The sequence below is a fragment of the Lepus europaeus genome, chromosome 3, assembly GCF_033115175.1.
Source record: "Lepus europaeus isolate LE1 chromosome 3, mLepTim1.pri, whole genome shotgun sequence".
Lineage (NCBI taxonomy): Eukaryota > Metazoa > Chordata > Mammalia > Lagomorpha > Leporidae > Lepus > Lepus europaeus.
In genome coordinates this window covers 106602730-106846522 of record NC_084829.1, presented here as the reverse complement: position 1 = coordinate 106846522, position 243793 = coordinate 106602730, and the positions used below count along the sequence as shown (strand labels likewise).

General features: G+C 48.5%; 1 protein-coding gene across 4 annotated transcripts; it reads right to left on the bottom strand.

Moving 5' to 3' along the window:
• Window positions 1-563: 563 nt before the first annotated feature.
• On the bottom strand, window positions 564-121214 carry ARMC2 (armadillo repeat containing 2). Of its 4 annotated transcripts, XM_062186584.1 has the most exons (18): window positions 121088-121214; window positions 109592-109852; window positions 105050-105122; window positions 94779-94950; window positions 88079-88286; window positions 72642-72718; window positions 67397-67492; window positions 63502-63677; window positions 58662-58764; window positions 57225-57448; window positions 45195-45340; window positions 38854-38953; window positions 17288-17597; window positions 10263-10385; window positions 9821-9934; window positions 7138-7270; window positions 6330-6490; window positions 564-1340 (listed from the first exon to the last, which is right to left on the bottom strand). In XM_062186584.1, the coding sequence occupies exons 2-18, from the start codon at window positions 109807-109809 to the stop codon at window positions 1183-1185; spliced, it is 2592 nt and encodes an 863-aa protein (XP_062042568.1). In that variant the 5' UTR covers window positions 109810-109852; window positions 121088-121214; the 3' UTR covers window positions 564-1182. The 4 variants fall into 4 exon arrangements, with proteins under 4 accessions (XP_062042568.1, XP_062042571.1, XP_062042570.1 ...); XM_062186587.1 differs by lacking the exons at window positions 105050-105122; window positions 109592-109852; XM_062186586.1 differs by lacking the exons at window positions 88079-88286; window positions 105050-105122; window positions 121088-121214 and having other exon boundaries at window positions 109592-109808.
• Between the last annotated feature and the right edge of the window lie 122579 nt (window positions 121215-243793).

Here is a 243793-nt window from a genome sequence, read left to right as displayed (position 1 = left end):
CTAGAGGATTTTGCTGAGCCCCAACCAGGGATGAGGCCCAGACAAAGATCACCCCCTGGAAAGTCCATTTGGTCTGGGGATACAGGTTTCTTCTAACAGGCTTCAAGAGCCCCATGCAGCCCGGAGTGCCTGCCCTCATGGCACGGGCCTCAGTATTGAAATGAGCCGTTAATAACAGCTTCTCTCCAAACACAGGAGGAAATTTGCTTTTATTTCCAAATCTTCTTGATTTGGCTGGCGTAGGATAGCAGTGATAATTGCAATTTGTTCCTTTAATCACGGATTGAACAGCCAAATGTCTCCAACGACAAATGACATCTTACGTCAGGACGAGTCCCCACTCATGTCACACAGGGTGCTGGGCAATTTTCCCATTGGATGGTTTGCTCTAAACTTTGCCATGACCAATAGGTAGCATTCCCATTTTACCAGAGAGCAAGCCACTTGCCCCAGGCCCACATGGCCAGCCGGGGAGAGACCCAGGATTCCATCAGAAGCCTGCAGTCTTTCTAAGACATTCTATCATCTCTTTAGACACAGAGAATTAGAAGAATGGTCTGGTCCATTTTATTTTAAAGGAAAACAAAGAGGTAAAATCCTCCCCCTTTTTATCTGTTTTACTCATTGCATGAAAAGTAGAAGGTCCAAAGCATCCTTCTATCTTTCCCTGCTTACTCCTTCTCTGAACCTGAAGGCCAGCATTACCTAACCAGAAAACGTAGTTTCAGAAGCAGTAAGAAGCCGTCCAGATGCTCACGGGGTGCTGTGTTCATTCATGTTGATCACCAATCTTTCTCTACACAAAAGCTAACAGTCTTCACTGGCAGCCCATGTAACCACCGCACCAACAGGCACTCAGATCCCGAAGTTGTTACATAAGGATTTTTAAGACTAGAAATAAATTATTTCACAGGGAATCGAGGAAAAAGTCTCTGACTTAAACATGCATATATTATCATCTCATACTTCTCATAGCAGAAAACATAACATGTGTGTTCATTTCTCCATAATACCCAACAAGAGACAAGAGCTGTGTTATTTCACAACACTTAGCCTACTAACGTCAGCGCTTGAAAAACTCTCCATGTTTGTGAATGTGGACGACAATGTTCACGTCTGTGACTGCTTCGTGGGAACGAGGGGGAGACCTGCTTTGCTGCTCCCATGGCGAGTCTGGGTGGATTAGCAGGAAGGCATGGGCAGGGGCTCCAGGAAGGTGTGGTGCCTCTGAATGCGGTTCAGAAGCTGCTGTGCCACAGGTTTGAACTCTGTTTCCCAGTGGAGTTTGTGATAGTTTTTTAGGTCTTGGTCAAAACTGCCATCCAGCGCTAATTCTTCATCTGTATCAGAAAAATTTAAATTGCAGCAATTATTTGGAAATGCAAGAGACTTTAAGTTTTGATGACAGGAGGGAAACTCATCCTGGGCCACTCTAAGCACCAACAAGACCCAAGACCAGACCTGTGGGTTAAAAGGTGCTTTCTGTTGTGTTGTGTTTGTCAGGAGAACTGCTTTACTTTCCTTTGGGCTTTACAGTTATTTTTAAATGAATATATTTTCACCTCTTGATTCAAAAGGGTAATAACTTTTTTAAAAATTCTAGATTGACTTGAGCTCTTATTTCAGCGAATCCTTCAGGTTTTTATATGTGAGTTTACAACCAATAGTCAGATTACAATTCCTCATTAGAAGCAAAGCATTAGTAGGCTACTTTCTTACATGAACATTAGAAATGCTTATTACCAGGGCCTGCACTTTGGCAGAGCAGGTTAAGCCGCCATCTGCAGCGTCAGCATCCCATATGGGTGCCAGTTTGAGTCCCGGCTGCTCCACTCCCCATCCAGCTCCCTGCTAATGCGCCTGGGAAAGTGGTGGAGGATGGCCCAATGCCTTGGGCCCCTGTACCATGTGAAAGACCCATAAGAAGCTCCTGGCTTTGGTCTGGCCCAGGCCGGGCCCCTTCAGATGGAATGAATCAGCAGCGGATGGGTGATCTCTGTCTCTGTCTCTTCTCTCTAACTCTGCCTTTCAAATACATAAATACATCTTTAAAAAATAAATAAAAAGGTATTACTTCCATGGCTGGCAGATATAAAAGGAGACAGGAAATCTTCAGGGAAAGCAGCTCAGCTGAATTTGACACTTTCAAACTCATAAAAAAAAAAAAATCACAATTCTGCTGGCTTCACAGCATCAGGATAGATTTCTTTGAAAAGACAACTGCCCCATCCCACTTCCTCCAACACTGGGGGACCAGGAGAAGCCCAAGGAGTGGGAGAATCCCCGAAGACTTCCTGGCTCCTTGTCAACCATGGAAGCAATAAGCATTTCTAATGTTTGTGTGAAAAAGTAGCTCACTCCTACACTGACTCTTAGGAGAAATCATAATCTTTCAGGTTTTTATATGTGAGTTTGCATCCAAAGCATTCAATGAAATGCTCAATTCAATCCAGAATTTTTTTTTTTTTTTTAACAGGCAGAGTGGATAGCGAGGGAGAGAGAGAGAAAGAGAAAGGTCTTCCTTTTTGCCGTTGGTTCACCCTCCAATGGCCACTGCAGCCAACGCATCGTGCTGATCCGAAGCCAGGAGCTTCTCCTGGTCTCCCATGTGGGTGCAGGGCCCAGGGACTTGGGCCATCCTCCACTGCCTTCCCGGGCCATGGCAGAGAGCTGGCCTGGAAGAGGGGCAACCGGGATAGAATCCGGCACCCCAACCGGGACTAGAACCCGGTGTGCCAGCGCCGCAAGGCGGAGGATTAGCCTGTTAAGCCACGGCGCCGGCCCAGAATTTTTTTTAAAAACAAAGTTATTGCCCTTTTGAATTAAGAGGATAAGAAAGATCCCATGGATAAAGCAGAAAAGCAAATTCTAAAAGTAAAATGCAAAACTGTCACTGATTCTGATCCAAGGGCACCTGGAATTCCATGAACACCTTAAGAATGGCCAACCCACGTAGCAAGAGAAATGGCCAGGAGGGTTCTGGGCCTAGGGCCGCCACAGTTTCACCTGTGGATATCGGGCCGCACGCCCCGTGGGACAGCCTTCGGGAAGGTGCACTGGCCTCCCGGCCAGCAGGCTGGCCCTGCCAGTCCTAGGTGTGTGGCCTATGGCAGGCTTCTCAAAACCTGCTAGGTCCTAAAGGGACCACCAATGTTGTACCCTACCTAATGTGCACACATTTTTGTCCAGGGCCAAGTGAAACCCTGCTATGAAACGCCTCATTACTCTGTTGATAGCAGACGCCCTCGCCAGGGAGCAGAGGACTCTCCTCTCCGTGGGTACTTGGGCGGCGTGGCTCTCCATGTCAGCACCCAGAATAAGATAAGGGAGTCTGAATCCAGTCAGTCCCCTCCCTTCCTCACAACCGAGGGGACAGCCATGCAGCTCTGAGATAAGTAAGTCCCAGGCAGCCACAAACTGCTGCAGCCAGGCCTCCGCAAGCCTCCGCCTCACTCCCCACCCCGAGAGGACCCGCGCCTGGGCGGGAGCAGAACGCAGACAGCAGGTTGGACGCCTCCATAGCCCTTCCTGTGTGGCTACTTCGGACCAGAAGGGCCCCCTGGACTGCGAGGCTTCAGATTTCCAGATTGTCTTTCCGTTCACTCTTTTCTGGACTTTCTGAGCCTGGAGCTTGTTGAAATCTGAGTTCTCTTGTTTCTTGCCCTCCTTTCCCAAGCTGCTGAGGGCTATGCGGTGCGGCCCAGGCAGTCACAACCCCTTTCTCTGTCCATGGCCTTGACTGATTTGATGAGTTTAGCAAAATCTGTTGGATTTTTTTTTTTTTTTTAAATCTAACATTCGACTACGTTATTTTCCTTGGGGCCCAGTCTAGAATAAGCTAATGTACCCTGGGGCTATAGTAATTCTAAATTGGGCTGGACGAAAGTGGCCAAGTGACTCCAGGCAAGAGAAATGTAGTTTAAAGTTTCAAAGGACATACAGAAAATACATTTTTTTTAAAAGTTCCATATCACACTGCACATTAAATTTTACAAGTTGAACCGCAAAGAGTGGCAGGGGTTGATTCCTTGACAATTTAGGTCTATGGTTTTCAAACTTCGAGACAGTAAGAAGAAATACATTTTGTATCATGACTTGGAATATACGTATTTAGATATTCATACACCAACAACTAATCCTTCACAATAGAATACTTACCCTTCCCACACATAACACACTCCACTCTGATATTTTCCTCCCCTGCTACTTTCTTTTTAAAGATGCTGATCACAACCAACTACAAGGATCTCCTAACCCAGAGGCCGCAAAACTCTGGGTTCGATGACCAAAGGTGCTTAAGCTTTCTTTGTCCACAGCAGACCTCCCAGTATGAAAATCTGGGGCAAGGTTAGACATGAGTAAAAGACTCAAAACAACACATGCGTCGCTGAGCGTTGCAACACGGTCAGCCTCCCAGTTCCAGGGTCCTGGGCCATTAATAAAGCTTCCTCACTCGCCGCCCAGCACCACGCAGCTGTGTGAGGAGCTCCCAGTGCCCTGCTTGCTCTAAGGCGCACAGCTCACGTGTTCCGGAAGTGCCCAAAGGTGCCCTGGCTTAGGTGCGATGAGGGATGGGATCCTCCAGTTGGAACACGGGGCCTGATGCAGGTACCCTGGCCATGCCCCACGCACCTTACTACCACACACGGGTCCCTGGTGCTCTTTACATTCAAAACAAGAACAACTTGCACATACCCATCCCCAGTCACCAACACCCACAAGGGGTTCATAGCAGGTGCCAGGGCCCACCATTCGGAATGTGCAGACCAGCGCTGACTGTGGCACGGCTGCATGTTTGAGACGACGTCCTGTTAAAGCCACTTCCCAGAAAGGCCGGCAGCATCCCCACCGGGTGCAGGGCCATTTTTTCTGCTTTTTGACCCCCGCCCCATCAGCAAGACAGAGTGGTCATCTGAGTCAGGCTGAATCAATCGCTGCCCTCGAGCCCACACTTGACTGCGAGCCCCTGTGATGTCATGGCTCAGTCTGTAAAGGAGCTGCCCCACCCACAGTCCCCTTTGCTTGCTGCTGCCCAGCCATCACAGAGCCCCGACCCCATCAGAAGGACAAGAGTGTGCGCGCAGACCCCCGAGCCCACGGGGCCCACGCCTCAGGGTGATGAGAAGCTCTTGACCATGGGATGTGGTCTGTGATGCCAGGTCCTGTGCACTGGGCCTCTGATAGCCCCGTGCTGGTTCCTGTTGGAAGTGTTCTGTGTGATGCAACAACAGAGAAACGCAGGCCTATGTGTGCGTATGGGGGGAGGGGGGGTGTGGTTTCTGATTTGGGGCTTTTCTACAGAGTGACCCTGGGCAAGTTACTCAACCCTCCTAGAACCACAGCCCCCTGTCACCTAGCCAATGACCCTGCAGAGAGGACTAGGCTCTGGGCTCCCATCTGCTCACTTCCCAGGCCAGCAACCCTGCAGGTGAGCACTCATTACCTCCGTGTAGGAGATGACAGCATACAGATGTGTGGAGGTCAAGTCCAAGGGCTAAAAACCTGCCAAGGACACCGTGAGGGCTGAGCAGCAGCCTGCTGGGTCTCCCCACTCTGCTCCCAGGATGCCTGTCTGAGGCTCACGGCTCCCTGGGGCAGGACAGGGACCAAGGTGCCCCCCGTCTTTGCGATCCTCTGGTGCTGGAGTCTCCTGAGCTTTTCTGAGCCAAGCCCCCCCCCCCCGCCCCCGCCTCACTGACCCACTGCCGGGGTGGCAGTGACGGCACGTTCCGCCACGGTGGGAAAAGGGTTCTGGAAAATAGCTCCTAGATGGACCCAAATCACTGATTCCATACTTAAGCCAGAGTGAAAAAAATTGTCCTAAAAATATTCTTCTCATGGAAGAGACACTCCTCTTTCCTTTGTACTGGTAACCTCCTCCCCTTCCAGGATAAGGACCCCGGCCAGGCCAGCTCTGCAGACCCTCCCCCACCGCTAAGGAAAATCTATACATTCCTTTGAAAGTGCAACTTCATTCCAAGTAGCTCTTGGCTGTATTTTCTCAATTACAACATGTCTATATATACTTTTAAGTAACAGAAATATTTATGCTGAGAACTTGCATTTACACAGTCTATAGAAAACGTAAAAAAAAAAAAAAACACAAAACATAAAAACACTACTGTACCCAGTGAGTTAAAAAGTCCTTCTGTTCCCATAAGATCCAGCCTCTTCCAGAAAGTTCCAAACTGCAATCCTCTTTCGCATACTCTTGCTGCTCACAGAAACCCAGCCACCCTCACGCATCCCAATCTTGGTTCACTCAGGTCACAGAAAACAGCTTTCTTACTCTTACTCCGAGAAAATTCACAGGCTAATAGAAGTCTTACCTAAAAACGAGGACAACAGGTCTAAGAGTGTCTTGGTGTCTTCATCTCCAAAACACAACGAAGCATTTGTGATATTTTCACTGAAGTTCCATAAAGTTTTGCAAACCAAGCAGGCCAGCTGCCAATCAGTAGGACCAAACTCTCTTAAACAATCCACTAACCTGAGTTAAAAAAAAAAAAAAAAAAAGTCAAATTGAAAAGTCTTCAGGTTATAGGGCTGGTGTCATGGAGTAAAGTGAGTTGAGACGCTGCCTGCCGCATCCCATGTGGACACCGGTTCACGTCCTGGCTGCTCCACTTCCGATCCAGCTCTCTGCTATGGCCTGGGAAAGCAGCAGAAGATGGCCCAAGTGGTTGGGCCCCTGCACCCATGTGGGAGACCTGGAGGAAGCTTCTGGCTCCGGGCTTAGGCCTGGCCCAGCTCTGATCTTTGCAGCCATTTGAGGAGTGAACCAACAGATGAACTCTCTGTGTCTCTCCCTCCCTATTTATAACTCTTACTTTGAAATAAGTAAATCTTAAAAAAAAAAAGTTATAAGGTTAGAATGTGCCTTAATGTTTCTATTTCTAGCAGGATGCTCATTGGCGTTCTGTGGTATCTCAGATATAGGTGACTCAGGGATCACTTAAAATAACTTTGTATATACAAATTTAAGGGGCCAAAACCAACTTCCGAATTCTTCGATGTGTCAAATGGAACGAGCCTGGGGCTTCCAGATATTACAGGACCTCTGCCCCAGAGGAAAGACCAGAGGGGCCCGAGCCCCCTGGAAAGCGGTGTGCTGGGTCCCCATGCCCTGATACTTACTTTTTAATGCCGCCTCCCTCCTTCAGGAGGCCACGCTTGTCTTTATCCACGGTGAGATTGAGGAGAACGCCGCAGGCCGAAAAGCAGACATCCTGATGCTTCACGTCCAGCAGAGCAATCATGAACTTGTGTACTGCGAGGAGAGAGCACGCGTGCGCTGACGGCGGCTCAGGCCTGCCAGGTGCATCTTGTCCTACAAATGGCCTAGAGGAAGCCGGGAGTGGCTAGCGAACCTGGGGCCCCTGCTGGAGGACTTGACCCCTTCTGCCTCAGGCTTTATCCATGCCAGCAGTGGGTTCCCTGGCACCCACCACCCTGGGAGTCTGGCCCCGTGCCTGCCCCTGACCCAGGCGGCTGCTCTCTCTCCAGGGCAGTGATGGAGACCCTGCAGTCGGGGCGTGGCCTGGCGGGGCGCGGCGGGGCGGGTGGGGGAGGAGGAACACAGCTGCCACTCATTCGGCTCTAGCGTCTGGTCCTCCGTGACCTTCGAAACCTCCAGCAAGAGCCCTTCCAACACGCAGCCTGGGGAGGGGGAGGAGGCTCCAAGACCAGGAGGACGACAGGGCCTCCCGGATGGGGCCTCCTCGCTCCCTGGGGATGGTACTGGAGATGCGTTGGCTCGTTTCCTACCGCGAGGGCGGAGGCTGAGGAGGCGCTTGGAGGGGAGAGGGTAAAGCGTGCGCTCCGCCCCTTCCTGCTCTGAGCACTTGTTCCAGCCCGGGCCAGGCAGTGAGCGTGGCAAAGGCTCCAACCCCCTGAGGCCCAGTGGCCACCCGCAGCCCAGATCAGAGCGCTGCTGCCAGGCCCGTATCTGACCCAGCTCCCTGCTAATGCGCCTGGGAAGGCAGGGGAGGATGGCCCAAGCGGTTAGGTCTCTGCTACCCACGGGGAAGCCCGAGGAAGCTTCTGACTTCAGCTTGGCCTGACCCCACTGTTGTATCCATTTGAATAGGCTGGCAGAGGAGAATCTCTGTCCCTCTGTCTCCTTCTCCCTTTCAAATCCATACATACATAAGTTGTGGGGGGACAAAAAGAATCTCAAGGCCGCACCCCAAGGTGTTGAGTCATCTCTGGGCAGCAGGGGGGTGGGCGGCATTTGCTATCTATACTCTCCAAATAACATGGATAATCAGGTTTTTTTTTTTTTTTCTTGATAATTAGGTTTTAAAAATTGTTATTTCAGGGGCCAGTGTTGTGGCACACTGGGTTAAGCCACCGCCTGCAACACTGACATCCCACATGGGTGCCAGTTTGAGTCTTGGCTGCTCCACTTCTGATCCAGCTCCCTGCCAATGCACCTGGGGAAGCAGCAGAAGATGGCCCAAGTGCTTGGGCCCCTGCACCCATCGGGGAGACCCAGATAGAGTTCCAGGCTCCTGGTTTCAGCCTAGCCATTTGGGGAGAGAACCAGTAGATGGGAAAGCCCTCTCTCATTCTCTTGCTCTCTCTCTAACTCTGCCTTTCAAATAAATAAATCTTTTTAAAAAAGTTATTGTTTCCACATGTAATATTTGAGACAAAGTGTAGAGTTAGTAAAAACACCTGGGTACCTGCTCATTGAAGTTTAAGAAATAAAACATGGGGCCGGAGCTGTGGTATAAGAGGTTAAGCCTCTGCCTGCGGTACCGGCATCCCATATGGGCCCCAGCTGCTCCATTTCCAATCCAGCTCCCTACTGATGGCCTGGGAAAGCAGTGAAAGATGACTCAAGTCCTTAGGCCGCTGCACCTGCATGGGAGACCCAGAAGAAACTCCTGGTTCCTGGCTTTGGATCGGCCCAGCTCTGGCTGTTGTGATCATTTGGGGAGTGAACCAGTGGATGCAAGACCTCTCTCCCTCTCTCTGTCTTTGTTTGTAACTCTACTTCTCAGATAAATAAATAAAATTTTTTTTAAAAACTCACATATTTTAAAAAGCCATTATGGATGAAATAATACGTGGTACATGACAAATACATACAATTCTTATTTTTCAATTAAAAACAAATAAAATATTACAGATCCAAATTTATGCCTTCGACTCCAAACGTCAACTCTTGTCTTAAATGTGAGGCTTCTGTCTTCCAAGTAGCGTTTATGCTTTATACTATTACTGCATGAATACACACACGAGCACATCAATGCCCAAGGTGGTTTTCCATGCCACGTGAACGGCATGACTGTGATCCTGCTGCCGTCAGCTTCTTTGCTTCCACGTTATGTGTCTGAGGTGGATGCCTGTTGACACAGGAATGCCTGCCTCACTTATCTGAATGGCTGCACGGATATCACAACGCCTTCACCCTCTCGCCTGTTGGACACTGCGGTTGGCTCCACATTTTGCCACCACAAGCAAATGTAAAGGACATTCTGGTGCTTGAAGGAGAACGTCTCCTGCGCCCATTCCCAATGGCAGAGATGCTGAGTGGGGATGTCTTCTAGGAAACACACACACGCGTCTGGGTCGTCACCATCATTGTCACCACCATCATCCTAGAATCCGGAAGGCCATTCGCAAGGAAGAGGGGGACACCGCCTGGGACTCCATCGTGGACACTGTCCCGGGCTGGGATCGGAGTTAAAAGTCCTGCACATCTCAAAGCAGAGACAAGCATCACGTTGCAATGACCCAAGCTCCAAAGCCACTTAGCAGCTGGTTAGCAGTAGGAAGTGTGTGTTTACGAACTCAAGTGGCCTTAACTCACCATTGTGCTGCACGATGAAATCACAGATTTCATGGTCCTGGGAGAGATTCCCAAAAACACGCACAGCCTCCAGGATCCCATCCATGTTCTTACTCACAAGAAGCTTTAAGAGCACTGGATTTGGTGGGCAGAGAAATCAAATCAGTGACTTTTTGTTCTAATTAAGAGGCTAATGGAAACCAATATCATACTAAACACTGATAAAATGCTAATAAAATTAAAATGATAATAAAGTACAAACTGTAAGAGACTTCTGTAAGAACTAAAAAATGAATTCCTCCCCCCCCCACCCATATTTTCATTTCTCCATATCCATACCAGGCTCTAAGATAATGGTATCAGAAGTCAGAAAAAATATGAATGCCTCCAGTTCTGTGCTTCTATAATAAAGACACAACTTTAAACAGACGCTCACTTATCCAAACCCAAGGGTGAGCCTTACATTCAGCAATATGGAGTTTTTTGTCCTGGATTACGGAATTCTTCACTTGGTAGAAAGACAAGTTGTTGATCGTTGCCGTGGTATTGATCACCAGCTCCTCACAATCCTCAAGTGACTTGTATTCTGAAACAAAGGGAGGATAAGGGAGGGCAAAACCCGGGATACCACCACAGGACGCCTCTGTCCCAGTGGATCTGTGCCAGGCCGCTGGAGGCACCATTCTTCTGCAGCCACGGGCACCAAACGCAAGGGCTCACTCTAGGCCAGGATGCTCTGAGCTTAATCCCTGCAGCCAGGAGGGCTGGGAAAGCCAGGCTGGGCCAGGCTCTGTGACCAAAGTAAAGCTAGGGAGCTGACGCCTCGGTACACTGAGCCATCTCTGATCCCATCAACTCACCCTGCCTCGGGCCCTGGGCTGCACTGGGGCATCTGCACTCCCCACCTCCCAAGGAAGGATCCCTGGGTCATGGTCCATTCATACCATCTACTCCACCTTTCTGATGCCCAGAATCTGATCCTTTCTCACCTCCTCTATGACCTGCCTGGCCCATCTCTCTACTCCTAATGGGCTCTCTTCTTCCATTTTCACCTCTGTAAGCTTATTCTTTACATGGTGATGCTTTAAGAGCAAGTCAGATAAAATCACTCATCTCTCACAGCCTACCAATGGCCCTACCTCGCTTGGCCCACAGGCCCTGGCTGGACTGCCCCAGCCCCTGCCTCCCTGGCCTCCCTGGCTACTCCAGCCTCCAGGCCCCTGTGCCAACCGCATCAGTCTCCTTGCTTTTTGGAGTGCACTGGCAGGACCCTGCCCGAGAACCTCTGCAGTGCTACCCCAGGTGCTCTTCTTCCAGGCATCCACCCGGCTCACTCCTCACATGCTTCAAGCACTGCCTATAAAGCACGTATTTTCCTCAGCCACCTTATGTAAAACTACACCTGTTACTCTTTCCCCTCACTGGCTGGCACTTAGTGCGGACTCAGCGAATGGTTGCTGAGGGCGGGGACGGACAAAGGAATGGGCGAACGTTTTCACTTGGCACAAAAGGCGCTTAGCGATCATGTGCCTGCCTCCCACCTAATCAGGCTTGCTTCTCAATGGCTCTGGCCACAGCCCAGAGAGGGGCAGGTGCAGGGATGCCAGCTGGAGCCTACTGCAGTGTGCCACGTGTCGACGCGGCACAGGTGTGGCAGACGACACAGATGGAGCCGAGGGACAGGCTGCAGTCGGGGTGTGCAGGAGACGACTCACCCTGATGACCCTGGTTTGGGGCTGACGTAATTACCTGGAGGGCAACCGCATTCTCTGAATTAAGGGCTCTGGAAGAGGGCCGAGCTGGGGGGAGTCGCAGGTCAGCTTAGAGACCTGGAGGTGCCTCTGAGGCAGCCCTGGGAGAGGAGGGGCAGGCAGTGGGTGCAAGGGCCTGGCCATCAGAGGAAGAGTCCGAGCCTGGGAACTAAACCCATCACAGCAACTCAAATGAGCTCTGCCTTTCACCTCCCCACTGCATGGGTCTGCCCGAGGCTTGGGGCCCTCACTCCTCCTGCACCTGCCCATCACCTGCCCCCGGGAAGCTGCACCCAAGCCTGGGAGGGAGGCCACCTAGGTGTGCACATCTGCAGCTGTGCCTCACCCACTGCATCTCGTTGGACAGGGAGTGCCTCTCACTTCCAGTATGAAAGCAAAGCTCTTCAGGGAACAAGAGAGGACTTGGGGCTGAGAGAGAGGACTGCGCTGGCCCATTGGCCACCTCTTCCTCTTCACTGAAGAGAACAGTCTCCTTACGAGGCTAGTGGGCTCTGTCATTTGTCACGCTGCAGGAGATGTGTCCTGGTTCTTCAGCCTGCTTATGCGGAGGGCATGAAGAACTGAGCTCATCTTGGATTTCAGAATGCATTCCCCAGCAAGGACGCATCCTGGTGGTCCGAGGCATCTAGGGGAGACCTACGAAAGGATCTCTGTTGGTTCTGAGGGACAAAATGTTTAAAAAGGGATGCAGGACATCTCCCCCCCAGTCCCCCGCAAAAAGTGTCCCTGCTTGCTTTGGCCAGAAGCCTGCTGCTTCCACGCATCACCAGCTGTGTGACCCGACTCCAGCTGCGGCACCTCCCTGGGCCCCGCCTCCCCTGGCTGTCGCGTGGGCAGGAGAACTGCTGGGGAGCTGAAAGGTGTTCTTTGTAAGGGGCTATGAAGGGGCTGTGGCACACAGTGGATGCTCAGTAAATGTCTGTCGGGCTCCCCGGAATGGCAGCTCTGGGCCAGTGGCTCGTGTGCACCTTGCAAGTCTGGTCCACAGCTCCCCCGCCCCGACCCCGCCTCCATGCCCAGCTCGATGACGCTCAACCTTGGGCATGTCTGGGGACCTGTTTCTCCTTTTGCCTTGGTAGGGGGATTCATTAGTTCACCCAGATGATGTGGGAGCCTCTGAGGTGTCCCCAGAAGCAGGAGCGCAGGTTTGGATGGTAGGCATGGCATCTGACATCTGGGGTAAGCACTCCTGGCTACTAGGCAGCTAGCACACACAGCAGCGGCAAGCACTTTGCCTGCATCTGACCTCCACAACTTTATAATGAATACTGCTTTAAGTGCACCTGCAAGCATTTAAACCCCTAGTAATCAGTTCTCCGAAGTGCACCTGTCTCAGTCATCGCGAAGTACCACATCAAAATGACACCAACCAGGTGGCCTGAACCAACCGCAACTTCTTCTCTCACACTCTGGAGGCTGATGTCCAAGATCAGGGTGCCAGCATGGCAGGTTCTGGTGAGGGCTCGCCTTTTAACTCACAGAAAGTCACTTCTTCCCGAGTCCTCACAGGGCACAGAGACGGAGAACTCTGCTGTATGTCATAAGTACATGAATCCCATGCCTGGGAGCCTACCCCATGGCCTCATCTACACCTATCTTCCAAGGGCCAAATCCTTTTTAAAAAAGATTTATTTATTTGAGAGGCAGAGTTAAAGACAGAGAGATGGAGAGACAGAGAGAACTTTCATCTGTTGGTTCACTCCCTAAATGGCCACAACAGCCAGAGCTAGGCTGATCAGAAACCAAGAGCCAGGAGTTTCTTCCAGGTCTCCCATGTGGATGCAGGGGCCCAAAGACTTAGGTCATCTTCTACTGCTTCCCCAGGCCATTAGCAGGGAGCTGGATTGGAAGTGGAGCAGCTGGGACTCAAACCGGCACCCATATGGGACGCCACAGCACTGCTCCTCCAAATACCTTTCTCTCTAATCACATTGTGAGTTAGAATGTCAGCAAATAAGTTGATAGATAGAAATATAATTTCTTTTTTCAAAGATTATTTATTTATTTGAAAGAGTTGAGTCACACTGAGAGAGCAGGAGGGAGAGAGAGAGAGAGAATGATCTTCTATGTGCTGGTTCACTCCCCAAATGCCCACGACAGCTGGGACTGGGACTGGGGCTGGGCCAGGCCGAAGCCAGGAGCCAGAAACTCCATCCTGGTCTCTCAAATGGGTGACAGGGGCCCAAGTACTTGGACCATCCTCTGCTGCTTTCCTAGGTGCACTAGCAAGGAGCTGGATCAGAAGAGGAGCAACAGGGACTCAAGCCGGCACTCCTATGGGATATTGGCATTCTAAGTGGTGTCTTAACCTGCTGTGCCATGTTGCTGGCCCCTAGAGATATAATTGCCAAGCTCATAAAATGTGTAAGACCAGGAATTCCTGCATTTTTTTTTTTTTTTTTGACAGGCAGAGGGACAGTGAGAGAGAGAGACAGAGAGAAAGGTCTTCCTTTTGCCGTTGGTTCACCCTCCAATGGCCGCCGCGGTAGCGCGCTGCGGCCGGCGCACCGCGCTGTTCCGATGGCAGGAGCCAGGTGCTTATCCTGGTCTCCCATGGGGTGCAGGACCCAAGGACTTGGGCCATCCTCCACTGCACTCCCTAGCCACAGCAGAGAGCTGGCCTGGAAGAGGGGCAACCGGGACAGGATCGGTGCCCCAACCGGGACTAGAACCCGGTGTGCCGGCGCCGCAAGGCGGAGGATTAGCCTGTTGAGCCACGGCGCCGGCCGAATTCCTGCATTTTGACATGAATATCACCATCTGTGGGGAGATAAGGCATGCATCAACACTACTTAACTTGGCTGCTCAGGATCACGTGCCCTGATCCAGTGTTGAGCTCTGGTGTTCAAGCCCGCCTGGTAGCTGTAGCCACGTAAGGCACTGAGCCTGCAGGAGATGAGAACTCGCCCAGTGGGTTTCAGCTTCCGACCACTCCTCAGGAGCCAGAGAGGCTGCCAGTAGCCCCCTGAAGCGCTAGGGCCCGACATGTAATGGACAACAGACTCACCAGGGGCAGGTCGTTAAGACTCTAACTGCAGAGGCGTCTCACTGTGTGCCGTGGATGGACCGAAGCAGCCCTGGGCCCTCTCTGCAGGCAGGTGGAGAAGCGCTGCCCGGAAGTTGCGTCAGCAGATAGGGAAGCGTTACAGCCAAAAGCTGACACTGGAGGGGGTTCCCGAGATGGCATTTCTGCAAGAGCCAGATGCACCTTCTCACGGAAGCTTTCACGTGCAGCCAGCTGCTCAGGAGAGGGTTCAAGGCCACACACGTAGATTTTCAAGCTATTAAGTGGTAAGTCATGGGGGCAGATCTCCACGTGAGAATCTTTTGTTGGGACAGGTGACATGTTGGACAGAGGACACAGGCTTGGGACTGGGTGACTCTAACATTTACCAACTCTGTTACCTGTAAGGTCACTATACGCCATCTATAAAATGATGAAAGGGCAAAACCCTACCCTCACACTGTTCGGAGAGACCAGATACCAAAGTGCTTTCCAAACCCTAATGCCCTGTGGGGAGTAGGGCGTTGTCACCCACGCATCACACAGCCACAGCTGGGCTCTGCACCTCCAAGCTCTCGCCTCATGCCCTGGTACACATTCCTTCTGGCACCTTTTTGTGATCTGTATGGATCCTGTCTGTGCACCTGACTTTGCTGCGCTATAGACACTGAGTTCCTCGAAGCAGACAGCAGCCCACGTTTCTACTACCTTGTAGTGGGCTGACCAATTCCTACCTGAAAGCCCCAACCCAAACCCCGACTGTGGCTTTATTTGGAAATAGGTCCCGTGAGGAGGTGACAAAGCTTAAATGAGGTCATAAGGATGGGGACCCGATCCCACCAAGCTGGTGTCCTTACAAGAAAAGGAAGGGGCCGGCGCTGTGGTGTTGTGGGTTAAAGCTGCGGCCTGCAGCGCCGGCATCCCTTATGGGCGCCGGTTCTAGTCCTGGCTGTTCCACTTCCGATCCAACTCTTTGCTTTAGCTTGGGAAGGCAGTAGAAGATGGCCCAAGTCCTTGGGCCCCTGCACCTGCGTGGGAGACCTGGAGGAAGCTTCTTGCTCCTGGCTTTGGATCAGCTTAGCTCTGGTCGTTGTGGTCATTTGGGGAGTGAACCAGTGGATGGAAGACCTCTCTCTCTCTCTAGCTCTACCTCTCTCTGTAACTCTTTCAAATAAATAAATAAATCTTTAAAAAAAAAAAAAAAAAGGAAGAATGGCTGGCCTTGTGGTGCAGTGGGTAAAACCACTACCTGCGATGCCAGCCGGTTCACGTCCTGGCTGTTCCAGTTCTGTTCCAGCTCCCTGCTAATTCGCCTGGGAAAAGCAGAGGAGGATGGCCCAAGCGCTTTGGTCCCTGCCACCCACATGGAAGACCCAGATGAAGCTCCCGGCTCCTGGCTTCTGCCTTGCCCGGCCCTGGCCACTGTGGTCATCTAGGGAGTGAGCCAACAGAATGGAAGATCTTTCTCTCTCATTCTATCTGTAACTCTGACTTTCAAATAAATAAATAAGTAAATATTAAAAAAAAAAAAAAAAAAAAGGAAAGAAGACAAGGAGGAGCCACTAAGGCGTACTCTCCTCACCAGGTGACCGGGTGAGGGCTCAGTGAGAAGGCAGCCGTCTGTAGGCCAGGAAGAGAGGAGCCCTCAGCAGTGCCCCTGCTGGCACCCTGACCTGGGACTTGCAGTCTGCAGAACCTTGGGAGAACACGTTTCTGCTGCCTGAACACCCGGGTTGTGATATTTTGCGAGGGGAGCCTGAGCAGACTCAAACAGACCTACAGCACACCCACAGGGCCGACCCCGCAGTGAGGACCCAACACAGGGCTCCTCAGTTGACTAGCAGCCAGGGAAAGCTCACGGATGATGAGAAAACATCATTCTTGTTTGGCAATACACTTGAACAACGGAATCTTAACCGTGTCCGGTTAGTTCTTTGCCAGCTGACGGCCCGGATGGCGGTGAGTCTGCCCACATGCCTGCGTGAAGGGAGAATGGGGTACGATGGGCCGAATGGGTATCTCCTCACGCCCCTGTGCTGGGGCCTCACCACAGTATGGCTGTGTATGGACCTGGGGCTTCTCGGAGCTGTGTGAGGTTCAGTGGGGCCCCCAGGTAGGGGGGTCCCAGTCGGACCGGACGAGGGAGAGAGAGAGACACCTAGCGGCCACCGTGCGCTCTCATCTCGGAAAGGCCAGGCGAGCACACAGCCAGTCCGTAGCCATCCCCATGCCAGGAGGAGCCTTCGTCAGGGAACGGACTGCCTGGCACCTGCACCTCCCCAGCTTCCACAGCTCACAGGTGTGAGAACTCTATCTGTCGTGTCAGCCGCCTAACCTATCGCGTTTTGCTGGCGCTGCCAATAACAGGGGGGAAGAGGGGACCTGGGTGACTGGGGAAAAAATCACGGATATTCTAGGAAGCTGAAGATGAACGCTGAGAATAGCTTTAGCCACGGGGATTGTCCCAGGGAAGATATGGCATTTTAAACTCTCTGTGATTAGCCTGACCGATTTTTGCCCACTAGGTGGATAGAACTGTTCTAAGATGTGATATAATTTACTAACCGCAAAATTCACCGGGTTTTAGTAATGCAAGACCTTACTGTGTTTTCCTTAAAAAAAAAAAAAAAAAAATCTGGATGACGTTCAAGGCCATCTGAACAGAAGCACAGCTTCCGCGCTGGGGCCCGGAGCCGCGGCGGGGGCTCTCACCCAGCGTGCTCAGGAGCAGGCTCACGAGACGCGGGTCGGCGGCCAGCGCGGGGCCCACGCGCGGGTGGATGGCCAGGTTGGCCAGCACGCGGGTCAGCTTGACGAGCACGGCCTCGGCCTCGGACGGCGGCCTGGGCAGGGCGGCGCCGTGCGCCCGCGCCGGGGAGGCCCGCACGTCGAGGCGCTGGAAGGCGCGGAAGAGCGCCAGCAGGCTTCGCACGCTCCCGCGCTCCCGGCACAGCTGCTCGCGGGCCTGGTTGCTCTTGGCTGTCAGGTTGCCCAGGATGAAGACGACGCGGACGACGACATCCTGCCGAGGACAAAGACAGGGTTAGGGCCCCGGCGCGGGAAGGTGCTGGGAGAAAGGTGGTCGCGTCTGAGTCATTCGCCCCAGAACAGGCAGCATTTGAAAGGGGACACAGGGGACGAGGCCACGGGCAAGGCCATGGGCAATGCCACCCCTGCCATTTTCTTCAGAGAACAATTAGCGGAGTGGGGTGGTGTTTCTGAGACTGTCTCCTGTCCACCTGTAGGGACACTCACAGCTTGCTTTCTCTTTAAAGATTTAAAGAGACAGAGAGAGGTCCTCCATCTGCTGGTTCCCTCCCCAAGTGGCTGCAACTGCCAGGGCTGGGCCAGGAGAAAGCCAGGAGCTTCTTCCAGGTCTCCCACGTGGGTAGTAGGGTCCTAAGCACTTGGGCCATCTTCCACTGCTTTCCCGGGTGCCTTACCAGGGAGCCGGAGAGGAAGTGGAGCAGCCGGGACTCGGGCTGGTGCTCACATTGGATGCCCACCTCTCAGAGATTTCTTGAGCATCCAAAATCTTTTCCTAAAAATTCACCTCCAATGAAAGCAGTGCTTCTACCATGAGTCCTGTCTGAGTAGCTGAACGTTTTGCGTAGTTGATATTTTGGACCACGCAAGTCTTAGCTGCGGGGGCCTGTCCTGGGCACCGTGGTTGTCACTGTGAGCCGTGCACAGCACCCCTCGCTTCTCCCCATTGGCTGCCTGCTGTACCTGTCCCAGGTGTGACAACCAACAATGTCTACCTTGTGCTGGGGACAACGTGTCTCCAGTGGAGAGCCCCGACGCAGGGGCTTCAAAATGTTCATGGAAAATGCACATTATGCAAACACCAGGCATCTGTTTCAAATTTTGCAGCAAAAACAAACTCATCTTCTAATTTCACTTTCCCAGGAACATTTTGAAAATCCTCCTGCGTTACACACACAGAACACTTTAAACAGTCCCTGCCACTTCTGCAGGGTGGTGGCCTTGAGGGACACTTTTAAAACTATTTGTTAAGTTGTACATATGTGCTTTATATACTTTTCTCTATGCAAGATATATTTCCCAATTAAATAAGCTTTTTTAACTGGTAACATTTTAAAATAAAACAAGATACAAATATAATTAGGTTCCTAATTTGACAATAATATATAAACATGTGAGTTAAGATCAGCTTCATGCTTCCCTTATGGGTGCTGAGGTCATAGGAAGAGGAGCCTTTTTTATATTATTTATAAGATTTATTTATATGAAAATCAGAGCTTGAGAGAGAGAGAGAGAGAGAGAGAGAGAGAGAGAGAGAGAGAGAATTTCCATCTGCTGGTTCACTACCCAAATGGCTGCAATGGACAGGGCTGGGCCAGGCCAAAGCCAGGAACCAGGAACTTCATCCAGGTCTCCCATGTGAGTACAGGGGCCCAAACACTTGGATCACGTTCCACTGCTTTCTCAGGTGCATTAGGGGGAGTTGGATTGGCAGTGGAGCAGCTGAGACATGAACTAGTGCCCATACGCGATGCCAGCGTCACAGGCAGCAGGTTTACCCAGTATGCCACAACACTAAAGAATTGCAACTGGCCCGGGGGCTCATATTAACTGGCAAGAAACAAGGGGTTGGGGAATGGTGTTTGCGAAGCCATTAACAGGTGCTTGGGACACCTGTGCTTCATACGGAGTGCCTGGGTTCAAGTCCAGGCTCTGCTCCCGATTCCAGCTTCCTGCTCATGCACACCCTGGGAGGCAGGGGCCATGGCTCAAGTACATGGGTCCCTGCTACCCATGTGGGTGACCTGGACTGAGTTCCTGGACCCTTGCTTTGGCCTGGTATAACCCTTGGTGTTGCAGGGGTTTGGGGAGTAGATGGGAGATCTCCCTCTCTCAGGAGGGAAAAGGAGTTGGGGGGAAGGAGGGGAGTAGAGAGGAAGAAGGAAAGAAAAGAAGAAAGAGAAAAACTGGGGCTTGGAGAAGCTGCGGAAAGCTGATGAGGGTGTGGCCAGGGTGTAAACCCAGGATTAAGCCCACTCCAGAGTCCTTTCTAGTCTCCCACAGCAGGGCGTCACTTACCTTATCTTCTTGCCTCCTTGCAGAACAGTTAAGAAATTACCTCCTTTTAAAAGGCAAATATGCAGAAGGGATTACCATAAACCTGACGAGTTCATCAGATTAGTAAGGGTATGGAAAGATCAGCAGCCTGAAAAATGAAAGGAGGGAAAGGGCGGGGCACACTTTCTTCAAGGAATACGGATCCAGGGGTTTCCCAGGGGCTGGGACAGGGTAGAGGCTGTGGCAGGGAGACAGTGAGGACCAAGGACAAAGGACAACTCTTGGACTTGCCCAGGGCGGCTCTGCCAGTGCCAACCTGTTCCTGCCTATCTGTGTGCCTGACACTCACTGGCAGAGAAGAAGCAAGGCTGCAGCCTGCAGCGCTGGGAACCAGTGGTCAACACTGAGAAAGGACGGAGCCTAACACTGCCGCAAGCTCCGGGGGCGGACCATCAGGATTTGTTTTTGGAAACATTTCCGCTCACCACTGGGATTTCACCTAATCCCAGCAGTTGTCCGGTTAGGAGAACCTGCCCCTGGCTGCACCCTGGGGACTAGAATATTCATCTGGAGACCATTTTTGAATGCTTGGTGGGTTGCAGAGAGCGACACACATAAATAGCACAAGATACGGCACTCTGAAGAGTTCATAATCCAACTGAAGACTGGATAAAGAAGTTATGGGATATGTATTCTGCAATACTACACAGCAGTAAAAAAAAAAAAAAGAAACCCAGTCATTTGCAACAAAATGGATGCATCCAGAAAACATCATACTTAGTGAAATAAGCCAGTCCCAAAGGGACAATACCATATGTTCTCCCTGATCTGTGATAACTAACAGAGCACCTAAAAAGGCAATCTGTAGAAGTGACATTGACACTTTGAGAAGCAATGACTTGAACAGCGCTTGTTAGTAAAATGGTATGGTCTTATCTGTGGCACCATCTTGGGCTCTGGCCCTGTCGCCATTTTGTACAATAAGCATTCTAAACCCAGCCTGGCTTCCTAGAAGTCAGGTGACGAAATAGCCCAATCACAAGCGTCAGCTCCACCCCCACCCTATCGGGACTTGCCACTGCAAAGTTATATAAGCCCTGTTCTCTCAGTACAGGCTGCTGGCTCTCTGTGCTTGGGGAGGCGGCCTGTGGGGTTTCCCCCACCTGACAACAAACCTTTTCCCTTACTCCGGTGTTTGGTGTGTTTTGTGGCAGCCTTACAGCCCTTGTCTTGACTATTGAGGAAGAGCTTTTTTTTTTTTTTAATGGAGAATGGGACTAGGAATAGGAGAGGGAGGAGGAGGTGGAGTGGGAGTGGGGGTGGGAGGGCAGCTATGGTGAGAAGAATTGCTATATTCCTAAAGTCGTTCTTATGAAATTTGTACTCATTAAATAAACGGTTTCTTTGGGAAAAATAAAAAGTTCATAATCCATGTGAGAAGGCAGGGCCAGCAAATGTGGAGGACACAGCGGGTTCAGGTTGCTCAGCCAGAAGGGAGACACGCAAGACACACGAGTCCCAGCTCGAGAGCCAGGCGGCCTGGGTTTGCATGGGTGACGTGACTTAGCCTCTCTGTGCCTCTGTAACCTTGTCTGCAGAATGAGGAAAACACTGTTTGTGAGAGCAGAGGAGATCAAATGGCTACAGCATGGCCTCGCCAGTGCATCACCAGTAGGGTGCGGATGGCACTGCAGTCGGCAGGACAGACCCAGCAGAAAAGAGGGTGCTCAGGGAACAGTGGAGGGGGGCAGCAGAGTGATCTGGAATGTGTCTGGGCTCAACCTGGACAAGGCTATGAACTTCTGGTAGCCATGGAGGGGAGGTTAGGAGAGACAAGCACACAGGGCCGGCACTGTGGCACAGTGAGCTGCCACCTGTGACACCACATCCCATAACTGCTCCAAATCCTTGCCGCTCTTCTTCTGAGCCAGCTCCCTGCTGACGTGCCTGGGGAGGCAGCAGAAGGTGGCCCAAGTGCTTGGGCTCCTGCCACCCATGTGGGAGACTCGATTGAAGCTCCTGATTCCTGGCTTTGGCCATTACAGCCATCTGGGGAGTGAGCCAATGGATGGAAGATTCTCTCTCTCCTCTCTCCCTGTCTCTATCACTCTTTTCAAATAAATAAATAAATAAACTAAGATCTTTAAATAAATAAAATAAGCACACAATTTGATTGTGACACTTGAATCCCACTTCACACTGAGCCGGTGGTTCCTGCAGCTAATCCCCACAGCGAGGCTTCTCCCAGACTCTAAAAGGAGGGGACCTACAAAGCGGCTTCTCCCATGGCCCGGGCAGACCCAACAGAAAAGCAGGATTCCAACCAGGACAGAGGGGATCCCCAAGAACAGAGTTCCTTGAAGGAAAATCCCATTTTGCATTTTCTAAGGCGAGGACTATGAGTTCCATTTTCATGTGGACTTTGATGTTTGCTGATGAAAGACACTCCGTACAAGTTCTACTTCTGGGGCGCCGGATTCTGTCCCGGTTGCCCCTCTTCCAGGCCAGCTCTCTGCTATGGCCCGGGAAGGCAGTGGAGGATGGCCCAAGTCCTTGGGCCCTGCACCCGCATGGGAGACCAGGAGAAGCACCTGGCTCCTGGCTTCGGATCAGCACAATGCACCGGCTGCAGCGGCCATTGGAGGGTGAACCAACGGCAAAAAGGAAGACCTTTCTCTCTGTCTCTCTCTCTCTCACTATCCACTCTGCCTGTCAAAAAAAAAAAAAAAAAAAAAAAAAAAAAAAAAAAAGTTCTGCTTCTGAGAGCAGCAACAGAAACAATAACAACAACAGGAGCGATAAGCAGCAGCTCAGACACGGAACTTGGGAGCGCCAGGCACTGGGCTGAGCCTTTATGTAGCAAATTAGCCGGTTCACTAAGGCGACCACTTTCACTCCTGTGATGTGGACAGAGCTATTCAGTCACCCTTGCAAGCTGGGTGGCAGCAGCTATGTGAACCACCTGCAGCTCTGCTGTGTTCCCTGGACTGTGCTCGTCCCCCCAAGAACACATTAAGCAAGACGGGAAAGACGTCAGGAGTGACTTTAGATGACTTCTGCAGAGTGTCATAAGTCGTCTCACTCCATGGCTTAGGTCCTCACCGGCACTGATCCATCTACCTGTCCGTCTGAGGGGGCGCAGCTGGCTTTGATGTCCCTCCCCCCCTTCCTGTGCCCTGTCACTTCACCTGAGCCTACCTGTGCTTCTTTCCCTCTTCCTCTCACCCGGCAGGCTCCTCCTCTAGCCCTCAACCATCATCGCCACTCATCGCTGCTGATGTGCTAGGAGCATGCACACCTGCCCCCTGGCTCCAGGTAAAGGCAGGTTTCCTTGGCAGTCACCATTCTTCCAAATTCAAATGACCTCTCCCCACCCCCACCCCCATCCCTATGTGGTGTAATCTGGGAAACCTAAATGCTGCTTTTCTTTTTTCTAAACATTCCCTAGGGCCCCTCCCATTTGTAAACTTCTCAAACACCTCTGTGGGTCCCACAGCGCACAGATGAGGATGCCTGAAGTGGGGAGGGAAGAACGCCAAGGCCGAGGGGCAGGAAGAGTTAACACCGAATCCCTCTTTCCCAGCCTTCCGATGGGAAAAGGAGGGGGTGGCTCCTGGCAGCAACAGTGCCAACTGCAGGATGGCACGCGGGATCAGCAAATGGGACGGCAGATTGCGCCGTGCGCAGCACCAGCCTCTCAGCCACTGCTGTGCTCACTGCTTCTGTCCCAGGGCTGGGGGCGGGGCGGAGCGGTGGCGGAGGCATCCTTTCTTTTCACCTTTCTCCAATCCGGTTCCCCCTGGACCCACGGAGCACTGCACAGGCCAAAATAGAAGCAGCCTCCCGGGAGCCTGGCAGGGGTCCTGCTTCCTTCTTCCCACGCCGGGGCTGCTCTTGACTCTTCTGGAATCCTGGGGGAGGAGGCCAAGCCAGAGGGCTTTGCATGGCCCTTCTACCTCCCTGTGGGTGACCCCTGCACCTCAATCTTGCCCTCCAAGTCCCCCATCCTTCCCCCCAGAACTGAGGTGTGCCTTGGGCAGTGTCATGGGGAGATTGCCCATTATCCCATGGCCCAATCCATCTCAAGTCTGCAAAACATCACTTCACTAAATATCCTATAAATATCCTTGCCAATTCCACCAAGACCAAAGTCATCCATCTGCGGAGTCCACCAGTTCCGCGGCAGAGAGCCATTTATCGCCAACACACAGTTCTCCATCAAGGCACCGCGTCTCTCTGTTATTCCTAGACAATATCTGAGCAGCGTCTATACATCCACTCTCCTCTTTTATAGCATTTTTGTTTCCTGTAGCACAAAGTTGCATATTCATAGTGCAGCTATGTGGTTTTGCTGCAACAGAAGGAAAATGAATCGGGATAATTCACCTTTTTTTTTTTTCTAGACAAGGCAGTCTCGTATAACCCGTTCATACTGACTTTCTAATTTTGCTCGAGATGGAATCAGCCTAGCAACAGCTACAGCCAACCAGAGTGCAGACCAACAGGCACACCTGTAGGAGGCCTGACTTCAGCTGAGTGTTCCAGGTACAGTCCGTGGGATCCGGTCCTCGTCTAGTGTGTGCTGGGCCCTGATGAGTAAGCCTGTGAGTCAGTGTGGACAGGCTGTACAGGCCTGGGAAGAAAAGACTCTTAACTGGAACAAAACAAGAAGCAGGAGCCTGCTGGACAGAATGGGCCGTGTCAAGCTCCAGGGGCAGAGAGACTGACCGTCAGGCCAGCCAAAGACATTTCTCCCCTGATCAGAGATGTGGAAACTGACGCTGCAGGAGACTCACTGACCACACAGCCCAATGCTGGGGAAGAGGCAGGACTTGGACAATCTACATACAGGCGGCTTCCAACGCTCTCTTCCCGAGGATCCTCCTCCTCCTAGCCCCCGGCCCTAGAGCCATCTTTGGTTCCCCTCTGTCTCACTCACCTCACCAAGTCCCCTCAGCTGTGCCATCTGAGAGCCTGCCCCAGCCCCCTGCTCCCCGAGCCCAGCCTTGGGAACTCACAGACTGTGCTCAGAGGCCCTCTGCAGGCTTGTCTTGTGCCCAGCCACAGAGGAGCACAGCTCTCACATCAGCCCTTCGCTCAAAACCATCCATGGCTTAAGACATAAATGGCAGGGGCCGGCGCCGTGGCTCACTTGGTAAATCCTCTGCCTGTGGCACCAGCATCCCATATGGGTGCCAGGTTCTAGTCCCGGTTGCTCCTCTTCTGGTCCAGCTCTCTGCTATGGCCTGGGGGAGGAAGGGGCAGTGGAGGATGGCCCGGGTGCTTGGGCCCCTGCACCCGCAAGGGAGATTGGGAGGAGGCACCTGGCTCCTGGCTTCGGATCGGTGCAGCGCCAGCTGTGGTGGCCATTTGGGGAGTGAACCAATGGAAGGAGGACCTTTCTGTCTCTCTCTCTCTCATTGTCTATAACTCTACCCGTCAAACAAATAAAGGGAAAAAAAAAAAAGACATAAATGGCAAAGCCAGCCCCTAATACACCGAGGGACTACTCGTGCAGTCCCCGCCACAGCCATTCCTCCCCAGTCCCATGCCCTCCCACCGTCCCTTAAGATGACCTATGGGCAGAATGCTGGCTGGGGAGAAGGAATGGCATCAGGCTGTCAGACAAGGAATAAATCAAGTTCGATAGGCTCCATTTCCTCAGGAGGGGACTACTATTTCTAAGTCAAGGAAAGCATTTTAGATTTTCAAGAATGGCATGAAAGTGAATGGGAGACAGTATAAAGGGGCTTAAAACCTGAGTCCTATCTTAACCTTCAAGTGAATTAAAATGCCTGGCATAAATGTGATTAGAAACTCCTCCTGGGGCCGGTGCTGTGGCACAGCAGGTTAACGCCCTTGCCCATCCCATTTGGGTGCCGGTTCAAGTCCCAGCTGCTCCATTTCTGATCCATCTCTCTGCTATGGCCTGGGAACACAATAAAAGATGGACCAGCTCCTTGGACCCCTGCACTCACGTGGGAAGACCTGGAGGAGGTTCCTGGCTCCTGGCTTTGGATCTGCACAGATTGAGCCGTGGTAGCCAAATGGGGAGTGAACCAGAGGACGGAAGACCTCTCTCTCTCTCTCTCTCTGCCTGTGCTCTCTGTGTAACTCTGACTTTCAAATAAATAAGTACATCTTTAAACACACACACACACACTCACACAGAAACTCCTCCCGCCAAAGGGCTGCATCAGGACTTGCAGTCTGCATCGTTTATTCAACTTCCCACACTTGACCAAAACCCAAACGTGTCCTGAGCTTACAGGCGGCCTGAAGAACAGGTATGTCTTACCAGGTTTGCGGACAGGCTGTGCTCTCCTGTAAAAATGCTGATTAACCCAGGGCACCAAAAGTGGGTCCACAGTATGCATAAGTGGTTAGCTCCATGAAATGGGAAAGGCTACACTGTCAGAGATACAACACCAGGAATCCAGGTAGAAAACCAAGCTAAAACCACTAGGGAGTATACTTGGTTCCTCCATCCCTCTATCCGCCCTGCCAGCAACCATGCACCAAGCACCCGCTCTGTGCCTCTGAGCGCAGCCGTCACTCAACAGGATGAGGACTGTGCTTAGTTCTCCTTAGAGCCAGCGGACATAAATCAGGCATTTGGTTCTGTGCTCAGTGGGGGAAGAGCCAGTTCCACAAGGGCAGAAAGACAGAAGCTGGAAAGAATGAGCAAGCTCAGGGCTTATTGTGTTGCCTGGCTGGTCAGGGGTGCAGATCAAGGCCAAAGCTGGAAAAAAAAAAGTGAGCTCAGCCAAATGCTCTCAGCACCCACTGGGAATGCGCCTGCAGAGGGGCTGGGAAGACAGCCACAGGGCCCGCTCCTGCCAGCGAGGCGGCCCTGTGAAGGCGCCAGGGGAAGGGGTGGAGGCGCATTCCTAAACCAATCCTCCTGGGTCCTTAAGAGGATGGGGCCGGTTGGGGGGTGGGGGGGTGTCATGTTCTCTCTGGACGGCCGGACTGCTGTGGCTGTGTTAGCGATGGAGATCTGGGAAAATTGGGCAAGTTCCCGCATTCTGCCCACACCGGCCAGACTTGTCAGGTCTCCTTTCGGACACCGCCATGCCTAAGCATTCCAGACCAGCGTTCGCTGTAGGGACGCGGCCAGACACAACCGCCAGCCCTGGAGGGAGTCTGCATGGAACGAGACAGAGGTGTGACTTTGAAAGCAGCAGAGGCAAGGACGGGGCTGGCCGTTCCCACACAGTGTTTGCAAAAGCCCCGGGGATGGCTTTGCATCTAGGAGTTCTGCTTTAAAACACACACACACACACACACGAAACTAACCAGATCTAAAAGCAGGGATAAGCAGACAGTGGACCCATGGGATGGAAATGCAGATAAAGGTCGTTCTTCTTGGACGGTGACCTTTGCAAACTATTGCCTGTCTTGTAAAAGACTTTTTTGAGGCATTTCACCAGATCTCTTGCCCAGTAGATATTTACAGACGAAATGGGGGCGGGGGGAGGGGGAGGGAAATCCCTTCATGTTCTTCCAAAAAACAAACCCCAGCGTATTTTGCTGGGGTGCTAAATGTAGCAACACTGACGTCAGAGGCACCTCCTAAGGCAGGCTCTGTTTTTCAAAGGCTGATAGCAGCCTGACTTGTTTTTCTGTTATTAAGTCCATCTGTGCATAGTTTACACCATAAAGCGCATAGCTCTTAAACGAGATTTGTCATGTAACTGGATTCTGGTCAGCGTTTTTAATGATAGGGACTTGATCCAACTCTGAAGTTGACCTTTCAAGCTGTGTCAAGGGGATTGCAATGCTGTTTCTGTCTCCATTCTCATATGTATGGGCCCTGGAGTTATCTGTTGTATCAAGGACCTTGGACAAATTATTAACCTTTTAGGTAGGAGCCCATGATGTTTCTCTTGTACTTCTTTCGGAGATCTTTAATGAGAGCTGGGAAGAGTGGGTGGAGGAGCCAGGCCCCCAGCTGCCCCCCGCAGCCATCCCAGACAGACTGAGGCTCTATGAATGCATTGAGGACTGCATTCAGAGGGAGGTGGCTTAAGCCAGATCATGTTTTATTTTAAATGAACTAATCACTCTCACATGTATTGCTGCAAACTTGCAAAGCTCAGTATATGGGGACATAAGGAACTCTCTCAAAACAGGACATCTGTAGGAATATTTGCAGATTTTCCCCCTTCATTTTTGAGATCTAGGGAGACAGAGTAAGAGAGCTTGCACCTGCTGGTTCATTCCCCAAATGTCTACAGAGGTCAGGACTTGGCTGATCAGAAGCTGGGAGCCAGGAACTCAATCCAGGTCCCCCATGCAGGTGGCAGGGAGTCACCTGCTGCAGGTGACTTGCTTGGACGTAAGCCTGGCTGAGGAAATCTGCAGCTTCCCATTGTCTCCAGCTAAGAAGTTGTCGCTCAGCTGCTGGCGCAAACGGCGGACGGTGACCATCGCTGCCTGGGAAAGCCTCCATCCATACCTGTGCTTTTGCGGGGGAACCCTCTGTTGTCAATACTGGAGAAAAGCGTTTTTAAGGGGTCTCCTTAACAATTTATATCGTGGGCTCCCAGACCTGCAGCTCCTTTGAATCAGCTGCCGAGCTTTTTCTAAACAGGTCCTTGGGTCCCCTCCCAGATGTGAATCAGAACCTCCCAGAGTGGGGCCTGAGACCCTAATGCTCCCCAGGTGACTCTGATGATAAGGCCATGTCTGAGAGCCACTGGTTTAAATCTGGAAAAAATTTAGAAAGCTCACTACTTTAACACCCTTGATCTGTATTATAATATTGCTTTTTATACTTTATTTTATTTGAAAGGTTTGTTTTATTTATTTGAAAGGCAGAGTTACAGACACAGAGAGACAGAGACAGAGATCTTCCATCTGCTGGATCACTCCCCAAACAACCAAATCTAGGAGCCAGGAACTTCATCCATGTCTCCCACATGGGTGTAGGGGCCCAAGCACTTGGACCATCTGCTGCTGCTTTTCCCAGGCACATTAGCAGGGAGCTGGATCAGAAGAGGAGCAGCTGGGACTCAAACCGGTGTCCATATGGGATGCTGGCATCACAGTTGGTGGCTTTACCCTCTGTACCACAATGCTGGAACCAATAACACTGCATTTTAAAAAATAATGTAAGTCAGGGCCGGCATTTTGGCAAAGCAGGTTGAGTAGCTGCCTGCAACAAGGGCATCCCATATAAGCAATCTGAGTTCCAGCTGCTCCATTTGTGATCCAGCCCCCTGCTAACGCGCCTGGGAAAGCCGCAGAGGATGGGCCAAGTGCTTAGGCCCCTGCCCCCACGTGGAAGACTTGGATGGAGTTCCAGTCTCCTGGCTTCGGCCTGGCCCAGTCCTGGTTGTTAAGGCCATCTGGGAGTGAATCAGCAGATGGAAGATCTCTCTCTCTCTCTCTCTCTCTCTCTCTCTTCTAACTGCTTTTCAAATAAATTAAAAAAAAAAACAAACTTAAAAAATATAAATCATGTTCTGTGTAAGTGCTTCTTACAACACATATGTGTAGAAAATAAAAGTGACAAAGTGACAGCCTCCTCCCTACCCCTTATTATCAGTGGGATGATAATGAAACAGACTAAGTCTGGTCCAAAAGCCTATTCTCATATGCCAAAATCAGGCTTCACCTCGCAGAAGAACTTGTCGAAATAATGGGACACTTTTCTACTTTGGGTGTCTTCTCGTATAATTCTGAATCTCCCCCATTTAATGGAAAATAATAGTAGATGGGAGAGACAACATTCTAGCCCTCTCAATAGCAATCAGCCCGGGATCTGGGACGGGAGGCAGGAGGGCACAAAGACTCTGGTGACAGACTTCAGGAAGTACTGGGGACACGTTCACCACCCCCTTACAGCCTGAGCTCTCTCCCTGCTCTTCTGAAGTATTTTGGTTTTGAGGCAATGACACATTACATATTTTTCTTACTAGAAAAAAACAAAAGTGATGGCTCAAAGCCTGTAACATTTCAACTTTTCAGATAAGCAAAAGACAGTACAGAGTCCAAAATAAAGTTTTTAAAAAGTGAAAAATATGGCTCTAAAATATAAAGTTAGCACCTTTAAAAATCATTTATCTCGGGGCCGGTGTTGTGGTGTAGTGGGTAAAGCCACTGCCTGCAGTGCCAGCATCCCATATAGGTGCCGGTTCAAGTCCCGGCTGCTCTGCTTCCAATCCAGCTCTCTGCTATGGCCTGGGAAAGCAGTAGAAGATGGCCCAAGTCCTTGGGCCCCTGCACCCTTATGGAGACCTGGAAGAAGCTCCTGGCTCCTGGCTTTGGATCAGCCCAGCTCTGGCCATTGTGACCAACTGGGGAGTGGATCAGCAGATAGATGCCCTCCCTCTCTCTATCTTTCTCTTTCTCTCTCTCCGTCTGCCTTTCAAATAAATAAATAAATCTTTAAAAAATTTATGTTATCAATGAGGGAAGCAATACAATGGTAGAGTTGGTTCCAGTAGCAACTGAAGAACTGGGAGTTCACATGCCTTTAAAAGAACGTTAGCGTACAATTTCTAGGTTAGACATACGCCTGGCTAATAGCCTATAAGGTCACAAAGCCACAACTTTTGAGGTGCGCCTGTGTACCAGACAGAAATCTACAAATTAAATGTGTGACTTCATAGTGTCTGGGTTTATATCAAATGGTAAATAGCAAATTCAAATACTGATACCGGAGAACTGCACCTCAGGCAGAGCATTAAGCAATGCCCCGGGGTGACCTTGTCAGGGCTTGTCTCCTGCCACCACACCTGACCTCTAAGCTTGGAGTAGTTTCCCTTAAGAGGAGCGAGGACGCTGGCTGGTTCCTTAGCACTAGCTGTACTAGCTGTGTTTGCAGTCTTTAAAACGATGCTCCGATGGAGGAGGAACGGATGGACGTGTCTTTGGAGACTTCACCAGGAAGAGGACAAGACAGCTACATCTTGAAACATGAGTTGGCTTTTGAAGATGAGAAGCGGTGACACAAATTTCATCCCAGTCCTTTCTTCTCGGGCCTGTCCCCCTAAAAGCCTGTTGTTTTAGACATTGTAGGTGTTGCTTTCAATCAGCTGGATGACCCAGTTCCCTTGCTAAACGCAAGCCAATTGTTCCATAAGGACAGGCGAATCGCAAAGGCACAGGTAAGTAACCAACAGAAGGGGAAGAGAGAGAAAATTGACAGAAGGGAGACAGGTAAAGAAATTCATCCCCAGAGCCAGGCTCCCAGCATGAGACAAACAGTCTCTGGAGCAACAATTGACCCAAAGGGGTCAGGTTCACTGTCATATCTTCCGGATAGCGAAGTGTTGGACTATGACTTCCACCACAATGATTAAAGTGAGTTTGAAGGGATAAAATAAGCTTTTCTTTGAAGATTCTCAATGAACACGCTACTGTACATGGTTAGCAAGATGCTCTTCATTCTCCTTTGGAGATTAAAATAATTTCAATAGGAATACAAAATCATGTTCAAATCAATAGAAAAGAGTGTGGTGTTTGAACCTCAGTTTTGCTTTACAGATAACTATTGGTCTAAAGTGAAAAGGAGGGATGGCTGTTTGGCATAGTTTGTGACTCCTGCATCCTGTACGGCAGTGCCTGGGTTCAAGTCCTGCCTCCACCCTCCATTCCCAGCTCCCTGACAATGCACATCCTGGGAGGCAGCAGGTGAGGGCTCAAGTGGTGGGGTCTCTGTCACCCATGTAGGAGACCTGCATGCAATTCCTGGCTCCCAGCTTTGAGCTGGCCCAGCCCCAGCTGTTGTGGGCATTTGGAGAGTAAACCAGTGGATAGGAGATCTCTCTGTATGTCTCTCTCTCTTAATCTTTCAAACTAAATAACAAATAAAAGTAAGGTGACAACTAGTTCAATAAGAAGTATGGTAAAAAATTTCATGTAAATTGTGATGTAGGACATTTGCTCCCTCGAGCCAGAAGAAGCATATTCTTACCCATACACTAATTCAAGCCTCTCGTATTAGTATGATGCCAGGAATTTGGTCTGTTTATTGAAACGACCACCATCCAAGCTACAGTCACAGAAACAAAACAGTATCTATGCATAATGCAATAAAGCACTAGGATTGTTTGACAGTACCCAGCTAATGGATTTTTTTTCCTTTTAGAAAATTATAGGCTACGACATAACTTCAAATCAAGTTGTTAAGTCAAAGTGTTTCTCCCACCTTCATTTGGAAATTTGAAAATCCTAGTGCAAGGCAGAGACGGCTGCTCCCAGTAAGGGCTTTTGAAGTGACTCAGGCGTCACTCAAGGTCAGAACAGCAGTGCAAAGAGAATAATGCTGACAAAGGGAAAGCATGATGGAATTATAAAACATGCGCACTCTTCAAGAAGTTTATGAAAAGTGTATCCTATCAAAAGCTACGTGGATTTCAAGTTTTTTTGCACCAAAATAAATTTATCTTATAATTCCATTTTCCACAAACTTTTTCTTCAAGTACTGTCATAAAATACATCAATCTTGTTTTTTAAAAAAGATTTATTTGCTTATTCATTTGAAAGGCAGAGCATGGCGGCGGGGGGTGGGGGGGGTGGGGGGCGGGAAGAGAAAGAGACAAAGGGAGGAGGAGAAAGAGACTGTGAAAGCAAGAGAGAGAGATTCCATTTGCTGAGTCACTTCCCAAATGGCCACAACAGCCTGGTCCGGGCCAGGCCAAAGCCAAGAGCCAGGAATTCCATCTGGGTCTCCCACATGGGTGGCTGGGGCCCAAGCACTTGGGCCATCTTCTGCTGCCTTCCAAGGCCATTAGCAGGGAGCTGGATTGGAAGCAGAGAAGCTGGGACACGAACCAGCACTGTGATGCAAGATGCCGGCACTGCAAGTGGTAACTTAACTCCCCGTGTCATAACACTACCCCAATTCATAAATCAATCTCTCTTGCTTGTCTCCTTCCTTCCTTCCTTCCTTCCTTCCTTCCTTCCTTCCTTCCTTCCTTCCTTCCTTCCTTCCTTCCGTCTACCCTCCTTTCCCCTCCCCTCCCTTCCCTCTCCTCTCCTTTTCTTTGTAAAGATTTATTTACTTATTTGAAGGGCACAGTTACAGAGAGGCAGAGGAAGAGAAAGAGAGAGAGACAGAGAGAGAGAGAGAGACAGAGAGAGAGAGAGAGACAGAGAGAGAGATGTCTTCCAATCACTGGTTCACTCCCCAATTGGCCACAACGGCTGGAGCTGCGCCTATCTGAAGCCAGGAGCCAGGAGTTTCTTCCAGGTCTCTCACACAGGTACAAGAGCCCAAGGACTTGGGCCATCTTCTACTGCTTTCCCAGGCCATAGTAGAGAGCTGGGTCAGAAGTAGAGCAGCTGGGACTCAAACCAGTGCCCATATGGGATGCCAGCACTGCAGGCGGCGGCTTTACCTGCCATGCCACAGTGCCAACCCCCCCCCCTCTTTTTTTCTTTAAGATTTACATATTTATTTGAAAGTCAGAGTTAGAGAGAGAGAAAGAGAGAGAGAGAGAGAGCTCTTCCATCTGCTGGTTTACTCCCAAAGTGGCTGCAACAACCAGGGCTAAGTCAGGCTGAAGGAAGGAGCAGGAGCTTCATCTGGGTCTCCCACATGGGTGCAGGGGCCCAAGCACTTGGGTCGTCTTCTGCAGCTTTCCCAGGTCATTAGCAGGGAGCTGGATCAGAAACAGAGCACTGGGGACTTGAACCTGCATCCATAAGGGATGCTGGTTCATAGGTGGTGGGCTTAACCCACACTGTGCTACACTGCTGGTCCCCAAAAATCTCATTTAAGTATAACATCTGGGGTGGCGCTATGGCGCAGTGAGTTAACACCCAGGCCTGAAACGCTGCATCCCATATGGGCGCCAGTTCAAGACCCGGCTGCTCTACTTCCAATCCAGCTCTCTGCTATGGCCTGAGAAGGCAGTAGAAGATGGCCCAAGTCCTCGGGCCCCTGCACCCACATGGGAGACCTAGAGGAAGCTCCTAGCTCCTGGCTGCTGGCTTCAGATCGGTGCAGTTCCAGCAGCCAGCGTGTGGCTAGTTGGGGAGTGAACCATTGGATAAAGACACCAGACACCTCTCTCTCTCTCTCTCTCTCTCTCTCTTTGCCTCTCTTCTCTCTGTGTAACTCTTTCAAACAAATACATAAATCTTAAAAAAAAAAAAAGTATAGCATCTAAAAGGCTTCTTGGAAGACATTATGGAGAAACCTCAAAAATCTGAATATAGACCTACCATATGACCCAGCCATCCCACTCCTGGGAATCTACCCAAGGGAATGCAATCAGCATATGAAAGTTATCTATACCCCCATGATTACTGCAGCTCAATTCACAATAGTTAAGATATGAATCGACCCAAATGCCTGTCAACTGAAGACTGGATGGAGAAATGATGAGATATACACAATACACAGAAGTAAAAACAAACAAACAAAAAAACAGAAAAACAACAACAACAACAACAAAAAAAAAAAACCAAAAACCAAAATCTGGTCATTTGCAACAAAATTAATGAAACTGGAAAACATCATGCTTAGTGAAATACGCCAGTCCCGAAGGGACAAATACCATATGTTCTCCCTGCCCTGTGATAACTAATAGAGCACCTAAAAGGCAATCTGTAGAAATGAAATTAACACTTTGAGAAGCAATGACTTTGAACAGCCTTTGTCTCGATTATTGAGGAACAGGTTTTTTTTTTTTAATACTATTTGTTGAACTCTTTACTTAACAGAGTTAATCATATGTGTATAAAGTTAATTGAAAATACATCTTAGTAAAAAGTAAGCATGGGAATAGGAGAGGGAGGAGGAAGAGGGGTGGGAGAGTGGGTGGAAGGGCAGGTATAGTGAGAAGAATCACCATGTTCCTAAAGTTGTAATAATGAAATAAATGAAGCTTGTATTCCTTAAATAAAAGGTTTCTGCAGAAAAAAAATAAAGAAAAGGCTTCTTTTAGGGCTGTGATAAACTATCGTTGCTATCATGTAAAGTTTTTCCCTTAAAAAACAATCAAGGGGCTGGTGCTGGGGCGTAGTGGGTAAATCCACCACCTGTAGCGCCGGCATCCCATATGGGCTCTGGTTCTAGTCCTGGCTGCTCCACTTCCCATCCAGCTCTCTGCTATGGCCTGGAAAGCAGTAGAGGATATCCCAAGTCCTTTAGCCCCTGCACCCACATAGGGGACCCGGAGGAAGCTCCCGGCTCCTGGCTTTGGATAGGCCCAGCTCCGGTCATTGCGGCCAATTGGGGAGTGAACCAGTGGATGCAAGACCTCTCTCTCTGCCTCTGTTTCTCTCTCTGCAATTCTTTCAAATAGAAAAAAAAAAAAAATTGGGAGGGGCGAGAACTTGCTCTGCTTCTGATCCAGTTCCCTGCTAATGGCCTGGGAAAAGCAGCAGAAGATGGCCCAAGTCCTTGGGCCTCTACCACCCATGTAGGAGAACCAGATGAAGCTCCTGGCACCTGGCTTCTGCCTGGCTTAGCCCCGGATATTGCATCCAGTTGGGGAATGAACAAGTGGATGGAAGATCTCTGTCTCAATATATGTCTCTCCCTCTCTCTCTGTAACGTGGACTTTCAAATAAATAAATATTAAAAAAAACCAATCAGGAATAGAAATGTCTAAGTTTTCATCAGGTTAATTAATTTGTTTAAACATTACAGTCTGAGAACATATTGCACCAATATCTAAATTAATACTTAATAAATGTTTAACAGACACTTAAATGAACAGCATATTGTAAATAATTTATTAGATTCATAAAATTCATTCTTAATGTGGAAAGTTCTTGTGCCTTAACATCTTCCAGAGTATGCAATTCACAGAAAATACAAAATATAAATATATAGGAGTAGGCATTTGTGATCTAAATACCCAGAATCAAATATTCAAGTGCATATCTGTAAATCAGCTTTATTAAAAAGAAATAGATAAAACCTTACTAACTCTTCAAGCAAGATTTTAGCATCTTGAAAATGTAATAATGATTCGAGCACAGACATTTCCCTGTCATTTCTATAATTAAAAATAGACTACTAACCTTTTAATAAATAGCTAAGATAGTGCAAAATCTGCCAAGTTCAGTCATTCTCAGCAGAAGTAACTGGCTGGGTAAAAACAAATTCAGTGCTACGTTTGATGGCAAATAAGGATTATGTTTTCAGGTGGTCTTTGTGTGGCCAACATAAACAAACACTAACCTTTAGCTTAAATTATTCTTGCTATATACATAAATTATTTGGTTTCAAACTGGTGAAACGTACTATGTGATTTTGAAAATTTACCGCATTTGAAATGAATAAATACTGTATTCATATACAAAATGTTTCACTGACGAGTTGACGACATGTTAATTTCTTATAAGGTTGAACACAAGTAGTGTTAAATGGATATTTAAAATTTGTAATAAAATCAGTATTTGTACTGTTATGATCTCATTAAGAAGCCATCTGTGAGTTCTACCTTTTTTAAAACTATATACATTTTATATACACAGACAATGCCATAGCTGAGAAAGAACTTCTAAGACCAATCCCATTCACAAAAATATTTAAATAGATTGGAATAAATTTAACCAAGGATGTCAAAGATCTCTACAATGAAAATTACAAAACATTAAAGAAAGAAATAGAAGAAGACATAAAAAAGTGGAAAAATCTTCCATGTTCATGGATCGGCATAATCAATGTAATCAAAATGTCCATAATACTGAAAGCAATTATAGATTCATTGCAATACCAATAAAAATTACCAACAACATTCTTCTAAGATCTAGAAAAAAATGATGCTAAAATTCATATGGAAATACAAGAGACTGCAAATAACTAAAGCAATCAAACAAAAATAAGGCTGGAGGCATTACAATACCATCTCTCAAGATACACTACAGGGCAGTTATAATCAAAACAGCCTGGTACTGGCACACAAACAGATGTATAAACCAATGGAACAGAAGAGAAACTCTGGAAATCCATGCATCTAAAACCAACTTATTTTGGACAAAGGAGCTAAAATCAATCCTTAGAAAAAAGACAGCCTCTTCAACAAATGGTGCTGGGAAAACTGGATCTCCACATGCAGAAGTATGAAACAAGACCCCTACCTTGGGGGCCGGTGCTGTGGCACAGCAGGTAAAGCTGCTGCCTACAGTGCTGGCATACCATATGGATGCTGGTTTGAGACCCAGCACCAGTGTGGGAGACCTGAAAGAAGCTCCTGGCTCCTGGATTCAGATCAGCCCAGCTCTAGCCGTTGCAGCCATTTGGGGAGTAAGCCAGCGGATGGAAGATACCTCTCTGCCTCTGCCTCTCTGTAACTCTGTCTTTCAAATAAATAAATAAATCTTAAAAATATAAAAGGACCTCTACCCTACACTTTACACAAAAATCTACTCAAAATGGATCAGAGACCTAAATCCATGAGCTGATATCATCACATTACCAGAGAACATTGGAGAAACCCTAAAAGACATTGGTATAGGGAAAGACTTCTTGGGAAAGATCCCAGAAGCACAGGCGATCAAAGCCAAAATTAACAAGTGGGATTATATCAAACTGAGGCGCTTCTGTACTCAGCAAAGTGAAGAGGCAAGGGACAGAACGGGAAAAAATATTTGCAAACCATGCAACTGATAAAGGATTAATTTCCACAATCTACTAAGAGCTCGAGAAACTCAATAACAACAAAACAAACAACCCAGTTAAGAAATGGGCAAAGGACCTGAACAGACATATTTTAAGACAGGAAATTAAAATGGCCAATGACACATGAAAAAATGCTCAGGATCACTAGCCATCAGAGAAATGCAAATCAAAACCACAGTGAGGTTTCACTTCACTCCTGTTAGAATGGCTTTCACACAGAAATCAACAAACAAATGCTGGCGAGGATGTGGGGAAAAGGGTGCCCTAACCCGCTGTTGGTGGAATGTAAACTGGTGCAGCCACTGTGGAAGACAGTATGACGATACCTCAGAAAGCTGAATATAGACCTACCATATGATCCAGCCACCCCACTCCTGGGAATTTATCCAAAGGAAATGAAATCAACATATGAAAGAATGATCTATACCCCCATAATTATTTCAGCTCTATTTACAATAGCTAATATATGGAATCAACCCATAGGTTCATCAACTGAAGACTGTTTAAAGAAATTATGGTATATATACACTATGGAATACATAAAAAAATGAAATCCTATCATCTGCAACAAAATGGATACAACTGGGAACCACTATATTTAGTGAAATAAGCCAGTCCCAAAAAAGACAAATACCATATGGTCTCTCTGATCTGTGGTAACAAATAGAGTACCTAAAATGTAATCTATAGGAGTGAAACTGACACCTTGAGATGTGATGATTTTAAACAGACCTTGTCTTGACTGTTGACGAACAATGCTTTCCTTGTTTGTTTTTGTTCTTTTTTTTTTTCTTTTTTCCTCATACTATTCAGTGAACTCTCTAGTTAGTGTAAGGTTAATCTTATGAGCATAAAATTAACTGAAAATAAGTCTTCGTGAAAAATAAGAATGGGAAAGGAAGCGGGAGGAGGAAGAAGGGTGGGAGTATAGGTGGGAGGGAGGAGGGGGAAGAATCACCATATTCCCAAATTTGTATATATTAAATGCATGAAGTTTGTATTCCTTAAATAAAAATTTTAAAAAGTTGACTATAAAAAATAAAATAAAATACATGTAAAGACAAAAAAAAACTATATACATTTTCCCCCAACTCATTAAAGCTAAAATATTTCATTTGAATACTTCATCTAGAAATTTCATCTTCTAAGGACAGCAAGACCAAAGAATTACAGATTTCCAGGGCTATGAGGATTTTTAAACACATCCAGGGTACAGTTAGAACAAGCTGAAGTTTATGCCAGAAATCCCTGTGGTTTATGTTAAAAGTCACATGTCCAGGCCCCAACCTGCTTAGTTGACTCAGGAGGCCTGCAGTGTGCCCCCAACCCACGCCAAGGTGACCCTCATGCAAGTGAGACGTCTGCCGGGCACTGGAAGGAACAAGACCGCTGAAGTCCACCTTCCTCCTCCCTAACCCAAAGTCCTCCTGGGACATCAGCAGCCCAGTGAGGCCGTTTCTGCCTCAAACTACTCCCTCCTCAACCCTTCTAGGTAACTCACTGCCTCCTGGAAGCCCAGGAGACAGCTTACAGGAACTTCACCCAGAAACCCAGGCACTCAAAACACAGTCACTCACCACGGCCTTACATGAACATACCAGCGCAAAACCACGCTGAAGCAGGACATGCACGAAGAACTGACCTGCTGCTTCTGGTATTTGTCTATCAGATTCAAAAACAAAGCATAACATCTGGAACAGCTGGCCAAGGCTGCACAGCAGTCACGGTAGGAGGTGAGCTTGCTGCAGAATGGCAAATGAGGAAAGAGAAATCAGCATTGTTCTATGGAATGTAGGCATACACAGTGTCATTTTTAAATGCAGACCTTCAGAGAGTTGTCCAGTTCATGACAAGAAGCCTTGAGATAACTCCACAGACCGCCCAGACAACCTGCATGGAGGCCTGATCTCTGCTCTGGACACAGGGGACCAGAACCCTGGAGCCTGTGATACCCGTACGTGGTGTGACCTTACCCCACACTTGTGATTCAGAAAGCGCAAGCTAAGAAATCTTCAGAGTCCTGTTGGGTGCCAGCGACTCGTCTGGGACCCCATTAGCAGCCAGTGTAAACCCGCTGTAATATACAGGGCTGGTGGTGCAACACTAAACTCAGGCAAAACAGACCTGAAGGCAAAAAGCCCCGCAAATAGCCTCCACATTTCTAAAGCAAGCAAGCCAACAAATAAAACCCACAAGGTGATACTGACAAACCCACGCCAAACTGGGAGATGTTCATAAATTTCCTATTAATTTATAGGTTAGTAGGTTAAGTATCAATATTTTTAAGTAAGTCTAGGTAAATTTTCAGATCATTGGTTTCTCATAGACCGTATTTTCTGGTCAGACTGTGTTTTAATTGGAAACCAACTTCAAAAAATACATTTTCAGGGGCAGGTTTTGTAGCACCACAGGTTAAGCTACCTCTTGGAATTTTGGCATTCCATACTGGAGTGCCTGAGATCAAGTCCTGCCTCCGCTTCCAATCCAGCTTCCTGTTAGTGCACATCTAGAGAAGCAGAAGGTGACAGCTCAAGTGTTTGGATCTCTGCCACCCATGTGGGAGACTCAAACTCAGTGGAGTTCTAGGCTCCTGGCTTAGGTCTGGCCCATCCCTGGCTGTTGCAGGCATTTGGGGAAGTGAATCAGTGTCCTCAATAGCACATGAAGATGACAATGGCAGTACTTATTTTTAAAAATCTGTTGTATACTGTCTTTTGCAACAAAAATGGTTGCAACTAGAAACAACTTACTGAAATAAGCCAGTTCCAAAAAGACAGATCCGTATGTTTTCCCTGACCTGAGGTAACTAATAGAGCATCTAAAATGTAACGAATTGGAATGAAATGGATATTTGGAGATTTGGTGATTACTTATAGCCCTTGTCTCTTCTGTTGAGGAACAGTTTGGGTTTTTTTTTTTTCCTTCACTTTTACTTTTACTTAGTGTAGGGTTAACTTTGCGATCATTAAGTAAACTGAAAGCAGGTCTTTGTAGAAAATAAGAGTGGGAATGGGAGAGGGAGGAGGAAGAAGGGTTGGAACATCTGTGGGAAGGAGGGTAGGTTGGGAAGTATCATTATATTCCTAAATCTGTATATATGAAATATATGAAGCTTGCATAACTTAAATAAAAGTTTTTTTTAAAAAAAGCTGTTGTAAAGATTAAATGAATTAGTTTATTGTCTGGCTTGTCATCAGCACTATAAAATATTTGTTAATTATGTAACGTAAATAAAAGGGAACACAATTAAAGATAACAGATTCAAGTATAATAATAATACTGTTTGAAAATTTAACAAATAAAAATGTAACTTGCAGAGAGTGATCTAAGTTGAAATAAGAAATATGAGTCAATGACAGAGAGCTGTCTGTGTTTATATCATTGCTATGTTTTCAAAATGATAAAACCTTGCTTGAAGACTTAGTGCGGCTTTATCTTTATTTTTAAAAAGTTGATTTATGGATAGATACTTGAATATTTGACTCTGGGTGGATGTAAATACATAAATATTAAAGAAATTAAATAAGTAGCCAATAAGCTTCACACATAAATACACCAGGATACGAACAGCTTTTGAGCAAGTTCTACAAACTTTTCAAGAAACAGGTAAGTTTAATTTTCACAAATTCCTTTAGAAAAGAGAAAAAAAACTCGATTACTTCCCAACTCACTTTAAATTGCTGGTTTGAACTTGCCACAGAAACAGACAAAGACAATATAAGAAAAGACAAGCACAGGTCAGTCTAACTCATGACCATAGAAGAAAAATCCTAGACAAAATACTAGTTAACCAAAGTCAGCAAAATAGAGGAATCTTTTAAAATTTCTTGGAGGGAAGCAGTGCACACAGCAGACTCATAGGATGACAATAACTTTAAGTAACACTCTGACCTCAGAATCAGCCCTTAAGGCCACCTGCTTCTGGCTGAAAAGCCTGTGAGAGCATTTCAGGCATGGAAAGCCAAGACACTGTGGCAAAAATTGTTCTACATGAAGGATCTCTGTGAGTGAGATCCCAGCAAAAGAAGTGGCCATCAAAGAAGGAAGGAGAGAACTTCCACTTTGCTTATGGCCTTGTCTAAATACTGACGGAGTTTGTGGATTCAAAAGGCTTCCATAGCCTAAGCAGCTCATGTCAAGAGCCTTGGATGATCACTGACCTCCTCATATTTAGGAGTGTTATTTGTTAAATTAACAATAGGAGTCACTGTGCACTTACTCCCCATGCAGGACCTCTGTCCTCAATGAGTTATGTTATGAGAGTTAACTGTAAAACTAGTTCTGAAACAGTTTTTGTATATGTGTGTGCGTGTGTGTGCAAATTGTTGAAATTTTTACTTGTATAGAGTTAGTCTTCTGTGTAAAAAGTTAATTAAAAATGAATCTTAATTGAGAATGGGTCTGGCAAGGGGAAAGGGAGGAGGAGGAGGGGTGGGAGTGTGGGTGGGGAGCGGGTATGGTGGGAAGAATTGCTATATTCCTAAAGTTGTACTTATGAACTTTGTATTTCTTTAAAAAGTTCATGGAAAATGCACATTTTTTAGAAGATTTATTTATTTATTTACTTATTTATTTGAAAGAGTTACACAGAGAGAGAAGGAGAGGCGAACAGAGAGAGATGATCTTCCATCTGCTGGTTCACTCCCCAACGGCCGCAGCGGCTAGAACTTCACCCATCCAATGCCAGGAACCAGGAGCTTCTTCCCGGTCTCCTACATGGGTGCAGGGGTTATTAGGGGCTATCTCCTACTGCTTTCCCAGGCCATAGCAGAGAGCTGGATTGGAAGAGGAACAGCTGGGACTCAAACTGGCGCCCACATGGGATGCCAGCACCACAGGCGGTGGCTTTATCTGCTATGCCACAGCGCCAGTCCCAAAATGCACATTATTAAAACAAGCTACGCTTGGATCTCAAAATATTTTTGCATCCAACTAATCTTTAATTCTATTTCCACAAAGTTTTTGACATATTCTTTTATAATGGTTTAATATGAGAAAAATCTATGACTATCATTTACTACATTAGTAGATTAAAGAAAGAAAAATCCATATAATCAATAGAGGTTCAGGACAGGCACCTGAGAAAACTTGACATCTGCTAATAGGAAAAAAATCCTTCCTCACCACTTAGTGCAGGGATGGGGAACATTCAGCCCTGGCCTATATAAGGCCCACAAAATCATCTGGACTGCCCCTGCCAAGGCACCTGCAGGCAGGACTCGAAATTCAATAAATCTCTAGCAGGCTTATTTTTAAGTTGACAATTCTGTATGGCCTGAAAATGATGTTACAATTATCCAGATGTTTCTGGGCAGCAAATCGGTTCCCCACCTCTGAAAGAAAGCCTTCAACAAACATTATTTGCAACTGGTGAGACCATAACAATAATTCCTTCAAAGTCAGGAGAATGGCAGCAGACCCAACACTCTCCCAGCTTTGTAAGGTAACAAAGATGGGGAAATGGCAGGGGAGGTGGGGTGCAGGAAGTGCTGGAAGGGGGGTGCAGTAATTATTTCTATTTGCAGACAACTTGCATCGAAAATCCAAGAGAATATATAAGCAAACTTGGATCCAGCGTTGTAGTGCAATCAGTTAAGCCAACTGCCTGCAACATATTAGAGAACTGGTTCAAGTCCCAGCTGCTCTGTTTTAATCCTGCTCCTGCTAATACACCTGGGAAAGCAACAAAAGATGGCTCAAATACTTAAGCCTGTGTCACCCTTGTGAGAGACTCAGAGCGGGTTCTGGACTCCTGGCTTGGGCCCAGGCCATTGTGTCCATTTGGGGAGTGAATCAGCAGACAGAGATCTCTTTCCATCTGTCTCTCTCCTTCTCTCTTTGTCATTCTACCTTTCAAATAAATAAAATCTTTAAAAAGGCAAACTCTTCAACAGAACATCAGGATTCCTCAGTATCTGATTAACAAGCAAACATAGATAATCTTCATACACATCAGCAACAACCTATGAGAAAATAATTTTCTAAAGATTCTATCCATAATCACAGCAAGTGCCATGAAGGACCAGTCCAGCAAAAGATGTGCAAGACCTTTACAGAGAAAATTATAAGGTTTTTATTGAAGGACATAAAAGATGTCATAAATGTTTATGGATGAAAGACTCACTATTGTAAAGATGCCAATTCACACCAACCCCAATTCCTCTGTCTGCTCTACAGAGTTCCATTAAAAGCCCTCACGTCCTTATCCTGGGTCTTAAGCTGATTCCTCACTTCCTAAGGAAGAGAGTAGAACATGATGAATCTGTATTGTGAGGGAGACAGAAAAAAGGAAGGGATTTGTCATGGAGCAGGACTTAGATCCATCATGGGGAAAGCAGTGTGGTCCAGGTGTAGAGGTGACCGGGATGGAAGGCCCACAGCCAGACTTACAGGTGTTGGGGAAACTTAGGTGTGGCTGACAAGGTCAGCAAGAAAAGGACGGCGTATTCAATAACAGGTGCCCCGACGACCGAGTGTCCCCAAGGGAAAAAGTATATGGGACTCTGACATGCCACTCAACTCTTCATGGTTTTACAGTGCTTCAGGACAAGAGTGGTTAAGTACCCAGAGCAAAGCTTGGGAACATGGGATGTGGGAAGAGCAAATCTGGACTCATACCCTCACAGGGGCTCAGCTACCAATTCTGTCTTCATGAAGTTTTGTATTTCTTTAAACAACTACAACTTTGTAGTTCAAGAAAGGTCCAGGGGGCTGGTGTTGTGGCACAGTGGGCTAAACCACTGCTAGCTATGCTGGCATCCATATGAGAGCACCTGGCTTCTCTGCTTCCGATTCAGCTCCCTGCTAATGCACTTGGGAAAGCAGCAGATAATGGCCCCAGTTCTTTGGGTCCCTGCCACCAGGTGGGAGACCCTGATGGAGTTTCTGACTCCTGGCTTTGGACTGGCCCAGCCCTGCCTATTGCAGTCATCTGGAGAGTGAACCAGAGGATAGAAGATCTCACTCTCTATCTCTCCCTCTTTCTGTCTTGCTGTTCCTTTCAAATTAATTAATTAATTAAAGGGGGGGGGCGGCACTGTGGTGTAGCAGGCGAGGCTGCTGTCTGCAATGTTGGCATCCCATAAGGGCACTGATTCAAGACCCAGCTGTTTTACTTCTGATCCAGCTCTCTGCTGTGGCCTGGAAAGGAAGTGGAGGATGGCCCAAGTGCTTGGGCCCCTGTACACATGTGGGAGACCCAGAAGAACTCCAGGCTCCTGGCTTTGGATTGGCTCAGCTCCAGCTGTTGCAGCCATGTGGGGAGTGAACCATGGATGGAAGACCTCTCTTTGTCTCTGCCTCTGTCTCTCTGTAACTCTTCCTTTCAAACAAATAAATAAATCTTAAAAAAAAAAAAAAAGGGCCCCAGTTCTCTTGAGAAGGGTAACTATGAAAAATTTAAAGACAGTTCTGAAATTTAATTTAATTTAATTCTGAAATTTAATCCCATTGCTTTGAGGGAACCTGGATTCTAATAACCAACACTTCTGGACTAACAAAAGTCTAAACATTACTGATACGTGGCTGAAATAAAACCACCTTCTGTCACAAATGAAGTCACAGCAGGCTTCCCAATCAGGGATCCCCTGTTGAGCTACAACTCAATGATATTTCCCAGTGTACTGGAAAGCTGTCGTGTTTGTTGCGCCGTTCCGCTTCTCCAATTAGTGGAGGGGAAGCTGCACATAAACAAACAGAAGCACGAGGCGAGCTTACAACTCGCGGGAGTGCTAAAGTGGCCTAGTAGTCGGTGAGTTCAGAGTCTCACCACAGTCACATAGGAAAGAGCCTAAGCCAAAATAATTTCTTTTAAACTTATGCCAGTCGATTTATCGTTCCTGCTAGGTGAAGAAAAAGAAAAACAAAACAAAACATTTTAAATGAAGGATTCCTTGCTAGTCACACACACAGATATTCACAACAACTCCAAATCCAAGCCCAAGCATTTTTGTACGGCTGCGTCTCCTCCCTTGGCCTACCTACCTGAATATTCTGGTGACATTGGTGCAGACGTCCTTGTCACCCATGCACAGTTCCATCACTGTGCAGAGCTGGGGCAGGGCACTGATGCCCAGGAGCTTGGTTCTTGCCAGCGGTGAATCCACCAGGTTCCTCAGTGTCGCTGTCACCTAGGGTCAAAGTGTGGGTGGTTTTTTAAACGTGAAGACAGAGCCAACACGGTACAGTACCCCACAGTGCATCCCACAGCTTTTGTTACATCAGCAGCCAGACCACGTCTTTTTCTGTTGTTGTACTTAAAGGAATTTTAGGAATCTGTCAAGTTTGGAGAGCAACTTTTTTTTTTTTTAATTTATTTTTGACAGGTAGAGATAGACAGTGAGAGAGAGAGAGAGAGAGAGAGAGAGAGAGAGAGAGAGAAAGGTCTTCCATTTTCCGTTGGTTCACCCCCCAAGTGGCTGCTATGGCTGGTGCATTGCAGCTGGCGCACTGCGCCAATCTGAAGCCAGGAGCCAGGAGCTTCCTCCTGGTCTCCCATGTGGGTGCAGGGCCCAAGGACTTGGGCCATCCTCCACTGCACTCCCGGGCCACAGCAGAGAGCTGGACTGGAAGAGGAACAACCGGGACTAGTACCTGGCGCCCCAACTGGGACTAGAACCCAGGGTGCCAGCGCCACAGGAGGAGGATTAGTCTAGTGAGCCTTGGTGCAGGCCCAGACCACGTCTTGTCGTGCATCTCTTGGCAGAGGCCATGTGCCTAGGCACAGGCAGCATGAAATAAAGACAAAGCCAGCCTGACTTGGCTCAAAGGTAGAGATTGCAGAATTAGCGTGCACAATCAATTCGTTTATCACAAACCTAGGGGGAAACCAATTGATGTCTGTATTTTTTAATGGTGGCTAAGACCTTCAGTTGACCCTGAATGAGCCATACAGGTTAGAATTTTCCCATTCTATCTTCTTCTAAGGAGCATCAAGTAATGATGTGGCCAAGAAATGCTTAAGGCTGTTAGTCTCAGAGCCAGCATTCTGGCCATGGCTGGTAAAGCCATCACTTGTGATGCAAGCATCCCATATGGGCCCCTGTTTGTGTCTCGATCCAGCTCCCTACTAATAGTCTGGGAAAAGCAGTGGTGGGTGGCCCAAGTGCTTGGGCCCCTGCCACCCATGTGGGAGACCCAGAAGAAGCTCCTAGATCCTGGCCACTGGCTTTGGCCTGGCCCAGTCCTGGCTGTTGTGGGCACTTGGGGAGTGAGCCAGCAGATACAAGATCTCCCTCTCTCTCTGTAACTGACTTTCAAATAAATCAATAAATCTTAAAAACAAACAAACAAATAAAAACATTTAGTCTCATTCTCTTCCAAGAGGAAAGTACTCAGATCTTGCAAATTTGTCTTACTGTGAAAACAAATTTCAGGAAACTTCCCTACTTTAACCTTTGTCTAAGAGTCAAAAAGAGTGCAATTTAGTAAGCTCGTAACACGGATGTGGCTGGTATTGGATAATTCTGAGACGCTGAGCGCGCTTCCCTCATGGGATGGCACCGGCAGCTCAGCCCCTCCGCTCACTAGCTGGGGGAGGTGGGCAGCCTCCTTGGGCACAGCCTCACCACCACTAGAGTGGAGGCGGTGCTAGCAGTCCCGTGGTTGTGAGGACTCACCGCCCTGAATGTGTGAATGGCACTGAGACAGGGGGTTCACAGCTCCCAGCGAGTCTCTGCCTTCTTGCAGAACCTCTAGGGAGTGACAGTCCTGAGGACCAGGAAGCAAGACCCAACTCCCTTCCCACTTACGCAGCGGGGCGGGGGCGGGGAGGGGGAGGATCCCTCATCTTCTCACCTGTGAAAAAAGGGCATTGCCCTCCTGGCCCACAGTCAGGGCAGCTGTGTGCATCAAAGGGAAAATATGCAGCCAGGCTTCTGTATCCCGGAGACATTGTGTAAACCTACAGCATCATTATAGCCATAGTCAATAAACATTTTAGAACAATGACTAAGATGACACGTTATCTTGGATTAGCCTTCCCTTGTAAAAACAATGAACAAGATGGTGCAAGTGAAAACACAGAGAAGACTTTGACGTGTTTCCAAATAGATGTGTGCCCGTCATCTGTAGTCATTTCGGCGAGAAGCAATTCTGCAAATTCTTCCCCGCAGACGCCAGCATGCCAGACACTGAGGGGGACGCGAACTCCTTCCACCGCTGCATCCACAAGGTCGACTTCGAAGCTCAGGAAGTGAAGACTCACCAGCTGTTCTAGCAATTCCAGGCCACTGCCACGGGGAGGTGGGAAACCCTGGCTCTGCCTGCTATCCCCCTTCCCGGAAAGGCCAGGCATTACTCAGGCCAACGCAAGACTCGCCAACTTCTCTCCATGGATGCCAAACCACACAGAAGCCCGAGGGCCTCCTGGGCCTGAGCCTAGGCAGACAGAACCGGGTAACCATGGAGCACTCATCACCAGCACTGCGCACACCAAAGCTTCCCTTCCATGGTGCCCGGGGCTTCAAGGCTTGGGCACCTTCCTGCTCCCCTGATCAACCTCCAGCCAGGGACAGTGGCCGCAGAAGGAGTCACAGTTTGACTAGAGGCTTCTCTAATTCCAACCTCACTTTTGGCACCCCCACAACCCCTTTGTTAACCTCATTAGAGAAAGTTAGGATGGAGCCAGCACTGTGGCACAATGGGTAAAGCCGCCGCCTGCAATGCCGGCATCCCATATGGGTGCCAGTTCAAGTCCTGGCTGCTCCTCTTCTGATCAAGCTCTCTGCTGTGGCCTGGGAAAGCAGTAGAAGATGGCCCAAGTACTTTGGGCCCCTGCACCCACATGGGAGACCCAGAAGAAGCACTTGGCTCCTGGCTCTTGGCTTCAGATTAGCACAGCTCCGGCCGTTGTGGCCAACTGGGGAGTGAACCAGCAGACGGAAGACCTCTCTCTCTCTCTCTCTCTCTCTGCCTCTGTCTCTCTGTAACCTGTCTTTCAAATAAACAAATAAATCTTTACCCCCCACAAAAAAAAAAAAAAAAGAAGAAGAAGAGAAAAGAAAAAAAGAAAAAGGACAGTGCAAGGTTCTTCTGTGCCAAGTACTTGACTTTTATTGAATGGGCCAAATCAGGAGTGGGGGCAGACACTCCCACATGATCTGCTGTCTGATTTAAGTCCCCATTTACTGCCTGTGTCCCCTTGTATGAGGTGTGCACAATGGAGTAAGATGGGACACCTTGAAAATCCTTAAATTTGTCGGCGCCGCCGTAGCTCAATAGACTAATGCTCTGCCTGCGGCACCGGCACACTGGGTTCTAATCCCGGTCGGGGCGCTGGATCTGTCCTGGTTGCTCCTTTTCCAGGCCAGCTCTCTGCTGTGGCCTGAGAGTGCAGTGGAGGATGGCCCAAGTGCTTGGGCCCTGCACCCGCATGGGAGACCAGGAGAAGCACCTGGTTCCTGGCTTCGGATCAGTGCGGTGCGCCGGCCGTAGTGCAGCGGCCACTGGGGGGTGAACCAATAGAAAAGGAAGACCTTTCTCTCTGTCTCTCTCTCACTGTCCACTCTGCCTGTCAAAAATAAAAAAAAATAAAAAAATTAAAAAAAAATCCTTAAATTTGTTGGCACTGGTAGAAGTCGCTTGTGTGACACATACCACATACTAATACACAAAATATGTGACACTGCCACCAACCCTAAGTCCCAGACTCTTGCCTCTCTATTTCCTGTCACCTGAAGTCCTATTGGCTCTCTGTCCACTGCTCCTAGGCTGAGATTCAGTTCCCTGCTTTCCATCTACAAGTGATCTGGTCCTGCCAACTGCTCAGAGGCCATCTCCGCCTGTCCCCACAAACTCTTACCACCCATCTGCACCTTGGGGCCAGGTGCTTCAGGGAGGGTGTGTGCTTTCCCTGTCTTCCACCGTGTGATCGAGGTCCCAGGCTAAGCACCAGACTCAGAGGGCACTCAGTTGGCATTTGCTGATGAAAGGAATGATGGGATGAAGAGCCACGAAGGACAGACGGTGTGAACACAAAGGGCAGGATGCTGTCTCCGTGGTACATAGGTTTTGAGATGGCTGTAAGGGATCGGGGAGGGAGGCTGGAAATAATGGATAACAGGAGGGTTCTGGTTCCACCTCATTTACAACAGCAACAGCAGCTCATGACTGCTGCTCCTTCCCTTGCACCTAAATCCACCCTTCGCTTTCTAGGATGGCATGGTCGCAGGTTCTGCCTGTTCCCTCTACCACTGGGGCTGGCTCAGGTGTAGCCCTGGAGTGGGGGTCCCTGCGGTCTCTCCCCTGCCAGGTTGCTCCCTGTTACCACGGGAAGCATTTCCACACCCAGCCTTCCTGTCCAAAGCCCTCCTTGGACCTCCCAGGGCCTAGTGGGCAGCTCTTCCCTCCCCTTCAGTCCTCTCCACCCCTCAGGGCTCCCATCCTGGGCCTCCTCTCCCTGCTACAGGCCAGCATTCAGAGTTCACACCCCAGGACGTCACAAGTACATGCCTCTGAACAGACCACAGTCTCCTGGCTGCTCAGAACATCCCCTTCACCCCACTCCAACACCTTTCTTCCCTGTGAAAACTCTTCAGTGGTGAGTCCCCTGCCTCCGCCTCTGTGCTGACAAACCAGCCTGTTCACACCCTGCAAGGCACCGCCTACCAGACTAGAAGCACCAGTCTCACACGCTGCTCCCCTGCTGGGAGCCACAAACCATTTCTTATTGCTCTTTGTGCTCTGGGGACAGAGACAGTGGCCCTAAGAAGCTCATCAGTGTTCAGTTGCTGGCAGGTTTTCTGGGCACAGGAAGTACGGCAGGGCGAGGGACACGGGGAGGGGAAAGAAGAGCAGATGGGGCAGGGAGAAGGGAAAGGCAAGTCTTCCCTTTAAGAAGCCCCTGGTGTCCCTCAAATTCCCCTAAGTTGGGTGGTAAAAATACCATCCTAAGTGTTGAAGTGGTCATATGGATAGGATTAAGTGTCTGGTAATAACGACAGATAGAATTGAAAAGGAGTGAATGCTCCAACATAGGAAGCAGTCCATGCAGCAGACTCATAGAATGACAACTGCTTTAAGTAGCACTCTTACCTCCAAATCAGCCTTTAAGGCATTCTGCTCTGGCTGTAAAGCCCATGAGAGCATTTCAGGCATAGAAAGCCAAGATACTGTGGCAAAAAATGTTCTACAGGAAGGACATCAGTGGGTGAGACCCCAGTGGAAAGAAATGGTCATTAAAGAAGGATGTACTTTTCTCTGAAGGGAGGAGAGAATTTCCACTTTGCTTATGGCCTTGTCTAAATACTGATGGAGTTTGTGGATTCAAAAATAGCCTAGGCAGCTCATGTCAAGAGCCTCAGGTGATCACTGATCTCATACATAAGAGTGTTAATTGTTAAATTAGCAACAGGAGTCACTGTACACTAATTTCCCATGCAGGACCTCTGTCCTCAAAGAGTTGTATTATAATTATGTCTAAGTGCTTGCAAAAGATATATCATTCTTGGGTGCTTCTTTAAAGTTAATTAAGTTAAAAAATAAAGTTAATTAAGTTTCTAAAAAAAAAAAAAGAAGTGAAATTAATTTCAAGACGCAATGACTTTGAACAGCCCTTGTCTTGACTGTTGAGGAACAGGGTTTTGTTTTGTTTTTGTTTTTTGTGCACATTGTTGAACTCTTAGTATAGAGTTGGTCTTCTGTGTATAAAGTTAATTAAAAATGGATCTTAGTGGAGAATGGGACTGGGAATGGGAGAGGGAGGAGGAGGAGGAGTGGGATTGTGGGTCCCACAGAGAGCAGATATGGTGGGAAGAATCACTATATTCCTAAGTTGTACTTACGAAATGCAAAAACTTTGTATTCCTTAAATAAAAGGTTTCTTTGGGGAAAAAGAAAAAAGTACCTAGAAAATAAAACAAAACAAAAACCAAAAAAGAAGCCCCTGGCAAGAAAGTGTAGGGGATAAGCAGAGACCTGGGTACAGCAGAGCTGAAAAGCCTGGGGCTGAAGACCAGGAAGAGATGGGCAGGCAGAGACAGCTACAGAAGGTGCCACTCATCTGTGAGCCACCACACCAACCTCCCTGTGGATCGGGGTGTTACGGCTTTTCCTAGGGACGCGTTGTCAGGCGGTAGGAGAAGACTCCAGCTACATGGCGTGCTCACAGTGAAGGCAAGACTAGTGTCAACCCACTTCACTCGGAACCTCGCTCCAGCTTCTGAGCTCACTGTATATACACGAAAATTCAACCCCAAACACGAGCTCTTGGTTGAACAGAGTGAGCGGGACGGTTGCAGAAATCATGAATAAATCCCATGTTCTCTTTTCCAGCCTATGTCTGAAGCAGGAGTTAGAAAACCCAAGTTCAAGCTTGGAAAAAAATCTATCCACGTCTCTCTTAACCTCCTATTGTGATTTATGTTTTTCTGAACTCCTAAAATATATATTTTCCTTTTTTATTGTATATAATAATCTTTGAAGCCATCTCAAATCATATACATGTGTATATATAAAGTATGAGTTAAGTAAACACAGATACTTGTTTGGCTCCTAAAAGCCTTAATGGAGCAATTCCCAACCTCTGAAGTGTCATTTTACCAAGAAATGGCAAACTAGAGAGCATACATCCCAGTTCTTACTTCTCCCATTGCCTAATCTGCAACCCTGTGGGACTGAGAGGCAGAATCAGAAGGCTCCACTGGTGGGAAGAAAAATGAAGTGGTGATGGAACTGACGATCCACAGAGAAGATAAATCAACACGTCCGTGTCCTTGGTTATTAGCAGGTACTCGAGCATGTCTGGGGAAAGGCCATCTAAATTTTTGGTTGATATCAAGGGAGAATATTCCACCGTGGTCTAGCTCAGGAATCTGCTGGCAGGTGCCTAGCCGCCCCCAATAGCCGCCCAGAGCCCCCTGCTTCCCAGACAGCTTCTTCTCTCTGAACTCCTTGGCCCAAGAGGAATCACCCTCCATCAGGGAAAATGCCCCCGGGTAAGACGGCACAGTTGCCTGTTGGGCTTTGAAGGTCTCATTGGGCAGTCAACATTGGGAGACTCATTTTAAAGGGAAAAATTATACTCAGAAGAGATTGGATCACTTATAAAGGCTCAAACAGTATTATTTTTAAAAGATTTATTTGTTTATTTGAGAGGCAGAGTTACAAATAAAGAGAGAGATAGAGAGGTCTTCCATCTACTAGCTCACTCCCCAAATGGCTATAAGAGCCAGAGCTGGGCCAATCTGAAGCCAGGAGCCAGGAGCTTCTTCTGGGTCTCCCATGTGGGTGCAGAGGCCCAGATGCTTGGTCATCTTCCACTGCTTTTCCAGATCATTAGCAGGGAGCTAGATCAGACGTGGAGCATCGGGACTTGAACCGGCACCCATAAGGATGCTGGTGTTGCAGGTCAAGGCTTAACCTACTATGCCACAGCGCCGGCCCTTAAACAGTATTATAATACAGGGAAACTTGAACTCAAAAGATTCAGCACATTTTTTTTCGAGTTGATGATAGATACCTAACTGTACATTTCAAATTCTGTTTGCAACTACAGGTTACCCAAAATGCTTGGGACCAAAAGTGTTTTGGATTTTACTTTTTTTAAAATTCATATTTTTTATTTTGGATTTTAGAATATCTACTTATATACAATAAGACATCTTGGGGGATAGAACCCAAGTCTAAAATAGAGTTCATTTATGTTTCATATAGACCTTACACACATAGCCTAGAAGTAATTTTATAAAGTATTTTAAACAATTTTGCACATGGAACAAAATTGCATGGTATGGAATTTTCCACTTGTGATGTCCTGTCAGTGCTCAGAAAGTTTCACATTTGGGATTTTCAGAGTAGGGACGCTCAACCTGTATTATTGAACTAACTAAAAAACTTTAGTAAATCCAAGAAATTTTTGACTTAACATATAGGGCCTTCTGGATTCCAAACAGTGGAGTTGAGGACACGACACAGGCTGTGAGCCCATTTCCTGGCCATCTCTCCTGCGGTAGGGTGTGGGGCCAGCTGGGAGGGCTGCTGGGGAGATCCGAGCCTCCGCACCCCGCTCCTCTCTACAGTCAACGACTCTCTCTTCCCACCAGTGGCCTCAGCCCCTAGGGGATGCACCAGACTCTATGCTAGTAGCCAGCCAGCCAGCCAGCTAGCAGCACTGCTCCCGATCAGAGGGGCTCAGGGCCCCCAGCCCACCGTAGAACTTATCCAGTGTTGGTGCGTCCCAAATGAAACCAGCTTGGGGGGCAGCACAGGAACCTCACACCAATCATGACATCATTCTTCAGAGAAACATTTTCCCAACTTCAAGAAAGAAACAGCTTTCAAAGACATCTTTGAAACATAATGCAATTGAAAACTATACCATGGAGGTCGATGTTGTGGCATAGTGGGTAAAGCCACCGCCTGTGATGCCTGCATTCCATATGGGTGCCAGTTTGAGTCCTAGTTGCTCCACTTCCCATCCAGCTCCCTGCTAGTGGCATGGGAAAAACAGAAGAAGATGGCCCAAATGTTTGGGCCCCTGCCACCCACAAGGGAGACCCAGACAAAGCTCCAGGCTCCTGGCTTGAGCCTGGTCCTGCACTGGCCGTTGCGGCCATCTGGGGAGTGAACCAACAGATGGAAGATCTTGCTCTCTCTGTAACTCAGACTTTCAAAATAAACAAATCTTTAAAACAACAACAGCAACAAAAACCTGCACCATTAGCGGTTTGCCTCCTCAACCAAAACTATGTCAAGATCCAGTTTTATTTACACTGATTGCTTTTGTGCACAGAATGTGAACAGCAACTTCACGCCTCCTAAAACTATCTCGTGAACGTTCTCTCATTTGCTCCCTAACGTGCCCCATGAGGCAGGCAAGGGAGGCATCGATGCTCATTTCTCAGGTGAGGGAAGCAAAGCCGAGGAAGGCGGCCGGCTGCGGGACGGGCTGGCGTCCTGCGCCCTGACCTCTTGTCCGTTCTCTATGCCGCTCTCTGGCATGGGTCTCTAAACACACTCAGTTTACTTCTCAGTCATGCAGAATATCCACAACCCAAATCCCTTGAGCTTTATCTTAACTGCAAAATGGCTCACTTCCTGCTGCTGGTGTGCAAGGACACACACAGCCGCCGGAGTGAGGACCAGAGACGCAGTGTTTTCCAACCCCGGCTAACCCATCTCCCTCTATTAATAGAAGCACAGCCCGGTTCTGGATTCGTGCCTATGTGAGACCACACGTGTGCCAAGACCAGGACCTACGTGGTAACCCAAGAAGTTTCATATTGTCTCAGACATGATGAGGATGGCTCTGCTTGGGACAAAAGAAACCAACGACAACAGGTTGCTGTGACGTGAGATCATCAGTACCCCAAGTTTCCAAGCATTTCACTGGTGTTTGTTAAGACACATGCGTGTGTCACTCCTTGGTCCCCAGGGACACTTGGTGCCTGGGTAGGGGCCTGTCTGGTGCAGTGCTATCTTGGGCCTCCTACTTTGGCTGGAAGTGGCTCTGTCCTCCTCCAAGGCTCAGACTCCTCTCTGCCTCTGTTTGTCACTGTGTCTCTGTTCACTGCCTCTCTGTCAGTGACCTTGGTCAAGTGCACAGGTCGCTGATTGTTCTAGGTGTGGCCCTTAGACTCACCTAGATCATTTTGGAAAAGTGAGAGTTTGAATGTCATCGAGAGGACAGAAAACGCCAGTGCGGCAAAAGTAAGGAAAAGCAATCTGAGAAAAGAGGAGGCGTGGAGGACTACCAAGTAATGACACCGATGTTCACAGCACACGTTAAAGTTCCTCGTGATGTTCCTCTAGTGCCTCGGCAAATTAGGGAATGAAGCTGGGTCTCAAGACAAATCGCGGTCCTTGGAAAGGCAACGCCTGGAGGATGCATCCTTCCCGGCTGGACCCGCTCACCCCAGCTTCCTGAGTGGTGAGCCTGGGACAGGAACTGGGCGTGCGCGGTTCCTCTCTGAGACAGGAGCTGCCATCAGAGCGCGTGGTGTCCCTCTCTGGTTTGTGGGGACACGCGGCCTGAGACAGCGGAGTGGGCATCCACGTGAGTGCCGATTGAGTCCTGGCTGCTCCATTTCCGATCCAGCTCCCTGCTAATGAGCTGGGAAAGCAGTGGAAGATGGCTCCTGGCTTTGGTCTGGCCTAGTCTTGGCTGTTGCAGCCACGTGGGGAGTGAGCCAGCAGATGGAAGATCTCATTCTTTTTTCTGTCTCTCCCTCTATATATAACTCTGACTTTCAAATAAATAGAATAATTCTTTTAAAAAAGGTCCTACATTGAAAAGCAGGAACTATATAAAATTATACACATTTGGCCGGCGCCGTGGCTTAACAGGCTAATCCTCCACCTGCGGCGCTGGCACACCGGTTTCTAGTCCTGGTTGGGGCGCTGGATTCTATCCCGGTTGCCTCTCTTCCAGGACAGCTCTCTGCTGTGGTCCGGGAGGGCAGTGGAGGATAGCCCAAGTCCTTGGACCCTGCACCCGCATGGGAGACCAGGAGGAAGCACCTGGCTCCTGGCTTCGGATCAGAGAGATGCGCCGGCCACAGTGGCCATTGGAGGGTGAACCAACGGCAAAAAGGAAGACCTTTCTCTCTGTCTCTCTCTCTCTCACTGTCCACTCTGCCTGTCAAAAAAAAAAAAAAAATTATACACATTTACATAAATGGTTGACAAACTACTCTGTTCAGGTGTTATCTCAGGATGAAAATATTTCAGGTGACTTTTACCCCCTGCCCTATACTTTCCTACATTTTAACTGGAAATATAACTAGTAAAAAAACAGAAATAACTATTTTTAATGAGGGAACGATTTGATTGATTCAATGATGGAGGGAACACAAAAATAATGTTCTTTAAATCTTCTTCACCAAAGTACAACACACCAGTAGAACTTTGCATCATTCACAACTAAAAGAGGTTTTCACAATTTTCTACAAAATGGGGACAGACCACAAAGTCCAGCATTAATAACCATCATCAATATTTGAGCACCTTGAAAGCAGAGCCGAAATCTAATTTTTGACACACTCTTCCCAGTGGCTCAGAGCACCCGGGCTGTGCAACCAGCCCTCATTAACTGACAGGCACATCTCACATCTCATGAATTGCTACATCAAAAATGCTATTAAAGAGTAAAATCTCATCTGAAAAAGAATAGGAGCACCAGAGCAGTGCCAATAAAAATCATTTAACCATGAAAGGTAATTCAACTCTACCATGCAGCAAAGCTTTTCCTCCTGCTCTGAAGGAATTCAGCGTGCCCCTTCTGTCTCCTGCCTTCCTGAGAGCACAGGCTTGGATGCTGTCCACGCACTCAGCGACTGTCCACTTGCTGACCTTCAGTTTCTTTTGGTTTAAATGCACAAACCACACAATGTAAGGCTTGCCTATTTTTTTTTTAAGATTTTATTTATTTATCTAAGAGGCAGAGTTACAGAGAGAGGAAGAGACAGAGCGAGAGAGAGAGATCTTCCATCTACTGGTTCACTCCCTAAATGGCTGCAATAGCAGGAGCTGGGCTGATCTGAAGCCAGGAGCCAGGAGCTTCTTCCAGGTCTCCCACGTGGGTGCAGGGTGCCCAAACACTTGAGCCATCCTCCTCTGCTTTCCCAGGCCATAGTAGAGAGCTAGATTGGAAGAGGAGCAGCTGGGACTCAAACCGGCATCCACATGGGATGCTGGCACTGCAGGTGGAGGCTTAGCCCACTATGCCACAGCGCCAAGCCCAGCCCTTCAGTTCTGTCTTGGGCTCCAGAGTCAGGACACCAACTGCCAATCACCCTGCCTTCAAAACTGGAAACTACCTGTTAAAGTCTCGCGATGGCCTGCAACTGTTTTCCTTCTTCCAGGCCTGCTTTCTCTTCCAGGCAGCGACAACACACGGTGAGGGAAGCTATGGACTGGCCTTGCCTGGGCAAACCCGTGGGGCAGACATGGCGCGGTGGCTGTGGCCTCAGCCCTGGGGCCACGCGTCATCTCTGCCTGGCTACAACTTCTGTCATTCTTTTAAATGGTACCATGCAAACTCACTTTACAGCCAAGCTTTTCAAGTCAGACACTTACCTGCACCAGCAAGTGGCCCGAATCAGGCGGACATGCACCTCGCGCCGCGGTGTTCTCGTTGATCTCCTTTATCAGACTCATCAGTATTTCCACGACGCCTCTGCTGATCATTTCACTGAGGAAACTTGGATTTCCGGAGAGAAATTTTATAGCTCCCGTGCAGTATAAGAAAGCTTCAGTGTTGGTCTGCAGGTCCTCACTCCTCAGCACCTCCAGGAGAGACTCTGCCAAGGAGATGAACGATTGTAAATGTGCGGCAGCCGGGGAAACACTGAGGTACTGGTACGTGAACATCACAGCTTGTAAACTACGTTTGCCAAAGCCTCCGTTCCAGCGGCGATGAAGGATCATTCACATAGCACAAAGAGAGAAGCTGATTTTAGCCAAGACACATCCGTGTAATAGCGATGACAGGAAAAGATGGGATTAGGAGCATGTAAATAAGAAAGTGCTCTTCTAGTTCAATGCCATTTCTTGCCTTTAAGTCATCATTTTGATAATATGTTTAAAAATATATTTGATGGCTTTGGAATAAAATTTGCTGGAGTAAATTAGAAAAGGGAAGATAATTTTACATGATCACATATTAACTTAAATGTATTGGGGTTTACCAATGATGAGAGCTGTAAACATTCATTTCATCGTGTTTCAGTTTAAATTAATCAGTTGACTGTAAAATGCTCATGTAAATAAAATAATTTTTCAGTGAAAAAAAAGAAAAAGAAAAAAGAATAGCAATAGGGTGGCAGTTCCATCCTCCTGAGCTCACAGATTACTGTAAGCAAATTAGGTATCCCACCCTTTCGAGGGTTCTTTGTTTATCACGAGCAAGCCAGACAGGATAAAGGGTGGCAAATCAGGTCTTGGGATGGATTTTATCCCCGCCTTGTAACTGAACGTCAATCAAAATTGTGCTTAAAAACTGCCACGGACTACTTGGGGTTTTTTCTTCTCTTGGAAGTCCCTCTCCATGCCGCTCTGGCTGGAGGTCTTTAATAAATCTTGCTTTTAAATAAAAAAATAAAATAAAATAGGAAGCCGGAATTGGAAGTAGGGTTGGGACTCAGACCAGGCACTCCAATATGCAGGAGATGTGGGCATCCCAAATGGTGTCTTAACTGCTGCACCCAGCACCCAGCCTAAGTGTGGTTTTTTTTTTTTTTTTGAAAAGTACATCCAAGTCCAGGAAATGAATTTTTAAATAGCACTTAATAAAGTCACATACTGTTACGATAGGCCATTGTTACTTTTAAAGCTGACTATCACACCAGGCCCCAAAGGATGCATTAAACAGAACGTGGAAAACACAGAGAAGGACAAAGCAAAGATAAGCATCACATAACTTCTGCATTTTGTTAGGAAAAAAAAGACTCCATTCCCACCGTCATTCATTGTGACGTTTCTCTCCAAACGTGGGAGGCACTCAATGATACTCACCCAGAATGTTGTCACTCTGAATCAGAGAATCGTTCTTCTCATTCCTGCTAATTTTAAATATAAGTTTGCAGGCATTAAGGAGATTCTTTCTACTCACTTTAAGCTGCGGAGAGACAAAACACATTCTCGTTGCAGAGGGAAATAAAGTCAGTCATTGTTTTGGTTTAGCACAAACATCTATTTTAGAAAGCAGAGGATGAGTATTTTTAAGCACAAAGAAAAGGTCTAAAGAAATCAACTTTGGAAAAGGGCACAAATTTTTCAACTATGGAATTCAATTAACTCAGTTACACTAAATGCAATGTAAACAATTTTTAGAGTAAGGATAGTTTGGGGACAATCACTTATTTCTGACTTTACAGTGTCTTGTATAAACCTGTGAAGTTATCAGTAACTTTTGCAAGAGTGTATGAGGAAGAAGGGGTGGGGCGGGCCGAGGTGAACAAACTGCATGAAATGGAGGGACTGCTTTAAAACACAGGAGTAAAGGAAGACAGGGAACCAAAAATTTCAGATTCAACCAGTTCAGATGAGAACACACTGTGGAGAGGAACGGAAGGAAAGAAAAAGGTTGGATCTTCTTTATCATTGTACAAAAGAAAATAAAGTAATTCTGCTTGATTAGATAACACACATATATGTTTGCTTTTAAGGCTATTTCTGGAACACTCTGAGATAATCACAAGTAATGTTCAAAGTTGAAAATTACCTTCTAAACCACACAAAACTAAGTAGCTTACTAAGTAATTTAAGCACGGGGCAGTGAAGAAACAGACTCTTTTATTTATTTATTTATTTATTTATTACCATGAAAAAGTAGTGAGGGATGACTGCCTCGGATGGTGTAAGCTAGCTATGAATTTATCTAAAAAAATAAAGATAATTATTTAAAACTCCTAAGCAGCCAATATTAGAAAACAGTTTAACTATACAATATGATACTGCTCATACTAAGTAGTTACAAAAAAAGCGTAAATGTGAATACTATGTTTAAAAAGGGAAAACATTTTTTTGTTATTATTATTATTTGACAAATAGACAGTGAGAGGGAGAGACAGAGAGAAAGGTCTTCCTTCTGTTGGTTCACTCCCCAAATGGCCGCAATGGCTGGATCTACGCTGATCCGAAGCCAGGAGCCAGGTGCTTCCTCCTGGTCTCCCATGTAGGTGCAGGGGCCCAAGCACTTGGGCCATCCTGCACTGCCTTCCCAGGCCACAGCAGAGAGCTGGACTGGAAGAGGAGCAACCGGGACTAGAACCCGGCGCCCACATGGCATGCCGGCACCGCAGATGGAGAATTAACCTAGTGAGCCACAGCACCGGCCCCAAAAAAGGGAAAACATTTATAAGCTGCCATTAAATGGGACTGCCATGTGCTCTCACTGCAACAGCATAAAACTGTTCTGGGGAATGAGGCCAACTGAACAATTCCTGTGGGAAAAGAACGGCAAATGGGCCATTTTTTGTATGTGATTTAAAAACCATCTTTAAAACTATCTTTAATACTGTTTATTAATTAAAAGGTTTCAGATTGCTTTTAAAAACGATACTAGGGTTGGTTGGGTATCTGTTAAAGGTTCAGTCTGAGCACCTGCTGTGTGGCAGGCACCTGGCCGGTGGCTGGCAAAGGTCCCAAGATGGAAGTCCCAGGCTGGTGGGCAGAGGAAGGGGAGCACAGCTCTGGAGCCCTGGGCCCTCTGCCTAAGCAATCCCAGAACAAGCCTGGGGGTCAGATGTTGCCATTGCCATTTTGCGACAGAGGCCTCTGCTCCTGGGATGGGCTGGGGAGCCATCCTGACGTCAGCTGGGCATGCATTAGGAATGCGGAATCCCAGGCCACCCCTCAGCCCTGCTGAACCAGAAACTGCATCTTCACGAGACTCCCAGCTGCAGAAGCCTCAGAAACTGTAGCACCTGGTAGCACAGAGAACCACTCTGTTCTCAGGTGCAAAATGGGAAGGTGAACTTTAAAAAAAAAAAAGTAATGCTGACTTAAGAAAACAGAAGACATGCACGTCAGTGGAAATACAGGATGTGTTGTCCTTACAACGCAGGGAGGTGTGGGAACCAGTTCCTTGTCTTCCCCTGGGCTGCGAGTCCTCCCGGGCTAATTCATGACTTACTATGTCTATGCACGTGGGCTGTGCAGCGTGCAGTTTACACTTAATGCAACTTGTTGAATGAATGAATGAGACGACTCACTGCCCACCTCCTCCTGCTGACCCCTCTCTCCACCCAAGTCTTACACTTTTAGTGGACAACGGCAAAGGAAAAAAACAAGTCTAGAGGCAGCATTCTCATCAAGATTTTAAGGAAAAGACAAAGACAGCAAAGGATCAGGATGGCATCCATGGTTTTCAGGCTGGCTAGATGCCCAGTTTCCATTCAAAGCAACTCCCTCCGAGCCCTGCACTGATCACTGTAAATGGACTCACTTCAGACTACCTTGCAAACAGGGGCTCGCTCCCCGTCCCCCGTCCCCTCCCTTCTTTCCTCGGGGCTCAGGACCCCTCTGTCACTTCCTGCGTTAATGCAACAGGGCTGGACTCCGTGGAGGGGGGCGTGTGGGGAGCAGGAGCTACTTTATTTGCCTGCAACCCCGGGTCCCAGGAGGAATCCCTGACACAAAGTATGTTCTCAAGGAGGTGTGGTTTTCTTCTTCACGTGAAAAACAGCTGTTTATTCTACTTACAGCAAATTTGGCAAATTAAAGCAAAGCATGAGGCGTTAACTATCGCCCTATGCTCACATAGTCATGGTGGGCACACTGGCGCTGCTTTTCTGTTTTCTTTTTGCTCTGTAGACAGGGGGCTAGATTTGGTTTTCCCTGCTGAACCTTGTTGCATTCATACTGCATGTGTGTGTGTGTGTGTGTATGTATGTATGTATGTGTGTTTAAACCCTTCAAAAAGCAACTGTTAACATAGACTGTATATTTTCACCAGATTTCTTAATACAAAGGTTAAAATTACAACAGCTGCCTGGCAAGCTCCCAATTTACTCAAAGAAATGAGAACAGCTAACAGGACAGGTGTTTCTCCCCAACAGGTAACTCTAAATGCCTGCATCACAACAGTGAATTAGCAGAGGAAAGACAACTTGCTAAACACTGCTCAGTCCCGGGCACCTGCACTTCGGGCTGGTTCTTCTTGAAGGGTTCTCTTGGTTTGTAAACCAAGGCCTCACCTAAACAAGGGTCTTGCCTGGGAAGGTCTAGCTGTCTTGGAAGCTTCTTGAGCCGCTTTTGACCTTGGGGCTGCTTAGCACACCCTGCTCTACCCTGCTCGCTGGAGTTTCCCCTGGAGTTTCCCCTGGTGAGCCTTGCCCTGGGATCCAGCAAGGCAGTCAATGTCACGGACAAGCCTGTATCTAATCACACACTTGGTTCAGAATGTGTTCACTGCCTGGCACGTCACTTAGCCTTTTGCCCTAAAATAGTTACATTGTGCCACGTATAGAATTAATTTGAATGACACCATTTATAACCAAGATAGCATTTTCTCTGCCAAGCGTTGATGAATTCAGGGCCGGCAGGCTGACTGGCTGGCTGGCCCACACTCTTCCTTTTGTGGGCTTGGCATGGAACAAACTACCTGGGATCCAGATGACAAAGCAAAGGCAATCCCTGGGCAGCCGGCAGCCTGGGTCCTGCCCAGGGCAGCTGCACCAGCAGAGCCCGGGAGTGAGACAGAATGAAATTCCAAAAGGCAGACTGCGTTCAGAGTGGATGTTTAGGACAACGGCTGAATAAGAACGCGGCCTGGCCCCCAGATGCCACGGAGTATGGGCTCAGAGGCTGTGAGGGGCTTCATCTTCAGCGGACCCCCCTCCTAAACTATCACTAGGGATCCCAGGGTGTCAACACAAAGCTTTCACTCTTCGGAAACCAGGTAAACATTGGCCAGCGGCTCTCTTAGAACCTCTGTAATCAGTGTGGCTTATCTTTTGCTCCCAACTGTTGGTGGCTGTGACAACAAGGTGCTCCCCTGAGACAATGGTGCTGTTCTGTTGGAAACAGGGTGTCTGCAGACTCACCTGGTGGAGGGCCTGAGTCTTCCTTGACCTCACACACCTATTGTTTGTTCTTGTTCCCTTCTTTTACACTGGTTCATAAAGCACCTGGCCATTGTGTCTTTGGCCCAAATTACATTAGGTTATTTATTAAATCATGTGACAGCATCGAGTCCCCAGCAGATATTATAGGGCAGAAGCCAGAGCCTGTGCCATGTGACACCGATCTCCAGTTAGCTACTTGAGCAACTGCTCAGTACAGCCCAGATGTCAGGTTTATCTGAATACTTCCTAAGTACTCAACCTTACTCCTTAGATGACACTTTCCAGTCACATTCTGGGATGCCAGTTTGTTACCTTAATTTTTTTTTGCAAGATTCTTTTTTTTTTTTACAGGCAGAGTGGATAGTGAGAGAGAGAGACAGAGAGAAAGGTCTTCCTTTTTGCCGTTGATTCACCCTCCAATGGCCGCTGCAGCCAGCGCATCGTGCTGATCCGAAGCCAGGAGCCAGGTGCTTCTCCTGGTCTCCCATGCGGGTGCAGGGCCCAAGCACTTGGGCCATCCTCCACTGCCTTCCCGGGCCATAGCAGAGAGCTGGCCTGGAAGAGGGGCAACCGGGATAGAATCCGGCGCCCCAACCGGGACTAGAACCTGGTGTGCCGGCGCCGCAAGGCAGAGGATTAGCCTGTTGAGCCACGGCGCTGGCCTTTTGCAAGATTCTAAACAATGCTCTGCACCTCTAATCTCCCTTGCACTATTTACAAATAAAGCAATTAAACCAAGCTTGAATGTGCCACAGTCTACGAGACCAGAGGAAAGCAACACTTACTGCTAGAATAATTTTGGCAAGTTTAAGGCTGAGCAAGTCCGAATTGAAGTCAACTAGTTTATATAGGGTCTTCAGGAGAATGCTTCTTCTCTTAAATTTATTTCCAAGCAGGTTTCCTTCCTCTAATGCATGATGCAGTTGTGTGCAAGCAGCACAGATGGTTTCAATGTTTTCTTCTGTCAGAGCAAAGAGAGTAAGGCAACACTTACTAATCAAGGTCAAGTTTGCAGGTGCCCCAGACACAGACACTACCATGCAGTAAAAACCCCACGATCACCCCAGACATCTTCAGGTTCCTGAACTGTGTTCTCCTCTCCCCTCACCACCTCCATCTATCTCTGGCTTCCCCCTCCCCCCCCATTTCTTTGATCCATCTCCTACCAGGATGACTTAGGGTGCAGTCAATTGGCTTATCTAGAATAGTCGGCCTTTCTAAGGGACCGTTAAAGATTGAAACGACACCAACTTCACTTCAGTTGATCTCTTTTAGTCCGATTGTCCTCTACCTCGCCCTGTGCTCTACTGGGTCTCCTGGAAGCAAACAACCTGCTGGCTCCACCCTCCACTCTTTCTGGCACAGTTCCAAGGTCGGGAAGGTTCTCCTTCCCTTGTTCCTGCCAGTGCTGGGCCTTCGGGCTGCACTACTGCACGTGCAGCAAATGTTGCCTCGCATTTGTGTTTCATGCAGGCATGTGTGTTGTGTTCTATGCCCAGTACCCTCAGATCGATGCCATGCGGAGTTGAGTAGGAACAGTGTCTTCCACTTCTCTGTGTCAACAGCGCGTGTACAGTGTGAATACTGCACAGCCTGTCACACAGGTCCACGGCATCAACTTAATATAGCTGTTGATGAGAACAATGATCAATAGTCTTCGGCAACAACAGAAAACAGGGCTCCAGTATGAAAACTCACAATGTCCCCAAATGCACCGCTGTTTGGAGGTGATTATTAGAAATGAGGAGAATAAAAAGGTTTGAGTTAGGAAACGGGGGGAGAGGGGCATGGAACACCTTATTTTGTAATTGTGACTCTGAGACAGGAATTATTGAAAGAGACAGCCCTGCTAATAGGCATACAAGGGAGAACAGCAGCAGCGGCCAATGGACGTGACAGGGGACTGAGAGAAGCCAGGTGTGCTGAAACACATCCTCTCCGAAAGATCCCATCACAAAATGTAGACGTCGGGAAGCAATCTTAACTAAATACCATAACGTGCTCTTGGAAGGCCGCGTCGAGGAAGCGTGTGCCTGCAGAAGGAAACGACTCAGGCCATTTTTAGCTCTTTTCAACAATAACATCTAAGAAAAACTATTTAACCTCAATAGCTAAGGAACCTTCAATGCCTTTCAGTCATGCACTTAAATAAAGGAATTGGTGGGAAATGACTTAGACTAACTGTAAATAAAGGGACTGACTTGAACGCTATTGTATGGAGCACTTGATCTTTTTTTTCTTCTTCTTCTGTGACTGGTGGGCTTTTTCCTCAGCCCTAAATCCAGGCCCCGGGTTGCTCAGGGGCAGGGGTGGTCATCCAGGTATGTTTCCGGCACTTTTCCTTCACAAACTCTTCAGCCTGCTCATAAAGGAACTGGACAGGAAGTCTCAAGGGTGAACTTTTAAACCATCACTCATGTTAGCCCCTTGTACCGATTAGTTTGTCATGAATTCCACATAGCCCCGTGTACCGATTAGTTTGTCATGAATTCTACATAGCCCCCAGAGACCACTTGAGTCCAAGAGCAAGGAGGATGCTGCGGGGGCTGACACTGCTGGGTGAGCAGCATCACCTCAGAGCAACTTAACGGAGGATAAACCTGGCAGGTGGCACCTTAGGGGATGAGCGAGGTTCGTGTCACCAGTCACAGAACCAATCAGCCTGCTGGGTGCCTCCTGACACAAAACGCTGCAAAGAGCACAGCACCAGTGGTCAGTGCGTCTGTCCCCGTGCCTAACCTGGACCCCACTGCAAGGAACCCCCCGACACACCCAACCTGTGGGCAGTCTGTCAGTGGTCAGTGCCTAACCTGGACCCACTGGGAGGAACCCCCGACACACCCAACCTGTGGGGCAGTCTGTCAGCCTGAGAGCGTGACCAGCAGCGGATGTAAATGGGAGATTCCGGATTTTCTTTTTTTATAGGGAAAATTACAGGGACAATTGACAAGACTTGAGTAGGATTTGTATGGTACTGTGTGATAATTTCCAGATACATGAGAAGAACATCCTTGTTTCTAAAAATATGCAACAAAGTATTTAGAGATATTGGACAGCATACACTGGCAACTTGCTCTCAAAAAAGAAAGAAGTATGTGTGTGTGTGTGTGTGTGTGTGCAGGGCAGGAGTAGAGAGAAGGACAGAGATGTGGAGGGAGATAATGACAAGGCAAATATAATAAAATAGTAATATTAAGGGAACTTGGACAAAGAACATATGGGATTTTCAACTTCTCTGTAAGTCTGAAGTAATGTCAAAATAAAAGGTTTTTAAAAAGAATTTCAAAGGCTCAAGGAACCCTATCACTATTTGTTGTGCTTGAAATACTTGAGGGAGAGAGGTACCATGTTTCAGTGTTGAATAATCCTTCTGAGAAAGGAGATTCATCCTATTTCAAACCCCACATCCCTCTTTTGGGGTCCTCGATTCTCTCTGCTGGGCTCCAGGGTGAGCCAAGGCCCCAGCTCACGCTTAAAATCCTTCAGGCTGAAGATGTTCTCCCAATGAGAACTTTGTCATCCTGACTCTCAATGTCCATGGACGTTTTCCTAACAACTTTCCTTCTGAAGCTTAGCCAGACCCCACATCTGCCTCAGTGGCTTCTGCACACCTCTCCTGGAAGCAAGGGCCCGTGTTACCCTGCACATTACTATAAGGATGGAAGTTAGCAATCACAGAGGAGCAATTGCATACTCCTGGGATTCTGAGCTGCAGAGGGCTTAGGAGACGATGTGGTCATTGCACCCCTGTCTGACCTGCACAGTTTGGTGACTCCCCAGGGCCACATTCCCAGAGGACAGCAGCACCAGGACCAGAAACGCTGCTCAGGGCTCCCACATGAACCACAAGCACAGCCAAGCAGCAATGCGGAGACAAGGAAGGGTGATGTCATTTGAACCCTTTAGGCAGTGGGTCTTCTGCACCACTTCCTGTTGGGTGGCTGGGAGGGCCTCATTCCCCTACTTCACAGAGAGTGCTCCTCTGGCTACCATGCCAGTCTGCTCATCCGCGGGGCAGTCACTGAACAATTCCTACTGAGGGTCTGCAGTGTGCTGAGTGCCTGGCACTGACCTTGGCCCTGAGGCTACGGCTGCAGCCCCAGAAGAGGCTGGTTCGACTTCAGCAAAAGAATGCCAGTGGAGCTGCCGAGTGGGGAGAGAGCAGCAGGCCATCCCGAGCAGGCTTTCCCCAGTCCTGCCAGAACTGGACAATGGTCGGTCCTTGCTGCCAGCGCCAGGGCTGGGCATGTCCCAGGCCACTTCCTGTGCTGGGGGTGGCATCCCCAACAGCTGGACCCAACCTTAGGAGAGCAGGATTTGAACTGTGCAGGATGCTGGTCCAGGAGACTCGGCTTCAAGGCCTGTGGCTTCCACCGTGTCGAGCAAGAACGGCCGTCCTGGAGAGGCTAAACCAACATCTCCACAAGCAGAGGAGGTGGCAATTAGCTTGTGTCACGAGGGGAATTTTAGAAGTGGGCTCTCCTGCAGCATTTAAAGTAGGATTTTGCTCACTAAAAAGTCGGTTTACACATAATGTTGAATGCAAACAGATGACGTCAGTTGTTTTTGATCATGGTCAGAGAAATGATAGGCAAAGTGTACTAAAAATATCAGGGCAAGGAGGGGGACATATAAATAACTACGGGTATTTTTGATTTAAAACAAGAACTGTTTCTTTACCCTTTTCTAATTCATGCAAAATCGGTAGGATCCTTATATTCCAAAAGACTTCGTCTTCTTTTTCGGCGTCCTTCTCTCGCAAGTCGGCTTTTGAGACTGCAAAAGAAAGAAAGGAGGAGGAAGGGCCGTGAGAAGGAGCTGTAACAGCACGGTCGACTTGATAACCACGCGGTGCCACCGTCCCTCGCCGCTGTACCCGACAAACTCCAACTGCGGCTGCAGGTCTGCCCATCAAACCACCCCTGGAGGAACTCAGAGATCATGCAAGAAGTCCAAACCTGAAAGTGAGCTTGGGGTGCTACTCAAAGCGCTGAGATCTGCAAATGTTGATGATCACCAGGAAGGCACACAGTTTGGAGTTTATTACTATTACTATTATTATTATTATTATTATTATTATTATTTACCTAAACTTATCCCTCTAGAAAACAGAACAGATAACTACAAATAGGTAAAGAAGGATTTAGAAATGCCTCTGGAAAAATTCTCTAAACAGAAGACCTGGAAGGACTTTTTTCTTTTAGGAAATAAAATGTCCACATGTGATTACTGGGCTGGGGTCATTCACGCCAAGTGGCACTGATCCAGCTCCCTGGGAAAGCAGCAGCAGATGGCCTGCTCTTGGCCCTTTCCTCCTGTACTCTCTTGGTTCTTCTCTCTTGGCTCCTCTCTTCTTATCATCTCTCTTCTCTCTCCTCTCTGTCTCTCTCTCTCTTACAGTCTCCTCTCTCTTTCCCTTTGCCACCCCTTCACTCCGGTCTGTTGGGTGTTCCCCAATAAACTCTTTCCCTTAAAAAAAAAAAAAAAAGGAAGATGGCCCAAGTGCTTTGGCTCCTGCCACCCACGTGGGAGCCAGGGATGGAATTCCAGGCTCCTGGTCAAGCCATTGCTGTTGCAGCTATTTGAGGAGTGAACCAGTGGATGGAAGATATCTCTCTCTCTCTCTCCCTCCATTTCCCTCTCTCTCTCCATCTCTCTGTCACTCTGCCTTTCAAATAAATTAATAAAAATCTTTATAAAAGAAAAAAAACCCACAGAGCTCTGCCCAGGAGGAAAGGCCGCAGAGAGCAGCAGCTGCCCTGGCTGTGTGCTTTGAGTTAAATCTTCCTAACAGCACCATGGGGAGGCCCAAGATTGTCGCTGTTTTGTAGCAGAAAGTGCCTTGCAGAGGTCTTGAGTTATCTGCCCAAGGTCACATAGCTCCACTGCCCTTGAACTTGACCTCTATATTGTTACACCCTGCAACAAACTGGCACACTGGCAGGTGACGCGGGTGGGAGATGTAAATCCTGTTAGAACCTGCAGGTCAGGACCACATGTTGCACAGGTAGTGTTTCAAGATCTAAAACAGGGACCGTGCTGATCTGAGACGTGGGCCGTGCAGCCAGATGGGCCGGCTGTGTGGAAGCCGGCAGAGCAGCACCAGAGAGGGTCCCAGCCCGCAAGCCTCTCCCCTGCCCCCACCCAGTCTGTATTGAGTCAGGGAGTCTATGCCCTCTCAGAGTGGACCTGGCACCAACTAAGTGTCTACACAGTGGGTGTCTGGACCCTAAAACTGTCACGCCAAGACTTAGGAATCACAGGGGCAAGCTGAACATGAGAGAGAGAGAGACAGACAGAGAGAGAGAGAGAGAGAGAGAGAGATGGGTATAGGACCTGCACAGTGTCAGGTTGTTTTAACTGAAAAAGGGGAAAGGTTGACTACAGAGGTGCAGGTTTGGAGTCACTGTGTGGGTGTAGACCTCAGCTGGGCCACCTGCTAGCTGGCTGGCTTTGGGCAAGGTGCTTCGCCTCGCCTTTGTGAAATGAGGCAACAATAGTCATCTCTGAGTGCCGGGATTATGGGTTATTAATTTCTTTTATGTGCTCTTCCAAGCTGTCTAAAGCAGGTGAATTACTTTTGAAGAGAAAAGAATATACAACAAATATTCAATGTATGTATCTTAGTAAGTATCAATATTAGCACTTAATTTTTTACTGTTCATTTGTATGTTTCCATATACTTGAAAGGGAAAGCAGTAGTAGTGGGGGGGAGGGAGATCTTTCAACCTGGTGGCCAGGCTGAAGCCAGGAGTCTTGAACCCTATCCAGGTCTCTCATGGTTTTCAGGGGCCCAAGTGCTTGGGCCATCATCTGCTGCCTCCCAGGATGCATTAACAGGAAGCTGGATTAGAAGTGGAACAGCCATAGGGCCGGTGCTGTGGTGCAGCAGGTTAAAGCCCCAGCCTGCTGCTCTGGCATCCCATATGTGCACCAGTTCAAGACCTGGCTGCTCCACTTCCAATCCAACTCCTTGCTAATGTGTCTGGGCAAGCAGCAGAAGATGGCCCAAGTCCTTGGGCCCCTGCACCCATGTGGGAGATCCAGAAGAAGCTCCTGGCTCCTGGCCATCAGAGCCCAGCTCTGGCCATCACATCCATTTGGGGAGAGAGCCAGAAAATGTAAGACCTCAGTTTCTCTCTGTCTCTACCTCTGTCTGTAACTCTTTCAAATTAATAAAAAAAATCAATCTTAAAAAAAAAAAAAAAAGAAGTGGAGCAGCCAGGATTTGAACCGATGCAGGCACCCCAAGCAGGGGCCTAACCCACTCGACCACAGCAACCCCACTCCTACCCCATCTAGTATTTTCTTAATACAGTTAAAGTTAAATTCTCAGCAATAACAAGTTTAATAAAGTCCCTTCTGAATTATCTGTTTAAAAAGCAGAGAAATCCATGGGTATTCCAGAACAGCATATGTTCCTGGATTCACTTGAATCCAGAGACGGCTGAAATGATCCTCAAGCCGTCAAACGAGCAGTCCTCCAAACACAGTGCCGATGACTCCCATGAGAGGCAGGGAAGCTGGATGGGCACCTAGCCCCTAGCGCGCACGTGTGCCACAAAGGGCCTCTTTACCAAACCTTTCTCATGCTGAGAGGGGCCGGTGCTGAGAGGGGAGGGGACAGCACTGCCGCAGGAGCAGCAAACAGAAAGGGGCTGGCCACAAAGCTGTAATTAAACAGCGAAGGCCAAGGCGCTATGTCTTAATAGTGAGGTTTCACAGGATCTGTCTGGCCCATACGCAAGATTTCATCATAAAATACAAAGTTGAATTGTCTTGAGAACAAAAGCCAGTCCACGGTGGGGCCAGGCCCACAGCTGCTTATCTGAAAGCCCTTGGGGCCGGATCAGAAACATTTTGACTTGAGAAGGGCACTGTGGTATGTGACCCACCACTTTGGCAGGGTCTTCTGGAGCAGCCTCCTGCAGCAAACTGACTATTTATACTGATGGAACAAAGACTTCATGAGGGATCTTCCGAAAGTTGATGGAAAATGTGTATTAGGAAAAAAATATGCATGGATTTCAACATTTTTTGGTACCCAAATGAACCTATCTTTTCATTCCAGTTTTCTAAGAACTTGGGGAAGTTCCCTTGGACCTGGCTTCCCATCGGCCTGTGTCAGGTACTGCCACCAGATGAGCTTCAAGAGGGTTTCAACTTTCCAGCTTTGGGGGTTTTTAGAACTGCAGACAAAGGCGTGTGGATTCACCATCTCAACCCTCTCAACCCTCTGGATCCTAACTTTGACGAGTCTGCTCTAACTTCAGTAAATTACAGACACAGAGTCTCCAAGTGAGCTCAGTATTCCAGCAGTAGAAAACAGAGGCGCTGATATTCCCAGGTAATTAACCCAGTCAAAGTCCAAAGTACATGAAGAGAACCAGCATTCATCAAGTGAAAGACCAGCAGATGATAAGTCAGACAGATAATTTAATGAACGCATATTTATGATGCTCCTCGGTTTACCAGAAATACAGACTTTGAGACTGAAAAGTCAGCATTTTTTACCTTCCATGCAATATGCTTCTTAATATAATATTTCTATTAAAAAATCGGAAAAGTGAAATCGATAGCGTTGCTCATCCCAAGGAAGCTGAATTACAGGGGTGGGCCAGAACTCACAGAAGTTTCTTGCGCCCTCCAGGGTCCTGCTCAAATCTCTGAGACTTGTTTCTTCTGGATGGAAAATTAGCCAGACCCTGTGGTCGGAGAGTTCCTGTCCTCTCCCGGGAAAGGCTGTGGTAGCCGTGTCTCCCACTCCCACAGACCTTCCACCCCCCAATTTATCTGCTGTCCCCAAGTTAATGAAGAAACAGAGGCCTGGAATTGTGAGTGCCGCCAACATCAAGTTTGTCTCGGTGCTGGGGAAACATCTACTATCTCAGAAAGCACTTTCATCTAGGTCCACAGTTTGCTAAATATAAAAATTATGATTCAACAGGAAATTGGGGAAGTCGAGCGACCATCTCAGCATGTTTCTGTAGATTTTGCTGTCTCAGTGGTTACAGCTGTTAACCACAGCTCTCAGCTCTGGACACACAAACCTGACACCATGTTAGGACTGGCTTTACATGCTTTTTAGCACGTAAGTGTAAAATCCTTAGCAACAACTGCGGGCTCAGAGATGAGTCAGAAATATTTAAGATGGTCTTGCATACAACAGAAATCCCCACAGGCCACAGAAATCCTTTTTTTGATAAGAAATTGTTTTTTAAGGTAGTAATTTTTAACCTAGTATTAGTCCTGGGTCATCAAAGTTTACAGCAAGCACCTGTGTACTCATAACTGGTTGGGTCAAATATGAACAGCTGCCATATTTCTATCCTTTCCCTTATTTTAAAAAAGTAAAATGTTACCAGCCTTCTGACCCATGAGGTTACTGTTACCATACTTGCCTTTATGTGTCTACTGCCCAGAGAAGTATATACACAATGTAGGCTGCTGTTTGTATAACTTATTTTTTTCTTCTAGTGTTAGGTCCCTGCTCCTTTCCCTCAATATCGTCAGTGTACACTGGCTCAGGTTTCTAACTGCTTTATTCCATCGCATGAATACGTTCTGCATTATTTCCAGCCTGGGGGTGATGTCTTCCCAAATGAGAACCCCAATGGACTGCCTTACCATAGTAAGTATAGTTTCATTTAAGTGAGCACTGAATTGTGACCTCAAGTTGTGAACCCGAGACTGATGTAGATGTCTAATGTGGCAGCTTTGCTTTTACAACATCCCTATAGAATCCTCACGGCCTGTCATCCACAGGTGTTGGAGGCATCGCAGCTGGCTGATGGTAGGGATGGCAAGACTGCTGTTAGTCACACTGGGAGCCCAGCGCAGACACTCTCTGCGCAGGTGTGTTTCCTACAGAAGGGGGCGAGGCGTGGAGGAGTGACGAGGACCCCTGAGAATGCTAGCACCTCACCTGCTTTGGTTTCTGGCCTGCCCAGGTCCCAGCTGCCGAGGCACGATGAAGTCGTCACACACCTCTTCCCCTGGGCCCTAGGAGGAGGAATGCACAAAACACTCAGCGCAAAAGCAGAAGCGTCGTCATGGCTGGAAGTGACGGGCGTGTGCTCACTATAGCTCCTGAAGGAACCACAGAGCACACTTTAGAAGATGGGATCTGCACACTATATCCTGATTCCATCAACCTGTGATTTCTTTTTTAAAGATTTATTTATTTACTTGAAAGAGAGAGAGAGAGAGAGAGAGAAATCTTCAATCTACCAATCTACTGGTTTACTCCCTAAATGGCCACAAAGTCCAAAGCTGTGCCAATCCAAAGCCAGGAGCCTGGAGCTTCTTCGGGTCTCCCACATGGGTGCAGGGACCCCAAGGACTTGGGCCATCTTTCACTGCTTTGCCAGGACACAGCAGAGAGCTGGATAGGAAGTGGAGCAGCTGGGACTTGAACCAGCACCCACATGGGATGCCAGCACTGCAGGTGGCAGCTTTACCTGCTCCGCCACAGCACCAGCACGAATCTGTGATTTCTAAGATTAATCGCTGAAAAAGCAAGTCGTATTGGCTTAACAATACAAAATATAATTAGTAGAAAACGAAAAAATACATCCAATGTTTACTTTGCAAATAATTTTTAAAAATCAATTAAGGGTCTATACCACAAGGGGGCACTGTTTCAATGAGAAAGGACTCCAGCAAAGTTGACTCAAGAAGTCTGGCCTGCCGAAGCTGGGAGAGACCTGTCTGCCTCCCTCTCAATGGAGAACAAGTCGCAGACCCAGGTCACACAGCAGGGCCGGACCTGGAGCCCAGGTCTCATTAATCTCCAGCTGACTGCTCTTTCCACTGACTACTACACCACTGTATGTCAATTCTATTTTCAAATAGATTTATATTCTCTGAAAATATTTTCTTAGAAATATTTCAAATGCTAAAAATTAAAGGTGTATTCAAGTGACCCCCAGATGACAAGTATGCTCTCTCCCAAATAAACCACTGGCCAGTCAAGAGCAGGGTTATGTTCTCAGGCCTGTTTAAAGTCACACTGAGTATAGGGACTATTTGTCTCTGAAGGACACAACCTTCCCTTAGCTAGAGCTGACAGTTAAAAAAGTGCTTTCTTATTTTTAAGTATCCAAGCAACATTCCAAGGTAAAAATACAGAGCAGGACAGACATTTGGCATGGTGGTTAAGATGCCTGCATCCAGTTATCAGATGCCTGGGTTTGATCCCAGCTTCCTGTTAATGCACACGCCGGGAGACAGTAGGTGACGGCTGCCACCCACACGGGACACTCATATTGAGTTACTGGCTCCTGGTTTCAGCTTGGCCTAGCTCAGCAGCTGCAGGCATCTGAGGAGTGAACCAGTGGATGAGAGATATTTGTCCATCTTTTGCTCTGCCTTTCAAATAAACTTTTCAAAAGTAAATAAAAGTTTAAAACCACAGAGCATGAGAGTGCAGGTTGTACAACAAAATTTCTTTTTTTATATTTATTTATTTGAAAGAGTTACAAAGAGAGAGAAGGAAAAGCAGAGAGAGAGAGAGGTCTTCCATCCACTGGTTCATTCCTCAGATGGCTGCAATGGACAGAGCTTGGGGCGATCCGAAGCCAGGAGCCAGGAGCTTCTTCTGGGTCTCCCATGTGGGTGCAGGGACCCAAGGACTTGGGCTATCTTCTACTGCTTTTCCAGGCCATAGCAGAGCTGGATGGAAGGTGGAGCAGCTGGGACTCAAACCGGCACCCATGTAGGAAGCTGGCACTGCGGGCAGTGGCTTTACCCGCTATGCCACAGCGCTGGCAACAACAAAATTTCTGATGGCCATCAAATATATTTGCTTTAGACATCACAAAGGATGCACACACACGAGGTCCTGGTCACCTGTGACCGCGAATGTCCAGTGCTTCAATTCCCTGAGTAGTGAGATTCCCCAGTGAAATGGTCAGCACTCCACCAGGGCCCTGAGGATTAGCTTTTCCAAATATTACTTTTTCTATAAACAGGTTTTTGAAAAAATGTTGTTTATCTATTCATTCAAGAGGCAAACAGAGCTCTCATCTGCTGGTTCATTCTCCAAATGCCTTCAGCGGCAGACACAGGGCTGTGCTGAAGCCTGGGGCTTGAACACCACCCAGGAACCCAATTACTTGAGTCATCACCAGTGCCTCCCAGGGTCTGCATTCACCGGAAGGTGGAGTCAATAGTCAGAGCTATCAATCAAACTTAGGAACCCCAATGTGGCATGCAGCTGTCCCAACCAGCCTCTTACCTGCTTGGCTGAATGCCACCAGAAACTTGGCCCTTATAAAAAAACCTTGACTTTTAACACTTCCTGTTACAATAAAATAACAAAGCAACTCCTCCTCCCCCTAAAAAGTCCAATTCATTAATAATCTGAAATAACTGCTTTACTCTTACACACCACAAAAACTCGGATCTCGTAGCAAACTTCCCTGACCAATCAAAGAATAAGGGGAGGGAGTCTTCTCAACGAAGACCAACATGAAGGAGATGAACCTCATCAAAAGGTAAAATACCATTCGACAGGGTGCCAGGCCAAGGGCGTTTTCATACCAGTCACTGCTAGAAGTGAGAACAAACTTCTCCACAGAGGTATGGCCTTCCTTTCAAGACACACACTTTGTCCTCAATGACTGCTGAAGCCAAAGCAGGCAGTTTCCAACTTAGTGCCTTCCAAAGTCTGCGAGCCACTCTCCCCGAGGTCATGGCTAAAGAAGAGGTTGCCTCCATAAACACATCCGTGTATGCCCCCTTTTATAAAAGAAAAAAACGGGGAGGGGGGAAGGGTTCTGATTGTTTGTAAAAGCTTGGCAGTGCTGGGTGCACCTGCCAGTGCTCACGAAGGGCCCGGGGCTGGGATGAGCCACTGCTGTGGCTCTCAGCAGGGTGCAGAGGTTGTAGGCTCTGGACGCCAGCTGCCTAGCTTCAAATCCTGGGTCCAGCGCTTAGCGTGGGCAAGTTAATTGGCTTTAGTTTCCACATCTTAAAACCATGGCGGCAATGTCTCCTCTTAGTGCAGTGACTGGCACATTGGAAGAACCTGGTAAGCTGTCAATATTATCCTTCTCTATCCTCTGAGTCAACATGCACCTGTCTGAGCTGTCCAGCGATGGATTTTGTTGAGTCACAGAGCCCAGAAGGTGTTACCTTGGTGAGGTTTAAAATCATCTTTGAGGAACTTAGAGCCTAATATTAACCTAGAAAAGTCCAACAGGATCTCCAACCGGGTGCTAGATGTGCAATTCCGCGGGATACAAGAACTGCTGCTGAGAAGGAAGTGATTAATGAGTGGGAGAAGTGGACCACACGTGGGCCTTCGAAGGAAGCTGAACTTGTGAATGACAACAGCACTCTCGGAAGGTGAGCGGCCTGGGTGGAGGCGCAGAGGGGCCTGGGGAGCCTGTGCTACGTCTGGGGCAGGGATGCTGGCCTGGGGCCCGCGAGAAAGGCACAGAAGGTTTCCACCAGGAAGTACTGAGAGTGACTGCCTGAAACTGCGGGTTGAGCAAACAGACCTGATACAGGTTCTCACACAAGGATGGGGCTTGGGCAACCACAGGAAACCTGGAGACAGGTAAGGAGGCTAGATCTTTCGAGGTATGTGACAGCGGGGCTGCAGCAGAAGGCACACGTTTCAGAAAACCTTTGCAGTGAGGCGCTGCTAGGACTTGGCGGCAGATTTCAGGGAGGGGAAAGAACAGAAGGTGCGCCTGGAAGAACAGGACGGCAGAACTGCGCAGGTTAGGGAGTAAGCTCAAGCGTCGGCTTCCTCATCCCTATGATTTGAGGGCGTGGTAAACAACTACGCCCAGCACGGGGTTCCAGTGAGGAGCACGCGCTATTATGTGACGGGCTTGGCAGGTGTGCAGGCGCACATGCAGTACACGCAGTACACGTCAGCTGCTGCTGCTGCTGTCGTCACTGACAAACTCCTGCAGTTCCTTCCGCTGCTCCTAGCAGGTCACGGTTTCACAGCTCTGCCGGCCGGCCTATTCAGCGTCAGTTCTCCTGGACCCCTTACAAAGGCTGGGACCCGGCACTGAGCTAAGGCATGGCCTCTGAGGAGCACAGAGGAGATATCCTAAGTGGTGCAGCCTTAGGCCATGGAAGCCGTTCTGATGGTCGCGTCGCCGTGGCCCGTTCTCATGGGTGTCTGTGTGCACAGCTAGAGCAGATTGTGCCCGTCCACACTGGCCCTCTACTCACTCTTATTAAATGCCACAGGGTTGTATTTGGCAAAGGGCTCCTGCCTATCAGACGTTTTTAGATCCTGATTTAGTCATCCGGTATAACTGTTCTTCCCAGCTTCCTGTTCCATGCTATTAAAGACCATGATTAAATTTTTTACCATGATTATTGATGCATCAAAATAAAACATTTCCAGAACTTATTCCTTAAAGCTCTTCTATAAAATTCTTCTTAGAAACACAACAAGCGTTTTATTAGTTAGGACACCTCAATCCACAAATAACAAAAGCCTAACTCTGACTTTAGGCCTAAGTGGAATTTATTGGCTTGTACAACCCAGAGTGGATGGGGAGGGTGGGTTTTAGGTATGTCCTTCCAAACAGGATGGCGAAGGTTCTTTGGCCAGGGGTCCGCAAACTTTTTCTTAAAGGGCCAGATCACACACATATTCTATACTTAGTGGGTCAGGTGGCAAAGTCAAGGTTATTAACCATTCAAAATGTAAGGATTAGGGTGGACATTTGGTACAGCAGTCGGGCTGCCGCTTGGGACACCCCCATCCCATGCTGGCATTCCTAGGTTTGAGTCCCAGCTCTGCTATCCATTCTGGCTTCCTAGGGGGCAGGGGGTAATGGCAACAGTAACTAGGGCCCTGCCACTGACATGGGCGACCTGGATGGAATTCCTAATTCTTGGCTTTGGTCTGGTCCAGCCATGGCTGTTGCTGGCATTTGGGGAAGGAACCAGAAGATGGGAGCTCTCTCTCTGTGTCTCTATCTGTCTCTCTGCCTTTCAAATGAATTAATAAAAATTAAAATTAGTAATGATTTTAAAATATTTAAAACCATCTTAGCTTGAGGGTTGAAAACACTTACATACACATATACACACACAAAACAGGCATATGGCTAAACTTGGCTTCTAGGCTTTAACTTTTTAAATTTAGTTTTATGAATTTTATTTATTTGAGAGGGAGAGACAATGCTGTCATTTGTGGTTCACTCCTTCAATGCCCAGAGCTGGACCAGGTCTCCTTCATGGTGGCAGGGACCCAACTACTTAAGCCATCACCTACTGCCCCCTAGGGTGCATGTTCAGCAGGAAGCTGGAATTGGGGGTGCAGCCCGGATTTGAAACCAGGCATTTCAAATGGGCTGTGGGTGTCCCGACTGGCATCTTAACAGCTAGGCCACCCCAGCTCCTGGGTTTTATGTAGTTTGTTTGCTCTTACTTTAAAGGAATTACAAAAAAAAAAAATCAAGAAAGATTTAGAATGAAGAAACAAAGCAACAAATTTATTTCCACTTTGGGAAAAAATTACACATAAGGAAACAGAGAAGGAAATGTTAAAGGATGCTTATAAGAAAAGAAATCTTTAGCAAATCCTGAACTTTTCCTTGCCCTAAAGAAAAAGACACTTTATTTTTAGATTTGGGTTCAAGTTGCAGACTCAAGTCAGGTGGTAAATGTCTTAGGCTTTGTAGTCACGTGGTCTCTGCCACAAGACTAAGCTCAACTGCTGCAGGAGTGTCCACTCAGCCACGGACAATGAGTGAGTGTGGCTGTGTTCCAGTAAAGCTTATTTCACAAAAGCAAGTGATGGCCTGGATTCGGCCGGTGGACCTTAGCTTGCTGCTGATCCTTGCATTAACATCTCTCAGAGACTTGGAGTGCAACTTGAGCATGCCAGCGCCGGGATAGGTGGAGTGCTGGGGAGGCAGTGGCTCCCTTGTGTCATCCTGGCCCACAGCACCAGATAGAACGTTTCCAGACAGATGATCACTTTTTTAAAAGACTCATTTATTTACTTGAAAGGCAGAGTCATAGACAGACCGGGGGGGGGGGGGGGGGACTAGGAGATCGTCTATGGGCTGGTTCACTCTCCAAATGGCCACAAATAGCCTGGAGCCTGGGCTGGTCCAGGAAGAACTTAGGAGTCCAGAACTCCATCCAGGTTTCCCATGTGGGTGCAGGGGCCCAAGTACTTGGGCCATCTTCCAATGCTTTCTCAGGCGCATTAGCAGGGAGCTGGATGGGAAGCGGAGAAGCCGGGATTGCAACTAGTGCTCTAATCTGGGAGGCAATGGCTACACCTGCTGTGTCATAATACTGGCCCTACCACTGTTTCTCAAATACTCATCTTAAAAACAGAATGCTAGTCTAGGGTCTGAGTTGTGGGGCAGAGGATTAAGCCGCTGCCTTTGATGCTGGTGTCTCCTATCAGAGCACCAGTTCAAGTTCCAACAGCTCCACTTCCAATCCAGCTCCCTGAGAATGCACCCGGAAAGGCAGAGGAAGGTGGCCCAAGTGCGTGGGCCCCTGCATGCGCGTGGGAGGCCTGGATGGAGTTTGGGTTCCCAATTTCAGTCTGGCTCAGTCCTGGCGGCTGTGGCCATTTGGGGAGTAAACTAGTTGGATGGAAGATCTCTCTCTCTTCGTGTTTCTCCCATCTGTCACTCTGCCTTTCAAATAAAAATACACGTTGAAAAAACAGAATTTTACTTGAAGAGTTACACATAGACACAATGAAATTAAAGGACATACTTTTAGAGTGATATCTACAAGGAAAAATTTTCAGAAAGTTCTCCAAGATCCTTGTTGTGTTGGGTTATAGCCTAGGATTTAAACACACACACATACACACACACTTTAATCTTTTTCAAGTATCACTAACTGGTTATTACTTAAGTTGTCTCTCTAAGCTTGATTTCCAGACTGCTCTGTAGCTAACCAGGTTAGCTTAAATGAGCTAACCGTGAATTCCCTCGGCGCAGAGTGAAAGCCCAGCTTCAGGCCTCCCTTAGCATTCATGCAAAGCTCCACAGTGGCAGGCACCCCACACACGATATGCCAGTGCCGCCCAGGGCCCAGGGCGTCGCTCCTGCGGCTCCCCGCTCTCCCTAGCTCACACCCACAGCCGCAGCACCCGGCTCCAAGGCACAACCACTCCCCCACCCCACAAATACCCCCCCTCCCCCGCTGCTTGCCAGGGGTTTCCTCCGCCCCAGGTGCTCCCCGCCATCCCCTCCAGGGGTCCTTCACATTGCTGGGGGCAGGCTTGCCAGCCTGCGTGGCATTTGCGGCAGGGCAGCGTCACACGCAGGCACACTGATCGGCCCTAGGCTGGTGGCCTCAGGGTAGCCCTGGCACCATGACTACCTCAAATCCCCCCTCCCCTAGCGGGGTGGGGGTTGGGGGAGAACAACGCTCTGTCCCTAAGGAAACTCAACCTTGGAGCACCACCACAAACCCCACCCACTCCCGGAAATCCCTGATCATCAAGCCAGAGTTGGGCGTCAAGCCAGAGTTGGGCGCTCTCTCTGATTGCTAAACTCTTTTCCTCTGTTTCCTCTCCAGCCTCCAGCACTGGGGTGGACCACCGAGCAGTGCTTCCAAAGCTTTCACCAGGACACGTACACAAACGCAGATTCTAAATTCAGCAGGTCTGGGCCCCAGGAGGCGGCATTATTTTCTTTTCTTTTGATTTTTTTTAAACTTTACTTGAAAGGCAGAAAGAGAAAGGGAAGGAGGGAGGAGAGAGAGAGAGAGAGAAAGAGAAGGGAGAATATGAGTCCCTTATTTGCAGTTTCATTCTGCAAATGGCTGAATGGCCGGGGCTGCTCCAGGCCAAGGCCAGGAGCCCAGGACCCTGTCCAGGTCTCCTACAGGAGTGGCAGGGGCCCAAGGACCTGGGCCGTCTACCGTTCCATTTCCGAGTGCATTAGCAGGAAACTGGATAGGAAGTGGAGCAGATACGGGTTGTCCAGGATGCCCTTGTCCCAAGGTCAGAAGATGCCAGACGCTGAAGATGCCAACGCTGCTGGGCTGGGGACCACCTGAGCAGCATGCCCTGACACATTCGTAAGCATCTCATAGGTAGGAGTCTTTTTAATCTCTCCACCCCTCCAACACGGAGCTAGCTTTGCCTACCCAGGGATGCTAATCCAATGGACGCTGTCCCATAAAGTAAAAGTGGCCTCTACAAAATCATTCTCGCCAAAGCTTGTTTTGTCTAAATGGGAAGTTTCTCAATCACATCATCCTTAAAAAGAATAACGACTTCACTGCTTTTTGAAAAAATGCCATATTTATTATTATTTCCAAGGCTAGGCAATATAAGAAAGTACAAAGAAGAGGCTAAGAAAATCATCCAGCATCCCACCACCCAGAAATCAACATCATTAACATGCAGTAAACATCATTTCAGACATGTTTTTGGATATATTCAGATAAAAAGACAGGAGAATTAAAAAACAACAACAACAACACAGAAGGCTGGGAGGGAGGGCAGGCAAGTGGATCCATGTACGTGGTACTCTATCACCCTCGTTACTAATCATGAAGCATCATTCGGTGGATATATTTGCTTGAGTTTAAGAGAGAAACAGAAACTGAGGTGAGACTGAAGGAACTGCAGAACTTCAGGTGAGCGGGTCTTCCCGAGAGAGAGAGAGAGAGGATGCTAAAAGATTTCTCTAAAGTTGAGGAAAAAAAAAATGAGAAACATTAGGAGGCTGAAACTATTCTTTTTTAAACTGCGTATTTCAATTTTAGGCTGTAGCTGCTGATACAAATCTATTTTCCATTATGAAAGCGAAGAAACCGGTCCTCACACTTCCTCCCCAGCACCAGTTTGGGTTATTTATACTGCTGCTACGCTGTCAAGGTTTCTGTTCCACAACCACCAGGGCAGAGCTGTCTGCTTTTAATTCAGCCAGAAGCGAAGGCCATACTCACCGGGCGTGCTTTCACCGAGCGAGCGCTTCACTTTTGACTCGTCTAAGGTTTCCTAGAAAGTGTGTGAGAAGACCACCCACGTTTGAAAGTGTCTGTTGGAAAGTGCTTATTCTACTGAAGGACACTGGTGACGAGATTCTTGGGTCATCTCTTCTTATGCTTAGGATTTCACAGAGGTGGCTCCGCTGTGTTGTCAGCGAGCGATGCCGGAGTGATGCCAGGGGCCAGCCTGCCCTTGCCTCCTTTGATGTGACTTGCTGGTTCGGCCTGAATGGTCACAGGATACTTCACTCCATGTACCCATCCGGTCAATAATTATCAACTACGGACTAGGGGGCGCTCCAGTGCTGAGCATTGTGGGAAATGTCTTAGTGTGGATTATTCCAAATGAAATATAGGCAGAGACACAATATGTCCACGTCAGTCTTTATTCCAGCAAGTTGTCTTCTACCACGTCTAGAGACTTTGCTCATTCTTTTTGTTCTGATCTCTTCCATTCGCCATGGATTGCTGTGACTGCTGAGTGAGTTAATACATGCAGATCAGGTAGAAGAGAGCCTGGCACTCAGTCAGAAGTGAGACAGCGCCAGGAGAGGCAGGGGAGGAGGAGGGGACTGGCTCCCTCAGGAACGCGAGTTTTCAGTTTCCGTGTCTATCCCAGTCTTCCTAGTCATTCTCACAGTACTTTTGCTCTTCCTTATTTGGCTTCCTCTAGGCTGTTCATCATGTCGCACTGCATTTTCAGCTGTTGGTGTTTTTTAAAAAAATGTCTAATACAGCTTTTCTCTTTGAGTGTATACATTTTTCTTTGATTTCTGTTTTTAGTACTGTAAGCTTATTTTTTCATCTCCTTGGGCTTATAATCTCTAATATGAATTCTCGCAACCCAAAGAACAGCTCTTTTTAGTTTTTTTTTTTCCCCCCCAGGGAATGATCACGTATTCTGTAATTTCTCTGAGACGATGGGAAATTGTTTTACATGTTTGCATGTTTTTGGAGGGTCACATGTTCCGTCATATGTTCTTTACATATCCAGGCTTGAGACCCATGTTAGTTCTCGTCCTAGTGGGACTCATCTTTAAAGGGAGCCATTCATTGGTTGAAGCTGGATGGGATCCACAGAGGGAGAGAGCTGGGGTACTCTGTGTTCTGGAACATCCAGCCACCAAATCCACTATTTTTGTGGACCTGGGAGTGGCAGTTCCCGTGGTTTGTGTGGAGTGGGTTGTGCTGACTCACAGGAAAGTTGCTGTAAGTGGCAGGGTCCTTAAAGTCCCATCAATCAAATGATCTCTCTGAAAGCGCGCGCACACGCCTGAGCGCGCGCATGCACACACACACACACATACACTAGCTGGCTCACAAGCAGTGAGGCAGGGGCTACCTTCAGCCCCAAGCATCCCTCTGCCTCTTGACTTTGTGATTCAGACCCTGAATTGAGAGCCGGTGGGCATCCCGACTTCTCCCAAGGCCTCCCACAGCCTCAGACCTCATCTCTGCAAGCAGACTGTTAGGTACACCTTTCTGAGCTAGGATTCACTTACAGTGAAATCTGTTTCTTCCCCCAAAGTCTCAAGAGCTATGTGTCCGCTCTCAAAGTACCCCCGCTATCATCTAGAGTGCAAGGAGTTGGTAGGATAATGAGATTATATTGATTACAATGTTCTAAGTAACAAAAACCTAACAAATGTCACCAAAAGTCCCTGTCCAAAAAAAAAAAGAAGAAGAAGAAGGAGAAAGGCAAAGTGGGCATTGTGTACAGTGGGTCGAGCCACCATCTAGAACATCCAGATCCCAAATCAGAGTGTCTGGTTCGAGTCCCAGCTACCCTATGCTTCTGATCTGTATTCCTGGGAGGCAGCAGGTGACGTCCAAGTACTTGGGCTCCTGTCATCAACACGAGAGACCCCAGTGAAGTTCCTGGCTTCAGCCTAGCCCAGCCCTGGCTGTTGTGGGCATGTGGGGAGTGAACCAGCAGATAGAAGACCTCTTTTTCTCCCTCTCCTTCTCTCTGTCACTCTTTCAAATAAATGAATCAGAGAGAAAGAGAGAGAGGAGAGGGAGGGGTGAGAGAGAGAGGAAGGGAGGGAGGGGGGGAGGGGGGGAGAGAGAGAGAAAGAAAGAAAGAAAGAGAAAGGAAGGAAGGAAGGAAGGAAGGAAGGAAGGAAGGAAGGAAGGAAAAAGAAAAGAAAAGAAAAGAAAAGAAAAGAAAAAGAAAGGAAGGAAGGAAGGAAGGAAGGAAGGAAGGAAGGAAGGAAGAAAGAAAGAAAGAAAGAAAGAAAGAAAGAAAGAAAGAAAGAAAGAGAAAAAATAATAAGAATGGTAAGAAAGAAAACAGAGCAAAGAAGGAGGGGGAAATAAAGGCAGGCAGGAAGAAGAAGTAGAGAAAGGAAGCCCGGCTCACAAAACAGAACGGTCTACAGTGTTGATGTGATGGCTCCAGACACAGGTAGATCTAGGGGTTTATTTCTTATCCTTGAAGCCGATCAGCATCTCCATTCCTTGGCTCTGTTTATATACACTTCCCTCTCAGCATCTCCCTGCACAAGGCAGTGAAAGGGCTGGTGTTACTCCAAGATCACGTCATTCCTATTGCTTGTGACCTTGGAAGAAGACAATGTTCCTCTGAAGATCCTGGCAAAAGTCTCAGGGAGGAACTCAATTGGCCTAACTTGGATCATGTGCCCATCCCAGAACCAACTGCTGAAGCTGGGGGTTGGAGGTCTCTGATTGGCCAGCCCTGGGTCACATGACCAGCCCCAGGTTATGTGACCCACTTCAAACACAGACTGAGCAGTTTATTATACAGTGCAAGGAGGCTAATTCCCCAATGGAAATCTGCCAGGCAGACAAAATATCAAGCCCCAAACTGCCTTATGTTTAGGTGGAGTATAGTTACAGTGGGCGTCGTGGTGCAGTAGGGTAGGCTGTCTCTGGGGATGCCAACATCCTACATCACACATTGACTTCAGTCTTGGCTCCTCCACTCTGATCTAGCTTCCTGCTATTGCACGCAGGGGTGGGGTGGGCAGAAGATGGTGGCTCAAGTGCTTGGGTCCTGCTACCCATGTGGGAGGTCCAGATGGAGTTTTGGGCTCCTGGCTGTTGGCAGGCATCCAGGGAGTGAACCAGCAGATGGAAGATCCTTCTCTTTCTCTCTCTTAAATACATGAAAATAAACATTATTTTTGCAAAATAAAAGTTTGTTGTTTTTTTTTTAAGATTTTATTTATTTATTTGAAAGAATTACAGAGAGGCAGACAGAGAGAGAGGTCTTCCATCTGCTGGTTTACTCTCCAAATGGCAGCAACGGCTGGAGATGAGCCGATCTGAAGCCAGGAGCCAGGAGTTTCTTCTGGGTTTCCTATGCGTATGCAGGGGCCTAAGCACTTGGGCCATCTTTCACTGCTTTCTCAGGCCATCAGCCGAGAGCTGGATCAGAAGTGGAGCAGCTGGGACACAAATTGGCATCCATATGGCAGAGGCTTAGCCTACTCCGCCACAGCACCGGCCCCTATCCTTGGTTTCTAGTCTTTGCTGCTTTCTTTGAGTTTCTACAGAATGGCTTTGCTTTGCCATCTTAAGCCAGAAGCTCCCTTTAAAAGCTCTTCATGGCAGCACCACTGAAGGCATTTGCACGTTTACAAATGCGACTTGCACGTGTTAGTGGTTGTTCCACAACCTACAGTGGGGGCTGCAGGGAGGTGAGAGTGAAGGGGCACAGTCACTTCCACTTTGCAGATTAGAAGCCTGAGTCGCTGAAAGTGCTAAGGAGACCTGTCCAAAGGCACACAGCTCAATCAAGTGGCTGGGACAGAACCAACCTAAACCCAGAGACGCTGGCTCCCGGCAGAGCTCACGACTCTCCACAGCAATGGATCCACCCCAGGCTCCATTTCCAGACCATGACAGGGTGAGCGACATCTATGTCGAAAGCTTCCAGGGGTTTTGAAGAAGCGCCATAGAGGGGTCGACCAGCTGGGTCCACCAGCTGGCTGGAGACGGACCCTGGCCCCTTTGGTTACCAGCGGCTTTGGTCCAATGTATTTGGAAACACAAAGCAAGAGACGGTGGAGCAGTGCCGTGGAGCAGGCCTGCCAAGTCCAAATGAGTCACCAAACGGACCCACAGAGACGCGGGTAATGGGCACACGGTGCGAGGGGGTGGCTCTGTGAGTGTTTGGCACTGTGTCCTCTGCAGGAGGGTGAAGTGGCCCCCAACAGCTTGCTGCAATGAAACCTTGCTTGGCAATCCCATCACCAGGAGCACAAGGTCAAAACGCTGGTCCCTCCCGTCTCTGAGCTACCCCTCGTGTACATTCAGGGTGTGTGCATCAGGGCAGCCTCACAGAAAGAAACCGCTGCTTTCCCTCCCCAGCCAGAGACGCACTCAGCACAGAGGCGTTGCTCCTGTGCGACACCAGCCCGTGGGAGCCCGTGCTGGGAGCCGTCCCCCCTTGCTCCGTCCCCTCTCTGCCATCTGCCCAGGCTCCTTCTTGGCCTCCCCTCACCTTGGTCCCCTTCTCCCTCTTCCCATCCCGCTTTAAGGTCTGAAGACGAACAAATGTTAATTGAGGGTAAGGGCTCTGGCATCAGAACTGGGAATCCACCACTGACGAGCGGAGCTCATTTCTTGGAATTCTTCGCTGAAATGTTTACAAGAAACAATTATCAAGTGTCCCAGACTGATTCATAAATGTAATTGATGAGAGGATTGCTAAGAGTTTCCACTTTCTGGTTTGTTTTAATCCTACTGTATAAACTTTAATTTTGGCACCACTTCCACAACATTCCACCCAGCGATTAAAGGAGGTAAGGATTCAGGAAGCAAAAATGCTGCTGGAAGTCGCACTGGCCAGGGTGGACTGTGAAGGCAGCTCAGACACAACCACTGGACGAGGCAGAGCCACCTTAAGGAAACAATCAGTGACCGTCACGTCCCACAGGCAGGGAGGAGGGCTTCCAGTCCCTAATTGATCTGTCCCCGGGGGGTGGGGGGGCTGCGTCATTGAAAGGCCCTGGCTGTGTCTGAATGAAGAGAACATAACGAACCCTGGCTTGTCAGCCTATTCCGCAGCATCTGAAGCTCTGCATAAAATAAATAAATAAATAAACCAATGCAGCCGCTCTGGTCGGGCTTTTCTGGTCAGATTTCATTACTGTAAGGATGGGTGCAGCAAGATAAATGTTTCCTTCTTCCTTCAGTTCTAAAGAAACACAAGTTTTCCCCGCTGCCTTTCATGTCAGGGCACTGAGGGCCGCGGCCTATTCTTATTCATCCACTGGAAAGGATCCGGTCTGGTGAGCAGTGGCCAGTTTGAAGCTCTGTGCTCAACTCCCCAAGTCCCAGTTTGAAGCTGTTCTCTTCCACTTAAGGAGACATTTCATTTTGCCTTTAATTTTAAAAAATGTTCTGAACGCAATGTGACATTACAAGGACCACCAAGTTGCCTAATATAAATTCCGCATGTGTGACACTGGAGGCTGTGTTAGCGGACAGGGTCAGTTCAGCTAAACAAACTGCCGAGCAGCCACTTCAGGGAAAAATTTTATGCACGCTACATGTGTACAAGGCAACGTCAGACCCGGAATCTAAAGCGATAGCAATGAGAACTTGATCTTAAAACGGCCCATGGAATTGAGCCCTGTTAAGCAAATTCAAACCGGGCAATTGTCCGTGATGACCCAATGGAAAGTTCTAGAAAAAAAATCTTTAACTGAATGACCCTGTCCAGTCTCAGACTTTCTTCCTACAGCCTATTTCCAGTCCTAACTGGAAAACAGAGCCTAGTTTCCCTACTCCAGCCCCTACCTTTCCCTGGCTCCAATCATTCGAGACTTTGGTGAAACACCAGGGTAAGAAGGTACATGGGCCACACAGTGAATGTCTGACCAGGAACCCTTAATATGGTAGGAAAACTGCTTCTGAAGGAAGCCCCATCTGAGAACATGACATGAGCAGTTACTACAGAGATATCTTAGAGAACTGGAATCCGGAAAGACTCCTACTTTAACCACTACTTTACACAATCAGCATTGAATCTCAATTTCTACCAGAGGAGAAAATCAGTGCTCACTCTTGTGGGATTAACAATAGTCGACCAAACCAAACCCGAGACTGCAGGGCAGGCAGGAGTCCCAGGTCACACAAGACAGAAGCATCGGTCGTCACTCAGGGCTGGCCGACACAGCCCTGCAAGACCTTTTGCTGACAGTTCTACTGAGCTGCATTTTGGCATTTATGAATAAAGGGCTTCCTGAGGATTAAGTAGGAGATGCTGTAAGATCACCTCCATGCAGCCACGGGCAGGATTTCTCTTACTCATTTGTCCACTTTTGCTTATGTAAAAGGGAGGGGGGAAGGGAAGATAAACCAATCATTTATGTGAGATACAGAACAAATGATACAAGCATCTGGACTAAAAAGCTAAGTGAACAGGATACTGACCCTCCGCTTTGGAGATGGGATGGCAAGGATGCTGCCTCTTTGAACATTTCTTGCTCCTGGGTTTCCCTGAAGCCTCCATCGTAAGTCAGCTGCAGTGGGTGACTCCTGGCATGGCTGAGGGTTTTTGGTTTTGTTAGGCAAATGCCATTTACGTTCACCAGAGAGTCCCCCATCAAAACTGCTCCTTTGGACTCCACCAGCTTCTTGGCTGTAATGACCAAGAAGAAAGTATTTTATCAAAGCATTATCATTTTAGGAATCACTACCTTTCAAGGTTCTCTGTTTTGAATTTAATGGATTTCTATAACAGTTATATAGTGCCTATAATAAGTCTGGAATCTTACAATCAAAATCTCTCTGAACATACAAGACCTCATCACTGTTTCAGGCTTGGCACCATCAATTCTGCATGTAAAAATGAATAGGATCTTACTATTAGCTTAGGGTCTACCTGGAATAAAAGATAAAGAACTTGAGCTTTATTTTATAAACTACCTATTCTACAGAAGTACTTCTGTATCCCGTAATAATAACTCTCCCTCCTGAACTTTTCATTCAAGAAATACTTACTGAGTGGGCCCTCTCTGATGTCAGGCTCTGAGTCAGGCACTTGGGAGCACCAGTGGCAAAACAGGGATCCCCGACTTCCTAGAGCTTCCACGCCATGGAGGGGATGTCTACATCCACAGGGCATGTTGGACAACAGGCAATAGACCATGATAAATAAGGCAGATGATGTAATAGGTCTATGCAGAAAAGCAAAAGGAGAGGTAAGTAGAGCCAAATGGCAGTGGGGACAGGGAGCAACCTAAGATAGGCTGGGCCTGGTAGGACCTAGAGGGCAAACCTTATGGAGGCGGGACACATGCTCAGACAGACACCAGCCAGTGTGAAGGGCCTAAGGCAGGAGAGGGCTTGGGGTGCTCACGGATTAGCAAGAGTGAAGTGTGTGCAGGGAAGAAGAGAAGACAAAGGGAAGAAGAGACAGAGGAGTAATGGCCAAGTGGTGGAGGCCCAGTAGGCCACTCCCAGGTGATGGAAAGCAGAAGGCACTACAACATCTATAAGGCTTTCTAAAGACGAAGAAGATAGAGATAAGAGAAAACATGCTGCCTACAAACTAAAACATGCATTGCACTTCTAAATGCAGACTCTTAGGGTAACAACAACACTCACTCCAGTGGCAAACTGATGCTAGAAGTCACTTAGCGGCTATTCTGTTACTGGGTTCCAGTCTGTGATAAAAGATCTTATCAAAGTCCATGGCTACAAGAGAATAGATCCCCTGTGGTGCAGTGAGGGGTCAGGGAGAAAGGAATTTCATATAGAAAAGTACTGCTCTGTAAGCTTTTCCAGAATGACTCAAGGTTTCCTTTTCTGAGCTTATTTAGAAACCAACAAACCAAATCCAAAACCACTTGTTCTACCCCTCTGTCCAAGCTCCCTTTTTCCAAAACACTGAATTTTATAGCTGAAAGGAACCTGTAGACTGGCTGGTCTCACCCTCATTGCTTAGGCAAGGAAAGGTCGCAGTAAGCGCTGAGGCCTCTGATCCCACAGACTTGGGTTCAAGTGCAGACTCCTGGGGCCCTAGCTCCGTGGGCTGGGAACAGACAGCGCAACTTTTTTCTCACCTTCTTCAGTGGCCCCCACTTGTTGGGGATGTGGTGAGAATGAAGAGATGTGGTCTCGCAGTGACTCATATGGTGCTAGCCCTTCCAAAACCTAGAAGTCGCTGTCATTATTGTTACGGAAACCCAAGGGCCTCGCTTCTGGTCCAGGGCTCTCTCCCTTTGCTGACTTCACTCTTGAGTTACAAAGCACACATGCTGTTTCAGACTGCCAAGGGAGAGTGCTTAGCCTGCTGTTGTGTTGCAGCATTTGTTTCATTCATTCATTCACTCTGTAAGCACTGAGTAGGCACCCTCTATGCACCAGGTGCTGTTCCCCATGTAGCTGACCTTGAACCAGAAGTTCCAGCCATCACAAAGCTGCTAGAAACACAACTGCACCCTCCTATCTTCACAAACTACTGGACAGGGCTGGTTGGTTTCAACCACAAGGAAGAGCTGTCCTGGTGCTCTCTCTTACTCCCAGTAGATGGCCGTCCCTGGGTGGTGAAGCTTTGGGTCTCCCTGGCAGACACTGGCGGCACATTGCACTTGTCGTGTAGTGGAGTGTGGGTAAACCTCCACAGGACAGAGCTAGCAGCAGCATTTACCCTACAGGAACGGCTCCATTTTGCAGACATTCCTTTGGCACCTGCTGTATACCATACCCTGTTTTAGGCTCTCAGATTACAGATACAGAAAATGACTGACCCACTGCAGTTCTTGGTCTAGTTGGGGAGACACAGAGGCAGAGGTGAAGACTTAAATGAAGTACTGTGTGGCCCCAGCCAGGTAGGGAGGTGGCATAGATGGTAGAGAAGTCTGCGTGGTTAGGAGATGGGTGGGGACAGACTCACAGAGGAAGTGGCAGCATTTGGAAGGGTTCCCAGGAGGCAAAAGGTTCAAATAAAAAGGAATACAAGTGTGGAATCGAGGCCAGCCTCGCACATGTGCCTCCTTTTAGAAGGGCCCCCACACAGGTTTAATGCTGCACACTTGCCATGTTGAGATTCGCGATGATTTCTGCACAAGGAGCCCCACATCTTCATCTTGTACTGGGCCCAGCCAGTTACACAGCTGGGGCGTGAGACGGCAGGATGTGTGTGGGGAAGAGCAGGAGTTCTGGGTCCCTTCTCTGAGCGTCAGGAGGAGGGCCTGAGACGTTTGGCTGGGGCCACATCTCAACAGAGCTGTGCACGAGGAGGAGCTGGACCTTCATCCCCGAGGCCAGGGGTCAGCACAGCACACCGCACCCCTGCCGAAACTGGCCCGCCTCCTGCTATTGTCTAGCCTGTGAAATGCGAATGGTTTTTATCTTTTCATTTTTATTTATTTATTTAATTTACATGAAAGGCAGTGAGAGAGAGAGAGAGAAAGTGAGAGGGAGCTCCTGTATGTGCTGGCTCAACCCCTAAAAGCCCACAACAGCCAGGGCCTGGCCAGTCTGGAGTCAGGAGCCAGGAAGTCCACTCTCATCTCCCATGGGGTGGCAGGGACCCAAGCACTTGAGCCATTACCTGCTGCCTCCTAGGATGTACATTAGCAGGAAGTTAGTTTGGAAGTGGAGGCAGGCCTCAAACCCAGGCACGCCAATGTGGGATGTGGGCATCCTAAGTGGAGTCCCAATCACTATGCCAAACATCATCCTGGCTTTTATAATTTTATACAGTTGGGAAGAATTTAAAAAAAAAAAAGAAGAAGAACAGTATTTTGTGACGAGTGAAGATTGTATATGACATGCCAGTTCCAGTGGCTCTCAGTTGATGGCGGCTTTCACACTGCAATGGCCGAGCTGAACAGGTTGAACGGGGACTCCATGGACCACAAGGTCTGAAGTATTGACTAGCTGGCTCTTTACAGAGAAACGTATGCTGGCCTCTGTAGCAGGCCAGTGTTCCTCAAACTCTGCTCCCTCCGAACTGAAGCCACAGTCAGGCCAGTGTGTGACACTTGAGAGTTAAACAGGCTTCGTTCCTGGAGGGCTGCCCCAACCCCTTTAACTGTGCACAGCGTGAAGAGGCCGAGGAGGAGGGAGCGTTTCCCTACCTTCATGGGGGCACTGACCCCCTCTTCCAAGGAAAAGCAGTGAACATTTTGCCAAGAGTGCTCCCTGGAGCCCCCCTGGAGCTCAGTTTGACAACTACTCCACATGGCACAGGTTGGGTGGGGGTGCTGCAGGGTTTCAACAAGAGGTCACGTGCTCTGATTCATGTGCTTCCTGACCGCTTGTGCTTTATCAAACACCCAGAAAATGCTCGCTTTCCATGGCCCCCTGGGAGAAAGGGGCAGCGGGCTGGGAGCTCAGCTTCCCCAGGCTCTGCTGAGCTGCAGCCCACCTGTGGCACCCCAGAGCGCCAAGGGCAGGCTTGGGAGGGGCAAGGCAAGGAGGAAGTAAGAGGAAAGGCAGCAGTGGGAAAGGGGACAGCAGACTCGGGATAGGCTCAGGAAGCCTGTGGAGGGCTTTGGGGTTGGAGAGCATGAGGGCGATTGGAGGTCCCTGTCTGGCTCCAGTTAAAGGGGAGGGGCCTCCAGCAGCAGCAGCAGTGCCCCTCCAGCCTCAGACCCCATCTGAACACAAAGCAACTACAGGGACATGACCCCCGTGGACATGACCCTTGGGACTCCTCCCCTTCCAATTTCTTAAAACCAGAGATTCCAAACCTGTCACTATACCCCTAACCCTGGCTACAAATGACATAACACCCACCCACCGAGGGAAGGGACACACCCTCTGTCTCCAGCACCGGGGGGCCTTGGCGGTGGCAGTTACCCGACAGAAGCCACCCTTTGGGAACAATAGAGAGACTCCACTGCTGTGGAATCCAGGGAGCTTCTTCACAAGGGAATTCCAAGGTGGGAGAGCACAGGTGTTTCTTTAACTTGGGCAAGGTGTGCTTTTGAAGTGACAGTGGCTCTTACTGTCATTGTGTCTGGAGGAGGAGTGTGCAGACATCGGGTGGAGAGAAGACGTGCTGGGCTGTGACAGGAGCACAGCGCTGACCACACAGGCGGCGGGCAGGCGTCATATCCCCATGAGCCCCAGCGAGATGGATCATCGTTCTACGCACAAGGAGCACCAGCTAAATGCATCCAACATGTGCCCAGCCTTCAAACTCAGAAGCAAGAACGTGGCGTAAACACTGGGCAGCAGCCCTGATACCAGCTTGGCAAAGGCACCCTGGCTCCGGGGCCCGTCCCCTCCCGTGGTGGCAAGCCTGTACTCCTGTGATTACTGGCTCGTACTGATCTCACTGGTCTGATACGGAACCTTGCAGGCAGAATTTCTGGAAAGTTCCTCAGGGACTCCTACGTGCAGCTGCAGTGGAGGACGGCCAGGAAAGAAAACATAGAGATTGTGTTGTGTCCCCCTGACTTAAACCCGGCCCTGGCCTTTTGCTGCAAGCAGAGGACAGCCCCGTCCACTCCCGGCGTTCCGGGGCCCTGCACAACCCCCGGTGCAGCCCCTGTCAGCGTCCGTGCAGCAGGCAGGCTGAGCGTGCCCTGTGTGCAGCCCTGACACCTGCTCTCCCTGCAGTGTGGACACTAGGTCCACAGACTCATATGTGGTCACCTCCTCACTGCTCACATTTCAGCCCAGCATCACCTCCTCAAAGACACCTCCCCGTCCCACCTGTGCTAAAGCCAAATGACTGCTCTCACAGTCACTCTCTCCCTCCGTCTTCAGAACCTGAACGGTCTTGGGCATCTGTCCTGTTGTCTCTCTCGCTGCCCTGTGTTGCAGGCTCACAGAGGAGAGGGCTCTGTAGGGCTGGGATGGTGTCTGGCACTTAGTAGGGGCTCACTAAATACCAGACTGACTGACTGTGTTAGGAGAGAAACAAGCCGGGGAGGTGGGGTAAGGCGAGCCGCCTGATGATATGCTTGGCTGCAAGGTCACGGAGGGAGGCACACGCCCTGCACTTGTTCCTTGCCTTCTCCCTCTCCTTTATCAAGCACCGGACAGGCGAATGGTGAAGTGGGCTGGGGAGACAAGGTGAGCTGCAAGTCAGATCCCAGGCTATGGAGGGGTGGGGGTGGGGCTGGGGGGGACCACCCAGAGCCAATCGCTCCCACTGAGGCTACATGGAATGGGGACCCAGTGTTGCCAGATCTTCTGATTTCCCATAAGAAGTCATAAATATGGATTCTTCCTCAGATTCTTCTCTTTTGCAACTGTTGGTGGTTAATGAAAAGAAAATGCTAGGCCTGTCGATCAAGTGTGACATCCAGGAATCTGTCTTCTGACTCCGCCTTCCCATGCCTTCCCTTGGTCACCTACCCTTGTCAGGCGAGGGGCAGCCCACTCTGTCAGCTCCTTGGGACGGAGCTTCCCAACTTTTGTGACCACACACACTAACAAATCAAGTTATAAAAAGACCCTGAACACCCGCTGAAGACTGATGTAACTCAGCAGTACTCAATAATATAGTCTCATATCTTCCACTATTTCTATTCTACCTCATTTTTTTTTTTTTAAACTGCTGATGTGGTCCACTAAGCTGTCAGGTCTTTATCAGGTCTTCTGGGCAGTCTGAAAAACCCTTAGGATGCCTTGGATGGAGGCATTCCAACTTCCGGTGGCACCCTTGGGGATGTTCCCAGGTTAGACACCTGCCAGCACCTCTGGCAAAGTCCCATCCAGCTTTGCTTACATATTCACATGAGATCAGAAAAGTAATTTCAAAGACCTAAGCTTAGTGAGCATTATAAGACTCTCATCATTCTCATTCACTTATAATGGAATTAACTTTTTGAACTCCAATTTAAAAATAATTTATTTCTGATCCATGAGAACCATCCATTAGGAGACTGTCCTAGTATTGCTTTTCCTAGTATTTTCCTAGTATTCTTTTCCTGCCAGGTGATGCTTTTAAGAAACTGGGATGTTTAGGTGTTCTTTATAAACACCCAGAGAAATGCATGAACAATGATCCTTAACCACCTTTTGCTCAATATTCACTAAGTCTCACTTCACATCAAAATCATCCAGAGTTAGGGAGAAAATCGTGTGACAGCGGTTTTTGTGCACCAGTTCCAGGTGCCCCCCACCCCCATCCTGCCAGGGTTCAAAGGACATTAGATGGCCTTACCGTTGGCGGGAGGAAGCAATCTGTCTGGCAGCAGAGGCCCCTGAGACGCCGCCCGGAACAGGCGCGCCCGGGCGCTGCTTATCCGTCTGATCTTCGCGGGGTCCACCGGGGGTCTGGGAAAGGACAGGCAGGGATCCTGCTCCGTGCTGGGAGATGCTGGAGCTTTCGGCTTCTGGGAAGAGAGTTTAAGAAAGGATTGGCAAGAATGTCTGTGTTTCACATAAGACTCACTCTAGGGGGCCAGAGCTGTGGCATAGCAGGTAAAACCGTTGCCTGCAGTGCCAGCATCCCAAATGGGCCCCAGTTCGAGTCCCGACTGCTCCACTTCCCATCCAGCTCTCTGCTATGGACTGGGAAAACGGCAGAAGATGGCGCCATATGGGCTCCGGGTTCTAGTCCCAGCTGCTCCTCTTCTAGTCCAGCTCTCTGCTGTGGCCCCAGGAGGGCAGTGGAGTGCTTGGGTCCCTGCACCCACATGGGAGACAAGGAGGAGGCACCTGGTTCCTGGCCTCAGATTAGCACAGTGCACCAGTCGTAGCAGCCATTTAGGGGGTGAACCAACAGAAGGAAGACCTTTCTCTCTGTCTCTCTGTCTAAATCTATCTATCAAATAAATTAAAAAAAAAACAGGCAAACAAATATTATGAGAAAGAGATGGTAAAATTAAGTACAGTACTGTCAACGTACGTTACAAACGTCTGTGTTCAATTCAGCTCAGAAAACATTTTCCCTGCATGTACCAAGAACTATGTGGAATCTAAGTAGTGTTACCTTCACGTCCTCAGGATTCCATGAGAAGTATTTTTTTAGTATTTTTTTAGATGTCAACATTTTAAAATAACCAGATTATGAAGTCACGAAACAAGAATATAAAAATCTTTTATTTCTTATATTTCAAAAATTCTATGTTAGCACCTTTTAAAAAAGAAACATTACTGGCAAAATTTGGTTCCTTAAAGATTTTAAAACCCAGCAGCTTCCCTCTGGTCTAAGCTCCAGATGGCAGTGGCCTTGACCCTGTGCCAGCACCTCCCAGGGGACTGAGCTCTCCACCTGATGGTCATACCCTTCCTGCCTCCACTTCAGCACAATTGTAGGCCTGTGAAGGGGCAGCCTCATGGCAGCGAATGCGCTTAGTTCTCCAACCACAACCGCAATCACAAGGAAGTCAAGTCATTTCTATAACACATGAAATGAATGACTCACTGTCCAGTAAGTTAATCAACAATTAAAAAAATCCAATGTGAAATCTAAGTGAGATAATTTGGAGCAATGGGTGAGGTCGGATAGCACATACGACACATTAGCCCCAACGTCTGTTCTCGCATATACTCACAGAACACAGACACACCTACATGATACTTCTCCTGCCGAGAAGTTGCTTATTTCAATAGCCATGATTTTCCTCCAAACGTTTTTTGTGTCCTCCTGTTCATTTGCATCCAGGATGGATTTGTCCAAAGAAGTTAGTTTTTTAGACTTTAGTCTTTATGACTTTAGAGTTACATTTTTCTAAATACACTTTTAAAAAGGGGAGGGAGGGGTGAATAAAATAATCCAGAAGAAAACGTGAGTCACTTTGGGAGCAGACAGATCTGGACTGTAATCCACTGACACGCCTGTGAACTTGGGCAGACCGTTATTTCTCTGCACTTGCCCAGTGACGGCATGGAGACAGCAGTCCCGTTCCTACAGGGAGGCTGACATAAACACAGTCTGGCTGTGAGGGCTCAGAAGGTGCTGGCTCCGTTTCCTACGCAAGCTGCTCCCTGCTAATCTATCAAAGGCCAAGGGCTTAGCCTCTGATGCAAACTTGCTGGCACAGAGACAATGGGTTCTGATGCAGAGAGCACTCATTTGTCTTATAAATTGTGCTATACCTGTTGATTCAGTGGTCATTCTACTTTTTAGTCTCTCTGGTTGGTTGCAAAGTTATGACTTATGCTAATAGGAACAGAGAAGCTCAGAGTATAATCTAGGAAAGTAAGTACTTTAATTCTGAAAGAGATGAACTACCTGAGGACAATGCCGATATTGAAGGTAGATGGGAAATTTTCTTAGCTCAAAACGTCTGTTCTCTGCAGGTGCCCTGAAACTGATGCAGAGATGGGGAAGTGTGCCCAACAATAGCAGAGACACAGCTAACGCCCCTTCCACAGATGCCTGAGCTCTCAGAATGTCTCCAGGACTGACCAAAAAAAAACTGTGTGAAACAGGGAAAGAGGGTGTGCAAAGCTGATTCCCCCCTCCCCCCACCAAACAGATAAGTATTTTTACTCTCTCTGGAGGGCAAGATGCAGCCTCATAACTGCTCCTTGAGAAAATGAATTATTGCATGGCCAGTGTTGTGGCAGAGCAGGTTAAGTTGCCGCCTACAATGCTGGCATCCCATATGAGTGCTGGACTGAGTCCCGGCTGCTCCACCTCCAATCCAGCTCCCTGCTAGTGTGCCTGGGAAGGAAGCTGAAGATGGCCCAAGTCCTTGGGTAAATTAAAAAAAATTAATTCTTCAAAAGAAAATCTCTGGGGCTAGTGTTGTGGTGCAGTGAATTAGGCTACTATGTGTGACATTGGCATCCCATATGGACACCAATTCGAGTTCTTACTGCTCCACTTCTGATCCAGCTCCCTGCTAATGGTCTGGGAAAGCACAGGAAGATGGCCCAAGTGCTTGGGTCCCTGCCACCCTTGTGGGAGACCCGGATGGAATTCTGGGCTCCTGGCTTCAGCCTAGCCCAGCTCTGGCTATTATAGCCATTTGGGGAGTGAACCAGAGGACGGAAGATCTCTTTTTCTCTCTGTCTCTCCCTCTCTCTCTGTTACTATGCCTTTCAAATAAAATAAAAATAAATTCTTTTAAAAACAATGAAAGATGGCTGGCGCCACAGCTCACTTAGCTAATCCTCCACCTGCGGTGCCAGCACCCTGGATTCTGTCCCGGTTGCTCCTCTTCCAGTCCAGCTCCCTGCTGTGGCCCAGAACAGCAGTCAAGGATGGCCCAAGTGCTTGGGTCCTATACCCACATGGGAGACCAGGAAGAAGCACCTGGCTCCTGGCTTCAGATCGGCACAGCGCGCCGGCCGTAGCAGCCATTTGTGGGGTGAACTAACGGAAAAAGGAAGACCTTTCTCTCTGTCTCTCTCACTCACTGTCTAACTCTGCCTGTCAAAAAAAAAAAAAAGAAAAAAGAAAAAGAAAAGAAAAGAAAGAAAATAATTGGAGTGGGTGATGTGGTGCAATAGGCTAAACCACCACTTGGGATGCCCGAATCCTGTATCAGAGTGCCAGCTCAAATCCCACCTCTGTTTCTGATTCAGCTCCCTGCTAATGCAGGTGGGAGACAGCGGATAAGAGCTTGAGTACTTGGTTTTTGCCACCCAGATGGAAGACCTAGATGGAGTTCCTGGCTCTTGGCTCCAGCCGGGCCCAGCCCCGGCTGTTGTTGGGTGCTTGGGAAATGAACAGCAAATGAAGAGCTCTGTCTCCTTCCCTTCCTCCCTCTATCGCTCTACTCTTCAAATAAATAAAAATAAGCTTTTAGAAAAACACCAGACAAGTTAGCGACTTTCTTCAAGCTAAGTTCTATAAAACGTTCTTCTATTTTGTTGAGCAAAATGGCTCTTATGAAGACAACCAGCAAAATTTTCTTTCCTGGGCTGGCGCTGTGGTACAGCAGGACAAGCCATTGCCTATGAGGCTGGCATTCCATATGGGTGCCAATCCCCTGCTAATGTACCTGGGAAGGCCATGGAAGATGGCCCAAGTGCTTCGATGCCACACTCAGGTGGGGGACCCAGAAGAAGCTCCTGGCTCCTGGCTTTGGATCAGTTAGCTCCAGCCGTTGCAGCCATTTGGGGAGTGAACCAGTAGATGGAAGACCTTCCCATCTCCCTCCCCTGACCCCCATAACTCTGCCTTTCAAATAAATAAATCTTAAAAAATATGTATTTCCTATAAAATCCAAAACATTTTAGAAACCAGAGAATGCTGCAAACATTCTAAATGTTTGAAGCACTGTCTAAATCAGTCTTCATTTGAGCACCTTATCCCCCTCATGCTATTTCATGACACTAATCAGTAACTGGAGTCACAGGGACGTGGGGAAGATTGGAGTTCCGGTTTGTTCTACTTGGTGAAGCAGCTCCCTTTCGGGAGCACCCAGTCGAGAAAGACACAATGCATAGGACATTTATGGGAAGTGCTGGCCAGGACTCCTCCTGGCACTGCGGCCCTGGCTCTGCTGGTTCCCCAGACAGAAGGTAAGTTTCTCTGTATCCCACATGGAGAAGGGTCAAGACGGGTCAAGGATGTCCCACCCCAGAAAGTTGCTCATGATTTCTTTGCAAAGCAAACACACACACACACACTCACACACAGCCGCACACACTCTCACACACACACTCACACAGCCACATACTCACACACTCACACAGCCACACACACACACACACACTCACACACATATATACACATAGAGCCACACTTACACAGCCACACACACACACACAGCTACCACACTCACACTCTCACACACACAGCCACACACTCACACACACAGCCACACTCACATACACTCACACACTCACACAGCCACACACACAGCTCTGGGAAGTCAGAAAGCAGATAACAGCAATGCTCCCAGGCAGATCTCTTTGCCATGTGGCAGTCCCCTGTGCATTTCTGCTGCTACAGCTTTCTCCACAGGGCTCTGGGATCCTCCGTCACCCTCAGCCACGGGACCTTCTGCTGTGGTGTTACTGTTCACTTCAGAAGGAGTGCAGGGAGAAAATGCGGCTTCGACATCCTCACTCTGCTTTTTCTTACCCTGGATACCTCTCATTCCCCAAGGCATGTGTGAGGTCCTAAGTCCCTTTCTTTCTAAAATGTATTGAATTTTCTTACTCTTGTCAAATACTCAGAGCCAGGCAAGTGCAAAATATTAAAAACAGCTCAAAATAATCTTCCCTGTTAGAAGTCAACATGGTGTTGCCCTAGGGTGGTTTCGGACCCCAGCAACGATCCATTTTTTCTTTGTGAATGTTGGTTATTGAGTACAATTTGTTTGTGTAACTGTGCCTTGTTGTGCTCTTAAGATTTGTGCCTCTTCTGTATGTCAATAAGAAGCTGACTGAAAATATTTAAGGCTTAAGTAACTGAACTCTGGGGTATACGTTTGGCTTAGTTGTTGCAATGCCTGCATCTTAATTCAAATGCCTGGATTTGGCTCCAGGCTCTGGTTCCCATTTCCAGATCCCTGCTGGCCTGAATCCTGGGAGGCAGTAGATGGTGGTTTGGGTAGCTGGGTCCCTGCCATCCACATGGGAGACCCAGAGTGAGTTTCCAGCTCCTAGTTTCAGCCAGGCTTGGCCCTGGCCACTGGGGGAATTTGGGGAGTGAACCAGCAGATAGGAGCTCCCTCTGCCTTTGTGTATCTCCCTGTAAAAAACAAAGAACTCCTAAATAAAGGAGTCATTTTACATAATATGAGGTTTTCCTACATTCCTCTCATGTTGAACATGGAACCTAGTGATGCTATAGAAATTTAATATCAATGACCAGAAGCAGAGGCAAATGGCAGCCTCTGCTTAGCCTAATGTCTAACTGTGGAGTCTAAGAACCGAGACAGCCTGAACAGGACCAGGCTAACCCCAGAGATGGACATCTCCAAGAAACAGTAGGTCAAATTGAATGATTTCTGCCAAAATGATAGCAATGTTAAAAGTAATTTATAGGAGTCGGCCGGCGCCGTGGCTTAACAGGCTAATCCTCCGCCTTGCGGCGCCGGCACACCGGGTTCTAGTCCCGGTTGGGGCGCCGGATTCTATCCCGGTTGCCCCTTTTCCAGGCCAGCTCTCTGCTATGGCCCAGGAGTGCAGTGGAGGATGGCCCAAGTCCTTGGGCCCTGCACCCCATGGGAGACCAGGAGAAGCACCTGGCTCCTGGCTTTGGATCAGCGAGATGCACTGGCCGCAGCAGCCATTGGAGGGTGAACCAACGGCAAAAAGGAAGACCTTTCTCTCTGCCTCTCTCTCTCACTATCCACTCTGCCTGTCAAAAAAAAAAATTTTAAAAAAAAAGAAAAAAATAATAAAAAGTAATTTATAGGAGTCATCTCTTAGTGCCATGGAATAAGGGGCGACTATACAATAAGGGAGAACCACAGACTGTCACACTGTGCCCTCCTGCTGTGTGGCTGGCTCAAAACCCAGATGGTTTCCAAGGCTGTAGATGGAGGAAGCCATGGTCAACAACAGGAGGCAAATTATTCATTGCATACTGTTTCAGGCTTACTGCTTTGGGATCTTATTTTTGCTATCTGTAACATAAGAATAATGTTCCTCAGAGAGACATCCTGATAAATACTTCAGAAATGCAATGCATTTTGAGACAATCGGGATCCTTTGGACACGGACTATGCATTAAACAGCCGTCCCAAGGAACGCTAATTTTCTGCAGCTGTGATCATAGCAGGGTGGTTATGTGTGGAGACTGTCCCTATTCATATGAAATGCACATTTAAGTTTTTATGGATGAATTTCAAAATATCTGCAATTTATTTTCAAAAACAAACGTAGGGGCAGGTGTCGAGCCCAGCAGTTCAAACACTGTGTTAAGATGCCTGTGTTCTGCAGCACCTGGGGCTGAGTTCCAGCTCCAGCTCCTGATTCCAGCTGCTAATGCAGACCCTGGGAGGCAGCAGTGATGGCCCAAGGAGCTGGGTCCCTGCCCGCCACGTAGGGAACTTGGATTGAGTTCTTGGCTCCTACCTTAGGATCTCCCCAGCCACTGTGGGCATTTGAGGAGTGAACCAGCAGGATGGGAGCTAGTGCGCACTCTCTCTCTGCCTCTCAAATAAATAAATAAAAAGTAAATAAACAAACATGCATGCATACACACAGGCACAATACAGTAAAAACTGAGGAGTAGCTTGACCAGCACCTCAACTCCATGGAAGCCAAAGAAGTCACCAAGTACTTCCGGTGAGAGAGTATAAAGGGAGAGGAGACAAATGAGAAAGGTGAGCAGAAGGTCTGGGTAACCTCTGCCCCCCCAGCTCATGCAGCTGGATTACTGAACCCAGAAGATGGAGGTTTCTTCCCTAAAGAGGATAAAACAGTAGTCCTCTAAGCAGGATCACTAAGTAGAGGGTAAGCTTACACTAAGTGCCCTTTTTAAAAAGTTTTACTGATTTATTTTACTTAAAAGGCAGAGAGAGACAGAGACAGACAGATAGACAGAGACAGAACTTCCATCCATTGGTTTCCCTGGCAAATGCCCATAACAGCCAGGTCGAAGCCAGGAGCCAGGAACTCAGTCTGGGTCTTCCACATGGGTGACAGGGACCCAAGTACTTGAGATACCACCTGCCACCTCCAAGAGTGCATATTAGCAAGAAACTGGAATCGGAAGTTAGTGGGAACCTAGGCCTTCCAATATAGGATGCAGGCAACCCAAGCTGCATCTTAACCACTGTGTCACATACCTGCCCCACATTCAGTACCTTGATTGTTGAGGGTCAGGGTACTTGCACACACAGATATTCATACTGAATATTAGGCATTCCTGCCTTCTTCCCCCACCGGAAAGCTGGTCAACCAGCCTTTCTCCTCCAGGAAAGAGTTTGGAAGATCCTTCTTCTATGGGGACTCTGCCTAGTCCTAAAGATGCTGCCACCGGCGGTGTCACTAACACACAGTCCAGCCAGATCCTCCAACCACAGGTGTGCGAAGGCATAACCTACACACTTACCAACCCCACCCACATGTCCCCGCTCTTAGGAGCAGCCAGACAAGCAGTGTGAGGCATCAGAAGCAAGCCTCCAGTATGAAAAACTGACCAAAGCCAACATAAACATGCAAGAGGCTACAAAGGAGGAGAAAACTGCGTTAAAAAAAAAAAAAAAGCAAAATGATTACTAATATTCTCAGGTCAGAGGCTGCAAACATGAAACAAAAATCATCAATTTTAGAGGAAAAAGCAGCTTTTAGAAATTAAAAATACAATAGTAGAAATGAAAGAACTCGATAAAGGAATTAGAATGTAAAGTCTCTTCCAAAAGAGACCCAAGAGAGAAAATAAGAAAAGTGAAGCGTGGTTCAGAAGATCCTACATCTGCAGGGTGCATTCTAGAAAGAGTAAACATACCGAAAAAATGAAGAAGACATCATCAAAATAATCCAAGGATGACTTCCAGAGCTGGAGGGCATGAGACTCCACACTGATAGGGCACGTCTAGGGCAGGCGCTGGGGCGCAGCGGATTAAGCCGCCATTTGCAATGCTGGCACCCCATACTGGAGGACCTGTTTGAGTCTTGGCTGCTCCGCTTCCAGTCCAGCTCCCTGTTAATGCGCCTGGGAAGGCAGTGGCAGATGTCCCAAGTGTTTAGGCCCCTGTCACTGGCATGAGACCCAGATAGAGTTCAGACTCCTGACGTCAGCCTGTACCAGCCTTGTCCAGCCATTGCAGCCATTTGGGAAGTGAACCAACAGATGGAAGATATCTCTCTCTCTCTTTCTCTCTCTCTCCCTCTCTCTCTAATTCTGCCTTTCACTAAATGAATAAATAATAATAAATAATAATAAATAAATAAATAAAATAAATAAATAATAATAAATAAATAAAATAAATAAATAATAAAAAAGAAAGGGCCTTCAAGCGACCAGCATGATAGATGAAAATATAATCACAGAAAGGCTCATTATGAAATTCCAGAGCACTGGAGACAAAGAAACACATTCTACAAACCTCCAGAGAGTAACACACAAGAACCAAGGTCTTAAACAATTCATCCTTGTGCACCCTTTCTTAAGAAACAGTATGTGGGAATACCCCATGAACACCAGAATAAATCAATAAAGAAAAGAACCTGAGGCCGGCGCCGCGGCTCAATAGGCTAATCCTCCGCCTTGCGGCGCCGGCACACCGGGTTCTAGTCCTGGTCAGGGTGACGGATTCTGTCCTGGTTGCCCCTCTTCCAGGCCAGCTCTCTGCTGTGGCCAGGGAGTGCAGTGGAGGATGGCCCAAGTGCTTGGGCCCTGCACCCCATGGGAGACCAGGAGAAGCACCTGGCTCCTGCCTTCGGATTAGTGCGGTGCGCCGGCTGCAGCGCACCAGCCGCGGCGGACATTGGAGGGTGAACCAATGGCAAAAGGAAGACCTTTCTCTCTGCCTCTCTCTCTCTCTGTCCACTCTGCCTGTCAAAAAAAAAAAAAAAAAACAAAAAACAAACAAACAAAAAAAAAAACTAAGATACAGGAAATAGGAAAAAACAAAAACAGCACAAGAAGGAGGAGCTGCCTGCTCAAGATGATGGTGAGGGATGCCCAGGAGCTGTGCACCAGTGCCCAGGCCAGCAGATGGACAGGATGTGTGCGGAGTCCCTGGAGGTGAACTCACTGAACACTGCCTGTGTCTGAACACACAAGGGAGATTTAGAAGCCTGGCAAAGAGCTTGTGGCTGAAGTAGCAATAACACAAAGCCCCCCATCTCCAGAAAAAAAAGCAAGGCAATTATTAATGCCAGGGAAAACAAAAGGTGGTACAGGGATGAAGAAATAATCATCATTAATCAACACTAATAAGGCTCCGCTATGAACAGGACTGACATAATCACACTGAAAGCAGATCTGACAAAAATTACGCTGTATCTGTTTTGGGAGCAGTAGTGGGGACAGAAAGGGCGAATGTATTGTGGTGGAGGTGATGGGACAGATAAGAGAAATCTTCATCTTCTATAGCAGGAAATCATTAGAGAATTTCTCAGTCTCCTGTCGGACAGTAGCAACCCTGTGTGGCATTTGCAAATGTGTGGATGTGACGACCAAAACAGTAAACAGAAAGTCACAGGGGAAGGAACAATGGAAAATAAGGAGACAGGAGACCACTGGGCTTTGTTGTTGTTTTTTAACAAATCTTTGAATAAATATACATAATATTATATGTAATGTTATACTTATGCTTAATCATAATATATATAATTATATATATTATTTTATAATAAATTATGTATAAATGTGTATATATAACTGATAAAATAATCATATATAACTACTTAGAAAGCAAAGATATCATTAAATATTCTGTTTACCAAGTTACTTTCTATGTTTAAAATTTATTATCGAACTATAGGTAAATTATAGAAGTGTTCCATTAGCTATTAACCAGTACATTTAGGTCCATATGATAATTTTCTTAGTACATGTAAGTGCTGATTCCAAGTATTTTTGCTCAATTTAGTTTTACAGCACTGGTGGTAATATAAAGTACTCACCAGCTCTAGCGGGCTGAGACGTGTGCCAGAGATAGGCCTGGAATCAGATGACTCAAAGCTGGACGCATGGAGGCTAGCATGAGAGATGGTGCAGAGTATTAGTTTGGGGAGAACTGTTTCTTTTATTTCCACTATAAGTTAGTTAACTCCAGCTAGAAAGCAAGTAAGAGTATCTGATGCATATGGCTTGAGGAAAAAGTACATTAAAAATGTTATAGTACTTAAAACACTCTATTAATAAGTCTTTTTACCACTTTTAGGAAGATTAGCGTATTGAATAATGAATAGAAGAAATATATAAAGAGATTATTTTAAAACTTTGTTCATATCACTTTATAAAGCTGATATAACACCCACTATCAGCCATTTTGCTCCAAAGTAATTTTCTGAACCCAAGGTCTGTAATTATCTTTAGGAAACTGGAAGATCAGTCAAAAACCTTGAACATCAGTCCAAAAAAGTGGAAAAAAAAAAACTACTGTGAAAATCAACTAATGTGATCTATCAAACTAACAGGCAATAGAAGAAAAATCATGATCATTTTAACAGATGGCAGAAAAAGCTTTTGACAAAATCCTATGCTCATTCATGATAAAAACCCTAAGCAAAGCAGAAACAGAAGAAAACTTCTTCAGTTTGCTAAGGAATAACTACAAAGTCCTGATCTGACGTCAGACTCCAGAGTGATACCCTGAAGCCTTCCTGCAATCCTCTCACCACTGCTTTTCACCATCACACTGCAGAGCCTCGCTAAGGCAGTGAGACAAGAAAAGGAAACGAAACACACACACGGGGAAGGAAGAAATAAAACTCTTGTTCACAGATGACATGATCATCTATGCAGAAAACACTAAAAAAACTGACCAAAAAAAGTCTTGGGATTAATAAATGAATTTAGCAGAGTTGCAGAATACAAGGTTAATGCAAAAAATTGCTTTCCTATATACCAGCGATGAACAAATGGAAACTGACGTGAAAATATATAACATTTATATTAGTGCCCCCAAAATGAAATACTCAGGTTTAATGCTAGCAAAATATATGTAAGATCTGTTTGAGGAAAACAACAAAAAGACTCAATGAAAGTAACTGTGGGCAGGAGGACTAAACATTGTCAAGATGTCAGTTCTTCTTAACCCGATCTACTGATTTCGTGTAATCCCAGTCAAAACCCCAGTGAGCAAGTATGTAGCTTTTTTTTTTTTTTTTTTTTTGACAGGTAGAGTGGACAGTGAGAGAGAGACAGAGAGAAAGGTCTTCCTTTTGCCGTTGGTTCACCCTCCAATGGCCGCCGCGGTAGCGCGCTGCGGCCGGCGCACCGCGCTGATCCGATGGCAGGAGCCAGGTGCTTCTCCTGGTCTCCCATGGGGTGCAGGGCCCAAGGACTTGGGCCATCCTCCACTGCACTCCCTGGCCACAGCAGAGAGCTGGCCTGGAAGAGGGGCAACCGGGACAGGATCGGTGCCCCGACCGGGACTAGAACCTGGTGTGCCGGCGCCGCAAGGCGGAGGATTAGCCTAGTGAGCCGCGGCGCCGGCCAGTATGTAGCTTTCAACAAACTGGATCTGAAGTTAGTAAAGTGGGGCAAACGATCCAGCAGAGTCAACACAACATTCAAGGAGAGGAACAAAGATGGAGGACTGGCACTTGAAGACATCGTATAAAGCTACAGTAAACAAGATGGTGCAGTACTGATGTAAGAACACCCAGATCAATGGAACGGAACAGAGTCCAGAAATTTACTCTATAGGCACATACACTATATGATCCTCCCTAACTGAATGATGGAGTTACGTCCCAACAGATCCGTCATCAGTTGAAGACACGGTGCATTCAATACGGCTAACCTACTGAACAGCCTAGCTCAGCAGCAGAGCACAGCAGAGCACCACTTGGTTGGCACCCTCGAGACCGTGTGGCTGCCTGGGAGCTGTGGGTCCCTGCGGTACCCAGCAGCACGGAAGAGCAGCCTGCCACACACTGCCGGCCCAAAAAAGGTCAGAACTCCAAATTCTCAGTCCACCTCCTACAGAACGCACCACAGAAAGCTGACAAATCTTCAGCTGGACCATCGTGAGGATAGACAACCCACACAAAGAAGAAAAGAGCCTTCCCAACTAATGAGGCTGAGAAAACTGGACATGTATGTGAAAAAAAAAAACAAAAAAAACAAAAAAAACGGACACAGACTTTATAACCTTCACAAAATTACCTCAAAATGCATCACAGGCCAAAACGTAAAGTGTGAAACTATGAAATTCCTAGAATACAACACAGGAGAAAGTCCAGATGACTTTGGGTGTGGTGATGACTCTTTATGTACAGCACCAAAGGCCTCAGCTACATGAGAATGATGTGGTAATCTAGACATACTTCATTAAAACTACAATTAAAAATGTTCTGCTCTGCAAAAGGCGTTACCAAGAGAAGAAGAAGAAAAGCTACCAACTGGAAGAAAATATTTGCAAAAAATATGTAAGATAAAGGATTCTTATACAAAATACGTAAAGAGTTCTTAAAGTTTGATAAGAAAGCAATTAATTAAAAAAGGATTGGGGGGCCGGCACCTTGGCTCACTAGGTTAATCCTCCACTTGCGGCACCGGCATCCCATATGGGTGCCGGGTTCTAGTCCTGGTTGCTCCTCTTCCAGTCCAGCTCTCTGCTGTGGCCTGGGAAGGCAGTGGAGGATGGCCCAAGTGCTTGGGCCCTGCACCCGCATGGGAGACCAGGAGGAAGCACCTGGCTCCCAGCTTTGGATCTGCATAGTTCCGGCCATAGTGGCCATTTGGGGAGTGAACCAACAGAAGGAAGATCTTTCTCTCTGTCTTTCTAACTCTATCTCTCAAAAAAAAAAAAAAAAAAAAAGGATTGGGGGCAGCGCTGTGGCTTAGCGGGTAAAGCCGCTGCCTGCAGCGCCAGCATCCCATGTGGGTGCCAGCTCAAGTCTGGGCTGCTCTGCTTCCAATTCAGCTCTCTGCTATGGCCTGGGAAAGCAGTAGAACATGGCCCAAGTCCTTGGGCCCTGCACCCACATGGGAGACCCAGAAGAAGCTCCTGGCTCTTGGCTTCGGCTTGGTGCAGCTCCGGCTGTTGCAAGCAATTGGGGAGTGAACCAGTGAATGGAAGACCAACCTCTCTCTCTCTCTCTGCCTCTCCTTCTCTCTGTGTGTAACTCTTTCAAATAAATAAATAAATCTTTTTAAAAAATGGATTAAAAAGTGGGTCACAGACCTTATCAAACATCTGAGCATAAAAAACATACAGATGGATAAGAAACATATGAAAAGGAGTTCCATATTGTAAGTCATTTGGAAAATGTAAATTTTAAAATGAGATACCACTACACACCTATCAGAATGACCAAACGGTGGTGGTGATGTGGAGGGAAAGGACCTCTCACTTGTTGCCAGTGGGGATCCAAGATAGCATAAACACTTTGGAGGGCAGTTTGCTGTCAGTTTCTTACAAAACTAAGCATACTTTTACCGCATGACCCAGCAACTGTGCTCCTTGGTATTCACCTACAGGAGCTGCAAACCTAGTTCACACAAAAACTCGCACATGGATACGTGTAGCAGCGTCGTTTGTAACTGCCAAAACTTGAAAGCAAGGGAGATGTGAATGAACAAATTGTGATAAACCCAGACAACGGAATATTAATTAGCACTAAAAAATTAGTTATCGAGCCATGAAAAGCCATAGAGGAGAAACTTAAATGCATATTACTAAGTGAAAGAAGCCAAACTGAAAAGGCAGTAAAAAGTGGTTGATGGGGTGGGATAACTAGCAGAGAATTTTGAGGGCAGTGAAACTACTCCACATTACATCTCAACAGTGGACACTGCAACACACTGCACACACCTCTTGTCGTTACAGAGCTGTCTAAACGCACGGACTGCACAACGCCCACAGTGGACCCTAAGGAGAACCTGAACTTTGAGTGATAATGATGTATCAGTACAGGTTCATCTGCTGTGACAACCGGACCACTCCGGTGGGGGATGTCGACAAGTGGGTGGACTCTGCATGTGTTGGGGTGGGGAGTAATTGTACCGTAACTTTCCATATATTTTGCTGTGAACCTAAACCTGCTCTCTAAAGTAAGGCTTGTTAGTAACAACAACTGAAACACACCAGGGCAAGCCTGTGCCTTAGCAGTTAAGCCAGGGTTAAGATGCCTGCATGACACATTGGAATTCCAGGGCTCAGGGCCCACCTCCCCTCTGCTACATGCAGACCCCGGGAGGCAGTGGGACAGCTCAGGTAACGAGGCTCCCGCCAGGCACATGGGAACTGCCAGAGTTCCTAGATCCTGGCTTTAGCCCAGGCTCGGTCCTGGTTGTTACGGGCATTTGGGGACTGAATGAGCAAATGAGAATTCCCTTTCTTATCTGTATGTCTCTGTCTGTGTGTGTCTCTTTCTGTCTCTCAAACATATTAAAACCAAACAAACAAACAGCTATCCATGACCAGCACTAAGGGAGGCGGTTACTGGCGGCTTAAATCTCTGAGCTCACATCTAGGCGAAATGTCCTCAGACCTGAAGGTGGAAGGAGGCCTGTTTTCTGGCGTTCTTGCAGACCCGGCTCCAAACAGCTTTCTCTGCTCTTGCTGCGGGGTAAACGGTCTTTGAGTTTTAACCATCCGTAGCGCATTTCGCGCTTCGCTTATGATCTCCGCGCTGGTCTTCTGTTTGGATGCTGAAGGCCTATAAAATGGATCCAGTTTTTCCAACTTGTTCTCATGTGGAGACAGCATCTTTTCCTTCAGAGAAAAATGTTCTCCAGGTAGACAGCGCACCCTGCGAATCAAGATAGGATACAAAAACATCACCTATTTGTACCCCGCACCGTAAGAGGACTGCTTAACCCTGTCCACACAGTAAGCTGCTCCTGCTCAGCAAGCCTGGAAGACACTGAGGGACAGGTGTTCATTACAAACCCACGAGGCAGCTAGGAGGTCAGGGCGGGAGAAGATGTGCAGAGAAGAAACCAAGACCAAAGCCGAACTTGGGGAGGAAGAAGACAGATCAGGAAAGAGGACAGAACGAGAACTGGGAATCACCTTAGATCTCTGACCCCTAAGAATATGCTGGGGGTTCTGTTAAAATTTTGTGTCTAAGGTCTCCTCCACTTCCCCATTGCCTTCCACACAAAATGTTCCTGTAAGGTTAAATTTTAGACAGCTGGGGCCTATTTCCAACCTACATCTGCTTTACAACAAACTTAACTTAAAGAATGGTCCAGTCTCACATTTGCCTGATATATCTGAATCTTCAAATCACCTTTAGTTTGAAATAGTGCCCTGGGCGGGGGGTGGGGGATGGGGTGTTGCTGACCATAACGGGTAAAGCGGCCACCTGCAGTGCCAGCATCCCATATGGGTGCTGGTTCGAGTCCTGGCTGCTCCACTTCCCATCCAGCTCTCTGCTATGGCCTGGAAAAGCAGTAGAAGATGGCCCAAGTCCTTGAGCCCCTGCACCCATGTGGAAGATCCAGAAGAAGCTCCTGGCTTTGGATCTGCACAGTTCCCAGTTCCCACCATTGTGGCCATCTGGGGAGTGAACCAGCAGATGGAAGATCTCTCTCTCCCTCTCTCCACCCCCCACCCCGATCTCTGCCTCTGCCTCTCTGTAACTCTGCCTTTCAAATAAATAAATAAATCTTTAAAAAAAATTTATTAAAAAAAGAATTAGTGTCCTGAATGAAAACCAATATGTCCAATATCAACATCAAATGGCCCCTCCCCTGTGCATTTTCCTCAGTTAGAGGAAATGTACGAGGGCCTTAAGAACATAGATCCTCCTCAAATACTAGTATGTCCAATGAATACAATATGAACTTTAAAACTGGGCAGACTTTTAGTTCTAATCAGAGTAGGGTAATAGGTTTTTATGTCTTTAAAAAAATCTCTTGCCCCATTAAAAAATGTGATTATCTCTAGAGTGACAGAGGCCCGTAAATTACTTACAAATTTCAGCTACCCAATTTTAGAACAACTTCTGCCAAAAAAAAAAAAAAAAGTGATATAGGCCCAAGGAAACTGAAAAAGGCCATTTCTATAAGTAGAATCAACAGGCGAGTCCTCAGACAAACCAAGATTTGCCCTGTTATGATGCAATGCATTAAATTGTTACACAACCACAGACAACAAGAACATCTGTTCAGTTCCCCCCAGGCCCCACCCGAAGAGCTTCTGGGGAACAGCATAAGATGAAAACTACAAACAATATGTCATTCTTCTCACATGCAAAGGCCAAGTGTTGAGTTAAAACAGAAAAGCCATTGGATACACAATACTATTTTAGGAATTTCTGATACAGAATTTTGAATTTAAGCAAGATCTCTAGAATTATATACATTAATACTTAACGACTACAAACTATGGCAGTCATGTTTCATTCCTAATACTTTTTATATGATTGGCTATATTTAACAATATTCAGTGCTAATTTTTTTTAGCGACTGGCATTGTGGTGCAGCAGGTTAAGCTGCTTCTTGCAATGCCAGCATCTCAGACTGGACTGCTGGCTGGAGTCCCGGCTGCTCCACTTCTGATCCAGCTTCCTGCTAATGCACCTGGGAAAGCAGCAAATGATGGCCCAAGTGCTTGGGCCCCTGCCACCCACATGGGAGAACCAGATAGAAATCCTGGCTCTTGGCTTCAGCCTGGCCCAGCCCAGGCCACTGCAGCCATTCAGTGAGTGAACAGGCAGATGGAAGATTCTCTCCCTCTCTCTCTCTCTCTCTCTCTCTCTCTCTCTCTCTCTCTCTGTCACTCTGCTTTTCAAATAAATAAAATACATCTTTAAAATTATTTTTTAAAAAATATCTGAGGGGACTTCACAGAGAAATGAAACTAAAAGAAAAAGTATATAAGCTTTATTTTTCAACATAAGCTCCACCAAGTTCAAGACACCTTTGTAAGTGATAGTGTGAGCCACTGAGCCCATTCCTCAGGTAGCCAGGTCAGTGTGACCAGGCCATGCGGTGGTTTTCACATGATTAACCGACGAAAAATGGGTACCTTCTGAAGACTGTTTTTTTAAGATCAGGAAACAAAAAAGAAATCAGAAAGGGCCAAATGAAGACTAAAAGGTCGATGCCTAATGATTTCTGACCAAAACTCAGAAAAGCCCCCTTGCTGATGAGAGTGACGAGCAGCAGCATTGTCATGGTGGGGAAGGACTCTCTAATGAAGCTTTCCTGGGTGTTTTTCTGCTGAAACTTCCGCTCACTTTCACAAAACCCTCTCTATTCAGCAGAGTGGTCATTCCTTGACCCTCCAGAAAACCAACAAGAAAGCGCCTTGAGCATCTCAAACAAGTGTCTGCTGTGACTTTGGCTTTCAGTGGACCACTTCACCTCCTGGTAGCCACTGCTTTGACCATGCTTTGTCTTCAGGATCATACTGGTAAATCCAGGTTTCACCTCCTGTTGCACTTCTTCCAAGGAATGTTCCAGAACTTTGCTCTCACTTGAAGACTTCTATCATACTCTCTGCTCTTGTCTGCAGCTGACCTGGGCACTAGGGCTTTGGTACACTTCGAGCAGAAACATTGCTCCACTTTCACTTTTTGGTCACAACTGTGAAGGCCGAACCGACTGAGATGTTTATGGTGTTGGCTGTTGTTCTACTGTTAATTGTCAGTCTTCTTCAATTAGGATATGAACAAGATCAAATATTTTTTTCTGGCAAATTGGTGTGGATGGCCTATTGCTATTGCATCATCTTCAACACTGTCCCTTCCCTTCTTGAAGTTACCCACCTGTAAACAGCAGATTTGTTGGGGGAACTGTTCCCCTGCTAAACTTTTTGTAATGCATCAGTGATTACAGCATTCTTCTCAAACTTCTCTATCAATAGGATGTTTGTTTTTGCTTCAAATTTAGCAGAATTCATGTTGCTTTGATAGGGGACTTTTTTCAAGCTGATGTCTTAATGCTTCTTAGTGCCTCAAACTAGATCCTATTCAGACACATTATAACAAGTTAGTACGAGTGTATTTTGGTACAAAAAGTTTTTGGAATGCATGCAGTTTTTCCATAATATGCATTTTCCACACACATATATGGTATGCCTATATTTGTATGTATATAGGTATATTATTTTTGAATACATAACATAAATACAGTCTTACAACATCTAACTTAAGTAGCCATGACAGGTCTGTTGGCTTTTTTTTCTTCGTAAAGATTTGTTTATTTTTTTAAAGTCAGAGTTGCAGAGAGAGAGAGACATAGTGAGACAGATCTTCCATCCATTGGTTCACTCCACAGATGGTCACAATGGCCAGGGGTGGGCCAGGCCAAAGCCAGGAGTCAGAAGCTTCATCCAGGTCTCTCATGCAGGTTGCAGGGGCTCAAACACTTGTGCCATCTCCCACTGCTTTTCCCAAGCTATTAGCAGGGAGGTGGATCAGAAATAGAGCAGCTGGGAAATGAACCGGTGCCCATCTGCGATGCCAGCATTGCAGACAGAGGCTTTACCCGCTGTACCACCACGCAAGGCCCTGTTGGCTTGTTTTTAAAAGGCCCATTACAGTAAGAAATGATGCCTCTTAGTGAGAAGAGGTTCCCATACACGAACGAGCTTCTTCCAGAGCCGAATTCAGGACTGCCACCCCCTTGACTTCATATGGCACTGATCAGTCTAGCGACGTCCACAGGCAGTTGGTCAAACTAATAAAACTGGGAGAGAGTGCTCTGGGGAGTAATAATGCATTGCTATTCCTGGCCCAAGGTTCTCTCTGGCTATCTTTTAGTGTGCATTGAAAACTATCCTTGTCCTCAGAGTAATAAGGCAGGAACAGTTACTCAGGTCAAATTCCAAAAGTTCTGTAAATTATCTGGGCATACAGAATTTAGACTAACTGAATGTTGGTGGAAAAAACAGAAAATGAGCTAACAGACCATTTTTTGTAATTAATTTCTACCACTAATTCTAGTAGTTTTTTTTTTTTTATCCTTTTTCCTCTCCCCTCCCTACCCAAATCTCACTTTAACAGATGAGAAACCGTGGGGCCGGCACTTTGGTGCAGCGGGTTAACGCCCTGGCCTGAGGCACGGGCATCCCATGTGGGCACTGGTTCTAGTCCCAGCTGCTCTGCTTCTGATCCAGCTCCCTGCTGTGGCCTGAGAAAGCAGTAGAGGATGGCCCAATTCCTTGGGCCACTGCACCTGTGTGGGGGACCTGGAGGAAGCTCCTGGCTCCTGGCTCCTGGCTTCGGAGCAGCACAGCTCTGGCCATTGTGGCCAGCTGGGGAGTGAACCATCGGATGGAAGATCTTTCTCTCTCTCTCTCTCTCTCCTTCTCTCCTCTCTCAGTATAGCTCTGACTTTCAAATAAATAAATAAATCTTTAAAAAAAAAAAGATGAGAAATGAACAATAATATAAGATTTACTCAGTTAATCTAGTGATGTCATATTAATACATTATTAAATAACTCAAACATGGAAATATTTAATAATTCAAGAAAACTGGGTTAGAAGTGGGGCTTTGGGGAATTTTTTTTTTTTTTTGGTGACTAAATTACAAATATAGATGTTTTTGGTCAACTTGAAAAATAATCAAGAGGTTGGTGCTGGGGCACAGCAAGTTAAAGCCCTGGCCTGAAGCACCAGCATCCCATTTGGGTGCTGGTTCTAGTCCCAGCTGCTCCTCTTCCGATCCAGCTCTCTGCTATGGTCTGGGATAGCAGTAGAAGATGGCCCAAGTCCTTGGGTCCCTGCACCCGTGTGGGAGACCTGGAAGAAGCTCCTGGCTCCTGGCTTCAGATCAGCGCAGCTCTGGCCATTGCAGCCAATTGGGGAGTGAACCAGCGGATGGAAGACCTCTCTTTCTCTCTCTGCCTCTCCTCTCTCTGTGTAACTCTTTCAAATAAATAAAATAAATCTTTAAAAAAATAGAAAAATAACCAACAGTTTGAAAATATGTCTACCTATAGTAAAGCATTCCTACATTGCAACAGAAATTCACAAAAATTTTCCTGGCTGCTGCACAAGGCATTCAACTAGTGTTTTTAAAATTTTTATTTATTTCACCGGCGCCGCGGCTCACTAGGCTAATCCTCCGCCTTGCGGCGCCGGCACACCAGGTTCTAGTCCCAGTCGGGGCACCGATCCTGTCCCGGTTGCCCCTCTTCCAGGCCAGCTCTCTGCTGTGGCCAGGGAGTGCAGTGGAGGATGGCCCAAGTCCTTGGGCCCTGCACTCCATGGGAGACCAGGAGAAGCACCTGGCTCCTGCCATCGGATCGGCGCGGTGCACCGGCCACAGCGCGCCTACCGCGGCGGCCATTGGAGGTGAACCAACGGCAAAAGGAAGACCTTTCTCTCTGTCTCTCTCTCACTGTCCACTCTGCCTGTCAAAAATAAAAAAATTTTTTTAAAAATTTTTATTTATTTCATTTTATTTGAACAGCAGACAGAGAGACAGAGACAGAGAGAATGACTTTTCGTCCACTGGTTCACTCTTCAAATTCCTGCCACAGCCAGGCTGTATCAGCCTGGAACTCCACTTGGGTCGCCCATGGTGGCAGGGACCCAAGTACTTGAGCCATCATCTGCTGCCTCTCAGGGTGTGCATGAGCAGGAAGCTGGAATCAGAACCAGAGCTGGGACTTGTACCAAGCACTAGAATATGGAATATGGGCAGCCCAAGCAGTGCCTTACCCACTGCACCAAATGCCCATGCTTCAAAGAGTATTGATCAACTGTTTCTATGTGCAAAATCTTTGGGAACGTGGAGGAACACAATACTGTCCTCACTCACAGCAAAAAGGACCACTATGCTACACACGGACTTTAATACCAAGCACCCTGCTAAGGCCTCTTGACACATTATCTCAATTAATCCCCACAACAATGCCTGAGGTGGATACAGCCTTAAGTATTATTAGACAAACAAAACAAAATGCAAAGACAGATGCTTAGAGATGATATTCAACCAGACCAGTTATGCCAGGGTACTGAGAAGCCCTGAGCCTGCAACTCTTCACCCACCAGTATGGACACAAATCAATACTTTCACAACAGAAGCAGCCTTCCTGGTATGTACCAGCTGAGTACCAGCATTTCTTATACCCAAGTGATTTTAATACAAGGAAGACATTAATAACGGCAATTTAAAGGGCAGAGATACATTGCCATATGATTACGAAGTAGGAAGAGATTTTTGATTAGTATAGGGCATCTGGGGGAGATCCTGGAAGGGGCAGCTCTTGGGCTTGGGTCTGAAAAACTGGGCTGAGTGTGAGCAAATGGCATGGCTGGCATTGAGGACGGCATAGAAAAGGATGTTCCAGCAAAGTCAACGGCTGCGCCGGGGCAGAGCATCATGAACATATGGGTTGGGACCAGCATTGTGGCACAGCAGGATAAGCTTCTGCCTGTGATGCAGGCATCAGGTGGGTGCTGGTTAAAACCCAGCTGCTCCACTTCTGATCCAGCTCCCTACTAATATGCCTGGGAAAACAGCAGATGGCCTAAATCCTTGAGCCCCGGCACCCATGTGGGAGACCCAGAAGAAGTTCCTGGTCATCGGCCTGGCCCAGCTCTGGCTGTTGTGGCCATCTGGGGAGTGAACCAGTGGATGGAAGACCTCTCCCTCTTCCCTCTGTAACTGCCTTTCAGATAAACAAATAAATCTTTAAAAAAAAGAGAGAGAGAGAGAACATATTGAGTATGTATGGATGGAGATTGAATCTGGACCAATTAAACTCAATGACAGGACAAGAAGTTAAATAAAAATTGACAAAGATTTATTTTAAAATTACTTCTGGGTTAATTTAAGAAATGTAATTTTTTTGTTTTGCTTTTTGTTTTTGTTTTTTACTTATTTGAAAGGCAGAGTGACAGAGATATTGAGAGAGAAATCTTCCATCTGCTGGTTTACTCCCCAAATGTCCTCAATTGCCAGGGTTGAGCCAAGCTGAAGCCAGGAGCCTGGAACTCCATCTGGATCTCCCATGTGAGTGCAGGGGCCAAGTACCTAAGCCATTATCTGCTGCTTCCCACAATACATTATCAGGAAGTTGGACTGGAAGCAGGGTAGCCAGGACACAAACTAGGCATTCTAACAGGGCAAGGGAGTCCCAAGCAGCTGCTTAATCCCCTGTGCCACAAAGCCTTTCCCTACCCGCCCCCAACCCACCAGATGGTAAGGACTGGTGTGATCTAGTGAGGGGGGCCAGAAGAAGCGGTCAGGTGGCTCCTGGGTAATCACCCCCTCACTCCTGGAGCTCACTTCCTCAAGGCGCTTCCTGGACAGCTCTCCCACTTCCTGGAAGCTTCGCCCACTGTCCTTGCTTGGGTCAAGTGCTGCTCTTCCAGACGCCAGGAGGGCTCCAGCTGGCCTGTGTCCCTAAGCCCTCCCACCGTGCAGCTGACTTCACCCTACCAGACTCGGAGCCCCCTCCGCCAGCACCCCCTTCCCTGCCACAGCTGAAGGCCAACACTTGGCGCCAAGAATTTCCAGACGAAGCCTGCATGGCTTCTTGAATCGAAGGCATATGTCACAGTGGATTATGAGAGTGCACAGAACTTGATCTCACACGGCATCTGACTCACGATGCCATGGGCTGAGCTGAGTCCAGATGCCCCCCTCCCCATTGCCTTCCTTAACTTTATCTTTTTTTTTTTTTTTTTTTCTGACAGGCAGAGAAGATAGTGAGAGAGAGAGAGAGAGGAAGGTCTTCCTTTTTGCCGTTGGTTCACCCTCCAATGGCCGCTGCGGACGGCGTATTGCGCTGATCCGAAGCCAAGAGCCAGGTGCTTCTCCTGGTCTCCCATGCAGGTGCAGGGCCCAAGGACTTGGGCCATCCTCCACTGCACTCCCAGGCCATAGCAGAGAGCTGGACTGGAAGAGGGGCAACCGGGATAGAATCCAGCGCCCCAACTGGGACTAGAACCCAGTGTGCCGGCGCCGCAAGGCAGAGGATTAGCCTGTTGAGCCACGGCGCCGGCCCCTTAACTTTATCTCTGATTGCCTGGCGTGGGTGAGGGCTGGGCAGACGTTGCGATCAGGAATCAAGCATGGAAAGCCTGAGACATGGGAGTGAAGGTGACGCACGTAGGGGCAAGACACGACACGAGGATGAGTGAGGGGCACAGAGAGTGACAACTCACAGGGTTTGTAGGCTGAGAAGATAGTAGGGGGCCAGAAGCAACACCAGGTGTGCAAAGCAAGAGATGATCGGAGGGCAGGGGCAGTTTCCCAAAGACCGGAGGAGAGGAGGCTTGGAAGAAAAAGAAGGAAACTCGAGTTCTGCCTTGCAGCACATGGCCCCGAGTCTATGGTGTCCACTGGGCCCTGGGATGCTGAACGCCACCAGCAGCAGGACAGTTTGGAAAGTGAAGAATGTTTTAAAACCCACATAATTTCTTACTGGGTTGGGGGACATTTAGAGTCATTCATAGATCTTTACACCTAACTATAACGACCTATCTTTATCTTTGCTGCTCATAGCCATCTGAAACAAAGCCTTCTTGCTAAATGTAGCACTGCACCATTAGAATGCCTGCCACAGGGGAGGCTGGCCATCTCCACACTCTTTTCCCTGCTATTCAAATCCTCAGGGCCCCTTCCATGTCTCTGAACAACTTCTGGGTCAACAAGAGCCTAAGACACAACGAGCACTGGGAAAGCCTCTGAACTTGATACCCCCTCTTACGGTCTTCCGTGACCTCACACATGGCCTCTAACATCCCTAAGCTGGTTTCCTCATCTGTAAAGTGTACACAGGGTTAATATCTGCCCCACAGAACTGTCGGAATAATCCACGTGAAGTGGTTCAGTATGGCGGCTGGCCCATAAAAAAATATTAACAACCACTGCCCAGCGGCCACCTGTTCCAAGACAGGGGAAAAACTCCCTCCATGACTGAAAAACCAAACTGCAAAAGAAAGGATGGGCTGGCGCTGTGGCTCAACAGGCTAGTCCTCCGCCTAACGGCACCGGCACCCCAGGTTCTAGTCCCGGTCGGGGCGCCGGATTCTGTCCCGGGTACCCCTCTTCCAGGCCGGCTCTCTGCTGTGGCCCGGGAGTGCAGTGGAGGATGGCCCAAGTGTTTGGGCTCTGCACCCCATGGGAGACCAGGAGAAGCACCTGGCTCCTGCCACCGGATCAGCACGGTGCGCTGGCCGCAGCGCGCCAGCCATGGAGGCCATTGGAGGGTGAACCAACGGCAAAGAAAGACCTTTGTCTCTCTCTCTCTCTCACTGTCTATTCTGCCTGTCAAAAAAAAAAAAAAAAAAGATGACATTTGTTCAAGTTTTCCATACATTTTGTAAATTTTAAAATGTAAAGGGGAGCGGTGCTTTCCCTTATGAAAACAGAGAATTTTTATTAAACTTCATGGACGGGCTGGCACTATGGTATAGTAGGCTAAGCCTCCACCTGTGGTGCCAGCACCCCATACAGGCGCTGGCTGAAGTCCTGGTTGCTCCTCTTCCAATACAGCTTCCTGCTGATGCGCCTGGGAAAGCAGCAGAGGATGGCCCAAGTGTTTGGACCCCTGCACCCACATGGAAGACCCAGAAGAAGCCCCTGGCTCATAAATAAAATCATTACAAACAAGCAAAAAAGGGAATTAAAAGTTGGGGTGGGCATTTGGCCCGGCAGGCAAGCCGCTATTTGGGACCCACATCCCCTATCGGAGGGGCCTGTGCTTGAGTCTTGGCTTTGCTGCTGATCCCAGCTTCCCACATTAGCACACCCTGGGAGGCAGCGGTGATGGTTCAAGTAATTGAGTTCTTGCCATCCACGTGAGTGACACGGGTGGAATTAATTCCCAGCTTCCTGCTTGGGTCATGTCATTACAGGCACTCAGTGCGTGAGCAAGCTAAAAAGACCTCTATCTGTGTTTCTGCATCTCAAATAAATACTTTTTTTAAAAAAGAAAGCTGTTTATTTTTGAGATTCACACATATAAGGAGTCTTCAAAAAGTTCACGGGAGGGGCTGGTGTTGTGGCACAGCAGGCTAAGCTGCCACTTGCAATGCTGGCATCCCAAACTGGAGTGCCTGTTTCTAGTCTTAGTTGCTCTGCTTCTGGTCCAGCTCCCTGCTAATGTGCCTGTGCAGGCAGCAGAAGATGGCCCAAGTCCTTAGGCCCCTGCACCCACATGGGAAACCCAGAAGAAGCTCCTGGCTCCTGGTTTCAGCCTGGCTCAGCCGGGTTGTGGTCATTTGAGGAAGTGAACCAAGGGATGGAAGATTTCTCCCTGCTTCTCCCTCTCTCTTTGTTGGTCTGCCTTTCAAATAAATAAGATAAATATTCTATATAAAAAAGCTCATGGGAAATGTGTATCATGAAAAAAACTATACAAGGATTTACTGTATTTTATTGAACATCCATGCCAAATCAACTTCATCAACTAGTGAGGATCTCATAGATTCACGAAACAGGATACAAATAGGGTGCTGCTTGCTTTCAGAGCAGACGGGAGGTTTTCCGTGATCCTCTTGGGAATGCATCATAAGCAGCACTGGCTATGTGGAATACTGTTGGCCATTGGCTTCTGTTCATTCCCTGAGGCCCTACCTGTTGCTTGGAAGGGTCCAGGCACAATCTGCGTGGCCTTCCTTAGGTCACCACCTGCCTGGACAAAGGCCCTCAGCCCACCATCCCCTCGCTCAACAAGTACTGCCCAGCAGCTGCTGAGCACCGCGCATGTGTGGAACTAAAGACACCCGCGCCCGACCCCGCACAGCACGCACGGGATACTCTCCTCGCCTCGCTCCCCTCCGGGGACAGAAAGGCCGACCCCTGCAGGAGGGTGTCCCCGGGGGAACCGGCCTGGACGCCTCACCTCCCGCGGGGACCACGGCTCGCCCACGGCCGGCAATACCGGCTGTCCCGCGCGGCGGCATCCGCACGGCGCCCGCCAGCCCCGCGGCTCAGCCGCCCGCCTGCGTCTCCATGGTAACCGTACACAAACTACCGCCGGGCCCTCGGGGCTGCAGAGTCCGGCAGCCGCCGGGAGGACTGGGCGAGCCGGGGCGCAGGGAAGGGGGCGTCCGGCCGGACTCAAAGCACCTGTGATGAGCGTTGGACACGGTCACCGCAGCCGAGGTTCAGCGCATCCTCCCGCTTTCCCGAAGCAGCCGCAGCTACCAGCTGAGCGACAGCGCCGAAGAAGAGGGCGGGGCGAGGCGGGGCGAGGTCGTCCCCGTGTCGCGGGTCGCCGCTGGGCCACTGTTCCTGCGCCGGCGCCGCCAACGCATGCGTAGAAGCGTCGGGGCGTGGCGCCGGCCTTGTGGGAGGAGCTTGGCGAGGGCTGGAGGCGGGGATGCGGGCTCCGAGGGAGGGGATGGTCGCGTGAGGCCCGCGCGGCGGGGCGGCGTCTGCTTTTAAGTTAGCAATTTGGGAACCGCCTCGGTGGAGCGGGTGCGACATCTCCGCGCCTCTGTTAAGTGTCGCTAGGCAGGGCGGCGGCTTAAGGATAGGAGAACCCGAGGGTGCGAGTCCGGACTTAGTGGTTCGGACTGCGACTCAGTGTTTCCTCCGATGTGAAGTGGAGGGAAATCTGGGGTTGCGGAGAAATGGAGCGCGGTGTAAGGAGCCCTGCGACCCGCGAGGCTCGGCCGGCGCCTGCCCGCACTGCCGCGTTGCGGAGGGGCGCCCGCAGCGGCGCTGGGAGCCCCTGGGCTGGTGACGGGCGAGCCCGAGCCGAGGCCAGGCCCTGCGGCCCGGCCTCCCTTGTTGGTGCTGCACCTGTCGAGGTAGAAGTCCCATCGTGTTCCCTGAGCACCTGACGGCGGGAGGTGCAAGGGAGACCTTAGTCACGTTCCAGCCGGCTTTGCAGAAACAGGGAGATGTGTCGGCCCCAGTGCTGTGAACACTGGAAAGATGCCACGTCCCTGGGTGCGAAGTCACTTGTAAAGAATAATGAAGCCGCATATACTATGTGGGAGGAATTGTGTGAAGTGACAATGACGCGAATCTCTAGTACAGGAATGCAAATATTCTCAGAGTACCCAAGAGGATTTTGAACATAACAGGCAAGAAACACTTTTATTAGCTGATTGGCTAATGTTAGGACCTGAAACAAAATCTTAGTGTTTCCCGGGGCTGACATCTTTTCCAGAGTCAGCTAGAATGATCCTATCCAGTCCTGCTGGACTCCACGTATGAAACCGTAACTAGTGCTTTGAATTTGTGACTTGTGAGAGCTGATAAAATGCAACTTTATGTTGGTCTCTCACGGACATTTTAAAAATATGTTTAATGCTGGTTATCGTTTGCCTGTGGATGGAAAGTTTCTTTATTTAAAAAAGATTTTTTTATATATATTTTTGAAAGAGACAGAGATCTTCCATCTGCTGGTTCACTTCCCAGATGGCTGGGCCAGGCCCACGCCAGGAGCTTCATCTGGGTCTCCCACTGGGTGGCAGGCCCCCAACACTAGGACCATCTTCTGCTGGTTTCCCCAGGCCATTAGCAGGGAGCTGGATTGGAAGGGGAGCAGCCAGGACAAGAACCAGCACCCACAGGGAATGCAGTAATGCAGGCGATAGCTTTACCCACTAAGCCACCAGGCCTAACCCCTTCTGTTTATTCTTAGATAACCAACCGTCTCAAAATTCCAAAATTATAATGTTGGGTGCAAGATATGCACCAGATTTGCTTGAAAGTAAGTCCGTGTCGCCTGCCCCTCCGCCAGGCTGGAGGCCCGTGGTTGGCCTTCCAAAAGGACGCCCGCGGATTTCGTGTGGTCTCCTCTAGAGGCTGTGTGAGCCCCAACCTTAGGTAGGCACAGAGCAGGCAGGGGAGAGCAAGGAGATGGCGCACTTCTTTGAGCTGAGAGGCGGGGAGCTTGATGTGCTGGCCTAGGAGCCAAGTGATCTGGGTGAATCTTGCCTGGGTCTTTTGGAGACTCCCACTGAGGGGCGCCTCTCTCCCGGGAACTCCAGCAGATGCAGTGCGGTGCCCTCGGTTGCTAGCGGCCACTTCTTTGCCTCTAAAAGTCCAGATCCGCTCCAGCTGCCCCTGCCCTTTTAGCTGGGTCCCAAAGGAAAACCACACGGATCCCCTGCGCATGCACTCCTCTGTGCTGCCACAGGATGGCGCTGTAGCTCTCCCGGGAGTGAGCTGGGCTCCAAGCCTCAGGCCCCCTGCCCGCAGTCTGTGACAGGCTACCCTGGGAGCTGCCGCCCAGAAGGGGTAGCACTGCACCCTCATGCTTCAAAGACAGCTCACGCGCTCCCCTCTCCATGCTCTGACCTTTTGTTTGCCGCCTCAGTCTGGGTGAGAGGTCCGGACTTGTAGGGGGAAGCTGTGTAGGACGGGCTTCAGAAAACTGATGGAAGAATCTGCCTTGTCTTTTAATCCCCTAAGTTCCTGGAACTTTCTGGAACTCCATCGTCGATCTTTGACTTGCCCTATGGAAACTCGGCTCCACCTCGGCTTGGAACTGATGACTGCAAAGTTACAGTGCCAGCTGAGACACCGGTTGAAACACCTGTTGTGCAACCGCTGACCAGCCATGGTCTTGCTTCTAGGAGCATGGTCCAGAACAGACTTCTATAAGCACATGACGGGAACCTGCAGCTAATCCGTTCAGGCGGCCAGAAAGTGCCCACCAGGCTGGTCAGAACTGAACAGGAGGGGGAAAAAAAAAAAGGAGGGGCAGCTTTATGGAAAGTAGTTATGTGAAGGCTTGCATCCCTGAGCGACACTAGATGGGAGAATATTTAGGCTCCCACAGTAATGACCCGGCAGTTTTTCTGTGGTTACCTGATGGCTGGTTAACAGAATTTACAAAATTTTACATAGTTAAGCTCTGTAAGAGGAATTATGTTAGAAACAAAATTGCCAACATTACCTGAAAGAGGAGGACAAAATACTAATTCTGAATATCTGTCATGTATAAAGCACTTCATAGTTTCCAAATTGCTTTTCAATTTGGAACATTTCATGTCTGTTGTCTTATTTGGAATTTAGAATGAGCCTGAGAGGTAGTTAGTTCAGGAATTGTTGTCTTATTTCAGAGCGGAGAAAGTGGAAGTTCAGAGTGACAAGTGATCTGCATACATCTAGTAAAAGGATCTGAGACCGGATGTTCTTTTTTTTAAAAAAAATTGTTCATTTATGAGAGAGAGAGAGAGAAATAGAGAGAGCCCCATCAGTTCACTCTCCCAAAACTATGCACGCCCCAGTGTCTGCAATGGCCGGGACAGGACTGGAGCCAAAGCCAAGAGCCAAGAGGTGAATCCAGGGCTCCCTTGTGAGTGGCAGAACCCAGAGGCTTGAGCCATCTCGGCTGCCTCCTGGGGTCTGCATTGGCAGGAAGCTGGGGTCAGGAGCTGGGGCTGAGGATCAAGCCTGGGCACATTCACTCTGATGTGGCGTTCTCGGCACCCAAGTCCGGGGTGCCATCCTGCTGCTGTATATCAGCAGGTGCCCAGCATCGAGAGGTGCTTCCCACACTGCTGACGTGGTTCAAACATGGTCTCTAGTCTCTCCTCTCGTTTACCTGAGAGCATATCTTGTATGGGATTGTAGGAGTCAAGAGGAAGATCAGGGTCTCTACCCTCACTTGAAAATGCCTGCTTGGCCTTGTCTAAATAAGGTCGGAGTTTGTGAACTCAAGTGGCTTTCATAGCCTTGGCAGCTCATGACAAGAGCCTCGGGTGATCACTGACGTCATAAATAAGAGTGTCAATTGTTAAATCAACAACAGGAGTCACTGTGCACTTACTCCCCATGTAGGACCTCTGTCCTTAATGTGTTGTACTATGTGAATTAACGGTAAAACTAGTCTTCAAACAGTACTTTGTGTGTCTGTGTGGGTGCAAACTGTTGAAATCTTTGCTTAGTATAGAGTTGATCTTCTGTATATAAAGATAATAAAAAATGAATCTTAATGAAGAATGGGATGGGAGAGGGAGTAGGAGATGGGATGGTTTGTGGGTGAAAGGGTGGTTATGGGGGGAAGAACAGCTATAATCCAAAAGTTGTACTTTTTAAATTTAGAAATAAATCTTTTAAAATAATGCCTGCTGAATTTCTGGATTTTGAGTTAAGAAAAGAATTGTGTAAGCAGTAGATTGTAACCATATTGTTATGCAAAAATGCAAACAAGTTGATAAACTCAGATTTATCCCCAGATTCTACTAGATTTTATAGCCTCTATAGTAGTTTATGTCACACATCTCATATCTATGGCTCATCTTGATTTATCTATTGGCTGTATTCTTGAAAAGATAGAAGTTTAACATACACTTCATTAATATAATTTTGCCCAATGTTTTTTGATGACTATAACAGAGATGTGATAGGGGAAAATTGTTTCTGGTATGGAAAAAAATGCCAATTTAGAACTGTAATAGTTATTTCAAAATATTCTGCTGTTGTCAATATGGAATTTCTGTTAGTAAAATGGCGCATGATTTACATCCCAGACACCATCCTAGGTGCTAGCACCTGCCACCAGGTGACCAAATGGCCAAACCACAGGTGTCAGCTCCACCTCCCCCCCCCCCCCAATGGGATTTGCGGCTTCTACTTCCCTGCTCCCCTGGCAAAGGTCTAACAGGACCTGCTTCCCATACACATGGTCTCTCTCTTTGCCCTTCCCTACAGCCTATCAGACTTCCCCGTCAGAAAACCCTTTCCCTTAACTCTGGGGCTTGGTGTGTTTTGTGGTGGCCTTACAATTTCAACACTTTAATTATATTTATCATACAATCCCTTGAGGAGCTCATCAATTTGATAACCTATGCAACCTTTGCTTACAGTTTTAAAGACGTGAGTACATTAAAATGTTACCTGTGCATCTGCAGTACTGCCTTGTTTTTAAGCAAATTATGCCTAGCAAGGCACCTCCACTACGCTCCCTGGAACCTGCAAGTTGCCCACAGGGAAGCTCTTGCTCGAAGGTCACTTTAATTACCAGCTGATGGCAACGCGTCCCTAATCACCTGGCATTTCCCTGGGAGGGAAGGGGTCTAGTTCTCAGGGGTGAGTCAGCGGGGACAGTAACTCTGGGTGGCTTCGTCCTAACCAGCTGCTGAAGAACTCCCTGTAGGTTCAAAGAGACCGGCTAAGACACCCAGAAAGCCACTCTTTGTCCGACTCCCTGTGAGTCTTTACTTAGTGCCTGTATCATTTGAAAGCTGTTGGCTGCAAATAGCAGAATAACCCATCAAAAGTAGCTGAAATGCTAAGAACATTTATGGTTTTGTTGAACAATAAAACAGAACTGGGCTGTGCTCAGGGTTGGTCCTGCCTCCCGCCATGGTCACAGCCCAGCTATGGCAGTGCTGAGCTGTGTCTTCTCCCACAGCACCGTCAAAACTCAGGGGAGAGGAAGCCAACATTTAGCCTGGTGGTTACGACAGTTGTAGCCCACATCTGAGTGCCTGGTCCCAGTCCCAGCCCTGCTTCCAGTTCCAGCGTTCTGCTAACCACCACCCTGAGAAACAGCAAGGGATGGCTCAAGTGCTTGGGTCCCTGCCACCCATTTGGATTGAGTTCCTGGCTCCTGGCTTCTGCCCAGCCCCAGCCATTTTGTGGGCATTCGGGGAATGGACCAGTGACCAGGAACGCTCTCTTCCTGCCTTTCCAATTAAAAAAATTAATCAGGGAAGACAGAGAAAAGGACTTTTTCCATATACAGCTCTATATTGAGAAGAAAAACATTTCCCAGAAGCCCCTCAACCGTGTCACCTGGCCTCACACCAGTCCCTGACAGTGATGAAAGAGATTACTATGGCCGGCGCCGTGGCTCACTTGGTTAATCCTCCGCCTGTGGCCCTGGCACCCCAGGTTCTAGTCCCAGTTGGGGCGCCGGGTACTAGTCCTGGTTGCTCCTCTTCCAGTCCAGCTCTCTGCTGTGGCCCGGGTGCGGGGCGGGGGAGGGGCAGGCAGCGGAGGATGGCCCAAGTGCTTGGGCCCCTGCACCCGCCTGGGCGACCGGGAGGAAGTACCCAGCTCCTGGCTTCAGATTGGCGCAGCGCCATCCGTGGTGGCCATTAGGGAGTGAACCAATGGAGGTAAGACCTTTCTCTCTGTCTCTCTCACTGTCTATAACTCTCTCTCTCTGTCTCTCTCACTGTCTAACTCTGCCTATCAAAAAAAAAAAAAAAAAAAAAAAGCTTGGCCGGCGCCGTGGCTTAACAGGCTAATCCTCTGCCTTGCGGCGCCGGCACACCAGGTTCTAGTCCCGGTTGGGGTGCCGGATTCTATCCCGGTTGCCTCTCTTCCAGTCCAGCTCTCTGCTATGGCCCGGGAAGGCAGTGGAGGATGGCCCAAGTCCCTGGGCCCTGCACCCGCATGGGAGACCAGGAGAAGCACCTGGCTCCTGGCTTCGGATCAGCGCGATGTGCCAGCCGCAGCGGCCATTGGAGGGTGAACGAATGGCAAAAAGGAAGACCTTCCTCTCTGTCTCTCTCTCTCACTATCCACTCTGCCTATTAAAAAAAAAAAAAAAAAAAGTCCCCGGAAAATGGAATCAAAAGATTTTATTTTCATGCAAAAAATTCTGGAGTCTTCTAAAAGTTCACAGAGAAAGCACATACTCTGAAAAAACTGTGCATATATTTCAAAGTGATTTTGCACAAAATAAACATCTTTTTAAAAGGATTTAAAAACCCTTTATTTTATTTATTTAAAAGGCATAGAAGGAAGAGAGAGAAAGATCCCATCTGCTGGTTCACCCCACCCCAAATGATTGAAACATCCTGGGCCTTGACCAGGCCAAGGCCAGGAACCTGGGACCCAATCCAGGTCTCCCACATGGGTGACAAGCACCCAGTCACTCGAGCCATCACCTGCTACTCCCTCAGGGTATGCATTAGTGGGAAGCCAGGATCAGGAAGAGCTGGGACTTGAACCTAGACACTCTGATAAGCTGTATCTTAACTGCTATGCCAAATGCCTGCCCCAGGTAATTTTTTTTTAAGATTTATTTATTTGAAAGACAGAGTTGCAGAGAGGCAGAGGTGGTAGGGAGAGTCTTCCATCTGCTGGTTCACTCCCCAAAGCTGCACCGATCTGAAGCCAGGAGCTTCCGGGTCTCCCACATGGGTACAGGGGCCCAAGGACCTGGGCCACCTTCTACTGCTTTTCCAGGCCACAGCAAAGAGCTGGTTTGGAGTCGGAGCAGCCGGGACTCGAACTGGCATCCATATGGGACACTAGCATTGTAGGCAGTGACTTTACCCGCTACACCACAGCCAGTCCCCCAAGTAATCTTTCGATTCCATTTTCCATGGATTTTTGAACTAAGTTCATATCATATGATTGACTTAGGTCAATCCAGGTTCAGCCTCTGGGTTTGTGAGGAGGAGCCCACTTTCTCTGGGCATTTTGTTGCCACTGTCTGAACAAGGCAGGAAGAAGGGGCCACGGCTGTTGGGTAGAGAGCAGTGACTGCCCTGCTGGTCTGGGTGAATGAGTGATGCAGAGTACCTCCTAATGATGGAGAGATGCTGACAGTTGCTCATCCTGACTGGAGCGAGAGCCCTGAGGGTGTCAGGCCAAGGCAGGGTGCTCTGGCTTGGTGCTGATCCCCAAGGGGAGGCCATGATCATGGGCTGTGCAGCACAGTCACCTGGAGAGCCTCAGAGACCACCTCTGCCCAGCACCCACACGATGTTCTGATTCAGTGGCTGGAGGAGTGGGGCACAGGAGGGTGGGTTCGGGCATTTAGGGCTGCTGAGGAAACCATAGCATGCCGCAGCCAGCATGGAGAACCCCAGCTCCCACGAAGGCCAGCGCTCCCCTTAGGAGAGCCTCAGCTGGGCTCCGAAGCCAGCTTCACAGGCAGCAGGGTGGTAACAGGTACCCCTGGCTCCCCGAGGAGAAGGAGCAGAGAAGAGCCTCATTATGCATGGACCCAGAGGGGCAAAGCCACCTCACAGACTCACCATGTCTCCTGGCTGCCGCCCTTCCTGTCACCAAACCATCGTGGGCGTGACTCACACGGGCCCACCCTCGCCACCCGATTCTCCTGTTCCAAGCTGGCCCTACACTCCACAATCAGAGTGAGTGCCCTGAACCACAGTCCTGGGTGTGTCTCCCCCACCCCCACAGCCCAGGTGCCCTCAATGTCAGCCCCTTGACCACCAAACTAAATCGCAGGCCTCCGTGACCTACGTGAGAGCCTGCACTCCTATCTTATTATCGTAACTAGGGCTTAGGGGACTTAGGTGTAACGGGACCTGAGCTGAATGCTTCGCTGACTTTAAATCAGTAACTCTTCCAACCCTGCAGGACTACTGCTGCCCTCGTCTCCCACACGTGGAAATGAAGCTTTAGCATCTTTCCTTGTCCGGGTCACACAGGTGGTTCCAGCCCAACTCCTCCACCTTGAACATGGCTCATTGGAAGCCAGGTTCCCACAGACACCGTATGCTCAGCCAGAGCGGTGGCTGCCGATCCCTGGATGCTATCTCCGGCTTCGTGCTTTGGCTTTGGGTGGTCCCTCCCCCCAGGAACCTCAGCAAGGAGCTGACTCAGCATGGGGCACCCAGCTGGAAGGATGCCAAAGAGGAACCGATCCCTGAGTAGCCTCCAGAAGAGAGAGAGGATCAAGTATGTCTGCCATTGCCTCCTGCCTTCCACTGGCGAGTTTGTGGGTGGGTCCCATTGGCGTCCACCTTTTGTGGTTTTCTGGAGCAGCACCCTGTGGCCCAGGAGCAGAAATCGTGTACAGGGGGATGACTGGACTGGGGGTGGCCAGAGGAGAAATCTGTAGGGACCAGCTGCAGGCCTAGGCTAAACAGGGCAGTAACGAGAGAGAAAGGGATGATCTTGGAGGTTAGGGAGAGGCGTACGAGCGCGTACAGCGGGGGAGGCAATGTGGGGAAGAGAAATGAGATTGGGCTTGGTGGAAAGAGCCCTGGGCTGGAAGGCAGGAGACTTCAATTTCACTGCCGCTTCTGTTCCCTTGTGGGCCTGTGCCAGCTCTCTTGTCCGGGAGGTGTGGAAGTTGGACTAAATGACCCTCAAGATGAGGCTGAGGGGCAGGTGTCAGCCACCATCCTGCCTGTGGATCCTGCACGGTGGTTCTGCAGGAAGTTACTGTCGGGGAAACTGAGCAACGAGGGCTCGGGACCCTCAGGATCTTCCTCTACTATTTCCTACAACTGCACAGGACTCAACAGGGATCTCAAAATAAGAAGTCTAAAATAAACCATTTCACACTCTCGCTTCCTGTCTCTCCTCTGCAAGGCTTAGAGGTGAAAAGTTGCAATGAAAACACAGAGGAAGTACTGTTTGGGAAACACATAGGATGATTATCACACCATGCAACGTGGGTAAGACTTTCTCTGTGAGCCTGGAAGTCCTGTAGACCGGCTTTAGCTGCCCCGGGAAAATAAGTTTTAGCACTGGAAGTCCTTCAGTGAAATTGTTCTTTGGGGGCTTTTCCTAAGTTCATTGTTCACATGAACAGTGGGTTGATTGCTGTTTTTATTAGGGTATGGAAGGAAACACAATTTTCTGTTTTCATTTTGCTTTGGAGAACTCACACTGGAAATAAGGAATTCTTGGTGCTCAAGGCAACTCATTGTCTACCAGGAGTGGAGACCTCCGCTAATTTAGGACTTGGTGGCTCTCTGTCCATTGGCTGCAGCTGCTGCCATCTGTGGCTGGTGCTACCTTCCCTGTCCTCTAATGAGGCGGCTGGGCCAAGCTTTCCTCCACCACCAACCACGGGCCCCAACCCCCCACCCCTTGCCATGTGCCTCTTCTCACTACAGCCCAGCACCCAACTCAAAGCTCTGCCAGGCCTTGTGCTAAGTGGCTTATGTTCTCAGGCAGCGATGTGTTTGCACCTTGCACCAGCTGGTCTCCTGGAAAAGCTCCAGACAGAGCACACTGCAGGTCTCCCAGCAGGAGCCACCCTGAGGTCACAGCAGCGCAAGGAAATCTCTCCCTGGATAGAACAGCATCATTTCCTGTTCGCCAAGCACCCAGGACAGGAAGCGCTTCTCGAAGACACAGGCCTCGCTCACACAACCTGACCAAGGAGAAAGATTATGGTCTCACAGGAAGGGTTCAGAGCTGCCCCAAAGCATCCTGTTTGAGGCCATTTTTAAAAAGATGTATTTATTTGAAAGGCAGAGTAACAGATCTTCCATCTGCTGGTTTACTCCCCAAATGGCCCAAATGGCCAGACCTGGGCCAGGCCAAAGCCAGGAGCCAGGAACTCCATCTGGGTCTCCCACATGGATGCAGGGCCCCAGGCACTTGGGCCATCCTTTGCTGCTTTCCCAGATGCATTAGCAGGGAGCTGGATCATAAGTGGAGCAGCTGGGACTCAAACTGGTACTCATATGGGATGCTGGCATCACAGGTGGTGGCTTAACCCGCTGTGCCACACCACCACTGCTGGCCATTATTTTTTATACTTTTTGTTCATTGGGTCCCCGAGGGGAGAGCTTGGGGAAAAGAGAATGGAGATGCTGAGCCTGTGGGATGGGGAGCATCCTGGGAGCAGCCAGCGTGCCCGTCTCACTCACCTTTGGGCACCCTCAATGCAAAGACGGCTGCTGGAACATTTTCAGTAACTCTTTGTTTATTCAATAAGCATGCCCAACACCTATTTGTTGAATAAGTGAACAAATGAACATGAACTTGAGCATGTGATATTCAGGCTCAGAGTAGCATAATGTGTCATTCATATGTCCTGGGATGTGGTTCCCCTGATTACCACCCCCAGACCCCTCTCGCCTCCCCACTCTTGTCTCCCACCAGTGATTTCTGGGAGTGCCTGTGGCTGTGCCAGCTCACCTATATGCAGGAACAAGTCGGCTCCTGCCCTTGGGCAGGGCCATGCCCCCACCCTCATGCCTTTGGGGAGGAGCCTGAGAGGGCTGTCTCCATCCTGGGTGCACCTGCTCCTGGCCAACCATTCACAGCCAGAGCACCCATGGCTTCTCCCTCACACAGGCTGGGCTGCATCCCTCCTCCATGCATTTGTCTCATTTTCTTGTCTCTCCATTTCTTCCTCTCGGCACCAACAAGCTCCCTGTTCTCTCAGCTGGAGCCAAAATCTCTCTTGCAAACAGGCACCTGCAGGGGTCACCAGCCTCCCTCCCAGGCAAAGCCTCCACCTTTGCCCTTAACCACGTTGTGCCAGGAAGAGATCGGGTGAACCCTGTGGGTCTGTGGCACCAGGAGACGCTGGAGAGAGAAGGAAGTGAGGACAGGAGGCACAGGAAGGAAGAAGGGTGGGGAGCTCAGTGGTCAGGCAAGAAAGGCAGGGCAGGGGACTTACTGAGTGGATGGGGACGAGGCTGTCCACCCCAGGGGACAGAAGGAAGCCTGTGGCAAGGGCACGGGCAACAGACACCTCCGCGGTGCAGAGAGGAAAGGCAGGTATGACTCATTCGCTTCCACTGCTCTCAAGGCCGCCCATAAAAAGGCAGCCCTGGAGTTCCTGCCTTTCTGTCGAGTTTTAACCACAGAACTGAGACTTAGCTGCACCTGCGCTGGGGGAAAGGAAACCAAGGTTGCAGTGAGTGCTCACAGCAGGACCAACAGCACAGGCAGAGTTTTAAGGGCTGAGTTTGAAAAAGGGAGAGACTTTGGCTGCTGAGGCCCAAAGTGCCCCAGTCGTCATGTCTGTCACCTTTCTCCCTGAGAGGTGACTTCAGGAGCCAAGGACAGGAAGCCAAATGCATTATTATTCTAGTTAGTTCAGAAATAAAGGCTATGAGAGTTACGAGTTAGGAACCAGGAACGAAAACCAAAATACGAGTATCATACTATCATAGAGAAGACCAGGTTTTTAAAGATTTATTTATTTATTCGAAATTCAGAGTTGCAGAGACAAAGGGAGGGAGAGAGAGAGAAAGAGAGATTGAGGTCTTCCATCTGCTGGGTCACTCCCCACAATGGCCAGGGTTGGGCCAGGCTGAAGCCAGAAGCCAGGAGCCAGGAGCTTCTTCCGGATCTCCCATGTGGGTGCTGCTTTCCCAGGACATTAGCAGGACCTGGATCAAAAGTGGAGCGCCCGGGACACGAACCGGCACCCATATGGGGTGATGGCGTTGCAGGCAGTGTTTTAACCCACTGTACCACAACGCCAGCCCTGGAGGAAACCATTTTTTAAAAATGTGTTTTTAACTTTCTAAGATGAAATTTACATAAGACAAAATTAACCATTTTAAAGCACATATTTCAGTGGCATTTAGTACCTTCACAATGCGGTGCAACCATTACCCCTATCTGGTTCCCAAACGTTTTCATCACCCCTAAGGGATCCGTTAGGCAGTCCTTGCCAATTTCCCCTCCTCCTCAGCCCCGGCTGATGGTCAAACTGCTTTCTGTCTGCACAGAGCTACCTGTTGGGAATCTCACATCAGTGGAACCACACAGCCTCTGACCTGTGTCCGACTTCTTTCCCTTAGCGTAGTGTTTGCAAGGCTGGCTCACGTTGTGGCATACTTATCAGCAGCATCTCTCTTTACTGTTGAAGAATACTCTGTTCTATGGCCACACACACATAGCGCTCTTCCGTTCATGGGTTAACGGGTATTTGGGTTGTTTCAAGTGTTAGCTGTTGTGGACAGCGCTACTGAGCGTGTCCTGGCTTCCATGTGGACATAAGGCTTTATTCCATGTAGGAGTGGGATTGCTGGATCATATGGCAATTTTGTTTAATGTTTTGAGGAACTATCCACAGTGACTGCACCATTCTATGTTTTTTTTTCAAGATTTATTTACTTATTTGAAAGTCAGAACCACACATTGAGAGAAAGAGAGGCAGAGAGAGAGAGAGAGAGAGAGAGAGATATCTTCCATCCAATGGTTCACTCCCCAATTGGCCGCAACAGCCAGAGCTGCGCTGATCCGAAGCCAGAGGCCAGGAGCTTCTTCCAGGTCTTCCATGCGGGTGCAGGGGCCCAAGGACTTGGGCCATCTTCCTCTGTCTTCCCAGGCCATAGCAGAGAGCTGGATGGGAAGTGGAGCAGCCAGGTCTCGAACTGGCACCCATATGGGAGGCCGGCGCTTCAGGCCAGGGTGTCAGCCCGCTTTCCACAGCGCCTGGCCCACCATTCTATGTTCATACCAGCAATGTATGAAGGGTCCATTTTCTTTACATCCTAGCCAATATGTGCTAGTTTCTGTGATTTTTATTATAGCCAGTAAGAAGCAGTATCTCAATGCGGTTCTGATTTGCATCTTCCTAAGGACTAGTAATGTTGAGTATCTTTTCATGTGCATATTGGTCATCTGTTTCTCTCCTTTGCAGAAATGTCAATTCTTTTGGCCATTTTTATAGGTTGCGTTGCCTTTTGTAGTTTGGTCATACACATTCTTTTTAGATTCTGGATATTAGGCCCATTTCATACAGATTATTTGTAAATATTTTTTCTCATTCTGTAGTTTTTCTTTTCACTTTTTTTAAAAAATATTTATTTATTTATTTGAAAGACAGAGTTACAAAGAGACAGAGGCAGAGAGAGAGAGAGACAGGTCTTCCATCTGCTGGTTCACTCCCCAAATGCAGAGATGATATGAATCCAGGAGCCTGGAGCTTCCTCTGGGTCTCCCACGTGGCTGCAAGCGCCCAAGCACTTGGGCCATCTTCCACTGCTTTCCCAGGCACATTAGCAGGGAGCTGGAGGAGAAGTGGAGCAGCCAGGTCACAAACCTGCGTCCATATGGGATGCTGGCACTGCAGGCTATGGCTTTATCCACTATGCCACAGCGCTGGCCCCTCTTTTCGCTTTCTTGATAGTGTTCTGCGATGCACAAAAGTTTTAGATTTTGATAAACTCTAATTTTTCTTTTATTGTAATACATTGCTGTGCTTTTGGTGTCACAGGTAAGAATTCGTTGCCAAGTTTAAGAAGATTTTTCCTGTTTTCTTCTAAAAAGTTTGTAGTTTTAGCTCTTTCTTAACTCTTTGACCCATTTTGAGTTAATTCTTCTATTAGGGTAGTTCAAAAAAAGTTTACAGAAAGTGGAATTAAAAGATAAGTTTATTTTGGTGTAAAAGAATTTGTGAAATGCACACATAAAAGTAGTCTTCAAAAAGTTAATGGAAAATGTGTATTATGAAAAGGGCATGTGTGAACTTCAAAAAAATTTTGCATCAAAATAAAACACTTACTACTCCCATTTTTCTATAAAGTTTTTGAAGTGCCCTTATACATGCTGTCGGTAATGGGCAAACTTGATTCCTTTGCATGCAGCTTTCCAAGAGTTCCCACTGTTGAAGAGGCAGAAACTTTTTGGAGGCAACCATAGGTTGTGTTGCTTAAATGTCCTTGGATGCAGGGCCAGGGGAACTGGAAAATGGCAAGATCCTGAGCGGGAGAGTTTATTCGAGGGATATTTGGTGGTGAGAAAAGGAAGGTGGCTCCTGCTCCACGCCTACAGCCTCTGCAGACACTCCAGGCCCGTAGGGAGGGTAGGGAGGGTGGGGAGGGGCGGCAGTGGCAGCCTGAGGCCACCAGGGGGCGGAGCAGAGGTGGGTACCAAGGGGCAGTATCTTAAATGGCACCATGGTGTGCGGTGTCGCAGGAGGGGCCACTTGCTCTGCTAGAGAAGAAAAGGACTCAGGGGCACAGCCTTCAGTGTTTGCAGGGCGTGGATGCTTGGAGCCAAAAACTATCTTTGCTACATTTTGCCTGTCCTCCCCCAGGACAGCATGGTCTGAGAAAAGCAAGGGTTACAATTAATTTGTTTTTCCAAATGCAGTTCAAAAGAGAACATTCTGTTTCCCAGGACCCTGGCTTTCTATGAGAAATTTTGCACTAGCATTCTAAATCAAGTCACATTTGCCAAAATGTAAATTTCTTTGAAGGACTATTTTTTTCATAAAATGGTTGCTTATATTTGTAGCACAAAAAAGAAGAGGGAAAAGGAGGAGGCATTTATCTGGGGGAAAAAAACAGCAAATACTACTGGGGGTGGGAGTGGGGGTGTCACAAAGAGCCAATGCAGCGCTTTGACATTCATCTACATCACATTTTTCAAACATGGAGAACACAGCTTACACTGACTGCCACAACTTTGGTGGATATTTTTTTTTTTTAATCACGCACTAGGTAGAAAATTCGAGATGAAATGTGCAGCAATGTTTTGACAAACGAAGAAATCCCCTCCCCCAGGCCCTCCGCTGACATAACTAGGACAATCCAACATAATCACCCTCTGAAAGGATTAATTCTGCCTAAAACCAGCTCCTGAAGAAAACCACATGGCACTTTGAGTCATTCTTGATCATGGGCACATCTTTATTACATTTGCAAACCACGAGCCTGGAGCAGCCTTGCAAGTCTTGGAAGGCTGTGACGATGCAGAACCAGGGGGCCTTTCCCAGCTGGATCACAAGAAAACCTCAATAATCATGCAAATCTACAAAATCAAACTGTAATAAGCTTCCGTTTGGCTTCTATGAAATAAAATAGTTAAGACGCACCCGTTGCTGTCTGTGGTGGGGAAGCTCACCCATGGGCACGTTGTCAGTGGCAATGCAGAACAACGGTGCCATGTGAAGCCAGTAGAAATATTTGGATGATTCAGCGATTCACATTATCCACAAGAAGGATGATATTTGATGTTTGTTTAATACAAAATTAATATAGAAATGTCTGTAAGCCAGAAACCTCCAGATAGCCAATGCGGATGGCAGTGGGTTTACTTGTCTACAAAGTCAAGTGGAGGCATGGAGATAATAGTATGATGCTACCCTACTGAGAGGCACAAGTAGTTCTGTTGAGGAAGGGGAGGACCAAAATTGTAAATGTGGTTTCTTCTTCTGTTATTTAAAGGGTCATTAGGGGCTGGCATCGTGGCATAGTGGTTCAAGCTGCCACCTGCAACACCAATGTCAGCATCCCATGTGGGCAATGGTTCTTGTTCCGGCTGCTCCTTTTCTGAGCCAGATCCCTGCTAATGGCCAAGGAAAGCAGAGAAGAATGGCCTAAGTGTTGGGGCCACCTGCCATCCACCTGGTAGACTCAGATGAAGCTCCTGGCTCCTGGCTTTGGCCTGGTCCAGGACTGGTAGTTGCAGCCACCTGGGGAGTCAACCAGTGGATGTAAGATACTCTTTCTCTCTCAGTCCCCCCCAACTCTGATTTTCAAATAAATAAGTAAATCTTTTTTTAAAAATGTCATTAATGTTGCCATAAGGGTTTTTGTTTAATAAAAATGTTAAATAAATTGCAGGGAAGATATATTGCCTTTTAATTATATGTATGAAGATACAAAGTCAAGCATATACATTTCATTTTTTAAAAGAAGACTTGAAAGAGAGAGAGAGACAGACAGACAGACAGAGCTTCCATCTGCTGGTTCACTCCCCAAATATCCACAACAGCTAGGGCTGAGTCAGACCAAACCCTGCAGCCCAGAACTCTATCATGGTCTCCCATGTGGGTGGCAGAGGCCCCAACTTGGGCCATTACCTGCCACCTCCCAGGCACGTGAATAGGAAGCTAGATTGGAAGTGTATCAGCCAGGACTTGAGCCAGCACTTGATGCCAGCATCACACACAGCAGTTTAACCCATTGTGCCACGACGCCAGCCTCTCTGTATTTCATTTTTTAAAACTTTTTTTTTTTTTTTTTGACAGGCAGAGTGGACAGTGAGAGAGAGAGAGAGACAGAGAGAAAGGTCTTCCTTTTGCCGTTGGTTCACCCTCCAATGGCCGCCGCGGCTGGCGCGCTGTGGCCGGCGCACCGTGCTGATCCAAAGCCAGGAGCCAGGTGCTTCTCCTGGTCTCCCATGGGGTGCAGGGCCCAAAAACTTGGGCCATCCTCCACTGCACTCCCGGGCCACAGCAGAGAGCTGGCCTGGAAGAGGGGCAACTGGGACAGAATCCGGCGCCTCGACCGGGACTAGAACCTGGTGTGCTGGCGCCGCAAGGCGGAGGATTAGCCTATTGAGGCACGGCGCCGGCATGTTTTTTAAAACTTTTAAAGTCATACTTGACTTGCATGGTTACACTGGTCTGTAACTTCTGGTACACAGTTATTAAGTTATAGCTACCCCTTAGGCCAAGGGGAAACCCCTCAGAGTATCATGTCATTCAGTGACAATGCTTAAGAGAGACAAGGAGAGCAGACTTCCAGAAAAAGGTTGTTGAGCCATCACCAGGGAGATACTGGCAGAAAAGGATCCAGGTACAACTTCTGGGGCATCGTCCGTATTTTACTTTCTGTAAGGAACTTAGCAGGTGCTCCACAGACAACATATCCCCATGTCTCCCCTGGTATTCTGCAATGCCACGTATGTACCCACCCCTACTGTGGCTGCCTGGGTTCTGCCTACCTGACAGTGAGCCCTCACTTCCTCCTTGCAGAACTCCTGGTCAGGAACAGCAGAACTCACTCAAGCTAGTTACACTGGAAAGGGATTTATTCAGGGGCAGGGGGAGCGCGTAGAGTCGCCAGGAGGGCTGGAAGACAAAGCTTGGAAGCTCCGTAACCAGGAGCAGCACTCATGCTATACCAAAACCACTCCCTGGAAAGCTGGCATCCAGGGCTGCCTCCAACACAGATGCCGGGAACAGAAGTCGCCATGCAGCTGGGCCTGCAAAGCAAACAGTGCAGCCTCCCCCTTCACCAAGCAGGGGACTCTGCCTGGCACCTGACTCCTCCCTTCTGTTCCAGATTCTGTTCTGGATTCTGGTCTTAGGCAGCTAGGTGTGTCTGGTTGGTGGAGTCGGTAACATTTCTGCACCCAAATGCACCTGCTGACTTCTGCTTCCATTTCATAGTGGGGGACATTCCTCAAACCCCGGGGAGCCACATAGGCGACAAGCTTCCACGATCTGCTAAGAAAACATCATCCAACTCTGTCCGCTCATCAGTTTTATGCTCTTTGCGGGCATGAGCCTTTGGGAAGCCTGGCCTGGTTCCCGACTAACTTGGCTACGCCAATTGTGGAAATCCCATTTCCCTTGATGGTAACTCATGAAAGCGGCGTGTGACCCATTTGTGACCAATGAGTCATGAAGACACATCACTAAGGGATTTCCCAGAAAAGGTTTCTTAGGTCTTACGAAGAGACACAAGTACACACTAATTCCTTTGTTCTGCCTCCAGAGAGTGGGGTGTGGGGGTTTGAAGCCTGCATCTGGGGAAGCCTTCCAAGGACTGACGCACTTACAATGACAGAACAGAAAGACGGGCTTGATCTGGACCCTTGATGGTATCACCTGGCCAATGGCTCAATCAGTCTGTGTCTGGTCCTATTTCAGAAATGCTTCTTCTGTAAGAAGCAGACGTTTCTGCACTGTTCAAGGCACGTGTGTCACGTGTGTCTTCCTGTCACTTACAGCCAGGGCATCCTGGTCTTCCCACTCCTTGTCCAGAACTGTATGGCTGGTCCTTATGGACAGGAACACAGGGCATGGCCATCTCCGTGGGCCCAAGGAGCCTGTGGCTATAAAGGCTTTTGTCCTCACGGGTGGACCTAGCATCCCCCTGCAGCGACACCCTGTAACCCCTCCGTGGGATCTCCCCTCCACGCTGCCCAGGAGCTGGGCAGCACCAGTGCCAGCACCATCGCTGACAAGGCTGTCGGCATCCCGGAGCCTCTGTCCCGCAGACACCGCCTATCAGCCCCAGAGCAGCCAGGGGCAGGTTCCGTCAGTCAGATTCTTGACTTCTCCAACCAAGTGACTCCAGGACAGAAAGGAGTGGGGGAGTTCCTTCACCTCGGAAAACTCCCGCTCTAGCCCCGGTGCCTGGTGGCACCTGCTGACGCGTTCCAGTGGCCTGCCCTCCCCGGGCTGCCCTGCACGGATGTCTGTGCTCCTCTACAGCCACCGTGCTCCCAGGAAACAGAGGTTTCAGAACCTCCCCGAGTAGCCCAGCGGGAGATGTTCCAGGGACACTTGTACCCTTACAGAAAATCCAGATAGAAACTCAAGAAAATTTAACTGTGCGATTCTACCCCTTTCTCTAAGGACAGCTTCAGTGAATTTAAACTGAAGTGTTCTTTATACCTGAAAGCTCTCCTGTTTCTGCTTCTGACCCTCCCATCAAATCGGGAGTATACAAATTATGAAATTGAAAGGCTGACATAAAGCGAGCTGCCTAAATGAAATAAACTCACTGACGAGTGCACAGCTGAATCAAATGTCCGTGAAACATTTGTATTTGTAAATTTCAAGGAATTGTTTAATTACAAAATTTTGGAAGATTTAATTCGTTTAAAAGGCAGAGTGACAGAGAGGAAGGGAGACAGGCAGAGAGAAAGATTGCCCATCCATTGATTCACCCTCTGAATGACTGCCAATAGAGCTGGGTCAGGCTGAAGCCAGGAACCCAGTCCAGTTCTCCTGTGTGGCTAGCAGGGAGCCAAGTGCTTCAGCTTGTCCCTGCTGCCTTCCAGAATTTGTATATGCAGGAAGCTGGACTCGAACCCAGGCACTATAATGAGGGATTAACTGCTAGGCCAAACAGCTGTCCCTGGTTATCATTAGTCTATGCTATACTTCTTCAAGAACAACCTTTTAGTTTCCATATACAAGTGAGACTATTGCAGTATTTTTCTTTATGAGTCTGTTTCATTGCACTTAACATAGCATCATCCAGTTCCATCCTTTTGATACAAATGACAGAATCTCATTCTTTTTTATGGCTGAATATTTCATAGTGTGTGTGTGTGTGTGTGCACACGCACTTTCTAAAAAATCCATTTATCCACTGAAAGACACCTAGGTTGATTTCACATCTTGGCTATTGTGAGCAGTGCTGCAATAAACATGGGAGTGTAGATGTCTCTTTGATCTCAATTCCTTTGGACATACACCCAGTCGTGGAGTTGTTGGATCCTACGGCAGTTGTACTCAATGTTTCTAGAGGAACTTCCATATTGTTTTCCATAATGGCTGTGCTAATTCACAGTCCCACAAACACTGTATAAGAGCATCTCTTTCTCTACATCGTCTCCAGCATTTGTGGTTTTCTTTTTGATAACGGCCATTCTAACTGCGGTGAAATAATACCTCAATGTGGACTTTAATCTGCATTTCCAATTTTGGGGAATATCTCAGGGTGTTTGCTTGCTGGGGACTCAAGGACAATTATTTGAAATATTTTTAAAAGTATTTGATCTCCAGAAATTGTAAAAATGAGCAACAGGTGACCTCCAAGGATGAAAGACACACATATTGAGATCTGGAGGGGAGGGAAAACCATTTCATGCCTCCTTTTAGAATTCATTTTACTTACATCATTTTTAAAAATTTGTGGTGAAAGACGCCTACTGTAAGATTTACCATCTGCACTACCTTTAAGTGTACAGCTCAAGAAAGTTTCTAGAAATGAGAGGACTTGATGTTTCAGGTTTATCAAACATACTCTCATACGATTTGCTAACACAAAGACCTATGAATTTTTCAAATAAAACAAAAATTCTTCACAGTTTGTTCTCTGAAGAATGTTGTTCTAAAGCTTAACACTGAGATGATTACAGAGGCGACCTCGCTTCTATTTTTGAACACTGAAACTACTGAAAACGATCCAAGAAATAGAGACACACTTCCCGCGGAAAGCCACTTAATTTCTCATTTTTAACCTCCAGCCAATTAAAAATACTAGATAATATTCAGTAGGTCCTGCTATTGTCAAAAGGAATTATGTATCAACTGTTATACTTAAGTCTTTGTTATGGAAAATTTCCAATGCATAAAAAATGAACAAAGCAGGCAATGAACTCCCATGAACCCAACACTCAACTTCAACAATTATCCACATTCTGCCATTCTTGCATGATTTTTTTCTCCCCACACCATTCCATATATACCCAGTGACTTTAATGCTTAGTGTTAGTTTTATTAGGCAAATTTGTATATTTTAAGATGTTACATCCTAGCCATACAATTTTTTTTTAAGATTTATTTTATTTATTTGACAGGCATAGTTACAGAGAGAGGTAGAGACAGGGAGATCTTCCATTTGCTGGTTCACTCCCCAAATGGCCACAACGGCCAGACCTAGGCTGATCTGAGGCCAGGATCCCAGCTTCTTCCAGTTCTCCCATGTGGGTGCAGAGACCCAAGGACTTGGGCCATCTTCCACTGCTTTCCCAGGGCACAGCAGAAAGCTGGATTGGAAGTGGAGCAGCCGGGACTTGAACCGGTGCCCATATGGGATGCCAGCACTGCAGGCCAGGGCTTTAACCCACTACACCACAGTGCTGGCTCGAACCATATACTTTTGACAAACAAATACTCTTATGTAACTCACACTCCTATGGCAATCTAGAACACTTGTATCTCCCCTGAACATTTCTTTGTGTCTCTTCCCAGTCACTACCCATTCACAGGCAGCCACTATTTCTATATTTTCACTTTTGATTATTTGTCTGTTCTGGAAGCATTATGTACTGTTATGAGTCTTTTCCTTCTTTTGCTCATTATAACATTGGTGGGGTTCATCCATGCCATTAGGTCATTCTTTCTTTAGTATTAAATCCCTTGAGTATACAACTATTTGCTTATTGTCTGATCGATGGACACTGAGTTGCTTCTGGTTTTGGCTGTTATGAAAAATCTGCTTGTACATTTTTGTACAAGCTTTTTTGTGGATATATGTTTCAATTTCTCTTGGATAGATACCTCAGAAAGGAATTGCTAAATCAAAGTGGAGCTCTATATTGATTGTATAGATCAATATCATTGTATAGATCAGTGCCAACATGGATGCATCAACACATGCAAATTCCACTGCTTCACATCCTTGCAGCATTTAGCTAATCAGTCTTTTACATTTTAGCCAGACCTGTGGATATGTAGTAGTATCTCATTGTTTTTTTTAAATCTGGAGCTGGCACTGTGGTATAGCAGGTTAAGCCTCTGCCTGCAGTGCCAGCATCCCGGGCACCGGTTCAATTCCCCACTGCTCCACTTCCAATCCAGCTCTCTGCTAATGGCCTGGGAAAGCAGTGGAAGATGGCCCAAGTCCTTGGGCCCCTGCCACCCATGTGGGAGACCTGGAAGAAGCTCCTGGCTCCTGGCTTTGGATCAGCCCAGCCCTGGCTATTGCAGCCATTTGGGGAGTGAACCAGTGAATGGAAGATCTCTTTCTCTGCCTCTGCCTCTCTGCCTTTCAAATAAATAAGTAAATCTTTAAAATAAATAAATAAATTTGTATTTGCATGATAAACAATGAGGTTCAACACTATTTCATATGCTGTTATATGTATATTTTCATTTGTGAAGTATCTATTCAAATATTTTCCTTGTTTTCTTTTTTATTGGTTGTACCAATTCTCTTATATATTCTGATATAAGACCTTTGTTAGATACATATCTTATGAATATTCTGTAGTCTGTGGTTTGTCTGTTTTTTTCCTTTATTTGAGAGGCTGGCACACACATACACACACATACAGAGAGTGAGAGTGATAGAGAGAGAGAGAGAGAGAGAGAGCAAGAGCGAGTGCACAGAGCTCCCATCCTCTGGGTCACTTCCCCAAAACTTGTGACAACTAGGGGAGAGAATCTAGGAGCCCAGAACTCAACCCGAGCTTCTCACATGGGTGGCAAGGACACACTACTTGAGCTGTCATAGCCTTCTGGGGTCCACGTTTGCAGGAAGCTGGAATCAGGAGCCGGAGCCGAGACTTGAGCCCAAGCATTCCAGTGTGGGACACAAGCATCCCAACCTGTGTTTTAACTCCTAGGCCAAGTGCCTGCCCATATTCATTTTCTTCATGGTGTCTTTTGGTGCACTGAATATTTTGATTTTGATTAAGACTAGTGTTTAATTATTTCCTTTTATGGTTATCAATTTCTGTGTTGTGCCTGAGTCATTTTTGGCTATTCCGAGGATGTAAAGATTCCCTGCTTTGTAGTTTTAGCTTTTCTGTTTATACCTATAATTCATCTAAAAATTATCTCTGTGTAGTATGTGAAGTAGGGATCAAGGTTCATTTTTAAAGTGCAGAGGTCCAGTTTTTCATGTACAATTTTGGAAATGCTTTTCTTTTCCCATGAAATTACCTTGGCACCTTTGTGGAGAACCAATAGACTGTTATGTGTGGGCTCTATTTCTAGAACCCACTCCGTTCCACTGGTTGACAAGACTCTCTCTGTGTCAAAACATAGTGTCTATGTGACTGAAGCTTTATGTCCATGTCCTCTCCAGCAGGTGCATTCATAGCCTAATGCTACACTAGAACAAATGACCACAAACTTAGCGACTTAGCACGTCAGTAATGTACCCTCTTAAAGTTCTGGCGATCAGAAGTCTAAGGTGAGTGCAAAGGAACTAAAATCAAGAAGCTGTAAGGACTAGTTCCTTTGGAGGCTCCAAAAAGGAATTCACAGGGCCAGTACTGTGGTGTAGTAGGTTAAGCTTCCTGCCTGTGGCACCAGCATCCCATATGGGCACCGGCTGGAGTCCAGGCTGCTCCACTTTCAATCTAGCTCTCTGCTAATGGACTGGGAAAGCAGTAGAAGATGGCCCAAGTGCTTGGGCCACAGCACCTACCTGGGAGACCCAGAAGAAACTCAGATCAGCCCAGCTCCAGCTGTTACAGTCATTTGGGGAGTGAACCAGTGGATGGAAGACTTCTGTGTCTCTCCCTCTCTCTAACTTTGCCTCTCAAATAAATAAATTAATCTTTTAAAACAGAATCCATAACTTGGCTCTTTTGGTTTCTAAAGGCTGCCAGCATTCCTTGGCTAATGGCTGTATCATCCCCATCTCTGCTTCTGTCAGATTACCTCCTCTGATTCTAATCCTGCCACTTCTCTCTCTCTGGGATCTTCAGATTCTCACCACCAAGCAATCCGGCACATTCTCCTATCTCAGGATCCTTAGTGCAGCTGCAAGATGTCTTTTGTCCTAGAAGGTAACATTCATGGGCTCCAGGGATGAGGACTCATACATCTTCGGGGCCACTGTTTAGCTGACCACAGTAGGTTAAATCCTTTGTTCTCATTCATGAATGTTTGGATATTTTAGGTCTTAAAAAGATGGAAGAATTGACAACTTAAAATATGAAATCATCAAAATATGTAAATCTAGTACAACTCTCCATTCCCTTATGGGTCCCCTAATTTCCTTTTGAAGTTTTCAAAGTACAGGTTTTACATTCATGTAGAGGTCTTTTGTTAAAATTATTCCTAATATTTTGTAATTTATTGCTATTATAAGTGAAAAAAATTTTTAGATTTTAATTTTGCTTTCTAACTGGTTTCTGTTGGCATACAGAAATAGAAATGAGGGGCCGGGACTGTGGCACAGCAGGTTAAGCCACCATCTGCAGCCCCGGCATCCCATATGGGTGTTCGTTCAATTCCCAGCTGCTCCACGTTGGATCCAGCTCTCTGCTAATGCCCCTGGGAAAGCAGCAGAAGATGGCCCAAGTGGTTGGGGCCCTGCACCCATGTGGGAGACCTGGAGGAAGCTCCAGGCTCCTGGTTTTAGACTGGCCCAGCTCTGGCCATTGCTGAGGAGTGATCCAGCAGATCTGAGAAGTGTTCCAGCAGATGGAAGACTGAGCCCTTTCTCTCTCTCTCTCCCTCTCCCTCTCCTTCTCCCTGTCTGTAACTCTGTCTTTCAAATAAAATAAATAAATCTTTAAGAAAAAGAAAGAAATAGCAATGATCTCTATTTGTAGGGTTTGTACTTGAGACCTTGTTAAACTTAGTAGCTTTATATTTTCACTATTATTGTTGCTAGCTCCTTGGTTCTATCTATGTAAGACAATCATGATAACCACAAACAGAGACAGTTTTACTGGTTTTTCTAATCTACATAAATTTTACTGGCCGGCGCCGCGGCTCACTAGGCTAATCCTCCGCCTTGTGGCGCTGGCACACCAGGTTCTAGTACCGGTTGGGGCCCCGGATTCTATCCCGGTTGCCCCTCTTCCAGGCCAGCTCTCTGCTATGGCCCAGGAGTGCAGTGGAGGATGGCCCAAGTGCTTGGGCCCTGCACCCACATGGGAGACCAGGAGAAGCACCTGGCTCTTGGCTTCGGATCAGTGAGATGCGCCGGCCACAACGGCCATTGGAGGGTGAACCAACGGCAAAAAGGAAGACCTTTCTCTCTGTCTCTCTGTCTCCCTCACTGTCCACTCTGCCTGTCAAAAAAAAATTTTTACTTTGTTTTCTTGCTTTACAACAATTACAGGGGCCAGCACTGTGGTATAGTAGGTAAAGCCCTCCACCTGTGGTGCTAGCATCCCAGAAGAAGCTCCTGGCTCCTGGCTTCAGATTGGCATAGACTTATTTATTTATTTGAAAGGCAGAGTTACACAGAGAGAAGGAGAGGCAGAGAGAGAGAGAAAGAGAGAGAGGTCTTCCATCCGCTGGTTCACTCCCCAATTGACTGCAACGGCCGGAGCTGTGCTGATCCGAAGCCGGGAGCTTTTCCAGGTCTCCCATGCAGGTGCAGGGGCTCAAGCATTTGGATTTTTTTTTTTTTTTTTTTGACAGGCAAAGTTAGACAGTGAGAGACAGACAGAGAGAAAGGTCTTCCTTTTTCCATTGGTTCACCCTCAAAGTGGCCACTATGGCCGGCGTGTTGCGGCTTGCGCACTGCGCCGATCCAAAGCCAGGAGCCAGGTGCTTCTCCTGGTCTCCCATGGGGTGCAGGGCCCAAGAACCTGAGCCATCCTCCACTGCACTCCCGGGCCACAGCAGAGAGCTGGACCAGAAGAGGAGCAACTGGGACAGAATCTGGCGCCCCAACAGGACTAGAACCCCGGGGTGCCAGTGCCGCAGGCAGAGGATTAGCCTAGTGAGCCGCGGCACCGGCCTGGATCATCTTCTATTGCTTTCCCAGGCCACAGCAGAGAGCTGGATTGGAAATGGAGTAGCCAGGACTCGAACCAGCACGCATATGAGATGCTGGCACTGCAAATGGTGGCTTTACCTGCTATGCCACAGCACCAACCCCTACCACTGAGCTTTTAAAAGAAAAGGTTTGTTTATTTATTTGAAAGGCAGAGCAACAGAGGAAGAGAGAAAGAATGAATGAGAGAGAGAGATCTGACATCCAGTGGTTCACTCCCCAAATGATGACAACAGCCAGGGCTGAGTCAGGCCAACCTTGTCTATCACATAGGTAGCCGGGGCCCAAGCAGCTGGACCAACTTCCACTGCTTCTCCGGCGCTCTAGCGGGAAGCTGGGATAGCAGCAGAGCAGCTGGGACTTGAACTGGCGCTCTGACACGGGAATGCCAGTGTTACAAGGGGCGGCTCAACCCACTGGGCCACAATACTGGCTCCAGAATGTGATTTTGTTTTGTTTTTGCTTTTCAGTTTATTAAAGATGTTATTCCATTGTCTTCTGGCTTCTACTGCTACCTCTTAGAAGATGTCATCTATATTATTGTTCCCCTGTATGAAACATGTTGTTTTACTCCAGAAGCTTCCAAAACCTTTCTTTTCTTAGTTGGGTTATAGCAGTTTTGTATCATGCATTTAGCTGTGGTTGTCTATGCCTTTATCCCACTTAGAGTTTGTTCAGTTTCCTGGATCTGTAAAATGATGTTGCTGTCTAAATTGGGCAGTTTCTTTACTTTTGCTTCTTAATTTGTTTTCTGCTTCATTCTTTTTTATCTTGAATTTCAATTAAACAAATGTTAAAGTGCTTCACGTTATGCTAAAAGTCTGTGGAGCTCTGTTTATTTTTCTTCTCTCTGTTTTGCAATTTTTCTTTTCTGTTCTCTACATTAGATTTCTATTGAACCAGCTCCAAGTTATTGACTGTTTTTTTTCCTGTTAATGCCAATCCACAGTTCAGCCTGTTGAATGAATTTATTTTTTAGTTGCTTTGTTTTTGTGCTTAAGAATCTTCATTTATTTTATTTTTATAGTTTATTTCCCTGCTGAGCTTACTATATATCTATTTTTCTTTTAGTCTTTGAATATAGTTGTAATAGGCACTATTAAAACATTGGATTCTTCTCAGCACCAGAATTTATTACCTTTTCCCTATTAGGTATAGATCATATTTTCCTCTTTTATATCTGGTAATTTTTTATAATTGCAAGCTAGACATGGCAAATGTGGGAACTTGTTATTTTGAAGAGTGATTTTCATTTTAGAAGATAGTTAACACAACTGGACTTCAGATGAAAAGTGTATGTTTCCTGTAGTGTGCTTTTTTTTTTTAAGATTTGTTTATTTATTTGAAAGGCAGAGTTACAGAGAGGCAGAGAGAGAGAGAGAGAGAGAGAGAGAGGTCTTCCATCTGCTGGTTCACTCTCCACATGGCTGTAAAGGCCAGAATTGCGCCAATCTGAGGCCAGGAGCCAGGAGCTTCTTCCAGGTCTCCCATGTGGGTGCAGGGGCCCAAGGAATTGGGCCATTTTCCACTGCTTTCCCAGGCTATAGCAGAGAGCTGGATCGGAAGTGGTACAGCTGAAACTTGAACTGGCACCCACATGGGCGGCGCCCACTGCAGGCGGCGGCCTTATCCGCTATACCACAGTGCCGGCCCCAGTATGTTGGTTTTTAACAGCCTAAATTGCAATTCCAGCTGCTGTTTCTCACCAGGACCGTGGGGCCTCTTCACACGTGCATTATACAATGGTCAGCTTCAGATTTCATCCTACTACATAGATGGGGTATTCACCATGTCTGGGTCTCCTTTCCCTCCCTGAGTCTCCCCTTCCCCAACTCTGCCCAGCAAGTCCATGCATATCTGCTGTCCCTAAGCTGAACACAGATTGAGAAGTTATTTACAGTAAAACTCTGCTGCAAAACAGCAAATCTTGCCAGAGTCGATTCCTGTCTGGCTTCTAACAGATATTGCTTCATTTTAGTGCTTTCTAACAATAATCTTTATCATCTCCCCCCAGGTATCATAATTGTAATTTGAGAGAATTTGACGAAAGCATCCTGTCACTACTGGCTAGTATTTCCAAGGCTGTTAAACATATCGACTTTGGGCGGGCACCGCGGCTCACTTGGCTAATCTGCCCACAGTACCGGCACCCCGGGTTCTAGTCCCGGTCGGGGTGCTGGATTCTGTCCTGGTTGCTCCTCTTCCCGTCCAGCTCTCTGCTGTGGCCCAGAACAGCAGTCGAGGATGGCCCAAGTGCTTGGGCCCTGCACCCGCATGGGAGACCAGGAGGAAGCACCTGGCTCCTGGCTTCAGATTGGCGCAGTGCGCCAGCAGCAGCGCACCGGCCGTAGCAGCCATTTGGGGGGTGAACCAACAGAAAGGGAAGACCTTTCTCTCTGTCTCTCTCTGTCTAACTCTGCCTGTTAAAAAAAATAAAATAAATAAAAAATTAAAAATATTGACTTTGTTTATTGAGAAGCTCAAAGTTTACCCAAATACTTACATGTGGAACCCAGATGCACACAGGACAAAATAAAGTGTCATTTAGACCCCAGGTAAAAATCAAAACAACAACAACAAAAAACACAGGGCAAGCATTTGGCCTAGTAGTTAAGATGCCTGCATCCCATATCAGAGTGCCTGGGTTCAAATCCCGCCTCTATTCCCCATTCCAGCTTCCTGCTAATATGCACCTGGGGAGGCAGCAGGATACAGCTCAAACAGAGGGGTCCCTGCCACCCATGTGGGAGACCCAGCGTGCGTTCCCGCATCCTGACTTCAGCCTGGCCCAGCCCCAGCTGTGGTGGGCATTTAGGACTAAACAAGCAGAGGAGATCTGTCTCTGTGGCTGCCTCTCAAATAAATATCTTCAAAAATATATACAGAATCTATATCCTCACAGGGAGCTTTCCCTTGATGGTTGCAGCTGACAGCTCTGCTCTTGTTGACAAGGTGATGTAGGACAACGCAGTCTGGGGCAGGTGGCTGGGCTCTCCTGAGTGGTGGGCAGTGAGCATTCCGCACCTGCCAGTGGGCAGACACCTTCAGGATGATACAACACTAAAGAAAAGACCTATGAGGGAGGGGGACCGTGGAGTGATACCCGAGCAGGCGCCAGATGCTACCCAGAAACACAGCAACTGCACACAGGCTGGGAAGAAATGTGCTTTTAAGGACGTATGGTTCCAAGCACCGAACGAGTTGCTAGACTTGACAAGGGAGTGAGGGAAGGAGAAGAAAGAAATGGTCCCAATTGCCTACTATTGTCAACGTCAAACATCCTCAGGTATGCTCCATCACTATTCCCCTTTTATCAACTGAAGATTGAGGTTCAGAGAGAAAGCTGGCTTACGTAACTCTGGTATGTTTCCCATACCGCTAGGGCCATGGCTGTACGCTTTTAGAGGTTAGAGGTCGAGTTGCTAAATCCCTTGCCTTCAATGGATGACAAGGTGGGTACTAGAGGGATTCTAGCAACACAAAGAGTGCACTGTTTAAAAACCTCCAACTCAGATGGCCCAAGTGCTTGGGCCCCTGCACCCGCATGGGAGACCAGGAGGAAGCACCTGGCTCCTGGCTTCGGATCGGCACAGCGCCAGCCGTAGCGGCCATTTGTGGGGGTGAACCAACGGAAGGAAGACCTTTCTCTCTCTCTCTCTCTCTCTCTCTCTCACTGTCTAACTCTACCTGTCAAATAAAAAAATAATAAAATAAAATAAAATAAAAACCTCCAACTCTGCTCTACACATGCTCACGGTCTGCTCCTTAGTTAGTCCTCTGGTCATTTAGTTAAGAGTTTCAAGTGGGTTAAGAAGCCACTCTTGAAAAATACGATGTATCTCAAGATGCACATCACTGTATTAATGGCTTACACCCTCTGATAGCTATGAGAAAGATGTGTCATTTAGGAAGCAAGGGAAGAGGAAATTGGGAAACCTGGAACACTTGGCAGAGGTCCCTGCCGGAAGTAGAAATGGAGTTTAGGAAGCAGAAGGCATCAAGGTTTCTGGAAGGCAGATAGAGGGATGATGTCAATTTTGAAGAATACATTCAAGATCATTTTGCTGCATGGCACTTTGCCCTGGTCTCTGTGGTAAGCAGCCTTGCTACCACCAACACTGCTGAAAATGCCATATGGGATGCTAGCACGGAAGATGAGTTCTAGAATGTTCGGTTGACTCAAGAAGAGAATGGCATTGGCTTAACTGAGGGTTCCCTTGCAGCCCGATGGTTTTAGGCATGTGTGGCCCACCATGGCAGGCACCAGACTAGCTAACCCTAACTAAAGAGAGCCATGGAGACATGGGGTGCAGTTTCTGGCACACAGGCACTAGGGAAGTAGGTTAGAAAGGTCTTCCTTTTGCCATTGGTTCACCCTCCAATGGCTGCCAAGACCGGCGCATCGCACTGATCTGAAAGCGAGGAGCCAGGTGCTTCTCCTGGTCTCCCATAGGGTGCAGGGCCCAAGTACTTGGGCCATCCTCCACTGCACTCCCAGGCCACAGCAGAGAGCTGGCCTGGAAGAGGGGCAACTAGGACAGAATCCGGCACCCTGACCGGGACTAGAACCCGGTGTGCCGGTGCCACAGGTGGAGGTTAGCCTATTGAGCCGCGGCACCGGCCAGGTTTGGGTCTTAAGCTCACGGTGGGATCTGCCATCAGCTACCTTCCCTTCTCTGCCCTGGCTACCAGGACATTCAGAGCCTTGCCTGGAGACTCAAGACTTGCCAGCATACCCTGCTGCACATTGGCTTTTCCTGCCTTTACCTTACTATTTCACCCTTGTTGCCTTGTCTCTTGGTTTGTTTTTGGATCATATCGTTTTTGGATAGTGTGTGTTAGTAGAATGCCAACTCAACTCCCTTGGGGAATAAGGTGAGGGAAATAAGTAAGGCTTCTTTAGATGGTCTTCTAATAGCCTGAGCATGCATCTTTATCTGGCACGAAGAACTGGAACCGTTCGGTATCCTTTGTCAAATGAATTATGGGTTTAGTCACGAGCCTCGCTTTTAAATGGGAAAACAATTTTTCAATGTGCCTGGTGGTATCCTGCCCATCTCAAAGCTGAGTCTAATTAGCCATTTTTGGATTTTGTCTTTCCAGACCAGATTGCTCTACCAGCCTTTTAAAATGCTGATTTATTTGCATCAACTAGATGCTAGTTTTATGAAAGCTAAAGTTAGAAAAAAAAGATACACATTGCAGAACTATTATACTTTGCTTTGCCAAAATAATGAAAGTTTTGTCCTAAAAGTTTATTCAACAGTAGACTTATTTGGTAAGTTACGCTTGAGAGATTATTTGTGCCAACAATTCCCAAGAGTGTTTGGGCACAAATCTCTTGATAGTATCACATAAAAATTACTTGCATTTTTTTTGTGACCCATTATCAATCCACGTATGTTGGTGAGCTGCTGACTATGTTTGAGCTATTATTCTCAGGACTCCAGGGATTGCAAAGATAAGCAATCCCAATTCTTTCCCCTTAAGAGCCTGCAATGCAGGAGTTGGAAGGTGGTATGTAGGGGGAGGTGCACAAGAAGCTAAGTGAATACACGAAGAGTATCGCAAGCCAAAACCAGAGAGATCTCGGGGAGCCGGATGAGCGCTTGTGGAAGAGAGAGAAGACGGTGTGCTCTGAGGGTTGACATTGGAGGAGGCTTCTCAGACACAGCAGCATCCGAGAAGAACAGAAACAGAACAGCAAAAGCGAGCCTCGGCGATCCTCGGGTTCTCACAGAGCCCGTTTGTTCTCAGTTTAGCGGGCAGGAGTCACCGAGGAATTTGCTACTGGAGAGCGACGTGCTTAATCCGACAGCAAAGAACTCATTATTTGATTTAGACGCCACGTTAGTTCCGGATTAGGATTTTACGTGATTTATGCCAAAACCATAAAATTATTTTTTTAAAAAGTGGAATGAAAAGCATGCGTCCCAAGTCCTGCTCCTACAAACTGAGAAAGAACTGCTCGAATCTTGAGCCATCAAGGCCTTGTTTTGATTCCATAAGGCACAAAAATAACTTGAATCACGGAGCGAAGGAAGCAGAAGCCAAATAGCATGTTTGGGAGGACAGTTCATTCCCCATAGCTCAGTTGTGTGACTTTTTAACCTCCTTGCTTTTGTGTGGGTTGCTCGGGTCAAGCTCCCGGTGGGACACTGACGCTGTCATAGTTTTGTGACACCACAAGCTTCCCGGTGCCCTGCTGGCTTTTCCCTCTGATCCCCAGCTTTCCCGACACTACCAAATGTGGGAGCAGCCCTGAAATTCAGCTGCTCCCCCCACTGCTGGAGGAACAGCATGTCTCTCATCCCCTCGGGGATTCCTACTCTGCAGGCAAACCTGCTGCTCTAGGGATGGTACTGAAGCTGTATCCTAGGTGCCCAAGAAGCCCGCGGTGCCAAGAAGCCCTCTGTGGGCAGAAGCATGATTTCAAGAGCAGCTTTCAGGGCTGGCACTGTACTCTCAGGGGTAAAAAGAATGTGGGGAGGGCAGTGGGGCCGGGGTAGGAAAGAAGGTCAGGAAGTTGGGCACCCAGAGACCATTAAATAAGATCTAAAGCGTGCTCACTGCAGGCTGATGTGTGTACCTAGCAGTGTCAGGGTCAAGGGCAGGCAGAGATAGGAAGGCGATGAATCTGTCTGCTGATAAGGAGGTGCGTGTGCAAGGCCGAAAGGGAAGAGGCAGGAGTTCTCCCTCTCGTTGGTTTTTAGGGGACCAGGCTCCCATCTGCTGGGCTACTTTTCTTGGAGGAAGCAGAAAACTGAAACGCTCTGGCTCCCACCCCCACAGTTCCCTAAAGCGCACAAGGTCACCCTGGCCTGGGACAAGTCCAAAAACACCTACTGGCCCAGACCTCACCTTGACCTCACCTCTCCCTTCTGAGTCCTAAAACTGCTTCCCTGGAAGAACAAGCATTTCATCCCAGTTAAGGGGGTGGGGGGCAGAGGACTCACTGACCAATCAGAGATCAGTATTTGAAACATTACTACAGGCGCTCAGAATAAGCAAAACCTGGCCACGCCCCGAGGGCAGGTGCTGCCCAGGCACAGGGTCAAAGTCCAGATGAGGATTCTTAGGGAGCACTCCCGTAGCCCCCCTGTAGATGCAGAGGACACTGCTTTCCTGTGGACTCCAGCTCTGCCGCCTCACACCAGCAGCCACAGGCTTCCCGGAAAACGTCCCCTTACTGTCATCGTGTCTGTCCCTGGGAAGGAGGGTCTTACCGCTGTCTCCCCAGATCTGAGGTGTTTCCCTGTTTGTGGGTTCCGGTATTCGCAGTCAACTGGGGTCTGAAAATGATAAATTGCAGAATCCGCAGTTTGCAGGTTTTTAATTGTGCACTGTCCTGGTGCATGCTGCCAGGCACGTGAGGCATCCCTTTGAGCAGCATCTCCTGGCTGTATACGCCGCCTGCTCGCTGGCTACTCCACAGCCTTCACAGCTATCAGACTGCCTGTCCTGGGACTGCAGTGACCACATCCAAAGAACCCCTGTTTCACTAACTGATGGCCCAAAGCTCAGGAGTAGTGATGCTGGCAGCTCACACGCGCCAGGGAGAAGCTGTGAAGAGTGCCTCTTTTCGGCGAGGAGAAAGTTCTCCAATTAGTAAGAAAAAACAAACCATGCACAAGGCTGCTAAGATCCACAGTAGATTATTGTTCTTCATCTCTTACTGTGCCTGACTGACAGGTGTAATTGATCACGGGCACATGTGTATCAGATAGAACATAGTCGGATGCTATGTTCAGTGCCAGGCCGGGGCTCCTGGAAGGTATCCTCCGTGGGAAAGGGCATCTACCATGCGTGCTCTGCGCCTTCTATAGCAGAGAAGGCCTTGCCTAGAGCAAGGGGCCGGTGCTGTGGCACAGCAGGTTAATCCTTGCCCGTGGTGCTGGCATCCCATATGGGCACCAGTTCTAGACCCAGCTGTTCCTCTTCTGATCCAGCTCTCTGCTATGGCCTGGGAAAGCAGTAGAAGATGGCCCTAATCCTTGGGCCCCTGCACCCACGTGAAAGACCTGAAAGAAGCTCCTGGCTCCTGGCTTCAGATCGGTGCAGCTCTGGCCATTGTGGCCATTTGAGGAGCGAACCAGCAGATGGAAGATCTCTCTCTGTCTCCTCTCCCACTCACTGGGACTCTGTAACTCTACCTCTCAAATAATTGAGCACTTTTTTTTCTTTTTTTTGACAGGCAGAGTGGACAGTGAGAGAGAGAGAGAGACAGAGAGAAAGGTCTTCCTTTGCCATTGGTTCATCCTCCAATGGCCGTCGTGGCCCGCGCACTGCGGCTGGCGCACTGCGCTGATCCGAAGGCAGAAGCCAGGTGCTTCTCCTGGTCTCCCATGGGGTGCAGGGCCCAAGCACTTGGGCCATCCTCCACTGCACTCCCGGGCCACAGCAGAGAGCTGGCCTGGAAGAAGGGCAACCAGGACAGAATCCGGCGCCCCGACCAGGACTAGAACCCAGGTTGCCGGCGCTGCAGGCGGAGGATTAGCCTATTGAGCCAGGGCACCGGCCTTCAAATAATTAAAAACAAGCCACATCACTGACAAGTACAAAGACCGGTGCAGCCAGGCTTGGGGGTTGGGCCCACGGGGGTGGGGTCCACCCCTCCCACACACAGTGTGCACATGGCCTCCAGCAGTCCACACGCACCGCCACTCCCCAGGTGCCCTGGCACAGGCAGAAGACTTTGCTATGGTTCAGGCTTCCAGCTGCTTTTCAGAAAGCACCCCTCTGCCAACTGGAGACCAATGAGGATGGAGAAAGGGACTTCCTGAGCTGCAGCCCCCTCCAACACCACACCCCCCACCCACCCCCGGCGGCAGCCACGGCCTCTCAGAAGGGTTATGGGGAAGAAGAATGGCTTCTCAGCCCAGAGCGTGACTCAGACCCTCAGACACGACAACCTCCTCCCCTCTCAGAGCCCTGGAAACCACCTCCGTGATCCTGTCTCTGTTTTCTCTATGTGGGATGCAAACGGCTGCCTGTAATTGGCAGAATGGAAGGTTCCAGCAAATCTCACAGCGCCTGGCTCCTCTGTGGTCTCCGCCTTGGTCTCTAATCCATTTCCCTAAGGACGGAGACACACACACACACACACATACGCCTAGCCTGTAGAGCCTCAGGTCCCGCCCCTGACCCGGGGACTGGAAGCTGTGGGGTGAGGCCTGGGAATCTGAGTTTTAGCAAGCCAACATGGGCAGCCTCGAGGCAGCTAAAGATTGAGACGCACCCCCTGGGGGAACTAGAACAGAGGAGGTCCCTGCTCTTCTACTTAGCTGCTTCATGGTAGAGCCAGATCTCATGCTAGAGCCTTGCCACGTTCCGCATGGCTGTGGGGGTAAACACAGCGTCTGGTCAGCTCTGGACCGTCCTCTCCCAGTCGCTCCTGGGACCTCGAGCTTTCCCTGTCCACACTCACCCACCTGCCATCCCTTTGCGCTCCTGTTTCTGAGGCCAACTGCTATGTCTCTCTGTTCCCATCTCAGGCAGCACGCTTCGTTTATTTATTTTTAAGATTTTAGGCCGGCGCCGCGGCTCACTAGGCTAATCCTCCGCCTTGCGGCGCCGGCACACTGGGTTCTAGTTCCGGTCGGGGTGCCGGATTCTGTCCCAGTTGCCCCTCTTCCAGACCAGCTCTCTGCTGTGGCCAGGGAGTGCAGTGGAGGATGGCCCAAGTGCTTGGGCCCTGCACCCCATGGCAGACCAGGAGAAGCACCTGGCTCCTGCCATCGGATCAGCGCGGTGTGCAGGCCGCAGCACACCAGCCACGCGGCCATTGGAGGGTGAACCAACGGCAAAGGAAGACCTTTCTCTCTGTCTCTCTCTCTCACTGTCCACTCTGCCTGTCAAAAAATAAAAAAATAAATAAAAAATAAAAAAAGATTTTATTTATTTGAAAGGCAGAGTTACAGGTAGAGGCAGAGAGAGAGAGAGAGAGAGAGAATCTTCCATCTGCTGGTTCACTCCCCAAATGGTCACAATGGCCATGGAGACCAGCAGGAAGCCAGGAGCCCCTTCCCACCTCAACTAAACCAACCTTCTGCCCCAACCCCATCCACACCACGCTTCCCCTATACCAGATTCCTTCTAAGAGAGGGGCAGAGGAAAGAGGGGACGGATCTGAGGCAGATGCTGTGGTGTAGCAGGCTAATCCTCCAGCTGTGGTGCCCTGGCATCCCATATGGGCACTGGTTTGAGTCCTGGCTACTCCACTTCCAATCCAGCTCTCTGCTATGGCCTGGGAAAGCAAAGGATGGCCCAAGTCCCTGGGCCCCTGGGCCCCTGCACCTATGTGGGAGACCCAGAAGAAGCTCCTGGCTCCTGGCTTTGGAACTTCGTAGCCATATGAGGAGTGAACCAGCAGATGGAAGAACTCTCTGTCTTGCCCTCTCTCTTGTCTGTAACTCTGCCTCTCAAATAAATAAATGAATCTTTTAAAAAATAAAGGGGGTGGGGGGGAGAATCTTGAAGACTGAGTAATTCAACCACAGAGACAGAAGTATTTAAATCACAATATCTGATTCAGTCTTTTATGGTCAAACTCAGCCTAGCTTATCAGTCTGGGTGTCTGACTCTCTCACAGGAGCACAGAGCTGTTTTCTCTGTACGCGGGGAGTCAGAGAACCATGGGCCGAATGTGGTGTCCTGGTCCCCCTGACACTCCACACCTCCCCAGTGGAGCAGGCTGACCCTGGGGGGACTGACTGGGTGCCAGGCCTTCCTAGGTGCCATCTGCATGGTCCAGGGAGGTGCTGGCCTCTTCTCAGGTTCCTGGAGCAACTCCATTCCGGATTGGGTTTTCAACACCTGACCCGGCACTTGCGTCTGGCAAAAGCCGTGGTAGAGGGTAGGGAGAAAGCCCCCTGCAGGAGGCACAAATTACCAAGGCCTGCAGATCTGGAGAGTTGGGGGGGTGGTGCCCAGAGCTCATCCTGTACCAGCTCCCCACTGGAACAAACCAGGAAAGCAAGTCAGACCACAGACTCAAGTTTTGAGCCCACGTTTAGGGGTCTTCTGCCCTTCGTAGCTCTCACCTAGGGGAGAAGGTCTTGTATGTGCAGAAGGCTCCCAGGAAGATGGATTTTGCTCACCCGTTCATTGTCCCTCAGGCCAGCCCTGAGCCTGGGACCTCCTTGTCCCAGTTTGTTTTGGTCTTTTCTTTCTTTTTTTCCAACCAAAACTTAAAAATTAACATTACAATCTTAATCAACCTTTCCCACTGCTTGGCCTCATCTTGGCTCCTTTGCCCTGTGTTCCTTAAACAAATCACACTGCTTGCCTATGGATCAATCGGCTATAAATCAAACCTTTTCCAGCCTTATTAAATCACCCCAGATTGACGAGATTGTTTTCGCCAAGTCAGCATTTTAGGCAAATATTGTTCCTTCTGGTCTACCAACTTTCCAGACGGGGTAGGGTTCTCCATGTGGGGGCTGTGGACCGGATTTCAGGCTGCAAGCTAAATTTAGCCCTCTCAGCTGGTTGTTATTCCAGCAACTGAGTGTGGGCTTGGCCAGCTGTATTTTAAGCTGAGCCCCAAATTTCCCTCCGTTTGGCTTTGTTGTATTCTGGAGGATTTTGCTTCAGCGACCAAAAATATAAAGGGCTCTCTTGCGAATTTTTGAGTAGGTAAGCTCCACCAGTGTGAGGAAGAACACAGCGCCCAGCACTGCCAGGGGAAGTCGTGATTCCAAAGGACCTATCCAGCGAGCAGAAGACCGCTGTCTGGTCCCCAAGTTCCTTTTCTGAAGCCAAGGCACAAAGAAAGGCCTTGATTGGCTAATTTGCACATTCAGATGGCTTTTGGCTAAAAAGCACTTCCACAATTTTCAAAACCCTGTGCTTAAGTACAAAACTGTACATATCGTATATGACCATCTGTGTAGGAAAATGGAAAACACACATTTGGGCATGCAAATAATATTTCTGGAAACATTCAGGAGGGCCTGGTAATGCTGGTTGCCCCTGGAGAGAAAAAGCAAAGGCCACGGGGTCGTGTTGGAATTTTTTCTTGTGTGTGCATGCATTGTTTTCAGTTTTTATGCTTTCAAAATGTGTTACTAGGGTAGGCGTTTGTATGTGAACATGTAAAACCAGGGCTTTAATATTCCGTGAGCATCACAGAAGTTTGTAATACAGCACCTTCGAAACTCAAAAACTGGAGAAGACCAAGCAACAAGTACAACTGCGAGAGCACATCTATGTGTGGTCCGAGTACCCACGTGTGTGACACGCACTGAAACACTTCAGATTTTGTAGCACATAATTGCCTTTGTGTAGGTTTTAAAAATCGAGTACTGGGCTCAGCACTGTGGCATAGCTGGTTAAGCCACCATCTGCAGCATCAGCATTCCACATGGGTGCCAGTTTGAGTCCCCGCTGCTCCTCTTCTGATCCAGCTCCCTGCTAATGCTCCTGGGAAAGCAGTAGAAGATGGCCCAAGTCCTTGGGCCCCTGCACCCATGTGGGAGAACTGAAAGAAGCTCCTGGGTCCTGGCTTCAGCCTGGGCCAGCCCTGGCAATTGTGGCCATTTGGGGAGTAAACGAGAGGATGGAAGGCTTCTCTCTCTGCCTCTGCCTCTCTATCTCTGTAACTCTGCCTTTCAAATAAAAAAAATAAATAAATCTTTTTCTTTTAAAAAAATAGAGTACTAAAAGGCAGGAAGCAAATATACCAAAGTGTTAACAGTACTTAATTCTGCAGGGTGGGAATATGGGTAATTGATGTTATCTTCTCTATCTTTGTGTGGATTTAAAAGTTTCAGTCTCTCTCTTTTTTTTAAAGATTTATTTATTTATTTGAAATTCAGAGTTACACAGGAGGAGGAGAGGCAGAGAGAGAGAGAGAGAGAGAGAGAGAGAGAGAGAGAGGTCTTCCATCCAACGGTTCACTCCCCAAATGGCTACAATAGCCAGAGCTGCACCGATCTGAAGCCAGGAGCCAGGAGCTTCTTCCTGGTCTCCCACGTGGGTGCAGGGGCCCAAGGACTTGGGCCATCTTCTACTGCTTTCCCAGGCTATAGCAGAGAGCTGGATCGGAAGAGGAGCAGCCGGGTCTCGAACTGGCACCCACATGGGAGGCCAGCGCTTCAGGCCAGGGCATTAACCCACTGCACCACAGCGCTGGCCCAAAAAGTTTCAGTCTCTTAAAAATAGTTTCTGGCCAGCGCCATGGCTTAACAGGCTAATCCTCCGCCTTGCGGCACCGGCACACCGGGTTCTAGTACCGGTTGGGGCGCCGGATTCTGTCCCAGTTGCCCTTCTTCCAGGCCAGCTCTCTGCTGTGGCCCGGGAAGGCAGTGGAGGATGGCCCAAGTGCTTGGGTCCTGCACCCGCATGGGAGACCAGGAGAAGCACCTGGCTCCTGGCTTCTGATCAGCATGATGCGCCGGCTGCAGGGGCCATTGGAGGGTGAACCAATGGCAAAAAGGAAGACCTTTCTCTCTGTCTCTCTTTCTCTGTGTCTCTCTCTCTCACTATCCATTCTGCCTGTCCAAAAAAAAAAAAAAAAAAAAAAAGTTCCTGACCCTGTGTTTTAAAAAGCAGTGGCGGGGCCAGCGCTGTGGTATAGTGGGTTAGGCCACCGCCTGCAGTGTTGGCATCGCATATGGGCGCCAGTTTGAGTCCTGGCTGTTCCACTTCCGATCCAGCTCTCTGCTGTGGCCTCGGAAAGCACTGGAAGACAGCTCAAGCCCTTGGGCCCCTGCACATGTGTGGGAGACCATAGCTTTGAATCAGCCTAGCTCTGGGCATTGCAGCTCTTAGGAGGTGAACCAGCAAATGGAAGACCTCCCTCTCCCTCCCTCTCTTCCTCTCCTTCTCTCCCTCTTTCCCTCCCCTCCCCCCCTCTCTCTGCCTCTCTGTAACTCTGCCTTTCAACTAAATAAATAAATCTTAAACAAAAAAAAGCAGTGGCTTATACAAGAAGGCTGTCAGTGAATCCACACAGGAGCTAGTCTCCATGTGTTAATATCCAATATCTTAGTAGAAGCACTTGGATTTCTTTTAATTTCCCCTTATTTGACATCACTCAGGGCAGCTCAGCACTTGCTAATGCCTCACCATTGAATAAGCTCAGCTCAGCTCACAGATGCTTACCGCACTGGAGTCATGGGCTCCCAGCGGGCCGGGCACCGGGCACAATGTAGCTCTCTTTGCGTGGGAAATGAAGATCTTTTTTCTAAGACTTTTCTGAAGCAAGCAAACACATGGATGCTAAGCTGTATTAAATACTTTTCACGCTGCTGAGGGCTTCTGTCCTGCCGCCGTGTTCCCACGTGGGGTTATTATTATGTCCTCGCTTAAAGGAAGGCAGCTACACAGGTTGACCCGCACAGGCCGTTGGATGGGGCTCTTTCGTTGGTCAGCCGTATTCAAAAGCATAATAGCAACACACACACACACACACTGAAGCCTGCATCCTGACAACCACATTTCTCAACCAACTAATCAGACTCCCCGACTCACTTCAGCCTTTTAACCTCCTCTGCCAGTGTGAGCCCGAGGTCAGTGGATTGACTGTGTCAATAACTCACTCTAATCCACATCCGGAAAGGGGTCAGCCACCAGGGAGAGCGGCGAACGCTGTGGCTCAGGTGGAGGGTGAGGCACACTGGGCACAGCGAGGCTGTCCCAGTCCAAGGGAGAGCCTTGAGGGGAGGCCCCAGGAGCCCCAGGAAACGCCTGGAGGCTGGGAGGAGACCCCAAGGACTCCCAGGGGGATGGTGGCGCTACAGAAAGAGCTTGGGTTTTGCGATTTCCCCCATGGGGCTGTCCTGAAGTGGGGCCAGCAGCTGGGGCTGCACCCCGTGGACGGCAGAGCCAGGCCGGCCGGAACCCCCAGCACACTTTGGGACGGTGGGTGGAGCAGAGCGTGGATGCAAGACGTAGACAAGTGACCCAGTCACTTGTTTTTTGTTTCGCTTTGCTCTTTTTTTTTTTTCCAACCAGCACCCTAGAGGCTGTTGACCCTGACCTTGTCACACACCCAACCCTGGGCCAATCCCTCCATCCCCCACTTTCTCACTGAAAACAGGGCCCCAAAGGGCCGGGGTGAATCACGTAACTGCCACGTGGCCCTGTGCCAAATCCCCACCATCTAATCCACAGGGCCCCAAAGCCACTCAGAAACTTCCTGCTTAACCCACACCCTCCCACAAGGCCCTGCCTCTCTCCAGGGCAGACAGACCATCCGCTGTGCTTCCCTTCCTGCAGTTTGCCTTCTTTCTGCTCAAAACCTGGAAGTCCATCCATTTCCCCTTGTGGTAGACAGACCCTCAGAGGGCACCTGATGACTCCCCCACCAGGCTCCCAGTGTTTGCTCCCTTGTAAAGCCAGGGTGGGGGCACCTGTGACTTGCATCTCACAACAGAACATGGCACAGGTGGTGGTGGTACTGTGGTTGCAGGACCAGGATCCTAGCCTCTGCCTCCCTGGCAGCCTCTGCTGGCCCTCTCCTTTGGCGGCTCTGATGAAATAACCCACGCTAAGGGAGAAACCTGCTTGGCCCGAACTGAGAGCAGGTACCCACTGACAGTAGCAGGGAGGGAAGGCCCCCCGGTCTGCCATGCACAAGGGCCTGAGTCCTGCCGATGACCATGCGAGCTCTCAGGAAGGTCCCTCCCTAGCTGAGCCTCCGAGGCGCCCTCAGCCCCCTGGCCAACATCTGATTGCAGTCTCGTGGGAGACTCCAAGGGCAGAGGATGCACTAGGTCCTGCCCTGACTTGCCCACAGAAACTGTGAGATAACAGGGGTTGTGTTTTATTTTGTTTATTTATTTGATAGACAGAGAGGGAGACCAGAGAGCAAGCATGCACTCCCATCTGTTGGTTCACTCTCTAAAGGCCTGCAACAGGTGGGACTGAGCTGGGTTGGAGCCAGGAACTTCATCCAGGTCTCCCACATGGGTGGCAGAAACCCAAACACTTGAGCCATCACCTGCTTGCTCCCAGTGTCAGCATTAGCAGGAAGCTAGACTCAGGAGCTGGAGCTAGGAATTGAATCCAGGGACTCTGATATGGAAGTGGGCATCTTTTTTTTTTTTTTAATTATTTGAAAAAACATTTATTTATTTATTTTTAGTTCCAGGGGAGGAGGAAGAGATCTATCTTCCCTCTGCTGGTTCAGTCCCCAAATGGTCACAATGGCCAGGCTGAAGCCAGGAGCCAGGAACTATATCCAGGTCTCCCACAAGCAGGCAGGAGCCCAAGTGCTCAGGCCATTTTCCCCTACTTCCCCAGGTGCATTAACAGGAACTGCTTCAGAAGTGGAGATGCTGGGCCTTGAACAGGCACTCATATGGGATGCCAGTGTTGCAGGCGATGGCTTAACCTGGTATACCACAAGGCCAGTCCCTGGATGTGGCCATCTTAACTGCTGGACTGAACAGCTGTCCCACGTGTGTTCTGTTGTTCAGGGTGTAGCGGTTTTGTTAACAGCAGTAGATGGCGGGTGTGTTCCTCTAATAAAAGCCTTCTCCACTTCTTTCCAGCTCCCCAGCCTTTCCCACCTACTCTCTCGATCCCTTTCCTGATTCTGTCTTTCAAGTCATGTCCTCACTTCTGAAATCTACCTCTCCACCCATGCCGTAACTGATGACCGTTTCATGTGAGTTTGTGGCCACTGAACTGGGGGGGTCCCTAGGGCTGGGACTCTCACCCAGACACATCTTCCTCGGCTGGGTCACTAACAGACACCTTTTCCTCCCTTCTCAAATCTCCAGCACCCCATCCTGCCTTTCAGCTGGTAGCCTTGCTTCCTAGTGCCCAGAAGAAAAAGAAGCAATCAGTAGAGAAACTGTACGCTTCCCAGTCCCGTGCTCCACCCACTGTGTCTGCCAACACACTTACCCCCAAGCCCAGCCACCTGCAGCCCTCTTCTGCATCTCCTTTCTGGGAGCTGGGACCTGACTAAGGCCACTCTCTCCAGCTGTACAATAAACCCTGCTGCCTTCTACCCATCCAGGCCCATGGCGCCACTGTTCTTGGCAGGCCACTGTGGCCACCACCTGGCTGAATCCGATGGACAATTTTTGGTCCTCTACTCCCTGACCCAGCAGCAGCTGGTCTTCCTCCTGAAACACTTTAAACCTTTATGTGAGAGACAGAGAAAGCACGTGTCCTGTCTGTTGTTTACTCCTAAAATTCCCACAATGGGTGGGGCTGGGCAGGGCCAGAGCCTGGTCTCCCATATGGGTGTTCCTATCCCTAAGTGATCTCATCCTTTCTTAAATACTACCTATGAGAGATCTTCAAAAAGCTCATGAAAAGAGCATATTATGAAAAAAACATGTACAGTTGGCAAATGTTTTTGCATCAAATTAAACTTATCTTTTAAACTCATTTCTCCACCGTATACTTTCGAAGTGCTGAGAACCTCAGATGCTGTGTGTCCAGCCCAGGTCACTCCGCAGAGCTTCAGGTACACATTGTCAACCAACTGCTCAGTGCCAGCCTTGGGCATCTAAGGGCATCTCAAGGTGACTGTGTCTAACACCCAGCTCCTCACCTGCCGCCCGACACTGCCCCTCCTGAAGCCTTCCCCTCCCTGCTGCTCCACCCTCCCAATGGCTAATGCTAAAGCCCTGGTGTTATGCTTGATTTTCCTTTCTCTCATGTGTCATGGCAAATCCACAACCATATTATATCGGCTTCACTTCGCCAAATGTGAGAGGTCTTCAAAAATTCATGAAATGTGTATCCTGGCGGGGGTAGAGGGGGTTCATGCACTTGCTCTAGACCTACACACTCAACTAATCCCTGCATTTTAGATGAGCCCCACATCTCTGGCTTGGATCTCTAAATTCATTTGTAGCTGCCAGATGAATATGTCTATGAGAAGCTCAGAAAACCCCCATTCTGAGTTTACACCCCACTCCTTTTGTATTTCTCATCTTAGTCACAGTCGGCCACAGGGCCAGCATCATGATGCACTGGATCGAGCTGCTGCCTGCAATGCCGGCATCCCATACGGGCGTCGGTTGAGTCCTGTCTGTTCCGCTTCCAATCCAGCTCCTTGCTAATGCGCCTGGGAAAGCAGAGGAAAGTGGCTTCTATTACCTGGGCTCCTGCCTCCTGTGTGGCCCAATGGAGTTCCACGCTTCTGGCTTCAGCCTGGCCTGTTCCCAGCCATTGTGGTCATTTGGGGAGTGAACCTATAGATGGAAGATTCTCTCTGTCTCTCTTAAGTCTCTCCTTCAAATAAATCTTTTTTTTTTTTTTTTTTTTTAAAGAAGAAGCATCGATGGTAGGTCATTCCAGTTCAGATTTACCCAGTCGCCTGGAGGAGAAGCTGAACAATTCCACCTGTGTAAGCGAATGGTGAGGAACTGTCCTATGCCATCCAGTAGACCAGATGCCAAGAGCACAGGGCAGGGTGCACTGTCCCTTCCTTCAGAGAACCAAAAGGCGTTGTGACAGATAAATGTACAAGGTGCTATTGTTCCAAAGTGGAAATACCATCTTTTTTTAAAAAAAAGTTATTAATTTATTTGAAAGGCAGAGTTACAGAGAGGCAGAGAGAGAGAGTGTGTGTATGTGAGAGAGAGAGAGGTCTTCCATCTGCTGGTTCACTCCCCAAATGCCACAACAGCTGGTGCTGAGCTGATCTGAAGCTAGAAGCCAGGAGCTTCCTCTGGGTCTCCCATGCAGGTGCAGAGGCCCAAGGACTTGGGCCATCTTCTACTGTTTTCTCAGCCATTAGCAGAGAGCTGGATTGGAAGTGGAGTAGCAAAGACTTGAACCAGCACCCATTTGGGATGCTGGCACTGCAGGCAGCGGTTTTACCCACTATGCCACAGCACTAGCCCCAAATATCTACTTCTTATCACTATTAAAATCATATGTGCTCCATGTAAATAATTTTATTAAAGAAACAAATAATAAAAGAAAAAGAAGTCACCTGTAATCTCACATTCGAGAGAGAACCGCCAGGGATGGCATTGTGGTGTAGCAGGTAAAGCTGCTGCCTGCAATGTCGGCATCCCATATGAGTGCCAGTTCACGTCCCAGCTGCTCCAGTTCTGACCCAGCTCTCTGCTAACACACCTGGGAAAGCAGCAGAAGATGGCCCAGTGCTTGGGTCCCTGCCACCCCCTGGGAGACCTGGATGGAGCTCCTGTTTCCTTACTTCAGTATGGCTCAGTCTTAGGATGGGAGAGAGAGTAGGAGGTGGGACAGAAGAGGGGGTCAGAGGGCGGGTATGGGAGGAAGAACCACTAGATTCCAAAAGCTGTACTTCTGAAGTTTATATTTATTAAATAAAAGCTTTCTTTAAAAAAAATCAATCTCTCTTCCCCATACACACACTATAATGCTGACTTTCAAATAAACAAATCCTTAAAAAGAAGAAAAAGAACTCCTGTCAACAGCTTGGTGTCTCTTCTTCCAGACACTGTGCTGTATTTAAAGATCGCGGATCCTTAGTAAACTCTCACACAGCTTCATGCCATCAGCTTTAAAAGTGACTCCTTTTAGCTTCATGATCACTCTCCAGAGGAGGTGCTGTTGTTATCCTCATTTTATAAATGGGGAGATGGAGGTTTAGGGAGGTGAAATAAAACCCCACCAGTGGAGGTGTCTCAGTCGGCTCAGGCTGAGCTGCGCAAGCTGCTACAGAATCTCACACGTGCGTTTCTGGCTTGTGTGAACGAACCGTGGCAACTGTGAGCCGGCTGAGGCTCTGCTCCCAAGGCGGGAGCCGCAGGAGCACCCTGTGTCGGGGGCCTGGCTGATCGGCGGCCTGGCTGATCGGCGTCGCACAGAAGAACCCAGGCTGCAGGAACATGATTTTTCTGGGGCTCGGCCGATAGGCATCACACTACAGGGAAAACAGAACTGGACAGAAGCACACGGTGGCTTCTTGGAACAGCTACTCGGCAGGGGCATCCACCGCTTCCGCTCTCATCTCCTTACCAAAGCAGGTCACAGGACCAGCCCGGGATCAAGAATAACCCTTCTCCAAGGAAGGAGGGCAAACAGTTTTTTTGAAGTACCGCCATCCCCTGAAAGTCGTAAGCTGGGAGTTCTAACCCAGTCTGTCTTCAGAGCTTAAAAGCTTAACTACATGCATCAGTATTTTTAGCCCTAAAATAGGAAATTGTGCACCTATCACCAGTTAGCATCCTTTCCCACACATTCTGTACTGATACCTTGTAAAGGGTCCTCATTTTAGGGCTGTAGAATTCCCCAGGCACCCCTTTTCTGCCCGTTGAGTGCTGTCCCCACCCCCCACCCCCACCCCGTATCTCAAAGTCTGACCAAGTGGCCTCATCATCAGGGCAAGTCCTGCTTCCTCAGCTGTCTCATTGCGTGTGGTCTCCCCTTCATCACATCCGTGCCTTTCTTAGAGTTATTTGTACACACGTCTGTTTCCTTTGCTAGATTTCGGGCACCTGGAGGCAGGCACCTGCAGGTGGAGTTGCTTGTTTTCCGAGCCTAGGAGTGTGCAAGGGAGGTGGGATGGCATTTGCTGACTTTCTGGTGTTCTGGAATCTGCTTTTTGTGTGCCATTTCTTGGCCTGGGCTGCTCCTTTTGTGTCATTCAAATTTGGTGACCTCTCCAGAATTCAGACAAAAAGGACTTTTGAATAGTTCTGCTTTTCTATTGTCATTAAAATCACAGCAGCAATAATGCTATTAAGGAAAAAACAATGGCAAATAGGGATCCGTCACTCCCGTAGTACAGCAGAAGAAACACAAACCAAATATCATCATTGCTCCAAATCCATATTGTCCTTGTCCAGTTTTCCCTTCATTAAAAAGCAAAAGCTACACAGCCTGAATTACCGCGTGAGCGGTAAGGCACGAGTGGTAGTTATTCTCTAAGAACAACGCAGGGGCTAAAGCCGGGAACGGAATGCGGGCTAATTATCTAAGAGGGTCTTGCCACATGTACTCCAACAAGCAAAACCCTCTCAGCACTGAAAAGTGCCTTTTCTTTCATGTGCTCAGAATTTTTTTTTTTTTTTTTGGAAGCATGTTCACTAAAATTTCTAATCTGCATCACAACTAGGGAGCGCCACACTTGGTAGGAAAGCCCTTTTGTGATACAAAAGCCATGGCCATCTGGAAGAAAAGCCACCCTCTTAGGCAGATCAGCCGCAGCTTCCCTCACCTTGGGCTGCATTTTCCCAGCAACTGGCATCTTGCCTTTATTAACTCACCCCATCATTCACAGAACTCAGCATTGTGCTGTCCACCTAATTCATAGTCATCCCCTGTCCGAGAGACCCCAGGACAAATGCTCCGTCCAGCTCTGTCACCAGGAGGTACTTTGGAAAATAGGTGTGAGTGGGTCAAAAACAACCAAGCTGCTCACAATTCTTCAAGTGCAGGGCGGGGGTGGGGAGGCGTGCGTGTGTACGCACCTGTGCCGGCAAGTGCTCTCAGGGACCCCCCCCCCCCCCCCCGCGCCTAGCCCCCCGCCCAGGTCCCTCTAACTTGGCCAGATCTCCACCTTCACCCTGCGGTGACGGGGCTCTCGCCCCAGCACAGGGGGCCTGCCCTCCGCTTTGGAGATTTGGGCTGGGTGTGAAACCAGCTCCGCCTGGCCACAGGAGCCGTTATCACCGTTCCCCACGCTGCTTCCCACCGCGTATCCTGTGCCAACGCGCTGTCAAGTCCATTTTTCAAAGGTCTTTCGTGTCATTTCCTGAGCCTGAACGTATACTTGCGCATTTCCTGAGCCTGAACGTATGCTCGCGCTGCAAAACGGCATCCAAGCTGAGCCCTCTTTTTTTGCAAAGTCGCAGGCAGGGTGATCAGGACCACAGAAGCAAGTTCTTATCAGTGCGAAAGACATGGGCCGGTTTTCCTGTGACACCCTAGTGATTTGCAAACCAGAGCAAGTTTTATGTGCTTTTATTTCAGTTCTTCCATTTAAAAAAAATGCATTATGTAATATACACATATATTATCATCCCGTATCCCCATGTAATTTTGCATCATCATATGATATTCCACAGCCATTCTTCCTTTCCGGAGAGCTGGGAGGAGGCAGCATGGACAAGCCAGGAGGTTGGCTGAGGGCACAGGTGGCAGTGCTTAGTCTCTGCCAGCTCACCGTAAATAATGCAGCCTGACAAGACTCCTCCTCCCCTCACGCCTTTCTCCTAACCCTTTAGGTCCCGCCTGCTTCCCCCCTCCCAGCTGGATTGAAATAGTGACCTGGGCCCTGTTCTCCAGGCTGCAGACGGCCTGAGCGGCCACCTCCCCAGGGAGCCTCTGCTACTGAACGGCAGGTGGAGCTTTGGGGCCAAAGGCTGCTGGAGCTTGGCTTTTGGAGTCTCCTGGGCTTTCTGTCACTAAGGGAGGGAGAAATGTAGAGGCACAAGAGGCAGCATTTTTGGGCAATGAACTGGGTCGCGTTCATCTTACTATATGCATATCCTTTGTTGCTTCCTATTCGGCCATAACCGGGTTATTACAATCAAACTCAGTGGTTAACTGATGGACTAATTTCAGCACAAAGGAAAGAAAAGAAATAAAAGAGGGCTAGGAAATCTCCAAACTACAGCCTTTCCCTTTTCATTTTAAGGATAAGTTGGCTACATTGTTGGGGCAGTGAAAGTTTGCATCAATATCAAGCAGAGTTTCGTTCCATTGTGCTGGACAATGAACTCTTTTCATTACTGCAGCATTTTTTTTTTTAAAGTAAGGAATTATAGGTCAGATGTCATTGTCTTCAATAAAAACTCTGGCCACGAGAAGGGCTACGTAGAAAATAATAGAGAAAGGTAAGAGTGAGACTAATGTAACCCATTGGAACAATATCATTCCAGAATTTTAATTAAGTAAATTTAAAAGCACCGGAGAGCCATTTACACAAATAATAGGCTGAAAGTTATGAGGCTGTGTTAAATACTGCAATCATTATTCAAAGGAAAGCTGGAAAACCTTAACCCTACAAGAACACAGTGGGAGCAGGGCAGAGGGCTCAGAAAACCATTATTCAAATCCTTGCAGAAGGCATGCAGTATGAGATAAATGTAGTGGATGCCGTACAGAACATGCACACATGGATGCCTTCACAAAGAAATTAAGCCACAACCAATTTCAAAGATAAGAATAAAATTGAAAGCTCATTTCATTTTATGAGGAATAAGAACAATCCCTGTAAAGCCACTTCGTTCCACGAATAGATTCTTGGGGTGAACTCCACGTGGTCCAAGCCACCACCTCTTAGCTTATTCAGGTCCTTCAACCTTGTCCAGGCCTGACAATCTCTCTCTCTCTCTTTTTTTTTTTTTTTTTTGAAAAAAGGCAGAGGTAACAGAGACAGAGAGGCAGAGAGAGGTCTTGCACCTGCTGGTTCACTCCCCAGAGGAGCTCAGTGGCTAGGGCTGGGCCAGACTGAAGCCAGGAGCTAGGAGCTTTTTCCAGGTCTCCCACATGGGTGTAGGGCCCCACACATTTGGACCATCCTCTGCTGTTTTCCCAAGTGCATTAGTAGGGGGCTGGATTGGAAGTGGAGCGCTAGGATTCAAACTGGTGCCTATATGGGATGCTGGCATCGCAGGCAGTGGCTTAACCCGCTACCCCCACAACACAAGCCTCCTGACAATCTCTTTGATCCAGGTCCAGCACACCAAGAACTATATAAGGGATATTTTAGAATTCATGGAATGTGTTTCTGTGTGGGTGCACACTGTTGAAATCTTTACTTAATATATACTAAATTGATCTTCTGTATATAAAGATGATTGAAAATGAATCTTGATGTGAATGGAATGGGAGAGGGAGCAGGAGATGGGAGGGAAGTTATGGGGCGGGGGGGAAGCCACTGCAATCCATAAGCTGTACTTTGGAAATTTATATTTATTAAATAAAAGTTTAAAAATTCATGGAAACTGCATATTATGAAGAATTATTCTTGGACTTCAACATTTCTGCACCAAAACAAGCTGTTAATTTCATCCCAAAGCACGCTCATATTCAGAAATACGCAGGTGATGGATTAGAAGCAACAACCCCCTTCGGAAGTGGCTGAGGCCACTGGATGGAATCCATTACAATGCAGCAAGCTTTGAACGCAGGCTTCTGATCTGAGAGCAAAATCAAATGACCTCCTTATTCCAAATACTTAATATGCAACCATGAGTTAGTGACTTAACACTTCAGTGCTTCCTAAATGAAATGTGATTTTCCTCGTTGAGATGCAGTAACACTGGGTGGAGTGTTAGATACATTATTTTTTAGTTTTTGTAAGCTATTTCACAGTGTTTAGAATTTATGTACTATTTGACCCAATAATTCCACTTATCAGAATTTACTCTATAGATACACTTATATATAAGCATTATTTATAATAACAAAATATTGGTCGGTGCTGTGGCTCACTTGGCTAGTCCTCCGCCTGCGGCGCCGGCACCCCGGGTTCTAGTCCTGGTTGGGGCACTGGGTACTAGTCCCGGTTGCTCCTCTTCTGGTCCAGCTCTCTGCTGTGGCCCGGGAAGGCAGTGGAGGATGGCCCAAGTGCTTGGGTCCCTGCACCAGCATGGGAGACCGGGAGGAAGCACCTGGCTCCTGGCTTCAGATCGGCACAGCGCCGGCTGTAGCGGCCATTGGGGAGTGAACCAACAGAAGGAAGACCTTTCTCTCTGTTTCTCACTGTCTATAACTCTACCTGTCAAATAACAAAGTATTGCACACAACCTATAACTTCTCTACAAAGAACTGGTATGGATGTGGCACAGTACCCATGCAGGGGAAAACTGTTGCCTGCTCCAACTGGACTGAGAGGGAGCTGTCTCAACACATTACTTAAGATTTATTTATTGGGGTTGGCATTGTGATGTAGCAGGTTAAGCCACAGCCTACAATGCTGGCATCCAGTATGCATGCCAGTTAGAGACCTGGCTGCTCTACTTCCAATCCAGCTCCCTGCTAATGTGCCTGGGAAAGCAGAAGAGGGTGGCTCACAGGCTTGGGCCTCTGTATCTATGTGGGAGACCCAGAAGAAACTCCTGGGTTCTTGCTTCAGCCTGGCTCAGCCCTGGCCATTGTGCTATCTGGAGAGTGAACCAGTGGATGGAAGAAAGCTCCTCTCTCTCTGTGTCTGTCTGTCCCTCCCTCTGCTGCATTCCCAGGCCATAAGCAGCCCAGACTCAAATGGGTGCTCATATTTGATACCAGAGTCACAGGCAGAGGTTTAACACACTGCGCCACAACGTCCACCCCTCCACACACATTATTAAGAGATGAAAATGGGCCAGCACTGTGGTATAGCAGGTAAAGCCACCACCTACAATACCAGCATCCCAAATAGGCGCAAGTTCAAGTCCCACCTGCTCCACTTCCAATCCAGCTCCCTGCTAATACACCTGGGCAAGCAGCAGAACATGTTTTGTTTTTGTTTTTAAATCCATGCATAGAAGGAGTCTTCAGACACTTTCTGGAAAATGTGAATTGTGAAAAACTATGGACAACTTTCAAAGATGTTTAGACCCAAATAAATGACTTTTCATTCCATTTTCCACAAACTTTTTGAAGCAGCCTTGTATTTGCCACTGCACTCCAGGCAGTGTTTGGAGACACTGACTGATCCTACCAAAGGCAGAGTCATCCCTGCATCCATATATTGTATTCTTCCAGTGGGCTCATCTATCTAATGTGAATTCAATTTAAAACACACTGCCAGACAGAATTAAATATATTAGCTTGAAAAATTACAGGGAAAGTGTGTTTATAACAGTTAGTTCCATTTTGATTGAGCCAATTTTCTGAGCATTTATCTTTTAAGAGTCCTAGAGGTCTTTCTTACAGGGTGTGCCTCTCAGATAGATTTTGCATTATACCATCTACTGCAAGGAAGGACCCCGGAATGTTTTATCTGAGGCCTTCAATAGCTGTCCAAGGGGACTACTGCAGGAGAAAAGTGTGTGAAAGATCACTCACCACAGACATTTCCACAAGCAATTATTCTATCCTTGATGGGGATTAATTATTCATCTGTGCATTCTACGGAGGTCAGATCACTGAGAGGGTTAGGATGGGATAGGACTAATGAGAAGACCTCAAATACTAAATGAAGATAACCACATGATGTCATCAGTTCTGATGAAGGGTCTTATACCATAAATAATGATAATCCTTCATGAAGGACCTGCCGTTGGCTGGGCTTTGCTCAAGGCACGTACATATATCATTGGTTCTCCATGACAATGCTGACAGATTTATTTTACAGATGATTAACACTCAGACAAACTCAGTGAGGTTGAAATCAGGTGCCCAAGCTCCAGAACTAGTTAATAACAAAGCTGGCGTTTGAACCCAGGTTTTGTAGACTCCAAAACACACGTTCTTTTGTATCCTACTGCCTTGCCAGTTTCCACAGTGCACGTGGGACCATGAATTATAACCAGGAAATGTGTGATCTTTTCCCATGACCACTGTCAGAGAGTTTTTCTTAGAGTAATCCTAATCATTTAGTATATATATATATATATATATATATATACACACACACACACACACACATACATTAAAAAACATCAGAGACATCTTTAGAGAATTCTCAACTTTTAAAGAGCATGAGTATGGGAGGTAACAGGGTCTTTTCATGTCAATGAACTTTCTCTTTCAAATGAAGCTGCAGTCTTCATTCTAAAGTTTATTTTTCTTTTTGAAGAGAGCTAACTTCCTTATTTTGTATTAAATTTAAAATCAACAAAAAGCTAGAATATAGAACTGAAAAGTATTCAAAATTTCAGAATTATATTTTTATGGCAAAAAAAGACATGGAGAGACAAATATAGAAGTTCTAGAAAGAGAAATGAGTGGCTGGCGCTGTGGCACAGCAGGTTAACGCCCTGGCCTAAAGTGCCGGCATCCCATATGGGCACCGGTTCTAGTCCCGGCTGCTCCACATCTGATCCAGCTCTCTGCTATGGCCTGGGAAAGCAGAGGAAGAAGGCCCCCCCAACCTGCGTGGTAGACCTGGAGGAGGCTTTATTTATTTCAGATAAATAAAGAAATGAGAGAGTACAATAAATAAAAAGTTGGTAGCTGAGAATGTTCTAGAATTGAAACGCATACACTCAATTGAATAAGTACAACAAACATCGAATAGACTAAATAAAATAAGCCTCATTTGGATGCAGATGGTGAAGCTATAGAAACTCAACAATAAACCATAGAAAAACCATGGAGGAAAAAGGCACACTTTCCACAAAGGAATAACAATTAGATGGAGAGTCGACACCTCAGTAAAGAATTAAGGACAAATACGTAACAGGAAAATATCTTCAGAACTGCCAACCTAGACTTCTCTACCCAATTCAATGACCATTCAAGAGGGGGAGTGAAATGAAGACATCTTCAGACACCGGCTGAGGGAATTTTCCATCCATGGATTTTTTTTTTTTTTTTTTTTTGCAGAAATACTGGAGGATAAACTTCAGGGAATGGGAAAAGTGAACTCATTAGAAAAGAGTCAAGAGACAAGAAATTAGCTATGAAAAACATGAAAAGGAAATTAAGACAACTCTACTGAAAATAGATTTTAAAAAAAGAATGAACTATTTAGGAATAAATTCAATAAAAGCAACACAAAATTTATACTCTGAAAGCTGTAAGACTTTGCAGAAAGAAGTTTAAAAATCCCTAAATGTGTACAGAAGACAGCCCTTGTTCATGCTTCAAAAGATTTAATGATGTTACAATGGCTACCCTCTCAGGCTGGCGCCGCGGCTCAACAGGCTAATCCTCCGCCTTGCGGCACTGGCACACCGGGTTCTAGTCCCAGTCGGGGCACCGATTCTGTCCCGGTTGCCCCTCTTCCAGGCCAGCTCTCTGCTGTGGCCAGGGAGTGCAGTGGAGGATGGCCCAAGTGCTTGGGTCCTGCACCTGCATGGGAGACCAGGAGAAGCACCTGGCTTCTGCCATCGGATCATTGGAGGGTGAACCAATGAACCAATGGCAAAAAGGAAGACCTTTCTCTCTGTCTCTCTCTCTCACTGTCCACTCTTCCTGTCAAAAAAAATAAATAAAAAATAAAATAAAATGGCTACTCTCCCACGTTTAGCTACTTTCAACCCCTCCCAAAACCACAGCAGGCTTTTCTTTGCAGAAACTGAAAAAATGATATTAAAATTCAGATATAAATGCAAGAGGCCCATAAAAGCTAAGACAATATTAAAAAAAAAAAAAGACAAAGTTAGAGGACCCACACTTCAAGACTTCCAAATTTATTACAGATTTATAGCAAGGAATGTGGTACTGGACTACAAATAAACATATGAATCAATTTAATAGACTTAAAGTACAAAATATTTTATTTTTGTATAAAATTCATTTGTATTAAATAAAATTTTATTTGAACAGCAGTTAGATAACTTTAAATAAAAGTAAATTTTATCATAAATTTGTTTATTAAATTTGAACTTATTTAAAAGGCAGAAAGACAGAGAGAGGTCTTTCTTCCCCTGGTTCTCTCCCTAAATGCCCACAGCCCGCTAGGGCAGGCTGATGCCAGGAACCAGGAACTCAATCTGGGCTGAGTTCTCTGATGTAACTGAAAGGAATCCAACTACTTAAGCCGCACCTGCTGTGTCCCAAGGGTGTACAGTAGCAGGAAGCTGCCATCAGAAGCAGAGCCAGGTCTCAGTCCCAGGCACTCCAAAATGGGACACAAGCATCCCAAGCAGTGGCTTAGCCACTGGGCCAAAGGCTGACCCTATTTGATTTACCTTATGCCTACTGTCAATTGATTTGTGACAAAGATACACAACATTCAATGGAGAAAGAAAAATCTTTTTCAACAAACGGTACTGAGATAACCAGAGAGCTACATGCAAAAGCATGGAATTGGAACCCTTTCTCGGTCCAGTGCATAGAAGTTCACTAAGAATGAATCACAGACCTAAATGGAAGAGCCCCAACCATAAAATTTGCATAAGAAACATAAGGCTAAATCTTCACCTTGGGTTAGGAAAAGCTTCCTTAAAAATGACATCAAAAAGCATAAGCAACAGAAGAAAAAATAATATATATATATAAATTGGACTTCAAAAGTAAAAACTTCAGTGTTTCAAAGAACACTGTTAAGAAAGTGAAAAGGCAACAAAGAATGAGAGAAAAAAATTTTTTTAAGATTTATTTTATTTATTTGAAAGACAAAGTTACAGAGAGAGAAGTCTTCCATCCGCTGGGTCACTCCCCAGATGGCCGCAACAGCTGGAGCTGCGCCGATCTGAAGCCAGGAGCCAGGAGCTTCTTCTGGGTCTCCTACGTAGGTGCAGGGGCTCAAGGACCTGGGCCATCTTCCACTGCTTTCCCAGGCTACAGCAGAGAGCTGGATTGGAAGAAGAGCAGCCGGGACTAGAACCAGCACCCGTATGGGAAGCCGCACTTCAGGCCAGGGCTTTAAACCTGCTGCGCCACAGCACTGGCCTCGGGAAAAATATTTTTAATCATAGCACAGACTTGTATCTGTAATATATAAAGAACTCTCACAACTCCAAAGTAAAAAGACAACCCCGATTCAAAAATGCATGCAGGATTTGAATCTCTGAAGAAAACACACCAAAGGCCAATGAACACATGAAAAGATATTCACTGTAGGGGCAGGCACTGTGGCCCAGCAGGTTAAGCCCAGAACTCCTGCATCCCATATCATAATACCTGGGATTGAGTCCTGCCTCTGTTTCTTTTCTTTTCTTTTTTTTTTTTAACTTTTATTTAATGAATATAAATTTCCAGTGTACAGCTTATGGATTACAATGGCTTCCCCCTCCCATAACTTCCCTCCCACCCGCAACCCTCCCCTCTCCCGCTCCCTTTCCCCTTCCATTTGCATCAAGATTCATTTCCAATTCTCTTTATATACACAAGATCAATTTAGTATAAAGATTTCAACAGTTTGCACCCACATAGAAACACAAAGTGAAACATACTGTTTGAGTACTAGTTATAGCATTAAATCACAATGTACAGCACATTAAGGACAGAGATCCCACATGAGGAGCAAGTGCACAGTGGCTCCTGTTGTTGACCCAACAAATTGACACTCTAGTTTATGGCGCCAGTAACCATCCTAGGCTGTCGTCATGAGTTGCCAAGGCTATGGAAGCCTTCCAAGTTTGCCGACTCTGATCATATTTAGACAAGGTCATAAAAGACAGAGTGAGGATAGTAACCAATGATCCTAAGAGTGGCATTTACCAGGTTTGAACAATTATACAGCATTAAGTGGGGAAGAGGACCATCAGTACACACAGGTTGGGAGTAGAGCCATTGGTGGTAGAGTAGAGGTTATGATTACAAAGGAATGAGGCCCAAGTGCACTAGACAGGGCCTAGAACAAAGGACAGAGTCATTATTAGAGGAGCTAAGAAAGGTGCTGTCTAAGCTACAAGTAATTTTTCTGATTGAGAGGCAAATAGAACCTGATAGAAGGGGCTTGATAATAATCTGGTGGGCTTTAGGCCTTGTAAATTCAGAGGCCCAGACCTATCTATCTCTTCACATGGGGTATATCCTAAGGGAGGTGTGAACCTCCTAGGGGAAGGCACTCTGTTGACTTTCATTACTTGGCTGGCCTGGGAGGAGAGCTGGCCAGGTAAAGGCAGGTGGCATCTCTAACAAGAAATTTACAGTTCTGCCTGCAATGTTGCTGACCCTACTTGACCATCCCCTCAGCTGCAGTGGTCACTTTGGAAGTTGGGCTGAGTGAAGGGCTTTTCAGCTTAGAGCCAATAAGATCTGTGGCTCTGACCTGGGCATCCTTCGACTCCAGGGCAGGTCCATTTCCAGTGATCCAACTCTTGGCAGAGCTGCCAGGGCTCTTCACAAGCTGACTTCTGCTGAAGCCCAGGCTTACCACATTGAAAGCCACTGCAGTGGACTGGCCTGTTGGGTCTCCTTGAGGGCAGATCACTGTACAGATCAGCCATTAATAGGCCTGCCACCCATTGCTTCTGATGCCGAGCTTTCTTTTCCTCCTGGTTTGTGTTAAAGCAGACCAGAGGATGCAAGTCAAGGGAGTGCCCGTGTCCCATCTCTAATCTTTGGTGGCCTGAACTACAAGTCTATAGTCACAGGCATGTTCTGTAGTAGTTTTTCTAAGGTAGACAATGCCCATGAGGAAAATTATATTCTCACTTTAAAACTTTCTTTCCCTTTTGTCTGAAAGGGAGGTTTTTTCTACTTACTGTATACTTCGCTGATCCTGCCTCTCTTTCTGATCCTGCTTCCTGCTGGTGCACACCATGGAGCAGATGGCGTGCACACACTATGCGGCAGATCATGGCTTATGTACCTGGGACCCTGCCACCCATGTGGGACACCCAGATGGAGCTCCTGGCTTCAGCTTGGCCCAGTTCCAGCTGTTGAGGGCATCTGGGGAGTGAACCAACAGACAGCACATCTTCCCACCCCACCCCCTTGCTCTGCTGTTCAAATAACTGAAAGTAAATAAAATGTTAAAGAGAAAAGATACTCATCAATTGAGAGTTACATTTGATCCATTGATTCTACTGCTAGGGAGCTGGCACTGTGGCATAACAGGTAAAGCTGCCACCTGCAGTGCTGACATCCCATATGGGTACTGGTTCAAGTCCAGGCTGCTCCACTTCTGATCCAGCTCCCTGCTAATGTGCCTGGAAAACAGCAGCAGACGGCCTAAGTGCTTGGGCCCTTGGACTGGTATGGGAAACCCGGAAGAAGCTCCTGGCTCCTGGCTTCAGATCGGCCCAGATCTGGCCATTGTGGCCATTTGAGAAATGAACCAGTAGATGGAAGACACCCCTCCTCTGCTGCCTCTGCCTGCCTCTGTCTCTCTGTAACTTTGCCTTTCAAATAAATCTTTAAAAAACATTCTACTACTAGATATATACACCAAAGAGGGGAAATACATATGTGTTCACAAAAACTTGCACATGGATGTGCACAGCATAATTATTTATAGTTGCCAAGAAGGAGGAACAGAGGCTAGCGCCATGGCTCACTTGGTTAATCCTCCACCTGTGGCACCAGCATCCCATATGGGTGTCGGGTTCTAGTCCCGGTTGCTCTTCTTCCAGTCCAGCTCTCTGCTGTGGCTGGGGAGGGCAGTGGAGGATGGCCCAAATGCTTGGGCCCCTGCACCCACATGGGAGACAAGAAGAAGCACCTGGCTCCTGGCTTCGGATTGGCGCAGCGCCGGCTGTGGCAGCCATTTGGGGAGTGAACCAACGGAAGGAAGACCTTTCTCTCTGTCTCTCTCTCTCTGTCTATAACTCTACCTGTCAAATAAAAAGAAGGAGGAACAAGCCAAGTGCCCATTGACACAGCAATGAATAAATAGAGACATATCTGTAAGTGGAATATTATTCAGCTGTAGAAAGGAAAGAAGTACTGATATATACTAAAACATGGATAAACCTTGAAAGCGTTATGTTTTACGAAAGAAGCCAACCACACAAGAACATCTATCGTATGATTTCATTGCCTTGAAATATCTAGAGTAGGCAAACCTAAGGAGACAGAAGGTGGGTAGATGGTTACCCAGGACTGGGAGGGCTGGAATGCACAGTGACTGCTAATGGGCACGAGGTTTCCTTTGGGGTTCATGAAATTATTCTCAAGTTGACTGTGAATATATTAAAAGCATTGGATTGTATACTTTAAATGAGTGAATTGTATATGAATTATATCTCAATAAAGGTGATTTAAAAAGAAGCAATGAAGAGTTAAAAAAATATATAGTCAGGTCAGCATTATGGTGTAGTGTGTAAACCCATGTGGGAAACTTGGAAGAAGCTCCTGGCTTCAGCCTGGTCCAGCCTCAGCTGGTGTGGCCATGCGGGAGTCAACCAGTGGATGGAAGATCTCTCCCTCTGTCTCTCCGTCTCTCTGTGTAACTCCGACTTTCAAATAAATAAATAAATCTCAGAGAGAGAGAGAGAGAGAGAAGGGAAGGGAAGAGACAGAGAGAGAGAGAGGGAGAGAGAGAGAGAGTCAAATCTAAACAAGCATCGACTCCATGAGCAACAGTAGCAAAAGCACTAATGGAGGTTATAAAGAGAAGATGGGGCTAAATATTACAAGAAATATGCAAATAATTAGGAATTAACCAAAGTTTGTTTGAAAAAAAAGCAAGGGGTATTGATAAATGACTGCTGAACAGTACTTGTTAAATTTAAAAGTAAACATGAAAAATAGAACTATAATAATTTGAAGGACAAAGTTGATCTGTTCTATAGAAAGCAGAAATGGAGACAAAAGAAAAACATGAACAGCAAGCACAAATGAGATTAAAGAATGAATCCATCACCGTATGAAATCACAACAGTGTAAGCTGACTACATTAACCAATTAAAAGGCTGAGACTCAGATTTAATTTAAATAAATCCAGCTATATGTCATGCTTTTAAAAATTGCATTTTCTAACTGTTTACTTCTGGTAATTAGGATGCAATTGCATTCAAATATTTTTCCTTATCTTGTTCTTGACTTCATGTAGGATGCATTTAGTATATCGCTATTAAGAAGAATATTTGTAGGGCCAGCTTTGTGGCGTAGCAGGTAAAGCCGCCGCCTGCAGTGCTGGCATCCCATACATGCACTGGCTGCTCCACTTCCAATCCAGCTCTCTGCTGTGGCCTGGGAAAGCAGTGGAGGATGGCCCAAGTCCTTGGGCCCCTGCACCCATGTGGGAGACCCGGAAGAAGCTCCTGGCTCCTGGCTTCGGATCGGCACAGTTACGGCCGCTGTGGCCAACTGGGGAGTGAACCAGCAGATGGAAGACCAACCTCTCTCTCTCTGCCTCTCTGTAACTATGCCTCTCAAATAAATAAATAGATCTTTTAAAAAAAAAAAAAAGAATAATATTTGTGGGGCTGTGGCATAGTGGGTAAAGCTGCTGCCTGCAGTGCTGGCATCCCACATGGGGATCAGTTCAAGTCCACTTCTGATTCAGCTCTCTGCTACGGCCTGGGAAAGCAATAGAAGATGGCCCAAGGCTGGCGCCGTGGCTTAACAGGCTAATCCTCCACCTTGCGGCGCTGGCACACTGGGTTCTAGTCCCGGTTGGGGCGCCGGATTCTATCCTGGTTGCCCCTCTTCCAGGCCAGCTCTCTGCTAGGGCCCAGGAAGGCAGTGGAGGATGGCCCAAGTCCTTGGGCCCTGCACCCACATGGGAGACCAGGAGAAGCACCTGGCTCCTGGCTTCGGATCAGCACGGTGCACCGGCCGCAGCGGCCATTGGAGGGTGAACCAATGGCAAAAAGGAAGACCTTCCTCTCTGTCTCTCTCTCTCACTATCCACTCTGCCTGTCAAAAAAAAAAAAAAAAAAAAAAAAAAAAGGAATAGAATATGGCCCAAGTCCTTGGGCCCCTGCTCCTGCATGGGAGACCTGAAAGACGCTCCTGGCTCCTGATTTCAGATCAGCTCACCTCCAGCCATTGTGGCCATTTGGGGAGTGAACCAATGGATGGAAGACGTCTCTCTCTCTCTGGCTCTGGCTCTCTCTGTAGCTCTAGCTTTCAAATAATAAATAAATCTTAAAAATAAGACAACTATTTAAAAAAAAAGAATAATATTTGTGTTAGAGTTTTGATAGATACCTTTTTTTCAGGTTAAGGCATTGTCCTCCCAATCTTCATTCTCAAAGGGAAATTCTATTTACAATGTTGAGGAGAATAACTTTTAGCTTAGAATTCTGTATGCAGTTAACCTAGCCTTCAAGAGCTGAGGATGAAATGAAAAGATATACCATTTATACCACCATAAAAAACCATAGGGTGTCCAGAAATAAACCTAACAAAAGATGTGAAAAGCTTTTATGGAGAAGGTTTTTAAAACTTTATTGAAACATACAAAAGGTAACCTGAATGAAGGGAGAGACACATGCTGTTCATGTACAGGAAGACAGCAGCTTTCCTAAGCTTACACCATAGAGTTAATAAATTCTATTCAAAATCCCTGAGGATTTTTTTCCAATGACACTGATAGGCAGATCAAAAATTCATTCAGAAAAATAAATTGCCAAGAAGAGCCAAAACAATTTTGAAACAGTACAAAGAAAAATGAGTCACCTGATACCAAAACTTATGACAGAATTATAATAATTAAAATACTCTGTTATCCACATTTGGATCAGCAGATCAATGGGACAGTTTTCTGAAAAACCTGGACCCAGTCACAGATATGCAGGAATGTGGAACAAGACCAAGACGACATTACAAATCAAAGGGGGAGGAATGGCTAGTCCTAGGGGCACTAGGACTACTGGCTAATAATATTTTCAAAGGGAGAAATTAGAGTCTTCCCTAACTGCATGAACAAAACTAAATTTTAGATGTACTAAAGGAAAACTGTAAACATTCAGACAGAACTGTAGGAAAATATTGACAGCCCAAAGACAGTCAAGGTTTCTTAACTAAGACAAAGGCAAAACTCATCATGGGAAAGTGATAAATTAAATTCCATAATTTTTTTAAACTATTAAAGGCTTTTTTAAAAAAAAGATATATATATTTATTTATTTGAAAGTCAGAGTTACAGAAAGAGCCAGAGAGAGACAGAGACCGAGACAGAGAGACACAGAGAGAGAGAGAGAGAGAGAGAGAGAGAGAGAGGTCTTTCATCCACTGGTTCACAAAATGGCTACAACAGCCAGAGCTGGGCTGATCCAAAGCCAGAATCCAGGAGGTTTTTCCGGGTCTCCCAAAATGAGTGCAGGAGCCCAAGCACTTGAGTCATCTTCTATTGCTTTCCCAGGCCATAGCAGAGAGCTGGATCAGAAATGGAACAGCAGGGACTCGAACCAGCACTCATATGGGATGCTGGCACCTCAGGCAGAGGCTTAGCTTACTATGCCACAGCACCAAACTCCCATAATTTTTTAAAACTTCTCAATAGCAAAGAGTACTACCAATGGAAAAAAAAGAAGCACACAAGCTTGGAGAAAATTGCTTCATCCTACATTTTCAACCAAGGATTATTCTCCAAGACATACCATAAGTTCTAACAAATAAGCACGAGAAAGAGAAATAAGCAAACACTGGAACTCAGGGGGTAAAAAGCAAGCAATTAGCAGAAAAGGCCATTTCATGGCTCATAGATACATGAAAATGTGCTCAACCTTATTAGTTGTCAAGGAGATGCAAATGAAAACAAATGGATGATATTTCATACCAAGTAGAGTCAGAATTAAAAAAAAAATTCGGACAATGCTAACAATTGGCGAGAGTGAAGAACTACAAAGTTTCAAGCACTGGTAGTGGAAGTGTACAATGCTACAAGCATCGTACAGGGCCACTGGGCAACTCGAGGGAGAGTGAACGCCTAACCTCTGACCTACAATCCCACCTCTGTGTGTCTAGAAGTTCCCAAGAGACCCGTGGGCCTAAGGAGACACACACAAAAGAATGTTCTTTTCAGCACTCTGTGTAATAGCTACGGACTGGAAGCAAGTTATCTGACCTTCAGGAATAGAACTGGCAGAGAAAATGTGTGTTATTCCTACAGTGCAACACTGCATAGCCATTCAAAGAGATCTGTACCACGTACAGGGATCCATCTAACATCGTAATGGTAAGTATTTCGACGCAAAATAAGAAATTTGCATATAACTTACACAAAATTCAAAATACATGAAACAATATAGATTATATATCTATATAATCTATATCTATAATATAGATTATATACATAGATATAATCTATATAATATAATCTATTTATAATATATTATCTATAATATAGATTATATAATATATAATTATATATAATATATAGATTATTTATCAACATGTTAATGACAGCAAAATCTTCTTGGCTATGATTCACACCTCTGAAGGGGAGAGAGAAGACTCCTAATGCAGCTGCCTAATGCTACATCTGGAGGGGCCCTGGAACTTACACTTCAGCAAAGGCAAAGAGAGGATTCTGAGAGGCTGGTGGCGTTGTGGCATAGTGGGTAAAGCTGCCACCAGTGCTGCCAGGTTCTTGTCCCTGCTGCTCCACTAATGGTCCAGCTCTCTGCTGATGGCCTGGGGATGTAGCAGAGGATGGCCCGAGTGCTTGGGCCCCTGCACCATGTGGGAGACCCGGATGAAGCTCCTGGCTCCTGGCTTCAGGTTGATTCAGCCCTGGATATTGTGGCCATCTAGGGGGTGAACCAGCAGATTAGATCTCTCTCTCTCTCTCTCTCTGTAACCCTGAGGTTCAAATAAATAAAAATCTTTTTAAAAAAATAGGCTTTTTGGGAGAAGAGCTGAGAACTCAGCGCTGAGAATTCAGGACATAGTTATGCACAAAGAGCCCTGAAGGCCATTTGGTGGGGTCTGGGACCAACAGCTAGCGCCAATTCACTAAAGACTGACGGTAACAGGCCTCAACCAGCGGTGCTATAGGAAAGGTTCTGGGCCAGCCCCTGTCTTCTGCAAGTCCTGGGTGCTTCTCCCTCACCCAGGCTGGTTTGCAGTGGAAAATTCGCCTTCTGCGTCGCATGGACTCATCTTGTGTTAGGCACTTAGCAGAGGCGCAGGCCTGGACCCCACGTGTCACCTGCTGACTTCAGTGGAAGGCTCCACAGCCCAGCTCTGCCTTTCCGATCTGTGTAGCCTGTACTGTTCCTGGATAGGAGAGGACGTCCTTGAGGTCCCACAATGCCACTGGCTTGAAGCAATAGAACCTTAGCCCTTCCTGAGTTCCTCCATCACACACACACACACACGCTTGCATCTACATACATGCAAACACGTTTACATACAACACATGGGCACACATGTGCACAAACTCCTAGACTTCAGGAAACACACAAGTACCTACAGCCCTCTCCAATCCACAGCAGCATTCAGGGAAGTGTAAACACTCAAAATCCGATATTGTGGGACAGGTCTGATCTTACAGTGGAAGACAACGGGAATCATGTTCTTCATCAACACACAGATTTCACATTCCAAAGAACAATGCTATGTTACCCCTGGAACCATCACAACAAGGTAGCCCACCCCTACCCACCCCCAAGCCCAAATTCTGGAAATTTTCTCTTGCGCTTTGGGAGCAGAGTTGATTTCATTGAACTCTTCCATTCTTTTTCCATTATCATCATGGTACAGGAAGTCTCTTTCTGGTTTTATTAATACTTCACTTTATTTTCCCCTTTGTGCCCGATTCCACTCTCATTTCCCAACCATCCCCTTCTCCCATAGGCATCACTGCAATGGGTTTGATATTTGCTCAATTGTTACTTATTGTTACTTAGCTTGTTGCTTTTCTACCGAGCTGGCCCAGCAAGTCTCTGATTCATCCCGCTGATTGGTTTCTATTAAACAGCCATACCATCTTAGGTCCTGTGCACGAGTGGAATCTGTCTGGGCACCTAGCGTTCCTGCTTCATTTCATGACAGGTCCAGAGGTGTCTGCTGTTTAATTTTCTTTGAATACAGGAACTTAGCTGCCAAGATTGCGTTAGATTGTTCTTAAACATCAGGAAAATGCTCACTGGTCTCAAATGAGCTAAGAGGGCTTTTGTCTGCAAGCAGTGGGGCAGGGAGGGACTGGTCCACGAAGACCCCTGCTGCGCTGAGCAAACACCCCCCCACCCCACCCCTCCACCCTCCCCCACCCCCCACCCCCGGGGCAGGCATAAGGGCGGTCCTTGGAACCTGGCCCGTAGGTGGCAGTCTCCCTGCATGGCTCCTGTGCCGCTGGGTTCTTAGGCTCTTTTCTCTGGATGTGCTAATATTGAATGTTCCCTCCACCTAACTCCATCTCTCTCCCCACCCCCCCACCTCCGTCTGAGACCAGATGACTGGAGTAGAGCAAATGACAGAAGAAACTCCACCTCGAACCCACGGAAGTCAGCACCTGTGGCCTGTGCCCCTCTCCAGGGGACAGTTTTGGCATCTCCCCAAAGCCCTCTCGCTGAACTCTTCCATAAACGGCAAGCAGTATCTCTCACTGCAGAGAAGAGAGCCTTTGCAAGCGGTCATAGTTGTGAAGAGCGATCAAGCTGACATGAGTCTTTCTCCTCCCTCCCTGCCAGCACGCCCACACAGGGTCTAGGATTGGCCTCTGGCAGAGGAGTGAGAGCAGGCGCTGCCCCCAGGAGCCAGGAGCTTCTTCCGGGTCTCCCACCCTGCCACGGGCCTCCTCCTTCACCCAGCCCCTGGCAGGGCCTACTCAACGCAATAGACAGCAGTCACAGGCAGAGAGGGAGCGTGCATGTGGGTGCCTGTGAACCTCCTGCCCCTCCAACACCTCGTTTGCCCGGATTGTGGGAGTCAGAACAGGAGCACCACCTTCTCCCATTCCGTCAGCAAGTGCCCCTGCATGAGAGGAGCCAACCCCAGCCCCAGGCCCTTGGAGATAAGGCTGCCCCTTGGATTTCTAATCAGCCAGCTAGCTCTACACATTGGTCCCCCAACTGGTGATGGAGCCAAAGGGAGTTTAAACCATTAGCAAGTGTCAAAATGTCAAAATGTGCTGGCCTAAGAAGACAATGGTTCATTAGCATTTGCAAAAAATGCCTTGACAAAAAATGCTGAACCTAGGTCCAGGGATGGGATTTGTGAGTTCCAGTTGAATTAGCAGGCGGAATACCTTTGAAATCTCTCACACCTGGGTCCTGCACCCAACCCCCCCCCACCCCCCAATGGAGGGGCTTCCTTGAGGGCAACTGAAGGAGCTTGTCTGCTCCTTTCCGGCCTAGAGCCCTCACCGGATCGCTGTCCCCTGGCCCTTCCCTGACAAGCACAGGGCTCACAGAGGGCTGCTTAGGTGATGGGCAGAGCAGGTGCAGGATGTCCTGGTGTCACAGCACACATTCCTGCATTCTCCAATCAGAGCTAGACAAGGGTCAGCGTGCTCCACAGGTGGCCAGAGTCGTGTTCCTCCAAGGACTGGAGCCTGGGGTAGGTGAGGGGGGCAATGGTGCTGGTGATAAAGGTGAACAGGGACAGGGTCTTGGAGGAGGGGGAAGGGTGGCTTGTGGAGGTACAGTGGGAGGGGTTGGAAGAAGAGGGGGAGGGAGGGAAGCAGGATGTGGGGTAGAAGGGAAGGAGACCCCGCAGAAGCCTGCTTCTGGATGGAATTCTACAGAGAGCAGCCGCGGCTGCGACGGGCGGGCCTCTGACACTCAAGGAGTTGTCTGCAAGTCTCACTGTCTTAGCTCTCTGTGTGCCTCGGTGGCACACACACTGACTCCCCAGGGTGTTTTTGAGGAAGCCAAGCTGACGTCATCATTGGGGCGGGCTTCAGGGGAGACCCTCCCTCTTCTGCAGCTGAGTGGCTGGAAGCCTGGGAGGCTGCGGAGGTGGGGAGAGAGTGTGGCCTTCTGGCACATACCCACAAGGGAGCTGAGGTCACCGCACCGCCAACACTAGTTACTTTGAGGTGACAAGATGTGGTCATTTATGAGATGAGGACGGTCCATCATCTCTGTGGCAAGATTAATTTATGACACAGGAAATCATTACTTTGAAACCAGGCTTGCAAAGTTGCTGTGGATGACAGGGTGGTTAAGAAACAGGCAGGGGCCGGTGCTGTGGCATAGTGGGTAAAGCCGCTGCCGGCAATGCCGGCATCCCATGTGGGCGCCGTTTCAAGACCTGGCTGCTCCACTTCTGATCCACCTCTCTGTATGGCCTGGGAAAGCAGTAGAAGATGGCCCAAGTCCTTGGGCCCCTACACCCACGTGGGAGACCCTGAAGAAGCTCCTGGCTCTGGATCGCCACAGCTCTCGCCATTGTGGCCAATTAGGGAGTGAACCAGCAGGTGGAAGACCACTCTCTCTCTCTGCCTCTCCTTCTCTCTCTGTGTAATTCTTTCAAATAAATAAAAATAAATCTTAAAAAATAAACAGGCAAGAAACAGAATTTTCACTCCATCCTTCCATTCGAACTAGACCTCAGTCAAGTGTAACTCCTTTGCCTTCCTGCATCTTCCATTGACCTCGGGGTGCACAGGAATGTGGGGAATGATGAAGAAGGTGTGAGAACCTATGAGAGTCTTCAAAAAGTGCATGGGAAATGCATATTATGAAAGTGCTATGCATGGATTTCCATTTTTTTTTTTGCACCAAAAGACATCTTTTAATTCTACTTTCTCCATGAACATTTTGAAGTATACGCTATGTCATACACTCTCTCCTTCTTTTTTCTTTAAGGATTTATTTTATTTATTTGAAAGACAGAATTACAGAGAGAAGCAGAGACAGAGAGAGAGGTCTTCCATCCACTGGTTCACTCCCCAAATGGCCACAACGGCTAGAGCTGCACTGATCTGAAGCCAGGAGCCAGGAGCTTCTTCCTGGTCTCCCACGGGGTGCAGGGGCCCAAGGACTTGGGCCATCTTCCACTGCTTTCCCAGGCCATAGCAGAGAGCTGGATTGGAAGTGGAGCAGCCAGGACTTGAACCATTGCCCATACAGGATGCCAGCGCTTCAGGCCAGGGCTTTAACCCACTGCGTCACAGCACCAGCCCCAACTGTCTTCCCTCTGTTGGCCCTTTCCTGTGGAAGGCTCTGTGAATTCATCCCACATTGTGGTGCAGCAGATTAACCCTCTACCCGCAACACTAGCACCCCACAAGAGCACCCATTGGAGTCTTGGCTGCTCCACTTCCCATCCAGCTCCCTGCTAATGTGCCTGGGAAAGCTGTGGAAGATGGCCTAAGTGCTTAGGCCCCTATACCCACGAGGGAGACCAGGATGAAGCTCCTGGCTCCTGGTTTAGGCTTGGCCCAGCTCCAGCTGTTGCAAGCCATCTGGAGGGTGAACCAGCGGATGGAAGTTTCCTCTCTCTCTATGTCCCTCTCTCTCTGTAACTTTGCCTTTCAAACAAACACATCTTTTAAGAAAAGAACTGCTTAAAAGCATCACTAAGTCCTAAAACGTCTAGCAAATGAAGCTTTGGCAGAGTCTTGAACTCTTCTGGGAGATGAGTCCAGCAGAGCCTCCTTTCCCCCACCAACATCTCATCACATTCACCCCAGACCTGAAAACCAAGAGGACTTCCACACCTCCACTGTGTCTGCCCAAGCCTCGGCCCAGGCACTCCTCTCGTAATACTGGATTTGGTGACTTGGTGAGAGTCTCGTTCCTACAAGAAGCCTGACGCCTTGGAGTGAGTGCCCCAGACCCACTCGGTGCCCTGGCTCTTGGAAGCGCTGTGTCATCCTTTGCTCATCCAGCCTCCTGGCTCAGCTGGTAGCACGCGTGTCTGCCATCCTCCTCCAGGATCTTGCACTTCCTGTGTGCACTCTGCATGACCCCGGGGTGTTTCCTCTAATACCCAGCACAACTACACCCTCCAGGTGGAGCGCCCCAAATGTCAGTGGAATCTGAAGTCAAACCATGTTAACTTAAAAAATAACCACAACCATCAGCCTTGCTCCCACCCCATTCAATGTAAGAGGCACCATTGTTTTTTGTTGAGAAGAAAATTGGTGATTTAAAACTAGAAATGAATTAGCTAATAAAGAGAGGGACACAGAATGCTCAGCTTCTCTAGAATTCAAAGACTTGTTTGTGGAAATAACGAAATGCCAGCTTTGGCAAATCAAATTAACAAATTGAGAAGAAATTATGTTAGTCATCAATTGCAGTGGTGGCAGTGAGACATAGACTCCCAGGACTGCTGGCAATGCAAATGAGCACAGCGCTTCCCAAAGTAACCTTGGAAAATGTCTCAAGAGCCTCAAAATTTTTGAATTACACATGTGGCTCTCATTCTATTTCTACTAGACAGAGCTGTATTATACAATTGCATTAAAAAAAAAGATGAAGAATTTGCTAGGGGAGCTTGTCCCTGGGTTCTAGAATCACAGGTCATTTTAATTTTGCCCTCTAAACTCTTCTCTACTGTACCCTTTTCTGTTTTCTTCATGACTGTTCATTTTTTAAAGATTTATTTATTTATTTGAAAGGCAGAGAGGCAGAGGCAGAGGCAGAGAGAGAGAGAGAGAGAGAGAGAGAGATAGTCTTCTATCTGCTGGTTCACTTCCCAGATGGCTACAACAGCCAGAGCTGTGCCAATCCGAAGCCAGGAGCGTCTTCTGGGTCTCCCACGTGGGTGCAGGGGCCCAAGGACTTGGGCCATCTTCTACTGCTTTCCCAGGCCATAGCAGAGAGGTGGATCAGAAGTGGAACAGCTGAGACTCAAACCAGCACCCATATGGGATGCCAGCACTGCAGGCGGCAGCTTCACCCACTACGCCACAGTGCCAGCTCCTATGAGTGCTCATTTCTAAGACTTCCTTTCATTCAGGGAGCCTTCCTCAACCTTCCAGACTGGTGTGAGATGCACTGTGACTTTCTAGACTTTTCCCCTCTAGCATTTATGAGAGTTGGAAATCGCGTGCTGTCTGAACATTTGACTCACCTCTGCCCACTGATATACCACCAGGTCCACAGATCTAGGACCCATGTCTGTTCCACTCATCTTTGTGGCCCAGCACTCAGCTCAGTGTAGAGAGGGCATGTAATGAGCCTGGAATCGATATAGGGTGAATAAATGAATGAAGGATTGAAGGAAAAAATGAATGAATGGTTGAAGCAGAGAAGTCTGTAAAAGCAAGGCACATCATCCTGTAAGAGCTGTGTTTGCAAACTCAGGTTTTGCAGTTCCACAGCCATGAAACCTGCTGCATGGAGCATGACGGGTAAAGGGCCTTGCTGCCTTGCATGGTGTCCGTCCAGTGCTGACACCATGCTGTCCAGCCCGCCACGAAGAGTGGCAGTGTTACTAAGGCACACCCATTGCCTTCTGACTGGCCATTGTGGCCCAGGGACTCCCACTGGCCTTGTCCAATCTTCCCTCTCTTCTCAGGGTTCAGACCTTTGCCAGAGCTGAGGGCTCCCTGCCATCTATGGCTCCTTCTCGTATTTCCACTCCTCCCACAGGTGTGCTCCCCAATAAGTCACTTGTCCATCTTCATTAAGATTTGCTTCTCAGAGGAGGCAAAGAACATACGCTTCGAAAATTTAAATATATATATATATGATATACTCTTGTGAATGGGCAATACCATAGAAGCTTCAAGTTGCTAGCACATGACATTTTAAAAGTAGACATATTATAAAAGGGAAGTTGGTCCCGCAGCCCTTTCCTCCAGCCGCCGCCACCTTCCAAGTTCTCGGTCCTCTCCGAGAAGTCACTCCTGTTCTACTCCCCCACACCTCGCATACTGTTATCGTGTTGCTCTTGTTGCTTACAGCACAGTAGGGAACACCAACCATGACTGTACACCAGGCTACTTCAAAGGGTTCGTGGAAAATTGAAATGAAAAGTAAGTTTATGGCCGACGCCGCGGCTCACTAGGCTAATCCTCCGCCTGTGGCGCCAGCACCCCGGGTTCTAGTCCCAGTTGGGGTGCCGGATTCTGTCCCAGTTGCTCCTCTTCCAGTCCAGCTCTTTGCTGTGGCCCTGGAAGGCAGTGGAGGATGGCCCAAGTGCTTGGGCCCTGCACCCGCATGGGCGACCAGGAGGAAGCACCTGGCTCCTGGATTCGGATGGACGCAGCACGCCGGCTGTGGAGGCCATTTGGGGGATGAACCAATGGAAAAAGGAAGACCTTTCTCTCTGTCTCTCTCACTGTCTAACTCTGCCTGTCAAAAGGGAAAAAGAGAAAAAAAAAAAGGTAAGTTTATTGTGGCACAGAATAAGTTTTGAAATCCACGCATAGTTTTTTTGCATCATGCGCATACTCCGTGAACTTCTTGAACACCCCCCATGAACCGCACCTCACTCTTTCCGTGGGCCCCCCGGATCTCAGAGCCTCTCACCTTTTCCTCCTCGATGCACCCATAGGCACTTCCAGTCTCTTGCTATGACTGTTGTACTATCATGTACAGTGCACTTGTGGGATAAATGGTTATGAGTGGATTTGCTGAATCAAAGGGTAAGTGTTTGCTAAATTTCTACCAAGATGCTGTTCCCAGAGGGAGAACAATTTATACCCCACCAATATGACTTCACAACCTGGCAATGTTTTCTCAATCATTTCCTCTTTGTCAGCCTGACAGGTTAAAAATGCGATTTTGCGTTTCCCTAATTATAAGTGAAGAATTTTTTCATACTTTTAGGAACCATTTTATTCCTTTCTGTCATAGGGAATGGGGAGAGGTAAGGGGCACATAGTTTGCTCTTTGGGTTTTCTGGCTCTTTTGAAATTACTTACTTGATTGGGTTTTCTTACTTTTTTACTTTAGGAAATCCATACTTTGGTTAAAAAAGTCAATGTGCTAGATTTTTCCCAATTAGAATTAGACTTGCTTTTACTTTGTTTGTGGTGTTTTGTTTTCTAAGGAAGAACTTCTTTTTATTTCAGAATTGGTTCCATTTGTCATTCTTGTTCTTCTATGGATGCTACATGATGAGCTAGACTTAGAAGGGCTTCCTCACCCTGAGGTCCTGTTTTATAATAGGGAGAGTGTGTTTAACCTCGCAGTTAAGACGCCTGTGTCCCCACATCACGGTGGCTCAGTTCGATTCCCAGCTCTGGCTCCTGACTCCAGCTTCCTGACAATGCAAACCCTTGGTGACATGGGTGATGGCTCAAGTCATTGGGCTCCTATCACATACGCGGGAGACCGGGACTGAGTTCCTGGCTCCTGACTTCTGCCCAGCCCCATGCCAGCTGGGGCATGAACCCACCGATGGGTGTTCTCTCTGTCTCTACCTCTCAAATCAATAAAAAAGGATTTAAAAAATTTTAAATGTATTTTAAATTATTTTTTCAGCTATATTTTCAATGTTAAAAATTCTACCATGTTTTCTTCTATGTGCTTTCTTCCCTCTGTTCCTCCTCCTCCAACCTTTTAATATTTTAATCTGTCTTCTCTTTACGGTTTATTCTGGTATAAGACGTGAATTACAAATTTGTGGAAGAGATTGACTAGTTGCGAACCAAATCCATCTCCCGTTCCTCTTGGGCATGCACCTACATATTTCCCTGCTTTAGTTAGGGCTGTCCCTGTGACTTCCTTCTGGCCAATGGATTGTCAGGGGAGGTCAGGTGCCCTGCCCCCTTCCCATTCCCTATCTGCTCTCTCATTTCTGTCTCAGTTCACCCTAGGGAAGGCTTGAGACTCCAGGGCAGACCCGTGCGACAGAGAGAAGTGTGGACCATAAACATGAGACATACATGCAATCTTAAAATTTCTAGTAGCAATACTCAGAAAAAAAAAGCAACAGGTGGAATTAATTTGTAATACTGTATTTTAGTTTAGCTCACAATTCTAAAATGTTACCAATGCAGTGAGCAGTCAGCACAAAAGGTCCTAATGAGCTATTTCACATTCTCTTCTCCGTGCCGTATCTTTCAAATCTGATATACTGTTTACACTCCCCCCCAGCACACCTCGCTTGGGACTGGCCACTTTCCAAGCACTCAACGGCCACAGGAGGCTAGCGGTCAAGATATCAAATAGCACAGGTCTAGGGAATGCCAAGATAAACAGGGCTCAGGTCCCTGAATGACCAGACAGAGGACTACACAAACAGAAACAGCCAATGGTACTTTGCATGCGCAAGAATAAAGCTTAATTGTCTTAAACCATTGGAAACGTGGGGTTTGTTTGCTTAGCACTGCTATAGGAGCCTATCATGGTATTCTAGATGGCTACCAATTTGTTCCAACATCACTTACAGAATAATTGATCTTCACTGTGAAAATCACCTTTTCCCATGTTCTACATATCCATAAGCCTGCGACTTATTCCTGGACTTCCACTCTAGCTGTATTCATGTACTAAGTCTATTATTTATCAACCGGTTAATCTTTTCCTGTTTGCTCTCTAGTATCACTCCACTGTGACCATTTCAGCATTCTGGTGTGTGTTGCTTTTTGATCCCCAAAACTCCTTCTCCCTGGTAGACACAGCCCCTACCGTCCCTGGGATTCGTGAATGATGGGATTAGCCATGGCCATGTGTAGGCTACGTCTGGCACAGCTGGCTTTAGGAAAGGGAGATTATTCAGGCGGCCCTCCCTGTAGGAGACTCACAATGTGATGGGCAGTCGGCATAGGGAGGGTCTCCAGTGTTGGCTTTACAGATGGCAGGGACTGTGTGGCCAGCAGCGTGGGAGCTCCCTGGGGAGCTAGGAGCCTCTGGCTGGCAATTAGCCAGGAATTAGGGTCCTCGATCCTGGACCCATAGGGAACCAGATCTGGCCAACAAGGAGTGAAATCGGGAGATGGTTCTTCCTCAGTCCATCCTCTGGAATACAAGGAAGCCCGGCCGATGCCTGGATCTCACTCTCAGAGGCCCTGAGCTCAGGAGCCTGACTCGCCCTCCATGACCTCTGACCTGCAGGTCTGGGAACTGAAAATGCCACTGCATTGGTGTTCATGTTCTATGCAGCAATAGAAAATGAATATACTCCCCTATATCTATTCTTCTTTAGAATTTTTCCTGGCTAGTAATTAGTTTTCCAGATAGCTTATCTGACTATAAAAGAATATTCTGATCCTATTTTTATTACTATTGTTTCACATTTTTAGATGAACTTAGAGAGAATGGACATCTTTACACTATTGAATGTTTCTTAGCCAAGAACATAATATGCATCTCCATTTCTAAAGTCTTTACTGGAATTCACAAATATTTTCCCACATAGACCTTGCACAATTTCCTTTAAAATTTGTTCTGGACAATTTACATTTCTGTTTCTAGTATACATAAGATTTTAAAAAAAAAGATTTATTTTTATTTATTTGAAAGACAGAGTTACAGACAGAGGTAGAGACAGAGAGAGAGGTCTTCCATCCACTGGTTCACTCCCCAAATGGCCACAATGGCCAGAGCTGCACCAATCCGAATCCAGGAGCCAGGAGCTTCCTCCAGGTCTCCCACGTGGGTGCAGAGGCCCAAGGACTTGGGCCATCTTCTACTGCTTTTCCAGGCCATAACAGAGAGCTGGATTGGAAGTGGAGCAGCCAGGACTTGAACTGGAGCCCATATGGGCTGCTGGCACTGCAGGCAGCAGCTTTACCCGCTTTGCCACAGTGCCGGCCCCTACATGACAATTTTTTCCCATCACATTGTAACTGGTTATTATTTCTAACTAATTAGATCATTAGTTCTTAATGTTAATTAACTCTGTACCAAACTTCTTAAATACATTGTCTTATAACAGATTTTTAGTTTATTCTTTTGGATTCTCCAAACAATATCATCTACCAAAAATGATAATTTTATCTTCAAGTTTTTATACCCCTGCTCTTGTTTTTTTTTTTTTTTTTTTTGACAGGCAGAGTGGACAGTGAGAGAGAGACAGAGAGAAAGGTCTTCCTTTTGCCGTTGGTTCACCCTCCAATGGCCGCCGCGGTAGCGCGCTGCGGCCGGCGCACCGCGCTGTTCCGATGGCAGGAGCCAGGTGCTTCTCCTGGTCTCCCATGGGGTGCAGAGCCCAAGCACTTGGGCCATCCTCCACTGCACTCCCTGGCCACAGCAGAGAGCTGGCCTGGAAGAGGGGCAACCGGGACAGGATCGGTGCCCTGACCGGGACTAGAACCTGGTGTGCCGGCGCTGCAAGGCGGAGGATTAGCCTGTTGAGCCACAGCGCCGGCTCTGCTCTTGTTTAATTGGGCTGACTAGTGTTGCCAATACATTGTTAAAATAATGGTGATAGCATATATATGTCTCTATTTTACAACTTTAGTGGGACTGATATCTCGATCTCATATCAATAATTCATAGGTGAGATTGGGTTACGATTTATTTTTTGTTGTCATTTGTTTGGTTTTAATATCAACACTACACTGGCTCCATAAGAATCTGTATTCTTTCATTTGTTTCCTTCGTTCTGAAACAGTTTAAATAGCAGTGAAGAGGCCAGATCCCTAAAAGCTTCCTAGCATTTGTCTGAGCAACTCCATGGTGGGCCTTTTGCTATTTGGAGGTTAGCTCATTAAGAACATTTTCTAGGGCCCACGCTGTGGCGCAGTAGGCTAAGCTTCCGCCTACAGCACCACTATCAAATAGGGGTGCCAGTTCCAGTCCTGGCTGCTCCTCTTCCGATCCAGCTCTCTGCTGTGGCCTGGGAAAGCAGTGGAAGATGGCCCAAGTCCTTGGGCCCCTGCACCTGTGTGGGAGACCCTGAAGAAGCTCCTGGCTTCATGTCAGCCCAGTTTGGGCCATTGTGGCTATTTGGATAGTGAACCAGCTGATGAAGACCTCTCTCTGTCCCTCTCTCTGTCTGTAACTCTAAAAGAATATTCTGATCTCTCAAATAAATAAATAAATAAATCATTTTTTAAAAAAATTACATTTCTAGTTCTTCCATGTTAACTGGCCCATTTATGTTTTCTTTCTGTTACAGCCAATTTTGGCAATTTCTATTTCCTAGGAAAACATCCAAGTAGCCATCGTTTATAGAGTTAAGTAGAGCAACCAGTTATGATTCCTTCAATTTAATTTCCCAAAATTTATATATTTATGCTTTCTTTTATTTCTTGATTTTGTTAACTAGTATATATACATTTTATTATTTTCCCTCCCAAAGAGCTAGTTCTTAGATTTTATTATCATTTCCTGTTTTGTAATGTAATAAGTGAAGCTTTTATGTTGCATATTCTTTCCATTTGTCTTAGTTTTATTCTCTTTTTAAACTTCTAGAAGTGGATATTTCATTTTTGTTACTTATTGTCACTTAGGATTAGAATTTCTGAATGCTGGATGTAGCTATGTCTGATAGGTTCTGAAATATAGGTACTGCCTTTACACTGTAGATTTCCTACACTTTTAAATTTCCTCCATGATCAAAGAGGTAATGGTGAGTTTAACCCATGGTCCTATATATAGGACACCTATAAAGATTTAAATTGAGGGGCTGGCATTGTGGCACAGCAAGTGAAGCCACCATCTGCAACATCAGCATGCTACATGGGCACCGGTTTGTGTCCTGACTGCTCCACTTCCGATCCAGCTCCCTGTTAATGGCCTGGGCAAAGCAATGGAAAATGGCCCTAGTGCTTTGGCCCCTGACACCTACCTGGGAGACCTGGAACAAGCTCTTGGCTCCTAGCTTTGGCTTGGCCCAGCCCTGGCCATTGAGGCCACTTGGGGAATGAACCAATAGGTAGAAGATTTCTCTCTCTGTCTTTCCTTTTCTTTCTGTAACTTTGATTTTCAAATAAATAGTCTTTTAAAAAAAGATTTAAATTGAACAAAAATATGTTACTTATTGTAACTCTGGAATAAGTATTGTATCATTGAAATATTTGTAGAATCAAAAACTTATAGGTTACACTGAGTAGTAAGGTTTTAAAGTTTATAATTACTTAAAAATTAACTTCCAGTTTTATAGAAAGAATGTAGAAGGATTTTACCTGCACCATTTTTATGTTTTTCAAGTTAATAAGTATTGTTTCAATCTAATCCAGTCACAAGTTTGTGACTCTTACAAAAAAAGATATATTTCCTAACATAGAATTTGAACATTTATGAAGTCTATATTATTAATTACATTTTGATCTTCAATATTCTCTTGTTTAAATATATGAATCATGGGCTCAAATGGAAGAATTAAGATATTCTACCATTACAACTTTTCTTTCCATTTTGCTTTGTATGTTCTGTAGCTCAGTTTTAGGAATTTGTTGCTATATGTCTTACCTGATATCTATTTATAATGTGGTTTACATTTTTATTTTTCTAAAATATCCCATTTTGTCTCACTTAATGCTTGCCTTAAATCCAGCCGTGTTTGGTCCCGGGAATGAGAACCCCTTTTGTTTGTTATTTGCTCTTTGCTTTGAATGATTTTTTCAATCAATGCTTTCATTTTCAGGCTTTCACAGGCACGTTATTTTACTCGTGTGTCTTCTGAGTAGCCCATGGGACATTTTCCTTCGAGATCTAGTTTAAGGTTTTCTTTTATCTAAGCACAGAGACTGGCCACTTCCAACCAAACCACCGGAACCTTCTCCTTCTCTTCCCCTCTTGCCCCACCACCAGCCCCTTGTCATTTCTGTTCTATCTCAGGTGAGCTGACATGTCAGCCTCCTTCCCCATCCACACCCTCTGATCTGGGTGAAAACAGAGTACAGTCAGAAGTATGAATGGTTTATAGGTGTGCTCCTGCCTCAGCCTCATTAGTAACGTCCACATAAACCCCATGTTTCATGCGTACACATACTGGGCATTTGGGGTGGATATGGTCTAGAAGGGACATTGTGTTTGGTCCTTTTCATGTGCAGAATCCCTGAAGTTGACATCGGTGGCTGTTGACTTAGGGCAAATAAACACTTAGATACCATGTCATCATATATTTCTAGTTCTAGCTGCTACACACTGTTCAGATGAAAGTTTCTTCACTAACTGAACTAACAGTTCCAAATGCCTTTTGTTGTGAAACAAACTGTCCCAAAACTTGGCTGGAAGAGACAACCATGGTATTACGTTCCCAGATTCTATGGGTCAGGAATTTGGCAGAGGTTAGATGGGGACAGCTCGTCTCGCCTTCAGAGCTGCCTAGAGTCTCAGCTGGAAAGACTTGGAGGCTGGGAGCGACTGGAGGACAGGACTCATCTGGTGTCATCTTCATACATGTGTCTGGGGGCTGTGGCAAATGTTGACTGGGCAAATGTTCAGCTGGGCCTATTAGCCACAAAACTGACACTTGGCACTCAGTGTGGTTAGGACTGCCTCAAAGCTAGGTGACCCTGGACTTCAAACACAGCTCCTAAGTACACCCAGAGAACTAGACAAAAGCATTTTTTTTTTTTTAAGAGAGAGAGAGAACCTTCATCTACTGGTTCAGTTCCCAAATGCCCACAGCAACAGGGGATGTGGGTGGATCCCTGAAGCCAGGAGCCAGGAACTCAGTCCAGTCTCCCTGGTGAACAGCAGAAACTCCAAATTACTTGAGCTATCACCATTGTGCCCCAGGGTCTGCATTAGCAGGGAGCTAGAGTCAGGACCCAGAGCTGGCCTTGTGGGTCTTATGCTAAAAAAATATTCAAGGATAATGTAGTTCTCTCCCTTGATCCCAGGGTCAGACATAAAACCCAGGTACTCTGACCCGGGATGCCAGTATCTTAATGAGTGGCTAAATTGCAAGGCCAAACACCTGCCCCTGCCTTGTCCTTTTATCGAGTACCAGAAGATGGACGGTGTAGCTTTTGTCTTATTCCACTATCTAACCAGTTGCTAGTGTTGGTCATCAGTCAGTGAGGCCCACATTCTAGGGAAGGGATATACACCCTACCTCTCAACAGCAGAGGCAGCAAAGGACGGGCAGCCATGTTCTAAAGCTCCAGCCTCCTCATTGCTTATCACTGGGGTCTGTCTAACCCTCTCCTTCACTTTCACCGTGTCTCTCTCTCGCACACACCATCACATACAATCACACTCACACACTTACATACGCTGCGTATTGGTAGTGAAACTGCAGTGGGGGTGAAAAGGTGAGATTCACAGGCTGTTGAGTGCTGTGGTTTGAATTATGGTTGAGTTTGTCCTCCACATGTTCACCTATTGGAAGCTTGGGCCCTCCTGTGGTGGCATGAGGAGGAGAAGGGACTTCTGGGAGATGGGACCCTGCAGGAAGTCCTTACGTCAGGTGGGGTTTGTAGAGCCTGTCTCCCTGGCTTCCTGTCTGGTGATGTGCTCCCTCCCACTAGCACATGCTCCTGCCATCTGCCGCGAGGTCCTCACCAGGGCTGAGTAATGCCAGTGCCATGACCTTGACTCCCCTGCACTGTGAGATAAATAAAACTCTTTTCCTTAGGAAGGTGCCCAACCTCAGGTATTTTGTTATGGCAATGAAAAATGAACTAAGGCATTGGCAAATATGAGGTTATTCCAACTCTTAAAATAGCTACAAAACACAAGGACAGAAGTTTCGAAGGAAGTTACAGAAGATAAAAGCCAAGCATGTTTGGGAAAGTGGAACTGTTTGACTTTCCACGGGCTTGGCTGGCCTCTGAGCCGCCCTGGCTACACCCACGTTCGCCTTTTCCCAAAACCTGCCAGGGCTTCCACTTTCCCAAACGTAAGACTGTGGCTCTGTACTCAGAATCACCCGGGGACGAGGCACCGTCTCCTCTCTCCTGACTCCATGACTGCCGCCCGTGCCACCTTCCCACCAGCCCCCTGCCATACTTTCCCCCACTCCACAGTGCCTGTAGGGGCCGTTTACCAAGTGCTGAATGTGTGCCAATCTCTGCAGGGTGACACCTGGTCCATGTTTTCAAGGATTTCACAAGGAAACATTGGAAGATGGTGGCAGGCCGGATGTGACAATGTAACAGACGAGTCAACAAACCCTGGGCAGGCTCCACTGCTACTCATCTGACGCCCACCCTCCCCCAGCTTCCTACCTAGCAACTCCACAGTTCGGTTCAGAAACTGGCTTGGCTGTGTACGCGAAGGGAGGCTAGGTCTCTCTCTTGGTCTGATCTTAGTTTATCCAAGCCAAGCATGGGACTTTCACCCCGTGTCTAGTGTGTATCCAAGGATGAGCAGTGCATGCCATTCTGGCTAATGGATGGGAGATGATAAGTGTGCAGAAGGCTCCTGGGAAATTTTCTTCTCCCTTTGAAAGGTACCCAACCTCTTCTCCTGGTGGCCATTGGATCCTGTTGGATTCATTTCAGGAGCAACCATCATGCAACCCATCAGAGTGATCAACACGCTGAGGTTGACATAATGGAAAGATGAAAAGAATATGGCTGCTTGGTGACATGGTTAACACTCGGAATTAACCAACTCTGAAGCCACTGTCCTTCTGGACTGTGTGTTATATGAGACATTTTGCTTATTCCCTAAGCTATTTTAGCTGGGTTTTCCACTACCTGCACCCAAGAAAATCCTGGGGGAGGGGGGGAGGAGCAGCTCTGAGGATGCTGGAAGCAGTGACTCTGAAGGTTTGGTATCACCAGGGGTGGTTTCCTCCGTAAGACGGGGCACTTGTGTGGCTTAGAAGGTGGCTAGGATTTAGGGAAGAGGGAGAAAGGCATTTTGGGTGGCCAGCTAAGGCTGGAAAGAATAAGAAGAAAAGCAGATCCAGATAGGGGACCACCTAGGTCCACCCCGACGTGGATTCTTGAGACGCCTGTGCACCCTGGATAGGAAGAGCTGAGTGATGACACTGGAACGACTTTATCACTAGGGGTCTAAGCCAACTCTGCTTGGAGATCCTGCCTCAAAGAGCAGGAACAAGCAAGAGAAAGGAACTCTTCCTGCCAGTGGGAGAGAGAGGTGAGCGTTGGAGGTCAAGGCTGGGATCCCAGCAGCTGACAGTGAGGTCAGCATGAGGTGGGCATGACCTGGCTCCACTAACGCACTGTAGATCCAGAGGCAGCTAGGTTGCCAAAAACATTCAGAGTAAAGGTAGGTAAATAACAGGGGCTAGCATTTGGCACAGTGGGGAAGCCTGCAAGGCTGGCATCCCATGCGAGCGCCAGTTTGAGTCCAGCTCCTGTACTTCCCATCCAGCTCCCTGCTAATGTGCCTGGGAAAGCACAGGAAGATGGCCCAGGTGCTTGGGCCCCTGCAACCCACTTGGGAGACCCAGGTGGAGTTTCTGGCTTCAGCCTGCCCAGACCTGGTTGTTGCGGCCATTTGGGGAGTGAACCAGTAGATGAAAGTTCTCTCTCTCTCTCCCTGTCTCTTCCTCTCTCTGTAACAGCCTTTCAAATACACAAATACATGTTTTAAAAAAGCAAAGGAAAATAACTACAACGAAAATAAGGATTGGCATACACACAAACAAGATTAAATTTAAGGCACAAAGCATGAAGCAAGACAAAGCATGGTGCTTTAGATTGATAGTTACAGGGGCCGGCGTTGTGGCATAGCAGGCAAAGCCGCCACCTGCTGTGCTCACATCCCATATGGGTGCTGGTTAGAGTACCGGCTGCTCTACTTCTGATCCAGCTTTCTTCTGTGGCCTGGGAAAGCAGTAGAAGATGGCCCAAGTCCTTGGGACCCTGCACCCATGTGGGAGACCCAGAAGAAGCTCCTGGCTCCTGGCTCCTGGATTCAGATCAGTGCAGCTCTGGCTGTTGTGGCTAATTAGGGAGTGAACCAGTGGATGGAAGATCGATCGATCGATCGATTTCTCTCTCTCTCTCTCTCTCTCTCTTCCTCTCCTTCTCTCTCTGTGTAACTCTGTCTTTCAAATAAACAAACCAATCTTTAAAAAAAAGAAAAAATAGAATGATAGTTACAAACCACACTGAAGATCTAGCACTTACAAATAGATAGGTAGTTAATCTCACAGCAACAGACTCACAAAGCAAAACTACAGAAAACACAAGGAGAACTAGGAAGTGAAACATCATTGTTGCATGCATGCCTTGGAGCAGCACTGCGAATCACCAGGAACGGTCAGCCTCCGTAGATACCAGCAGAGTTTTCTAGATTTCTGTGTTCATCCCCAGCCCGTCAGCAGCATCTGAGTATCTCAGCGACTTCAAGGGCTCCTCAATACTTGCTGTCCTCTATTTTTCAAACTCAAAACATTCTAGCACATGTGGAATCTTCTCTCTTTTTGGTTTAAATTTGCATTTCCTGGAGATTAATGATGTTGCACATCTTTTTGTATATTTGCTTGCCAATTAGATATTCTCTTTTGTGAAAGGCAATTAAGTCTCTGCCTCCCTCTCTCCAGTTTTTGAAACAGCTATCTACAACCTGCTTATGAACACATGGGAAAAACTTACGTACAATATATGTATAAAGGTTGCAAATATCTCTAGATTCAAGTCTACTCTCAAATATACACATAGCAAGCATCTCTCATTCTGTGGCAGCCCCATTTCCATTTAGTTGTTCCTTTTAATAAATAAAAATTTTGTTTTTAATGAAGTCCAATTCAGTCAGTTGACTGATTTCTCAAGGTTTTGAATAAAAATTTTCAATATAATTCACGATTTGCCTTTGAGATGATTAGTGTGTTTTCTGGCCAGTTTAGAAATGAGTGCTGGGGGCTGCTACTGTGGTTTAGTGGGTGAAGCCACTGCCTCCGAGACCGGCATCCCATATGGGCACTGGTTTAAGTCCCAGCTGCTCCACTTCTGATCCAGCTCTCTGCTAACGAGCCTGAGGAAGCAGTAGAAGATGGCCCAAGTGCTTGGGTTCCAGCACCTGCATGGGAGACCCAGAAGAAGCTCCTGGTTCCTTGCTTTGGACTGGCCCAGCTCCAGTTGTGGCCATTTGGAGAGTGAACCAGCAGATGGAATCCCTCTCTCTCTCTTTGTCTCTCTGTGACTCTGCCTTTCAAATAACTAAATAAGTCAATAAAAAGAAAGAAAGGAAGGAAGGAAGGAAGGAAGGAAGGAAGGAAGGAAGGAAGGAAGGAAGGAAGGAGGGAAGGAAGGAAGGAGAAAAAGGAGTGCGTACCCCAAGGCTATGAAGACATTCTTTAATTTTTTTTAAAGATTTTATTTATTTATTTGAAAGTCAGAGTTACACAGAGAGAGGAGAGGCAGAGAGGCAGAAAAAGAGAGAGAGAGAGAGGTCTTCCATCCGCTGGTTCACTCCCCAGATGGCCGCAATGGCCGGAGCTGCGCTGATCTGAAGCCAGGAGCTTCTTCTGGGTCTCCCACATGGGTGCAGGGTCCCAAGGACTTGGGCCATCTTCTACTGCTTTCCCAGGCCATAGCAGAGAGCTGGATCAGAAGAGGAGCAGCGGGACTAGAACCAGCGCCCATATGGGACGCCGGCGCTTCAGACCAGGGCGTTAACCCACTTCTCCACAGCGCTGGCCCCGACATTCCTTAATGTTACCATTTTTATTTATTTGAAGAGAGAGAGAGCATGCGAGTACACTCCCATCTGTTGGTTTACTTTCCAAATGCCTGTAACGGGCAAGACTGGGCTGGGCTGGGCTGAAGTTAGGAGGAGGAATTCAACACAGATCTGCTATGTGGGTGTCAGGAACCCACTCAGTTGGGGCGTCACCACTGTCACCCAGGTCTGCATTGGAGGCTGGCGCCAGAGCTGGGAATGGAACCCAGGCGTTCCTGTGTGAGACACAGGTGTCTTGGCTGCCAGGTTAAATGCCTCCTTGCTAACATCTGTTAGAAGCTTTATTGCTTATCTTTCACATTTGGTCTATAATTCATCTGAAGATGGTTCTTGTGTGAGGTAGGGGTCAAGGCTCATTTCTTCCTCAAGCGTGTATTCATTTGACTCCGCATAGTTTATTCTAAAGACCATCTCTTCCCCACAGCAGCACCTGCGCTGAAAATCAAATGACTGAACACAAGCGCTTCTTCGTCTGGATTCTGTATTTTGTTCCCTGGGTCTATTTGTCCATATCTGAGACAATACCATTGTTTTAGTCGCTGTAGCTTTTTTTTCCAAAATGTATTTTTATTTATTTGAAAAGCAGAGTTACAGAGAGAGAAAGAGGGAGAGATGTAGAGAGAGAGAACTTCATCCACTGGTTCACTCCCCAAAAGGCTGTGACTACCGGAACTGGGCCGATCCAAGGCCAGGAGTTACTTCCAGGTCTCCCACGTGGGTGCAGGGGCCCAAACACTTGAGCCATCTTCCTCTGCTCTCCCAGGCACATGAGCAGGGAGCTAGACCAGAAGTGGAGCAGCCAGGATTCCAACCAGCACCCATATGGGTTGCCGGCATCAAGGCAGCAGCTTAACCCGTTAAACCACAATGCTGGCCCTGTCACTGTAGCTTTGTAATAACCTTCATTTTCAGTAGTGTTAAGAAAACATCTTTTTCATCTTCAAGATAGACTTTAGGAGCCAGCCCTGTGGTGCAACAGGTTAAAGCCCTGGCCTGCAGCGCTGGCATCCCATATCTGCTCCACTTCTGATGCAACTCCCTGCTAACGTGCGGGGGAAAGCAGTGGAGGATGGCACAGGTCCTTGAACCCATGCACCCATGTGGGAGACTGAGTAGAAGTTTCTGGCTCCTGGCTTTGGATCAGCTCAGCTCCAGCTGTTGCTACCATTTGGGGAGTGAACCAGCAGATGGAAGATCATTCTGTCTACCTCTCTCTGTAACTCTTGCAAATAAATAAATCTTTAAAAACAACAAAAACAAAAAAGATCATCTTTACTATTCTTGACTTTTGCCTTTCCAAATACATTTTAAGATTAGCTTGTAACTTTCTACACAAATCGGGCCTTTTGGTTGGAGTCATATTGTCTGAGAGACGCTGTCTCCTCTGAGCTTGGCTGCCTTGTCATCCCCCTGTGCTATCAAACAGCTGCCCTTGTGCGCCCCGCTTTCATGGTTGCTCTTGACGAGAGGGTAGTGTGATACTCGCCCCTCCGTTTTGTTCAGGCACCGGAGCCCTCTGCAAGCATCACTAACACAATTCTAGTTTTGTAAATTTCCATGCTAAGAAATCCATGTGACAAACCTTAACTCTGGGAGGGTTTAGAGAAGACCTGACCCTAAGTGGGTTAAGCAAAGCAAAAGTATCGGCTCACATAACTAAAGAGCTTAGAAGGAAGATCATCGTAGGTAGGATTCCAAATGACGTCACCAGGATCCACCTTATCTCCACCTCCCTGCTCCACTTCCTGTTTGTTGAAGCCATTCTCCAACAGGCTCCTGACCAGCAGCAGCTCCCAGAACTGTACCCTTCGGGTCCTCGCCCAGCAGTGATGAACATCTTTGTCCCTAAATACCTGGAGGAAGTCCCGTTGGCTTTCACTGGGTCACTGCCAACGCCCGAGCCCATCACTTTGCCGAGTTTAGATGGGTTGATTCGCTTGGGCTCAGGTCACGTTCCTAGTTCCCGAGCTGGGGGAAGACTCAGCTCCTGTGGAAATCTGTGCCCTACAAATGGGGTTGGTGCAGTCATCAAGCTGGGGTGTGGTGAGGGGTTATGAATGGAGGCCGAAGAGTGAAAAGTGCACGTCACAGGAAAAGTCTGGCATCCACGACCACATTGCCTGAAGCTACTTTGGAGGATCATGGTTGTCCTCCAAGGTCTCTTCCACAGGCTGTGACCCCCGCTGCCTTCCCTCTGCAGCACGCTGTACGCCGATGGCTGCCAGGACACATCCACAGCTCTCCCGGCCCCAGCCCCGCCCGGCCGACATGTTCTGTTCCCGTTGCCCTGAGGTCTTAGCAATGACTGGAGGCTTTTATCCCCTCCGTCTCACCAATGTCCTTTTCCCTCTTCATCTTCGCAACAGCACAGGGAGTAGAGGAGCAGGTGTAGCTTCCTAACCCTACCACTGACTCCTGCACTGCGCCTCCCGGTCTCAGCCTCTTCCGCTGCAAATGGGGCCAATATCCTCCACTTTGCTTAGTTCTGAGCAAAGCTCTCTCAAAGGCGGTCTCACAGAGGGAGAGGCAGAGGAGGACAGACATGAGGACAGGCATCTTTTAGAATGGTTGTTAAAGCGGCTTAAACTGTGGGGGGGGGGGGGGGTTTCCAAGCACTGCAATGCCTGGGAAGATTAAGTGAGATATTTGGAAAATGTTTACTTGGCTGAAGCCCTAAGGACATGCTGAATTGTATTATGGCCCCTTGACCAATCATTGTAAAGCGCTTCCTCCATCCCAAGTGTTCTTTGTGCGTGACACTTGTGGAGGGTGTCTACCCACTGGGGAACAAAAGCACAGACATTGCACTGCAGTCCTTTGCCTAATCCTCTTAAGAGTCATTGAAGGCTCTCTGAATTGATCAGAGGTGCCCAAGTGCCTTCTTAAGACAGGAGGCGCTTTCAAATTTTCTTACTGCTGCTTGCTCTGGCAAACTCGCTCCACGTTCCTTGTTACCCAACCACCATTGTCCAACCCCCGCTTGGAGCCAGAGATTTCGCCCCAAGCTCACAGTGGCAGCAAGTGGCTGGCAGGGATCTTTCTAGAAGCCACCGTCCCTTGAAAGGGCTGGGAAGAGCTGAGAAGCATAATCACAATGGGAGCAAGGGCACAGGTACTGACTTCACCCTGCAGGATGAAAAGAGCAATGTCTGAGCAAGGATTATGTGTCCAAGGAGTGGTAGGTCCGGGAGAGGAAACCCAACTGCGCCCCCTAGCACAGGTGCATAACCCTGGATGGAAACTCCATCTTTGCATATCCAGAGCCTAGCACAGTGCCCTACTCCGTGGATATTCAGTTCAACTGATATGGGGATGGAAAAGAATAGACAGAAGAGATGTCCTGAGTAGCAGGCTGACAACATGGGTGACTGACTGAAGATGAGGATGGAAAAGAATGGCCCGTGGCTTTCAGTACAGGGACATCAGCGAATCAGGAAGCGTTGGCCCGGTGACACAATGTGTAGCTTCAGTTCGAAGCACTAGTAGGTCAGCCTAGGAAACCCTAGCAGAGATTTTATGTGATGTGGTTTCTTAAGAAACATTTTCCAAATGACCCAGGACTAAATCTAGCCAGAGAGGCATTAAGGGGAAGCTGCTGGGTGGGACTTTGGGAAAGCTGCTTGAAAGGGGAAGGGCAGCGTTTGGCCTCGCAGTCACGACACCACTTGGAATGCTCACATGCCCTGTCCCAACTCCACTGCGCATCACCCGCTGGGAGGCAGCAGGGGACGGCGCAAGTACCTGGGTCCCTGCCACCCACAACCCAGGGAGCTCTGGATTGAGTTTCTGGCTTTGCCCTGCCTCCCTGCCAGTACTGGTATTTGAGGAGGGAACCAGTGGATGGAAGCCCTCTGTCTCTCAAATAAATAATTTTTTAAAGGGCAAAGACTTGGCAACTAGAGTGCGGAGTTTGGGCCTATCCTTCCCATTCTCCAGGTGGACTTGCTGTCCAGAGTCCCAGTAGCCATCTGGTGGCCAAGAGGCAGACATGAGGATGGAAAACACGGGCTCAGGAAGGGAGTTAGAGAGACGGAGAGAACCCAGTGCCCTCACAGCCTTGTGAAGCCCTGCGTGCCCACTCTCAAGGCTGCTGTTTAACAGGAGAAATTTAGCCCCTCATTCGTGTATGGCCCTGCAATCCCGTGTTGGTTTAATCACATTCTCAAAAATTAAAAAGTCTTTCAGAATGAGTTCTAGGGTTTTGCGTAAGTACTAGCAGGCATCTTTGTTTGGGCTACTATCATAGAGTACCAGACACTGTGTGAGTTAAATAACAAATGCTCATCTCTCACAGTCGGCCAGCTGGGGAGGTGCAGATCAGGGCCCTGGCAGGTCTGGAAGGGCCTGTCTCTTGGTTCATTGATGAGGGCCAGCTTCTCTCCATGCCCTCCCATGCAGAAGGGGGAACAGAATTCTCTGGGTTCTCTCTCTCTCATTTTTTTTTTTTTTTTTTTTTTTGACAGGCAGAGTGGACAGTGAGAGAGAGACGAGAGAAAGGTCTTCCTTTTGCCGTTGGTTCACCCTCCAATGGCCGCCGCGATAGGCGTGCTGCGGCCGGCGCACTGCACCGATCTGATGGCAGGAGCCAGGTGCTTCTCCTGGTCTCCCATGGGGTGCAGGGCCCAAGCACTTGGGCCATCCTCCACTGCACTCCCGGGCCACAGCAGAGAGCTGGCCTGGAAGAGGGGCAACCAGGACAGGATCAGTGCCCCGACCGGGACTAGAACCCGGTGTGCCGGCGCCGCAAGGTGGAAGATTAGCCTAGTGAGCTGCAGCGCCGGCCTCTCTCTCCTTTTTTTAAAGATTTATGTAATTATTTGAAAGGCAGAGTGACACAGAGAGGAGGAGGGACAGTGAGAGAGAGAGAGATCTTCCATCTGCTGGTTCACTCCCCAGATGACCACAACAACCAGGTCTGGGCCAGGTGGAAGCCAGGAGCCAGGAACTCCATCCAGGAACTCCATCTCCCACATGGGTGACAGGGGCCCAAATATTTAAGCCATCTTCTGCTGCCTTCCTAAGTACATTAGCAGAAAGCCGGGTCAGAGGCAGAGTAGCTGAGACTTGAACTGGCATTCTGACATGGGATGCTGGAGCGGCAAGTGGCGACTCTTTTATAAGGGAGTAATAAGATGTATGAGGTCTCCTCCTGCATGGTCCAATCACTTCCAAAAGGCCACTGCCTCTGCCTCCTGATAACACTACCTTGGGGATTAGGATTGCAACACATCAGTTTTAGGGAAAGATAAACATTCAGTCTATAGCAGCGAGAATAAAGCTTTAGTCCTTAATTCAACACAATAATGAGCATCAACGCTACGCGTGACTACCATCTTCCGAATCTCAAGTGGGCAGGGTGTTGTGGTGAATCAGATCCAGCTGCTGCCTGGGTGCCCGCATCCTTTATTGGAGTGCCTGGCTGGTGTGCTGGCTCCTCCATCCAGCTCAATGGCTTGGGTTAGTGACTAACCTCACCAATTCCCAAAGGCTTCTTTGGGGGGGCCAGTGCTGTGGCACAGCGGGTTAACACCCTGGCCTGAAGTGCTGGTATCCCATATGGGTATTGGTTCGAGTCCTGGCTGCTCCACTTCCTGTCCAGCTCTCTGCTATGGCCTGGGAAAGTAGTGGAAGATGGCCCAAGTCTTTGGGTCCCTGCACCCATATGGGAGATCCAGAAAAAGCTCCTGGCTCCTGGCTTCGGATCAGTGCAGCTCCAGCTGTTGCAGCCAATTGGGGAGTGAATCAGCAAATAGAAGACCTCTCTCTCACTCTGTGTGTGTGTGTGTGTGTGTGTAACTATGACTTTCAAATAAATAAATCATTTTTTAAAAAAAGGCTCCTTTGGAGCCTTGTTTTGTGTTTTTTTGTTTGTTTGTTTGTTTGTTTTTTGAAAGGTTAGAGAGAGAGAGACAGAGAAAGAGACAGAGACAGAAAGACAGGGACAAATAGATTAGGACAAATAGACTAGAACTGGGTTGGGCTGAAGCTGGAAGCCAGGAACTCAGGCCAGGTCTCCCATATCAGTGGCAGGAATCCAACTACTCGAGCTGCCACCTGTGGCCTCCCAGGGTCTGCACTGGCAGCAAGCTGGAGTCAGAAGCTGGAGCCGGGAATCGCACCGAGGCACTCCAGTCTGGCGCCTGGGTGTCTTAGCTAAGAGGCTGAACAGCTGCCCCCAGGGGGAAGTTTTCACTTGACTGAAAGCACATGTCTGAAAATGGCAGCCTCAACCCTGGCTCTGCCTCAGCCAGCACTGACCCCCTGACTGGCAGGCCCGGCTCCAGTTCTCAGGGGATGGTCTCTTGGGTGGGGACAGCTCAATGTGTAGATGGGTTCCCCCCTGGATCAAAGAGTTACTAGGCCAGGGAAGGGCAGGGCCTTCCTTCCCCCACAGTCTTGTGGTAGAAACTTGGCTCGGGCTGCCACCCCGGTGGGTTTGGTCCAGAAGCACCGACACCTCTTAGAGCTAGGGAGGGTGGGCTAGGGGTCGTGCAGGGAGTAGGGGACAGCAGTCGTGTATGCTCTAGATCCTCTCCTGCCCCCATGCAAATGCACCCCACTGGGGGGCACTGGCCGCTGGAAGCCAGTCTGGGATGTGCGGCCTCATTTCTGCAGTCTAGGAGGTGAGCTTCCCTTTGCCAATAGCTTCTACCGATGCAGAGTTCATTACTTGGGCACTGCAACAGCTTTCTCTCCTCCAAATTAGTTCCGCTGAGCTATTAGGTAACAGAAAACCTCCACAAAGAGAAAAGAGAAAACTTCAACCTGTAATTCTACAGCTCTCTTTAAAAAGGCAAAAGAGGGGGCTGGCATTGTGGCACAGCGGGTTAAGCCACTACCTGTGACACCTGCTTCCCCTGTTGGAGTGCTGTCCTACTTCTGATCCAGCTCTCTGCTAATGTGCTGGGAAGCATCAGGTAATGTTCCAAGTACCTGGGCTCCTGCCATCCATGTGGGAGACCCAGATGGAGTTCCGGACTTCTGGCTACGTCTGGCCCAGTCCTAGCTGTTGCAGCCATCTGGGGTTAGTGGCATTTGGCCTAGTGGTTATGATGCTTGTGTCCAGTGTCTGGCTCCAGCTCCTGACTCCAGCTTCCTGCTAATGCAGATCCTGGGAGGCAGCTGTGATGGCTCCCGCCACTCAGGTGGGAGACCTGGCTTGAGCTGTGGGCATCTGGGGAGCGAACCAGCAGATGGGAGCATTCTCTTTATCTCTTTACCTTTCAAATAAATAAATTAAGCAAACAAGAACATTTCAGCAAACTACATCATTGTATCCAGACATCTGTGGAAGGTGGGCAGTGCACCGAGACAGGACGAACTATAAGATGGAGAAGAGTGCAGACAGATAATTCTGTGCCCTCCTGGGGAAGGTGGACAGTGGGGATGGGGGAAGCCAGCCAGCAGCTGCTGTCTCGGCCAGGGCAGCCTGAGGTTCACAGGGCACTTGTCCTTCGCATCACACGCAGTCTCCCATTTCCTACATTGCTGGTGCACTCCAGAGGCCTCTCTTCACTCCAGTCCCAACAGGCACAGGAAAGCCCTGTCCAGCCCCTGCCAGGAGGTCAGGCTGTGGTTGTCACTCCGGGAGGGCTGTCTTAGCGGGTAGGAGCTCACTGCCCTGCAAGGCTTCCTCTTCCCATCTTTGCAGATAAACCCTACACGCTGCCCCCCACCCCCAACACACACCCATTGTTTCCATTCACTGGCCTAACTCTAGCCCTGGAGCTGGCAGCAGACATTACGACCATCCTCATCCTCCTGACCATTAGTGATGTGAAAACAGCCATCACATCACCCTGACCAGACCATGATTCCCCAGCCACTCACCCCGACTCCAGCCTGCCAGTGACTTCACGCCTACAGAGCCCACTGCTCACCTGCCTGTGCGTGCAAGTCCAACACAGTTACATTAACTTCCCTGTCAAGCCCCACTCATATTGAGCCTCACATCAACTATACCCCTACTTCTCCAGCCCAGACAAGTGTATTTAACCTCCCAAACCCTTTATATGGATAAGCAAGTGTGGGTCAAGAATATAGCAATTATCTTCGTTGCAATTATTGCTAAATCCAAGTCCAGTTCTGTTCATTTCCCTTGGAGGTCTCATGTGAGTGTTCCAACCAGTCTTGAGATTGTCTAAAGATCACATCTATCTTTGTAACATTCTTAGCCCCGCTCACCAACCTTGTGGTGTTCACAAACCTGATGGGCAGGCTCTTTATTTCTTTATTCCGGCTGCAAGAAAACTCGGCTGTGTATAGCAGGGAGGTGAACAGATGGGATTCAGTCTGGCTTACAGATTACAGCCCTTGTCTTCTCAAGGCCACACAATGGATCTTTGTACCACGGAGCTGGCACTAGAACTCTGGTCATCTGAAGCCCAGGGTGGGGAGTTTCCCACCATGCTATGGGGCTGCTACATGGATGCTTGCCGCCCTCACACCTGCCACGCCCGAGTGGATGCTCATTGTTCATCCAGCAGGTGGGGTCTCCACAAGCTTTTCAGGGTGAGACGCTGCTTTTATCAGCTTGTGTTGGCTGACTTAGATGGCTATCACCAATGTCAAAGTTGTTCTTCATCGCGTCCTCTTCTACAGTCAACCCAAGAGTCTCTGGCCAAGTCCAGCCAGATTTCCCCCCTGCATATGCCTCACTGCCCTGTGCCTGACCAGCTCACTATGATGAGACGGACATAGTCCAACCTACGCGTTAAAAGACTTGAGTCCAACGCTTACTCTATTATGCTTAATTCCTTGACCTTGATTGATTGACAGGAGCCATTTAATTTCCCCGAGCCTCAACTTTCAGGGGTTGATCAGAGCGGCAAGGGAGGGAATGAATATAAAAATTTTTTGAAAACTATCCAATGTGCTTTCCAAAGACAGGTATATTGTTATTATCAAGTGGGCATGGAGAACTCCAAAGTGAGTCAGTGCCACTTAACATTCCTTTTTGAAGGAGTTCATTGTATCCTAACCTATTTATTCATTTCTTTCTCTTCAAGTTCCAACAAAAACTAAATATTAAGAAGTCACGCAGGGAGAGTGCTGAACACAAATTAACTATTCAGTGCTCTTCAATGACTTCGGCATGGAAGTGATACACCTATTAAAACACCCCGGCTGGAGTTGGCACACATGCTGCTGATAACCCCAGCAGGCAACGGCCTTGGCACCATTCCAAGGGCAGCATTTTCTAATGGATGAACTATTCCTGAATAAAGTGTCCAGTGTACTAGGAATAAACACACTTTTCGTCCACCCAAGCCCATGTGCTTTCTGCTTCCAGCCCCCTTTGCCAGGCACAGTGTCAGAGGCCAGGGACAGCTGGGGGCTTCAGGAAGCAGCACCTGCTCAGAAACCTGTCCACTCGTGCTCATCTCTCCTCAGCCTTCCAGGCCTCTGCCCTCTCCTCTGATGGCTTTGTGATTCCTATGCTGCACTTTTGTAAAAGTCAAACCTGATAGATGCCTCCCCCTGGTGCTCCTGGTGAGACCTCAGCCAGGTCGACTCCTGGAGTCTCCTGAGCAGGAGTCTGTGTTGGGGACTCGCATGTGACATTAGCAACCAACTCTTGGTGAAGGTGGACAAGTCACCCAGGGCAGTCCCAGACGGGGTGCACAAGACGCTTTGAAGACAAGACTCTTGAGAAGAAATTTACTGGGAGAGCAAGAAAGGAGAATGGACTCATGGGAAATGAAGTGCACCTGCAAATTCAACAGGTAAAACTGACTTCCTCGCCTGGGCCACTTATTTGCCTGTTCCCTCATTCATCCTACAAATGCTTATTGAGCACCTACTATGTGCCTAACACCATTTTATGTTCTGGAGGCATGGAGTAAACATCACCAAGTCTCTGCCCTCCTTCTAGTCTGGTGGGAGAGAACAAACAGCAAACAAGCAAGGAAGCCCAACAAGCACCCAGCAGCTGACAAGTGTCGAGATGCACAGGGTGTGCAGGGGAGGGTGGGCCCGAGTGTGCACCAGCAGAGGCCACACTGTTTAGGTAGAGCTGAACAGGGGTCTGAAGGAAGTGAGACAGGCAGGCAGGGAACAAGAGCAGAGAGCCGATGAGGGGGACAATGCCACAACCCAGGCAAGAGATGACGCGGTGGCTGTGACCATGACCGTGCGGTGATGACATGAGGATCTGGACATTTTGAAGGAGACCTACAGGGTTTGATAATAAATTACAGGATATGGGAAATGAGAGACGGCACAAGGATGAGCCCCCTGTTTTTGGCCTTAGCAACTGGACGGATGGAGTTAACATTGACCAGGTAAGTGAAAATGAATCTTATGGAGAATGGGACTGGCCAAGGGGAGAGGGAGAGGGAGGAGGGAGAAGGAGGAGGAGGAGGGGTGGGAGTGTGGGTGGCAGGGCGGGTATGCTGGGAAGAATAACTATATTCCTGAAGTTATACTTATGAAATTTATATTTCTTAAAAAATAAATTTAAAAAAAAAACTTAAAAAAGTACTATTGACCAGGTTTGCCAGCCACTTCTACTTGTTTTTGTTTGTTTTTACAACACTCCTATTTGTGATAAAAACTGAAGTTTGACCATTGGACTTAGAAATTTGGAGGTCACCAGTCATTTTGTTCTGGCAGGCTCACTTCTCTAACAACCCCCAAAGCATTAACCTAACACCAAAGAAAGCTTATTTCTCTCTCATGTCGCAGTCCACTCAGTAGATGGCATCCTGTGTGGCGATTTGGGTACCCAGGGCCTTCCCATCTTCAGCGTTTGGCCAATGCAGCCATCTTGGAAGGGGAAGGGACAGTGTGTATAATAGCACATCCGTGCTTGAGTGCTTCCGCCTGGAGGCGGCACGTCACCTCCACACACATTCCTGTGGCAAGAACCCATCACGTGGCCTCACTTGGATACACAGAATTTGGGAAAGCCCTTCAGTTGCGTGCTCAGGGAGAAGAATCCATTGGTGACCTTTTGGTCACGATAGCCTTGGCAGAAATATTTTTTTGGGGGGGGGGTGATAGAAGCTAAACACTGGTTGAAGGGGGTTCAAGAGTGAAAACAGAAGTGGGGAGATGGGATGGCAGCCCACGTGGGGTCTGGGAGGAGGAGGAGGATTTTTTTTGTTTGCAGCACATCTGCCTGGCCATGGAGATGAGCCAGGGGAGAGAGCAGCTTGGCGATGGACAGAGAGGGCGCCATGAAAGGACATGCTTGAGTTGGTGACGGAGAAAGGGAGCCAGCATGGCGCTTCTCAGCAGCCCAGTGCCTAAGAAGCCCTGGGAGAGCCTGGTGAGGCTGATTCCCAGGTCCGGCCCCAGGGGAGAAGCCGATGCAGCAGTTCTGGGTGGGGCTGGGAACCTGGGAACCTGCCTTTCTGACAGCCTCCGGCTGAAGCTGGAGCTGCCAGGCAGGGCTGAGGCTTGCATTTGAGTGTCCGCATGGGCAGCTGGGAGATCCAGTCTTTGTGCTGGGGCGGGGGGAGTACGGGGAGGGGGGTGGCGGGCGTGGTGGTGACAGAGCAGGGGACTCAGCAGCTGATTGCTCTGTTAGCTCAATGAATCAGGTAGCAGTCATCGGGTGGAGGAAAGGTGGGGGAGAAAGCGGTACAGAACCAAGGAAGGAAGAGAAAAATGTGGAGTGACTGTCTTGGGGAGAGAGGGACAATGGGTGCAGAGAAAGGAAGTGAAGTGCCAGCCAACCCCAGGGGCTCCCCTGCAGTTAGTGAGGCTGAACTTAAAAGACCAGGCAGCCACACCCAGTTTGGCAGTAACAGACACGGTGGCCAGAGGGTGGGAGTCACACAGGGCTGTAGTTTCACTAGGAATGTTCAACAAAGGGAGAGAAGAGAGCTGACGGCGCATGGGTGGGCAGGGTGATAGCCAAAGGCCCAGACCCCAGCATGTCAGTGGGTAGAGAGGGCAGGGAGCACCTGCAGGTGGTAGAATCAGTCAATTGTGGAACCCACGCAGGCCAAAGACGCACGGGAGACAGAAGCTGTTAGCTGGAAAGAATGGGAGGTTTGAGATTAGGATTGTGGAGAAAGCACAGCTGTGGCCAAGGGCACGGCCGTGGCAGTGAGTGGCCAAGGTACTGGGGAGGACGCAGTTGCTGGAGAAGGACCAGCAGGGGAACCCAGAGGCTGTGTTTTGGAAGGGATGCATTGTGGATAACAAAATTCCCCAGGACTGTTATCAAGAGCCTCCTTGCGCTGAGAGCTGTTGTCTCCCAACCCTCCTTGTGGAGCCTGTGCTCTAAGGAGGGGAAGGCACTCCAAGAGAGAAATTCTGGGTCCCCCTTCCCCCTGCCGCCCGGAGCAAAAAATATCCCCATGGGTCTCCTTCTAACACTAATTGCAAAATAAACAGAAAAGCAGCAGGGGCTGCCTGGGGGGAAGCTGAGCCAGCAGAGAGCATCCTCGTGCTGGCTGGCTGGCTGGCTGGCTGGGGTTTGCCTCGCGAGAGCCCAGCTCTGCCTGGCTCTTCCCCTAAACAACGTGAGGAATCCGGAGCAATGGCGGGAAGCTGAGAAAACCAAGTGCCTCTTACATGGGGAAGAGTAGGCTGCTGCTTCGTGACATCTCGGATTTCCTATTTAACTGCAATGCATGTTCAAGAGACTAAATATAGACTTCGCGTTGGGAAACATAAGAGGAACAGCAAATCAACATCAGTGGCAAGCGCTGGAGGGTCCCAAGGCACTGGCGAGGTGGACGGTGGCCAGCGCCCTGCCTGAGGACCCCTCCAGGACAGGGGTGCGTCCCCAGGAACCAGCAGCTTCAGCACAGGTTGAAAATGCCCAGCTCGGGGCCGGCTCTGTGGCTCAGCAGGTTAATGCCCTGGTCTGAAGTGCTGGCATCCCAGATGGGCGCTGGTTCTAGTCCCGGCTGCTCCATTTCTGATCCCGCTCTCTGCTATGGCCTGGGAAAGCAGTGGAAGATGGACCAAGTCCTTGGGCCCCTCTACCCGTGTGGAAGACCCAGAAGAAGCTCCAGGCTCTTGGCTTCAGATCGGCGCAGCTCCAGCCATTGTAGCCAATTGGGGAATGAACTAGTGGATAGAAGACCTCTCTCTGCCTCTCCTCTCTCTGTGTAACTCTGACTTTCAAATAAATAAATCTTTAAAAAAAAAAAGAAAAAAGAAAAAAAATGCCCAGCTCCTCCCTTCCTGTAGCAGAGGAGAGCCGTGCCTGCTGGAGCCCTGGTTCTGCATGAGCCGCACTGAATTCTGCCCAGGATTACAGAGCCAGCTCCTTCCCCTAAGCAAATCACCACCGCCGATCCATGCTGGGGCCTGGAGGTGCCACATGAGGGTCCCACCCAGCCAACGTGAGGCAAGAGCTGGAAAGAGGACAGCAGGATTGACACACAGGGTACCCTGCGTAGACCTCTGGGGATGGGACTCTGGAGGACTTCTCCATTTTCTAATCTGTATTTTCCAAATTGGCTCACATTCACCCGTGTCACTCCTGTCTGTGCAAAACTCCTGATACACCTGTTCGGTCGCTTATAAAACCCTGAGTCGCACGGCCTCACCCTGACAAGAGCACATCAGCTTCACAAGACCCATTCCTGGCAAAGGAAGGACACATCCCGTGCACGGTCAGAGCTGAGGACCAGCACGTGGTGCGCCAACGAGAGCTGGGCGCTTGGTGTGGGCCCCGCCCTGGCAGGCACACGCTCTCGGTTGCCCAGTGACAGGCCTCCACATGATGGAAAGACAGAGGAGCATGGGAAGCGTTGTCCGGGGGCAGAAAGGGCCTCAGCGTCCCTCCAGCCTGTGATGCTGGTCTGACCTGGGTGGTGCTGGCTGGAGGCCCTCGTGTGGTTTGCTTACCTGGTGAGCACAGAGCACATTTCATTTCCCCACCTGCTCTGCGTTCTTCAATTCAAGAGCGATGTCACAAATGCCGCGTTTTGACCTCAGATCTAGTTTGAGCACACTGTGACCTCTGATCAAGGGCAGGTCGAGGTGAACTTGTTAAATAAATCCAGTGTGTTGTTGAACACCTTCCTAAGAAGGAAGAAGTGGCCATTTCTTAGCAGGGCGCTCCACTTTCTGGTGCCCACCGTGGGGTACTTGTGCTTGCAGAGGGCACTCTGATGTGAGAGTCTCATTCGTCTCCTTCAACAGCAGGGGTGGAAGTGGCCACATGTGTTCATAGCACTCCCTGTAAGGAAATTGTATCTCAACTCTGGCCTCTTTCTAGAAAGACGTGACCTTACCCAGGTAAACAAGATGCTCATGAGGGGAGTCTCAGGTTGGCCTATTGGATGCTAGTGGGGGAGAACTTTCAAGATAGAGTGAAGGGTCAAGAGACCCCTACAATAAAACCATCCACTTACACTGAATACATCTGTCAGCAAGAACGCCGGCTCAGGAGAACATTATGCTACTTTATATCCTTTACGGAACAAGGGATTTTTAAATGGAATGAATAGAGAAGAAAGAAAAACAAGAAACTAGTGGGATGGGAGACCCAGATGGAGTTCCTGGCTCCTGGCTTTGGCCTGGTCTGGACCAGGTTTTTGTGGCCATTGGGGGAGTGAGCAAGCAGTTGAAGACCTCTCTTTCTCTCTCTGCCTTTCCAATAAATAAATGCATCCATTTTATTTCTAGACATCTATGGTCTAGAAGGTTTGTCAAGTGCTTTTAAGTCTCTCTTAGAGGATTCATCATGTCTATTCACATGTTAAAGGCTCTGAGAAGTTCCATAGGAAAAAACCCAGTTGACATAATGTTGCAAACGTGTTTGTCCTAAGTGCTCAGTGCTGAGTTGAACACTGTTGCTATCATGTTTGGGGAAGCACTCCTCTGGATAGAGTATGAAGCCGGGATTCCTCTGACCTGGGGGTTTATTGGTGATGTCTCACCCAGCTCTGCAGCCAGCAGTCACCAAAGAGGCTTCCATGTATCAGGGTGGTGCAGCCACAGTGCCTGGGTTCAAATCCCAGCTCTGCCACTTGCTACCTGCGACTTTGGGCAAGTTACCTGAGTGCTCTCGGCCTTAATATTGCTTATGCATGGTTAGAAGAGCATCTCACACATGGTGTTACTTCACAATGAACTTGAAGCTATGGCTGTGCCAAACAAGACTCAAAGCTAGACCACTAACCAGCGATGTGACCCGAGACAGATCTCCCATCTACCACAGATTTGGATTTACCTGTGTTTTGAATTTGAACTTGAGACGAGACAATGTCAGAAGCCCCTGCCATTGTTGGTATCCTGTGATTGCCACACTCCTTGCTGAAGGCTGCACTAACCTATGGCATGCCGGGAGGAAATGATGAGGAAGGGGGAAGGTCCTGGACAGCATGCACAGGTGAGCAGATGCTCACATAATGGGCTCATAGAGGATGGGGTTTGTCTGCTCCAGAGTTCACCCTCCCACTGACTGGCTTCCTACCCAACCCAGGTAGGAAGGAGAAGGGGGGTGGGGCTGGCTCTCCCTGCCAACTGCACCGCCACCTCCAGGTGCCACCACCAGAGACAATGGCTGCTGGAGACAAGGCCTGGCCACAGAGAGGATCACCCTCTCTCATTGCCATCCCAGCCCCCAGAGAAACCCATGGACACCTTACCTGGGTGAGACCCAGCAGAGGCTGCCTCCACAGGAATCCCTCCCGCTGTGGTTTCCCAATCAGGGATGAAGAGAAAGCGCGGGCTCCAAGCCTGAGAATGTCTGTGTGAGAGACAGCTTTGAAGAGCTGGCAGCTGCGGGCCAAGGTAGGAGAGCCCCACATCTTGCTCACGAGGCTAAATCGGGAACATGTGAACGCTTGGTTTTACTTGTGCTTAGAAAAGCAGGCGGCAGCTCAGCTGCCAGATGTTGGAGAACTTAGACACGCAGCAGCTCGTGGTCACGGGACCAGCCACGCTTCTGCAGGTGAGCGCATGTGACAGGGAGCTGCTCACTCGCTTTCCTAAAACTGCTTGCAGGGAGGGAGCCTGGGGGCTTTCGGGTTTCACTTGCACTGAAGCGGTGAAATTTGGGACCAGTGTAAAGAATCCTGCAGAACTCGGAGAAGACGAGAAGACGGGCTCTGGGACCAGCAGAGGAAGGGCTTCTGAGGGCTGCAGCTTCATGGAGCTCAGCTCCCTGTTGCTGGGGCCTTTGAACAGTCACTAACCCACCCTCTAACGTACTGCGCTACTTAGGATCCCTTCCGGTTGCTAGGAACAGAGAACTGATTCCAGTGGCGCAGAGGTTTCTTTTGGTCCTGTCATGAGAAATGCACCCAGGAGTCATTGCTGGCATTGGTTTAATGGCCCAAGAAAGTCAGAGCTAGTCTTTGTGACTTTTTTAATCTTTTCTTCCTAGCCTCCATGCGTCTGTTGTGGCTCCAGCCATCACAGCCAGATTCCAGACAATAGGAGCTAAGAAGGAAGGGATGGCAAACAAGGCTTTCCCATCTCACAACTTCCACTTTCACCTCCTGCAAGAGAGGCAAGGAAACAGCCTTTCCACTGGACACCGGCTAACTAGAACAGCACTGGGCTCTGTTACAAAGAAAGAAGACACGGGCGAAGCCAGAGAGGAAACGAGACCTCTGTGCACGGGGCTTTCTAGAGAGGTTTTTCAGACAGAGGCAGCAGAACTGGCCCTGCTGGAAGAGCTTGTTATGTGGAGGAGCAGGCGCCGTGGGGGAGGGGGAGGAGTAACCTCAGTTTACCCACAAAATTGACCCCCAAGGCTCTCTCTCTTGAGGATGGTGAAGCTAGCTTCCATTCCAGTCCCATGTAAGCCTGCATAGGAAAAAAGATGACCCAGGACATGGGGGTGGGGAGGGGCATTCCCCAAAAAGCAGTGGATTCCTTCCTTGCCCTGTCACCAGGTGCAGGGAGCCAGGCCCTACCAGCTGATGGATCCTGGAGACAGGACGCCGGACTCTCCTGGTGTGGGGAGATGAGACGTGTAAGCTGGGACGTCAGGGTGGCTCAGGGCATGGAGAACTGACTGATGGGAGCAGTCGGCACCCTTCGGAGGCTCCCAAAGCTTTCTGAGAAGGGGACAAGATGTGGCGTCTGTTGGATGGCCACAGGGGGAGGGGAGCATGGGGTGGGTGCCTCCTGGCCATGAGGTAGAGCTCCCTCGATGGTGACAGAAGCAGCCCTTGGCCTGAATCCCCGTGGATCCCAAACAGAACATCATGCCAACCTTCCCAGCTCCCCATGGGCCAAGGCAAACAAAGGAGAGGGATGTGGCAAGACCCGACAAACAGGGAAGAAGGGCACAGCCCAGAAATCGCTGACACTGCTGGGGCAAGGGGAGGGGTGGGTTGACCGGGGGGCGGGGGGGGGTCTGTCTGCAGATTTGGGAGCATAGCCGGCAGTCAGGGCAACTACTCTCTATGGAGAAGCCGGGTAGGGAAGAGGAGGGGCTGTTTTGTTTTTTTTTTTCTTCCTTCAGTCTACATGGCTCCAACTGCTGCTCTGTGTTTCCAGCCATTACCATATGTTCCCAGATTTGAAAGTCACCATAAGCGTCAGAGTGAGCAGCTGCGGAATAATTCACACCTTTGCTCATTTCCCAGCACCCCCATCTGATGCCACCTGCACACCGAGGTCACTGCCCCTGCAGGTTCACGGCAGTGGAACAGCCGGCTGGCTGCACCCTGGGAGGAAGTGAGAATTGCATACTCCTAAAGCTTGCTTTCCCAAGGATTTGATTTTTAAAATTCATCTTGATAGTGGTATCTTCCAGCCATGAAAAGGATCACAAGTACACAAGAGCAAAGGCTGACACCATTGTGTCTTCAGTATGTCATTTGCATCTTGCAAGGCCGACACAGTGCGGAGTGGGGGATGAGGGTCAGCGTAGGAACGGTCAGGTTCAAACCCTTGGAGCTGCCACCTGTTTGCTGTGAGAACATGGGCATGGTGTCTAGCCCAGCTGTGCCTCAGTATTCTTGGTTGCAAAAGGGTACAGTGAAAGAATCAGTGAGGACTGAGTGGATTAGCCAATGCAAGCTGATTAGAACAGTGCTAGCTATGACTGTCAAATAACTAGCCGTGCATGGTCAAAGGTATGTCCACATGAAATGGGAGAGCAGGCGTTTAGCCTGGCGGGTTAGGATCGCATCAGAGGACCTGGGTTCCGCTCCCAGCTCTGGTTCCGGGCTCCAGCTTCCTGCTAGTGCAGACCCTGGGAGGCAGCAGTGATGGTTCTGGTGAATGGGAGACCTGCACGGCCTTCCTGGCTCCCACCCAGACTCACCACGAGCATTGAAGGAATGAACCAGTGCATGGAACTCTGTTTCTCCACCTCTGAAATAAATTGCACTTTGGAAAATGGAATCCGAAGATAAGCTTATTGTGGTGCAAGCTTTTTTGAAATCCATGCCTAGTTTGCTTCCATCATATGCATTTTCCATGAACTTCCCGAAGACCCCTTGTGCTCATGTAGCTGTTTATCTTTGTGGCTCCCTGAGGGCTCAACCCTGCAGGAATCAGCCTCGTGTTTGCCCAGTTAAGTTCTAGACAAGAAAAAGGCCCCGGGTCTCCCGTGTGCCTCTCTTCACTCTTCCATATGTCCTGCTCACAACCAGCATCTCCCTGCAAGCCCAGGGGGCCCAGCTACTGGCCACAGGGGATGACAACGTGGGGGAGATGTGACGAGGAGACAGAAGGAGCGCCCTCAGCTCGGGGTTCTCACTTCTCGGCAAGGCTGCAAGTGAGGCTTCCTTACAGCCGCTGCAGCCCACCAGGGGTCTGATTACGTGTACGTCTGCTGGAAAAGCAGCTAGCCCTTGGGGAGAGACCAGCAGGCCTGGCCGAGCCCCCTGCAACACCAAACAGACCAGTGCTCTCTTGGGAAGCCTGCCCAGCGGCCTGGCCGCGGAGGGGCTGCCAGCTACACAGAGCGAGCTGGAGTCTCTCCAGAGAATGAGATTGCCTCGAAAAGAACAAAGTTGCTCTCAACACCTGCTCACCCTCTCACAGCTAGGAAGGCCAAGACGGGAATGGGTAACTGCAGGCCAGAGGCAATGAAGGAAAAAAGAAAGGAGGGGAAGATCGGCCGCCATTGGTGAGCACAGCATCTTGGGCACAGGAGCGCAGGGCGGAGGGGGCGGGGAAGGCGGCTCCAGGATCATTTAGGCAGCTTGAAAGGCGTTTCTGTGGCTCGCAGCACCCCAGTCCACCCCCTATTTGCAGGATGTTTTTTGAGAGAACACGGACCCGGCCCAAGCAGGACAACCCGCTCACCCTTTGGACTGGGTGCTAGATCTCAGGGTGCCCACGGCAATGTGGCCCACCAGCCTTGCCTCTGCTCACTTGGCCCTGCCCGCCCACCCCACAACCCCCCACCCCGGGGAAATGAGGTCCTTGGAATCAAAGCTTCGTTCCTCTTCTTCCATGGACTGTGTGGTGAGCACACCACTAGATGTTGTCCTAAGGTCTGCAGAAGGCACCTCTCCTAGCCGTGACCCGCCCACACCCACAGGGATGGACAGTCATGACCAAGGTCGCCTGTGTGACCCCTGGCCACACTCATGACTCACTGGGACAAGGAGTGCACACCCAGTCCAGGATGAACCCACAGAGAAGGGACACGGAAGTCTGGGCCTGTGGCTTGAAGGGGGGGTGGGTGACATCCCTGGAAGCGGGGACAGCAGAGCTGGGCTGGGCTGGTGGGGAGGGCAAGGGGGGAGGGAGAGGAGAGCGATGGAAAGCAACAGAGCCACACTGAGTGAGCCGCCTGGAGGTCCACTCTCCAGACCCCAGGTCTGACCCTGCCTCACCTCCTGCCGCGGTTGTGGGGCACGTGGGGGGCAGGTGTCTCCCTGTCTTTCCTGCTCAATGCTTTCCACTGTGCTTACATGCTGGGGGCACCCAGAGGAGCTCCCCCCATGGCGGTGATTCACAGTTCACTCTCGTGTTATCTTATTTGGATTGTGCTTCTCATGCTACTCCGGGGAGAAGGCCAGGCAGGCAATGGCACCTGCATTTTATGGCCAGAGAAGCCCGGCGATGACATGCTGGCTAATCCAGGTGTCCCGGGCAGACAGGTGTCCTCTGAGCCACACCACAGCCCTGGACCTTGGAGTTATCTTTCCAGGAAAAGGGACTCTGGCGCCAAGGTATAAACCGACGAGACGGACTGCACGCCTAAGCAATTCCATATACTTCACAGGGAAGACAGCTCCAGCTCAGTAGTTGGGGCTATGGCCTGAATGAGCCTGACTTGGGAAACAAAGTCCAGGGCGGAAGCAGGAGCTGGCGAGACTTGGCCCCAGGGTTGTGAACTACAGTTCAGTGGGACAAAAGCAAGGATAGTGAAGTTTATTCAAATACGTCCCAGGGGCTGGAGCTGTGGCGCAGTGGGTTAAGCTGCCGCCTGCAACACAGGCATCCTATCAGGACACTGTTTCAAGTCCCAGCTGCTCCACTTCCAATCCAGCTCCCTGCTAGCGCACCCAGGAAATTAGCAGAACATGGTCCATGTACCTGGGTCCCTACCACCCATATGGGGGACCCAGAAGCAGCTCCTGGCTCTTGGTTTTGACCTGGCCTAGCTCTGCCTGTTGCAGCCATTTGAGAGCGATAGAAGCTCGCTTTCTCTGTCACTCTGCTGTTTAAATAAATTAAAAAAAAATTTTTAAAGCATGTTCCAAGAGAGGAATGGGCCAGCCCAGGGAAAACATGGCACCCATTTTTCCTGGTTTGGGACTCTTACCCCTAAAGCTTAAGGGTGTTGGCTGGCTGGTGATGTGGCCATGATGCTCATGGCTGGCATTTGTGATTGACATGTGGGGATTGCACACTTTTGGACACTCTGCACATGTGGCATGAACTGGACTTTCCTGGTCTGGCTGAGCTCCCATTTTAACAGGATTTTTTTTTTTTTTTTTTGACAGGCAGAGTGGACAGTGAGAGAGAGACAGAGAGAAAGGTCTTCCCTTTTCCATTGGTTCACCCCCCAGTGGCCGCTGCGGCCAGCGCACCATGCTGATCCAAAGCCAGGATCCAGGTGCTTCTCGTGGTCTCCCACACGGGTGCAGGGCCCAAGCACTTGGGCCATCCTCCACTGCACTCCTGGGCCACAGCAGAGAGCTGGACTGGAAGAGGAGCAACCGGGATAGAATCCAGTGCCCCAACTGGGACTAGAACCTGGGGTGCCGGTGCCACAGGTGGAGGATTAGCCTATTGAGCCGCAGCGCCGGCCTTAACAGGATTCTATAAGCACGAGGAAACCCCAGAGTCAGGGGGAGGGTCTGGGGTAGACCCAGGCAGAGAGTGGAGTCCCTGGTCCCACCCCCAGGACTGGCCCTGCTGCTCCTCCATCAGTCACTCATGTCAAACTCCCTGCCCAACACAGTCGTCCTTGCAATCTACTTCCCAGGAATGCAATTTCATTCCAAGAATAGAGAAAAGATCCAAGGGGAGAAATCTTGCCCCAGTCTATCATATTCGTACCTCCATGGGAAAGAAGCCCGGGACTGTCTACATCAGACGTGAGAAGGCAGATTTTAAAACAGTGCCCTATTTGTGAATGTGGCTGTCAAAAGGGCAAGCCACTCACAAGACCAAATGTGTGGCTCCTTCTCCGTGGGGAACACCAGGTGTGCCGTGTCGCCACATCACGCAGCCCTACCCATCCGAACGAAGGCAAAAAGGCAGACAAACAAGCCAAAATAAAAGCAATGGTGGTGCTTAGAAACTCGTTATTTGATAGATTTCTCCTTCCACACAAATTCCAGACGTTTGATTGACATGTACTAACTCCACATACTTGCATGTCTTGGGTACAGTGTGCTAATTCAGCACAGACATATGGCACGTACTGATGAACTCCAGGCATGGTCTCCTCCTCGTTGTTTTCTTATGTTTACAACCCCAAGAACAGCCCTCCCTTCTAGTTCTTCATGACACGCAAGAGCTCATTGTGAGCTGAGGTCACCCTCCTGCCATGGAACGTTGCTCCTCCTATGTGTGTTTGGCATCGTTATCCAACCTCCCGCTACCCTTCCTCACCTCCACAATCACCATTCTGCACTCAGGTGGATGCTGTTTAAGCTCAAGGGTCTCTATCCAGCGCCGGCTCACCCATGCACACACATCCCCACTGCTGCACTGCTCTGCACCCTTGGCCTGACCAACATGAACCCAAACGGGAAGGCAAGAGGTTGCCTTGATCTTCCAGGAGTCTCTGCCTGCTCCCAAGTCTCTAATAAAGACAGAGACAGAGAGAGAAATGAGAGAGGGAGAGAGAGGAGAGAGAGATGATAGAGAAAGATGATAGAGAAATGATAGAGAGAGAAAAAATGAATGAATGAATGAATAAATAAATATATCCATCTGCAGGGACATTCTTTGCATGCTAAGTTCCTGGGCAGAAGGGAGCTATGGGTGGCGAGGTGCACATATTTGTCAAGGGGTTCAGTGCATGTCTACGGAGTGGTCTTAGAGCCTCCAGCACTCCCCGCTGCACTGCCTGGCCCAGACGCTGGCACCTGCAGAGGGTCCCCAAGGACTCTGTCCCCAGCTGAGTGTTAGGTTTTGAACTTTGTCCTCTTCATCTCCTTTCCTTGCCCCCTATCATCTCCTACCTGTCTTAACTGGTGGGAAAAGAACCCTCTGGAGATTCAACTGGACTGGGTGTTATTGTGAGCTCAGAGGTTTGAGGTTCTCTCTCTCCCCAGTGGATGTGGGGAAATGTAGCTCCTGAGCTTTAAATTAAGAGGTTAAGTGTTGAATCCTCAAGTTTGGGGGTGAGGACAAGGATTCATCCCCTCCCAGACCGTGCTCTGATGGAGAGGGGGCATGGGCTTCCTTCCAGAAGGGGGAAGGAAAAGCGCAGCTCTCAAAAGGAGCCACCGGTCTCTGCACAGGATTGACCCAGGGACCTCTCTGGAAGGCTTCCCATAGGCCCTGGTTCCTCTGCCACAAGCCATCCTTTCGGGATGGCATTAGTGCCATTCACCACGAATGTAGACAATTATCAGCCAAGTCTCTTTGTGAGGGTCTTTTGTGCAACCCAAGGACTGGCCTGGTGCCATTCCCACCCCCACCCCCACCAACATCCCTCCCCATTGACTCCTGTAAAGAGAGTGAGAGCTCCTGGATGTAATAGGGCTTTTCTTGGGGCCTGCAAGGCCAGCATCCCATATGAGCACAGGTTCAAGTCCCAGCTGCTCCACTTCCGAACCAGCTCCCTGCTCATGCGCCTAGGAAGGCATTGGAAGATGGCCCAAGTGCTAGTGCCCCATGTGGGAGGTTCAGATGGAGTTCCTGGCTCCTGGCTGCAGCCTGGCCAAGCCCTGGCTGTTGTGGCCATTTGGGGAGTAGACCAGAGAATGGAAGATCTCTAACTCTGCTTTTCAAATAAATGACTTGGTTTTTGTTTGTTTGTTTGTTTTGTTTTGTTTTTTTGACAGGCAGAGTGGATAGTGAGAGAGAGAGAGACAGAGAGAAAGGTCTTCCTTTGCCGTTGGTTCACCCTCCAATGGCCGCCGCGGAAGGTGCGCTGCGGCCAGCGCACCGTGCTGATCCGATGGCAGGAGCCAGGTGCTTCTCCTGATCTCCCATGGGGTGCAGGGCCCAAGCACTTGGGCCATCCTCCACTGCACTCCTGGGCCATAGCAGAGAGCCGGCCTGGAAGAGGGGCAACCGGGATAGAATCTGGTGCCCCAACCGGGACTAGAACCCGGTGTGCCAGCGCCACTAGGCGGAGGATTAGCCTGTTGAGCCATGGCGCCGGCCATAAATGACGTTTAAAAAAAAAAAAAAAAAAGACTTTTCTCTAATTCTGAGTGATGGCGTGAGGTGCTAGGTGCCTGTTTTCCTGCCTCTCCAATGCGGAGTGACTAATGAGTGTGTTTCATAACACATCTGCAAGTATGTAGTTATTCTTATACTTGAGTGCCCTTTAAAATATTATCTGTCAACACTCAGATTATGTGCTAGTATGCAAATTAGACATAATAAAATGAGGAGTTCTTTGCTCTTGAAAAATTGTATTTATAAGGTTAAGATTTATACATTATAGCAGGGAACCGGGATTGGAATTAAGATTTATAAACGTACTATTTGGCAGCTATAGTTTCTCTGGTGTTTCCCTGCACAAGATCAAAACTTTTCATTAATGAAAGAAAATTCCTGCCAAACACACACCCCCAATCCAACTTCAGGAACAAGGCAGCCATTCTAAGCTGAATGTTTTTGATCGGCAATGCCAAGAACAGGAGCAGTGTTTTAAAAACATATGACTTGGCGATTAAAAGAAAATCAAGTTAAATCACATTTCTCAGTGAATTATCCATGTAAACCAGGAAAACGGGCACTTTGGGGGATAAAAGGGGAAATTTCAGTTCATAAGAGAAAATTCATAAAAGAAAAAAAGTACACACACACACACACACACACTCACCTTTCACCAAATTATGAACCACTTAGAAACAAACAAGAAAACATTCTAAATCCAGCCTGGTCAAATACCAAAATGATATCTAGCAAATATTCTGATTATAGAGAACGGTCTCTCTATCTGTAGCCTGGGTCTATTTAGTGTTAAAATGGAAGCATCATTAAGTTTGCTAAAGACACAGATATCAGCAAAAATATCCCCGACACTAACACAGCTCTGAGGATGAAGCTATCACTTAGGGCTCTTAGGCAGCTCAGGACCTCTACTGCTTACGAGAGGTTACAACGTGAAGCCGCAGCTGTCTGCGGTCACTCCCAGAGTTCCAGGAGACAGGGCGTAGTTTAGATGTTCTAGAAAGGCTGCAAGGAGCAGCCAGCCATCGGTGGAGATGGGGGGTGGCTGGCACACCTGGCACAGGGGCGAGTCTGTGTTCCTTCTGCTCCTAACTGGGTGCACCTTGGCACCGTCCTGAGCACATGGTACAAGTCTGACAAATGTCGGCTCATGAGTAAATCAATGAGGGAGTCACAGAATTGGAAGTTGGAATTTTCCCATGCTTGCCAATGCCCAAAGCTGACACAGGTAACCAGCGGCCCTGTATTCTAAAAAGGCTTGCAACCCACCCTCCCTGTAGGATTTGCTAAGAGTTGACCAAAACAGTAGGTGGGTGTAGCTGTAGAAACAGATACAGTATGGGCTTGGTGGAAGGCATTTTAGAAAGTAGTATCATGTATTTATTTTCCTATTTCTTTCAGTAGGGACGGCCTGGGCTTCTTCCCCCACCAGTGAGCTGGGTAGGGATGACTCCAGGAGGATCCCTCAGCGGAAAGGGGGAGTCCGCCAGGGGCAGGGTCCCACAAACCAGCTCTGCGGGTCTTGAAGGCTGTCCTGGCTGCCACCAGAGAGCAGAGGCCCTCAGCCCAGGTTGGCACTTCAGAGCCTGCGGGGACAGTGTGTGGAGCGTATTTCCCACGGGCGATGGTGGTTGAGCTTGAAGCCCTCTAGACAGACGCCCAGGCACGCACTCTGACTGCCCAGGTGAGGAGAACCTGGCATTAGGTGGCCACGTGGGTTGTTCCCCCGGCACTGAGCGGAAGGGAAATCGCGACTCTGCCCGAGAGGACACTCTTCCAAGTCTGGGCTCTCAAGGCGCAGGGCCCAGGGGGTGGGAGAGGACCCTAGGAGCCCCCTGAAGCACCTTCCAAGACAAAGAGCCAGTATCTGCACACCTGTGTTCAGGGGACACCAACAGCCAGGTCGCACCAGCCACAGCTAAGGAGGAAGACACTTTCACTTCTTCCCTTCTTTTCCCCCTCTCTACCCTACAGTGAGTGAAAGGCAAGAGACAGAGCAGTGATAAGAGACAGGTGCAATCTCCTAAGGTCTGGACAAGGGAAAATGGCTTGGATTTGAGGGGAAACAGTTTTAAACGTAGCCTCGGCTGGGCTTCCTTAACAATCCAACGAGAGAGCAGTTCTTAACAGCCAGAAGAGGCTGATCAGTCATGGGACCTGCCTGGGCCGCTGAGCACTGAGAAGGTCTGACAGAGAAGCTTGGAAGGGTTGTAGTAGGAGAAAAATAAAGCAGCTGCTATTTTTTCCTGGTTCTCCCTCCTCCAGTCCAGCTCCTTCGACACAGTCAATGCCATTCAATAAGTGAATGAGCGAATTTCTGCAGATTTGATGGTCCCGAAGGCCACCTGTCAGTGTCCCTGTCCATGCTGCACAGGACGAGAACCCAGGGGACACCCTCCCTCCAGCTACAGCCAGGGGAGAGGATGGGGCTGCTGCACCGGCCTGGGAGGTGTGGCTGGAAGGAGGGGGAGCTCGGGCCGCTCCTGACCTCTCCCAGGTGCGCCACCACCTTCTCACACGTCTAACTGCGGAGTGTCACTTTGGCCCCAGTAAGAAATAACTTTCAGAGGACAAGTCAGTCAGGTGTCCAGATGCGACGTGGCCCTACGTCCCACACAAGGATAAAGACGTCTTTGCTTTGGGCTTCTCAGGCCACTCCCTGGACAATAATCCGGAAAACACGGTAGGGAGGGTGGAAACCCCTCCCCTCTGGCTGTGTGGTTTGTCAGGGACCCACCTGTCTGGGAGATCAGAGTCCCACTTTTACCCTCTCTCCCCAAGTTCTTGGTGGCAGCATCCTTGAACTCAAGCTGGCAAGAACAGCCCTTCCAACCCTGCCATTTAAACACAGGGCTCCTGGGGAGTACCATGGCCCTGTCCCCTTCTCTCCTTTGTCATTTGATTTTATGGCCCTGGCACTGACTAATCATTTATCTGTGTCTCCATCTAGGCAGGAGTCCTATTCAGCATTCTACCCCACGTGCACTGGCTCAGCTGATGAACTGGATTTGCCCTGTTGGGGGTCCCTAAGATAAATGGTGCTCCCCAGCTACCAGACCCCCTTTCCAGAGGGTGTGGCTGGGGTCCAGGCAGGTGGGTAGTTTGGTCATGGTCCCATGGTGAAGCAGTTGGAGCAGGCTGATGGACCTGGAACAGTAAGTGAAGTCAAACGTCCCAGTCAACACAAGCTGGCAGGCCTGCACTGTGACAGAATGTTAAGCCTCTGCCTGCAATGCTGGCATCCCACGTGGACACTGGTTCGAATCCCAGCTGCTCCACTTCCTATCCTGCTTCCACCAATATGCCTGGGAAAGCAGTACAAGATGGCCCAAGTCCTTGGGCCCCTGCACCCACATGGGAGACCTGGAAGAAGCTCCTGGTTTCAGCCTGGCCCAGCTCTAGCCATTGCAGCCTTTTGGGGAGTGAATTGGCAAATGGAAGATATCTCTCTCTCTCTCTCTCCCCTTCTCTTTCTGTATCCCTTCTTTTCAAATAAATAAATCTTTAAACACACACACACCCAAGCTGCAAGTGAGCTGCCTGGAGGCCAGAGTGCTTCTCAGAGCACAGAGTCTAAGCACAGAGCCCTGATGGCCACGATGCCACCACCTGCACCTTGTGGAGTCTACACACAGCCAAACAGCTTCACAGCCATCATGGCACTCTTCCCAGCACACGTCTCACCACGCTCCACAGTTCCAGGCAGGCTCCAGACAACGGGCCCGAGGACTCCCAGCTGCTAAAGGATTCAGGCATGGCAACTTCTCACCTGCCGCACTGGTCAAATCCAACCAAACAAGAGCACAGGGGGCATCTTCAGGCCCTGCCCGGATGCCCCTTAGTTCTCAGTGGCACGGCAGGCATCCCTCTGTTTGCACGCACCTGCTAGAGGCATCTTCAGCTCCGCCCCCAGCAAGGCAGGGTTCTTGGTCTTGGGAAGAGTGACAGTGTGGCTCCAGCACCACCCCGAACCCCAGGAGCCTGTGGGTCAAATCCAGTTCCAAACTGGACCTCCACGGCGTGTACTGTGCCTGGACAGGACAAACTTCCAGAAGCCAGACGCGGCTCCAGGGTGAACACACTCACCATACGGGAGAGGCTACTGTGCCCTAGTCATTTTCTACTCCAAAGAGAAGTGGGACCCACAGCATCCTTCCTGCGTGTCACCCACGTGCGTGCTTGGCTTCTGCCGGTGACTTCTGGTGCTTTTTGTGGTCTTCAGAGGAGGGTCTCAGCTCACAGATAAAGGAGCTCCTGGAATCCGGCACACTCAAGGGGCTGGTTTACGAAGTTCAGACCAGGAGGCGGCATGGCTTTCGAGGGTTTTGTTCAGATTGTTAAAGGAAACGCCCAGAGATGTTTTCTCAGGTTCAACTGGCTTCAATGACAGCACCAGCATAATGCTGGAGGTAACAAAGGACACATTGGACTCTGCCACCAAGTGCCTTTTTCCTTTTTCTTTTGTAAAGGTTTATTTACTTGCGAGGCACAGTTACACACAGAGGGAGAGACAGAGAGGTCTTCCATCTGCTGGTTCACTCCCCAGATGGCTGCAACAGCTGGAGCTGGGCTGATCCAAAGCTAGGAGCTTCTTCTAGGTCTCCCACGCAGGTGCAAGAGCCCAAGGACTTAGGCCATCTTCCAGCAGGGAGCTGGATCAAAAGTGGTGCAGCCGGGACTCGAACCAGAGCCCATATGGGATGCCGGCGCTGCAGATGGAAGCTTTAATCTCCTAAACCACAGTGCCGGAAAAAGGAGATTTAGGAGCAAGGCCTGAAATTCCTTTTTTGTTTTTGTTTTTGGACAAAGCATATGTAGACAGACTAAATCGGGTAAAATAAATAAAGCAGTAAATATAAGCTCAGAGACTTCCATTTACCAAAACTCATTTTAAAAGCAGGAGGAGACATGAAAGGCAAAAATTCTACTCAAATTCAAAGCGTTTCCAAGGAAAATTCCTGTAACCTTGAAGAATAATAAAGGCTCGTGGATATATTTGGAATTTCTGAATGGTAGGACTGTTCCCTAAGAGCATTTTTAAGATCCCGAGTGAAAAATGAGAACAAGGCCCAAATTGTTTGGTAAAGAGCAAAGAAGCCTTTGGTTGGAGAAGGAGCGAAGGGGACTGTGAGAGTCAGAAACACTGGAAGGGGCTGGAGTTTTATAGGAAGTACGAGCAGTGGGAGCCTTTGCCAATGGACGTTTTACTCAATGCCACGTGCAAAGAAGGTATGCTACAATCATATTATTTTGTTGTTGTTAACTGTATTTCATGCTATTTAGAATCCTCTGAATTTTTCCTTTGCCTTTTAGCCCTACACAAGTTACTGGGGTCTGGGGCTCTGCAGGGTGGGCACCGCCAGGCACCTGCGGGCAACCAAGTCCCTTCTCATGTCTTTGTGGGACCGCATGCCATCTGTGGTCAACAGCTCCGAGATCCTTAGCACCTGGTGTCTAACATGCAAGGGGAGCCTGGGGCTCAGAGGGGATACTGGGGCTGTACAATGGGAAGTTTGAACTGTGCTAATTACTTAGATTCTGGAGTAATGGCCAGGGCCTGGATAAAGTTCTTGGGGCCCATGGATAGATCCAGAGGACCCCGGAATTCTCTGACATGGTCTCATTCCCATGGTCATGAAGGGTATGTGTGGGTGTCCACAAAGATACGAGAGTACTTCAAAAAGTTTGCAGACAGGGCCACTGCTGTGGTGTAGCAGGTAAAGCCCTAGCCTGCAGGGCCAGCATCCCATATGGGTACCGGTTCGAGTCCTAGCTGCTCCACTTCCCATCTAGCTCTCTGCTAGAGTGGTCTGGGAAAGCAGTGGAAGATGGCCCAAGTCCTCCGGCCCCTGCACCTACGTGGGAGACCCAGAAGAAGCTCCTGGCTTTGGATCGATACAACTCTGGCAGTTCTGGCCATCTGGGGAGTGAACCAGCAGATGGAAGACCTCTTTCTCTCTCTACTTCTGCCTCTCTGTAACTCTGCTTTTCAAATAAATAAAAAGTCTTTAAAAAAAGAAGTTTGTGGAAAATGGATTTAAAAGATTTTATTTTGGTGCAAAGAATCTTGAAATCGACATATAGTTCTTCCATAATCTGCATTTTCCACGAACTTTTTGAAGATTCCTCATACATCCATAGCTCTGTGTAGTTTCTCAGAACAGATCTCATCGCTCTGGAACCACAGTCCCCAGCCAGGCTGGAAGAGGTGTTCACAGCCACCCTTCTTCCCAGCTCCCCGTCTATACCCCAAATGCCAGGTACAAAAGACTGCCAGAGAGCTCCCCACCCTGGATGCATATTTTCCATTTACATAGAGACCTGGGGGGAGGGGGTGGTTCAGCCTAGGAGTTAAGATGCCTGCGTCCCATGTTGGAGTACCTGGGTTCAATTCCTGGCTCTGACTTCTTCTGACTCCAGCTTCCTAATAAAGCACACTCAGGGATGTAGCAGGTGAAGGTTCGAGGAGCTGGGTCCCTGCCATCCATGCGGGAGACCGGGGTTGAATTTATGACTCTCAGCCCAGCCCCGGCTATTGCAGCTATTTGTAGAGTGAACCTGCAGATGGGAGCTTGCTCTGTCTGGCTGCCTCTCAAATAAACAAGCACATACAGACAGGAAAAGAAGGAGAGAGGCCTGGGACCCCACTGGGACTCCTTTGGGACCGCCTTCTCTAGCCAGGTTCCTAAACTACCAGGGGCGTTTATTTCCACTGCATTTGGACATCCAAAGAATGAAGGGAGAATTACTGAGCAACTTCTAACCAGCTTCTTTGGCGGCAGCATCTCGACCATTTCCAACGAGGCAGTAAACTCTCCCGGTGACTTCTACTCTGCTGGCCGCTGACTCCAAGCAAACTGCAGCCTCTCCCCCACCACCATGCCAGCAGCAAACGGTAGAACTTTCCGGTGAAGGTTTGCAATTTTCTCTTTTGTAAGATATCCACGGCCGCTTTCTCCTGCTCACCCCTCACCCTTGAGCCTTTCCCGAGCAGGCAGGCCTGCAGGTCTCTGCCTCCAGCTCACTGTCCTAAAGACCAACAGAAGCAGCAGAGGCTCCTTGAACGATGCCCAGGCCCCCACTGAGATGATATTAGCTGTGCCACTGCAACCTCTAACCAACAGTGGCTAGCACAACTCATTAGCATCAGGTTGCTGATTAGAAGATCTTTGCTAAAGGAAATGGGGAGGCACCCCCAGAATCACGGTGAGGACAGGGGACCATTTGTTGGATCCCATTCAAAGCCCACTTGAAGGGGCTGGCGCTGTGGCATAGTAGGCTAAGCATCTGTCTGGGGTACCAGCATCCTGGTACCCGAGTCCTGGCTGCTCCGCTTCCGATCCAGCTCCCGGATGATGGCCTGGGAAAGCAGTAAAGAATTGCCCAAGTGTTAGGGCCCCTGCACCCACCTGGAAGAAGCTCCTGGCTCCTATCTTTAGATCAGCCCAGCTCTGGCCATTGCAGCCATTTGGGGAGTAGAACTGGTGGATGGAAGACCTGTCTCTGTATCTATGCCTCTCAAGTAAAAATAAACAAATCTTTAAAAAAAAAAAAAAAAGCCCACGAAGACTGGTGAGAGAAAGGCCTCAGCCATGTGTGCCTTCTGCAGTGGCTGGCTCACTTCCAAAGCATGGAACCTGGCAACTGAAACACCACTCAGAAGTGAGTAGGTCTTGGCTTTAAACCATGCAAAGGTAATGAACAAGCATCCATTTCTAGTTGCCAAGTGCTGTGTTGGATTTAGAGACTCAATAACACATGTGTGTGCATTGGTGTGTGTCTGGGTGTGTGTGTGTACACCTCCTCCTCCCATACCTCTGGGCAGGCACTGGGGTGTCACTTCCACTGCACCAGAAACCCTGTCCTCCTCGCCACATGCCTGTGGGACCTTGCCAACCGCAGCTGCCTATGTCACCTCTGAGCTCGCCCCCTCCCCCACCACAGACCCGGTGCTGGGATAGGGCTCTCACGCCCCGTGGGTGTCACTGACTCTGTGCTAGCAAGAACTCACTCTTTCAGGTGTGTCTTGAACACCAGATTAAGTATCAGACACTGTATCAGAAGATTCATCAACAAAGGCTACTGGCTGCACTCCAGAAATCCGCACACTCACATAGGACACAAAGAGAAGAGCTAACATTTTGGTCCTGTGACCCAGGGCCTAAGCAAGAGAGGAAGTCAGCAAACGAACAGGCATGGTATGGGGCTGGCAAAACTTTGTGTTGGCTGGCAGGGCAAAACTGGCCACATCTCCTGGGAGTGCAGGCAAGGCCTTACTCTATTAACTTCTTCCCCATCTGGCAAAGACAAAGGGAAAAAGAGAACCAGCAACCCAGCCCCCCGCAAAAGCAGAATGTACTTGGACATGAGTCCCTCTCTCCTGCCACATCTCTTTGGCTCTGGCAACGGGAACCCTCCCTTCTCCAAGGTTTTGCCCAGAAACACAGGGAGGCGGAGTCACGCCGCTGTTGTCCTCGGGACAGGTGCACTAGGAAGAACCAGGCGGTAAGAGGTTGATGATCTGCAGGCAAAGCACACAGGCAGAACTGCGAGTTTTCAGAAACTTGCCCAAAGTTACACACACACACACACACACACACACCCTTTTCACTGTGCTGTAGAAGCAAAAATAAAGGAAGCAGCAGTCGAGAGTGTTGCGGGGGCGGGGGGTGGTGGTCCAGTGTGCTTCTTGTTTGAATGCTAACTGTCAAGCCAGGACCACAGCCTTCTCCTCACACCCCTGGGGGCCCATCACTCCTTTGCTCTGCTTACGGAAGTCCCTGGGTCTCTTGAGAAAATAAAACACATTCTACAGAAATCAAGTGACGGAGGGCGAGTCCATCTGAGCTTTTAAGGAAGTACACTCATCCTCCCGCCCTCAACTTGCTAATTTTAGAGCTAAGCCCATGGCACTCGACCCTGGACGTGTTCCCGTGTACCAGGAAAGGCCTGCGTCTCCACAAACAACTGCAGGGCAGGCTCGGGCCGCGGGCGTGAGGAGCGTCGACGTGGAGGACTTGGCACTGCGGGTCCCTGGGTATGGCCACCGGGAGGCCGGAAGTCTGTGAATGAGTGTGTGTGTTCTGGCTTCTTTCAAACCAAATGATTTCATTTTAAAAGAGTTTCAATTCATAAAATAATCCAGGTAATTTTCCAAGGAAAATGGGCATATTTTGTTTTTCTTCCTTCTTCAAAGACCATGTGGGCCGTGAAAAAAAAAATTTATACTGGATTTCCTTAAAAGACCTAGTTGGGTACTGTGCCTTGAGACAGAATATAGAATGATGGAAAAAAAAAAAAGCAAGTTTAACAGGAATATAAACTTTTCATGGTGCAATTAGAGATGAGTGGAAAAAAAAAAAAAAAAAAAGAGATGGGTGTAGCTTTCATGGTTTTCCCCAGAACACAAAGTTTCTCAGTTTTGGAAGAACTCACCTCAGCAGGCTATGGTCCATTCCCGTGGTTCTGTAGATGCATTGATTTAGGAGCTATTTCCATAGGAGAAAAACCAAAGTCTTCCATTGCAAAGCTGATATTTTCACACCTACACAGAAGTCCTCTTTGCCTAAACTATAGATCAGGTCATTTTTATTATCAAAGTATCAATATTTCCCTTTCATCATCATAAGGGGAAAAGTCAGAAGATAGTCTCAATAGAGTTTCAGTTAAAAAAAAAATCACCCAGTGGCAAGCAGTTGACCCAGCAGTTAAGATGTTTCTAGCCCATATCTGAGTACCTGGGTTCACAACCCAGCTCCAGGTCATGTCCTGCTTCTGGCTAATGCAGACCCCAGGAGGCAGCTTGAGCTCCTGCCAACCACATGGGAGACCTGGGTTGTGTTCCCAGCTCTCAGCTTCGGCCCCTAGCCCAGTCCTAGGCTCTTACATGAAGGAATTAACTGCTGGATTGGAACTTTCTGTCTCTCTGCCTCTCAAATGAAAAAATGAAATTTTAAAAGTCACACAAGAGGCCTAACACTATGGTGTAGTAGTCTAAGCCTCCACCAGCGGTGCCAGCATCCCATATAGGTGCCATAAATAAATAGAATCTTAAAAATAAAAAAGTTGGGGCCGGCATTGTGGCATAGCCAGTTAAGCTACCACCTTCAGTGCCAGCATCCAGTATAGGTGCTGGTTCAAGTCCCGGCTGCTCCACTTCCAATCCAGCTCTCTGTTATGGTCTGAGAAATCAGTGGAAGATGGCCCAAGTCCCTGGGCCCCTGCATCCATGTGGGAGACCAGGAAGAAGCTCCTGGTCCTGGCTTCGAATCAGCGAAGCTCCAGCTGTTGTGGCCAATGGGGGAGTGAACCAGCTGATGGAAGACATCTCTCTCTCTGTGTGTGTAACTCTGACTTTCAAATAAATAAAGCTTTAAAAAATAAAAAGTCACACAAGACTGTCACCTGTGCAGTCGCCCTATGACCTGTCACCTTCCAAGCTCCTCGACCATACAGGGGCCCCAGCCACCTGACATGTTTTGCTTTCCATTCAAACACTGCTACCCCCACCAAAGAGTGAGTTTCCTCCCTCAGGACCAGCTCCTGGGCCAGGGGCACCATTTCCCCAACTCCTGTCTTCTACCACATCCTCAGAGCAAGCAAATACGCAATCCGTTCCCCTTTACAAGACTTACTGGCAATCCCTTTGTGGAAGCTGATGGTGGGTGCCAAGAGCGACTAGTATGAGGAAGCTCCAAAGGTCAAAGTCTCCCCCTGAGCTCTCCATGGCAGGTGATGGGCATCCAACATTTTCCTTCTTCCATGACTCCAAGTAGCCTCCCTTGGTTGCTGTGGGATGCTAGGCAAACCTCTAGAGACTGGAGCCCAGGTTAGATCCCGTCTGGATTGGCTGCCAGAGGAGCTGGTCTCAGAATTCTCGGCTCTAGTCTAAGGCACACCTGGATGCCAGCCGCTGCAGCTTCTCCATCCCAGGCCTGCAGCAGACTCAGCCAAACGATCACAGATCTGCTTTCCAGTGAGCCCGGGCTGCCCCAGCACCCTCTTGACAAGGTGCTGTCATGAAATCCCCAGCAGCTCTTCAGAGTTGGCATGTGACAGGGACTCACTGGTCTTGCCTCTTCTGTTTGCCTGAGCTATGTTCATCAGCCAGTTACAAAGGCTGCAATCCCCCTTCCAATACGGTGTGGCTGCTTTGTCTGGGTCCTTAGGAAGGGTCATCCAACAGATAGGCATTTGACTTTCCTGCCCCAGCTCAGACCTCCACCAGGCTGTCAAGACAGGTTTTGAGCAAATCCCGCTGCCTTGCCAATTAGTGCTTACAAACTAGACAGGGGCTAACTGCTTACCCCCCAAAATTTGAGACATTCGGCCTAACCAAGAAAAAGTGAGGTCACCCGATGGGTAGGGGCGCTCATTTTCTGTCACATCCTTTTCTGAAGACTGGTGGGCATGGCGGGCACGCTCCCCGCAGGTAATGAAGCTGTGGAGGAAGTGATGGAGGTGGTGGGTCTCCTTCATGCTCCTGCTCTCCCCTGTGAGCAGTCTAGGGGGCACTTGAAAGACCTAACAGAGTGTGCAGATTCGTCTATGTGAATGCAGCAAGGGTTGGGCTGCAGAAACTTGGAGAGGTTTAGGAAGCGGAGTCCTCGGACCCACGTCCATCCGGTTAGAACACAGGTCTTAGCTTCTCTCTGTGCTGGAAATCGTCCGAATGCATTGACTTGAGGCTGCTGGGGAAAGGCGAGCGCTTCCCGTATGAACACAGAAGGACAGGGGTCTAGATCCACGTGGGCACGTGGCATCATGTATGTATGTATCTATGTATCTGAACCGCTAAAATCCCTTGCTGTTAAAATGTCAGGCAGCAGCCATGCCCAAACACAGATTCCCCCAGGGGATGGTACACAAATAAGAAATTAAATGCTCCTCCCTATTTTTTTTTTTTTTATCCCCTCAAAGATTGATTGATTGATTTGAAAGACAGAGTGGGAGGAGGCGGGCAGGGGAGAGACAGAGAGAAGTCTTTGATCTGCTGGTTCAATCCCCAAAGCCAAGAGAAACTCAGTCCAGGTCTCCCACATAGGTGACAGGGATGCAATTACCTGAGCTGCAAACTGCTGCCCTCAGGCTCTGCAGCCACAGGAACCTGGAGCAAGGAGCCGGCGCCAGGAATCCAGTCCGGTACTCCTATGTGGAAGGCAGGCATCCCAGCTGCCGAGACAAGCGCACGTCCCAGTGCTTCTCTTTTAACTCACTTTTATTTTAATTTCCAGCCAGAACTTTTATTTTTTTTAACTTTTATTTAATGAATATAAATTTCCAAGGGACAGCTTAAGGATTACAATGGCTTTTCCCCCCATAACTTCCCTCCCACCCACAACCTTCCCCATCTCCTGCATCCTCTCCCATTCCATTCACATCAAGATTCATTTTCAATTATCTTTATATAAGATCAGTTTAGTATATATTAAGTAAAGATTTCAACAGTTTGCACCCACACAGAAACACAAAGTGAAACATACTGTTGGAGTACTAGTTATAGCATTAAATCACAATGTATAGCACATTAAGGACAGAGATCCCACAAGAGGAGCAAGTGCACAGTGACTCCTGTTGTTGACCCAACAAATTGACACTCTAGTTTATGACGCCAGTAACCACCCTAGGCTCCCATCATGAGTTGCCAAGTCTATGGAAGCCTTCCGAGTTCGCCGACTCTGATCATATTTAGACAAGGTCATAGTCAAAGTGGAAGTTCTCTCCTCCCTTCAGAGAAAGGCACCTCCCTCTTTTTTTTTTTTTTTTTTAAGGGAAAGGGTTTATTGGGGAACACCCAACAGACTGGAAAGCCGATTCCAGCCAAGACTGGGAGAAAAGTCACTCATCTTTTGTAGGTAGAGGGGTTTGTCTGTAGAGAAATTTTGAACAATTATACAGCATTAAGTGGGGAAGAGGACCATCAGTACACACAGGTTGGGAGTAGAGCCATTGGTGGTAGAGTAGAGGTTATGATTACAAAGGAATGAGGCCCAAGTGCGCTAGACAGGGTCTAGAACAAAGGACAGAGTCATTATTAGAGGAGCTAAGAAAGGTGCTAAGTTACAATGAAGTTTTCTGATTGAGAGGCAAATAGAACCTGACAGAAGGGGATTGATAATAATCTGTTGGGTCCAGCCAGAACTTTTAAACTTCAATATGTACCAAAGGTTTAGTAGCTTCCCGACTGCAGTAGAGAGGTCCTTCTAGATTCATTACCATTTGCCATGGGGATATGACTGACACATCCTATGACCAACAGAAGGCCAGGCCTTCCCTGTTTCAGACCATTAGTCCCACCCCCACCCCATTCAAGTTTTCTTAATGACTCACTCCACTTCTCACAATCTCCCCCCACCCCCACCCGCTTTGCAAGTGATCCTTTGGAATTACCATTTTCATGGGCAAAAATAGAAGAAAAAATGAGCTCTACTAAGGGAAGGAGAGAGTGTGTTCTGAGTAAATCCTCAACAGGAATGCCTCAGCCCTTTTCCCGAGGCCTCTGAGGGCCTAGAACCATTCCAGGCTCAGCCCTTCCAGCCCCTGCCCCTGCCCCCCCCCCCACTCCTGGACACCGTGGGTGCCAGCCAGCCTCTTCCCTCCCTCTCCACCCAATGGGCCTCAGGCCTCCAGAAAATTGGGCCCCTTTCCCTCTCTTTGTCCACAAAGGGCAGAACAGGAAGACGGGAGCACTTCCTAGAAAAAGAACTCAGGTTCTGGGATCTGCCACTGACCGTGGTCACAGCCAGTGTCTCTGCTTTTACTTCCTCATCTCTTACGGGGGGAGGGCGGGGGGGGGGGGGACCAGAAGACATCCCCTCCCCAGGTCTAGCGAGATAGGATCGCCCCTCTCCGGTGAGCCCTGGCAAGTGGCTCCTTGGCAGTGAGCCCCCATGGCTGGCGGGGAGTGGCGGGTTCCGACTGCTAGCAGGCAGGGGTGTGGTGGGAGGGGAGCAATGTGACTGCCAAGAGCGAGTGGGACAGCCAGCAAGCGTCTCCAGAAAGCAGAGCTGAAGAGGGCTGACACGTGTCTGGCACGTCACCGCTTACATGGGCTTCACTTGCATTATCTCATTTAATTGTGCGCTCTGCGCACCATCCCCACTTTATAGACAATGAAACTGAGGCTGAGAAGCTACATGAGCTGTCTGGGGAGTCATGTGGCTGGAAATGGTACAAGCTCGCCTTTGCCTTTACGTCTAAAGCCAAGTCCTCCTTGGTGGCACTGCTGTCAACCCTGACCCCCGCCACCCTCCTCCCTGCCCCACCGCCTTTCAGGCCACCTCGTACTTTGTGAGGATTTTTTTTTTTTTAATACTTTTTTACTTTGTTAATATTGTGTGTTCTTTGGATCTATTGATCGAGCTTACAGTTTGGAGGTTCACAATCCGAGATTAGGGGACCCCATTGGTTCAGGCATCTGGGGAGGCCAAAGGATGGTGGAGGGACAATGACTCACTGCGCTGGAATCTGGGTCAAACTCAGCTTAGACAACCAACCCTCGCTCTCCAGTCACCTTCCAAGAGCGTGCCCCAGTGACCTAAAGACCTCCCATCAGCCCACTTTCTAGATACCATAAGATCATATCTTCCCCCCTTAACCCATTTACCAGTAACACAAGACTTTGGGGATCAGGCCCCCAACACATGGGCCTTGGGGGAAGCCATTCAAGCTGTCATCCTAACCATAACATCACCCAAACACAAGACACCAAACCTCTCTGTACATCAATCTCTTCATCTAAAAAAAAAAAAAAAAAAAAAAAGGAAGCAGTAAAGCCTGGTCTTCTATGTTCAAATGGGATTGCTACAATGCCTGTGGTTCCCACAGCAGTGCGGCATCACCAGCATCACCTGGTGATGTATAAAATGATTGTATAAAATGCAAACTCTCAGCCCCACCCCAAAACTACAGCACCAGAAACTCCGGGTGGGGTCCGGAAACCTGTGTTTCAACAAGCCCTTGCCGACAGTATGAGAAGCACTGCTATAAAACCAGGAGAGGATGACCACGAGCAGTGTGGACAGGCCACAGTACGTGCGGTGTCACTCAGAACCACTGCTGTACGCAAACGGTGGTCGCTGTCTTGTCACCCAAGGCTCTCGTGCAAACACAAAGGGATCCAAGGTGGCTAACGCCTTAAACCTTAACAGATGTTGGTCATTCTCAAGAGGCACAGCAGGTGCTTAAGGGAGCAGAAGCCCTTTCCAGAACAGGAGCAGAGGGAGGTTTAGAGTCTCCACCTGGATGACGAGGAACCAGGAGGGAGATAAAGGAGCTTGGAGTCACTAGCTCCGCGCTTTGGCAGCTACATGGCCTCAGGCAGGTTCCTTAAAGGACATCCTAACCCTATGATGATGACCTCCCTGGAGTTAATGAGAGGATTAAATGACACAGCACACTCAGAGGACATGCTGCAATGCATGGTTCATACAGTCCCATGAGCTAACCCATCATTAGTAGCACAGCTTCCACACTGCCTGAGACCACAGCCCAGGACTGGTCCTCACTCCCGCCTTCTCACGGCCCCTCCCTGCTGTCCTATTATTCTTGTGATTATCGCCACCATCACCATCACCATCACCAGGGCCTCTGCTGCTACAGCTTCTTGGCCTCGGGCTTCAAACTGCTGCCCTGACATTAACCACCAAGGGTGGAAAGGCGAGAATTTCTTAGAAGGACAGGGCTGCCTCAAGGTGCAGGCTGTGTCACGCTCTGGTCCCCAGGGTGGCACTTGTGTGTGCCACGTTTTGAAAGATGTCAGGCAACCTGAAGAACAGGTCCTCCCTCCACACGGAGACTGACAGCCCCCAGAGGGCGGGCCCAAGGGCCCTTGTTCAAGCAGAAGGCACCTGGAGACAGGGAGGAGGCATGCAGGGCCAGGCTCCACCCTCACAGAGGCACAAAGGGGCATCTCCTGCAGGTGGAAGGGAGGGACAGGTGACATGGACAGGATGGCAACCAGGGGCCCAGTGAAAAGCTTGAGGGGGTGAACCTGGATGCCGCCCTGGGAGGGGAAGCAGGCCATGGTGAGGACTTATGGGGGCTGGCAGGGAGGCCTCACTGAGGGCAGCTGCCCACCTGCCCCCTTCCTGGTCTGGAGGCGTGGCAGGCACAGCGTGAGGTGGGCTGAGCAGAGAGGAGCCTCCCACAGCCTTGGCTCATGCTGGTGGATCCAGCCTGCCCAGATGCTCTCCCCGGTGGCTCCGGGCACCTGTCTGCCCCGGGGCCAGGCCTCTGAGCTGGGTCATGCGAGCTTGGCCTCCTTCCCTGAGATGACTCAGTGGCCATCAGCTCCCCTCCCACTAATAAGAGGAGGTCAGATTCCTTCGGATTTAGTAAGGACACTCCTTGAGGCCTGCCTTTTGTTACCCATCCACAGCAGGAAGTCTCCTGGAAAGAGTGGAGAGCCACGCCTTGCCCTCAGAATGGGGAGTGGGGTGGGGGGTGGCCTTTGCAGGTGGCATGAGAGCAGGGCTAACTTCTCAGTGGCCAGTGCACGGGCGAGGGGTCAAGGGCCGGTAGGGAGGGACATGACCTCTTGGGCCTGCTTGCTCAGCCCTCCCTGGTCCTCCTGCCCTGGCTACAATGAACGCCTCCACACCCCACCTGGCCAA

Excerpts from the sequence above, each read along its gene's own strand:
- ARMC2 (XM_062186584.1), bottom strand. The coding sequence starts at position 109,809 with ATGCTGTCTCCACATGAGAACAAGTTGGAAAAACTGGATCCATTTTAT. Across the intron at positions 58,765-63,501 it reads TTGCCAAAATTATTCTAGCA|CTTAAAGTGAGTAGAAAGAA; the intron begins GTAAGTGTTGCT and ends GTCTCTCCGCAG. Across the intron at positions 17,598-38,853 it reads ACAAATACCAGAAGCAGCAG|GATGTCGTCGTCCGCGTCGT; the intron begins GTCAGTTCTTCG and ends TGTCCTCGGCAG.